General features: G+C 46.1%; 41 protein-coding genes and 2 pseudogenes across 109 annotated transcripts in view; 24 read left to right on the plus strand and 19 right to left on the minus strand.

The window, feature by feature from the left end:
* Window positions 1-7,351: 7,351 nt before the first annotated feature.
* LOC117584281 (major facilitator superfamily domain-containing protein 6) lies at window positions 7,352-12,575 on the minus strand. Its single transcript, XM_034273138.1, has 6 exons — window positions 12,425-12,575; window positions 10,659-11,082; window positions 10,148-10,596; window positions 9,892-10,088; window positions 8,635-9,822; window positions 7,352-8,563 (listed from the first exon to the last, which is right to left on the minus strand). The coding sequence occupies exons 2-6, from the start codon at window positions 10,898-10,900 to the stop codon at window positions 8,381-8,383; spliced, it is 2,259 nt and encodes a 752-aa protein (XP_034129029.1). The 5' UTR covers window positions 10,901-11,082; window positions 12,425-12,575; the 3' UTR covers window positions 7,352-8,380.
* A 385-nt stretch (window positions 12,576-12,960) lies between these two features.
* On the plus strand, window positions 12,961-13,297 carry LOC117584682 (drosocin). The gene has a single exon (XM_034273751.1). It carries the CDS (start codon window positions 13,004-13,006, stop codon window positions 13,208-13,210), a length of 207 nt encoding a protein of 68 aa, XP_034129642.1. The 5' UTR covers window positions 12,961-13,003; the 3' UTR covers window positions 13,211-13,297.
* Window positions 13,298-14,150: 853 nt separating this feature from the next.
* LOC117584522 (attacin-B-like) lies at window positions 14,151-15,061 on the plus strand. The gene is made up of 2 exons (XM_034273506.1): window positions 14,151-14,523; window positions 14,593-15,061. The coding sequence occupies exons 1-2, from the start codon at window positions 14,219-14,221 to the stop codon at window positions 14,993-14,995; spliced, it is 708 nt and encodes a 235-aa protein (XP_034129397.1). The 5' UTR covers window positions 14,151-14,218; the 3' UTR covers window positions 14,996-15,061.
* A 96-nt stretch (window positions 15,062-15,157) lies between these two features.
* On the minus strand, window positions 15,158-17,117 carry LOC117584435 (26S proteasome non-ATPase regulatory subunit 11). The gene is made up of 3 exons (XM_034273385.1): window positions 16,587-17,117; window positions 16,017-16,523; window positions 15,158-15,951 (listed from the first exon to the last, which is right to left on the minus strand). Exons 1-3 carry the CDS (start codon window positions 16,902-16,904, stop codon window positions 15,508-15,510), a joined length of 1,269 nt encoding a protein of 422 aa, XP_034129276.1. The 5' UTR covers window positions 16,905-17,117; the 3' UTR covers window positions 15,158-15,507.
* A 336-nt stretch (window positions 17,118-17,453) lies between these two features.
* Window positions 17,454-18,126, plus strand: LOC117584597 (protein aveugle). Its single transcript, XM_034273638.1, has 2 exons — window positions 17,454-17,657; window positions 17,844-18,126. The coding sequence occupies exons 1-2, from the start codon at window positions 17,502-17,504 to the stop codon at window positions 18,009-18,011; spliced, it is 324 nt and encodes a 107-aa protein (XP_034129529.1). The 5' UTR covers window positions 17,454-17,501; the 3' UTR covers window positions 18,012-18,126.
* LOC117584372 (histone-lysine N-methyltransferase 2D) lies at window positions 18,063-20,908 on the minus strand. Its single transcript, XM_034273255.1, has 2 exons — window positions 18,684-20,908; window positions 18,063-18,627 (listed from the first exon to the last, which is right to left on the minus strand). Exons 1-2 carry the CDS (start codon window positions 20,476-20,478, stop codon window positions 18,203-18,205), a joined length of 2,220 nt encoding a protein of 739 aa, XP_034129146.1. The 5' UTR covers window positions 20,479-20,908; the 3' UTR covers window positions 18,063-18,202.
* A 1,321-nt stretch (window positions 20,909-22,229) lies between these two features.
* LOC117578520 (gametocyte-specific factor 1 homolog) lies at window positions 22,230-23,042 on the plus strand. Its single transcript, XM_034264064.1, has 3 exons — window positions 22,230-22,460; window positions 22,518-22,664; window positions 22,736-23,042. Exons 1-3 carry the CDS (start codon window positions 22,290-22,292, stop codon window positions 22,979-22,981), a joined length of 564 nt encoding a protein of 187 aa, XP_034119955.1. The 5' UTR covers window positions 22,230-22,289; the 3' UTR covers window positions 22,982-23,042.
* Window positions 23,043-23,196: 154 nt separating this feature from the next.
* On the plus strand, window positions 23,197-23,747 carry LOC117578522. The gene is made up of 2 exons (XM_034264068.1): window positions 23,197-23,389; window positions 23,467-23,747. Exons 1-2 carry the CDS (start codon window positions 23,261-23,263, stop codon window positions 23,677-23,679), a joined length of 342 nt encoding a protein of 113 aa, XP_034119959.1. The 5' UTR covers window positions 23,197-23,260; the 3' UTR covers window positions 23,680-23,747.
* On the minus strand, window positions 23,738-24,522 carry LOC117578518 (trafficking protein particle complex subunit 5). Its single transcript, XM_034264063.1, has 3 exons — window positions 24,310-24,522; window positions 23,945-24,254; window positions 23,738-23,888 (listed from the first exon to the last, which is right to left on the minus strand). Exons 1-3 carry the CDS (start codon window positions 24,483-24,485, stop codon window positions 23,790-23,792), a joined length of 585 nt encoding a protein of 194 aa, XP_034119954.1. The 5' UTR covers window positions 24,486-24,522; the 3' UTR covers window positions 23,738-23,789.
* Window positions 24,523-24,615: 93 nt separating this feature from the next.
* On the minus strand, window positions 24,616-26,064 carry LOC117578517 (kelch-like protein 40b). The gene is made up of 3 exons (XM_034264062.1): window positions 25,940-26,064; window positions 25,188-25,878; window positions 24,616-25,137 (listed from the first exon to the last, which is right to left on the minus strand). The coding sequence occupies exons 1-3, from the start codon at window positions 26,050-26,052 to the stop codon at window positions 24,670-24,672; spliced, it is 1,272 nt and encodes a 423-aa protein (XP_034119953.1). The 5' UTR covers window positions 26,053-26,064; the 3' UTR covers window positions 24,616-24,669.
* Window positions 26,065-26,089: 25 nt separating this feature from the next.
* On the plus strand, window positions 26,090-40,193 carry LOC117578521. 2 transcript variants are annotated; one of them, XM_034264066.1, is made up of 2 exons: window positions 26,090-26,099; window positions 39,597-40,193. In XM_034264066.1, the coding sequence occupies exon 2, from the start codon at window positions 39,613-39,615 to the stop codon at window positions 40,057-40,059; it is 447 nt and encodes a 148-aa protein (XP_034119957.1). In that variant the 5' UTR covers window positions 26,090-26,099; window positions 39,597-39,612; the 3' UTR covers window positions 40,060-40,193. The 2 variants fall into 2 exon arrangements, with proteins under 2 accessions (XP_034119957.1, XP_034119956.1); XM_034264065.1 differs by lacking the exon at window positions 26,090-26,099 and adding an exon at window positions 39,351-39,534 and having other exon boundaries at window positions 39,602-40,193.
* LOC117578516 (sprouty-related, EVH1 domain-containing protein 2) lies at window positions 27,777-35,132 on the minus strand. The gene is given in 6 exon segments (XM_034264061.1): window positions 27,777-29,488; window positions 29,564-29,719; window positions 30,398-30,566; window positions 30,634-30,811; window positions 33,573-33,887; window positions 34,975-35,132. Coding segments are annotated over 5 exon segments (1,632 nt in total). The 5' UTR covers window positions 33,593-33,887; window positions 34,975-35,132; the 3' UTR covers window positions 27,777-28,379.
* Window positions 36,288-39,037, plus strand: LOC117578515 (eukaryotic translation initiation factor 3 subunit B). The gene is made up of 4 exons (XM_034264060.1): window positions 36,288-36,461; window positions 36,572-36,887; window positions 36,945-38,497; window positions 38,562-39,037. Exons 1-4 carry the CDS (start codon window positions 36,347-36,349, stop codon window positions 38,648-38,650), a joined length of 2,073 nt encoding a protein of 690 aa, XP_034119951.1. The 5' UTR covers window positions 36,288-36,346; the 3' UTR covers window positions 38,651-39,037.
* A 1,398-nt stretch (window positions 40,194-41,591) lies between the features above and the next one.
* Window positions 41,592-44,367, plus strand: LOC117592442 (transformer-2 sex-determining protein). 2 transcript variants are annotated; one of them, XM_034286197.1, is made up of 8 exons: window positions 41,592-41,649; window positions 41,713-41,762; window positions 41,818-41,907; window positions 42,530-42,662; window positions 42,722-42,850; window positions 43,081-43,256; window positions 43,317-43,543; window positions 43,602-44,367. In XM_034286197.1, the coding sequence occupies exons 1-8, from the start codon at window positions 41,647-41,649 to the stop codon at window positions 43,625-43,627; spliced, it is 834 nt and encodes a 277-aa protein (XP_034142088.1). In that variant the 5' UTR covers window positions 41,592-41,646; the 3' UTR covers window positions 43,628-44,367. The 2 variants fall into 2 exon arrangements, with proteins under 2 accessions (XP_034142088.1, XP_034142089.1); XM_034286198.1 differs by lacking the exons at window positions 41,592-41,649; window positions 41,713-41,762; window positions 41,818-41,907 and adding an exon at window positions 41,966-42,117.
* Window positions 44,056-44,976, minus strand: LOC117592443 (biogenesis of lysosome-related organelles complex 1 subunit 1). The gene is made up of 2 exons (XM_034286199.1): window positions 44,836-44,976; window positions 44,056-44,778 (listed from the first exon to the last, which is right to left on the minus strand). The coding sequence occupies exons 1-2, from the start codon at window positions 44,894-44,896 to the stop codon at window positions 44,372-44,374; spliced, it is 468 nt and encodes a 155-aa protein (XP_034142090.1). The 5' UTR covers window positions 44,897-44,976; the 3' UTR covers window positions 44,056-44,371.
* Window positions 44,902-50,566, minus strand: LOC117592437 (DNA-directed RNA polymerase I subunit RPA1). The gene is made up of 9 exons (XM_034286190.1): window positions 50,145-50,566; window positions 49,724-50,087; window positions 47,804-49,663; window positions 47,451-47,736; window positions 46,469-47,396; window positions 46,207-46,411; window positions 46,019-46,145; window positions 45,856-45,955; window positions 44,902-45,797 (listed from the first exon to the last, which is right to left on the minus strand). The coding sequence occupies exons 1-9, from the start codon at window positions 50,485-50,487 to the stop codon at window positions 45,070-45,072; spliced, it is 4,941 nt and encodes a 1,646-aa protein (XP_034142081.1). The 5' UTR covers window positions 50,488-50,566; the 3' UTR covers window positions 44,902-45,069.
* Window positions 50,567-50,716: 150 nt separating this feature from the next.
* LOC117592439 (cocaine esterase) lies at window positions 50,717-53,422 on the minus strand. The gene is made up of 3 exons (XM_034286192.1): window positions 53,213-53,422; window positions 53,064-53,156; window positions 50,717-53,006 (listed from the first exon to the last, which is right to left on the minus strand). Exons 1-3 carry the CDS (start codon window positions 53,330-53,332, stop codon window positions 51,156-51,158), a joined length of 2,064 nt encoding a protein of 687 aa, XP_034142083.1. The 5' UTR covers window positions 53,333-53,422; the 3' UTR covers window positions 50,717-51,155.
* A 4,706-nt stretch (window positions 53,423-58,128) lies between these two features.
* On the minus strand, window positions 58,129-119,211 carry LOC117592438 (exostosin-1). Its single transcript, XM_034286191.1, has 10 exons — window positions 117,653-119,211; window positions 91,485-91,637; window positions 82,029-82,103; window positions 81,803-81,929; window positions 80,331-80,450; window positions 62,514-62,617; window positions 62,304-62,454; window positions 61,911-62,234; window positions 61,533-61,849; window positions 58,129-61,445 (listed from the first exon to the last, which is right to left on the minus strand). The coding sequence occupies exons 1-10, from the start codon at window positions 118,465-118,467 to the stop codon at window positions 61,337-61,339; spliced, it is 2,295 nt and encodes a 764-aa protein (XP_034142082.1). The 5' UTR covers window positions 118,468-119,211; the 3' UTR covers window positions 58,129-61,336.
* On the plus strand, window positions 69,477-73,749 carry LOC117592440 (lamin-C). Of its 2 annotated transcripts, none has more exons than XM_034286195.1 (4): window positions 69,477-70,058; window positions 72,054-72,648; window positions 72,717-73,525; window positions 73,594-73,714. In XM_034286195.1, the coding sequence occupies exons 1-4, from the start codon at window positions 69,658-69,660 to the stop codon at window positions 73,712-73,714; spliced, it is 1,926 nt and encodes a 641-aa protein (XP_034142086.1). In that variant the 5' UTR covers window positions 69,477-69,657. The 2 variants fall into 2 exon arrangements, with proteins under 2 accessions (XP_034142086.1, XP_034142085.1); XM_034286194.1 differs by having other exon boundaries at window positions 69,478-70,058; window positions 72,717-73,442; window positions 73,594-73,749.
* Window positions 97,412-100,036, plus strand: LOC117592441 (mediator of RNA polymerase II transcription subunit 15). Its single transcript, XM_034286196.1, has 3 exons — window positions 97,412-98,037; window positions 98,116-98,192; window positions 98,306-100,036. The coding sequence occupies exons 1-3, from the start codon at window positions 98,023-98,025 to the stop codon at window positions 99,849-99,851; spliced, it is 1,638 nt and encodes a 545-aa protein (XP_034142087.1). The 5' UTR covers window positions 97,412-98,022; the 3' UTR covers window positions 99,852-100,036.
* Window positions 103,101-104,029, plus strand: LOC117592187 (annotated as a pseudogene).
* A 5,849-nt stretch (window positions 119,212-125,060) lies between the features above and the next one.
* Window positions 125,061-126,301, plus strand: LOC117584085 (annotated as a pseudogene).
* A 5,964-nt stretch (window positions 126,302-132,265) lies between these two features.
* Window positions 132,266-134,883, plus strand: LOC117590942 (larval cuticle protein A3A). Its single transcript, XM_034283990.1, has 2 exons — window positions 132,266-132,425; window positions 134,376-134,883. Exons 1-2 carry the CDS (start codon window positions 132,369-132,371, stop codon window positions 134,739-134,741), a joined length of 423 nt encoding a protein of 140 aa, XP_034139881.1. The 5' UTR covers window positions 132,266-132,368; the 3' UTR covers window positions 134,742-134,883.
* Window positions 132,540-133,393, minus strand: LOC117590950. Its single transcript, XM_034284002.1, has 4 exons — window positions 133,256-133,393; window positions 133,124-133,186; window positions 132,892-133,065; window positions 132,540-132,670 (listed from the first exon to the last, which is right to left on the minus strand). The coding sequence occupies exons 1-4, from the start codon at window positions 133,257-133,259 to the stop codon at window positions 132,570-132,572; spliced, it is 342 nt and encodes a 113-aa protein (XP_034139893.1). The 5' UTR covers window positions 133,260-133,393; the 3' UTR covers window positions 132,540-132,569.
* A 480-nt stretch (window positions 134,884-135,363) lies between the features above and the next one.
* Window positions 135,364-143,923, minus strand: LOC117578729 (polycomb protein Asx). 4 transcript variants are annotated; one of them, XM_034264388.1, is made up of 11 exons: window positions 143,783-143,923; window positions 143,056-143,309; window positions 142,410-142,751; window positions 141,279-142,338; window positions 140,529-141,216; window positions 140,377-140,442; window positions 139,424-140,301; window positions 137,939-139,363; window positions 137,533-137,868; window positions 137,207-137,468; window positions 135,364-136,834 (listed from the first exon to the last, which is right to left on the minus strand). In XM_034264388.1, exons 3-11 carry the CDS (start codon window positions 142,655-142,657, stop codon window positions 136,473-136,475), a joined length of 5,325 nt encoding a protein of 1,774 aa, XP_034120279.1. In that variant the 5' UTR covers window positions 142,658-142,751; window positions 143,056-143,309; window positions 143,783-143,923; the 3' UTR covers window positions 135,364-136,472. The 4 variants fall into 4 exon arrangements, with proteins under 4 accessions (XP_034120279.1, XP_034120282.1, XP_034120281.1 ...); XM_034264391.1 differs by lacking the exon at window positions 140,377-140,442 and having other exon boundaries at window positions 143,783-143,917; XM_034264390.1 differs by lacking the exon at window positions 143,783-143,923 and having other exon boundaries at window positions 143,056-143,768.
* Window positions 143,924-144,409: 486 nt separating this feature from the next.
* Window positions 144,410-149,184, plus strand: LOC117578730 (cleavage and polyadenylation specificity factor subunit 1). Its single transcript, XM_034264393.1, has 4 exons — window positions 144,410-145,331; window positions 145,403-145,978; window positions 146,033-146,518; window positions 146,586-149,184. Exons 1-4 carry the CDS (start codon window positions 144,498-144,500, stop codon window positions 149,070-149,072), a joined length of 4,383 nt encoding a protein of 1,460 aa, XP_034120284.1. The 5' UTR covers window positions 144,410-144,497; the 3' UTR covers window positions 149,073-149,184.
* Window positions 149,185-149,948: 764 nt separating this feature from the next.
* On the minus strand, window positions 149,949-163,937 carry LOC117578731 (protein suppressor 2 of zeste). Its single transcript, XM_034264394.1, has 4 exons — window positions 163,379-163,937; window positions 150,644-151,856; window positions 150,400-150,578; window positions 149,949-150,333 (listed from the first exon to the last, which is right to left on the minus strand). Exons 1-4 carry the CDS (start codon window positions 163,586-163,588, stop codon window positions 150,217-150,219), a joined length of 1,719 nt encoding a protein of 572 aa, XP_034120285.1. The 5' UTR covers window positions 163,589-163,937; the 3' UTR covers window positions 149,949-150,216.
* A 583-nt stretch (window positions 163,938-164,520) lies between these two features.
* On the plus strand, window positions 164,521-170,589 carry LOC117578728 (protein virilizer). Its single transcript, XM_034264387.1, has 6 exons — window positions 164,521-164,681; window positions 164,738-165,429; window positions 165,494-168,342; window positions 168,400-169,096; window positions 169,168-170,241; window positions 170,306-170,589. The coding sequence occupies exons 1-6, from the start codon at window positions 164,616-164,618 to the stop codon at window positions 170,484-170,486; spliced, it is 5,559 nt and encodes a 1,852-aa protein (XP_034120278.1). The 5' UTR covers window positions 164,521-164,615; the 3' UTR covers window positions 170,487-170,589.
* On the minus strand, window positions 170,506-171,305 carry LOC117578732 (5-formyltetrahydrofolate cyclo-ligase). Its single transcript, XM_034264395.1, has 3 exons — window positions 171,189-171,305; window positions 170,874-171,129; window positions 170,506-170,818 (listed from the first exon to the last, which is right to left on the minus strand). Exons 1-3 carry the CDS (start codon window positions 171,303-171,305, stop codon window positions 170,586-170,588), a joined length of 606 nt encoding a protein of 201 aa, XP_034120286.1. The 3' UTR covers window positions 170,506-170,585.
* Window positions 171,306-171,568: 263 nt separating this feature from the next.
* On the minus strand, window positions 171,569-172,089 carry LOC117578733 (ATPase inhibitor A, mitochondrial). The gene is made up of 2 exons (XM_034264396.1): window positions 171,932-172,089; window positions 171,569-171,841 (listed from the first exon to the last, which is right to left on the minus strand). Exons 1-2 carry the CDS (start codon window positions 171,979-171,981, stop codon window positions 171,634-171,636), a joined length of 258 nt encoding a protein of 85 aa, XP_034120287.1. The 5' UTR covers window positions 171,982-172,089; the 3' UTR covers window positions 171,569-171,633.
* Window positions 172,090-172,175: 86 nt separating this feature from the next.
* Window positions 172,176-172,947, minus strand: LOC117578740. Its single transcript, XM_034264404.1, has 3 exons — window positions 172,799-172,947; window positions 172,448-172,730; window positions 172,176-172,384 (listed from the first exon to the last, which is right to left on the minus strand). The coding sequence occupies exons 1-3, from the start codon at window positions 172,849-172,851 to the stop codon at window positions 172,283-172,285; spliced, it is 438 nt and encodes a 145-aa protein (XP_034120295.1). The 5' UTR covers window positions 172,852-172,947; the 3' UTR covers window positions 172,176-172,282.
* Window positions 172,948-173,057: 110 nt separating this feature from the next.
* On the plus strand, window positions 173,058-174,279 carry LOC117578739. The gene is made up of 2 exons (XM_034264403.1): window positions 173,058-173,080; window positions 173,147-174,279. The coding sequence occupies exon 2, from the start codon at window positions 173,183-173,185 to the stop codon at window positions 174,158-174,160; it is 978 nt and encodes a 325-aa protein (XP_034120294.1). The 5' UTR covers window positions 173,058-173,080; window positions 173,147-173,182; the 3' UTR covers window positions 174,161-174,279.
* A 628-nt stretch (window positions 174,280-174,907) lies between these two features.
* On the plus strand, window positions 174,908-180,272 carry LOC117578734. Its single transcript, XM_034264397.1, has 2 exons — window positions 174,908-178,101; window positions 178,157-180,272. Exons 1-2 carry the CDS (start codon window positions 175,135-175,137, stop codon window positions 179,372-179,374), a joined length of 4,185 nt encoding a protein of 1,394 aa, XP_034120288.1. The 5' UTR covers window positions 174,908-175,134; the 3' UTR covers window positions 179,375-180,272.
* Window positions 180,273-180,518: 246 nt separating this feature from the next.
* On the plus strand, window positions 180,519-182,552 carry LOC117578736 (esterase B1). Its single transcript, XM_034264400.1, has 4 exons — window positions 180,519-180,714; window positions 180,773-180,898; window positions 180,957-181,180; window positions 181,234-182,552. The coding sequence occupies exons 1-4, from the start codon at window positions 180,661-180,663 to the stop codon at window positions 182,507-182,509; spliced, it is 1,680 nt and encodes a 559-aa protein (XP_034120291.1). The 5' UTR covers window positions 180,519-180,660; the 3' UTR covers window positions 182,510-182,552.
* Window positions 182,553-182,637: 85 nt separating this feature from the next.
* Window positions 182,638-186,792, plus strand: LOC117578735 (structural maintenance of chromosomes protein 2). The gene is made up of 7 exons (XM_034264399.1): window positions 182,638-182,914; window positions 182,978-183,289; window positions 183,352-184,081; window positions 184,147-184,574; window positions 184,632-184,901; window positions 184,967-185,160; window positions 185,220-186,792. Exons 1-7 carry the CDS (start codon window positions 182,747-182,749, stop codon window positions 186,655-186,657), a joined length of 3,540 nt encoding a protein of 1,179 aa, XP_034120290.1. The 5' UTR covers window positions 182,638-182,746; the 3' UTR covers window positions 186,658-186,792.
* A 185-nt stretch (window positions 186,793-186,977) lies between these two features.
* On the plus strand, window positions 186,978-189,314 carry LOC117578738 (mediator of RNA polymerase II transcription subunit 15). The gene is made up of 3 exons (XM_034264402.1): window positions 186,978-187,180; window positions 187,382-187,537; window positions 187,600-189,314. Exons 1-3 carry the CDS (start codon window positions 187,178-187,180, stop codon window positions 188,986-188,988), a joined length of 1,548 nt encoding a protein of 515 aa, XP_034120293.1. The 5' UTR covers window positions 186,978-187,177; the 3' UTR covers window positions 188,989-189,314.
* Window positions 189,315-189,595: 281 nt separating this feature from the next.
* LOC117578737 (sialin) lies at window positions 189,596-192,186 on the plus strand. The gene is made up of 7 exons (XM_034264401.1): window positions 189,596-189,803; window positions 189,964-190,205; window positions 190,302-190,547; window positions 190,608-191,063; window positions 191,123-191,255; window positions 191,314-191,555; window positions 191,612-192,186. Exons 1-7 carry the CDS (start codon window positions 189,794-189,796, stop codon window positions 191,873-191,875), a joined length of 1,593 nt encoding a protein of 530 aa, XP_034120292.1. The 5' UTR covers window positions 189,596-189,793; the 3' UTR covers window positions 191,876-192,186.
* Window positions 192,187-204,363: 12,177 nt separating this feature from the next.
* Window positions 204,364-205,537, minus strand: LOC117580273. Of its 2 annotated transcripts, XM_034266740.1 has the most exons (3): window positions 205,384-205,537; window positions 204,870-205,155; window positions 204,616-204,804 (listed from the first exon to the last, which is right to left on the minus strand). In XM_034266740.1, exons 1-3 carry the CDS (start codon window positions 205,405-205,407, stop codon window positions 204,752-204,754), a joined length of 363 nt encoding a protein of 120 aa, XP_034122631.1. In that variant the 5' UTR covers window positions 205,408-205,537; the 3' UTR covers window positions 204,616-204,751. The 2 variants fall into 2 exon arrangements, with proteins under 2 accessions (XP_034122621.1, XP_034122631.1); XM_034266730.1 differs by having other exon boundaries at window positions 204,364-205,155.
* A 13,273-nt stretch (window positions 205,538-218,810) lies between these two features.
* On the plus strand, window positions 218,811-220,826 carry LOC117580082 (glucose 1,6-bisphosphate synthase). Its single transcript, XM_034266336.1, has 2 exons — window positions 218,811-219,753; window positions 219,817-220,826. The coding sequence occupies exons 1-2, from the start codon at window positions 218,835-218,837 to the stop codon at window positions 220,785-220,787; spliced, it is 1,890 nt and encodes a 629-aa protein (XP_034122227.1). The 5' UTR covers window positions 218,811-218,834; the 3' UTR covers window positions 220,788-220,826.
* A 7,472-nt stretch (window positions 220,827-228,298) lies between these two features.
* LOC117580217 (extracellular glycosidase CRH11) lies at window positions 228,299-229,725 on the minus strand. Of its 5 annotated transcripts, XM_034266635.1 has the most exons (5): window positions 229,652-229,725; window positions 229,489-229,556; window positions 228,800-229,052; window positions 228,642-228,734; window positions 228,299-228,608 (listed from the first exon to the last, which is right to left on the minus strand). In XM_034266635.1, the coding sequence occupies exons 2-5, from the start codon at window positions 229,547-229,549 to the stop codon at window positions 228,449-228,451; spliced, it is 567 nt and encodes a 188-aa protein (XP_034122526.1). In that variant the 5' UTR covers window positions 229,550-229,556; window positions 229,652-229,725; the 3' UTR covers window positions 228,299-228,448. The 5 variants fall into 5 exon arrangements, with proteins under 5 accessions (XP_034122526.1, XP_034122506.1, XP_034122516.1 ...); XM_034266615.1 differs by having other exon boundaries at window positions 228,299-228,734; XM_034266625.1 differs by having other exon boundaries at window positions 228,299-228,734; window positions 229,663-229,680.
* A 10,670-nt stretch (window positions 229,726-240,395) lies between these two features.
* On the plus strand, window positions 240,396-266,641 carry LOC117583914 (transcription factor collier). 8 transcript variants are annotated; one of them, XM_034272647.1, is made up of 12 exons: window positions 240,396-240,824; window positions 244,923-245,140; window positions 245,220-245,275; window positions 251,796-251,869; window positions 253,240-253,308; window positions 263,839-263,920; window positions 263,998-264,178; window positions 264,386-264,667; window positions 264,747-264,894; window positions 264,977-265,269; window positions 265,739-266,196; window positions 266,462-266,641. In XM_034272647.1, the coding sequence occupies exons 1-11, from the start codon at window positions 240,649-240,651 to the stop codon at window positions 265,876-265,878; spliced, it is 1,719 nt and encodes a 572-aa protein (XP_034128538.1). In that variant the 5' UTR covers window positions 240,396-240,648; the 3' UTR covers window positions 265,879-266,196; window positions 266,462-266,641. The 8 variants fall into 8 exon arrangements, with proteins under 8 accessions (XP_034128538.1, XP_034128546.1, XP_034128495.1 ...); XM_034272604.1 differs by having other exon boundaries at window positions 240,536-240,824; window positions 264,980-265,269; XM_034272629.1 differs by having other exon boundaries at window positions 240,536-240,824; window positions 263,998-264,115.
* Window positions 266,642-267,591: 950 nt separating this feature from the next.
* LOC117583962 lies at window positions 267,592-270,187 on the minus strand. Of its 2 annotated transcripts, none has more exons than XM_034272675.1 (2): window positions 269,878-270,187; window positions 267,592-268,800 (listed from the first exon to the last, which is right to left on the minus strand). In XM_034272675.1, exons 1-2 carry the CDS (start codon window positions 270,113-270,115, stop codon window positions 268,208-268,210), a joined length of 831 nt encoding a protein of 276 aa, XP_034128566.1. In that variant the 5' UTR covers window positions 270,116-270,187; the 3' UTR covers window positions 267,592-268,207. The 2 variants fall into 2 exon arrangements, with proteins under 2 accessions (XP_034128566.1, XP_034128558.1); XM_034272667.1 differs by lacking the exon at window positions 269,878-270,187 and adding an exon at window positions 269,017-269,368.
* Window positions 270,188-270,685: 498 nt separating this feature from the next.
* The window catches only part of LOC117589093 (patronin), a 17,345-nt gene continuing 15,115 nt past the window's right edge, over window positions 270,686-272,915 (plus strand). For all 50 annotated transcript variants that reach the window (XM_034280734.1, XM_034280831.1, XM_034280762.1 and 47 more), the window contains exons 1-2: window positions 270,686-270,837; window positions 271,510-271,891. In XM_034280734.1, coding sequence (XP_034136625.1) covers window positions 271,859-271,891 — 33 coding nt within the window. In that variant the 5' untranslated portion in view covers window positions 270,686-270,837; window positions 271,510-271,858. The remainder of the gene's footprint in view (window positions 270,838-271,509; window positions 271,892-272,915) is intronic.

Here is a 272,915-nt window from a genome sequence, read left to right on the forward strand (position 1 = left end):
CACAAACACCTACAGAGGCGCAGTCGAAAACGTCAGGGAGGCGCATAATTAACTTGTTGCCACGCCCACGAGCAGCACTAGTAAAGCAAAGCAAAAAAAATCGTTTGAAACACTCGGAAAACTGTTGAAAGCGGAAGAAGGAAACTCAACTTTCACTGCAGCCCCAGCTTGCGAAAGAAATGAGCAGACATTTACTGCGCGACGGCATCGAAGCCGAAGTAGAAGTCCTAGTCTGTTCCGGAAACTGAGTCCGGGACGTGGTTAAAACTTTTACCATAGCTCGAACATAATTATAAAAGTTTCGACAAGTATTTGGCCAGGTGGGCAAAGAGCAGTTCCATACCAAAAACAACACGAATACAGATGCCGCAAAAGAGGGAAACCAAACTGGACCAAGGTTTTAGCGGGAACCGGATCGGCAAGTGGAAAGTGGCAGGTTGCAAATGCCAAGTGCCAAGAGCAGCAGCAACTTTGCGCCGTCACAGAGTACTCTCCAACTGACTTCTTCCATTCCGTTTCCAACTAATTAGCGTGCTATTGGCATTTTTGCTTAACGCTTAATGAGCTCGTTGAAATTTGAAATCAGCCTTTGGATGCGTTAATTGCTGCAGCATTCATCACACATTCCGCACAGGCCAGAGCACCTGCTCGACTTAGTGGCCTTATGCTGTGTCCTGGTATTTCTACTTTTTCGAGGGGAGTCCATCATAAATCGCGTCGCACAGAAGAACATTAATAGATAGACATGGGAGGATAAGAACTACTCCACGACAAAAACATAAGTCTGAAGGTGGATTGGTTTTCGGTTTTCTACACACTGTTGACGATCACGCCTGGGCACTCCTTATACACGAAAGACTTTGGTTAAGTGTGAAAAGTCTAAGTGGAGTCCACAATGGTTCTGTCATTAAAGAATATGTTTCTAAGGGTATATGAAATGACACCGAGCGTCACGGAATAGGTTCACGGCAGCCACTTAAGCGATGAGTGAGGCTCAGGCACTGTGTTCTGCACCTGACTCAGGTCCTTTACCTGTTCCTGGACCCGGGCCTGAACCTGAGTCTGGTCCACTTGGAAATTGCTTTGAAGAGTTGCTGCTACCAGTGTTCTGGTTGCTTTCTTATCTCACTGAAATAGGCATTGTTTCACCGTTCTCGTGTGCCCGCTGCCCCTTTCTTTTGATTTTTCCCAGGCACGCATGAAAATGGTTTTTCCTTTTGTTTGGGCTTTGGCCAAAGCCCCGGCCTGCAAAGCACAACAACAGCAAAAGTGAAAGGTTCTTGGCAGCGACAGGAACTATGCAGGATTATGATGCCGCTCATCCCCACCAAGGCTATGTAAGTTTGAGCCGGGGAACCGGAAGAGGGATGCGACGGGCACCTCCATACAGGCAAAGGGAAAGAAAAGCAGGCCCATAATGACAACAGAGTTCACCGTCACACGGAACGATCCTTGCGGATGAAAATTTGAAATTGAAAGAGGAGAGTTGCAGGAATGGCAGCCGCAAACTGTGCCAGTATTGGATGCTGTCAGAGTCAAATGATTTTAAAGATCGAAACCCGTTGAGATGCTTCCTGATACAGAGAGCTTTTCGTTACCCCATAAATTAGAAAATGCATGAACATAGAAGCTACATATGTATGTATCTATGTAGATGCATTGAATGCAAAGCCCGGAATGCAACCCCGAGGTATACATAAATATACATTTTACTGTACATTTGTACATATCTACTTATCCAAATCAGCCTAGCGGTAAAGAGAAAATGCGATCCGAAAAACGGAGCGGACTTAAAACAAAGCGTAAAACAGCGCAAAGTTGTGTCTCTTGGGGGGTTGTCATCTATAACATTCCGTGCTCTCTTTCTGATGCGCTACCTTACTGCTCTTTCATTGGACTTTGACTCTTGTGTTCTCCCTCTCTTACTCCAAAACGGCGAACGTTGCTTGTGCATTTGATGAGTGACAACTTGTTAATGCAACGGTAAATGCGGAGATGGGGATTGTGGTGCGTACCTGATTTGGCATATGTTGGAAGAGAGGAGAGGAAGCAGGGCAAAATAACTGTTCTTATGTGTGTGGTAAGGAACAGCAAATGCAGCAAGGGACAAAATATCAGGCATGGAAGACAGAAGAAACCAGTGTGCTCTCCCATGCATGCAACTGCATGCTCATGGGTGTTTGGACTTTGAATTTATTTTGCTACGCGGCTCTTTTTAACATTCTCTTATCTTGTAATGATCAGCATCTGATTTTTCAGTCAACCCGATGCTTAAGTAATGTATTTCGCATGAGTATTCGTGCGTAATGTGTAGTGATTCACATTGATTGGTGGCCACTGAAGCGAAACTCCTCGTACGCATCCACATTACTCATGATGATTAATGCTTCCAGCATGTTGTCCAAAATGCTCTCCAATTCAGCCAGTTCATTACTAACGGATGTGTCCGTGAGGTCCAAAAGTAACTGCTTATGGGCGTCTACGTATAGTGTAGAATGGGTCTACAGAGAGCGTTGAGGGTGGAAGGATACTTATTCTATTCCTATGTGTTATAAAGTCCATGAATATAAGTATGTCCATATTTAAATGCATAAATCGCACGCCAGGAATGCAAACCCATAGCGATTAAGGGAAGCGTTTTGGCATCATTCAAGAAGGCGATTTATAATCGCATTAAAATTGGTGTATGTAAATCTCAGGCCACATATGCAATTCGAAGTATTTACATATACACATCTACTTATCCAAAGCAATCTAACGGTAGAGACAAACGGCAGCCACTTAGCTGTCTCTCGCATGTGGTAAACCACCAACTGAATTCTGTATAAGGATTGTGGATGGGACAGTGGCATTGGGTATAGTGTGTAGTTTATGTAAGGAGATTGAAAACGAATGGGTTGGCACATGCAGTGGGGAAAGAGAGAGAGCAAAGAAAGACATTATGCGACGTCAGGGAACCAACCCACGAGGACACGCACACACAACAATTTCACAGACAATGAATACATTGGCAAAATGAGCCGATGGTGAAGGGGGTAGAATGCATTCACCAAAGGTAAGGCAGTGCATAGCGATGCCTCTCTCACAGCACTGGAATGCCTCACCCTATATGAAGTGCACCTTGGGCAGGAGCACAAAGAAATTTAAATAAATGCATGTACACGAGTCTCACACAGCAACAACAACGAAAAATCACAACAATTGTCTGCACGAGTGGAGGGCGGGAGCAGCACACTGAGAAAAAGAGTGATAGCGAGAGTGAGAGGGACGTGGGGTACATCGGGCGAGCGATGACTTTGCATTTTGCATTACATTTTGCTTGTTGCAACAAAAGCAGTTTGAAAATTATTGTAAAGTCCCTACCCGCCACAACCAGGAAGCCAAAGATCCCCGACTTAAAGGATGGAACAAGGATGTGGCCATAGCGGCATTCACGACAAACATTTGTATGATGAAAATTATTGTACATATTACATCTGATTGTACATCCTATACTCTAATTAACCCAAAAAACCAACTGAAGAACTCAGTTTTGATCTAATGGACATAAAACTCCAAAGCTCATTCAGGGAGTACCACCAATGTTGATGATTTGGAGTTATTTTAAGCTATTTTTGTTGGTGCTGCTTACACACGCAAATGTCTTATTTATGCTCAGCACTTTTGCACTTCCCTCTACCAGCTACCAGAGAATGCTGCACCCGCACCTAGCGACAACTTTTCGTGGCTAAATGTCTTCAACTTTGCTTACTGCTTACTGCGTTTCTCTCGGTCCCTCTCTCTCCGCAATTACTCTGGTCTGCGTCCTCTGATTCCACTATATCACTGGATATTCGACTTCTTCCTCAAACAGCAGTGCCCTTGCCGCATGTTCTTTGTGGCTTCATTTGCAAATGTTGCAAATAAACTGTAGATGTATGTGTGGGTGGAGTGGGTGCTGAAGTGCGCTTAAACTGCAAAATGAAAGTACAGTGGAAACTCTAGCGATGGACAGCGTCATCAGCGAGATATATCACTTGGTCCTGCAAGATTTAACGCTCCAAAAAATTCCGAAATATTTCTGATCAGAAAATTGACCTCTTTATAAACATTCTTTCCGTTTCTTTGTGCGTTTATCTCTAGGATTTTCCATAGATAATTCCAAGGAGCTCTTGACAGACTGCTTTCACTGTTTAATTTTCTCGATTCTCATTGACTTGGTCCTGTCTGGTTTCTGGTGTCTGTTGTGTGTGCGTATAGAAAGTTCCCATCTGCTTGTGGACCATTAGTCGGTGAGTTAGGGGGTTTATCAGAGCACTTTGGGTTATGAAAGCTGTGCAGAATTAAGGGAAAGTGCATATGCTGGCATGTGCCATTTATTATTCATGTTCAAGGGAACTGAGGTTCCAAAAATGGTTCACTACCTCGTTTAGTAATCCTCCAATCAAATGGCAACCCAGGCAGAGCGATTGTGCACTGCAACACAGAGATCAGATGGCATTGGCTTCTGCTGCGGCTGCTTCTTATTCTGTTCCTTCGTTTGGATGGCGCTTCCTTGGCAGGACCCACTCCCACTCCCACTCCCACTGCCACTCCTCCACCCACTGTCTCTGGGCCATACTTCAACTTCAGCTGTGGCTTTCTTATGCAAAAATGCATTGTTGCCGCTTGTTATTTTTGCATAAAAGAAAATTGTTTATTTAGCTTTGGATATATAATAAATATGTGTATGTATGTGTGTATGTGTATGTCCTATGTACATTTGACAAGAACTGGCAAGGGACTGGATTCCATGAGGATGTCTGGCCATTGCCTCGCATATTTTTGCGTCTCTCCTTTTGGTACCAAGCTGCTTAGCCCGGGCTCTAATAGACCCTTGCCAAGCCTTTTTTATGCTGCTTATTATGGCTGGAGAGGATTTACAGGGGCCAACCGCCACTCATCCTCCTTGTGGATCCTTCTTATTTATTGTCAGGGAAATTCGAGTCGAGATTCCTTTTTAATATGGTTATAATATACAATTTTTTAATGGCACATAATAACGTTAACTGAGGACTCGTCCTCGTCTTCCTCGTCGTCGTCGTCGTCGTTGTCGTCCTCGGCCTCCTCCTCGCCACTAACTTAATAAGCACCGAGTTAAAGTTTGAGTGCAGAGTGGGGAAACGAGGTTTACTGGACACGTTATGCAATTTAACAGAATTATTTAAAATTCAAAAAACTTCTGCGGAAGTGGGGCATGAAAAGTGAGCGAGAAACTTTGCAACCGGCCAACCTGCCGCCATGCTGCCCCCAACTGCAGCAACACTACTTGAAACGATGCCATGGGTCAGTCCGTGTGGCACTGGCAACTTTTAAATTAACCCTAATTCAGAATGCAACAGCAGCAGCAGCAAAATAAATACAAAACAAACTAAATACAACAACAAGAAAACAAAACAAATGGTCGTAGAGCGGAGAGTGAGGGAAAGAATAGAGGAAGCGTGAGCAACTTGGCAATATTCTTGCACATTTTTCAACTTTAACAATTTATTAAATGGGTCAAAAGCCACTAAAACTTCATTTATCATTGCATGAGCAGGCATTGCACCACGCCCCCCAATCCAACAGAGCAGAACCCAGCCCAACGCATTCCCCCACCCAGAATCATGGAGACCAACCAGCACCAGCCAGCACGTCACCCCCCCCCCCGTTGAAATGCCAACAAATCGCAGAGACGAATGAGCTTGGCAAACTTGAAGCGCTTCCGGAATGCCACAACTATTTTTTTCCACCTTCCACTTAGTTTTAGAAACAAAGGTATGCTGGCACTTTGGGTAGCAATTTCATGGCGATTGAGTCTTTAAAACTTAAGCTACAAATATGATATTAGGGCCTGCAGATACACAAGTGGCTTAAAATACTTTAGATGAAATGCATTGTGGTATTTTAGGTTGAACTCTCAATGTCTCTCAATCACTTTTACTGTAACTAGCTAGGGGTATAGGAACACTCTTTGAAATTTCCAAAACGTGTTTCTTACACCTTAATCTGTTAATTATTCGACTTCGCAGTGCACTTTAAAAAGAAAATAAACTAAAAAGTAAAGAAAGAAGGTCCAGAACTCGTATTGAAAATGGAGAATACAGAGTTCTCAGCAGCATTTCCTTAGCTATCCAATCAATCGATTGCCTTTTGAGTTGCCATCTGTGCCACCTCTTGTGTTACGTTTTCTGTCTGGAAACAGAAATATGAGTGTTCTTGTGGGTAGCATTGTTCCTGAGAGGGTTGAGCGCCTTGAAGGCGGCACGGTGGGTTTCTTAAATATGAATTTTAGAGGCCTTGTTGGAACCACCCTTGGAACCGTTGGACGGATCGGTGATCTGGTCCACAATGTTGGACGAATTGTAGGTCGTATATTCGGCCTCGTCGGTAAGAGTTTTGTGGGCATTCGCGACCAAATCAGAAAAGTTCGCGTTGTCCTTATTTTTGGAGATCTTGTGGTTCTGATTGTGGGAATCATTCGCAAACCGCTTGCTGTTTTCTGTGGCCTTCTGTTGTGTAGTGTTGGTCTTGGAGCTTGCCCAAGTGAATCGGCAGTATATGTTAAGGCTGTTGCTGGAGGCTTGGGGCTGGCTTGGACAGCCAGCCAGAGCCCCAAGCTAAAAACTATCCCCAGCGCGAAACGCATAATGAATGATCTGTGAAACGATGTTTCAGATTTATGTATATTCGTGGGTTAAAATCTGGAGTAGAATCCGACTGCATAGTAGGAGCAAACACAGCTGTGACACTTTTTGTTCTTGTTTTGTTTTATTTATTTTCTTCACTCGGTTGTTAAACGTTTATTTAATATACATACTCGTAATTACACGATTTCTTGTAATTGTTCGGTTCGATTTTGTGATCGGTATGTGTGTATGTATAGTATAGTATAGTATAGTATAGGTATATAGGTATACATATATATAAAGAAATGTTTAGTTAAATATCAGCTCAACAAACATAACGCGAGTGCCATTGTACAGTATGCATAATAATAAAGTTCATTTACCCGAAAATATGGTTGGTGCCTGTACACAAGAACTAGCATTGTTATCTTTATAATATAATAATCATAACTCGAAAATAACAATATCTTTTATGTACTATATCGATAGAGTATTCTGCTAGTTGTATATTGTATATATATATATATATATAGATGAAAGCAGTAAAAATATCTCCTAGGTACAGATACAGTGTAGTTTTTCTTCCTCATCGATTTTGGTGCGTCAACTTCCCATATACTATACATATAGTACATATATTATATATTTTATTCATAAATTATATTCATTCATAGCTATGTATGTCAAAATATTCATGTACGTCTCCCACACATTCCATGCTACAATTGTTTTGTGTACAAATTAAAATATTCAACAGTTGATTGCAATGAGGCGGACTTTTCATAATATCATTCGTTACAACATTTCTGTTTCTAGTACTTTGTTTCCCTTTATTTGATCTCTACTTTGCTAACTTTCTTTAGTTTAACTTTTTGGGTTGTTTTTAATGTGTTTTTTTTTAGGGACACCTTTTAATTCCGCTACACTTTGTATTTAGTAAATATTCCTTTATGGATTTATGGAATTAATTTCGGTTATTTAAGTGTTTTTGTTTGTTTGTTGTTATTTGTGTTATACGATTTATAGGTACTTTATGTGTGATTTGTGTGATTCCATGGGTGATTTGATTGATGATCGCCCAACTAAAAACGTTGCACTGGTGGGAGGCGACTAGAGCTTCCAGTGCGTTGCAAATTAATTATAAGAGGCCTATAAATATTATAGATTGCGCAGTACTTTCTTCTATATATTGTAGGTATGTATATTTCTTAAGTTTTTGTATTGCTAGCAGCTAGGCGAAAATTCGTTTCATATTTCATCTGCTTTATTAACTGTAATCACTGTGACAATAAATAAATGGCAATTTCACCCAAAATATGACCTATTGTTAATTAATTCAGAAACGATAACAAACGCATGCAAAATCTGCCTAAATGTCTTGATTGAAAGAAAATATTGAATCAAAACTATACAAAGTGTCTAAATCGTTCAACATTTACACCCTATGCGGGTGTGGATGTGCCTTCCTGCCCTGCGTATATGGTATTTCCTATATAAAATATATGTGTGTATGTCGAGTTTTGTATATTGTATGCTATGCTATGCTATTTGCAGATCGTATATTGATTGCACAACAAATCAAAATAAAGCGTTATGCGCTATGCAATTTATATTGCAGGCCAATGTCCAAGATATGTTTGCGGTTATATTTTTTGTTGCTGTTCTTTTTATCGTTTTCGATCATTCATTTTCGGATTGCATGAGTGAGACTGTGAGACTGACTGTCTGTATGGGAGGATGCTCGGAGAAGCTCCTTACTGCGCGAATGGATTGTGCGGATTGGCGCCGGGTATGTCCAGATTGCCGCCTGTGGTCTGATAGGTGCCGTAGGGTCCGCCATTGGGATTCATCTCATTGAGTCGGGAGTTGGACAGGGCGCGTGGTATAGGATTGCTGGGCACCCCGTGCGGTGCCAGATGCGAGGTTTCCTCGGCCACCTAGTGGAATTATAGAAAGAGAGTTAGTAGCTTAGACATTAGGTTAGGGATTCATGTGGTTATTGGCTGACCTGATGTGGATCCTCGGTGACTGGAATGTCCGAGATGAAGCCCTGCTCCTTGCGATAGAAGTTGACAAAGATGAAGAGGCCGAGCACCAGGAGGCAGGCAATACCATACCAACGGAAGGTAGCAGTAGTACCGTAGTAGGTGACGAACATTCCCCCAATAATGGCGCCACAGCCGCGACCGAGCCCATGGTGGATGCCCTGGAGAACGCCCTGGCCGGAGGCACGCAGATGCTTTGGCGTATTGTGGGCAATGTACGAGCAGCAGGCGGCCCAGACGGCGGCATGGGTGATGCCCTGCATCAGCTCGAAGGGGAGCACCATCCAGGGATTGGTCAGGTACGAGATGTACAAGAATCGCAGGACATTGCCGATTAGGCCCAGGCAAAGGACCTTGACGTGACCGATCTGCGTGATCAGGCGGAAGCTGAAGAAGTAGGCAAAGATCTCGGACACGTGATTGATCACGGAAGCCACGCCGAAGAGTGTGGGCGTGCCACCATAGTCCTGCAGATGCCAGAACAGAAAGGTGAAGATCAGGCCAATGCCGAAGCCCATGAACCAGGCAACGAACAGAAACGAGGCCGTCTTCACGTCCTTGAAGTGCGTGAGCACCGTCATCCACTCGGGCAGCTCCTTGGCCGTCTGTGCGAACACCTTGGACTCGGCCCCGATGTGCGGCTGTGGCTGATGGCCGGCGGCCGGGAAACTACTGGCGCCCCCTGAGGCGGCGCTGCCGCTACCTACTGCCAGTGATGGTAGATTGAGCTGGGCGGCCAGCTGGTTCATCGACTCCTCCTCGGCCTTCTTGTTGGGGTCCACAAACTGTGCAGAGGCCTGCTGCTGCTGCTCGTCCAGCGGGTCGTACTTGAAGGTGATCTTCGAGGCGGAGATGATGGCGCAGGTCATCAGCACGGAGAATATGGAGAAGCAGATGTTGTAGTTCTTCTCCTTGTTGCCCGCCCCGCACGGATGGTTGGAGAACGAAGTGGAGTGATCGAGAGCAATGCCCACCAGGAACATGGATATGCCCCAGCCCAGTGAGCCGAACATCCGCTGATGTCCGTACTTGTCCGCATCCTCGCCCAGCAGCGTGATCACCGCCGAGTCCGCCAGCGTAATGGCCGGTGCACTGAAGAACTCCCCAATGAGGATGACCAGAAGCAGCAGGAAGAAAGCTTTTTGGATATCCTAAAACAAGGAAGATCAATAGGTGAGTAAACAGCGTGGAAGACTGCTTCGCTCTGTCTCTGTCCCCACCGGCGTCCTGTAGACCATCGAACTGAAAATGGGCGTCACATAGTCACGATGGTACTTGTCGTCGTAGTTGCTCACAAAGTTGATGTGTACCGGCGAGATGCCTGCGTCGATTCGTGGCAACAGCAGCGATCTCTTGCTCCGACTGTGAGCAGCCTCAGCCTCCTCCAGAGCCTCCTCCGCGGGCATAGTACCCTGATCTATGGAAAGTCATTCGATATTATTATCGTGCAAATACTGAGTTTTAAGAGGCACCTACCCTGATCCCTGTCGTACATGGCCGAGAGATCGCGCTTGGTGCGCGTGTAGGTTAGCACAAAGTCCGTGGCATTGCGGCGCTCGATACAGTTGATGGCTTCCGGGCGGATAAAGCTCAGCGGGATGGTGAAGAGCACCCAGCAGGCCAGCGAGCCCAGCAGCAGCTTCTTGCCCTGCCTGCAGCGATCTGCATAGGAGCCCCAGAAGGGGGCCGAGAGGAACTCAACGAACGGCCGCATGCCCACCAGGATGCCGCACTGGCCCGGATTCATGCCCATCTGCTTGAAGTACACGCCCATCAGGGGGAAGAGCGACCCGAAGGCGGCATAGAAGAAAAAGTAGAAGCTCTTCACCGGTATCAACTCCCGTTCGGTGCTCGCGCCAAAGAACATTTCCAGGATGTCCGAATGGCCGCGTATTTTGTGCGTTGATTCCTTGGCCTCTGGATATCTGCAAAGGCAAAAATCTTCAGTATATCCCGAAACACATCTCTGATGGCAGGGTGTACATACAAATTCGGATCCACCTCGCCGGTGGCCTCAACATCAACGCGAGGCCTGGCACCGGCCGGACCGTATCCAGCTGCCGTCTGCTGCTGCTGCTCCCCGTAGTTGCCCTGGTCGTAGCCACCTGTTGGCTGCTGCTGCTGTTCATAGCCATAGCCCCCACCCTGCTGGCCGTAGGCAGGTACTGCCGCTGCTGGCGCGCCAAAGGGATTGGGTGCGCCTCCTCCTCCGGCATTGTAGGGATTCATTGTGGTTTAGTTGCTTGGACTCCTCGCTCGCTCTCTCACACTCTTTCCTCCCCGTTCGACCGCTTGCTTGCCGTTCTCTCTGTTTATTATTTGGCTCTCACTTCCTTCGTCCCAGTGGGTCTCTTTCGTTTCTTTTGTCGCCCACTTACAGTCTCATCATCACCTTCATTATCATTCGGCAGCTGTGGAATACAGAATACAATGGAGGATGTCAATCGTTTTGTTCTTGCCAAAACCCTAGCAGAAACAGCGTGGAATCATTTGCAAATCATTTACACTGGTGGACAAAGTAAGGGGCTTGATGTGCAGATTACAATCTCACAAGAATATATGTACAAAGATACACTTGGATTATACAAAATTAAAATTGAAATACCATTCTGACACTCTACTTTGTTGAGCAGTGTAATCAGGGTCTCGCGCTGTTCATTTTGTGATTACAGGAACTCGAACGGAATCAAATCATGTTCCGCCGGCCTCTTCTTTGTATGCAAGAGATGTCTGTAATTACAAAATTGTCAACTGCTTCCTTTTGACATTTCCCTTACCCACTCTTTCGCAGCTCGCTTTTGAGCGAGAGCCTCAAGCGAGTGAAAGAGAGACTCAGAGCATGACTAAAGCTGCTGCTACACGAGACGTGTTTCACCCGCAGCACATTTTCAACGGGTGAAACGTGTAATTCTAACGGTTATTATCTGTAGACTGTAGAGAACGTGCATGTTTATTCTCAACCAGTGCCGGGGCAAAACGTAACGTGCACAGGTTGACACTCCGCGAAAGCTAAACAAACCCACGCTCTCCCACTTCCAAGAGACAGAGAGAGAGAGAGAGAGAGATAGAGACAGAGAGAGAGAGAGCTCAATTGAGTTGAGTGGATTGCATTAGCTTTGAGCTTTTCCTGCTACCGAGGCGTGAGTGAGTAATTTCTATTGAATTTCTTTTCGTTCACTTGGCACGCTGCAAATGTGGGTAAATGGTGTACATGGTACATGTATACAAACATATGTATCTGCCATAATCCATATATAGAACAGACTTGTTGTTGCTCTATGTACAATGCATACATAAATATGTACATACATATGTATGTATGTAAGCACTTGTAAAGAAAAGGGCTTTGAAGCATGCAATCATGCAATGAAATGTATCAAAATCTTTTCCGATCCAAAGCATAAATATGTAAAGTCACTTTCTAAAAATAAACTTTTTTGTACATGTTTAAAGCGTAGTTTAATTATCCCCTTGGTCACTCATACAAAAACTTAGAAAGGATCTGATTATATTTTCCAAATCTGTCCTCTATATTCTAAGGCACACACGTATCTCTCGGATGTATCTCTGTCTATATACTCGTATGTATCTCTTTTTATATATACGATTTTCGCACACTTCTTTGAAGGCCAAAGCCAGAGACGGACACAGCCACGGACACGGAGACACTTGAAATGAGCTTTGTGCCACATATTATTGTTATGTAAATGTGTAGGGGTCTTTAAGGGAAGTAGATATCATTGATTTACACACCCAAAATACGGTTTTAATTGTTTGTAACTTTTAAACGACGACACTGGCCTTTCGCTTCGGGGGGAAATGTGTGTGTTACGTGCGTAATCGATAAGCAGAGTTTTCCTCGCGTCTGGCCTCTACACGAACGTTTGACGAGCTGCCCAAGAATTTTCCAAAAGAGCCGCCCCCCAAAAAGAAAATGTTGCGCTCAAAGCGGGAAAGCTCGCTCAAGCGCGTTTCGTTTCGGTCTCTGGTGCGTATGAGTGTGAGTTTGTGTGTGTGTCCGTCTAATGAGATTTTATTTGGTGTTCCACACAGGAAGGACCTCAAACAGAGAGAGCGACAGAACCCAAGCGAAATTGACAGCTAGGCGCCAAAATGAAAAGAGTTTGAAAATGGCACAGAAAGTACCTGTTGGAAACTCATTCAAGAGAACTACTGAGAATCGATTACTGAATTGAATCACTCACCAGATCCCTATCTCGTCTACATGATCGACATTTTGCAATAATAATAACTTGTAGGTCGCATCGCTATAAAAGGTGGAATCACATCCATCGGTCCAGCACTCAGTTCGATCTGTTCAGACCAACCGAAATGAAGTGCAGCCTTGTTTTCCTGCTGCTCGCCTGCATTTGGGCCCTGGCCACTGCCAGCCCTGCCAAGCCGCGCCCCAAAAATCCACGCCCCACCTCCCATCCACGTCCGATACGAGTGCGCCGTGAGGCATTGGCCATCGCCGATCGGTTGGAACTGATCCTGCCTGCTGTCACTGCCAAAAGTCCCCCAATTCTACCAGCTTGATGGCATGCTCGCAATCTCAAGCGGGGCAAGCCCAACATGGCATTTTTTAATACTACTTTTGGGTTTGTTTGAATAAACTGAGAGTATAATATAAACAAATTTCTAGGGGATTTTTGGTTGTTATCTCTAAAAAGGCAAAGATTCTAGAAACTTAAGCGCTGATAAGTGCTGTGCTAGAGAATGCTCAGGCCCTGGGAATGTCAAGCCTGAGGGTCAAAGCAAATCACAATTGAAAGTGAATTTTCCACTGCAAAAACTTTAAAAATGTATCCCCCAGTATCCCAATTATGTGCACTCCTTTCCAATGCGAATATCTGCCATTAGTCAAATGATTTTTCTCAGTGCAAGCTTTCCGTTGACATCCAAAGCGTTCGCACTCTCGGCTGGCTTCCTTTCAGCCTGGTCCTGCGCACAGAATTCAATTAGGACTTGGCTGAAACTTCACTCAAGCGAGTACGAGTCTTAGCACTCTCTTTCACTCATTATGAAACCAAACACCCAACAACCACCAACCACGATAAGAGTTATATTGATAAAGCGGGACATTAAGTGTGGAATGTCATAGGAAACCACTTATAACTGTCAGAGTCTGTCCTGCACAAGTTGAAGCGCTTCTCCATTAGGCCCACAAAGACATTCACTTGAAGCTGTCAAGTCGCCCTAGCCTGGGGGCTGAAATCCAGCAACAAAGGCAGCAACAAGTGGCGTCAATGATGCAAGCAAGCAGGAGTGGAGGAGGTGTGGCCCATGGAGAGGGGTCAGAGCAAGTCACAGAAAGAATATAATTTGCAAAAGTAAATCACCGAAGAGAACTGAGGCGGGAAATTTCTAGCTGATAAGACAGATGCGGCAGGCAAACAGACAGATGAGTCTTGTGAATCACAAGACGAGTGACTCCCCTAGCCGTTTAGAAGATTGTTTCGCTATAAAAGCAAAAGGTGAGCCACGATCAGGCATCAGTTAGCATTCGTTCGTTCTTGCAACAGCCAATACACAACACAATTCAACATGCAGAAGGGAAGCATTCTTATCGTGGCCATCGTTGCCCTGGCAGCCATAGCCGAGGCAGTGCCTCAGTATTACCAGACTTTGCCGTACTATCCACCTCCGACATCTCGACCAGTGCTGATGCGTGCACGCCGGCAGGTTCTGGGCGGATCGTTGGCCTCCAATCCGGCTGGTGGCTCCGATGCTCGTCTGAATCTTAGCAAAGGTATCGGCACTCCCGACCACAATGTCGTGGGTCAGCTCTTTGCTGCCGGCAACACGAAATCGGGTCCAGTCACCACAGGTGGAACCGTGGCCTACAACAAGTGAGTAGATCAGCAGAATAAAGTAGCAGCTGAACAGCGACTAAAGGGAGATTCTCTCTTTATTTACAGCCATGGACATGGTGCCTCTTTGACCAAGACCCACACTCCCGGCGTGAAGGATGTCTTCCAGCAGGAGGTGCATGCCAATCTGTTCAACAACGGCGTACACAATCTGGATGCCAAGGCATTCGCATCGCAGAACAAGCTTGCCAATGGCTTCAAATTCCAACGCAACGGCGCCGCCCTGGACTACTCGCACGTCAATGGTCATGGCGCCAGTCTGACGCACAGCAATTTCCCCGGCATTGGCCGTCAGTTGGGCGCCGAGGCACGTGCCAACCTTTGGTCTTCGGCCGATCGTAACACGCACTTGGATCTATCAGGATCGGCCAACAAGTGGATGAGTGGCCCATTCGCCAATCAGAGAACAGACTTTGGCGCTGGTCTGGGTCTAACACATCACTTCGGTTAGGAGTTGCCGCTGTCTTCCATTATCTTCCAGTTATATATTTATTAAAATATTAAGATTAAAAGAAAAGTGTTTTAAAATATCTGAAATGGCAATGTGTAGGGCCTTAGAGGACCCTTTTATAATCAGCTTCTGGATACATATTATTTGACATGTTTTTCGAGCTGCCTTTTAGATTTGATTTATTAAGTAGTTAATTGAATATTTTTGCTTAGCATACCGCACGCGCGCAAACAATTCGATCCCAATACAAATGATTATTTAATTTTTCTTATGTTAGTTGATGGTTTCCGCTTTACGTTTTCTGGTTGGAGATTTGGGTTCCTGTTGCTAATGTTGCCAATTGGTTGTTTGATTTGTTGTAGCACTGTTTGCGCAGAAACAGAAATGAATTGTTAATTTGTTGTAACAGAAAAAGAAAAAACCAAAGAAAAACTATGAAATGTCTGCTAGTTATGCTGATATCATGTTGAATCTGAATTATGTCGCCACTGCCAGCCTGCCAGCTAGCCAGCTTACGAAAGCTTCTTGGCCTTCTGATAGAGTGTGTCCACCACCTTGCCCATACTCTGAATGGTCTCCAGCACCCGCTCGTAGGTCTTGTCCACGGCCGTCTCCTCGAACACAATCAGCACGCCCTCGCCCTGATCGAGAATGCCACTGAACTTCTTGTCGAGTATCATTTGCGACAGCTTCTTCTCCACCTGGGCCATGGGTAGATGAATGCTCTCGGCAACGTGGGCCACCTGCACACGGGAGTAGGGTTCAATGATGCGGCACAAGTTCTGCTCCAGCATGGTGTCATAGAGCGTGCCCAAATGCGCCTGCACAATCACATCCTCGGCCAGTTCCTTTTTGTACTCCTTGAGGGCGTTTTGGAAGTCTGCGAGGGAGCGTTTGTGTGAAGCCTCTGCCACCGATTTCATGGCATCCACATCGCGTCCCGAGTATGTAATGGCCTGGTTCAAGCAAGAACATTTATTTAAGTATTAATTGAAAATATTCTGTAACTCAATTGGCTTACCAGCTTGCCGCTGACAATCTGATTTACATCATCCGAGTGACCCAGCATAATCTTGCACAGCAACATGTACTTTAAAGAGGTCAAAGCCTTGACGCTGTCCACGCTGTCGAAGCCCTCAAAAGCCTCGTAAAAATAGGAGAAGGCGGTTTTGAAGTCACGCTCATCGGCCGCATGCAGGATGCCCGACTGGAGATCGAGGGCTCCCTGCACCTTGGGGGGACAGTAGATGGCATTGGCCGTGGTACGGGCCGAGGTGAGGGCAGCCCTGGCCTTGGGCAAGTTACTCAATGCATGGTAGGTTTTGCTCTCCAGCAGCTGAACCTCCACCAGCAAGTTTTTGTCATCCAGCTTTTTGAGCTCCTTCAGCAGCTGCGAGCCCAATGCCAGAGCCTCTGTGTACAAAGCGGTGTCGAAGTACAAAGCAATCAGACGGGCCTCCAGCGATTGCCGCAGGAAGGTGCGCTTCTCCTGCTTGGCCCACTCAATGCAGTCTTTGCAAAGTTGCACCTTCGGGAAAATTAAATCTTGCGTAAATGCAATGCAGTGTTAATGGAGAAACAGCAGACTCACCTCAATTCCAGTGCCAGCATCCATGTCCAGGAACATGTCCACCAAAGAGCGCACCAACTTTGCTGCCTTGGCCTTGCTAATCGAACTCAAGAACGGACGCGTCACTTTGATAAGGTCGGCCAACTCTTTGGCTTTCCCCTCCTGTTTGTAGAGCTCGCCCTGCTGCATGATGCCCTGCTCCTTGATGCGGATGCGTTCTTCATCGTTCTCAGCACACTCCTGATCACGCACTATTTTATTCAGCAGCGAACTGTCCTCTTCGCGATTCACACTGGACATATTTGCCTGTGCACGCTCAAAAATTGTAGCTCCGGCCATCTTGCGACTTGGAATATGGACAACGCACGAATTAACCAGAAAATTTTGTCAGCAATCAAACAGCAAACTGTGTTTCAACTACTGCTCTATACGTATGCCTTTTCTCTTTGTGTTTGTAAATATACTTTGTGTTTAATGCGTACCAAGGTGATTAAATCGGACTTTTTTCACCTTTTTGTCGTTGTTATTAAGCGCCAGTCACGATTGGCCAGTATGACCGTGGATTTTGCTAGAATACCTCCTGACCCTCAATAATGGTTCTTAATATACTAAAAATACTTACCGCAAAGTCTCGTATCCCTGGTTATTGCAGCAGGTGTTGGAAAATCACAGAATGATGGTATTTTCTGTAGCTGTTGGTATTTGGAAGTGTGAACGTGTATACTTGACCGTTTAGCTACAGGCGCACAAATTAGAATAGGCAACAAGCCTACACTTAACATTCCATGCACATTCACGTAACGTGCTTATGCTATTCTTGTTAGTTTTGGTATATTTTTGAGGGTCGTGCGGTATATTTTAACGATAAGTTCGCGGTCACACTAGACCAAAAATTAAACAAATATTGAATTCAACATTAAATAAATGCATTAAACAATGCCAGGCGAAGAAACGATCAATTCCACACAAAACAAAACGCGGACAAAGACAACGCGCCCCAGAGCCGTTTACCTGTGGGCGGTAAGCGACGTTCTAAAATGGTATCGACGCCACTGTGGCGAATACTCGCAATACGACCAGCTATTTGTCCAGGTAAAAGTTCCCCCTTTAGGGACTTACCAATGCTTTTCCTTGTCCCTGTCCTTTTTCTCTTTATCGCTGTGCTTCTGTAGCACCGCCGCCATATTTTGAAGGTTGTCAAGACTACAAAATGATATTTTCGCTTGGCATTCCAGTGTCTGCCTACTGATCCTTGGCCTTTGTTTTGTTTGATTCCAGCACGACATCACTGGACGAGCACTGCTACGCATCACAGACACTTCGCTGCAGCGCATGGGCGTGACGGACAATCGGGATCGTGAGGCAATTTGGCGCGAGATTGTCAAGCAGCGCCTAAAAACAGATATAATGGAGATCCGCGACATGGAGCGGCTCAACGTACGCTAGGGGAAAGGGAAACAGGAGCAGGAGCTGCAGCTGCAGCGGCAGCAGCTCGAATCAGTTATTAGTTCAAGCTTTATTATAAGACGTCTTACTGTTAGAGTAAACTACATTTTAGATCGGATATGGACTTTTAATGTAATATCATCGATTCTTGAAGTCGGAGATCGCTTCTACAATATCATTGAGCCCATCCATCAGCCCTCCTTCTCCTGCTTAGGCGTGACTAATTGAACATCCCCGTCCACCGCTGGCTTTGTTGCCGTTCCTGCCGCGACACTGCTGCTGCTGGCACTGGTACTGCAGCTGACCGGCGTGGAGGATGGAGCCGTAATCACCTTTGGCAAGGAGTTGGTTGTGAGTATGTGAGGCATGGTGACGGTACCATTGCCCATGGGCAGTGCTGTGGTGAACAGCAGCTTTGGCGGCTGCAGGCGCTGAGCAGCAGTTGACGGTGTCGCCGCAGCGGCAGGCTGCACCAGGTTCGGTAGCAGCGTCAGCAGCCGATCGCCCATCGAGCGCTCCCAGTCCAGACGCTCGCGCTCCAACGACAGGCGATTGTGCTGAATCTCATTTGCCTCGTTCTGGGCATTCAGCAGCTGCCGCAGCAGGATTCGCATAGCTGCAACGTGGAATGTTTAGCTGTAACGAAGGGATTGAACTATTTTGTATACTGACTTGTCATGTGTCGCCTGGACTGCGATTCCTCTCGCTGCCGCTCACGGCGATTCTCGTCTTTCTCCTGTTGAATTTTCTTCTCCTTCAGTCGCTGCTGCCGCTGTTGAAGCTGCTGCTCCTGCTGCAAGTTCTGCTGTTGCAGCTTCTGTTGTTGTTGCTGCTGCTGCTGCTTTTGTTGTTGTTGCTGCTGTTGCTGCTGTGCTATGGCCTGAGCCTGGGCGGTGGCCAGGGGCAGCGTTGCTGCTGATTTACCCACAGCAGCTACGGCTGCCGCTGCCTTGGCCTGCTCGGTGTTCACGAGAACAAACTTGACGCCGCCGGGTGCCGTGGCCACCAGTCCGGCATTGCTTGGCTGTGCCGGGGCCGAGGCCGATCCGCTGATCATCAGACGGGCGCCCTGATTGATGGCGCTCTGCAGCAGCTGCAGCTGTGGCGCAGAGCCGTTGGCTGGGACGGGACTTGGTCCCACAGCGCCTGGCAGCTTGGACTGCATCAGGAAGTTTGTGGGCACCAGAGAGATCTTTCCCGGCTGCAGCATGCCCGAGCTACCGCAGAGTGTGCTGGTGCTGGTGCTTTGAATGGGCACCGAGCTGCTGGTCGATGTACTGCCGCTGGCAGAGATGATAACATTGCCTGTCGTGTAGGACATTTGGAGATTCGCCGCAGGGTTTCTCGGCCGCTGCAATATATTCGCCAGTGTGGACATGACGGGACTGGGGGACTTCTCGCTGGGCGAATCATCGCCAGCATCCACATCGATGGGCTCCTCCTTGGTCTGGGGCAGCAGCATGCAGTCATCGTCGTCGTCGTCGTCCTCCACCTCCTCATGCTCAGACTCCGCCGGTGCAGCTGCCGAAGCAGTTGCCGGCTCCTGGCCGGGCTCAGTCTTTATGCTAGGAGAAGCCGAGACCGCACTACCGATATCCACATCCGGCTCGGTTGAGTGTTTGCGTCGCTTGAAGGCAACCGGATCCAGGGTCTCCTCATTTAAGTCCGTGTCCACCCCAAGGCAGGCGGCTTCCACTTCCTTGCGGGGCGTGTCCCGCTTGCCTTTGGACACCAGCGAGGAGAGCAACATATCGTCCTCCTCGTTATCGCTCTCGGACAACTCCTCGCCGTTTGCCAGCCGACGGCTGCGCTGCTCCGCGTGCTCCTCCAGGGCCTGCTCCAGTTGATACTTGAGCGATGGGGCTGGCACCTCATTGGGCCGCACACTGAAGATGGGCCGCGTCATGATGGCGTCCATTTCGGCGAAATGCTTCCAGCTGGGCTCCGAGTCGGAGGTGGCGCCGCACTCCTTGTCCTTCTTGAGACGATTGTAGAAACACTTGAGGTTCTTGATGCGCGTGGTTATCTCCTCCGGCGAGCGATGGTAGCCGTACTCCTGCATCTTGGCCGCCAGCTGGCAGATCACGGCGTGCTTCTTGTGCGTGGTGATGAGGGTGCGCTGCAGCTTGGGATCGCCCCACAGCTGAATCAGCAGCTTCGTCTCGTCCGTGTCAAAGTTGGGATTGCGGCCCGCGTAGCTGTGCTTCTTGTGCTTCTCGGCGCTGCACAGGCTCTGGTTGCAGTTGTAATTGCTTGTGGGTGGAACAGTGCTGGCATTGCCACTACCATTACCATTGCCACTGCCACTGCCACTGCCACCACTGGTATTGCCACCACTTCCATTCCCATTCGCATTGCCAGTCCCGGTCGCTGGAGCTGGTGCTGGAGCTGCTGCTGCACTTGAAAATGTTGCAGCGGCCGCATCGGAGCGGCGCTTCTTGATGCGGGCACTGGACTTGAGACTCATCCTGTTGGGCTGTGGGACACTTAAATGCACTTTTTAGCAACGCGAAAATCAATATTTGCGCAGCGTCTGACAACTAATTCAATCGAGGCTCTGCCTCCCTCTGTTCAGTCGTCGAGTCCACTGCAAAGCGTCTGCCAGTGAAAACGAAAGGGAAGCCACTGCGCAACTCCGAGGGCAACCATCGAAAGCAACCCCTAACAACCCTGCACACTCCCCGGGCCACTGGACAGAGAAGAGGCTAAGCCAAGTGCATTACCACCCAACGAAGCAGCCACATGCGCACTGCAATCACCACACTCTCTCTCTCAACTCCAATTGTCCTGCGCACTGACTGCCTGTCTGCCTCATTGATTTGTGCACCTTGTGAGGCTCTATCCCTACGAAATGGCAGGTCAATTCATAGACCCGTCCCTGACTCACTTGTCTGCAAATGACTCCTCCTGGGATGCACGTGCTTTTCTTTAAATAATGAGAAAACGCTATGCAAGATACATATGCGCAGAAAACTTTACAGGACATGCGCCATGGGGGCGTGTGGCGGACAGGGTAATGGGGTTAGTGCAGAGAGTCTGTGTATGTATCACCCTGTGTTGTCGGGGGTGGAAAAACACCAACGAAGCAGCAGACTTTGCGGCAAAGCAAAAAAAAACACGCAAAGCATACTTACATGTGTATACAAAAAAAAGGAGTATCCATGGCAGCTACACACTTACGTACATATGCATGTATGTAATTTTGAATGTAATGTTAAATGCTTTTTGGTAGTTTATGATTTCAGTGTGGATAAATCCATATCAAGTGCAAATTACGGCTTAAAGCAAGAGACAACAGGGACACGAGATCTGCGCATTACACTTTGCTGGACATGCGCAGTAGGGGAGAGCGGGAGGTTAGGTATCAGTGTGACCAACAGATACCGTAGACCTAGCTTTTCACGAATATGAAGAACTGCAGTCTCGCTGGAGTGAGGGTATTTGATCAAGAAAGGCTGGCAGGTTCCACTTGGGCTGCTATCAGCAGTTCAAATTCTTTAAATCGGAGTGCCTATTTCTAATATGAGAGTGTGATCTGGAGGGATTAGGGAGCAGGTGAAGATGAACATGCACTAAATAAGTGTAGCATACTTTCAGGACGCGCAGATAATATTCATGAAATGTATAAGGTATCTTTTGGATGTTGCTTTCATTCTAAAATGTTGTACCGCCATGTAACCGTAGTGGAATTGCCACTACGGAGCACTACGTAATTGCCATTATGGAGCCGCCATAACTGACAATCGCTATACTTCGCTTTTTAAAGCTTAAATTAACCTGTTAATAGCTTTATACATTCATTTGTCGGGGTCTTGTTGATAGGGTGACCGCGAATTTATCGAGCAAATCTAGGAGGTAGAGAATCAAATATATTAGTGGGACCAACGGCAAATTAAAAAAGTATCAATATTTTTGTGCGATAATTTAAACTACGTGACGGTAACATCTATATTCTTTGAAAACTACTTTAATATGCCTTAAAAGTTAATAGATTGATGTAATTGATTAAATGCTCCTTTATATAGAGAAATACCGTAAATCTGAATTGAGTTAAATTTCGATGTCAAAATATCTCGAAAAAATGAATTATATACCGTAGAGGGTCACCCTGTTATCTGTGTTAATATACATTAACATATCGATATAAGGTAGCGCCAACCGGCAAGCAGCTAACATCGATACATAGTACCGATTTCAAAATGAAAAATCTGAGGCCGGACAGGACTCTCATAAAAAATCGGAAGCAGTCAAGAAGTTAAGCGTAATATTTCTTTCAATATGTCGGAGAATAATGGAGACTACCTTACATGTCCTTACGACAAGAGTCATAGAATTTTGCGCAGTCGCATGTCCGTACACTTGGTCCGTTGCTTCCGAAATAATAAAAACTCCAAGAAGGTCCGTTGTCCCTTTAACGTGACGCATCTGACTGATCCTAACGAAATGAAGGTAAACCCTTTGTCACTGAACTAAACAATGACTAAATTAAGCATTTATTTCTACTAGAATCATGCCGCGAACTGTCCAAACCGTTCAGGGTTTGAGCGTTTTATAAAACCGGACAAAAAGCCGGACGTTGAGTTAAGTCACTGCTCCGAGAAGGCTCACTTCCCTTGCACTGTAATGAACCAGGGCGCAAAAAACAAAACGGAGGTAAGCTTTGAGACTTTTTGTTGTTAATCAATTAAAATATGAATATATCGCTTTGCTTCCATTTCGACTAGGCTCATGTCAAAGATTGTCGACATCTCTCGTCCTATGTTCCGCATGTCTCCACAAATCAAACGAAAAAATGGGAGATCGAGTCCACTGAGAACTGGGACGACGAGCCGAAGGTGGAAACCTACGATCCCAAAGCCAATATGGCCAACAAATTCGTAATCATAAACCCGCAAGGCAATACCCCTTCAGCCAAACGCGCCTTTCGTGAGAAAGAACGTAAACGTTTCCAGGAAAACGGACGTTTCTAGAAGCCAGCTGTTGCAGCTAAAAATTGAGTTTTTTTAATAAGCCAAATAGATTCTTCAATCGGATTAAATTATTGTTTCAGTGTTTAAAGTCATGGCAAGCTAGTAATATCAAATAAAACATAAAAATTGAGGAATATGATTTAAGATTACGGTATATTTTTAAAACGAGAAGGTATACTTGATATATTTTTGATGATTTGACGGTATATTTTATCGATAATTCCGCGGTCACAGCTGTTGCAGCTAAAAATTGAGTTTGCAACATAAAAACAAAATAAAATGGTTTTAACCAAGGAAGAGGAGGGATTCATCCGCCGCAAGCACGAGCACACTCTAAAGCTGCGCAATGAGTATTTGAAACAGAGCTCGAATCCCTTCCGCCACGCCACAGGCGAAGGCGGCACTGTGGTATGTAGAAAACAATCTCCTTTCAATGGTTATGTCATCAGGCTATGATAAATATTACGAATTTCCTCGCTTTGCAGTTCGATGCCGGTCTAGCTCGCTTCCAGGCAATGCGTGTGTCCAACTACGAGCACTTCAAACCAACCGGGAAGTCTTTCCGCACTGGTCTCTTTGCCGTCGTACTGCCCATTGCCATTTATGCTTGGGCTCTGAAGAGCGAACGCGACGGTCGCGAGGAGAAATACCGAACCGGCCAGGTGGCCTACAAGGATCGCCAGTTCAAGTTTATTTAAGATTTATATCTGGTGATTTGGATTTGTAGTGAAATTAAACAAAACACAAAACAACCCATTTGTTAACTTAATGTAATTGTATTTATCCATAAGCTTGTTGAGCACTACAACTATTTCTCCTCCATTTGCTTGTCGCGGGCTATAACAAAGTCCTCGAACTTGACCATGTAGGTTGTGCCCTTGTGCCAGTGGGCGGTGACCTTGCAGGGCTACAAAATAATTAAATAAATGACAGTGTAATGTATTCATAATTGGTGATCCTTACAAATCCGCAGTGTGTGAGCACAGCCTCCACAATTCCAGCCGTGAAGTTGGCACAGTTCAAGGAGCTTTTGTCTTTGGGCACGCTTATAAATGTGTTCACAAGAGGCTCCTTCTCTATAATGTAGTAGGTGCGCTCATCATCGTTGGCATGCTCCAGCTTCTCCGCCTCCTTGCCAAACAGATTCTTCCACACAGTCGTCTTGACGAAGAGCAGCATTTGTGTCAGTTTGGTTTCTCGCTTGGAGCTCCGCTCGCGCACAAAGTACAAGTCGATAATGCGGGTCCCCACATCCTGGCCGAGGTCATGCAGCCTGCAAACATATTAAAGTTAGTGGATTCATTGATTCAAGTAAGAGCAAAGCTCGCCTGGTCTGCAGTTCTGGCACTGTGAAGACTCGACTCTGGGAGTACTGGACAATCTCGCTGAAGAGCAGAGCCACAATGCTTTGGGATACCTCCGTTTTTCCCTTGGACAGCGGGCGATCTAGTATATTGCTGCGTGGCCGCATTGATGATATTTTAAGCGCTTCTAGTTTTTCCATTGCAATAAACAAAGTGGGCAGTGGGCAGACGAAACACAGATAAACCTTTTGCCGGCGCTGCCACCTGGTTGAATATGTAGCCGTTTCACTGTGAATGGCAAAAGTAGCTCAAGTGAATGCACAAAACCGTAATTTAAATTGTCTATTTTATTGGTTTAACTCTTCTGTAAACTGTAATGAAACACTAAAAGACCTCTCTCATGCAGTGACAGGGGCCGACAACATTCAATTCAATGGACTCGAATTTGGTCCAATAGTCAACAGGCTTCTGCTGCAGCGTCCCCATGTAGGCCTCAAAGTGCTCGTATCGGATCTCACGGGTATTGGGGCATCTAATAAGATGATGATAACCACAAGATTTGTCGTGAATCCAGTTGCGCTGATGCGGAGTGTCCTTATGAGCCGAACTGGTCCCAAAGATCTGATCGTCGTATATGGCCGATGTGGTGTTGGTGATGGCATCAGTAATCTTCTCGTTGATTTCATCCAGGCTCAAAAACTCCAACAGCTGTGCATGGGTTTCGTCGCGGCGCACGAAAAGCATAAACCAGAGCGGCATACAATTGAATCTAATGCAATCTGCAATCTCTACGGCATACGAACGTCGAGTGCTCCAGTTGTAACACATCCAACGTATTATCATATAGAGAACCTGCAGTGGTACCCATTAAATTTATTACTTATTAATTATTATGTACTCACCTCAACTTCCGTATTCAAAGCGATGTTGCTCGAGCTGAGCAAGTAAACCAAGTGATTGTGTGGTAGATGCAGAAAGTCACTTGTGGCTGCAAAGATCAGCACAAACTTCTGGATACGCGGGAGCATCGCATTACGGACAATGTCCAGGGATGGGTGATTGCGCGTCTCCACATAAAGGATGCACGCCGTGGCCTCATTGAAGAATTGCAAGTTGTCGAAGTAAATCCAACAATGGGCCAGAAGACGTTTGATCCGCAGATACGAGGCAGCGATGAACAATTCGATAATGCGTGCACGATCCAAGCAGGGCTCACTGCAGAGCATCCACTTGTAAATTATGCTAAAAGCCTTGGGCGTTACCAAATCCTCTGGCAGCATAACCATCATCGGTGTGTCTTCCAGGTCCATGAAGAACTGCGAGTACACCCGCAGCACCGTCAAGTGACAGTTGAAGAGCGAGTTCTTGATTTTAACCACCAGGCTGGTCTTTAGGTGTGACTTTACCATGTACTGCAGTATGTCGGCCAGCTTATCCTTGGGCCACTGTTTCATCTTAGACCAGTCCTCCACATCCTCGAAATTGTAGCCAAACTCGATGAGCGATCGATTTTGGCACACTGCGAAGCATGAAGCTTTACTCGAAATCTCTTTCTCTTGCTGCTGGCTGGCTGCATCCGCATTTAACCTAGGACTGGGAGAAGCTCAGGTTAGTGGCTTTCAAGAATAGGAGTTGAAAGCACAAGTTAACCCACTTGACAAAGCCCACGTTGCACTTGATTTCTGGGGAGTGACTACTCTTCTGGGTCTGTGTAGACAGATGCATAAGTTCATCCATAGTTTTGGCTTTGTTTTGTTTTTGTTTCATGTAGAATGAATAGGCAAAGCCTTGTATCTTGAAATTAAACACACAAAAACTGTATTTTACATTGTTTATTAAATTGTGTGTTTTATTTGTTTGTATTTTTCGGGTTTGTTCACATTTCCAAATACATTTACATGAATAAATATATTGTTTATTTTTTACTTTGACCATCCCTTTGCATTTAACATATCTCTTTTCGACATACAACATATATGTACCAACATCCCTGCATAACTTCGTTCTTCTTTAAAATATGAGTATGTAATATGCGGATAATTGGGCAAACGTTGTCATTGAATTCAGAACTATGGGGGTTATGGGGGTGGTGGTGGTGACAGCATGACACAACTTCAAATACAGAGAAGTTGGCAAAGGGCATTTCAATCTCGACATGAGGAAAATTATTCAATAAATTGTTTGTGTGGGTTTTTTTTTGCAACAGTTGACACCTGGTCCGATCGTTTTGTGGATCGTTTCGTTTCGTTTCGTTTGAGCTACTTACAGATTGTGTGTTAGTTTGAAAAATATTTGAGAGTTGAAGAGTATTTATTGGTGGTGGCCAGCAATAACATTCAGAGGTTAGGTTACCAATTTTCGAAGTATGTAATTACAGTATATGTACACATGGTAAGGTAAGGTAATCGTAAAGTATATATTTAACAGTTTGTACTTCTTGTTCTGCGTGTTTTGTATATTTCCTTTAAGTTATTAGTTTCATCTTAGTTTTTCCGTTCGTCAAGTTGCGCAAATATTTTAAATGTTTCAAAGTTTTTCTTTTCACACTGACATATGTATGTAGGTTTCGTAAACGTTTTAAATGTTGTACATACATGGATTACAAACATACATACATTACATACTTACAAATTTCCATTTATAGATTAATTTGTTTGTTTGTTTTTGTTTCTTTATAATTTAATATTCTGTTGCTTTTGTTTAATGTGTTTTTTGCACAACCTTTGCTTATTTTTTCGAATAAATATGCGATTTTTGTTTTCTTTTTTCCATTCAAGTAGTTTTTGTTTTGTATGAAGTTCTCTTTTGTTTTTCGTCACTGACTTAGTACATACAACAATATTTATATAGTAAGAAATAAATTAAGTTTTCTTTTTTATTATATATTATACATATATAGCTGCATATAGAGTTTCCCCTCGATTTTGTTCTTTCGAAACACTTACAATTGTTTATGGTTTCTGATGTTTGTGCCCCTCCTCGTTCGTGTGTCCAGCCTTTCCACGAAATGCCTTGGCTTTTGGCCATTTTATAAACGGCACAAAAGCTTCCAGCGTTTCCCTTCAAATTACAAATTGTTTTTCGTTCTACAACTATTAAGATTTTAGATTTCAAAAGATTAACTTAGTTCAATGCTACTGTTCTCGTATTCCCCATGCTCTTTCTTGTTTTTCCATTGATTTGTTTCGTCTGTTTTGGTTCAACATAAACGTTTGTTGGAAATTAAAATTTGTTGTTGTTGGCAAAAGAAATATTTTGAATCTTCATGAGCCCTAGAAAGAGTCAAAATCATTCTTTTTCGAAGGCAAACAATATGCTTAATATTTTTTAACCAAAAACCTGTCTAAGTGAAGAGTTAATCGAGCAGCCAGAGGACACGTGGGTTGAGCATTGAACGTTAGCTCTTTTATACTGAGTCAAAAACAATTTGTAACTCGTATCTTAGTTAGTGGAAAGGCTGTTTATGCGACAGGGTTTTGGGTTTGTGTGTATTTTGTGTGCTGCGTGTCATCATGTCGTGTAAGACGCATCAGGTTGAATTTTTCATGCTTATCGTGCAATTTGAGCGATGGACATTGTGAAAGTCTCATTCACCATTCAATATATATATGTAAGTCCTTGTTTGCCGCTGCCTCGGCATTAATACTGTTCTCCAAGTTCTCGAATCGTGCACAAATGTGAGTTTCCTGTAATCCCTAATCAACTAAAAACTAAAATGAACAAACTTAATGTATTTATATTGGGATGGTAGAAAAACAATTCGATACGATACCATACGATACAGTAAGGTATACGATATACGATACATAAATGATAATATTACGAATTAAAAGAATAGCCTGTTTTTACAAATGTATAATTAACCGAGAGATAAGCACTAATAATAAATTACAATTACAATTATAAAATATATATTGTATTTGTGTGTGTGTATGTATGTATACTCGTATTATATATAAAATACATGCGTAAATTCGCTTGCTTTCTATTGTATGTACAATAAATTATGGCAAATCATATGGTGTACAGTTTACAGGGATTCGCCAGATTCGCAACTCCCAAAATCGCACAAAAAGCGATACATACTTCTTCACTTAGAACAGCAGGCGGCCATAGTCGTTTTGGGCTGCCTTGCTGGTACGCGGCTGCATCAGGTACGAGGGCTGCTGTTGCTGCTGCTGCTGTGGGGCGCCCAGGCTCTGCGACAGTTCCCAGTTGTAAAAGTGCCGCTGCGATTGAGGCTGCGACTGTGGCTGGGACTGGCGAGGCTTGGGGCGCCACAGCGTCTGACTTTTGGTATCTCTGGCCTGCTCGTCCGTCTGGCAGCGGTGGTGGTGCTGCTGGTTTAGCTGGTTTTTGCTTTGGTTTTGGTGGTTCGGCTGCTGGTTTTTGTGCTTGTGGAGTTCGCTTCTGGGCCTGGGGTCGTCATCGTACTGTCCCTGCAATCTGGCCTCCAAATGTCAGACATGCGGTTTGTGTGGGGCGCCACAGAGGCCGCACTGGATGCCCATCCAGTGGCAGGCCCGCAGCGGCGGATAACACCAGAGGCAGGGCACGAACAGAGAGAGCACCGCCAGGCCCAGCCAGCGCTTGGTACAGCCGGCCTCGGTCACGCTGCAGTCACACGGATGCTGGGCCGTCTCGCCCTCGGCATCGCTCATGCAGTGGTAGATCATGCACCTGGCACACCCCATGCCCGAGATGCACTCGTAGCCTGTGCGGAAGGTGTCCGGGGCGTATTCGCAGGCCCCGCGCCGGTTGAACTCCTCGCTGTACAGCTCATGACAGTAGCGACACCGCAGACGTGTCTCCTTCTTGAGTATGTCCGATACGTTTTGCTTTTGCAGCGCCTTCCCGCTACCGGCCGTGCCCGCCGTTTGGGCAGCAGCCATCGCCTGGGCCGCCTCCAGTGCGTTGCGCTTCTTCAGTGCACTGATCGACTCGCGGCGTGCATTTAGCACCTGTGCCCCCACCGGCTGGTCCACCACCGGATAGTTATAGTCGTGGTGGACCGCGGTCAGCGTGACATAAGAGTAATTTTCGCTGGCCGCAATCTGGGCGGCACCCGGTGCCGGTGCAGTCGACGACGGTGGTCCATCCTGGGCCGTTGTTGTTGTTGATGTCTTGTCCGTGGATATGTAGTGGATTGGTGCCGCTGGCAGCTTCTCCGAATCGGAATTGTTGCTGTAGCTGTCCTTGCTCTCTGCGAATGGAAGGTTTAGCACTTGCCTCGCAATGGCAGCCCGCGTCTGCGGTATATTGATGGGGAAGTACGTACTGTGACTTTTCTCGCTGCCCTCGGGGCTTGAATGTATCTTTTGTAAACTCTCGCTCTCCACAGGTAGGTCCAGGGTCATGAATACATCATCTTCACCAACCGAATCATATTTGGTCAATGGTGGGCATATAATTGTGGGATTCGATTTGGCCAGTCCTAAACAAAAACAAATAATCTTTAGCAAACGCAAAAACCACAAACATCTAGATTCTATATAAGCAGATCTAATAATTATAAGCAGCAATAGTTGAATAGTTGAAGCATTTATAAGTGAAAAGAATTTAATTTAAAGTAGAAGATAGTTGAGAGCATAGAGCGCATAGAAAGATCTAAAAATGAAGAAGCCAAGAGCTGGACAGTCCCACGTGTGGGGCTATGTATCGACACATTTATCCGTGAATGAAGCAAATTGTAAACTAATTTCGAGTATAGCCTCATTAAACACTTACCAATTCGTTTGAAATTATACATTTAATTAGATTAGATTTTCGATTTGTGTTTGAGTTTTTGAAACAAATCGATCAAATTCCAATGATTTGTGTGTGGTTTTTTTGACAAATTTTGATTTGTTTTGTGGCAAAAAATAGAGCATAAGACATACGAAAAAAGATATAAATGCATTAGTAAATGAAAGCAAATTCGAAAGACAGCAGAGACGAAGATGGGAAAGAGGCATAGGAGTCATATCAGGCAAAGCTTAAGCTTAAATAAGGATTTCAGAGAGCATTAGAGAGCGTGATAGAAAGCAGAGAGCCAGGAGCGTGGCGTGTGTCGGGTATAAGCATGCAACTACAAGTGTGTCGTTTGAATCTGTGTCCAGGGACTGGATTTTACCATCAATTAGTTCATTATAGGCGCGCAGCACGCCCTTGTCGAAGGCTCGCGCATCGGCGGCCGTTTGAAATGTGAGGCCGTTGCGCTGCTTGCCGGCACGCCAATGATGAAATGTTGGCATTACTTTGTAATACTTTAGATCACGATTGATGACACAGCTCAATATGACCTGCAGGACAGACGAAAGAATGGTTTCAAATGCGAGATCTTTCAATAAGTTTGCCGGATGTACTCACACTTTGATCGGATATCCTCTGCCCATAGATGATGTAGTCATGACCCGATGCCAGTGGGGATAGCCTAGCCCGTTTCCGTATGGAAACATTGGCCAGACCACCCCCGGCCAGCGGTAGCCAGCCCTCGGTACTCTCGTCTCTGGTCATTACCTGTGCGCGTACTGTAACTAAGAATTCGCTGCAAAAAGATTCAAAATAAAAACGAAAATATTGTTAGTTTCAGCATTAATCCAAGCACATTCAAGTTGAAGATGACAGACTCCTAAAATGTTCTACCTGCTGGACCTGCGCTTTGAGCTCAATTTGGTATAGGAAACCGTAGCCATTGTGGTAGCCACCAGTGTCTGGCAACGAATGTTGTCCAGCGGACCCTCAAGGCTTCCTCTATATCTGCATATATCCCTGACTGAATGGATAACCTAAAAGTGTCCTTAATTCGGCTAATTTAATTGTTTCGGCAGGCCAAGGAAGCCAAAGCAAGGCGGCGCACCTGCTTGCAGGACTGATTCATCCATGAGCAAGGGCAGGGGCAAAGGCTTGGTCATGGGCACCAGCACCGAAAAAAAAGAGACCAACAAGAGCCCACATAAACTAAAAATAACTACAAGTCCTTCGGTTTAAAAATACATCGCACAGAGCAGAGCAGCGGAGCTATGGAGAAGAGTGTAAATTAAGGGTAGCAAAAGTGCAAAACCACATTCGATAGTGGCTCTTGCATGTAAAACGTCCGGTTTGGGATTCCGATTCATTCTCAGAATTCATTTGCAATTCGCGGCACCAACTCCAATTCTAGTCTTATGAATGACTCCAAAGGTTCCAAAGGCTTCCGACAAGAACTCGTCCAGCGACCTGCGCACAAGTTTGAATACATTCTGCAGTTGAATCCGAATGGAGTTCTACTTCTGGAGTTCCTCAATGAAAAAAGCTTCAGCGAAGTTACAGCTCCTGTATGGATGAGAGTGGTCGTGCTCGCGTCTGTGTTGGTGCTGGTGTGCGCGCGTTGATGTGTCGCCATGCATACACACACCTACACTTGTCCTAGTTTCGTTAGTTTTACAGAATGAATTGAATAGAGTCCCCGGAATAGAGTCGACGTCACAGCACCCAGGGACATGTCAAGGACTGGCGGCAGGCAATGCACCAGCTTTCATTCAGGCTGCACTACCATGGAGGCGAATGCGGAGGCGGGCGACGACGTCAGCAGACCCAAGGATTTCCGAGAGTGTGAATGAAATTGGATGCAGCAAGGGTTGCACAGCAACCCATCTCAAGCAATTCTTCGAACGAAAGAAAGCCTTGGAATAAAATAGGAGTTGCCACCCGAGGTATAACTCCCTCCAACCCAACTTACATATGTACATATATAATTATGCACATATATACATACATATGCGGGCAGACTTGTACACACATAGGCAGAAGAGCCTGCCTCAAGCTGAAACTAAAAGTCCATCAATATTTTTGGAAGCTCTCCCCTCCGATTGGCGCATGCGTAGGAAATAGAGCAAGTGAGATAGCCATATAATGTGGGGGCAGCTCCAGTTGCATGCGTGTTCGTGTGTGTGCGCATTGAGTTGTCGGACGACTGAGGGTTGTCGCCCACAAAAGTTCTAGTCTAAATAAATAGGGCAATATGCAATTCTCTTCACCTTTTGCACATTCTATTACAAATATTCACTAATGAAGACCTATTTTATTTATTTCAAAGCCATAAAGCTTTCCCCGAAACAGTGTTGCCAACTGCGTTTACTGCGTCGACACCCACACAACGGCGCACACACACACAACTACAGCAGGGCTGCAGCAGGAGCAGCAAATGATGAATGAACAACGGCGCAAGTGTGCGTGTGTGCATGTATTGGAGTTGCGAGGAGGGGGGCAGGTGGGTGCGCCCAGTATGTTTGTGTGCTTTGGCCACCCACACACTCTGTCACAGAGCTCAACGACAACAATAGAACCTTCCAATACACAATACACAATACAGTTTACAGCTAAAATAGTTGTTCGACAGACAACAACAACAACTGCGTCAGCATCAATTTGCATATTTTTGTTGTTTTTGTTGTTGTCGCGTGGTTGTCGTCAGTCATTTCATGGGTGCGCTGTTCAGTACCTCCGATACCCGATACCGTTAGAGTTAGTTATTTAAAAGGCAAATCCATTCCCAATGCAAAAATACTCGTAACATCGATTACGGTTTCCATTCAATACGGACATACGGGGTTCTTAATAGAAAACAGAACTATTGGAATCAGCTAGGACACCCGGTTGCAAATGCATAAGTATGCATGTTTGGAGAGGCAATCGTGCAAATTAATTCATTATATGTATTATATATTATTATATTCATGTACAACATGAATGAAACTAGCAGGAGCCTTGGGTGTGATGTTCTTGTTGCGCAGGCTTCCCTTTCCGCAACGATAATGTGTACTTAAGAACACACAATAAAATAGCAATAATAAAGCAGACACAATGACATCATCTGTGGAAATCGCCGACAACACTTTAAACTGTGGCAAGCAAAAGACAATAATACGGCAGGGAAACCATCAGTCGTCCGGGGGCGTTTCATTTCATTCATTAAATGTGGCGACAGACAGACTATGTGGAGACTTATCCGGCGGACCCGAAGCCAGCAAGCAAAGCAGCAAGCAGCCCAGGCAGACAATGAATCACCCACACCACACAGTTCATTCAGAATTCATGTGGATGGCGTGTCGTGTCTTGTTCATTGAGGAAAAACTGCAACTAAGAAGCGTTTCCATCATGAATTGCGTACAATTGCAGCAATTAATTGGACACAATTGGATACGCATGCGATCAGGCTCGACTTAAGCCTGTGAATGCCCACCCAGCTCATGAGAGGGACTGATGAGGGGATTGCTACGCAATTGTGAACAAATTATGGTATGGGGAGGGATATTGGAAACACTTACCTTTCATGTCCTTCTGTCATGGTTCGTAATCAGAAAGATTTTAATATAGCAGCGTATTGTGTTGGTGTTGTTGTTGTTGGTGGCAAAATACACCATGATTAAAGCATAAAGACATTCAGAGCTGCTGCTGCACAAACTTCCAAAAATAAAATAAAACCAAAAACAACAGCAGCTACAGCAGACGGGTTGGGGAAAAACGGGAAGCACTCCTCTCCTTTTGGGGTTTTTGCAATCGGTTGTTCTATTTTTCGTTCACTATTTTCGTTTTGATTTTGGCACACTTGTTGTCTGAACTGTTTAGTTGTGGTTTATTCACTGAAAGAACATTAACAATTAATATATTGCTATTTATTGGGCTTCGACGACGAGGGCAGCGAGAAAGCACCAGCCATCAGAGCCAACTGCGGAATCACTTCTACTTTCCCAAATACACAAGCAGGGCCACTTATGTGGGCGTGTAGACAGGCACATTGGAAAACTTCACACACACACTCATGCACAAGCACGCACGAAGAGAGGGGATATTTCCAAGCAACAAAAGATGTAACAGGCACTGGAGGCATCGAAAATTGAGAGGAGAGCAACCAACAAAAGCTGGCTCTGGAGTCTGTGTGGAAGGTATTTGAGAGACGAGCAGCTGAAGATAAAGGAAAAACCTCGAGGAAAACTAATCCAACACTTTTCTGATCATTATTGTTCGACAAGTTTTGTGCTTGTGCTGCTATCTTCGCTGAGCTCTGACTATAATTAACATAAAATTGGCAAAAGTGAAAATTCATTCATACATTTCCATCAAGGCTGGGGCTCTCTCTCTGTATCTCTCTCACTGGAGCACAGCTCGCTCTCCCACACACTCGCTCTGCTGTATCCATCCGCCTCTGCCTTCATCTGCATCTGTCTCTCTCTCTCGCTCTTGGCTGCCCACTCAGGGCTGGCTTGCGCAGAAAGTTTTTGGGCGATTTCTCCATGTGTGTATATAAAGATTTTCGCCTATGCTGCTGCTACTGATGATGCTTGCTGTTGCTGCCTTTACATATTTCACTTTTAAATACACATATACATACATTCATGCTAAAATATTGCAGTATAGCTACATATTTTCACAGATTTTCCATCAATGGTTAATTGTTTGCCTGCAGCATCGCCTTTTTTGCACTGTTTTTCTCTTGTTTCTGATTTTCATTTTGCGTAGGTTGGAATTTCGTCCGAGCTCTGGCTCTGTCGCAAGAGCGTGGGCGATTTGCCTTTCGAAACGAGTCGAAATGAACGCTTTGCAAAATATGTATGTAACTTTTGCTTAATACTTTTGTTTGACTACTCGCACGCACCCACACACGCAGCCGCACACACCAAGGCAGACACAATCATGGAGCAAAAGGCAACAAATATGAAAATTCCTAACAATCATGTTCTGCCTCGACACTCCTAAAGCCCGGCCCTTTCAGTGGCATTTGCTGATGCACCTCGCGCGACGTATTTGTAATGGTTATTTTGTTTTATAATGGGCGTTGTAACACAATTAATACAATTTTTCCAATTCTTTGTTTTTTTCTTTTTTTTTTTTTTGGTCGCACGACGATGAATCTGCATTGACCAGGTACTTCAGTTCGATGATGGGGCTGTCGATATTTTCTTGACATGTTCGGTATTTCTGTCGATATTTGTTGATGACTGTTACTACCGATGGTTTTTAATGAGGGCATGCAAGGCATTGCATTGGATATGTTGTTATAATATAAAAAATATGAAGCTTAGTTAAAAAGTGTGTAAGAGTTTAACAAACTATAATTATTAGAGGTAAATTAAACACTTAAAAATATTTGGCTGGTATATCAGTCTTTTCTTAATATCAATATTCTTGTCACCGGGTATCCAGTGCACCATAAAGGTGTTCGTTAAGGTATTGTCCAGTATTTCTTTCTTCATTCTTCTTCATTCTTTCATTCATTCAGGATTTATTACTCTTCAGAGCCTTTAAGCCGCCTTGACTATCACAGATAATTGCAGTTTTACTGTGTCATTTTATATCAGACTGCCGTTACTGCCGTTAAGACTGCGTTAGAAATACAGATGAGGAACTATTTTCACTATTTTACTAGGGTAATCTGGGATACCTAACATCCATCCACCATCGATAGTGGCCACCATCGATGTTTTCCCAGCCCGAGTTTTCAGCGGAACTATCGATATAGTATATCAAAATATACCTTCTCATTTACAAAAAATATACAGGAGTCTTAAATCATATTCCTCGATTTTTATGTTCTATTTTAATTTACCAGCTTGCAAAGACTTTTAACACTAAACAAATAATTTTATCCGTTTGAAGAATCAGTTTCGATTATATTATATACTCCTTTTTATGGATTGTAAGCCTTATGACCTTATATTTTTCAAATTTGTATTTGAATTTTTCATTCAACTCGTTATGATAATGATAATAATGATATATGATAATGATGAAAAATCGTCTAACTAATTACCAATTTCTTTGATTTTATTTATTTTCTTCTTTTGTATGTATCATGTATTTGACTTCCCCACCTATCTTATAGGAAATATTTTAATTATTATTATTACTATATACTTATTATAACTATATACTAGTAAATTTACATCGAATATCTCAATTCAGGAATATGATATTCGATATTTTACGAATATGAGAATATTCGGTATGTTTTATCCCGTCGATAAACCAACGGTCACACTTCTTTCTTTTCAATTCGTGCGTGTGTTTTTGATGACGGAAAATTGCAAATAGATCGCTGAAAATGGCTAAAAAGAAGAGTGAGGACCATTCCGGTGGCGATACGAACGACAGTGACTATAATGAGGAGCCCAATTTCGATGATCCGCCCAATTTCGTGGACAATATCAGCGATGAAGGTAATTACAAATTCCGGCTCCGGGCCTGCCAGCGCAGCACACGCGGAAAACTAACCTCAATGATGCGATGAATGTGCGAAAATATAAATAATTCATATAATGTATTGCAGATCTGCTCGGTGACATGCTTGCGCAGCGTCCTTCCGAGGCCGACGGTGTTGAGAGCGTTGTCGTGGTGGACAATATCCCCAAGGTGGAGCCGGTGCGTCTGGAAAAACTGAAATTGGTCATCAACAAGCTCTTCTCGCACTGTGGCGAAATCGTGAATGTAGTTTACCCCGTCGATGAGGAGGGCAAGACCAAGGGCTATGCGTTCATGGAGTACAAGCATGCCGGCATGGCGGAGGAGGCTGTCAAGAAACTGAACAACCATCGTCTGGACAAGAACCATACGTTTGCTGTCAATTTGTTTACGGATTTCCAGAAGTAAGGCATCCTTTTGCTTCCTTGGCACACAAATTAAATGGTTCTTTTCTCTTTAAGGTACGAGAACATCCCGGAGAAGTGGGAACCGCCCACTGTGCAGTCCTTCAAGGTGCAAAGCGATCTGTACAACTTCATCAATGACCCCGATGGGTACGACCAATATTGTGTGGCTGCGGAAACTTCCCAGAACTGCGTACAGGTTGGCTTCTGGCAGAATGTACTGCCCGAGCCCAACGAGCTGGAGACAAGGGAGCGGTTCACTGACACCTTTGTCAAGTGGTCGCCTTTGGGCACCTATGTGGTGACGTTCCACAAGCCCGGCGTGGCCATTTGGGGCGGCAGCAGTTTCCAGAAGATCCAGAAGTTCCCACACACTGGCACCCAGTTCGTGGAATTCTCGCCCTGCGAAAACTATTTGGTAACCTACGGCCCCACCCCCACTGGCCAGAAGATTATCATTTGGGACATCCGCACGGGCGCTGAGAAGCGCTCGTTTGTGGCCGATGGCATGTCGGTGCTGTCCATGTTCCGCTGGTCGCACGACGACAAGTACGTGGGCAGGATGGGAGACAACTCGATCCACATCTATGAGACGCCCTCCTTCTATCTGCTTGATCTGAAGTCCATCAAGATTCCCGGCATCAGGGGATTCTCGTGGTCGCCCACGGACAATGTGATCGCCTACTGGGTGGAGGAGCAGAATCAAATACCTGCCCGAGTCACCTTGATGGAGATCCCCAAGAAGCGAGAAACTCGCAACAAGAACTTATTCCATGTGGCCGATTGCAAGCTCCACTGGCAGAAATCCGGTGACTATCTGTGCGTCAAAGTGGATCGCTACTCCAAGTTGAAAAAGGACAAGAAGGAGCTGGACGTAAAGTTCCTCGGCATGTTCTATAACTTTGAGATCTTCCACATGCGCGAGAAGGAGGTGCCAGTGGACTCGGTGGAGATTCGGGAGCTCATCCTGGCCTTTGCCTGGGAGCCCATCGGCAACAAGTTCTCCATTATCCACGGCGAGCCGAACTCCGCCAACGTGAGCTTCTACGAGGTGAACAAGGGCGTCAAACCCAGTCTGGTCAAGCGTCTGGAGAAGAAGTCGTGCACGCATCTGTTCTGGTCTCCGCGAGGACAGTTCATAGTGATGGCCAATCTGACCATGGGCACCTTTGAGTTTGTGGACTCCACCAATGACTACATTATCAGCGCGTCGCCCGATCATTTCCGTGCATCCGAGGTTGAGTGGGACCCCACTGGCCGGTATGTGGTCACTGGCGTCTCCTCGTGGAAGGTGAAGGAGGACACGGGCTTCAACATGTACACGTTCCAGGGGCGCATTATCAAGCGCACCATTCTGAAGAACTTTGTGCAGTTCCTGTGGCGTCCCAGGCCTCCAACCCTCCTCAGCGAGGAAAAACAGAAGGATATCAAGAAGAACTTGAAGAAGTACTATCCCGCCTTCGAACAGAAGGATCGCCTGCGACTCACACGCGCCTCCAAGGAGCTGCTCGAAAAGCGTTCCCAGCTGCGCGAGACCTTCATGGAGTATCGCAACAAGCGCATTGGCGAATGGAAGGAACAGAAGAGTCGTCGCGTCATGCTCCGAGGACGTAAGTTTTGGGATTTAATCCTTGCCAATGGAATAATTAATGAATTAACTATTTCTCTTTGCAGATGTGGACACTGATAACTTGGAAACCGATGAGGTCGATGAGGAAGTTGTTGAATTTTTAGTCAAGGAAGAAATCACTCTTCTGGAGTAGACGACCCCCCTCTACAACACAAAAACACTTGTCGTCGTTTGCCCCCATTTCGAAGTGAATCTGTAGTCTCACACTTGCGTGTCCGAGGCGCGTCTACGCCCTGGCCCATAACCCAGGGCCTCCTTATTATCTGGCCAAGTAGCGCGTCTCCTTTAATCTAAACCAAGCGGAACACCTTTGCCCATACATACAATTACACTTACACGTTTATTCTAAGTCCGAAAGTAACGTCCCACAAGCCAAGCCAATAAGAAAACCCGTTTGCGAACAACATTGGACCTTATTCAAATTGTTTAACTAAGCAATTAACAAGCACAACCGTAATATGCCCAGAACAAGATTAGCGATGTATTTGTATGTAAACAGCAAAAAGAAAACGAAAACAAATTCATGCTCGTGTTTAATCATTTGCGAACTATAGAGGTGTATGGGTGCATCACCGCCACTCGAGGATTACAATTTAAATGAATGGGTGATATAGCAGGCAGCCTTCTACACATAGTAGAACACTTATCGGATGGTCCATTATTAGCCAATGTCAAAAACCCTTCACGCACCTACCGTCATGTCGTGCAGATTGGTAAACATTCATATTTAAATATATTTAATTTGGATCGTGTACCGCCCGATTCGACTGTTTTTTTTTGTTATCGATAACCAGGGTTGCATTTATTATTGAAGTATTGAAAGCTCTCATACTACATTGTGAAATTGAAGACAATAAACATAAGCAAAAGTTCAATATTAGCTATTGCGTGTCTATTGAAATTTGATGGTGGTTTGGCATTTGAGCAGAATAAAAATCCTCTGATAGGACCATTTCAGCAAGTATTATCATAGCCTGAAGACGAACATGGCAGGGAGCAAAAAAGACATAAATACTGGTAACACAAACTCGTGGGCGCAACACTGTCAGCTAATGTTGATGACTAATAAATAATCTTCTTCCAGCCGACGCAGAAATGGACAATCATTTGAGATGTATTTTCTACATTAAGCCCAAGCCAGCTCCAACAAAATGTAGTCCATTTGTGGTGGAATTTTTTGGCGTTTTGAGCCTAACCGATCTTCGAGAGCCCGAGAGGAAGCTGTGGTACATATACTATTGTAAGCAGTCAGATATCGAGCACACAGTCCATCAGATTCACCAGAAGTATGGCAAAAAGAACATGTATGAGATATTCCAGAAACCGGTATTCAGTGGCGCTGCCTTGCGCGCCAGTGTCAAAAAGCACTTTGCGGAATTGAAGTGGTTTACCAAGGGAAATCTGCTAGAAGCACCCCCAAAGAGTCATTTCAACAACGAGCGTGTTTGTAAAACTGTAACGGATCTGCGCAACATTGAGCAGCAAAGAATTTATAACTATGTACTGGTGAAAAGTCAGTGGTACTCGATGTACAACCGTTAATTACCTCCCATGTGGTTAAGCTCTGTGATTTTTGATAAGTTTTTAGTTACAAGTGACGTTACTATAAACAACCGTAATTGTTATAATTGTCCATTATAATTCAATTTAATTCAATAAACTATTCTTATTTTTAATCCAGACTTTCGCTAAACTGAGCCGAGGTTTTGGGGCAATCGCTTTCGTTTCAACGGCAGTGACTTTTGGTCAAAGTCTTCTGAACTGTGGATCCTCCGACAAGGAGCTCATCGGAGCTCAGAGGCAGCACGTCAATGCCATTGAGGCCTGCATGAAGGAGCTTGCCGAATGTTACTCTTCACCAGATTGGCTTGCGGACCTGCAAAAGACAGTTAAAGGGTAACAGTTTCAATGTGGAAATGACCTACCATCCGACCTTTTGTCTCCGATCGTGTCCCTCTTTGGCATTCATCTGGATAGCACCATCAGAATAGGTACCTCGATGAACTTATGCCCCTCGGTAGAGCCTTGGCCAGGCCATTAGCTCACGCCAGCACCATTGCACCGTCCTCATGTCTTTCATTCGTGTACAGTTTTGCCGCGACAAAAAATATAAGTATCATCTGACCATTTTTAAGCCCTTTCAGAATAAGTTGGCTTGTTTCCTTGAGGGAAAATCGAGTCGGGTAGGGTAGATTAGGGTCTTTGTCCCAGTTTTTAAAAAATATTCTCTAAATTTAATTTACTAATTGTATTTTCCTTTTCAGTTTTTAAATATAGGTCATACTATATTAATACAAAATGGTAACAAAATTCTGTAGCATTTCCCAAACATAAAATTGTCGAAATTACAGTAGATGCAGTTAATCCAATTGAAAATATTGCAGATATGGGCATGGGACCCATTGATATTGGAGAATTTCCATTCGAATTGATCCACATTCCATTGGGACCCATTATTAATATTAAAAAAGATCCAATGCAAAATATTAATAGAGATTTTGAAAATAAATCCCAGAATATTGATTGCAATAATCTAAGCGAATTATGATCCGATCCGAGATCAAGAGCGTTGCAAACAAATAAATGGTATTGGATTGGATTGGAATCCCTTTAAACAGTCACAATCTCAATGTATTACTTTAAAAATTTGCAAATTATAGAGACCGAGAATGTATTTAGTACATACAAACATATGAAAAGGTTAAAAGCATGTTAGTCTAAGAAAAGTCATTCTTAATTATTAGAATGGATTTACATATATTATTAAGTATATTATTATATTAAGTATAGCAAATATATTTTTTTGGTTGACCTTTTTAGTTTTAATCTTATTATGCAATCAATTGAGGAAAGAAGTACCATAAAATCAGCGAATCCTGCGGAGAATTGAATGATGATTTGAGTAAAATTACATTTTTTAAGGTGAGTAACCTAACCAGCTTGTAATATTAAACTGAACATCAAAATCGAGGAAAATGATTTTAGATTCTCGGTATATGTTACGGTATATTTTGAAAATGCAAGGTATATTTCGGTATATCGATAAATCCGCGGTCACACTGAATGCGTGCATCACATTGAAATTTTAATAAATAATTTGTAATAAATAAACCGTAGAATAAAACAAAGATGGTGAGTTACAAGCTTTGCAGACTGCCCTTTTCAGAATAACGTAACAACACCTCGTCACTTAAGTGCTCGCGTTCTCCCAAAGATAGAAGTAAATCGCACCGCCACTATGACAGGTAAGCCATTAAAAGGAAAAAGGTGCCCCCGGGGTCTCTAACAGTGCAGTTGCAGAAACTACAAGCATAAACGTTCCGGGTCGTCTTCATCGTCTGGCTCCGCATCGTCTGGCTCGTCCAGGCACGAAAATAGTCCATCACTCAGGTAAATATTCTATATATAGATATCGAGTACTCCCGGGTATCGGCATCGAGTAGGCTTTTCCTTACGACAGGTCTACAATTCTGAATGTCATTTTGGAATCCTTCATTTTATTTTGTTCGTTCAACGAAGTGAGAAGTGCGAGAAGTGGCTCCAGCTGCTCGAAACAATTGAGAAAGAAAAACTATTTAAAAGTGAAAAAGCAAACGACATGTAAGAACAACTTTGTGCATTAATTAAGTTTAATTTTCCAACAGTCGCATATTTTATTTGAATTTATTGCAAAGCCAAGCCAGAAACAGAATTCAGAAGCTAATTTTAAAGCCAAGAAAATATTCTTCCCATTGAAACAGAATCAGGACTCAACAGAACCACACAAACCACAATTCTCAACCATTTTTCAAGCATGAAAATCAGTTTTAATTGCAAAACACAAGAAATGGCAGCCATTCTTAGTACAAAGCCACAAAGAAATTCAGAAAATCAGCCACATACGACACGACTTGCAGCCATTTTTCAAGTGTCGAAATCAGTTTCAGTTTCCCAACACGAAAGAAAGAAAAGAAGAACACCCAGAACCAACTCAAGATTTTCTAATCGAATTCCATTCCAACACAAAATTAAGGTCTAATTTGGAATGCTATGGGAACAACCGCAGCTCGGGCTCACGTCGCCGTTCGCGTTCTCGCTCCCAGTCCCGATCCAAGTCGCCTGGAGGACGACGTTATCACTCTAAGCGCAAGTCGCATGACCGTCAGGTATTCGTGTGCGAAGCGTGTGAACTATTCACGATTTCTTTAACGTGTGCAATTCGTAGATTGATGGAGGCTCGAACCGTTGCATCGGTGTCTTTGGTTTGAGCACCAATACTTCGCAGCAGAAGGTGCGCGAACTGTTCAGCAAATACGGCCCAATAGAGCGCATTCAGATGATTATCGATGCCCAGGTAAGTTCGGTAAAAATTACACTCCCCAGCCAGACTCCACCACACATGGCGGAACACAGCTTTAAGTGTTTGGTGTCCTGTCTGGTTGGATGTCTGGCTATATTAAAGTAGGTAACAATTGTGAGTGCTTGCTACAAAAACCAATGGCAAACCACTAAAGGCTTGTTTCCACATCTCACCTGTCCATGCTTATCGCCATGAATTCATTTTCAAATCCCTCCCTTCCATAGACCAACCGTTCGCGTGGCTTCTGCTTTATTTATTTCGAGAATGTCGCCGACGCTCGTGTCGCTAAGGATGCCTGCTGCGGCATGGAGATTGACAATCGTCACATACGCGTTGACTATTCAATAACCCAACGTGCCCACACTCCTACTCCTGGAGTCTACATGGGGCGTTCGTCTCGGTGCGTACTACTACTCACACTTGTCTAGAGTTTTGACACTAAAAACTGCATTCCCCACAGCAACCAAAATGGTCGCTCAGGATCACCGCGTGGTTCCCGTTATCGCGACTACGGGTCTTCGTCAAACAAGGATACCTACCGCAGTGGCGGTAACAACCGTTACGACCGTGAGTATCGCGATTACCATCGCGACAACCGCATCGAACGTGAATACCAACGCAATTATTCGAAGAGCTCTGGCAGCCATCGTTATGTGCGTTCCCGTTCTCGTTCGCCAGTGCGCAAGTGTAAGTACATGAGAAGATCAGAAAGGGGAAAACATAAATATTTGGCATATCGTTCCAGACCGCACATCATCCCGTTACGATTAGATATACGCCAATCGCCAAAGCCGTGCTCGTCGCCAGGGCCCATCCGGATTGGGTTTTTGTTGGGCCTTGACAAACAAAAGCGAGCACATTTGACTGAGTTTTATCACAACACTGGCGAGCATTTGACAAACTTATAACATACATCATTGGAACTTTTAACTCGTTGACTTCGTTGCTGTTGTCGCTGTTGAAAAACGTAGCTTGTAAAAATCGAGAATTAACACCTATTACTTATAGAAATCTGCCACCGAATGCGGACGATGCACAACCGCAGCTTAAGGGGCTAGACACTCATTGTGATATGATAATTTAAGCAACAGCAACAGCACCTAATAATTATAATAATAAACTTAACACACTAACCACCATGCATATTAGAATTAACTTTTATCGTATCCATCGTGAATGTGCAAGTACAAAATATTCGATTGCGTTCAGGAATTGCCTCCTCATAATAGGATATTTTGTAATTTTAATGATTTTATTAATTTATTCCCCATTAGCACTCGCTGGTCGAATGCTTAAGTGTAAATATTTAGTCTCTATAGAAGGTCTAATGGTTGGATTAACCAGCCAGTCATTTTATCATTAGCGTTTGTCCTGAAGTACTCGCTGGTCGATGCTGAGGGCACGGCATGCGCTAACTAACTCACTAATCTTTAGTTTGTGATTGTAAAGAGTCACAGTTCTGGACTGTACATAAAGATGCAAGCAAATAAATGATTAAGAATTTTAAAATAGTTTTCATGTTTCTTTTGAACTAGGATTAATAGCTGCTGTGGCGGTGGCAGCGGCCGCTGACGTGGAGGGCTCCGAGCGGACTCCGGCAGGAGCTCCTGTTGCCTGGGATGCGCGCGAGGCCTTGTAGGCCACCTCCAGAGTCTGCTGTATCACCAGCATATCGCTCTCAATGCTGCGTGCCCAATTCTCCACATCGCCCAGTTCTTTCAAGGCGCCGCTGAAGTTGTCTATCAGCTGCAGCCATTGATGAGTCTGCTTGGCAAAGTTGGTCGCTCCCACATGCAGTTGTTTCGCCTCGGCATCCAAGCGCTTTTGATTCAAGTAAGTTTGGGCCACGCCCACGTTTAGGTGTTCCACCAAGGAGTGTGTGAGCTCATTGGACGCCTCTATAGCCTCCTTTCTTCGCACCTCTGCGTACATTACATTTTAATCAATTGTGCAGCTCGAAAAATAAATTAACAACGGACCTTGCTCCTGTTTCCGCTTCACCTGCTCCTTGTGATGCTCTTTAACCATAGAAGTCAACATTTTTTCGCAAGTTTAATTACAATTTTTTGTCAACAATGAAAACATCTGTTTCTTAGAGATGGACCAGCTCTTCGATTGCATTTGTGGACTACTATCGATTTTTTCGTTATCTTCTGTTATTTTCATCATTCTATTTTTATTTAAAAAATGCCTAATATAAAGAATAAATTGTGTTAACATATTCTCGTTAACAAGTCAAAGGCTCCAGTGCCATTGCGCACGGGGAGACCGACCATCAAGCGACTTGAAGGGGAATTGAGGTCATCTGACCTGCCGAAGCCGGCGGCGCTCTTCAAGAATTGCAAACTCGACTCGAAAGACATTTGCTGGAGCGGAGATGAGGAGTGCTCCATGCCCTTGCGCGACAGAGGTTGGAAGGTGCCGTCAAAAGTCATGTAGGCAGATATCAGCGACAGATGCCGACGATCCACTGTGATGCCGTACACCTTGAACACGTTGCTCACCTCCTTGACAATGACTTGAGACGCTGCCTCAATGCCATAGGTGCGAGCTACGGCATGAATGTCATTGGAGTACAACCGATTCAGATCCAAGACCTTGTTGTGCTGAAACATTTCAACAATATTGATGCCATCAGTCTTCAGCAGCTGCTCTTCGTCGTTGCCCTTGTAGATGATGGCCCGCTTGATGTGCGGCACCTGGTGGACGACACTCTTGGCTGCCAGCTCCCGAATAATGGAAGTCAGATCGGGCTTCTGGTAGCGCACACTCAGATGAAGTTTGACCTTGCACCACAGATGATTCTCCTTGTCAAATGTGTAGTCCTTAACCATTTCGTTGCTAAGTAGCTTCTCCACCGACTTGTCATCCACATCGGCAGTCTCATTGCCATCTGCTACATTTTCCTCATCATCTTGGTCCTCTTGGTCCTCATCGTCATCTGTTGGCAGAAGAGTAAGCAACTGAATGTGGAATCTTTCTGAACCTAGAGCACTTACCATTAGCGTCGCGCAGCTCTTCAAGATCATCTGGATCATCGTAGTCCTTTTCATCGGTTTTGCGTTGCTTTAACTTCAGTCCTGTTGTGTCGTCATCGCCCTAAAGAATATATTACATTTGTAGAGAGCGCTGAAGCGACTGATGAACAAGTTCTTTGCTTACGCCGTCATCCGATGAATCGTCATCGTTGTCAGCAGCAGTTTTCTTTGAACCCATAAAATCTGCATTGTCCAGATCGTTATCCTCGTCCTTGTTGTTGTCGCTCTCCTTTTTGTCATCGATTTCAATACTAGAAAATGAATTTAATTGTAGTCCAAGGGCTACGCTACCACGTCTACACTGGCACTCACATTTTCGATGTCTTTTTGGCATTGGAAACCTTGAGAATGGCTCGAATAAGCTGCTTGATGTAGGTCTGGTGCATGTACTTAATAATCCACTTGGGCCGCACACCATAGTCCTCTTTGTAGACCTCCCTGGGCAGGAACTGGAAGCGCAGTTCATACTCGTAGGCCCGTTCCGGCTCCAAGCTCAAACTGGTGCTGATATGGACAGCTGCAAATGGGATTCTTCAAATAAATTAGTTCGATGAAAATTAATTTGAATACTTACACTCCAAGAGATTGGACAAAGTGACACAATTCAGGGATATGCGCAACTTTTCAGCTTGCGCTTGCTGCCCCTGCTTGATGGGTATATCCATGGAGGGCGTCTTGATGTTCGACGAGGCCAGCATGAGAATCTCTCGCAGACGGGGAATACCCAGAGTTACGTTCATCTCACCACGACCGGCGAAATGGAAAGTGTTCAGCGTCATCTGAGTGGACGGCTCGCCAATCGATTGGGCGGCAATCAAGCCCACGGGTTCGCCTGGGGCGGCCAACGCTTTGATGCTCTTCATACGCATTATGTCAGCTATTGTGTCCTTCTGGCTTGGATGTTTGCGCGCATAGTCATCGATCAGCTTGCGCGTCCGCTCCGACACGCTGCCATAGTAAAGATCCTGCTTGTAGACGGCCACTGATGGGTCGGGACAACGTGCGTACTTCTTGCGATACAAGGCCTTGTCTTCGGCATCGGCCTTCTTCCACAACTTGAGCAATCCCTCGTCAAAGCGGCGTCGCCCCGTTTTCCCATTGATCTCATTGGGTCGCTTGACCTCAACCTCCTCGCGCAGCTCCCCAGAGAAGTGAGTGAAGGCGGACCGCAACACGGCTGGCTTCTTTTTCTCCCAGCTGCGTATGTGCTTCTCATGGCTCAGCACTTTGGCCAGACTCTCCTCGTCCCTCATCAACTGCAGCTGGCTGGGCCGCAATATTGCTGGGGCATTTTGGGTGAGGAAGTCCGCACAGAACTTTCCGTCGAAGAACTTTGATTTGAGTATGTCCAGACCGTCCTCGCCGTAAAGGAACTGCACCACACTGTGGTCGCTGTCGCGAACAGTGAGATCATAGTGGACACTCAGGCCCTCCAGGTGCTTGATGAGGCAGCGTTGCAGATAACCGGAACGAGATGTTTTCACAGCAGTATCAATGAGACCCTGAAAGAGAGATGTTTATTATCCCGCAGTAGGGAAGTAAAACCAAAATCTTACCTCACGACCTGCCATGCAATGGAAGAAGAAGTCCTGTGGCTGTATGCCCGTCATAAAGCGCCCATCGATGAAGCCACCCGACTTGGGTGACGTCTCAAAGGAAGTGAAGCTCGGCAGGGATTTGCCCGATATCATCAAGGGCGGCCGCTTGCCTTCCAGCTCAATCTGCCCGAGCAGGCAGGAGATTTGCATGGTGTTGACCATTGAGCCCTTGGCACCAGACAGCACCATCAGCTGCAGATTGTTGTCGGGGAACTTGGTGATGAGGCCACCCGGCAAGCAAGTTCTGCAACGAAATACAAAGTATCAATGGAGAGAGCTCTCGTCGAGGAGGAACATTCTCGCATGCCTACTTGTTGATATCATTGGTGAAGCCGTCTAGTATCGATTTGTATTTGCGATCGAGCAGCACACGGAACTTTGGATCCTTCACATAGGCCTCCTCCATTTGCTCGGCCAGCTCATCGTGGGGCGGGACATCGTCCAGCTCTAGGGCGGCGGCAACGGCACTGTTTCCCACATCGCGACACTCCTGTATGATCTGTCGTCTCTTGCTGTCGGCCTTGGCAGTGACCAGAATGTCCTTGACGCCCAGCGTAAAGCCCTCCAGTTGCAGGAAGAACGTGAAGACCTTGGTGAAGGCTGTGAGCAGGCGTGTGGACACATCGCCGCCGTACAGCTCGTACATGCAGTGGATGAGGCCGAAAGTGGTCGCGCCATACTGCTGCTTGTCCAGAACACCGACCAGCAGTTCGCCTCTACGTATCTGCACCTGGCTCTCGCTGAGCTCCTGCTCCTGTGGATTGCTTCCATGCAGTGCTGGCCGTGGAGGGGCTACGTTCCAGTTCTTGCCTCCAATCTTGGCAAACGAATCTAAATTGATCAGCTCATAGCCGTCGGGAATCAGGTTTATAATAATTGTGGACAGGACCTGCTTGCCGGACCAGAGCGTGGCAGGCTTGATCAGGGCCGGGGGCAGCAGCTTGACATCGCCCTTCAGGTTCGACAGCCCCTGGAAGACCAGTTGCTGGTAGTCCTCACGGTTAAAAAATCGTCCGCGAATGGAAAGCTTGACGCCCGAGATGACATGATCCTGAATGAGGCCACCCAGGGGAGTGCCATCCTTTGGCACCAGGTAATTGCTGGCCACATTCACCAGATTGTAAGCCTCCGCTCGGGCCACCTCGCTTTGCGGATAATGTGCGTTCATCTCGTCGCCATCGAAATCGGCGTTGTAGGCTTTGCAATTGGAGTAGTGGAGGCGGAAGGTCTTCTCGCCGCTCAAAATGCGAGCCTTGTGAGCCATAATGGACGGCTTGTGCAGCGAAGGCTGACGATTGAGCAGCAGACAGTCTCCGTTGAGCACATGACGATGGACAATCTTAACGCCGTCCTTGGGATTGGTCAGCAGCAACTTGGCCATGCTGGCGCGCTTGGCTGCATTGTCAGCGGGTATGTAGGTGGTGAACCCATTGCTGTCCTGTATGTAGTTCGCACCGGGATGGACGTCCGGTCCGTTCATCACCATTTTGCGTAGGTCCGTGACATTCCACTCGGTTACGGGTATGGGATAGGATAGCTTTCGGGCAAAGATGTCGGGTATGCCGATCTCGTCTACATCTATATTGGGATCGGGGGTGATGACGGTACGTGCGGCATAGTTGACTCTCTTTCCCATCATGTGCTTCCGGATGAGACCCTCCTTCTTCTCCAGAACTTGCTTCAGACCCTCGGCAGATTTCACTTCACGCGACATGTTCACATCGAGCAGGACATCGACCGAAGTCTGCAGCGAGAGCCAAGCATTGTACAGCTTCTCGTGGGAATTCGCTCCCTTCATATCCTGGTAGGCGGCCAAGGCCTGCGACGTGAGCTTCTCTTGCTTGCCCCGCATATACCTAAGTACCACATTCAAGACGTTGTTGTTCTCGATAATGTTGATGTAGATGTCCGACTGGGGGTTGCCTTTTACCATGCCATTGACTATGCTCATGGGACGAGCTCGAGGCGCCGTCACTGGTATGGTGTCCATGAAGAACATGTCCACCGGGGAATAGCCAGCATCTGCTGCATCCGTGTTGCTTAAGCCCAGAATGGGCATCAATAGCCTCAGCAGTTCCGGATAGTTGGCATAGATCTGCCGCAGGTAGCGACGGCACTCATCCGCGAAGATGACCTTGTTCTGGCCACTGCTCTCAGCGCTTTCCCCAAGGCTGCCAGAGAGAAAATTCATTGATTAGCGACTAAATACTCGAAGATTTCTGGCCGCTTACCGCTCCTTGATGTCTGCTATGGTCACGTAGAAGACCAACCGTCGATGCATGTACCGCACATAGCGCATAGACTTGTTGCAGTGTCTGCACTTCTTGCCGGGCCGCTGCAGGGCAGAATGGGTGACGGCCGTGCGCAAGGAGCAGGTGGTCTTGGTCGTATGGAGAGCCTCCTTCGGACTTTTCAACAGCAACTCATGCATGGCAGCGATGCGGGGATGAACGGCGTCGCCATTGTCGAGCTTGATCAGCTCCTCGGTGTTCTGGCAGACAATCTCCGATTTGAAGATCTCCAGCTCCTGCGCCTCAATAATGTATCCGGCATCGATGAGTCGCAGTTGCAGCATTATAATCTCACATTCATTGTCTACATGGAGAGTTATAGTTATAGTTACATCTCATCTATATCTGTGACATCTCTCACCTTTCATTTGCAGCTTGAAGCAGTGCAAACAGAATATGCAGAGCAGGCGCTGGACCAACTTTATGAAGAAGGGATTGTAGACAAGAGTGCCCAGCTCGATGTGGCCCATGTGGCCAGGGCAATCCTGCATCTTCAGGCACGTACCACATGGGTCTATGCAGCGGCCATACGAACCCATGCGTATGTCATATAGACCGCCTGGCATTGGATGGCCCAAAGCATCGAAGGCGATGCCAGTTATCACCTTCACGACACTCAGCTTTCGTATCTCCTGGTCGGTGAAAACAGCAAACTCCAGGTCCGAGGGGAACATGTGCACGTCCAGCGGCTTCTTAGAACCCATTTTAATGCAATTCGTCACGCTTTTTATTCACAATTAAAAAACAAAAATAAGCGCAACGAGCGCGCACGTGTTGTGAAAGTATAGTCGATATTCGATTACGGCACAGCTGTTCTGCTAGTTCGTGCCGATAGCAAAACAGCTGATTTGTCGGCATTTTACAGCACTTGTAGGCGGCTTGTAACCAGTTCACAATAAGCAATCAAATTTGAATTTTTGTTTTTATTTAATTACGCACAAATAGAAACATTGAAAATCGATATGAATGGACTACGGCTAAGATGGGTTGGTTGCTTTTAGAACTTATCACAAGTCAACTGGTATTGCCAGTTCTTAACAGCCACACTCGGCTCGAATTTGCTGGCGACAGGATCCAGAAGTTCCTCAACAATCCCACCTCCAGCTGCAGCTCCAGCTCTTCCGGCTGCTCCTGCTCCTCCAGCAGAGGGGGCAGCCTTGAAATCGTACGGCTGCAGTTGTCTGGGACGTCGTGTACGCTGGTTGAGAGTCTGCGGCTGCTCCCCCCTGCGCTCGCGTTCAGCCTCGCCCTCGCCTCGCTCCCGTTTCGCTGCTCGACCACCTTTGCGCCAGGACTCGACACTGGCAATGCCCGACGTCGCCTGTCCGTCCTTTCCACCGCCAAAGATGGTCGCCCAGCGAAACCACTTGTGTCATAAGCAATAGCAATCCGTCGCCGACGAAGCGTTTCGCCTGCGCAGAGGATCCGGATTGCGTTTCAGCAGATAGACGCAGAGGCAGAGGCACGCCAGCAGCAGACATACCAGGCCCAACATTGCATAGAAGCCCTGCCGATAGCGTGCTGCATCTGCGTGGGCCTCCAGGAGACGCACCCGCTGGCCCAGTGCCCCGCCGCGGAACTCATTGTCCTGCTCCAGAGGCAGCAGCACCTGCCAGAACCCGTAGACGCGCTGCAAATGATTGGCAAACCCGGAATCCTGCTGGTTGCTGGCCGTGTACGAGTTGGAGGCCCCCGCCCTGTACGTGTCGTGGCGATTCGTTCTTGACAGGCTGCGATCAATCCCCGCTGACGTCTCGCCCCTCAGCAGCTTGTCGATTTCGGCCTCATCCAAGCCGCCGGACTGGATGGGCTTCGCCTGTTGCTCGCCCAGGCTGTAGATGAAGGGACTCTGGCGACTGTAGGGCAGCCAAGCATCGTAGATTCTGCCTGGCGTGGGATTGCCGCTCTTCAGGAAGTTGGCAAAGGCTCCCCTCAGCTTCCGGCAGAGCTGCTCCTCCTCGCCGCTGAAGCGACGTCGTGCTATCTGCTGAAACAGGCTCGGGCCCAGCAGCAGCGGCAAGTCGGAGCTGTGCGAGGCACCGGCAAAGAGATTCTTCCTGCCCCGCATGTCCATCGAATGCGCCTGGTCGAAGACATAGGCGTAGCTGGTGGAGCCATTGAGCATGTCCAACAGGCGGAAGAAGGGCAGCTCGTAGAGTGTCTCCGACAGCAATCGCTGCATGCCACTCAGCAGATGGATGACACTTCCCCCCCGCTCGGGCACTCCATTGAAGTAGCGCCACTTAATGGCTGCCAGCTGTGAGCCGCCCTCTTCGCCTCCGGCCGCCTCGAGGGAGCGCAGCACATTGGGCAGCACAGTGTGATTGATGTACTCCTGCAGCGCCAGCTGGCCCTCTCGCGCCACATCCAGCCAGTAGTCCTGCAGGAAGGCGCCCTCGTTCGAGGTGATGCCCAGCAGCAAGGGAGGCAGCGTCTGATTGCGCAGTCGTTCCTCCAGTCCTCTCCACAGGATCACACCCAGCTGGTAGCTGCCGTTGCCATGGTTGTAGACACTCTCGTAGGCTCGCAGCAAATCCTCCTGGCTCGTCCGCCGCAAGCAGCCCAGCAGCTGCCGGCGCTGTGCCTCTTCAAACTGGCAGCCTAGCTTCTGGATCAGCTGACGGCCCGTCTCCACAACCCGCTGATCGTGGCCGGAGCCCAAGGAACGCAACACGGGACCTGGTGACATGAGCACCAACTGCTTCAACAGATTGGAATCCTCCAGAGCAGTGGCCAGCACGAGAGCTGCTCCTCCACTGCCATGGCCCAGCAGGGTTATCTGATCCGGATTGCCACCGAACGCGTCGGCGTTCCTTTGAATCCACTTGATGGCCATCCGAACATCAGTCAGTCCATAGTTACCCGGCAGCTGGCGATGCCCCTCACCCAGTCCCAGCCAGCCGTAGATGTTGTTCCGATACTGGACACTAATCACAACGATTCCCTCTCCGGCCAGGTCCAGGCCATTGATGCGGTTCCTCGGCCAATCGTAGGCAAACTCCTCGCCCGTGACGATCACTGCTATGGGCAGCTTGCCATACCGCAGCCCCGTTTCCGGTGTCCAAATGTTCAAGTAAAGGCAATCCTCATCCGTCTGTGCGGCGCTGGGAATGCCGCCACCCTCCGAGCTCTCATCGTAGATGGTGTTGGACAGCTGCGGGCAAATCGGACGCATGGTCGTGGCCTGAAGAGTGCGATTCCAGTTGAGGCTCGCTTTGGCGGGCTTTAGGAGGAGTTGAGACAATGAAATCAATGATCGAGGCAGCACTTTGGCACTTACCGCAAAACGGAGTTCCGCCACAGGCGGCTGGGCATAGGGAATGCCCAGAAAGGCATAGACAGCGGTACGTGTTCCATCCGGAAAGACCTTGAGCTGAAATCGATGGATGATAAATCACTTCACAGTTGATCGCTTCCGCCAGTACTCACGCCAATTAGATCGCCCTGCTCCAGCTTTATGTGGGTTTGCTGGGCACCAACGGCAGCCAGGAGGAGATGCAGCAGCAGCAGCAGCAGCAGGAGGCAATGAATCCTTAATGGGTTCCGCATGATTGCAACGAGCACTTTTTAGCCTTCACTTGTAGCACAACACTCTTGCATAGTCCATGAAGCGCATTTAAGCGCATTTATTAATTATGTCGCTTTATGTTTTATTTAAGTATTTAAATGGTTTTTCGTTGGGTATATATTTGCACTCCGAAACTATTTGTTCGCTCGACGCTGGACTGGAAACTGAGTGGCAGAATAAAGAAAAAAAGCCACCATGCCATGGAAAAAGTTTTGTGCTTACCAAAAATGTCTGCTAGAATTATTTGAATGGGTTTTGCGGGTGTCATTACAGCTGCCGCACCAAATCATTCATGCATCCATAGATCAAAACAACAGAAGAGTGACACCACACCACGCCACACAACAGAAACACAGAAACAGCAGCAACAATGCTCCCATGTTTGGTATGCAAGTGGCAGGGAGGGGAAGGGAGGAGTCGTGTCATGGTTCCGTACCAGCTCCACTCGTACTCGAATGTGTAGCTGGAGCCTTAACCAAAAAGCCATCCCCCTGATATACCATCGAATGAGTCGTCGCTTCGAGGGTTGATTGATCACAAAAAAAAAATATTATAAATAAATTCAGAATAAGTTTTAAACTATGATTTGATCTGTAATAAATAAAATAGCAACTGAGTATTCTTAGCTGGAGTTCTGCAACTGTTCTTGCAACTTCTCGTTCCGCCCTCGCTCTTGTTTTTCCATTGAGTTCGACTTTCGACCTGTACTCTCTCTCTCTCTCTCGTACCACTATTAATGTCCAACAAAAATATTTGAGCGCCTCCCAGCCACGGCTTTCCCCCCCTCGGTGGTGTGGGCACGTGAAGTTGTCGCTTTTCTCGTTTTGCTGCCTCTGCAGCAGTTAATTTTCCATTAATGGTGGAGTAATTCCAGCACTGGCTGCTTTTGGTGGTGGATTCTCGACTGTGGCCAAACCGAACCAAACTCTGTGCACCGAGCCGGAGTTCCGGTCTGTGAAGTTTAGCGGCCGATCATTTGTGTGTTTTTGGTCTGCTCATAATTAACATCAATGTAGTCATGACTCTGAGGCTGTTCCAGCATCTGCTGCAATTACCACCATCCACCAGCACATTTATCTATTTTAATTAGTTTAAAATATAATTTTGTTGTTGATCTACGCAGATTACCTGCAGCGACCGCCAACCAGCAGCGACGATGGGCAGCCCTCCGTCAAAAGCCAATCTGCCATTTGCTGCTCCATCCTGCAACCCGTTGCCAGAGCGACGTGCATAATTTCCAGTTAATTACGGGTCTACAAAATGCACATTTAAATGGTCGCTGTGCCGCTGTGCCGCTGTGCCGCTGCCTCTGTTCGTTCGCCTTTGGCGGCTTAATCAATTTATGTTTGCCCATGTGGAGGCGGCACAGAGCGGTTCAGGGCAGGTCGATGTTCAATTATAACAAATGGCAGAATTGGCCCACTTTGGTCATTGTGTGTTTGTCCCTGCACATTGGCCATAAACAAATTAACGTTGACCCATAAAAACAGCGCCAAAGGCTGATGGACCGCGGGCAGGACTCTTTGGTCCAAAGATGACCGATAAGCTCGGCTGGTTATTAAATGATACGCTATCCGAATATGTATACGCTCTCGGCTATAAATAACAAGTGCAGAGTACCTACCACTAAGCCTCACTGAGGATCGCAGGAAACATTCAAGCTTCCCCAAATATTTTCCATTTTGTCACACCCTAATTTGTCTCCATTATCGGTGCACATTCGGTATTTCCCCTGAAGCCACTTCCGCTTTGATGCAGTTTTGTGTTCAGGGGCAGGTTCTGCGCCTTGACAGCATTTAATGACAATACACAATGAGTTTATCATCGATGCAGATGGATCCTTCTTGATTGATGCGTTAAAATGCACTTTCAATCTTTCAATCTCATGTGGGTTAATGTGTCGCCCATTTAATGGCTATTTGTACACTCTGCGAAGAAAAGACAGCTTTAAAGACTTTACCAAATTTATAATTACCAAAATTCGGATTACATTTTTCGTGTGTGCAGCATACTGGCGGTCGCCTGCTTCCGCCATGTTGAACCCCGTTGACACTGTCAAGGTTTTTGTTTGTGTTTGTTTTTTTTTTTTTGGCAAGCCCCCATGTAGCACATTGTAGGATGATGGCTTGATGCATTGTGTAGTGCAGAGCGAATCGCTCTATGGGCAGGCAAACAAAGCAACCGCCGAGTGGAGTGCTACCCGTTCCATTCCCCTCACTATACCCCACATATGGTTTCCAGTTCTATTTCGCGCTACATTATTTTGCATTAATTAGAAAGTGGGCCATGTTCAAGCATGTTCCCCCCACACCACCTACCTTTTACATGCTCGAGTCCGTTAAGTGCTTCCAACTTGTGTGTGGCGTCGACGCGTCGCTGCAGGCATAAACAAAATGGCTGCCGCTGCAGCTGGCATTCGCGTTTGCCTTCGCGCTGTTTGTCTGCAGAACCGTTAAATTAGGCTTAAAGCAGCAAATAAACAAAACAAACAAAAAACACAAAGAACAAAATGCCACAAGAACCGCAACAAGTTTTGTGCATTGTGTTGTTAAATGCCAAACGCACAACTGCCTGGCCCCGACTCGTCCTCATTGCTGTTGTTTCTGCTAATTACGCCGTTACTTGGAACTGGACTCATTTTGCCCAAATCAAATGTGACTACATAACTAACAATATAACAATACATTTGTATTAATTTATAATAACAGAATTGGCCACATATTTAAAAAGTTGTAAATATATTTATGAATACTTTTATTGCATTCACATTTAGGACGTTTTTTGACTAATTCTCTTTCCTAATGAGAGTAAATCAACCTAGTGCTGAAATTAATTGGCCAATAGAGAACCATTAAAAAAAATATGTCAGATCTCTTAGCTAATTGTCGTTGCTGTATATGCCAAAATGCGCCGATATAGATGCAGCAGCCACAGATGCGATGCCATGGAAACCATCCAGCCCCAGAGTGCATTTCCCTGTGCTCCCTGCTCCATCATCTGTGGGTGGCCCACTGCCAGAGAGCTGAAAACTTTTCCAGGAATTTCATTTAAGAGCAGAGAGAAGCATAATCGAAACGGCAGCAGCAGCAGCAGCAACAACAAACAATTGGCTTTTACTGAAATGAAATTTAATAAAGAAGTTTTCAATATGTTTTGGCAATATGTAAACAATAAACTCGCTCCGAACAAAACAAAATAAAAAATCATAAATATTTTTATTACTAAAATGAAACAAGAGCCAAACTTTCGTAGACTTGCAAGGCTCTGGAGCCCAGAGTGTCCTCTTTGCTACACACTCGTAAATATTGTTGCATTGTGGCAGTCCTGTGGCTGCCAGGCTCAGCAATCTGGAAATGTTTGTATAAATTGTTTTGCAAATTGTGTTTCTACTTAAGTTCTCTTTGTGTGCGCCAATAAATGTTGCAATGCCTGACTTGTGGCAATGGTCTTTTATGACGAATTTATTGAAGCTACATTTATTATCGGAAAAGAGGTTGAACCTCGGAAGAGAGTTGAACGTCGCAACAATATGTGGCGCAGCAGCTTGCTCCGACAGTTGGGTCAGGCAAATTCGAAATTGTATTCCGCACATCTGGAGGCTTTTTCGTCAATTATCTTGGAAGCTTGTCAGGTGTTAGGCCAAACTGTCTGTGGCATTGATATACAGAGCTTTCAATTGGTTGGACTATCGACGAAATGGCGGAGGAAATTGCCATGGACTGTGGTCCGAGTGTTTTAAACATTGAGCTTTATCACAAAAGTCAGGCAGAGAGACAGCAGCGGCAACACCCAAATAGTTTTTTCCTCTAGTTAAGAAAACTAGAAACATGGATAAGCATTTTACGGCAATGAAATTTGACGCTCGCTCAAAAGTTGCTCGCTAATTCCGTTGGCAAACTTTCGGCTCAACTTTTGCTCAAGGTGTCATTTCGGGGAATGTGCCACGTGGTGGCTGCATCCTCGGAGGTGAGTGTCTTCTGGAGCTTGCCGAATAGAAAACACATTAGCTGCATAATTTAGAGGGAGAAATACAGACGAGGTTGTTGAGTTTCAGTTAAATTTTTATTCAAAAATCACATTTGTTGTTTGCCATAAATACGTAGGTAGATATATATATATATATGTATATATATATGTATGTATGTGTGTATTTTATATATTTCCGCTGCGATGCTTTGCCAATACTATATGTTAATATGCGGATAGGATTTTCCTTTTCGTTATGTACATTAATTCATGTGAGTGTCTGGGTGTGTTTCTGTGTGGCTGTGGTTGTGGCTGTGTGGCTTTGAAGCTTTAACAATCTTCACTAGGCAATAGGTTTAAGCACATTTATTATATGTATTTACTTGCATTTATCTGTCATGTTTTCATTTTAGCTGCAGAGCTCAACATTGTTTTGTTTTTATTTCCTGTACAAATAGATGACCAGATTCCATGGCCGGGGAGATCTCAAATGTGAATTTACAGAAACAAAAACAAAATTCAATTAATTTACACTCGATATTCGCCAGCAGCGCATCGAAACTGATTGAATTTCAATAATGGCATTGAGTATGTTCGACAATGGACTGCAATGGGAATGGGAATGGGAATGCTGGGTATTTTCTATCATTCTTAAGCTCAGATATGTGTTCATTGAGACCTTGCCTGCACAGATATGGGATATAAGATTTGGGATATAATTAGGTATATTTATGTATACTCTTAACAAAGGGAATTTAGTTTACAAATATCATTGCCTATTTCCATTGCCCTTAATTTTCTTACTTTATTGTCAGTCATGTCAAGCCCGGGGTCTTGCAATGGGAGAAATCCTCCAGAAATCGATTCAATCTTCAACGTTAACTGAAAGCGGGCAGAAAAACCCATTCGATTGAATTTCAGTGGACAATTGTTTTTGAATAAATAATTTGTCATTTCTTTTCCAATTTCATAAATCGATTGCCCGCAACGACCGACTGCTCCAAGTGCACCCATTCAAATGGCCATTAACGTTGCGAGCTCCCCACTCTGCTACACACTCTCTGCCTTCTCTTTATTCCCATGTCGCTTGCGAAATCTGCGTAAATCTGCATATTAAGCACCGTAGAAAACCCCAGGCGAACTTTTTTCATACGAGAGTTATTGAAAAACACATGGGGGATTGCCTTTTCGTGCAGTTAAATGCGGCAAAATAATTCATTATGCACAATTATCTTCGTAACGTAGAGAAAAAACCTTTATGGGGAAAACCAGCAACGGGATGAGGGCTGAGGGTAGGTTGATTGGTGGAGGGATTGCATAGGGCCAGGATATACATATTTATGTACATATTCTATGCTATGGGAGGCCATGCATACATAGTCCAATCAATCGTATCACAACATTCATATTCATATTCATTCATATTCATTCATATTTGTATTCCCATTCCATTGGGTTTAAGTTGAATGCTTTTATGCAATAAGTTTGATTACCGTTCAGTAGGCATTAATTACTTTAATTTACGTTAATTGTATTGTTATTGTTGAACGGCCCTTCAAATGGTTTCTTCTTGTTGGCCTTTTTCTCGGTTTTCTGTTTGTTTCTTTTGTTTCTTTGTGTGGGCGGGGCGGGTCGAGGAGCCTTTTTGAATATTTTTGGTCGTGTTTGTTTTGTCTCGGTTTTATTTTGCTGTATGTCTCAAAAGTTTCCATTTGATTTAGTATTATCATTTAAGTTTGTATAAAAAGTGCATTTGTCTGTTGTTCTGTGTGTCTGTTTGCTTGTTTCTTGTGTCAAATACAAAAATCACAAATACAAATACAAATACAAATACAATTATACATACATATGCTCGAGTTATAATACAAATATGTGTGTGTGTGTGTGTGTGTGTTACAGGCAGATACAAAAAATAAAACACACTGTACAAAAATCTCTGGTTTTTCTTCCCTCAGTTCCACATTTTTCAGATACATTTGTGCATAACACATTTATGTGTCTGATTGTGTGTGTTTGTGTGTGTGTGTTTTATGGATGCACTTATGCATGTGTGTGGTGTATCTGTGTGGTGCACATCCTTCGCCTTGGGCCACTCACGCACATTCAGATTGGAATGCATCTGGCATATATTCGTTTATGTGGCATTTCTGAGTATTATTGTTATTCGTAGTCAACGGCAAAAATGTTTGATTTATGTGAATGCGGATGGGAATTGCATTTGTCGTTCGTCCGTCTCTCCGTCAGCCGCTCTATCTGTTTCTGACATGCACTCACACACGCACACGCACACATTCACATGCATCCATAGATATAGTGACATATATGTATGTACATATTACCGATAAGCATATTTGACTGTTAAATGCAAAACAATTTTGCCGTTTGGCAGTCAAGAGTTGTTCGAGTTTTGGGCAACATTCCGGTATGTTTTGGCATTTTATATACGATTTCATTTCAACTTAGTGCGAAGAACCAGCTCAAAAATAGAATCTAGAATCTATTACTAAATAGAATCTAGTGACCAGAAAAACGATAGTTTATACTGCCTGAAACTGGTTCATTCGCAATGGATTTATTTGGAAATATTTGCCGATTTCCCTTGTCCAATACTATTATATTCAGCACCACCAAATTGTGGTGTTCCTCTAATGGCCAACCCAACTCGCTTTGATATGTTGAAGCACTCCCCTCCGATTATTGCCCTGCGCACATCAAAAATGGAAATAGAATATTGACTTAAAATAATTAAATAAAAAATGTGCAAATTGTTCTTATGCATTTCGTGTATATTTTGTGGTAAAAAGTATGTGTATATATTGTAGAAAGAGTTATACTTTTGATATAGTATAGATTGGGCTTAAAGTAACAAAATCTCTCTCGTATCATTTCATCTTTTCTGATCTCTATCTCAACTCATCTGATATGCGTTTGGTTAAAAAAAAATGATTGCATCTTGATACATAGCTAAATGGCCACGAATTATAAACTAAAAGCTGAGTTGTCCAAATAAGAATTGCACATAACAAAGTGGAAATGAAAAAGCTATTAAAAATACTTACTTAAACTTAATATTGCTAATCTATGCTAGGAGAAGGATACTCCTCCTCCTGCCGCTCTGGCTTTTGTGCACACTTGGCTGAATGGCTGCTCGAAGAGCTCATCATACTTATTTGACATTGAATTTACATTGGACTCGGACACTATGCATTAAGGAATTGGATGGAGCCTCGAGTTTGGAACTGAAACTGAGCGGCGTTACACACACATTTACATGGATAATCACTAGATAGCTAGCTATAGCTATGGCTATACGTACATACAGAGTGTGGCAACAACGTGGCGACATACTACATATTGTACGAATACAATACAAACATTTACATACAAATAGAAAACTCAACGCGCACACGGTACAAAAAAGTCGGCTACTTACGCAACTATACATACAGATATATATATATAGAAATACAGTTATAGAGTTATACACATAATACACATATAGAAAAAGTTCATGTCTAGCAGCTTTTGGCTAATTTGAAATTAGCGAAAAAAGATGGCAAAATCGACTGCGGCTGCGACTGCGACTGCAACAGCTGCTGCTCCTGTTCCTCTTCCTGTTTTCTCTGGCAGTTTCACAACTACATGGCTAATCGTATCGTATGTAGAGTCCTATAATATATACACACACTGCTGTTACATATACATACATAACTGTATAACTGCAGCGTCGAATGCTTTTACGTTGATGTACACAAAAAGCATACATTTACATACATACTACATACATCCTGCTGCTGCGGATCCTAACTAACTTCACGTCTCGTATCGATCTCTCGTTTCGCTACTAATAATAATTAACATAGTTTTTTGCATACAGCATTAATTTCTTCTAAATGGCTATGAGTGTGTGTGTGTGTGTGTGTGTGTTACTCTGTTTGTGTATGTGTGTGTGTGTGTGTGTGGTGTTTATGTATTCAGTACTATTAACGCTTGTAGCTATTGCCAGTATTCACATAACGCTAGCTGCCAACCAACTCAATCTGGCGATATTTTTTGCGCAAATTTGAAACTGGATCACGATACAGCATGGGATCCATACGCAAATTGGAACGTATCAGCGGCATGTAGCTATAAAAAACCAAAAGAAAAATAACCAGAAATCATAATAAACATTAGCATATGTGGCATTGTGTCTATGATTATTGGGACACTCACCCAAACACTGCTGCAAAGGTATTCAGGCAGCTCTGGCGCTGTATAAAATGATCGGGATCATTCCAGGGTGAGCGGCCCGTCTCGCGATCCTTGTAGCCCTTGCGCTGCGTCACTTTAATCGGCGGTTTTCTGGTCACGTGCGAGACCAGCAGGTTCATTAGGATATCCTCGCAGTTGGAAGACTGCTGTACAGTCTTTAGTAGCAGCAACGACAGCCAGTTGGTGTACAAGTAGTTGTAATAGCGGTGGTAGAAGGCCGCCCCCGTCAGCACAATCGAGTAGTAGTTCGTCCACTTGGACGTGTAACCCCAAGCGTTCTGCAATCAATGGATTATTGATGAGACAATGGCGAGACACACGAACTAGCCCGCAACTAACCTTGGAGTCATCCCAGAAGTGTGCTCTCGCCGGATAGCCCACAATGCGCTCCGGGAAATCCCGCCACACGGTGTACGCAAAGTCCAGTTCATCCGTATTGAGTATGGCATCCTCGTCCAGCGACAGCACAGCGTCTGTTTGTATCTCGTCGTAGGGCACGAATCGTTGCGATATGCTCGGTCGTTCCTCAGTCGTTTGGGCCGTTGGCCCAGCTCCACTCCGCGTGTTTCCCCCCAGGGCAACCACATGCAGGGGTATGTGATAGGTGGGAGGCCAGCGCTTCTTCAATGGCAATGGGCGATCAGCCGCCCACAGCACAAGAATCTAAGCAGCAAAATAACGAGATGTTTAAAGATCTTTGTGGGTCTGAGGGCTTGTACTAGAAATACTTACACGATCCACAAATTGGCTCTTCGTTATGGTCTTCACCAGCTTGTAGAGTGCCGCATTTGGGCCCATGGCGGCTCCTATTTGCACATATATGACGGCCGTGTAGTTGTGCCGCGGCTCCGCGCCCATCGAATTGAGCATGAAAGGCATAAATCTGTGGATTATCGAAGGGAGTTAAGCCTGCGAATGGAAGGGAATAATGCATTTGCTTACCTTGAACTGTCGGCGAAAGTGGGCAGCGTGAGCAGGGCGCCGGGTGAGCTGTTCCACACCAGACTGCTGCGCACCGGATAGTCCGGCAAGCGTTCGCGAATGATCTGCAAGAGAATGTGAGAGTGGATGAGCTAATGGCTGTTTAATGGCTTATCGATATGCCAAAGTGATGATTGCCAATTGATTGCCTAATGAGCAGTGGCAAAGGCAGCTGCAGCAGCCACAGCCAGAGTGGAGTGCACTCCATGCGGGCGGGGCAAATTGCGTTTTGAAGAGCCACCGACTGCCAATCCCAAATTACTCAATTCCTTCTCTGTTTGTCTATGCCTAAGTCTGTCGGCTGGTCGGTCTGTCTTGTGGTCCGCACTTGAGTGCGATAATTCAATGGGTCTGTGAGCTGTTGCCTAATTTTACGCTTGGCACAGATAATGGTCTGCTCGCCCTTCTTCTCCCTCAGCTACATGTATATGGCGGAGGCGTTACCACAGCTTCCGCTGCGCAACGGAAGGAACACGGCAACCTCGGCGAGGCGGAAGCTCGTTCGCCACTCATCATCAAGTGCTCGACCAAAGGGGAAGAAGTTCTGTGCAGGGGCTCGGCTCCAATCTCTCACCAGGCATCCATCGCGTGTCATTAATGGCGCGTTAATTTGTCGCTCAATGCGCGGCTACGCCTTAAAGTATGCCAAGCCAAATTAGTTATGCACAGGAGCCGCAAGTAGCACGTCGAAGACGAAGTCAAAGTCCCTCCACGTCTATATTGGTTTTGGCGCTCGCTCTGGCTTCCTTGTGGCTGGGCTTGAATGGAATTATAATTGTAAAGCCCGACCCGAAGCTGAGCCAACACCGGGAGGTCTTTAGCTGCAACAGCACCGCGGAAACCACACAGGCTTCTGGCGAGCACTCTCGAGCAAATTCAACTGAAGATTCAACGAGATTTAACTGCTTCTTAAACTTCTAAAGCTTTAACAACCGCATGAGAAACTGGCCCTTCTTTACAATTTATGGGTCTAAGGGCCATTAGTTTATTTGTTTCTGCTGTGCTCCATCGTCTATCTCCTTCGCCCTCGCTGTTTTCTTTTTTTTTTTTTTTTTTTTTCGATTTTTTCCTTCTAGTTTGCATTCATCAGCTGCCACATAACTCAGCCCCTCCGCCGTGCCCCGACTCGTTAGACGCATTCCACTACCCACAACCCACATTCCACATTGCACCTTCCGTTGCCTTCCGTTGCAGCTGCAGCAACCAAATTCAACTGGAATGTCGGGTCGGGGCTGACGATCCCTCGAATGGCTCCTTGTCTGGCTGGGCGCGTGTCTCGAGTGCCTGCTTTACATTTTGTAATTATAATTCCCTTCTTTGGCGCATCGCTGTTTTATCTGCACACAGGCGCGGGTATAATGAATTGTAAATGTGTAAAGAAGGAGACCAGTCAATGGAGTAAACATTTCTCTACATACATAGCTTCACTTGAGTCCCTTTTCTTAGAGCGAATCAATGTCATTCGCTGCTTGCAAGGGTATCTAAAACTTCGGCTTCTCCTTCTTCTTTCTGCAGTTCACCCACTTCTCCGCTCCTCTCTCTCTCTCTCTCTCTCTCTCTTTCTCTCTTCCTCTGTGTGTATTTCTGCATAGAAATCGCACAACTAGCGCGAGCAGCGTCGCGCGTGTTTATTTACCGTTTCCTTTAGCGCTAAGTACGTGTGCGGGAATGTCTCCCTGTCCCCCCTGTCGCCCACCCGCCTGTCATGTATGCATCTGTGTTTGCAAGCCTGCGACATAATTAAGTAAATCTCTTGCTGTTGACGCTGCAGCATAATTGAGAGCGCAGCCGGGAAGGATATGGCCGCCTGCCTATGATTCAATTATGCGCATTGCCTATGTGTGCATATTTATGTAGATGTGTGTAGGCCGGACACCCCTCCCTTTCTCACCTGTCTGTCTGTTTTGGCCACATTTTAATTGGACAACAAAGTGGATGTAATACACTTAAAGTCGGTCAAAGCGTAAGAAGAATATCTGAGTTGCCTGGCAAATATTCAACCGATTTGCTTCGCTGCAAATGTCATGAGCACTTCTTTGCCACTGCTTTCGCCCCAAACCCAATTTGGATGCCAGCCAGCAGACTTATCGCAGCTGCAGAACAGAACAGAACACCAACAGCAACACCAACAAAAACTGAACGAGTTTTTGGCACTACTTAACGAGAGCCAAGCAGAGATGGGTCTGTGTGTAGAGAGAGCGTGCCACCCACAGGAAATCAGGCAAAACTTCATATCCGTTTCGCATCAGCGATGTGGTGAGAACTGTTTGTAGTTGAGTGACGATTAAGTTGCAGGTACAACAACAGCAGCTAACACCCACGCATACATATATATTATTGTAGCTGCAGGGCCCCCGGGTATCCAATGGAGCGGATAATGTAAGCACATAAAACAGGTGGATGCATCCAAACATCCACACACCACTTCCTCCATCCCGCACTTCGATTGAGAGCTTTGGACCTGGGAAATGCCTTAAGATTTTCACAGAATTGAAACTGTTGTTCGACCCAAGAAATTAAATATCCCCACCTCGAGCCACTGCAATGAGTTCTTTTGAGAAGACATGAACATATGTACATATACACGCATACTTATTCATGCTCGTGTTACACAAACTTGCTGGAAATTAATTGCATGCGAAAGCAGAGAACTTCTTTTGCCAAGTTTCTCTCAGATGTCTTGCACACGTCTGGCTGCCACTCGTTTATGCGCAGACAATTTTCGTGATCCGGGTTTTGGCACTTGCTTCGCTGCAATTTTAATTAAATCGCTCTGAAAATCAGTCTTCTACAAAAAGCAATCGAATGGGGCAAAAGGGAAATTTGGTAAAGGTACGCTGCAGATTGTTTGTTTGATTTTTTCCGTGAAATTACTTCGAGGTAGATGAATTCCTTAGGCAAATTACTATCTGAGGATCTTGCTAGCAGATATTTCCAATGGTTTTCTCGCAAACGGAGATGCCCAAATGAAGACGAGAGCATCTGCTATTTTTCTTAGCATACTTTTCGGGTAGAGCCACTTCCACACTTTCATGTGAGGAGGGGTGCTGCAACAGCAGCTGCATACATAAAATACTCCCTCTTAGCCAGGCCAAAAGCTACACTCAGTGGCACCCAAAACACTTCAATGCAGGCGCAGGACTTGGGGGCGGGATGAGGGTTCTGTAGAACACAAACATGAAATTAACTTATGCAAGTAGCGAAGGAGAGACGGCAGAGAATGTCAGTGAGGGAGAGAACGAATGCTAAAATGATATGCAAATGCTTTCCACTAACTTTTCGCCATCCAACTTTATTTGCTTAAAAATTAAGAAACGTCAAACTAGTCGCCCAAGAATCTGCAGCAGGACATGGAAATGCAATGAAATTTAACAATAAATGCCAGAAAGAAAGGCGTGGTAGATCGTCCGATTATATAATTATCCGAAAGGAATACATTTGGTAAGATTTTAGTATGCTGACACAAGATTTGGATACAGAATATTCAGAATGAAGCCCAATCTGTGACAAGCAAATTAATGAAGATTTCAATATTTATTCGAATTTTTTCTTGAACAAATTATATTTAATTCTTAGTGTTTTTGATGCTTCATCCCCTCCATATGTGTGAGCATGTTTATAATTATGAAAGACTACCAGAAAAACTATACACACGACCACGTGCCGTATGCGCAATAAGTGTTAAACATCATCCATCAATTCCATTAAGAAACTGCCACAAAAAAGCGGAGGCAATACAAACCAATATTAATTCCATAGAACGTAGAAAAGCATCAACAAAAAGTGAATATTATTGTTTCGCGCTTTTCAGGAAACGGCAACAAATTTTGCTAACCGAGAGCCAAACTCAGTTGGCATTCAATTTGGGTTTAATTGTTCGTGTTTCTGTTGTCGTACATTTTGTTCCCATTTTTATTTCAGACGATTTGAAATTGTTGCGCAAATGTTAATTAAGTGGCAGTTGGGCCGAAAGCGAGATTTGAATAATGAAGCACAGAATAAATTCAAATATATATTCAAGTTAAGTGAATTATTTTGCAAATACATATATTACAATTCAACCGAATGATGTCTGTTGATTTTTGACACATTTCACCTTGCACAAGGTTCTCGCTTCTCCTTTAATATTTTGTTGCTTGCTAGACCTCAGCTTAATATTCTTGATCGTTGCCTATTTCGTTCATTCATCTTATAGCGTCATTTGCCATGACTTCACGAAACTTTAAGCTGACGATGATGTCATTATTGTTGGCAAACTTCGTTTGTCGCTGTCATCGCTCCCCGAACAACCAAAATAATGAACGGCAGCAGCAGAAACATCAACAAGCGTACGGGGAGTTAAAGTTGTGAAGCGGCTTTTGACAAATTCGTTAAACAACCGAAAATAAAATCCAACAAAATGACAAAAATATACAAAGGAATACGTACAGCAGAGTCAAACAAGTTTAGACTACAGAGCGAGACAGCGAGCGCTCGCTGTGCAAATAGAAAGAGGAAAAGGGACAGGAGATAGACTTGAATTTATTTTTCAGTTTGTGAAAATATTTTGCATATATTTGCGAGTAGTTTTTCTCTGTATATTTCGAACATTGATAGGTGCAGGGGCAAGACACCGCCTGCAGATAATATGTATGTTACAGAACAAGAATAAATACTGAATAAATATTTATGCTAAAAGTTGACACAAATCAACAACCAAACAGGACCCCAGGGGGTCTTCCTGTTTATTTATTTGTCGTTATTTCTTTTAATTCTATCAAAAATCATACCCTATGAAACAGCTCTTCTAATTGCGACTGATACGCGTTTGAGCGAGTTATTTAAGCTGAGTCTTAAACAATATCTACACCAACAAAGTTTTCAATGCAAAAGTTGCCGAAAAATAAGTAATAAATTTTGATGATGATGTAAAGGGCATCCCATTCGAACCAATTGTTGGGTTTTAAAGCCCCAACTGGGGCACTGGGGAACACAGGAAGCTTTAAAAAACAGAAGAAGGTATTTTCTTATTACGAAATTCAATTAGAGCAGGCAAACAACTTTCCACATGAGACTTTCTGATGGAAAGTTCCGTTACTCCCAAGCTCATTTCTCACAGGGCTCTGGAATAATTCTTATCAATTTGTAATCGTTATCCGCCCCCGCGTGTAATTCGTCAAGCGACAAATTGACGTGACACAAGAGAAATACTTAGCAATGGAATGGAATGGAGACATCCGAATGCCAAGACGCGGAAAGCGAAACCAAAAGCGAGTCGCAAAGATTACTTGGAGAGGAAAAACAAAGACAGAAAAACAATTTAACATCGGTTTAGGTTGTGCATTTTGGGCACACGATTGGGCACGTTAATTAAATCTAATTAGCTCTCTAAAGAGCTGCGGAAGCTGAAGTTGCTTAAGCTGAAAAGATGGAGTGTCCAAAGCATTACAGAAATACTCAAATTTATTTATATGCAAATGAGGAAAATGGACAAACAAACGGCATGACTAAATATAATTTGGTGACGTCACCGAGAAGGGGCTACTTTTTGGAGGTCAGTGTATGTTCAACATACTCGTACTCTCGTACTCTTACTCTGGGTTTCTGCTTTGGTTCTGTTGTAGCCATTCCGTTTTAGTTTCGATGACGTCACAGGCGTGCACATTGCATGACAAGTTCACATATTTTCAGCTCTCTCTTCGTTTGGTTATGGCAAAAGCGTGAGAGAATCCAAAAGCTCCCATGACTATCTCTCTCTCTCTCTCTCTCTCTCTCTCTCTTTTGGCATATGAAGGTAATCTCGTGGGTAAAATAAAATTGTTGTTTTGCCGGCTATTTACTTTTGCAACTAAAAGCTAGAAAACGCCAAATAAAATGAGAGATAGAGGCAGAAAAATGTGAAGCCAAAAGCTAACTCTGTCCATCCCGCTCTGACTCTGGTTATTTATTATTATGACTGTTGGCATTCCTGCCACTCCGTCGCTCGCCCTCTCTCTCGCTCTCTACCCATAGAAGCAGTCGATGTCAATAAATATTCCAGCTATGACAAGTTGACATTACACTGAGGCAACCGACCCCGCCCGCCTGCGCCTGCTGTTTTGTGTACGAATCATGGGTGGGCGCCAGTCCCTAGTGGAATTTCATAATTTGGGACACGTTGGTCCCGATTTGGGCCATAATTGACCTGCGGCTATTCAATACAATGGACGCAGCCACATCGATAGTTTGCGAGGCAAATTAAGTGGCACTGATGATGTGGGACTCTGCATTGTGGTCTATTCCCCAGCAACAAGGGCTATTAATTAGTGCAAATAATGTAACGAAAATGCAGGGGGAACAGAGCAGAAAGACCACATGTTGATACTATGTACATAAATTGGTTAGTCAAAATCTGAGAGAGCTCCAAAAATAAACCATTATCACATTGCAGAGTGTCTTCCCCATTGGCATCTCTATTGATTTAATGTCACGCAGGAAAATTGCGTCGTTCATTAACCTTGAATGGGCAAAGCCATTGAAGAATGCAATGTAGTGGAGTGCAGTGCAAAAACCTATTGTTCCCCCATCCCCCAAGGGATAGAAGGGGTGCCGACGGCAATATGTAATTGTGTTTGGTCTGGTTGGTTTCATATGTGGTTGCGTGCTGCTTTTGGTTTCTATTTGCGGCTCCAGCAAACACAAACAGCTGTACATCAAAGACAGAAATGCGAATAGAAAGGCGAGACATAGGAGGCGAAGAAAGCTAAACAATAATAACAACAAAGCCAAAAGGTGAGAGCAATCGACTACCAGACACAGAGAGAGAGAGAGAGAGAGAGAGAGAGAGAGAGAGAGCGAGCACACATTCATGTTTTTTCTATGCGGTTTCAACAGCGACGACTAATTCCGTCGATGATGGCCGAGAGACATCGACATCGGCACTCGTTCGGCGCCGCTCGGGGCCCAGTCGGCACAGTCAAAATTCAGCAGTCCAAGCAAACGGACGTACAAGCCAAGAAAAAAGCAAAAGCAAGAAGAATAAACACTAAGCAGAAAGTGGAATAACAGAGTGGAGATTGCACAAGATTAGCGCCACTTTACGTACTTAATAACGTTCCTCGCCGCAAACACCCAGTAAGCCTTCAAAATGTCCGCTCGCCGCGTCACCCTCAACACACGCGTCTCGCGCGCCTCCACCTCCACGCCGGTGGGTGGAGCATCCACCTCCTCGCGTTTGGGGGCCACCAGCCCCACTTCGCCCACGCGCACCACTCGCATCCAGGAGAAGGAGGAGCTGCAGCATCTGAACGATCGCCTGGCCTGTTACATCGATCGCATGCGCAATCTGGAGAATGAGAACAGTCGCCTCACACAGGAGCTGCATCTCTCCCAGGACACCGTCAACAGGGAGACCTCCAACCTGAAGGCCGTCTACGAGAAGGAGCTGGCCGCCGCCCGCAAGCTGCTCGACGAAACGGCCAAGGAGAAGGCCAAACTAGAGATCGATATCAAGCGTTTGTGGGAGGAGAACGACGACTTGAAGCCCAGGTAATAGCCGCTGAGGTGGGGCATTGAGTGGGCAGGAAGGGGGCCTCACTGCGTATTATCAGCCAGTGATGTCATGGCTTGTGTACTGTGCGACAGCGAGAGAGGCGTATAGCCAGAGCGAGGCCGATGATGTCATGCCAAAGCACATTTCAAAAGCGCCGCACCGCACATGGCAGCTCAACGTCTCACTCCGACTCTCTCTCTCTCTCTCGCGCGCTCTCTCACAGTTTCTTTATCGCTGGCTGCCTTCTGCCTTCACTTTGTTTATGGTGTGCTCTAGAACTCTCTACACATTTTATGCAAATCAAATGGGTCGATGGATTGCACTATGGGGTACCTGTTGGTCTTATCCCATCAGGGCTATTGTGTGTATAGTTTCAATTAACATGTATTCAGTCGAAGTACCTCTAGAAAATATCTCTAACTGTTCGATACACCCCCTTTCCGCACAGCGTCTTAAAGCTCAATGGAAGGTTACAAGACCGAATGTCTTTCGATTATGATGTCATAGGCTCGCACGCAGTTTCCCAAAATATTCATGTAATACCGGTTCGGGGCCCCTGGTGTTTTGGTGTGATGTCAACAAATGTAGATTTTCCATTTTCGAGGTTTCCGTTTCGCGTCGTTTGCGTTTTGCGTTATCGGGCAATATTTATTTTTGGTATTTAGTGGCCGTGCAATGTGTGCGGGTCCAAAGCCCTTTTAATACGTATTAGCCACCAGATTGTTGTCTGTGTTTGCCAGCTGATAATGAAGTTCGGTGCCAGAGGGAAGGTAAAATGTTCATATGTGGAGATAAATATTGGTCAAAGCTGGAATTTGTGGGCCTTTGGGTTTTGAGGTGTGTCACAAAAATGTTGCAAAATGGAAATAACAGAAATTGGATATTGCGCAGAAAATATGATTAGATATGATAAGGTTATTCCAAAGATAGCAGAGCTAAACTAGTCCTAGATTCTCAAATGTTACCGAAAATTCCACCAAAAATATATTTGTTGCACGTATTTAAAAAATTCCTCTAGCCAGCGGTAGAAATTGTGCGAAAGAGTGGAAAGGAAATGGAACTTAAACATGCACAGAAAAACTACAATAATCCAACGAAATACCAAACAGAAAAAAAGAACCAATGAAACAGCGAAAAAGTAGAGCACAAGCAACACAACCTTGAATCTATTTTGTTGCCATGTTTACGAGCAGTATTCCCTCCCCAATTTTACACCATTATTTTTCCTTGATTAGCTGCGGAAATTGTTTATACCTGCGCGGAGAGGCGGGTTCTATCTGTACATAGAACCAAAACAAAAACCGCGTCAAATCAAATGGGAAACTGAAGGCTGGCGGGGTCTGCCTTAAAAGGTATTGCATTCATTTATAAAGTATCTTTTGTAATAATTAAATGCATGCATTTAATTTTAATTCAAATAGGTGGAAATGTCAATTACTGCGTCCCATATCAAGTCGAACAAAACGTGCCGACCACGTTTTCGGAACATTTTCTGGGGATTATGTGTGGAATTTTTCGTGAATATTTTCGTGGGGCAATAAATAAGTTTTGTTTTTAGCTAAATATTGTTTCAAATAAAAGAACGTGCTATAAATCAATGGCAGAGATAGAGCGGGAGGGTGGAATAGGGGGGAGCTTAAAGAGGTGGTCAGAAATAGCCAAGGGGCTGGGGACTTTATGCTAATGGCATGTGACGCTTGTCAGCTCTCAAGGCAAGCAAATAGCGACGAAATATAAAAAATGGAAGATGGAGATCGTTGAACGGGTTTCCAAGCTAATTTCGAATTTGGATACATCTAATAAATAATGCATATATTTAGGGAGGGAGCTACAGAGAGAGAGAGAGAGAGAGCAAGCAGTAGCATTGAGTGAGCTTTTTGTAAGAGGGGGAATGGGAATGTGAGTCAATTAAGTGACGTCATACATCGATCACATGTAGATAAATGAACACATGAATAATGTTTAATCGTTTTTCTTTTCCCCCCACACAGACTCGAGAAGAAGACGAAGGAGGCCAATGTGGCGGAGAACAATGCCCGCCTGTATGAAACTCGGTACAACGAAGTGAATGGCAAATACAACCAGGCCCTGGCCGATCGCAAGAAGTTCGAGGATCAGTTGAAGGAGGTCACCCTCGAGAATGAGCGCCTGCGTCGCCAGTTGGACGATCTGCGCAAGCAGCTGGAGGCCGAGACCCTCGCCAGGGTCGACCTGGAGAACCAGAACCAGAGCCTGCGCGAGGAGCTGGCCTTCAAGGATCAGGTGCACTCGCAGGAGCTGACCGAGACCCGGTCACGTCGCCAGATCGAGATCAGCGAGATCGACGGCCGTCTGTCGCGCCAGTACGAGGCGAAGCTGCAGCAATCCCTCCAGGAGCTGCGCGACCAGTACGAGAGCCAGATGCGCGTCAATCGCGAGGAGATCGAACAGCTGTACGACAACGAGATCCAGAATCTGAAGGCCGCCGTCTCCAGGGCTGCCCAGGGATCGGCCCATGCCACCGAGGAGGTCCGTCTCATGCGCACCAAGATCGACGGCCTCAATGGCAAGCTGCAGGACCTGGAGACCACCAATGCTGGCCTGAATGTAAGTTCTGCAGAAATGTTTACTTAATTTGTTCGATTTCTAATTCGGAAATGTCTCTCTTTCTGTAGGCTCGCATCAGGGAGCTGGAGAACCTGCTGGACACGGAAAGGCAGCGCCACAACCAGTACATTGCCTCGCTGGAGGCCGAGCTGCAGCGCATGCGCGACGAGATGGCCCACCAGCTGCAGGAGTACCAGGATCTGATGGACATCAAGGTGTCCCTGGACCTCGAGATTGCCGCCTACGACAAGTTGCTGTGCGGCGAGGAGCGCCGCCTCAACATCGAGTCCCCCGGCCGTCCCGGCACCGACTCGGGCATCTCCAGCAGCAATGGCACCCATCTGAGTGCCAGCGGTGGCTCGCGATCGGGACGCGTCACGCCCAGTGGCCGTCGCTCGGCCACGCCTGGAATCTCCGGCTCGACTGCCGTCAAGCGGCGCCGCACGGTGATCGACGAGAGCGAGGACCGCACACTGTCCGAGTACTCGGTGAATGCCGCCGCCAAGGGTGACCTGGAGATCATTGAGGCCGATGTCGAGGGACGGTTCATCAAGCTGCACAACAAGGGCACCGAGGAGATCAATCTCACTGGCTGGCAGCTGACCCGCATCGCCGGAGACGAGGAGCTGGCCTTCAAGTTCTCGCGCGGCTCGAAGGTGCTGGGTGGGGCCAGTGTAACAATTTGGTCTGTGGATGCCGGCACCGCCCACGATCCCCCAAACAATTTGGTGATGAAGAAGAAGTGGCCGGTGGCCACCTCGATGCGCTCCGTCCTGGCCAACGCCGACAAAGAGGTGAGAGTCTTGTCGATATACAACACGTGCGCCACTTGCGACATCTGCCGCCCCTGCAGACATCTCGAGTTTGTGCTCGACCAGTACGCAATACCCACTACCCTCAGCCCTGTGGAATCCGTTGGCTAATTTCATTTCCTTTTGCTTTCAGGATGTTGCCAGCTACGACCGTGTCCGTGCTAACGTTTCCAGCCACGTCTCCCGGCACCGCAGCAGTGGGACGCCGAGCACAGGGTTTACCCTCGGTTCCGGAGCTGGCTCCACTGGCGTAAGAAGTCTCTTCTCCCTGCTCTTCTAAACCAAAAGATGGAACTCGAATCGGATTGGAACTGTCTGCAGCTCCAACTCAAACCCCCACACTCACCGCAGAGACTCAGAGACTCACAACAAATAAAAGAGAGGAGACGCATCCACACCACATTGCCAGCACATTCATCCACACAGAGATCTGGCAAAGGAATAGAAAACTGCTTGACATGCATATCACAACAAATGTACAACAGAAATTAACTTTTTGGGCCCCCACTGCGTGCCTTTTTGACGGGGGACTTTTTGACTCTACCCCACTGTGGACATAATCCAAGTTTGTCGTCCACTCTATATGTTTCCTATGCTTAAGTAATGAACATAATCCCTGACTCTATCTATATCTTATGTTTACGCTTAAGTAATGATTTTGCATTTTGGTAAAAGTTAAAACACACACACACAAATATATAATATAAATGTTGAAAGAAAAGCAAAACCAACCAAACAGAACGAGAAAATCAATTAACGAGTAGGCCAACGAAACTATCTTCTGACGAGGCAGCAGCAGCCTAATCGGCTTAGACCAAAATGGGAGGATTTGGTAGTCCAACAAACTTCTTGAGCTGCTGTCGCGGCATATTCTGCTATCTCACCAAGGCACAGGCGCGGGCACAGGACCCGAGCTGGCCATAATGGACAGGTAAGTGCTGGAAATTAGCTGCACCAAGGCCGCACGAGAAGCCAGTCATCGCCAGCTGCCGGACGGAGCTGTTGTGGAAGTGGAAGTGCAAGTGGAAAGTGGCCCAAACAGAATGTCAGCTATAAAAGTTTAGCAACTTTACAACTCGAACGTAAATTGGGTCGGATCCCAGGAAAGAGTCCAACAAAATGCAATTGCAGGCAGCACCATAGAACGGAAAAATGGTTGCCACAAAATGTTAAGTTTCCTCTGTAGAGATATGAGAAAAATATCTATAAATAATTATCTAATCTCTTGTTTGAACCCTTGTTTCTCTGAGTGAGATTCAGACTAAAATCGGTGCATTTTTTTACCCATTTCGCACCACTGTGTGTGACTTTGGTGCTGCCTTGAAACTTAAACTGAAGGTATTAGCATCAGCTTCAGCAGCAACAACAAGAAGTTTAAATTGGTTTATCTATTGCTCAGAAATTTCTTGCAGTGCATGAGCACCACTGAGACAACTTAGCGGCGCTTGAGTGAGTGCACGATTGAATGCGATGACTAGGAACAGCCCAAAGAGCAACGGAGAGGATGAGGCCGGCCGTGGATGGAAGTAAGAGACAGCTCCGACTGCAAAGTAGTTTCACCAAGGAGAAAGTTTTCTTCCCTTCTTGGCGCACGTTTGCATGCGCATAATAGGATTAGGCAAAGTAATAAGTTGTTTTTCCTTCCATGCCCACCTTCCATTGTAGCTCCTTCGCCGCGCTCTGCAGGTGCAGTGTCCGTGGGAGGCGCGAGTGGGTGTGGCTGTGTTTGTGCCCAGGATCTGTGTGCGTCCCGGCATGCAAATCTCGGCAAGACAGAACTGAGGGAAAAAATAGCCACCAGCAGCCCGACAAGAGCACACACAAGAGCACAGCGACAGTGGAGTTTTTTTTTTCTACCGACAGCTGCCTGAAAGTATGCCACACATTTTGTTGCAAGCAGAAAGCCACAAGCCCTAGCAAAACGCAGTGCCATAAACAAAGTACCATAAACACAGAGACACACACACACACACACAACACACAGACTATGCATGTACAACTGTGGTCGAGATTATGGTATGTGTAATGAGACTATTTGCATCATTCTCTGATGAAGTTCGATATTTTGACGCATTTTTAAACAACAAATAATGAACTGAAAAAAATGCATATACAAGTTGAGTTATTCTGTGTACATTTATTTAATTACTGGCAGTAACTATTATTGTGAGCGCCAATGTACTCGTACGAATGCAAAGCCATGCGTGTATGTGAGCAGACTATTCCCGAGCAGAGTGTCCTGAGCTTTTGGCTTATTGTGGTTTATTTTGTTCTGCTGAGAATGTTTGTGGCCATTTGCGAACTTTCTCTGCGGCTCCCTTGTGCAACTTAAGTGCATACCCCACACACGCTTATCGGTCACATTCAGCAGCACTCCCCTCGCACCCACACACCCCCATATCCTATCAAGCTTTCACATATATACACACACATACGAGTATGTATATATGTGTGTATACTTTTGGGCTTAGGCCAAGATTTGAGGCCCCAAGTTAGTTCGGTAAGTGGACTTTGAGTGACCTTTTTGTGGCGGGGATTTTGTGTGGCCGGAAGGGGCCGGCACCAGCCGCTGGCCTACCCCGATTGGGTATTGAAAGTTCAACACACAATAAAAATATGCAAATCCTGGGGATCAGCCGCATACAATTTCCATCTATCCATGCACACACACACACACACACACACACACACACATACACATGCTTGGTTCCAGGCTCTTTCGTTTTTGATGAAGGGCCGCAAAAAGTTTTGCTGCGGTTTTTGCTTCAGACTCAATTCGTGATTTATTAATTAAAGTAATTGCAGGAGCTGCCAAGTATCGAAAATGAGTGAAAATAAACTATTCAGAGCCGATGCTCTGTTGAATTTCAATGGAATATTAAATGTTTTCAGCTGAAGGGTTTTAAATTACACAAAAATTGGGCAATATTCCCATGAAATAGGCCACAACTGAAGAAGGAAGACTCCAGCATTCATTATTAATATAAATAAATAAAAGTCCTCAAACGAAAAGTGTCAACCAAAAATAAAATAAAAAACTATCGGACAACGACTGGCATTATGGATCATTGGTCATTGCGATGCTGTGCATTAAGTTCTCCACCCGCGAGCAAACAGCCAAGCAACATAATTAGCAGGAAGCTGCTGACTTATTTAGAGCCGCAAATTTCCAAATTATCCCTCTCATTCTGCAGTTTTAAAAGTGTGTTTTCCCCTAGGACACAGTCCGGAACCAGCGCCACTTCGTACCCCCCAGAGACAGCGACCAAGAGGGGGTTGGGGAGCTGGCTGGCATTGTTGAGCGGGTCTAACAAACCAAATAACTGCTTAATTTGTTTTTCCGTCTAACCCGCTGCCATCTAATAACCTCGCTCCCGGTCTGTCGCTCTCTTTGTCCGCCGCTTACGCCTCCCTCCTGCTGCGTTACACTCCACACCTTTGCTGTTTGCTTTCAGAGAGAGAGAGAGAGAGAGAGAGAAAACAAAGGCAGAGCAAAATGCTTTTATGCTGCCGCTCCTTTTGTTGTGTGTGTTTCTCAGTTTGTTGACTTTAATGGACCGTCTGGGGATGCAGAGGGTAAAAAGAGACACAAAAAAACTGACACCGTCTGGTCGGTGGGTTCGCATTCCTCCAGACACAAAGAGAGAGAGAGAGGCGGCAGAAATTATTTGCGTACTCTTCATACACTTCCAGAGCGTATTTCGTGATTTCTATAAACGGTGAGCCTCTATTAATTTCTCGAGAAAAACAAAGGCCTAAAAAGCCGCACTGTCACAATCCAATCCAAAGCATCAGCCAAGAGCCTTTTAAGCGCTGGATCTGCTAGTGTATCTACGGCTGCGACCTGCGAGAGTGACAATTCCTTTCTTGTTTGTGTTAATGTGGTTGTAGTTTTGTGTGTGCGTGTGTGCGAGTGTGCGTGTGTGTCTGCCAAGAGGCTTAAAAGCGTTCCGGGCTTGTTTATGCCTAAATCAATTTGCTGCATGAACGGGTCTTAAGTGTGGCCCAAAATGGAAAAGGATTCCACAAAGTCCCTTCCCTGCTGCTCCAGCTCCAGCTCCAGGTCCTTCTTCCCATTTTCATATTCATATGTACGTGTCCCAGAAGATACGATTATTAGCCACCCCCTCCGGGTCTCCCGCTGCCCAGCAACTGCGACGTGAGTGGCGTAAACAAGAAGAGGCGAGGGACTGTAGAGGGATGGGGAGAGCTGGGCAACGAACGGGAAGGGAAGCCTCCTTTTGGGAAAATGTCAAAATTAATAAAAACAAATTAGAAAGGCATTTTGTGTTCCTTGCACTTGCATGCCGAGGCCTGGAATTCATGCTCCCCAGAAATATGTATGGTGGCATCCACAAGTATTTCGAAAAGGGATGCACACACACACACACACACACACATAGAGTAGCAGCAGGAGCTTGGCTGCATGCTTGGCCATCTGCATATGCGGAATGTGGGTCAAAGGAGCCCAGAAGCAAAGCGCTTACCGTCCATTACGTGATGCACATGCCACACCTTGGCAGGTTGCCCTGCCTCTGTCCCTCCCGCCTTCTGGGTCCGTTTGTCTGTCTGTTCTGGCTGTGTCTGTGTCTGTGTCTGTGCGTGTCGATGCCCACAAATCATTATTTTAATCGCGAATCATAAATCAAATGCAAGCCAAGAGCAAATTCTATTACAACAAAGGGCTCTGTTGCACACAGAGCGGTGCGCGTGTGGCGGTCGAGAAAGTGCAGGTGGAAATACCAAAATGGAACACTGATTTGAAATCTATTCATAAAGAAATTACCCCCAATGGAGCGTATGTACTAATGCAAATCGAATCAAAACAAATCTTTTGTGGGCAAATAAATACAGAACAAGGAATCATGGCCAGCAGCCAGTCGATACTTTTTCAATCGAATTTTAGTCGAACTTAAACAGTAAAGAGCGACTCAACTCTGACTAAAAGAAGCGAAGAGCTTTAAGGAGGGACAGGAGCCAAATTTCTCGAATCACTTCGATAATAAAAATCTCCAGCATAATGCCTAGAGAGAGCTTTGTTCGTCCATTTCAACTGCTTCACTTCACTTCATGTTGTTGGCTAAGTAACATAAATCTTGGCCTGGCGTCTCCCATTTTGAGCTTCAACTGGATCCAAAATCAATTAAGTGCGGCCCAAGCCAGCTGCTGGCCCAATAATAATAAATTGAGAGTTGGCCCTGAAAGGGCTGTGGGCGTGGCAGGGAGTGCGTGCATGTCCTTTGTTGGCCATGTCTTGGTTTCTTGGTTAATTGCCTCATGACCAGGGAAAATATTTGTGTTTAATCTGGCAACATGCAAACACTGTTGGCCTCTTCCTCGCTCTCTCTTCCTTTCTCTCTCTCTCTCTCTCTGGGCAGTTTAATGTAACTGCAAATTGATGCAGTGCCTGGCATGGATTTCAAGCTGCACTCTATTCCTGCCGTATCCTCTGCACTGCCTGCACTGTGGCTGCGGTTTTTGCTCAGGCCGCGGAATGACAGACACGAGGACATTTTCGTGTTGTCGCTCTGACTCTACAGCCTTCTCGCCATCACACAATGCATTCGTGTGTGTGTGCGTGTGTGCGTGTGGCAGCGTCAAACGATTTGCCACAAACGCGAAATTCGAGATGAGTCCTGGGACTCATAGCTCCGGTTTCCATTGGACTTTCTCTGCTCCTCTGACTACTCTTCCTTCCTCTCTCACACACGTGCACGCTTGTGTCTTGCTCTGTCTGTCGCCTTGCTCTGTTCCCATCTCTGTCTGTGTGTGTCAATTTGAGTGTTGAAAAGTGGTCTCCAGGGATGGCGGTTTGGTTCCTATCTCCTTCAACTTTGGTCTTTAACCCACTCGTTTTAACCAGCGCCTGCCCGCAACCACACTCCTCTCCCTCCGCCTGCCGCTCGTTTTCCATTGAGAAACACGAGAATTTCTTCTGGCATTTCGGGGAAAGATAAACTTTGTTGCCTCTCCGCTGTTGCTGTTTTCGTGGTCCGAGAGCAGCCAAGCAGGAGCAGACCAGGATGAGAATAAACTTCAATGATGATAAATCTATTGGATATTTGATTTTATAACTAATTACTGCAAGTAGCACACAGTGGTTAAAGAGCTCATCAATCGGAAAACATACGAATATTCATATTTATTCTATGAAATTGTATTCATTCAATCCAATTTGATAACTATGACAATAAATTGTGCAATTTCTGCAACGGTTTTGAACCTTTTTAGGGCATCTGCTAGCCGAATGGGAGGTCATGGACTTAAGCTGCTTGTTTATTGATGGCAAGTCAAATAAGTTTGCTTACCCTACCATCGATAGAAGCTGCTAAGAGGCCGAAACAGTCTCTGCAAAGAGCACTTAGCATGACACACAAATAGAAGGCAGTCAACCCATCATTAGGAGCAGCGATTTGTAGCATTATTTCCACTATCCACTGGGCGATTCCCCATGACACTTGTATGCATGTATTCGATTCCAGGAACAAGTATGCTCCAGCATGGCACTGCTGAACTGAACAAGAACTGCTTGTCGAGCAAGTAAACGAAAAGTTCGGTTCGCTTAATTACAGCACGCACTGTGTTCAAAGTTGTTGGATACTTCTGCCCCTAACAGGCAGTCGGTGGCAAGAGTTTTCCCAAGAAGCACACACACATGCGACTAAGTGGGACGAGAAACATTCTCGTTACTTGTTTCTTGTCGATTGAGACCCTGAAACCCCAAAGAAGCCGCAACAACTTGCGAAGTACCACAGACCCGCAGACACGGATGGAGAGAGAGGGAGACCGTGCCACAGGAGCCCTATCAACCGCATATATGTGGGTGGCACTTTCGATGTGTATGCAAATAAGAGGGGGAACAAGACTCACCTCGAAGGTTGTGAAGACGATTTTCTCGATGGAACCAAAGTAGCGTTCCCACAGGACTTGGGTTTGCTGGCGCAGGGCAAAGATCCTTTCCGCTGAGATGGAGCGCACGATATCGGGTACCTGTAATATAGAGATAAAGAGAGAGAGAGTGAGTGTGAGTACGGTGTGCGTATGCGTAATGTCATCTTAATTGAGGCATTCATTTGCAATGCACAGACTTAATTGGCCAATGGACCTAGCCGAGGAGCAAGCAGGGCACCTGCATCGCACCAGGGTGCCCATCCATCATAATTATGGCCAAGGCAGACCACAGGCAGACCACAGGCAGCCCTGCCACATGCAACAGCAAACTTAAAACGTTTAAAGAGCATCAGGTAGAGTGCCTGCTCTGGTTTCCAGCTCAAGTTAACTTAATTAATTGCATTTCCGGCCAGTAAACTATAAAGGCAAACATGCCAATGCATGGGGACGAGGCAGGCAAAGGAGACAGGAAGCAAAAGAACGAGAGAATGAAGTGTAAGAGGACAATGTGGCAAGACATTGTCGCAAATAAAGTGCCACGGGAGCAGACGCAGCCCCGCGAAGAAGGCTTCAAACAAATGGAGCAGTGCAAACAGACAGACAGGAGCAGGAGCGGCATTAACGAGTCCTTTGAGCGAGATGAACGGACAAGATCTTTCTTCCTTTGCACAAAACTGTCCACAATGCCCAAGCGGATACTTTACTCTACGCGCTGAGTGGGCCTTGAGGTGAGGTCTCGGCTGGCTCTCTGGCGGATAGGACCAGCATCTTGCAAGTGCCACATAAGGTACACATCGATAGCATTGAGGATCTTAATTGGGTTACATTGGAGGGTTTTAATTGGTTTCTTAAAGTACTTTCAGGTTGCATTTAATTTGCCCAATTTGCCAGCGTTTGTTGCTGTTTGGAGCCAGCGAAGACCTTCTGCACTCTTTTTGTTGCTGTTGCCAGTGATTTGCATCGATTGACTGCTCCTTTCGGTGTCCCTGGACATGGTAACAGGTGCACAAATCGTAACAAAATCCTTGCTGCAGAATATACATCAATGCCAAATGGCTGGACACTTCCAAGTGCCCCTCCGTGCCACACACCATAACAGATACGACTTTGTGTGTGCACATGTGCATGGGGGTGATGCAAGTACCCTTGTAAAAGAAACCAAATAAACAACGTACAGTTTTCCACTTTTTTAGACAGAGCCACCAAATGAAATCGCTTTGGCCAAATGACTCCAATAACTGGCACAACGACTGACACCCTGGAGGAGGTGAGTAGGTGAGGAGGTGAGGAGGCCGAAGGGGTGGTTAAGATGTACATTCAATATTTTATATACGATATAGAGGCCGTACATTTATGCACTGGGCGAAACTTTAGAGTCCACAGAGGCTTTTAGCAACATTTGCAGGGGCAACGAACCCAATTTTCACTCAGTGTACACCGTTTTCGCTTACCTGCAGCAGGAGCCGCTCGTCGGCCCAAATGGCGGCCTGTTTCCAATCGATTTTCGATTCAAAAGGCAACACCCAGGCATTGGACAATAGCACGGGAATGCATCCCGCCTGCAGGGCTTCGAGAAATCTGCAAAAAACAACAGCAACAACAGCAATGTAGCACACGAAAAATGCAATTGTGAAAAATGTAAAATGAAAATTTGTTTTCTTCTTTTTTTTGGCTTACCGAAACGAACCCAAGCGACGGCCGCGCGGCACCAAGCAGAATGTGGAATTTTGCAGTAGAGTCTCGTAGTCGTATCTGCAATGAAAGAGAGCAAGAGAGAGGGGCGCATGAGAGCAAGTGAGTGAGTGAGCGGCAGGACAATGTAAATTAGTTGGAGCCATGGCCCTGCATAATGGTTCTTTCCACAGCAGCAATTAATCAAGGAATGGCATACCCCACAGGGTGAGAGAGGGAATGCCGTGGTGTGCGGGTTCTACATTCTTCCCGCAGAGAACTTATCGGAATTACAATATGTTAATGGCAGGCAAAGCCGATGAAAGGTTGTAAAACTTTCCTAAGGCTGCCCCAAGGTTATGCGATGTGCCAGCACAGCAGGGAAGAAGAGGCTGCGTTTCTGAGTTTATTCTCATTATATTACCCGTTTATGTAAATGTATACCTAAAGATGTAAGGAACAGCTATTTGTGGCTTATCTGTGCAAACCTTCGCACACATTTTTTCTATTGATACTTTTACTTTTATGACAGCTACAAAAATCTGATTATATTTAAGTTTCTCAGTTCCGAATTGTTATTTTCTCTATGGCTGCACCGTCTCAGGAGTCAACCTTCCTATATATCAGCTTATATACCACATACATAAGTGTCTACATATTTATATGAAATTTTTCTGTTATTGTACATTATGCAACTTTTCGGGAGATGTTATCATGGAGATTAAGTATCCTTCCCTTTTCTTACCCTCTGAATCCCATTGATTTATTCAACTCTTTTCTGTGTTCTTTGATATTTTGACGAAATTCCAGTAATTCCATCTTAATGTCCAACGGGGCGTATGCTTAACATGTGCTCATGTTACTCATACGTCATGATACGCCATTTGGTATGGGGCTTAAAAGAGTTTTGGGTGGGACTCTTGTGTGGTGATTTTAATCTTTAATTCCAGAAATCAAAGCGCCCCCCTAATTCATCACAAGCAGTCATATTACACATTCGCCACGTACGCCAAACATTTATACAGGTATGTGTGTGTGTGTGTGCAGAGCTTTGTTCTCTGTTGAAAGTGGGAGGGACTGAACGGTAGGGAGAGGACTATTGTTTGGAGTTGCTGGCCAGCGGCATTGGTTTACAAGTTAAGTTGCGCGTAAAATTACATGTAGTTAGGCATGTTCTGACCCCCCCAGTAGCTGCACCCTTACCACGTCTAACCAGCTCTCCAGGCCTCGCCTCTCCACCCTCTCCTCTCCGCAAAATGGTCTGCAATTTGAGCTCTGGTCATTCGCGTTTTAAAAGCAAAATCAGCACAAAATTTATTAGAGAACTGCAGGCGCAGCTCTTTCCGCATTGACAACGTACAGGGAGAGAGGGAGAGAAAGCTAGATAGAGTTAGAGAGAGAGAGAGAGAGCTAGAGAGAGAGTGAGAGGGAGAGCAGTAGTCGACTTTTTGTATGAATAATCTTGAGCAAACAACATAAATTGCATGTTGGCTGCTTTCTGACATTTTCTGGAAAAAAAAACGTTGAAAAATTACACTGCCAAATGCATAGGCAGGCCAAAAAGTCAGAAGTTGTAGAAAAAGTGGAGTAGAAAATTGGCTTAAGAGATGCTCTGCAAAGAAAATTGCCAAGAAAATGAAGCTGATCAATTAAGATTTATGTGTGTATAAATAAATGGTTATCACAAATTAGAAAGAGTGTCTGAGAGTCGCAGGAAGTTGTTTCGGCTGTAGGAGGAATCCCAATCAAATCTTAGCCCATTAAAACTTTTGATTTTCCATTCACATTTCACTCAACATTTGCCCTGCATTCTGGCAAACATATCTTTAGGCCTTGGGGCTTTTTTCTTTCGGGATAAAGGGTCATTTGAGTGGACTTGCTTGCTCCGCTTCCAAGTAGAAAGATGGAATAAATACAGCACCCATTTGCACAGAAGTAGCCATAGTTCTGACCCCATTCATTGGGGCAATTTGCAGTAGCAGCAAAGCACACCTTTTCATACATTATTATGTACATCTGTACATATTTACACATGTAATGCTGCTGCATTTGGAGTTGGTGTTTTCCGCAGGTCACTGCACTCTCTCTCCTGCTCCCACTTAGTTAGTTTTGTTGCTCGCTTAGTTAGCTACTTGTTTAAGCAATTAAGAGCCGCCAACATGCAATGCGGTTGTTGTTGTCTTTGCTTAGTCAGCAGCTCTCCCTCGCTCCACTTGATGCTTGTCCCGTCTCCCCGCTGAACTGCAATTAAATGATTTTAGCTTTCAGCCAACTTAAGCGAACAGTTGTGTTCTGTTTGGGCTGGCCAACATCATGCGAGCAAAACTTTTGCTATTTACACGCGTTCGTTTGTCAAAAGTTCTGCCTCTGATCCTGACTCAGCCACAGGCGGACTGGCATGTGGTACAGCTGCCTGCTGGCTGCTGGCACTTGGTCACAGTCACAGGAGTCACAGTGTCCAAACACTTCATTAGGCATTCCGGAGAAGGGAGGATGTAGGAGATGTGACGTTGATCTCTTAATTAGGCAGCGCTGCCTCTTACTCTTTTGCACTGCTGACAAAGAGAGGCGCAACTCTCTTGCTTTGATTATGCGCTGGAGCCTCTCGATCTTAATTTACCTAGCCATAGGTAACAGTTTAAGCACAACTTCTACCCACTTTAAACGGACACATGGCAACAAGTTACAAGTTTGCATCATTGATAAAGGATGACAACAGATTCCACTTTGATCCAGCAATTACTTAGGCAGCCTGCAATGATGGCAGTTTGATGGCCTGTCGCTCTATGTACATATATCAAAAGAACGAGGAGGAAAGTAACTTCAATTCCTTTCAATTGCTTAAGGTTAAGCCTAGGTACATAGACAATTAAGCTAAGGGACTTGCTTCTCGCTGCGTGAACATAATTTAAGTGGTTTCCAGCTGTCAAAGGTTCTCTGTGCGGCCTTTGCTACCTGCTGCGTATCTTTGCCGTTTTTCCTTTCAGCTTCTTTTGCTTTTGCTCCTCTCGTGTATTGTTATGCTCGTAATGGGAACTCGCGCTGATTGAGTGACTGACAAGCTGACTGAGTGACGCAGGGACTCTGCTTGATGCTTTGATTTGGCATTTACGCTCATCATTTGACTCTTGCCTTTGACAGGTCACAGGCCTAGCAATCACCATCAAAATGTAGAGGTAATCGTCTTTGAGTAGTTTCTCGTTCATCTCGTACTCCAAAGTTTGGTCCTACGTTGTATGTTTGTGTATTTGGAATCCTTAGTTCCTTATTTGTGCCTTATCATACTTGTTTTTAGCTTCAAGCTTCTACGTGCACCCCACCCCTCAACATTTAGTTTGCAGCCAAAAGAGTCCGTAGCAAAGGCAACTTTTGCCTATGTGTGGCGGGAATTGCTTGTCAGCTGCAGCTGAATGCAAAAATTAATTAAAGAGAGCCAAAAAACAGCAAAACTCAGCGAGAGCACAACAGAACAAAAATTGAAATGAAGAGGTGGAGCAGTGGAGCAGTGGAGAGCAGAAGAAAGATGTTAAGCCAAGGCGCAAAAAGTTTTCATTTGACTTTAGCTGAGAGGGCAGCCGCAAGAGAGAGAGAGAGAGAGACTACAACAGGAAGAGAGCAACAGTGGGACAGTGGGTGGTAAAATAAATGTGCATAGCATTTCAATGCAAATTAAATTTTTCAAAAACAGCATCTGCAATACGGACCGAATTCGGAATGCGTTTCGACTCCCAGCGAACAGCAGCATAGAAAAACATAAAAGAAATAACCTCAAACCACGAGAGGGAGATGAAGAGAGAGAGAGCGGGTAGGGACGGAGCGCCAATGCAGCTGTAATAGTTGCCATTGTCATTGTTTGCCCTAAGACCAGTGGCAGCGCAGCAGCAGCGCAACATAAGATAAGAAGCGCCAGAGACTGCGAAAGAGCAGTAGGTAGCCCGAATCCCAGCAGCAGTGCCAGAATGAGAGGGCGGACAGTCAGCAGCGGCAGCGTTACGAGCAGAAGAATAACGGAAGAAGCGGAGAATGGAAGCAGCGCAGTCCCAAAACAGAGGCAGCAAAGGGAGTAGATAGAAGCAGAGAGCAGTAAACGCAGCGAGCGGAGCAGCATCATAAAACGAAGAGAGCTAAGAGAGCCACGACAATGGGATGCCCTGTACTTGGAATAAGTTTTGTTGATGCGCTTCCTAACAGTACGAGATGCGACTTTAATCGACAGAAAGCGCATTGTTAGATGACTTACATATGTTTATGATTTTGGTACACAAACGAGAGACAACTAAATTTCCATCTGACTGTAACTAGCACCAAACCAGCATACCCTCACACTCGAAGAGTATGTGCTGGATATATGTAAGGTGAACAGGATGGAGAATGAGAAACATTAAATATGGCGCATTAGTTTCGAGTGCAAAGCTCGCATTCCCCTCCCCAAATTCCCTGGGCCATTCTCTGCACTCATTGTGGACCAGCTTTCATCGTCGTCGTCGCTTGTCGCCAGCTTGTGTTAATGGCTCATAATGAAAGCAGAGACGCAACGGAGAAGCACCGAAAAACCGCACAAAGATTTCCACCGATTGCACATGCACAGCATGCACACAATGCGTAAGAGCGGGTGGGAGAATGCTCCAGAGATTGAGGAAGAGAACTCTCTTCTCTTTTTGGATAGAAACGCACACATGAAAAGCAAATAAACTTATGATACGAGTATAGTACCTCGGGTAATCCCGGGCATGATATGAATTTTGACCCAGAAATCGGTGGAGTTTCCGGGATCCATGTTGAAGTTTCTGCTTGAAAATTCGTGTAATTGTTTAGCTAGCTCTGGGCAGGTCCTTATGCGCAGGACATTTATGCCATGGACAGCAATTACTTGGCACGTTTTTTGGGGCAGTAACACACAAACACACACACACACAGCCCTACAAGCGAAATAATGAAAGAAAATGGGAGAACGCGTTCAAAGAAATTGCCATTGCGCTGTCCGAAGTTCGTTCGCGGGTTGCTCCAGCGTTGCAGGCGCCACATTCTGTTCCTACTGCCACCTTCTTGCCCGGCTGCAAGTGTGTCGCCTTTTTAAAGTGATTTATGTGGAAATCTGAGATTAACGTGGAAACTGGAGGTTGCAGCAGGTGCAACGGCAGCTTCACCTTGCACCAAGCTCAAGTTTTTCACAGTTCAAGCTGTAACACTGCCACTGCCACAGTGGCCCCTTCTTCGCTCCCTTCTTGTTTGTTGATAATGATGATGCTGGCTGGCATGATAATTTATTACTTGGGAAATTACATTATGAAAAATGCATAGAGCGCCGGCCTGGGTTGCTGAGTTGCTGAATGGCTGACAAAAGGGGTTCCTCCCGATTCTCATTTGCTCAAATTTCGTTTGAGCGAGCAGAAATTCCCAGGGAATTTAACTAATTTAGGATAAGCGGTGGCAGCCAGAGCATTCTGCTATTTGATATTTACAATTTCCCTTTTCATTTTGAATAATTTACTGCAATTAAATGTGCAGAAATGGCCACAGAAGCACAGTTTTCCGGGCAAAGGGGCCAAGTGACCAACAAAAGTCAGGTTTTGCACAGTTGAAATTTGATTTAAATGCGCAAAACCTGTATTTTATTTCACTATTTAATTGGTAATGCCAAAGCGAATTCGACCTTTGCCCAGCCAAAGAGTGGGATTCTCTACTAAACCAAAAATTATTTCGAAATTTGCAAATTCTGATGGAAAGAGAAAAACTTTCTAAATTGCCGGCCAAAATTAAAGGGCCACAAGAGTTGAGAGTTTACTCTTCTGCCCTGAGCACACACACACACACACAGAGAGAGAGTTGCGGTGCTGCTACGTGTGGCTGCAACAGTTGCCGTGTCCTGGCACCTACATGCAGTATACGTAATTTCAGCGAGTCTACTGTCAGGCAAACAAGCCGAAAAAAGGAATGAAGAAAAACAACTTTTACTCTCAAGGACATGACATGGCGTCGTCTCATTATTTGGCACAGTTGCCACTTTGCAACGCCTTCAAAAAACGGCAATGACAGAGTAAGACACACAGGCAACAACAACAGAAAAAAACCGGACACAAACCGAGAGCCTCAAGAACCAAATGGATAGAATCGTTGACCTCGTATTAGTTGTGCCAGAAGTCGCGCCTCTGCCGCATGTCGCGTGTTTCAGCTCCCATCATCATCATCATCAGTGGCGACGGCGGCTCATCAACCTCCGGCATTCGTGGCCTGTCCCTGTCCCTGCCTGCAATGCATATTGATGACATATGTTGCATGATAGCGATGTCTGGAGGCAGCAACAAAAACACCCATTCGCGCCTAAGGCGCTCGTTACAGCAAAAATGACACCACGCATACCAAAGGCATACAGAGCGCAAAAAAAATTTCATTAAAAGCGGCTCAAGGTTTTTGCTTCACTGCAGTTGTAAAAGTTCTCCTCGAAGCAATAACCAAAACTTTTTAATGGATTTTCTTGAGGAATAATAGGACCGTATTTAATATAAATATTATGAATGAACAAAAAAAAAACGATTTAAGCAGGCAAAGTTCTTTGGAATTTTGGTCACGTCACAAAAAGGCACTTTACTAACAGCATGGCAACGCCAATGCTGGCTTTCTGCAGGCCATATGGCAACACCTAATGCAAAAGAGAAGCTTCAAAATAAAATCACAGAACATTCATCACTCTTAAAACTTAATAAAACTGTTGCAAAATATGAAAAAAAAATTAATTTTACACCAGTTTAAAATTTGGATTTTTCGTAAGTTTTCATCACTTTGCTTGGGACGTAACTGGATTACAAAAAGACACTGTTCATTCAGTTTACGTTTAAAAATTCATGCAGAATTTTCTCTTTCAATCTCAATTTCATGCTTCGCTGAGCGTTGACCGCTCACAGCCTGCCACTCTCCCTTCTCTCACTTTCGCTCTCTTTTTGATGAGAAAACTTTAAATCATTGCCAAATTGAATGGATTTTGGTTTCTGGGCACTGGTTTCGGTTTTCTTTGGCACGGTTATGTATATTAACAGGAGCAACAGCAACAGCAACAGCAACAAACAGCAACAATGCAAAATTGTTGTGAATAATAATGCTACGGGAAAACTCATCAAAAATACAGAAGCGAAGCTCTCCTCGTCCACCCCCCACCACACTGCCCGATATGACCCAGTCGAGGGCGCATTCATGAGCTTTTAGAAATTGTAAGCGCATAAAAAATGTAGCAGGAGAAAACAAGAAGGAAAAATAAAATAAAAGAAAATCCCTAATGCTACTCAAAGGTATTATGCAATTTTCTTAACATGTTCATGTACAAAACATGTAAGTAGTAGGTACTATGTACTTGTAGTTATCTATGTTTTGATAGAGAAAGCTAGACAGACAGAGGAGCACATGTGCAGAAAGAGATGGATAGATGGAGTACATGGAGGAAAGATGTGGGAGTGGTGGGTGGAGCCGGTGAAGGGAAGGGAGTCAGATATATATCTGACAGGTGCATTAACGAAGTTTCCAGACTACGAAGGCGTCCGTCCCTTGATAAAAAATGATGTGAGTGGGAAAGCAATTTGCTTGATTATGTAGAACAGTTGATGGAGGCACTGTGGCCGGCTGTGTAGGGGGTGGCTTGAAACTCGGGCGTGGCACCCCCAGGAAGCTCGCCAACAGTGGCTGGGGGGAAAGTGGAGGGAGCGAGCATAAATCCCTGATGCTTGACGCCAAAGCGGATTTGTCGCATAAGTCATGTCAAATTACTGCAAGAGCGAAAGAGAGAGAGAGAGAGAGAGAGAGAGAGAGAGCGACAGGCAGACAGACAAGGAGGAGAGAGCAAGAGAAGAGTCGGTAAAAAATTGTGAAAAATTGCATTCAATTAAAGGTGAACGGTAAATGTTGCGTTGACATTTTTTTACTCTTTCTTGCTCATCCTTTTGTGTGTTCTCTTCTTTCTCGCTTGATTCCAGTTGCGCCTTTTTTTTCTTTGCATATTCTTCAAGTGAACGATAAATTTATTGTAAAAGAGTAGAAGCAGGCAAAAGAGTAGCAGAAGCAAAAAACTACAAATAAAATGCAGCAAAGTTGACTTCTAATTCGAGCTGATGTAGCTTTAGATACCCTGGAATTAGATTACTTAAACTAGAGACCGAAACTGAGCTAGTAACTGCTCATCAAAGATCTGTTTTTTGAGCCGCCGAATCGCTACAAATACAAAAATTAAATTAACTTAATTTGAAGATTTAGGCAAAGCAAAGCACCCTCTGTGTGTGCATACTATAGGTAATCAGATTCCGCAGCAGCGACAGACAGACAGCGAACGGTAATGTCTTTTGCGAGACATCTCTAATCAGCAGGAAATCAGTAAACTCGATAGGCACCAGGGCGGAACCAGGAGCGAGCGGAGGACGTGGATAGATGGATGACTGGATGGAGTATGTATGGAATGGCATTGAATGGAATGCAGAGGAATGCTAGAATAGAATGGAATTTAACGGTATGGCCAGGAGGAATGGCTGCCATCTCAATGCCCATTCAACTGGGAGGATGGCTGCTCTGCTCGTTCTCTGCATTCAATTCGATTTTTTGTGCCATTATTTCTTGATTTCTTTCACTTTTTACAGGCTCTATTTCTCCCCTACTACCAGTTTATTTTCTTCAATTGCAATTCTTATCCGTAGCAAGTTTCTTTATAATTGAACAAAATGTACACAGGAAAACAATCAGACAGCTTGACGACAGACAGCAGACGGCAGCTGATTCAAGTCAAAGAATAAAGAGAAATCGTCGACGGTTCGACTTGAAGCTGAAATTAACAGAAGAGATTACAAGTTGCGGGAGAAACTATCTCTTTCGATAGCTTGTTTAGCTTGATTGTTTTTGATTGCTTTATTCATTGTTGTTTTGTTATGGCACGGACTCGGTTTCACTCTTTTCTGATTTATATTTTGCCCTATTCTGGTGGTGACATTCAGCAGACTCATTCCCAGGCAACATCCATTAAGTTTTCCTGCTCCTTTATAAGTTAATTTTCCCAACCAAACTTTGAGTAAAACATCTAAAATCTTTGGACCATGATTGAAAAGTCAAGAAGCTCTGGTTTGGCAAGTTTTGGTGGCACTTTAATGCTAAACGGAAGCCATTGGCATTGTAAATGCCTTTCGCCCAAGTGTCGTGCCATTTAAATGAGCTTGTCAAGCCGGATTTGAGCACATTAATCACAGACAGTCGGCACGGACTGGCGTAGCAAAGCCCGCCACCAAGGACTCTAGTTAATGGCCAAAGGATGGAGAATGGAGGCTGGAGATGAGAATGAAGATGAAAGTGCCAAAGGGACTTGAGCTATTAGCACCCTACTATCAATGGAGGCTAAACAAATTACTTACAGAACCCCCAATGACAGTTGGAAACACTTTCTGCTGAAGACAACATCATCAACAACATCGTTGACCACGGACCAAGGAGTCTTACCTGTCGTATTCGCGATTGTCCTCGTCACAGCGATTGTCCTGCAGCTCCCGCCAGCTCTTGCCGTGGCGACAGGTGGTGACCAGGACCATGTCTCGTCCATTGTGCAAATGGAAAAGTGAGTTGCGTGTCTCCGAGCCAATGCCATGCACATAGCTGGAAATATGAAAGATTTCCAGTTGTTTTAGAGATGAACAAATAAAGGAAAATGTATTAATTATATGGAATATATTGCGTGGTTATTGCTTTGGTTAATTCTTAAACAGAGTCAGTTTATTGTTTTCTATTTCCATTCGATTTCGTTGCCGCATATCGAACGAAACATTTCGATTTGATTTCGTACGTTTGAAGCTGTCTTGCTCAACGGGAAATGCTGACATCAACAGAACTGTGGGTGGGAACAAAGTCGAGTGGGAAAATGGTTGCGAGGTACACTGCAAAAATACAAAAATAAAAGTAAAATAAAGCTACCAAAGGGAGACGTTAGAATGGGATTCCGCTTTATTCCCTCAGTGTAGTGGCCGCTGGATTAAGCTCCTCAGATTTGTTCAGTTGGCATAAACAGCGGCGTCAAAATCAATTGCAATAAAGCAGCCCACCCGAGGGAGATTGGGGGCTAGGGCACGGGTATCTGCTTTGGGGTTAGGCAGGAGAGCAAAACAAAGCCCCAAGATGATGCCTAGCTTCGATGCGGGTGTGCGTGTGGGAGCAGCTTATGTCGTTGTCTGCCTTCAGAGCAATTGAAACAAAAGACGCCACACAGCGACACCAACAATGACCGCTAGTCTCCCAGAAGTACAGACACACAGATACGACGGACAGTAAACGCTCTCAAGTGTACGGCTAAGCAAAATGGCATCGATGGGGCCATGAGGCAACAGCAACAGCAACAGCAAGAGAAGCCACCATCTATTAGGGGCATCTATCGGATCAGCAATCGAGCAGAAAACCAGTTAGACGGCTAAGGTTTTGTGATGCAACTTGCGGATACCCACTGGGAAATTCTGTAACAAGGGAATTCGTTTTGCATGACACATAGTCCAGAATATGCCCCTCCAAAGTTGCACTATTACGGGGTATAAGTAGCAGAAGATGTAGGGAATCCTGTGAGCAGGATAAGGCTTTTTCTGTGTGTGTGCAATTTCCTTCTGCTTGGCTTGCAGTTGAGCAAATTTCATACACAATGAGGTATTGGAACAGGGCGCATCTCCACCTCCAGCTCCACCCGAAAATAAACCAAACGGCAAAGCAAACTCTGTGCCACACTGCCACACATACTTGTACGAGAGAGCTGCAGATTGGGCAGCGCTGATTTCCGTTGTCCGACAACTGGAGCAAGGAGCAGACTATTGGGGGCAAGCAACCTGCCACAGCGAGTGTAGAGAGAGCACAGCGAAGCAACATCTGAACATCACAGAGATTGGTGGCAGTGGGGCTTGGCTGGGCTAAGCCATAAGTTATTTGATTTAATCAGCGTGTCGTTGCCTGCGGCGCCTTTTTGGGTTTACCAATGGAATTGAAATGAAACGGAATACATATAGATATATGTATGTATGTGTGTATGTGTGAATGTGTGTGTGCATCGTATCAATTGTTATGGCAAATCCAGAGACTAAATTGGGTCACTTTAGTTTGAGAGATACAACTAGACTTATTTTTATTTTCCACCAGGAAAAGTAAACAGAATGACCGATGGACATACGATTGGCAACGTCTTTAAAGGCTGAGACTTGTCTGGCTTTTAAGCACTATTAATAATCACTAGAAGTTACTCCCAACTGTCAAAAATTAACCTTGGAATTGAAAAATAGAACATAAAGAATAACATAAGAATCGCAATAAATTTTCCTGGAATCGCAACAAATGGAAACTGAGTTTTTCTAACTAATTGATAAATCCGACTATGTCGTAAATACATCAATTTATTAATACAATTTATTTGTACAAGAATTTAGGTTTTTGTCTATTTATTTTCATAACAAATCTGATTTAACATGACAGCGCAGCGCCGCCCTGGCAGCCAGTCATCAACAATTGGAAATAAAAGAGTATCATCGAAAAGAGACACAGACAAAGGGACCTTTATTCCATGAGGCATCTGGGATTTTGCAGATTGTCGCTTTTGCGACTTTCCTTTTTTGTCGTGTAAATTAATTTAGAAGCTAGATGGCAGTCACATTAATATAAATTAAGTGCAAAAATGCTTTCAACGCAGCCATAACGAGCAGGAAATGGTCTGCTGTAATCTAATTTATGCCTTCAATGGCCAAGATTATATATAAATGAGTAGGTAGTTGGTTCGCCTTCAAAGAAGTTTCAAAAGCAGAAATTTAGAGCAGAATTTTCGAGTACTATTAGAGGATCAAAGAAGTAGCAGATACACATAAATTTTACATTCAAATTGGAATCCAACTGTAATACAAAATGGTTGTAGCTCGTGTGGTTTGACGGCAAACCGAATGTTCGATTAGAGATTCGAGCCTGCTCGAACGGATCTTTGGTTGCTGCTGCAACCAAACTGTTTGGTGCATAAAACATTTGAGTAAATTAACTCTGATTACAAAAAAAAGATTATTATAAATTATAAAGTTATAAATTATAAAGTACAGAGATAAATGGGAAATTATTATTTAAAATTCCATTCAGCCATTTCTTTTTTTGTTTGCCTTTATCTCGCACATATTTTCAATTTAACGAATTAATTTGCCAAGCAGAAAATTCCGCCCACCCAGGATGGTTCAATTAAATATTGATTGGTCCAAGCGGCTGGCCGCAAACAATTTTCGCACACAGAAAAAAAGGCACAGCACGAGAGTCAGGCAAAGAACCAAACTGGAGGCCCATCCCGGCCACCCAAAGGCCATTTCGTGCCTGTCATCGGCATTCCCACTGACAATAAAGTGCAATAGCCCGAGGGGCATACCAAAGAGTGTCCTACGATACATGGCAGGAGGAGGAGTACCTCCTGACCACTAATCCAAACATAATCTAAAATAATTGAGTATGCCGAGAACGCGCTGCTTTTTCGCCCTGAATAATTTATGCGCGCATTAAATAAGCTTAAAATGTGCTCTGTCCATGTGCCAGACTTTTCCCAGTGGTGTATCCTGGCATTGTCTGCCCCGGGGATCGGCTTACACGGGTTAATGCCTTCTGCTTGGACCCCTATGTACGTCGTCGGGCTATGGCTTATGACATAAGTTTATTCTCTCGTTTCTTGGACTCTGTAGAAGAGCAGAGTGGAGTGGAGTGGAGTGGAATGGGATGGGGTTGGCTGTTGCCCGGGGTTATGCAGCAGCTTCTGCTGCCCCCATCTGAGGCTTATCTATGCAGCTGCAAAAGCTTTTGTGATGACACAAAACGGGAAGACGCGGCGTATGCGCAATATCTCTTCTAGCTCTCCAAAGAGCTTCCTCCTACTTTGTGTATGTGTGTCTCTGGAGCATACAAATTGTGTCGGGAAAACTGCAGTCAAAGCACCAGCAGAAACTGCAATGCCCAAAGGATACCCCACACTTTTCACAGCCTTCAACAGCTAACCAGAAGCGACTTTGCAAATTATAATCCAGTGAATCTTCGTGGAGACATGAAATCTTTCCTCGATCGAAATATTTCTTTTGTGCCGAAATCGAAACGGATATACCCTGCTGCTGCCACAATTACCATTGGGACCACCACCATCGCCACTGGCATTAAATCAATGCAGACAACAGCAACGACAATACACAGGACATACTGGGACAGGAACTGCAGGAGTGGTGGGGAGCAGGTGGCAAAATGCATTTTTATTCTCGTAAATTATACGTAAATATATTATTAAGTGCACTGGCAACAACAAAAAACAAAAACAAGAACAAGAAATAAAGCCTTAAATGGCAGCTCATGAAAAGAAGGGTTGCGAGGGTTACTCCATGGATATTCGAATCTCTGCAACAATGTGCCGGATGTGAAGTGGAGCTGGGAAGCTACGCTCTGGCTTTGGCATATTTGCTACTGCATAAAGAGCTCTTCCTGCCCTTTGGGTGTCATCTGTAAATCCGACCAGCGGCCACAGTGACCAATAGAGGAGCATCGATCCGTATCAATCAGGGTCCTGCTCTACTGCCTGCTCGGCTTCCTGGTTCATCTCTGGCCTTCTTTTGTTGTGCCCTTGTCCGTCCTCCAATGAGCATTTCTCCCACACACACACAAGTATCGAGTGCCACCCTGTGTGTTTGCGTGTGTATCCCAAGAAACCAACTGCGAATGTTGTCCCCGTTTTAGATACAACTTGAGCCCACGGGAAATGACTACACTGAGCGAAAGCATAGGTCTGAGATTTATTGAAATTTCTGTGACCATTTGGCCAGATCTTCCACCTGCTCCCCATTTTCCTATGTTGATTTAAACATTTTTCTGCTGCCTTCCTTCATTGAACATCCCTTTTGATCTCAGTGTTGGCCGAAAAGTCAGCCTGTAGCTGCTAGCTGCTGCTGTGCCTGATTTTGTGGCATCGACTTACAGGCACATTTCATGCTCATACAATCTGCAGTCGGCTCTCAGCCTTATGCTTCACTAACAGTTACAGTGGATGCCACAACAGGAGTGGGCCCGCTGCCTGTTCGGTGTGTGTGTGTGTGTGTGTGTGGGTGTGTTCATTGTTGTTTGAGGCTTGTTTGGCTTTATTGTGTTTATATTTGGCTTACGGCATCACAATTTGCTGCCATTTGCTCTACCCACTGCGCAAGCGATGGGCTGGTTTACTATGCTCCTAGGCAGCAATAATACAAACATGTATGGATGTATTTCTCCATAGAAGTGGAGCTATATGTACACACGCGTCAGGGGCCATGGGGCAGGGAGTGTGCTTCTGCTGCTTCGATTACACATAATCCATTTACACAAATGGCATTTTAAATACATTATTGACTGAAGCTCTTTTGCGTATGCGTAATGTGCAGGGCAACCAAAGAACTGCTCTGCAAACACCACAATCTAGCTGACATTAAGGACCTGTGTTCCATTGTGTTTCCCATTTAGCAGTTGTTTAATTAGTGCACAAAATGCAATTACTGCAACTTAATAATCTTATGGGAGCCATGGCGAACACCGGAGTCTTGTGTGTAAATCTGTGCACTCCAAGGAATCGTTTGCCATTCAACCTTCACAAACTTGGCATTAAATGTCTTGTGAATTGATGTGCTTTTTATGTGCACAGGTAAAAGCAGAATCCATTCATTCGACATTCAATCTATCATCGAATTAATTGCAATTAAATGCATATTCGTGTGATATTTCATTGAAATAAATTCCATTATGAAAGTTAACATTGAGTCTGCAACTGAATGTGAAATAAAATCTCATTTAATCCTTTGCCAAAAGCTATTTTCACGGAGAGACAGAGACAGAGACAGAGAAATGCACATTGGCACATAAAATCAGATTTCCTCTTCAGTGGAAAAACGACTGTCAATTTCTATAAAGCATTCCATATGCATATTCCATTGCCCTTTCAATGCGAGGATACTCCTATACCTATGTACATATTCGAGTGGCAGCAACACTGGACTGGAAAAACTGCATTTTATGTAAGGTATTTATTAACAACATGATGATGATGATGTGGCCCACACACGCTACAAAGTCATTTGGTTAACGGAAAAGTGTTAGCACGTTCCCGTCGCCAGATGGCGTTGGCCAGCGGCCATTCAATTGATGAAAATTATTATGAAAATTGCCCTGAAAATAGACAGACCATAGACCATAGCTGTACGGCGTCTGAGGCATGTGGCATGCAAGGCAATGCTCATTAATAAATTGTTAAGCAATCATTAAGCATTTGAGAAATACTTCCAACACATTAATGGGGTGGGGAAATCAAAAACAAAACAAGCAGCAGGCAGCTGCAAAAAGAAGACGAAATGAAGCGCGTCAATAAATGCATACGGAAATCAAAACAGAGAGAGAGAGAGAGAGACAGGTAGGGATAGGGGTAGAGCGAGAGAGAGAGATGTTGCTGGTGTGAAACAATGTAAAGGAAGGAAAAAAGAAGGTAAATAACGTAAGTACATACACAAGAGGGAACAGACGGGCAGACAGACAAGATAAACCACAAGCTCGGGAGAGCTCAGAGAGTAGAGACCTGAAAAACTAATGGAACTAATTGCACGACGAAAGGCGGCCAGCTGGAGCTTGTAAATGGCATAGTGATGGGAACTGGAGGGGTGGCACTCTGTTGAGGAGCGGGAGAGTTCCATTGTGTTCCCCCCCCCCACAGCCACTTTTCAAACGAATCGAAGCAATGCCAAGCTCAAAGCCAAACCCAAAGCCAATGCCTAGTCAAAGCCCAGCTCTGATAATTGGAGCAGCCTGCCACATGCCACATGCCACATTCCACACAACACAGCAATAAGCAAGTGGCAAGTATATAAAAGCAAGTGCTTGGCGCGCTTGCGCCTGCAGTTACAATTTGCGCACAAACCCGACCAGATGCCAAGCTCCCGTCCAAGGACAAATTAAATATCGTCTGGAATTTGCATACAATAAAGCATAAAGCTGCAACATGAGGAAGCATTGCGTAAGTAACACACAGCGGAAGGAAGTAGGTGACAATGGAAACATTTCACTTCAATCTGCATTCCCTCGCCCCCATTAGATCTATTGGATTTGGCTGCTGCTGCTGCTGCGACTGATCTTCGCGAGGGCCGAACAACAGCAGGCGGATGAGCACAGGTGAGTGAGGGGACTTCTCCCACAATTACAGTTGAATTATTGAATATTATTATTGAATAAGAGACTTTCCCTTTTGTTTTGCGGAGCCTTGACTTTCACTTTCATCCGCACAGAATCCAGCGCCGCTTCATGTGGCAACAAATGAACAACTCTGTGATGGGCAGCGTCCTGGGGCGAATGTTTAGCGGTGCCAGAGCCATGAAGTCCATGTTCACGGACCTCCTGCCGAGCACCGCGATGTCGGTGGTGCACACAAAGAAGAGTCCCACAACGCTCGATATGCGACCCACGGAGATGACGCGGGTGAAGTACATCATCCGGAATCCGCAGACAAACAAACCCATGAAGATCATCAAGCTGCGGCCGTCGGCCAAGAAGGTGGTGAAGCTGCGTCTGTCACTGCCCAAGCCAGGCGTGATCAAGGAGTCGACAACGTATTCCCTCAACTATGATCATCGTATACGACAGATGGAGAAGGAGCAGGAGCTCATCGCCGAGGGCAGGGCGCCGCATAGCAGCGACGAGGCTCTCATGGACAAGTACTTCCGGCAGAAGCCCAAGGGGACCAAGGGAAGCGGTGGGGACAGTAGTGGCAGCAACGAAATTGTCACCGGCAAGACAATGCACTACCAGAGCTGGAAGCCCGTCTACAAGTCCGGGGAGCAGCCCAGCTCCTCTGTAACCCTGCGGCCACAAGCCCTCACCCAGCTGCACACGGACATATCCAGCAGCGGCGGTTCAGCGGCACATCATGAGCGCGATCATGAGCGCGATCATGAGCGCGATCATGAGCACGATCATGAGCTGCTGCCCAAGCCAGAGAAGCTGGTGGGTTCGAGCAGCTACGAGTATGGCCGTGGGGATGAGGATGAGACAGAGAACGAGTTGGCCAAGCAGATGGGCCACCGCTACGAGGTCACCGAGCACACGGGCGAGGCGAGCGGCGAGTTTGAGGCTGTGGCATCGATGGAGAGCGGCTTTGTGCCCAGCAAGGGATATCGCAGTCAACCGCAACAGCAGCAGTCAGAGCAGCAGTCAGGGCGGCATTCAGAGCAGCAGTCACCGAGGCCCAGGATCCGTGGCAGCTCCACCACTAGCACCACAACCAGCACCACCGAAGCTCCCAATTATCCACCCTCGTTCCTGAAGAAGTACCGCGAACGCGAAGCTACCACCACGAGGCGACCCCGCAAGCACCAGCACAGGCCGGAGATGATCCACATTCATGAGGAGGATGAGTTGACCACCACAAGTCAGCCGCCTGCGCCCTCCTTCTCGATGAGCAGCATGCGTGCCCGTCTCCAGGAGCAGCAACGAGGCAGCAAGCCACAGCGGCACCACCATCAGCACCACTATCAGCAACAGCAAAAGCAACAGCAGCTGGAGGAGGAAGCAGAGCAGGAGTACGAAGCGGCTATGGTGAAGGCCATGCATGGGGAGAAGTGGCCGGCGGAGGTGCATCAGAGTGGCTATCAGCTGAGCAGCCCCATCGGTCCCAGTGCGGTGGCCTTCGAGCAGCCGGTGCACGGAGAAGCAGCCTCATCCGTGGCCAAGTATCCGCATCCCAAGGAGCACAAGCGGCCGCCGCGTGCCAACATCCGAGAGCGGGGATCTGTGAAGTTTGGCGACAAGCCCAGCTACGAGGACGACGAGATGTGATCAGCGAGGGAGAAAGGGAAATGGATATTAACCAAAACCAAAGAGCCAAAGCTGCAGTTAAGCTAGAGGACGGGGGGGCAGGTTAACCAACAGTTAACCAACAGTTAGGCTAAAAGTTAACCAACAATTAAGTTTAATTGGCTAATCTCACAACCAAGTTGGCGTTTGCCCAGTAAAAGCGAAGTGGAAGAAACAATTTAACAACAAGTTCCCCGTTTGATTTTGTGGATTTTGTGGGCATGGGCATGGTGGTGCACCTCGAGTCAAAGTCAATGCACTCCTTGCACGCAAGACTCAACTGCCGCAACGGACATAACTTTGGGAAACATTTCCCCTTTTAATTAATGCCAACTTGCGTTTTTCATTGCCTTTTTCCATGCGTGTGAATGCATGCAAAATCACTGAAGAAAGCACTTCCCCAGGCCAAATATCTTGGAGTTTATTGGAGTTAGTGGCAGCTAAAGTGGGCATAAATACATCTAAGAGTTGCCTCAAGATGCATAAACCCCTTTGTTGACTTCATTCTCTATAATCAAGGAAAAAGTGAATAATTGTTGGCACAATTGGACTATTTTTAAGTATCGAAATGGAAAAGAAAGCAATGAATATTTTATGCTGCATGTCTACTCCCATTTAGACGCTTATTTATTTCCGGTAAACGTTCTATGAAACACAGAATAGGAAGGGGAAAGTATTCATCATTCAGGAGTGTATGGACTTGTATGTATTTGTGTGCCTGTTGGCAGCTGCTACTATCGCATTCCTCTTAACGGCTTGCATTTGACAACTAATTTAAAAAGTTTACTTGGGCAGCCTTGAGGCTGACCCCGCGGGGTGAAATCGAGTACGTTGACTACAAAGTAGGTTAAACCTGCTATAAATTCCAGCTGCAGGCCCAACAAAAGCCATAAGACACACACAGTAAGCGGTCTCTTGAGAAGAGAAGAGTGGAGAGAGAGAGAGAAAGAGAGAGAGAGAGACAGGAAGGGAGGGAAAGGCACAAACAAAGAAAAGCGCATTTCCACTTTGAGTGCGGTTTTTAATCAACTAAAGCAGCGGCAACAACAAAACTGAAACTGAATTAAACAAAAAACAAAAACAAGAACAAGAACTTGGGGCAAAAAAACGTCCAGAGAGAGAATCAGAGAAAGCAAAAAAAACACAAGCGAAACAGCCAGGGGAGGGGCAGTAGGAGCAGGAGAAGAAGGGGCATAGAGAAATGCGATAAACTTTAAATGAAACGACATGTCGGCTTAAGAGGGACAATCGCCAGGCAACGGCAAACGGATAATGCCACGGGTATGCGGTTGGGGCAGCGAGACAGAGATAGCCTACAGATTGCCATGGCAGATAATACACGAAAGATAAGAGAATATTCTACTCGCATATTGTGCAATGTGCAATGGCCAAGGGGACGCCAGCGAAACGAAATAGCGAAAGAGAGAGAACGCGAAAGGAGTGCATTTGGGTTAGATGCAATTTAGTTGGTTACTTCCAATTAACTTTATAAGAACCTTGATTGGACGATCTATTTAATAACCTTTTTCACTGAGATTTTGAATTGTGTGGCACAGCATTGCCCTTGCTTTATCTCGTAAAGGTTGCTCGATCTTGCATGAATGTGCGTGAATGATAATGCAGCTCGGGTTCGAAGCGAACATGTACCGAACATTTTGGTTCGAGATTGCTGTTGATCAACCATGTCGTAGTCAGACTCAAACTGTTCGCTTGTGACCGGAAACGGTGCTACAAAATGAAGAGTTGAACAAAGTTTTCCTTAAATTTGATACACATAAATTTAATTTAAAACTTAAAATATTTAACCCCAATCGCTCAGCTAGTTTCTCTCATAACGCAATGAGACAAATCTTTACAACATTTAAATTTTCTGCCAAGATTAGGTTAACTCAATAACAAATTTTGGGTAACAGCTAAAAGTTATCCAGTTTGAGTGCTGCTTCCCATTGCTCAAGGACATTATTGGAATGGACATGTCCGGAGTTGGCTTCTATTCTTTTACCTCCTTCACTTTTTGTGAGTCTCCAGTTGGGGGCCGATGTCGACCTGTGCCCACGGGCAGGATACCCCGCAAGCCCTCTTACCGGCACCACCACCTTCCACCTGCACCTACACCTGCACCTCACATCTTCCATCCATTCTGTAGCTGTGCCACGTCGCACCGTCGAGTGCACCAAATACAAATTAGAATTTAAATGAACAATGCAACCAGAACGGAAGTTTCCATGGGTCTGAGTGGATTTTTGTGGGTGCGGATGTGTGGGTGATGCCAGCACCCAAGCCCACACCCAAACGTGTAGGCGACATTGCAGGTTGCACGTAGAGCGGAGCGCGTGGTGCCCAAAAGCAGCCACAAAAATAACACCAACAACTGCTGGCAATGGCCATAATGTCATGCAGTTTGCGCGCACTTTTTGCCCCTCCATTTTCTCCATCTCTTCGCTTCTCTTCGTTCTTACATAGCTCTGCGCTTTCTCGGTTTATTTGAAGAGGAAAAACTTTGGAGATTTCTGCAACGAACTTGTCGTCAAACTGGGTCGCCCTCGACTCAACGTCGAAATGTCAAAAGGATAAACGCAATTTGCGCTGGGACCCCATCCAATAAGAGCCACCATTTGCGATTGAAAACCCGAACTAATTATTGAGAGAATGCGGAAAGTGAGCTCTGATTTTATGACGACACACAACTGAAAAGTGACCAATAATTTTTGTAACCAAAATACAAGGCCAGCACATCGATTGCGCAGGACCACAATAAAGAGGCAATCCTTTAAATTGTGTAAACACTCAAGTGTCGGGTCAATTAAGTATTGAAAAAAGCATTTAAATTATTTCACGATTCAGCCAACCATTGGGCCTTCACACATTCGTTCAATTATTCACTCATTAATTATGCTGGCCAGAGGCCCACCTACATAATGTCCGACCCTGAAGCAGTCAAAGTAAAATGGATTAAAGCGAAATTCTTTTAATTAAAAGACTCCAAGGAATTGCCTACAGTGGAGCCGAGGCACTAAATACTCTTGCAGAGCTACAAGAGAAAGAGCACAAACAAATTTAAGAGCACCACCGCCTATGATGCTGACAAAAGGTTTGCCTGCACTGCAATCAAAGAGATACAAATAAACTCACTCACATTTCTTATCGCTACCTTCACCTGTGAGAGAGTGGCCTATAAAAACCCGTACTGTGGAACGCTTCCATTGCCACCAAAACATTCACTAACTAAAGATGTCGGGAGAACTGCCAGCCACCTTTGTTAAAGGCTTCCACAATGGAGGAGGAGCTGGTGCGACGCATGGAGTAACGGGAGCTGGGCAGCACTGGACTGCGCGTATCAAAGATTGCATTGGGCGGAGCCACACTCTCCGGCCTCCTTTACAGCAACTTTGATCGGGAGGAGGGCATACGGACAGTGCAGGAGGCAATCAAGTCGGGCATCAACTACATTGACACGGCCCCGGTGTACGGCAATTCGGAAAAGCTGCTCGGCGAGGCTCTGGAGGGTGTGCCGAGGGAGGCCTATTACTTGGCCACTAAGGTGGCTCGCTACGAAATTGATCCCGAGCGAATGTTCGACTACACAGCGGCCAGGGCCAGGCAGAGTGTGAAGGAGAAAGCCTGGAAAGCCTGGGCCTACCCCCGTTGGACATCCTTCAGGTGCACGATGTGGACGCCGCCCCCAGCCTGGACTTTGTTCTCAACGAAACCATTCCCCTGCTAGAGGAGTATGTGAAGGAGGGCAAAGCTCGGTTTATTGGCATCACCGGCTACGACTCGGCTATGCTGCAGGAGTGCGCCGAGCGGGGCAAGGGTCGCATCCAGGTGATCCTCAACTATGCCCGCTACACGCTACACATGAAGGCCTTCCGGGAGCTCAATGTGGGCGTCGTCTGTGCCTCTGCCCATGCCCTGGGCCTACTCTCTAATTCGGGACCCTATGCCTGGCATCCGGCCAGTCCAGAGCTCCTCGCTCATGTACCACCTATGGCACCTTCCTCACCGGCATGCCCAATCGCCAGCAGCTACAGACGAATCTGAATGCTTTCTTTGATGGCCTCACACCGCACGAACACAGCGTATTGCAGTATCTGAAACTCAACAACGACAGGCCCTCCTTTATAGTTTCTTCATTTTCTCTTCCATTTTCACACTGTTAAATAAAGCTTTTCCGACAGAAACTCCCTCGATCGCGCTCTCTTAGCACAGAGCAGATAGAATAGCAAAGCTCTCTTCCTCCATTCTATTATCTATTAAAATTAATAATCTCTTATCTATATCGGATTTGAAACATACAAGGATGTACGTGCGCGAATTTCAACACAGCAGGAAATGCATGTGGTAGATTCAAGGCCAATCGAAGTTTCTAGAATTGATTTTCTTCCACTATCTTTCTATATTTTCTTCCTTATCTTACTCCTGGTTTACGCCTCGTGTGGCTGAACAAGTGTAAGAACCATAGTACGGCCACACAAGAGCAGGGTAAACCGACAGGTGAGAAATGGACAGCAAAGCAGGGCTGTGGGGTAATTGGGGGGTGGACTGGGTTGAGAGCCGCCGGCACACGGAAATCGTGTTCGAATTGTATTAATTATGAATATTGACAATTGCGATGGAGCCAATTTGGCTGGGTATCTGAACCACGCTTCTCCCTCATATTTTAGCCGTGCATTGAACTCGCAATCAAACAAAACGGCAGGGAACGACGAGCAGGATTCATTTGGCATAGAAAACATTTTGTTTGCTTAATAAAACCCGCACACACACACCGGATGGGGGAGTCGATAGCAGCTCGGCTCTGGTCTACGTTTAGCGTCAGGTTTACTCCAAGTGCGAAATGTTCCCGCCTCGCTAAAAAATTAAATATTCAAATAGAGCTGCTGCCGCAGCACTGAGCGCTGCGAAAGGGGGGAAAGAGTGAGCGTGGTGTGAAGGGGGGGGAGTGTGAAGGCGAAAGGACAAGGGGCAGATGAGGGTAGAAGAGAAGGAGAGCTTCCAGGAGCAGTCGTTTAGTGTTGGGGGTGGGCTGAGCGCACTCGAACTAAAGAGGGACACAAACGGCTCTACGCTCCCGTGGATGCTACACACAAGCACACATCACGCATTCATATTCATGTGGAACAGGCGACAAAAGGCGTCACTTTCGATGCGGATTGGCGTACTGTAGGCAAGGGGAGACTGTCAGAACTTTAACTTACTTTTGGATTATATTTTATGGATTATTCCGAACAAAAAACCAAGGAAATTGAAGATCTGTCAACGTAGCAGCCATAAATGATTGCAAATGAATGACTTGAACGGGTTCTTGGGGAGAAAGTGATTGAAAAACCCCAACGACACCTTTGTCGCCTGGCCGCCATTTGCTTGGAGCTTCTGTTTTATGTAGAGCTCTCTGGCTGAAACTAGCGCAGTCGAAGGCCCAGCGGGCGAGTCCCAACAGAATGGATTCTGGGAGCTGGTTCTACGGAGGAGAGTTTTTAGAGAGAAATTTATGAGTATGAGTGGGTTGATGGAAGGAGTGCCCGCACCTCTCTCTCTCTCTCCCTCTCTCTTTTTGCTGTCTCTGTGTGTGTTCCGACTGTTGAAGTGTAATCAGCGGCACGGCGGCAATTACTGCAGACATATGTGTGAATAGAGGGGCGTCCCTAGTCCTGCCAACCAAGAAACCTTCACTCCCATTCTCCATGCAGCCTAAGCCCAGAATGAGGCATAAAAGTTAGGCCTCGTGCAACGCGGAGCACAATTTGCCGTGCTGCTGTGAGCGGATTTAGCACAAACTACTAAATGCAGCCGCAAAACTCAGAGGAGGAACACATCAGTGAATTCTCCTTCCTGCCAGTAGGGGTTGCCAGGGGATCCCAGCTGCTGCTGCTGCTGCTGCTCCCTCGTATCCGCATTATAATTTTAATGAATATTACATTTAAGGCCACGAATTGAATTTCTTGTTGTTTCAGCCTGCGGGGGCAACTGGGGCACACGAATCGATTGCAGCTCCGGCCAGCGCTTATTACACGATTGATTGGGGAATTCGGTTTTGGTGTGCATTTAGTTGTAAACTCGCAACGGAAATCATCTGCCAGAAGCGAGCTACTTCTTCCATATGGGCAAACACAGCACTTGGATCTCCCCACTGTCGGGAATTGTTCAGGTTGAAGCTATTGAGAGAGTAATACGAGTAGATGTGTTTATGCTTTTTATCGAGTCAAATTTTGATTATTTCATACTGGAAATTCTATGGAGAAAATTCTTCAAATCCTTCAAATTGGAAATTTTCCTTCGTTAGCGCTTTTCCGGGTCATATTGGCGGTGGGTAAAAACACAAACAGAAGCTGGGAATTTTCCAGCGCAATGGAAGGAAGGTTGTTAGTGCTTGGTGGGTGGAAAGCATTCAATTTTTTATTAAATAACTTCATGCTTGGCATCCTATCCGCTCCGCGTGTGGCTCCCTTCAGCCATGGACTCTTCCTGCATCCTGCAAGGACTCCTTCTGTCGCTCCTCGATGGCTCTGTCAATAGCAGGCAGCAGCAGCAGCATCGGGTCGGTTCGGTTCAAGTGGGTTAAGGTGGCATGGCGTAGTGGGTTAAAGTGGGGAAATGGGGAATTTTATTGACGTTCTCGATGCCAGAGATGCGCCAAATCGCACATTATGCGTTGTAGCGGGTGGCGGGCTGCGAGTAGCTGGTTCTGGTCCTGGTCTTGTGCCTGCACTGATCATTAATCTTTGCAAGCTGCCAACCAAAGTGTTCCGACTTTTTTTCGGACTTCGATTGCCGTTCGTTGCACGTGTGTGTCTGTGTGTGTGTGGATGAAAGAGAGAAAGAGAGAGAGAGAGAGGGTGTCTGTGTGTGTGTGTGTGTGTGTGCATTAAATGGCGGATGAAGTCCATTAGAAAACTATTGAAGCACATTTTTGTCGACGGCAGCCAAGCAGAGCGACTGCCACAGCCAAACTGCACATCCTGTGCGGCAGGATGTGGCCACTGCTATCCCTGATTCACATACCATTCACCCACCATGCTGCCGCATCATCCTTGAGATTTAAGGAATCGAAAGCAAAGTCTTCTCCATCAAACGAAAGTCACACACACACAGGCTTATCAAATCGTTTTCTTTAATATTTAAAATGTAGTTTATTGTTCGAATTTTCATAGATTTTCATGATAATACTCCATTGGAATTATACCATCTGGTTATTCCAAAAACATACTCTTTATATTGTATTTCAGCTAATTAACTGTGCGCCTCTTCAATTTACTTTGGACCCCATAGTCATATTCCCTTTGATTCTTTTTTTTGGTATCCTTCAAATAAAATTTCATATTTAATTAGCTGCAAAATAGAGCCAAACAGCAAGTGCCTCTGCACCGAAAAAAAGGAGAAGACAAACAGAAATGGAATAAAATATATATATATGTACGTAGATATAAATAAAGTAGGAAATAGGTTGAGTTGAGAGGCTGCTCGTACTCGACCGCAAATAAAGTTCTTTGAGCATTAGGTCAAATATCAAATACTATACTCGTCGGACGAAAGAAACCAAATTAAATTTAATTTTATGAAAGGGGAAAAATGCATAGCACAACTCCATGGGGATTCTTTTTTTTTTGGAAAGTGAATACCCAGTGACTGTTGAGTTGTCGAGTGCAAATGAATTGGAAGAGCATGCCATGGGAGCGAGCATAATACGATCCCGTTAGCTGTTACGATCGGGCAACTCTGCCCCTCAACTCAAAGTAACTGTTGTTGTTGTGGTTTTTATTGCTGTTCTTGCTGAGAGAGCTTTAGTAAAGAGCGTAGAAGTAGCTGAGTGAGCTTTGGAGCTTTGAGCAGCGAAGCTCCTGGATGAAGTGAAGATCAAGAGAAAAGACAATTGCTGCGCTTACGTTCGAGTACATGCAAAATGTTATACACATTTCACAGGTTAGTAAGGTTTTCGCTGCCGTATAGCGGGTATCTTATAGTCCGTAAGTTTTCCTATGTATTTTTTCTTATATTTACTTCCCTTTGGCCTTTTATTTGTATGCCTGGTTTGTTGCTATTTTGCTTAATTATCCACATGAAAAGTCCCAGAAATTCCATAAAAAATCAGCAGCAAAAGGGCAAGAAAGAGAAGCGCAAACCCCAAAATGGGAATCACATTAACAGTAAAATAAAGGCAGAAATGTGTTAGAAATGCGCCAGAGAGTGGGTGTGGTAGTGGTGGTGGCGGAGGCGGAGGCGGTCCAGAGAAATGAAAGAAAAGTGCTAAAATGAAGCCAACTTTCAAGAGTGTGAGGAGTGGAATAAATAGAAAGCGGAGAAATACAGAAGACAGAAAGAAGAGTGAGATTGATAGTGAAGCGCATTCCAGTCGAAATGTTGGCATTTTTAAGGGTTTAATAGCAAAAGTTTAATGGTTTCCTCGCCTCAGAATGAAAAAGCGGAAAATTAACTAAATGCATATATCTAAACAACTGTATTTCCCATTAAGAATGCAGTAAAAATATCCAAAGTTAGCAAATAACATGGTTATGGAGTAATAAGCTTTTATATGTTAATTATAGACAAAATGGTGCAAGTTTTGATTAAACATTCACTTTGAAAAGGCATAGTTAAAGTTTATTGAAATTAAAATATTAAATTGAAGCCGTTCATTTTTAAGGGACTCTTCACATATTTTATTCCCCTTGAAGACTGTCCTTTCACTCGGCATCAATTTTTCCATTAACCAGAGAACCTATAGAGTAAATAAATGTTGTTCGTTAAGGGAAATGAACCTCTTCATACCCACTCGAACGTCAAAAGCTGACCACAAAGGATTCAGCCAGAGCCTTCAAATGCGGTTCAAATAACCCCCAGCAAAAATAGGATTTTCCACCGTATATGTATTATTCGCTTTTCCCTTCTATTGATAGCAGTCGTATTTGTTTACGCAATTTTTTTCCGTTTGCTTTTTCGATTATTTTTGCCTTTTCCTTCATTCATTTTCAGTTTGTTTAAAGAGGGGCCAACACAACACAACAAAAAAACACGAATTGCAAATGGCGAAAAAATGTAATTAAATCAAAAATATACATAATGTATACGTTGTACATATGGACGAATAAGTGTGAAGGATGATGGCCTTTTTATTCGATTATGTCCACATAAATGTGCGCACCAGTGTGTACATGTTTCCGCTTGTCTTTTTATGCGCTTCTGTTAAAAGGATTTACACTGATAGTAGCAACAGCAAGTGCGAAGCGTATTAACCCAAAATCGAATGTCAAATGGCTTTCATACGGAAAATAACAATATTCTTTATTAATTCAATCAAAAACTATACAATCTGCCGTTTTATATTATTATAATATAATCGAATTAATTTATTAATTCTATCTACCAAAATGTGTCGTGTTTTTAAAAATAATCCCAATTACCCTCGGAAAGGGTATTCCAAGCCTTGCCGCTACCTTCTCTTAGTGTTTTCCTTCTTGCTTTTATTTCACGCTTTTGGCAGCTGGTTTTATGTGGTTTTTTCTTGACGCTTTTCCCGGAGAGGAAGACAAATGTTTTGGGAGTAGCAAAAAAAACGAAATGGAAAAAAGGAGCTCTCGCGAAAAGTGGATTCAATTAAAAAACGCTTTTCAAATATTCATTACGACTGCTGCGCGTTCAACGGTTTGCGGCTGGGGGGTACGGACATGTTAGTTAATTAGCGCCTGGAAGTATGCTGCGGTTTTTTCCCTACGGAAAGTAACCTGCCACTGCTTTTTCGTGCCACCCTCCCGGCGTACAGGGAAAGGCATAATAATAATCATATCAGAAGAAAAACAACTTGCAACATTCCCCAGCACCACCAACACATGTTTCATGTGCAAAACTTTTAGCTTAAAAAAAAAAGAAGAGAAAAATCATGAAAATGTGTCTGCAGCTTCTGCGACTCTGACGCTGTGGAGTGCGGGATGTGGGCTGTGGCAGTGTCTGTTTCTGTGGCCTCTGTTTATAAATGTATACACGATGTGTACATATGTGGCATGATGAAGTGTCATGAAATTTAATCAATTTATTTGAAACGTGAGCGGATTCCACTCCAACTCTATTGTTGTGCCGCTCTCCCGCCCTTCCGCTTTTGTTGGGCAATAAATAACATCAACGTCGTCGTCTGTTGCTAGTCGCTAGTGGCCAAAAAACGTAACAGAGGCCAAAAGTGCCAAAGTAAAGAGCAAACAATGAAAACGCAATAGCAACAAATAACACAACAACGGAAAAAACAAAGAACCAGCAGCAGCAGCAGCAGCAGCAACAAAAGACACGAATAAAAAAATAAAGCACCAAAATGAATATACACAAAACAATGGTAAAGAAATATTGGAAAATAAAGTTCCATTGTTTAGCGAGTAGGGGAATAAAGGCACACACACACACACTGGCACACTCGAACGTGTAAGGGAAGTGGAAGTGTCCTTTTGCGTTGACTTTAAGAATAGAGAATTAATAATTTTTGTACGAAAAAGTGGAAGAGATGAGGCCAAGGTGCTAGCAAATACCCAACGAAAATCTGTTGTATTCTTTCTGGAAAAGATATTTAACCTATGGTTGTGCATAATTGCACGTACACATTTTGAGTTTATTTATTGTAAACCAAATTGAATTTCGTTCCCATTTGCAAGAAGGACAAACACAACTCAGAGAACCTTTGCGCATTGATGATCGAAAATATACGAGTATTGCTTCCTGGTGAATCCCTCGAAATGTTTCACAAATTTACAGCTGGGAAGGTTCTGCAGGCAAAGACAGGCGCAAATGTATGCACGTCCCGTTTAGGGTCCGCTTCAAGCCGAATCCCTTGGAAACTCACTTCACCTTTCTCTCTGTCTCTCCGTATATTGCCTACTCCTTTCACACACCCATTTGTCAGCAGGGTGGAACACACCACCCATTAGAATGCTTGGCACCTCACCAGACAACGTTTTGCGCTGTTGTTACTGGCATAACTCCGCAAACATAGCCGTAGAAACGCAAAAAGTATGACAGGCGGGTAGCAGCAAGAATGTGCTGCGAGAGACATGGGTGGACAGGGGGACAGAGGAGCAGGGAAGCAGGGAAGCTGGTTCAACGTTTATAAATTTATTGTTTTCCACAACGCGTGTACTCAAGTGCTGCTGCGTGTTTTTGGCAACAAATTTGTTCAACAACCATGCCCAAAGTGTAGAGAGACAGAGTGGGAGAGAGTGAGAGAGAGAAAGAGCAGACGGCAGCCATTCAACTCGTTGCGGTGACGCATTTTATCATAATTACATTAGCACGCCGTCTCCCTCCCCACACTGTCATAAATTAAAAGCAGAGATCCCCAAAAGTAAGAACAAGAACAGGGTGAAGTGCGGTCCCTGTGCTTGGCTTTGCTTAGCTTTGTTCTCTCCGGTTGTTTGCCTTTCTTTTTAGCTCAGTTTACAGCCCAAAAAAGTAGGCAAGCTTTAAGATTACATTTAAAGAGAAACAAGAGACAGTTAATGAAAATAACTAACAGACCAAACATAAAAGTACTGCAGTGAAAAGAGGAAGCGGTAGGGTAGCGGCGCACAAAACTGCCACTGAACCTGCAACTGCTGCTGCAACTGCCACTGCCAGAGCAAAGTTCTCGTTGTTGTGGCTCCAAAAGTGCACACATGACATATTATTTTAACCGTGTGTGTGTGCTGTGATGGCTACCCAGCAGTTTTCATGGCAAAAACAGAGCGGAAATTATGCAAGTAAATGTTCCTCTTAGGGAAAGTCAAAGACCGCCAGAGAGCTGTGATCAAGGAATGTATTTATTGCTCAATTTTAAATGCCTGGCAGTGCATAAGAGAGCAGATCTGAGACTGAGATCTGAGAATCGAGGGCATATTATGCCAGACAGCTGCTGCCCCGTTTATCCATTAAACCATTAAAGCCCCGAAATAGAGAGAGAGAGAGCCAAAAGCGAGGATTAGCTTACCTCAACTGGAACACAATGCGATTATTTTAGTCACGGATTATCTCTTGGCCATTTTTGATTGCTGCCTTTAGATTATTTTGAAACTTTCAAAACTTCTGCTAATGGGAATGCCCACGGACTATCAAATATACTTTTGCACTTTTTGGTGTATAATTTTCAGCCATTTTGTTTTGTTTTCAAGTTGTTCTATTTTGTGTTTGTTGCACAAAAATTCATTTTGCCGCCATATGCGCATTTAGCACGGACACAAACCGCAAACCGAGAGGAAAGTCAAGCCACGTGAAAGGGCCAACAAACACAAACACACACACACACACACACACTTAGAGAATGAGAGGAAAGGCATAATTAAAAAAGGAAATTTTTCGCAGCTAGCGCGCGTTGGTCAGGAGGGGGCAGTGGCAGTGGCTTGGGCAGGGTACATGCCAGAGGCCATCGCTTATTTAGGCCAAACATTCTCTGCAAATCCTCAGAGCCATCCGGTCTCCCGCCCCCCTCCCCCACTTCTCATACCAGCGTCACTCCACAAACCACAAACACTCCCCCTGCAGCTCTCTCCATCATGACTCATTACAAAATGAAATTAAAATTAAATGTTTTTTTTTTTATTTTATTATCGTTCTGCCAGGCGAGGCCCAAAGTCGAAAGTGGAATAATAATAATCATGCAGCATACAAACTCGTACATACAGGGGAAGGAATATGGTTTGGCGGTTTCAATGGTTGCCGGACACCAACCTCTTGTCTCTTGTGCACCCACTCGTCGGCACTCTTTTGGCTCTCCAAATGTTGGTCTCTCTCTCTCTCTCTCTGTCTCTCTCTCGTTGCACTGCGGATGGCAGCACTCAATTGAGAGCAATTGAATTATCATTTACTCTTCATTTGTGTTCGATACCCTTTCTGAGGGTATAACAATTCTGAGCGATGCAGGCGACGGCTTCAGTCTGAACTAGAAATCTTGAAGGGTATACAAATAGAATTGTCGTACTTAAATAGAATCCTTTTTCTTTGTACTCGTTTTTGTGGTTTGGTTTGGATGCAGCAAAGTTAAGAGCCGAAAGATTATTGTGGCACCACTGCCACGCCCTTGCCCCCTCACATCCTGCGGTTGCAAGTGGACTCGGAATGAGTGGAAAAGTTAATTAAGATTGCTTTTTGGGCCAACTATTTGCAAAGGAAAAACTATTAAGAGAACTAATTTGTAGAAAATAAGATTTTCTTTTAATTGCATTTCTGCTTAGGCAAAAAAAAGCCCAAAAATCGCTACACTTTCTGAATAAAATTCAAGCCAACCCGCCGGGAAAAGCTTCCCATAAACAAAAATCGAAGAGCTATCAGATATCCGTATCCGTTTTTGTGGAGTTTTTGTTTGCATTTTATGGGTTTGCTATTTATCGGTTGATGATTTTGTGAAGTTCATTTGCCAAAACATGGCATCCATAAAGATTGTTTATGGTCATCAAGTGGCTTTACTGTTTTTATTGACTTTTATTTGGCAACGAGTCAGTGGACGAGTCAGCCTCAAACGTACACACGCACATTCCGTACTGGTTGTACAGTGAAGCCTCAATATGTGTGTTCATTTGCTACTGGCAATGTGGTGGCATGTCCATCCCAAGCAGGATTTCACTGTGCATAGTACACACAGTGACTGACCTAAAATATTTTCCCTTTGCCAAGCACAAATCCCGTTTCACTGAAGCAAGAAAATCTGCATAAGGCAATTGACTAAGGAGAAGCAGAAGCAGAAGCAGAAGCACAACAAATAAGTAAACAAAGAGAACCTAAGAACATGGACAAAAATGCCAACTAATGTCACTTAGTGAATGCCAAGAGAAAGGAGAGTGGCATTTGTGAAATTCGAGAACAATTTAGAAACAGTTTTCAAACTGGTCGCGAGCAGCTCCCGCAACCTACCCTAAGCCCCACCACCCCCCATGAATGCAAAATGAGATGGACATTCCCGCTTTGATAAGCCCTCAGACCTCCGGCTGTCGACTGCTCTCATTGATAATGAGTTCTAGATGGTTTGAGGGGAAGAAAGAACGAAGAACGTAAAACGTAGACTATATTTCACACGTTTCGTTTCATTTCATTGAAGGCAGCGGATTGCCGACACACACACACACCACACCCTGCACCGTGGCAGAGTTCGCAATCTGCAATCCCTATGTTGGCCTGTCCGGCACGTGCCGTCAATAAAGCTGCAAATCGCATAAACGGTCTGAGCCGCTTATACGTCATAAGTGCGTCATAAGGGAGAGGCGGAGAGAGATAGCTCTTCCACTATGTGTGGCCTGTGCTGGCTGGCTGCGTGGGCCTAGTCTGTAGATAAAGTTACAAGTACGCGTACATTACCGCCCCCATGTCGCCCTTCCTTGAAGTACTAGTCTGCAAGCATTTATCTATATTATCCACTGGCACTCTGTCTGTATGTCTGTCTGTATCTGCCTCCCCTCTGGCTCACAAGTCTACTGCTGGTGCTTGCCCCATAATCAATTCAACTTGTGGGCATAGATTTTAGAGAGATGATGTGGAGGAGAAGCAATGGCAAGGCAGGAATGTGCACAGATAGAATGGCAGAGGCATAACCGAGCCTTAAATACTTCTCGTACATTTATTTGATGCATTTCAGTTACCAAACCAATTGCAACAATGTACAACAGACATCAGCAACAATGGAAAATAAATAGATTGTTAAATACTTTCTGGGAATGGAAATAAAGAAAAGGATGCATGTTTTGGCATAGAAAATATAACCCGAAATAAGAATAATCTAAAATTGTCTTGTTTTTAATTCCCATTTGCCTCAATTTCAAGCTTAAATTCGACTTGCTCTTGATTGCATTTTGCAATAAAACATTAAATTCCCTAAGGACCGCGAGATGAGTTCTGTGCATTCGGAGTCTGATTTTGTGCAGAAATTAATTAAGTGAAAAGCTGGAAAAACCAATGAACCAATGCCATGCACACACAGCTGAAAGCTAATTCTTTTCCCCATCCACCAAAGCAAAGAGAATTGAAACGAAACGCAACGAAACGAAACGCAACGAAAGCGAACCGCAACATACTCTTTGGGGCAACAATTTATTGGAGGGTCGACTAGTTGGATAGGTGTTGGCGGGAATGAATGGTGCACGGTGCAAAAGCACAGGAAAAAAATGTGAGTTTTGGTCTAAAATGGAATTGCAATTTGGCATTTGCACCGATACGCACGATGCCAAATTGCCAGCCAACGAAAATCCAAATGAAACTCAAAGCAAACTCAACCCAAAACGAAAAACAGAGCAAACACAAAATCAAGAGAGAAACTCTCATCGAAAAGTGTAAATCCTCTAGGGCTTTGGCAGGACATGAACATGTGCAGTGCATTTCCAAATGCCACAAATTCCTGTTTGGTGGTAGAGGTACAAGTGATAGATAGATAAAATCAGACATTCGCTCTTAGTTCATCACAGACATCATAATTAATGTTTTCTTTTTCTGGCTCTGATAGCATTCTTTGATTTCCCTCTTAATTGGTACTTAAAAAAGGAATAAGAATATTTCCCTTACTTTGTAATTAAGGGAAGTAAATTCACAACCATCGATGCTGCGTCCCAAGTGGAAATCTGGAATAAGTAAACGAAAAACCCCATACGTATCGATGTCACTGAGGGGAAAAACTCTTCAAATAATGCAATTTCCTTTTAAATCCTCTCCCCATGCCTGAATGGCATGTGGGAGCCCCTCGACTACCCATAAAGAAGCGAGATGGAAAGTTAATAAAAGCCAGAGAGCCCCAGCCACGGCCAGAACGTGAGAATATCAAGACGTTGTTGGTACCCGGGGGTAGCCAGGTTTCACTTATTTTATTGCTCAGCTTTGTTGGAGGCACACAACGATGTGCTTGTGTTGTTGCACATGCAAGTGGATGCTGCGAGTGCTGGCTTCCACAGGAATTGCCGCAAAATTCCCATTTGCTCTCTTTAGATTTGCTATTGAAATACGCATTAGCATTGCGAAGGTGAACATTTAAGGAGGTTACTTTTAACAGCATAACAACGTCTCCCAGTCAGAGAGAAACTAGTGTCGAGCCTTTGAGTGTCCCAACACAGCCAAAGGCAGAAAGCTGAAAACCGCCAAACGAATGTTAAATGCAGACGTTCAGCCACAGATTAACTCTGACCCCAAAACTGCACACTTCTCATGGGCTTTTCCACACACACCCACACACACACACACAGACCGACGGCTCGTTTGAGGTGCGCGTTTAATTGGGCAAACCATCAACTCTTCCATTCCACAAAGGATGACCAGAATGCACGGTTGCGGTGGAGTCCTTTTATCCCCATGCGTGCGTTTATGCCCATCAAGTGGCTGTACCATTAACGACTTGAACAACACTTTGGCGTGCCCCCGAAAAGGTAATCCTCCTGCAGACACAGCTGCCAAAAGCCGCCGCAAGCCTCTCCCATCTCTGCCATGTTTTTGGTTTGATTTTAGCTGCGATCTAAGGATAGGCTAACAGGCATAAGAATAAGCATAAGCATCTTCTTTTATAGCTGTATTTCCTTTTTAGTTTAATGGGGAAATTGTGACTGCCCTTGCCGCACTATTAAAATGCAAGCAAACGCAGCAGAAGCAGCCATCAACGGACACACTGCGGTGCGAGAGTCTTCACTTTTGATAGTGTTTCCTCACATACGATACATACAAAATTAATTACTTTTGCGTTAAATGCACTCAACTTAATGAAGCAATTTTCATGAAGTATAAGTATACATAAGTATATGTATGTATAGTTTGTGGCAATGCCCACACTCCAATTTCGAAGCGTGGGGCAAAAATCAATTTTAAATTAGAGCAAAATGAGCTCATGTCGCCGTCGCCGTCAGCGTCACCACGTGGACATCAGGTGATGATTCCATGTATTGCCCCGCACTGCCACACATGACACACGACACAAAAAGGTCATTCCAGACAGCGGCTCCTCCCTGCCACGTCCTGCCCCAGCCCTCTCTCTTGAATGGGAGACTGTTATGGAATCGAGTTACCTGCCAAAAGAAGAACCTGTGTGCCCCCTGTCCCTTCCTTTTGTCGAGTGTAGGTGGTGGGGTAGGGCTGGCCCCATGGTTATAGTCCTTGCTTGTGATGTGATGCCGTGCGGTGTGGCACAATCGAGTAAACAACAATAAAGCGAAGACAAACAAAAGAGTAACAAAAAGCCAGAACTACGACTGCGACTACGACACGACTAGGCAAAGGTTGAAGTGGAGGTTGAGGTTGAGGTGGAGGTGGAGGTGGAGGCTCACTCAAACACAGAAGCACAGAAAAATACAGAAGGACATGATGATGAATGACGCGTTGCTAGACAATTTTTCAATTTGAATGGTGACTCCACCCGTCTCCCTACTGCCATTCAATTCCATTCGCAATAGACTGACTGCATAGGCCCAAAACGAACAGAAGCAGTCATACTTTTTCCTTTTTGGATTTCGATTGAGTTTTCGCATTTTCAGTTTGCTGTTTCCCATTTTCCTGTAGAGGAATTGGCATCGATAGATGGATGCAACCTGCAATTTGCCGCCTGACTACACCAGACGCATGCCCTCCCACTCCAGGAGTCGAAGAATGGTTGGTGGCCGGCAGAGATAGGGAGTGAGATTAAAGACCAAGGCTGCATGCCCCACCAATGGGATACGCATTTTAATTGCAATGCAATCGAATCGTTTGACAGCAGAGATGCCCCACAGTTTGAGCCCGGCTCGGGAATCAGACAGCAAATCGATGCGGTATTGCGGATCCTTGGAACCATTTTACAATTAAATTGATGAAAAGAGAACAAATACATGGTTAAGACTCACCGCTTGCCCTTAAAGGCCAACAGGTACTTCTTGTTGGCTGGAAAATTGTTGGACTGCACAGAGCCCGTGGCGCCAGCCCGCAGTGGGAATTGCTTGTGGAATAGCGGAATGCTGACATCGAAGCCATGTCGCACCTGGAGCACACTCATGCTGGCTTTGGCCAGAATGGCATGGCCTGCATCGAAGCCCAGCGAATTTTCCGCATAGTCCGGCCAGGTGCCCGAATACAGATTGAAGATTATGTGATTTCGGCCATTGTTCCAGTGCGGCAGGCGGGCCAGGCGCGACGGCACATTTCTCACATAATCCTCGGAGAGGGAGTCCCTGTCCAGGGTGTCCATGCCCAGCACAAAGAGGCAGGCGGCTGTCGGGTCGCTGGTGTGGTAGCGCGACTCCTGAATGGCAGTGAGTATCTTCTGGTAATTGGCCGATGTGGGCGGTGCAGCGCCCAGCGAATTCAACGGCTCCGGCGGGTATACGTACACGAGGAACTGTTCGTAGCAGCGTGTAAAATCGAAGCAGGTCTCCATCCTACAATCCGATCCTCGACTGCGACGCGAGTCGTTGTGTCCCAGTGCTCCGAACACTGCCGCAGATCCATTCCCGTGGCCGACGAGTGGCCCCAGTGGATCTGCATGGTCCAGGAAGCTGGGCAGCTGCTCGTACGGCGGTTGCACGCCCCCATCCTTGGCCGATTCGTGTTGGGCGCGGCGTGGACGCAGCGGCGACACTTTCAGCCGATAGCCACCAAAGTAGGCGTAGGCCAGGAAGGCGCAGCTCACAATCACGAGAATGTAACGCTTTTTGGCCTGCATTCTCTGTCTCTTTTGTTTGGTTTACTGCTAGTCCCGTTGTCGCTTTATTTTATTTACTATTTTTGCAAGGGGAATGTTCTGCGGTTTAACGGTTGTTTCTTGTGTGCACAGCGCGTGGGAGAGACAGGTAAAGAGAGCGAGTGCGGGGTGGGGGGGAGGTGTCTTGCGTGATTCAAGTGCAGCAACAACAACAATAACAACACTCTCTCTTAAGTCACACGCATTTTTTGTTGTTGCTCTTTTGCCTTGTTGTTTGTGAGGTTTTTCACTGGCTGGCTCCCGCCCCCAGCTGATAACACTTGCCTCTACAAGCAGATCTTGAACATCTCTCCGTACTGTGTTTGTTGCTGTTGCTTGTTGTTGTTGTTTCCAATTTAAAGGTTATTTTTTAATAAACTTTATGTGATTATTCATTTCCTGGCGTGGGCCAGAAGCCGCAGTGTGGGGCAGCAGGGCAGCGGTGGGGTGTCGCCGGCGGGCAGCAGCAGCGGGCATGGGCTGGGAATGGGAGGAGCATGGACGGGGGGAACGAGGGTGCGACGAGGGCGACGGCACTTCTCGCGGTCTCCCAGCGACAACATTTCCGCGACATTTACGCACACACATGAACACACGCGAACATCATTATTGCGTTTCTTTGCATTATTGCCGGGTTTCTATTTGTTTTATAAACAATATAAACAATTAATAACACACACACGACATTTTTTTTTTGGTATTTTATCGCTACAGCGAATTGGCAGCGTGACCGCGAAATTATCGATAAAATATACCGTCAGGGCCTCAAAAATATACCGAAATATACTTTTTCATTTTCAAAATATACCTTCTTAAATCATATTCCTCGATTTTGATGTTCTATTTGATATTACTAGCTTGCAAAGACTTTTAACACTGAACAAATAATTTAATCTGTTTGAAGAATCAATTTGGCTTATTGTAAATACTCTTTTTAATTGGGTTGTAAAGCTAATGACCTCATATTTAACATATTTGTATTTGAATTTTTTATTCAAATCACCCCTTCTGGCAGCAAGGGATCTTTGACTTCAGTGTGTAAATTATTAAAAGACACACCATGTATGTTAACTGAAAGCATTGATAAATATTTAAAAATAGCACGCGCAACAAAAGAGGAAATTAATTATATTGTTTCCCTGAAGAGGAACTCTTCGCAATAAAACTATAATTTTATTCTATTGATGAATCAATTCTGCACAAGATTGTCTGATTTTCCTGACTTCCTTCTATTTTGTTGTTTTCAAAATAATGTGCATTCTAAAATGGTAGATACAAAACAAATTAGCATACAACGTAAGAACATAACGTAAGGAAGAATGTAAAGTTACGTCATTTGACTACTTGTTGAATGTCAGCCGGTGGTGTCGACCTATGTATACCCAATTTCCAATTTCAATGGGGAAATTTTAAAAATGCAATGCCCTTGGTCACCCTGTTCGCGTTTTATCGTTGCTTCCCACACATTTACATGACTGTTAAGCGTTAACATTTGTTTAGAATTAACAGTTGTTATTCACTGTTGGCGTGAGTGTGAGAGCGGGAGTGGGACGTAGAGTTGCCACGCTTGTTGCTGTTGTGGACCGAACGCGCGTAAAACTTTGAATTACAGTTGTTTTTACATTTTATGGTTGTAATTTTTTTGTGTAATTTAATTGTAAATTACAACTATCAACCGGTGTAAGCGTTTGTCAGTGTGATTTCACTAGTTCTTAGTAGCTGCTGTTCGCTCGCTATTTGCTCGCGTTGCACTGTTGTCAATGCACAATAAATGCAGTCGATCCGCTGCCCGCGCGAATGTGGATGCGTTTTGATAGCTCGGCTGGTACTGACGGACTTCTCTTGGCCATCCAAAACTTCATTGGAAATAATGACCAACAAAAAAAAAGACACTTGGACTCTTTTGTGGGAAAGCCTTCGCATGCGCAGTGCGGCGCGCGCTCTATTGTGTCCACGCTCCAGGTGGCAACACCAGAGCCAACAGCTGTGCGCGCGCAATTCAAATTTGAATTTGGAAATGCATTTATCAAATGCATTTATGTAGTAGAAGGGCAAATTAGGGCATATTCGGCACAAAGTGCATATCCCCCAGAGCGTAATGGCGTAATATGTTCTCGAAATGCAATTACCACTATTATAATTGTGGCAAACACAGCACGCAACCTGCCACCTGCTGTGCGGCCTCATAATAATTGTTATTTGGCTTGAAATTAATTACGTTTTTGGGGTGGCAACGATTTGCGAATGTCACCGCTGGGAATTTTATTTATGCGGTTATTAATTATTGGCCAAAAACTCATTTGAATGTAAACAGCAGGTAAAAGGATGTCATGCGACACAGTCCGCCGCAGACTGGACGCAATATAAACGAAATTTTAATTATTATTAAAGTAAATGCATCTAAATTGTTATTTGTTTGCTGTATTCTATTTGTTATGCTTTTGTTGTTGTTGTTTCGTTTGGAAAACCGTCGCATCCGCATCCTTTTTTGGGGCGTCGTCCGGGGATGCGATGCTGCTGTGCGCGCAATTTCCGTGCCACAAACGCGTTTAGGCTGGAATTTCAATTATGCACAGGAATGGCTGGCTGGCTGCTCGCTGGCTGCCCTCTGCTAACACCCCCTTCCCCCTTCTGGCGGCCTTCTTCTTTTACTTCCTGTGTGCTTCCTGCGGCGTGGCCGCAATTATGATGCGTCTTTGCAGATAAAACTGCCCCCAAAAAAAAGTGAAATATGTATGTCAGGCAGCAGCTGCGACTCCCGCCCCGTGGCATTGGCAGACACCCACCCGAAGGCGTCGGACAGAATATGAAAATAATGCTAGAAATCAGAAATATTATTTGACATGAATGTAAGCAGAAATTTGCTTTGCAGTGTCAGAGAATAAAGCAATTCGACTGGAGAAGAAGGTTGCTTCAACCAAAAGTATTCCAGGACAAATATTCCTGCCATTGTCTGGGTTCAAACTAATTTTGAAATACAGAAAGGTGAGCAAAAATGCTTAGGGGAAATGCTTTATGCTTTTTTTTGTTTATTAAATAAATGCAAAAATATTTGCACGCATTCAGTGCATTTAATTAAGAGCAAACTTTTAGCGGACATCGGACGAATTCCATTTTGTCATTAGACAGACATCCAAACAGCATTCAGCTTGCTGCATCCTGTGGTCCTTTCCAGGCGAGAGCCAGACCCATGCAAAATGCATATACGGTCCACACGAGTCCACTCTGTCTCTGTCTGTGTCTGTGTCTGTGTCTGTGGCCCAGGACCACCGCTGGCTGGTCATGCAGTTCGTTTCCGTTTCCGGTGCGCCTCTAATTAAGTGCCAGCCAGACACGTTCCATGGCCATGCCAAGAGGCAGCCACCATCCAGCTGCTCTTGGGATTATTTCACAATTTCTTTGCTTTTATTTTATATGTATATAGAGCTCCGCCCACTCATTCAACGTTAATCAATCATGCACATGCCATGCCTCATACATAATTTTGGTTTCTTTTTATGCGAGTTTGGAGAGGAGAGGCATTCGTTCAGGCAGCTGCGACTTTCACTTCTCTGTTCTCTGGTTGTCTTCTTCGATGGCTCTATCAGTGGTTGCCTTACCACAGTCCACCATCTCTCACTCACTCTCCCTGTCGCTTTGCTCTCTTTATATCTGTCTTCCGTGTCTCTTATTGCTGTGATGCAAACTTTGATGGATTTTTGTGCTGTGTTGTGAGCAGTTTTTGCAGCAAAAGCTGCTCTCTGTGCCTGTCACCTGTCTCTTTCCTTGACCGAACTTTGGCCACTCGACAAACCCTTGCTTTATTACCTTACATCTAATTTAATAAACAAATTACTTTTCTCTGAAACTACTAATAGGAGCACATGGCAATCAACTCTCTCCCTCTCAGCATAAATGCATTAGCTCCAAGGGGGGAGTCGGCACCCGAGGCGGCCTGAGAGAGGGAGCTGTTGAATGTCTTCTGTTTGCTTTTGCTGCATTCTTTCAGCCACTCCGACGCGCTGCCGCCACACCGTAATTTCTCCTAAACTTACAATTTCCGTAAATCAAGTTCTGCCACTCTAAAGCACTTACTCTCCCGCACCTCGCACAAACTTATGACGTCAGCAACTGCTGTCACCTATGCGGTCGGCCTATGAAGTTTGAGCAGCAATGGAAGCCACGGAACTTTCTAACAAATTATTTTATGATTTTGCAGCTCCAAATTTCTTGAGCTTACAAGTTTCAGTGAGAAAAACATGCAGAATATATTATCAAGAATCTTCGGCGAAAGATAGATAGAAGCGGGGAAAGAAAAGAATTTATGAAAAGTTAATTGCCCAAATAAATAATAAATAAAATAAACATTAAATGTGTACAATAGAGGAACAAAAATAAGTAAATTGAGAGGCAAAATATAATATTTAAATATTCATTGCTACAATTTAGAGCACTACTCAAAAATTACTCACTGACTTTAGAGGTCAAGCAACAGGTGCAAATATAGCATTACTCACAAAATACAAATCTTTAGCGGATAAAGCAGAATCCTGCATGCCCAGGGGCTATATGAAGTACTCGCACTTGGCAGGGCAGTTGAGCAAAAACATATTGCACTCACTTTCTTTGGCCACATATTGTGTGACAATAAATGCTACCGCCACGACTGTCAAATCATGCATACACAGAAGGGGCAGGGGGAAAAGGAATATACCCATACCCGTGGGTGTCCTTGGGGCACACAACTTGGCTTTGCCTTTGGCAATATAAAGTGGCCATAATATGGTTCAGCTCGTGTCTCTTTACGACTCGAATGTGAACGATTATGGCTGTGTGGAGGTGTTAACCCATTCACTCCGCCCCTCCCAGACCCCGCAGAGCCATCTGCAATGTGGCAAACGAGCCAGTAAATGCAATATCGATATGTGCCAGTGACTGGCACGGCGAACAGATGCCATATCTTGTCAGATTTGCCTGTCTGAGGTGAACATGACAGGAGCAGAGACGGACACGGACACAGCCACAGCACAGCACAGCACAGCACAGTCACATCGACATCGACATCACCGATGCCTGCAGGACGTGCCAAGGATAACTCCACCCAAAACCCATTCCCCCTTGTACGCTTTAAACAGGATGAGGAGGATGATGATTATTATGCTGGTGCCGCCTCTGACAGGCGGAGAGCGAGTGGAGTGCGAGTTGTTGGTCAGTTTACAAATCCAATCAACGCTGCGTATACTTGATATGCAAACACTTTTCCACCCCGCCTAAACCGAACCGAACCGAACGAAGGAAAACTTTCGCCGTTACGCCATTCCCTTCCCTTCCCTTCCATTCCATTCCATTCCAGCCCTTGCTCCTCAGTGCACGATTTCGCTGGTGTGTTGCTTCTGCTAAATTACTTTGGCAAACATCAAACAGAAGCAAAAAGAAGAGCACACAAAAGCCAATAAAAGCAACAAGCCAGCTGACTCACGATGAAACAAAAAATATCCTCGTACTCCATATGTTTGCTACTGAGTCTACTGAAGGTATTCAATTTATTTAGCCAACAAATATTTAAAGCAGAAAACAATAGTTGCAGTTGGGGCTAAGCGAAAATGTACATAAATATGTACGCAGTTTCTTCTTTTCATTTTGTTGGCAAAAGATGCAACAATTGAAAGAGTCGCAGACTGTGGCTGTGGACTTTTATTTTCCTTTTCGCAATCCTTTGATGCGTTATGAATGTTGTTTACACGTGAATGCTGTCTGTTGTATGTCTGTGCACTTGTAAGGAATCATCATATAAGCATCATCAAATTCAGTGAGCAAACATTTTATGCATAATCCCTAAACATTTGGCTGGCGCCGCCGTTGAGCCCTGGACCCAACGAGCTGGAAAATGTGTTATTTTATGCGATGAACGCAATTTCAGCAAAGTTTTACTGCACTTGCAGGAGGGAAATGTTTGCCAAATATAAAAGTATATTCAACTGGATGCATATCCAGTTTATGCTTTACAGAAATTCAAAATGTGCAAAATGAAGTCAGAAGTCGGGTTGTAACCTGTGCCACCTTGTAAATATAATATGATCAAAGGAACCTTTAACCAGATTAACCTGCCGCACACAATACGCCTGCGGGAGGAGATGGCAGGTGGACTGTTAACTGTTGATTAAGATTGCCATAATTTGTGCATAATTCTATTCTATCTCCACACAGATTGAAATTGATTCAATTGGAAGTAATTGCTTTGTGAATTGTTCCCCTTGGGGGCGGCACAAGTGTGTTTGTAATTTATGAATATTGATAGTAGATGAAAATATGCAAAGGCACCTTTAGGCCAATGTTTATCTGCTCACAAATCAAACAGCAAGAAAAACAGATTCATTTTTGAGCCAACTTTATCTCCGATTTATTACGGTAATTTATTTTGGAAAGATTTTGGTTGTGTCATCAGCCGAACAGATTATCCAGAGTAGTTCTCCAGTCAATGGCAAAGATGTTACAGAACTTTGGTTAGTGTTTCCAGAATGAAATGGGAAAGAACTTGGCAGTCCAATGATGATTTCCACTAAGTACTCGATGGACAGTGAACATCATAACTGGGTAAAATCCAATCCACAGACTCACCGCTTGACTTTGAGGTGACCATCGCTGAGGTGTCCTGGCTGGGTGGCTCTATGATCGTTCTGGGCAGTCTGTGCACCAATCTGACCATAGCCCTGCTGCTGGAACGTGCGGGCCGAATGTTTTGCATTTCTCTTCTGGCGGTACCCTTTGCGGTGAGTTTATTTACGATTTTTCACACACAAGTCTCTAAATAACTTGAGTTTTCGTCGCTGCAGTGTCTGTGGATTCTCGTCTACTTTGCGTCGAATGTTGTTTATCTCTATGCAGCGCGTTTCCTGTGCGGATTTACCGGAGGTGCTCCATTTACATACATTTACGCAAAAAATAATTTTAGCACTGCAATTGATTTATCTTTCAAATCTTTAGCATTCGAGGTGCTCTTTCCTGCTGTCGTATAATCTTGGCTTATTGGCTGGCTTTGTGTTAAGCACTTATCGGCCATTTGGCTGCCAATTTGGCCAATCGAATGCTGCCCGAAAGGGCGCCATACCTGCTCAAGCGCAGCCAGCTGAGTGCAGCCGAGAAATCTTTTGGTTTTTATAAAAATCCAACAGACCAAAAGGCACAGCTGAGATCGAAGAGCGGTTTTGAAGAGCTTCGAATGGCTGTGCTGTCCCTGCAGTGCCAGAACTCGGAACCCTTGAGCTACAAGGACTTGCTATAGCTCATGTAGGACTTGAGTGCTGCAACGTGTACAGCTTCATCAACTACATGTCCGATACATTTGCCTCATCCGACCTGGCCCTGGATGCCAACACATCGACCATTATTGTGGCCATAGTGCTTCATGGCCGTCATCGTGGACATTGAGGGACGACAACTGCTCCAATCTGGGCGTGGGCCTGGGCTGCATTGCCTTTGGATGCTTCACCTACTGCGCGGAGCACTGTGATCTCACGGAGTTTACTCATCGTTTACTTGGCAAACATTGGCCTCATCGCTCTCTTCTTTCTCCAGCTGGTCGAGCTGTTTCCGCTTGTGTTTTCTGCTAATTCATATTCTCCTCTCACTCTTTATCGGTGGTGTGGATGAGTCTGTTAATCTTTGCCACTTTAGAGCTGTTTCCACTGATGATGTTACAGTGGGGCATGTCGGTTACCATGTGGTTCTCCGGCGCCTGGGCCATATTCACTTTTATTTATTTACTTTTCTTCCTGCCAGAAACTATGGGAAAGTCCATGATTGAGGATTAAACAAAGTGTGTACACCAGCAGTAGCTTTTGTTGTTGAATATCAGAGAATTAGATGGCTGCAGATAGTCCGCGGAGCCCCGTAAAGTCTGAGCCTTCCCAAATGTATGTATGTGTGCAAATATTACCATTATTTCTAGCTAGACAGCTGAAGTGGGGGAATGAAGCAAACAAGCGGAAACACCATTTGTGTTGCAGAACACCTGGCAAATTGACACTTTTCCACTGCATACTTTTAGGAGAATTGCGCAACTTCCAACACTAGTCTCATTGAATTGAATAATATTCTTCATGCATTTCCCTCAGTTCAATTAAATTTGTGCACAGCAAAACTGAATTGCCAAAGGAAAACACTTGCACAGAAAATCGAATCATAAAGTTTGTGCACATTTTCACAGGCGAAAATGCTGTTGGCCATATAAATATTGAACTTGGCCAAGTTGTCTTGCCGCTTGGCTGGAGTGGAGTGGAGTGGAGTGGAGTGTCAGTGTCCGTGTCCCCTGTCCTGTCCGGTTCTGTCCCGTCCAGTGCTGTCTCTCTGTTGCTGCAACATATTGCATTTTAATGGGATTTTCATTTTCATTGTCAACACTTGTGTGAATTATGAAGCTGGGTGGGTGAAAGTTGGGGGGAGTACAGCGTCAAGGATAAATGGGTGTGAATGAAACCTTCGCCTTGGCGTACACAGTCGTAAATTTTAGCTCAAAATTAAAGCCACTTGGAGTGGCTGGCCCAGGGTGAAGTGTTGTTGCTGGCATTGGCAGCCACCCAGGACATTTGACACTTTTCTGGCTTAATGAGGCACGAAGCTGCATCTCAGACCCGGATCAGGTCTGACTTGGTCGCTCCCCAGGATGCCTGTGTGCCTTTCTCTATTGTCTTCTGGCCGCACATTTGCGGACGACGTGTGTCAACGCATTGTGCGGTGTAAATTGCTTGCTGCTATCATCCTTCTTCCCCAACCACCTGCCACCTCTTCACTTCTCTCCACACCAGGGCTAACCAATGCAGCACTTGTAAGCTACTCCCTCCAGCCACCGTTCCATCGTTGACAAGTTGTGTGCATAAATTGCAACTGCCTCAGATCGTATACAAAACATGTGAAGGATGCGACTGCTGCTGCTGCTGCCTCTGCCTCTGCCTCTGCCTCTGCTTTTTCTCCAACTTCTATGTCGTTCCATGGAGGTGGCGGTGCTGCTGCTGATGTTGCTCCTGACTATGCATGAGACAGACGGCCGTATCCTTGAAGCATTCGGATTTTATTTGCTGGCTTAATAAAGGCCTCAACCACCGGCAGAAGAGCCATCCTGAAGTTGCAGCCACAGTCCTGCCCCTTGTTAGTCGTTTGTGCCTCCAGTGTGTGTCTCTGCTGTGTGTGTTTTGTGGTGCACTTGCTTCCGGTTTGGCGATGTTGCATGATGCAGCTTAAATTGCTGCCACAATTGCACATGTCGCCGTGTGTCTGTGTCTGTGTCTGTGTCTGTGTGCCTCCTGCAGGGTCAATGCTGACTTGACAGGGACACAACCATCAGGCAGGCACTTCAGCTTTAAAGATGAATTTAAGTCAGCAAACTAGAGACGACAACTCTGCACGATAAATGCTTTATCTAAGGAATTAAATCAAATTTAAGTGATTAATCACTGATTATCAGGAACAACCAGAACAAGATTTCCGAAGATTTCTTACGCACAATTTTTTAAGATTTTTAGAACAGCAATTAAACTTTAACCCCGAATAATTGTTTAGTTAAGACAATAAGGTACGCAAGAATTCAACACAAATTCCGAAGTGGCCTGCCAAAGGAGCATTTTTCTGGTTTTCCATCCAACTTAATTAATCCTGACTTGTGCACTCCGACCGGACTCCGTCCTGCGGTCAACGAAAACAAATAAGAACACCATAATCCTAGTTTGGTATTGTTGCTGTCTTTTGTTCATAATTACTTTTGATAGGGCCGTTCGCGCTCTCTCTCTCTCTCTCCCGTTCATCACAGTATCGCTTTCAACTTCGGTTGCTCCTTCCCTTAGTGGCAGGTGAGAGGGATTGCAGGAGCCCCTGACGGCCACAGCTATAAAGCCTTTTGGCGCTGCCTAAAAGCTTTATAAGCCTTGGGGTAGGTCGAGTAAAAAATTGCAACCAAAAAAGAGCACAAGCGAAATAAAATGCTGTGAATAATGCAATTAACGATGACTATAGTCGGGACGTGAGACCATGAAACATTAACCGAGCGTAAAAGAGACCAAGAGAGAACAAGTTTTTTTTTTTGTGTGTGTACTCCTGCAGTGATTCCCGATTTAAAGGGCAAAACAAAGTTGAACCAATTAAGAAGCATTAATTGTTCTGCACTGGTTATAAAGAAGTTAAGACTCGACTTGCAAGGTTTGTACATATATTTTAGAAATGCAATCTATTTATACTTTTACTAACTTAAACTCGTTATTTCATTTACAAACAAAACACACAAGACAAAACATGAACTCACAAGTCGTCAAACCTGCCTGGCGATTTCTGGAAGCTTCCATTTGTTCCAATTTCTTTATGCGTGCAGGGAGTGCATTTACAGTAATATATTTACCTACAAACACTCGCGTATCTCTTCTGTGTGTTTGTTGGTGTAGTTGGAACTTCGTGTGCAAATATATTTGCTATGTGCGTGCACTCTGTCCCTGTCTGTCCCGTTCTACAGCTCTCTTCGGCAAGCTTCTCGCGTTGCGTCCGCTTCTTTGTATGCAAATGTGACAGTGTGTGTGTGTGTCTGTGCATAATTCGAGCCTCAGCTGCTGCTGCTGCTGCTCTTTCTGTCTCTTTTTTTCGCACATTTTCTTTTATTGCATTCCTCAAGAGCACACGCACCCAGCGACGGCAGCGACCTCAAGCTTCTTATACTCCTCTGCTCTAAATGTCAGCTGTCAAATATAGATAAGTATGTACATATACTGTATATATATTTATACTTTTTGCGGCTTACTTTTGCCAAGTTGTCCTTGAAATGGATGCGGATACATATAGAAATATGTAGATATGTACATACATATATACAAAACAGTGTCTGGTGCCAAGTGCGAGGACAGGCTGTTAAAGTGGAGAAATTTATGCGTTGGCTTTTAAGAGGCTTCAAAGCTTAAGCTGCAAAAGGCCAATATTAATAATAATTCTATCGAAAGTAAACATAGCATTGCCATTAGCTCTGCATCCAAAGATCTAACAAATAAAAATGGTAAAAAAAAAAAAAAATTGATCCGCTAAAACAGCAAACCCACTCAATCCGATCAATTGACGTATCTTGGACCAATTATTCATATGATTAACATAATTCCCATTATGCGTGTGGATCGATACTGCTCAAAATGCAAATCGAAAGGTCATTGTATCACCCATAGCGGCGAAGACAAAATAGCGGCCAAAGGCGACGCGAGTCGCCCTCACAGACATCATTTGTATGGCTGGGTCATCATCATTGTCTCCACTTCAATAAATAATTAACAAATTTTGATTGAAAATGTCAAATTGCCATAGCCCTGAGCTAAATCCAAGAGCCGGCCAAACCCATGGCAGGCAGGCAAACCAGGCCCGAAAAATACGCTCACAAAACAAAATAAAAAGCACATTTGCATAAGAGCGGGCGATAAAAAAAGCGCTCCAAACCAATTTGTCAATGTAACACCCAAGAGAGTCCCGTTCTCCCGCTCTCCCACTCTCCTACTCTGGGTGTAGAAGAGAGGGTGTGGAAGCAGGAGATGGTGATGGTGATGGTGATAGGAGAGTGCTAATTTGTGAAGACAGAGGCAGGCAGGGCGGACGAAGAGTCCAAATAGAGTCGTAAACAAATGTTTGATGCTTCCTGCCCCCTCCTACTTCTAGGGCATCTGCCTCTCCCTCTCTCATCCTGTCACTCTGCCATCATTGGCCATCATTAAGGCAGCTGATGATAATTATAAAATTATCGGTAAACCAAGCCAACGATGATGGGGCGTTGCGTGTGGTGTGTGGAGACGACGACTACATCGAGTTGGTGCGGTCTCTCACCTTGAGCTTTTTATATTGATTTCAATTTCAAGCAAAACATAAGCAAAAACCAACAAGAAAGTAGGGTCTCTAAGTGTATACGAAGTTGTGATACCCTTCCAAAGCAGAGTTGTATGCCAAAATGAAAAGAATAAATAAATGTTTGTTTCTTTTTCAATGTCAATGAAACTTTGAACCAAATTTGACCAAGTCGTATATTGTTTTAAGTCTATCTTTCAAAACAAACGCACCCACTCTGGCAGTGTATAGCAACAGCGAAAAGTAAACCTATTGTCTTCCATCTCCGAGAGACGCCTGGATATTATCAAACGAAATTCGTGCCACTGCAACGTTGCGGCGTTGAAATAACACAAATAAAAGCAAAATAAGTTTACTAAACTGTTATTACATCTACAATACTACCCATACACCCATATGTTTCCATACGATTCATAGAAATTCAAGAGTGAAAGGGGCAGCGGCAGAGGTGATCTGCAGGTGGGTGAATGGAGGGAATCCGTGGTAGCTCTGCATGGGGAAACGAATCGAAAGTGGAACGAACGGATGTACAGCAAATAAACCAACCACTCGGACAGTGGGGCAGAATCGGGTTAGGCATGCCCAAATCGGTGCCACTGGTAGAACTACAGTTAGCTTATGGTCTGTCATACGTGATCAAATTTCTGTTAGTCAACAGAGTACTCAGACCTTTCAATTGGTATATTTTATGGCAATTGAAAGGGCGAATTAAATTTTGTTTGACTCTTTGGCAAGGGTAAAGATCAATTTAAAAATAAATCAGAAAAGTTGAACACAAACAAGTATGATTCAAGCTTCATCAATTTCAGCTGATTGCGTTTAAAAATTATGGTTAAAATGAAGACTAAGAAAGCATTAACATTAATTAAAGAAATAATTCTTACGTTTGAACTTTACTGAATATAATAAATATAAATAAATGAACAAATTTATTCCTTGAATATTTTTTCAGGTTTTTCTCCATGTTTCATTGTATCTTTTATTTGCTTTATCTAAGATTTCCCAATATCCTGCCAGTACGCCCCACTGTAGATTTCCAGATTGGGGCGATGCCGAAAATTGCAGTACCAGTCCCCGTCGCAGGCTCCAGCCAGGTCCAATCACTAGGCAGGGTCCCAGCTGTTGGTGAGTGGTAATGGCGTTGCCTTAACCGAAGGGTGCCCCCCAGACGCAACGTAATGCTCCACTTACTTCCTCGTAAGCGAAAGAAAGAGAAATAAAGCACAAACACAACAGGCCGGCCCGACACACACCATCGAGGAGGCTTTCAATTTGCACAAAACTTCACATAAATTACATAAGTTACATAAAAAAAAAACACCAAAAACCAACAACCAACAACAGAAAACACGACACTACAGAAAGAAAAAATCGCTTGCACGAGCAGCGGATGCAAGAAGATGAAACAGAATGTGTAGTAGAGTAAGTGCACCTTTTGGAACTGGCCGAGACCGAAACTGGTTGACCAACTGACCTTGAAGCTGGGATGGAACGCAGTTCGAGCCGCACCATGCGGCGCTCTTACGCAATGCTCCGATTCCCATTCAATCTTCTTCAGGGCGGCCCCATCTACACCAAGCAAAGCAAACCGAATTGCAGCTCAGAGCTCAGAGCTCAGGCTCAGGCCCAGGCCACTCGGAGACCTCTTAAATGATTGCAAAATTACATTTGAAATTTTGTGAGTTTTCCCCCAACCACAAATGCTGCTCGCACAGATCCAAAGTTTCGGGCCGATCTGGTAAGGGAGAAGATCTCTTTGGCTTGTCAAATATGTAAACAGCCAGAGCCAAAGCCCAAAATTGGACAAGTGGCAGCAGGGGAAAAGGCAACACTGACGCTGACGCAGCTGCTGCTGCTGCTGGTGCTGGTGCTGTTTCTGCTGCTGCTGCTGCTGCTTTTGGCCCGGTTCGGTCTCAAGTGTGATATAAAAGCCCGGCTCCCAGCCAGCCAACGATCCATAGTACAAAGTCACTTGCAGCGCCAACACTACACAACACAACACATCCAGTACCAGTCCCAGTGAAGAGTTGTAGTTCATCAACCCAATCGAAATGTTCAAATTCGTGTTGATCGCCAGCCTGCTGGCCACCGTTGCCCTCTCCGCACCCGTGAGTGTTAAACAAAAGAGAAAACTCCATTGAACAAAGAAAAACACACACAAGAAAAATAACAATTTAGTGACAAACGAATGAGTTTAATCGCGTTGCTGTCTGTGCGTTTTGGTGGTTATATTGGGATTGGCATTGGGGTTCTCAAGAGCGCACGCACTTGGGACGTTTGGTGCTACGATCCATATCGCACTTCTCGAAGCTGCTGCACTTGACATTGCCGCAATAGCTGCCCGTACCTCCAGCTAGGAATTAAAAAAAAAAATTCATTTTAGAAATTAAAGAATTACAGAAAGGCTAACTATAGGACAGGAATCTCCAGAAGGATTATCGCTATGGCAGCTAGAGCTACAGCTTTTTGTTAGGAATAGGAAGATCGGTTTGTGCACAAAGATGGAATGAAGGGATGCTAAAGCTCATGGTACTTTTCGTGGATTGCTGTGATATATGAGTGGGTGACACTTACAGTTCTTGCTGCCAAAAGGCGACTTGTCTCCACCAGAGTTGCCCAGCTGGTTGGGCTGGACACAGCTACGGCCGTTGCACAAATTTGGACAGCACTTGCCACCGATGGCACTGCACTCGCTGTCATGCAGGCACTTGGGCGTACAGTTCTGGACTTTGGTCGAGGAAGGGCAATCTTTTGGGCAGTGCACAAATTAGCAAAAGCCTCCAAGAAAGCTTAAGGCTTTACTTACCGCTAGCAGCCAGTGTTGCCACCACACATGCGGCAATCAAGAGAGATAAAAAGCACAGTCTAACTGAAAATGTAAATGTAAATGCAAATGAAAGCCAAATTCTTTATGGTTCCGCATTTGGCATCAGCCTACCCATGATTATAATTGTTGTGATATTTTTTAACAGTTGAACGTCCGCTTTGTAACTATAGTCAACACCGACTGCCGCTCGTCGGGCTTTATATGCCGCCGACACAACCGATTCGATACGGCCGATCTGCCCGAACAAGTTTTCAACTTATTTTCGTTTAGTTTTTCTCTTTTTTTTTGCAAGTTTTTATTAAGACTACTTCCCCACCTTGCCTTTTGCCACGCCTCGCCTTTAAGCGTGATACTAAAACAAAGGAAAGAAAAAATATTCCACCCCAACAACAGCAGCAGCAACAGCAGCGAACACTTATCATTTTGACTTTGAATTTACATATAGTTAGGATAGGGATAACTGTTAGCTGTAGACGCTACCCGAAGGTATTTTCCATCTAGAATATGGAATGACCCTAGCCACTCAATAGAGAAAATAGAGAAACTCTATTTGAGTAATCAAAAGAATATCAAGTGCAAATTCATAGAATTCAAAGAAGTTGCCTGACAGCGCATTTATCCTACCATTAAGACCCCAACCCAAGAGAGCAGATAACTGGAATACATCGACACATCACATCTTTCAATTACTATTTCCGTTCATGCATACAAGCATAAGACAAATTGAATACACTTGGGGAAGGAGAAGTAAATGTGTCAAAACATCGCAGCGATCGTTTTCGTTTCGCCTCTTGAGTCATACTTGGAGCAGACATGAAATAGGTTCATACGCTCGTAACTATTCGTGATAATTATGCGATAAAATGCGTCGAAAAGTTGCCAACAAATCTTGGCCAGGGATTGTAGATCATGATTTTTGTGGCTTGCATAAACATTGCGAATGGCACAAATATCAGTAAAGCAACTGCATCCGACATATGTCTATTTGATTAATAGTTGGCAAGGTTTATTGGGTCATTTGTCAATATTGAACCTCCATCATGATGTCATACAACGGGAAGGGTAAATCCACATTCCGAACAGACCGAACAGAAATGATGCGATCTTCGCCTTGAGATAAGATTCATATTTTATTTCTCTCGACACATATGAATATTTGAGTGACAAAAAAGGGGCGTGCGTCTCACCTTGATCAGGATAATTAATGCAACGTATTTCCCCCCACTTTTAGATCGACCAAACCGAGGAGGACAGACTAGAGCTTGAGCGCCAGCAGAACGAAAGTGCACAGTACTCCTTCAATTCCAACATCGACGATCAAATCAACGATGGCTCCAATTCGAGGACGGAGACGCGCGATGGATCGACGGTCCAGGGATCGTATAGCTACACGGATGGATTCGTGAAGCGCACCGTTCACTACATCGCCGATGAGAATGGCTACAGGGTGCTCAAGGACGAGATGCAGGATATTGGCGATGGACCCCGTTTCAATCCCGATGGCCAGGCCGACGTTGAGGGCTCCCTCATCGGCAAGTACTCGATCAAGCTGGACAAGAGCGATGAGGAGAAGCACTACAAGGACATCAGGGCTTAATCCCAACACCCTGTGCTTAGTTAGAGAATTTCTAACATTTAGAAATGGACTGAATACGAGTATTTCGTAAAGTAAAATTACAACCATCCGAACAAAACAAAGTTGTACATTTTTTCTCCCTAATAAAACAAGAAAAAGAATTGTAAAATTATAAAAACCCAAAACTATTTTGTCAGTAATTGAGGAGAAACGAAGGAATTTACCAAAGGAACCAACTGGATGGCCAGAGTGGGGAGAGTCCAGCGATACAGATCTGCAGCCGGCAGTCTTCTGCCCTGGGAACAGTATCATACTAAATTCCAACATCACTTTCTTTTTTTTCTCAAATTTATTTGTAATTATGTTTATGTATTGGTTAATTTTGCGGTGAGTGCATCTAGGAGCAAAATGTTCTGTTCTTGTTCATTGCTTAGGTATTGTTTTTTGAATTTTGTTTAACCTCATCTCATAATCGTTACTTTGTTGTTTCGGATTTTTACTTGCTATATTTTATATGGTGTTCGTTCTCTTTTTGCAGTGTTTTGTTTCATAGGTTTCATAGGTTGCTGTTACTTTCATCGTTCTTTCGTCTATCATTTGCATTGCGTTTTTGTTTTTTGTATGTATTTTATCAACAGTTTTGCTTAATGTATAGGGGGCTTTGTTTTGAAATCATTTGCGTGAATTAGAATTACGTGTATGCTCTATATGCTAAAGAAATGGTGTGGATATGAGTCGTTTCTAGGCTCGGATGTTTGGGTGTGTGGATGTGTGTGGGTGATTTGTCTGGTGGAGAATACTAAACTTAGTCTAATTAGAACTTAAGAGCTGGGCGCTGGGCCTAGAAGATATTCACTCCGATTAGTTTATAAATTACACAGTAAAATATATATATATATATATCATATATATCAATATGAAGTTCTTATATTCATAGAACGAACCAACCGAACTTCGCACGTGTGCGAATAAATTATAAAAATATAGTCATCGTTGGGGCGGCCATGGGGCCATAGGGATTATGTCCAGCCCAAGACTTCTATCCATATAGTACATTTAATAATACATTTAAACATAAATATGTACACATTACATATAATCTAATCTGTTTTTTATGCTTTACGTTTGCCTTTTGTTGTCATCTTTTTCTTCTTGTTCTTGTTTTTCCATTTTCTTTTTTTTTTTGTATGTTTTTGCTTGTAATTACACTGAGAGTTTATTGATTTTTTGTTTGTTTTTGTTTTTTAGTGTGCTTTAGATATCCTTAAACAATCACAAAAACAAAGAGTATCTTTAGGGATATGCAACAAGCACAAAATACACAACACTCGTTTGTTTGCCCTTTAAGCCTTCTTCCATTCTACTCCTCCTGCTGCTACACGAAAAAGTGTACAGAACTGCAGGAATTACTTAGTATACAATGGGTCTTTGAACGATCTAAAATATACACATATATTTATATCTATCTGTTGCCCTAGCTGTGTGTGCACCAGGGGCTGGGGGACTGTGCCTGTGCCTGTGCCTGTGAATAGGACTGGTGTTTTTGCTTCTGCTGTGCGTAAGCCTCTGGCACTTGCGCTCTTATGCTTTTGCCTCACAAATCAATCGCAAAATCATAATCGCTGTCTGTCTATGGGGGCGATACATACTCATATGTATATAGCCATTGCAACTACATGTCTATGGGGGGTAGGGGTCTCTATATTCCTATAATACGATGTCTACTTGGGCCTTGGGCATTAGGTCCGGCTCTCATCTGATCACGCAGGAAACACACAGCTTGGCCGCACCGATGCAGTCGTCGTGACAGAATGCTCCGCACTGCTGGCAAATAACCATTGCATTCAGCGAGCAGGCGCAGTTGTTCGCCGTTGCTGTTGCGGCCTCGCTGCCCGGCGGTGTGTTTTCTCCACTCTGACGCAGCTGCAGAAGTGGATGCAATGCCTGTTGCTGTTGCGACTGTTGCGGCAGTGGCTGCTGCTGCTGAATGACTGTTGGTGTGGCCGGTGATGGTGCTGCAGTTGTTGTCACTATGTAATTGTTGCCAGCTGCTTCCATGAGAGCGGCAGCTGTTGAATTTGTGTTGTTGCCATCAATATAGGTGATGTTGGAGCCTATCAAGAAAAAGAATATCGAGATATGAAATACTGAAGAAAAGAGATTCTCATCTGGATTACATACTTACTAATAAATTATAAATTCTATAACAACATAAACGAGTTTAAAGGGGAGTTCACATCTTAATGAACACCTGATAAAACATGCAAGTGATCTCTATGCATACAATTAAAAAACAGAACCAAAAACAGAACCAACCTGTGGCTGGGCCCTAGGTTACGGAGTAACTCTAACAAATCTACGCAACAAACTAATGACTGCGTGCCAATTATTAATGGTTTCATGATTGAGCCCATTCAAGATTGAAGGAGAGATGAAGGTGATTTGAAAGACGTACCTCGCTAACCACTAATAATACACCAATTTACCTGCAGCGATATTGCGCCGCACAATATTCGCGGCGGCGCCCACATTGCCAACATTTCCCATCTGCTGATGATGCTGTTGCTGCTGCTGATGTTGCAGCTCGTGATTGTGATTATGATGGTGATGGTGCAGGACCTCGGGTGCGGCTATTGCTGGCGCCATAACGTTGCCGCTGACTGCTGTATTATCTACCGAAGCGGGACGCCCGCGTCCACCCATTGGCAGGCCATTCAGGCTGTGCAGCGGATTCTGAACGGTCACAAACTGCCAATACACAATAATATATCAATTAGAGACTCAATTTGGAGGATTAATTCCAATCGTTTACCTGATTCTGATGCAGTGGCGGAGCACTGGACGCTCTGGGCGCCTGATTGTCGGCCGCTCCCACAGTGGCGCGATGAACCAGCACATACTGGCCACTGCCGTTTTGATGGATCAATTGCTCTGGTGCCACCGTTGGCTGTGGCTGTGTTTGTGCCACTGGCAACGTAGCCGCTTGCTGTTGTTGCTGCTGCTGCTGTTGTAGTATCTGAAGCTGCTGGGGCGTGGCATTGGCTGCTCCAGGTCCTGGACTAAACACATGCCGTATCAGTGTGGTGGGTGATGGCTTCCTCTGCACATATTTCTTACGCGGAAAGCCGCTCATGCGAGGACCAATAACCTGCAGAGGAAGCAAATTTTTGATTAGAGAATAGTCCAAAAAATAAATATTAATAAATTCTTTTACTCACCTTGTACACCCCCGGACGTCCAACGCCCATCAAATTGGGCGGCAGGCCTGCGGGCAGGGCTCCAGCGGCAGCGGCTCCTCCAACCAGTAGCTCCTCCGGTTTCATCATATTCTGAATGGGTGCTGCAGCCGCTGGTGCGGCTACCACATTCGCGCTAACCGCTGTCATGTTTGACATGGGTGTGGCAGCCACAGTGGACACATTCGACACATTCAGGGGACTGCTCACAGGTGTTACCGTTGTGCTGACTGTCGTTGGCAAGGGCTGTGGCTGTGGCTGTTGCTGGTTGAGTATGGCCGCGGGCGGACGCAGCTGAGCCTTTAGATTCTCACGATTTGGACTGTTCTGGATAACGGCCTGGCAGATTTGATAGCTCCGCTCGAGATTAACGGCACCTGGGGGCATCCTATTGTTGGTGGCCTTGCGTCCCTTACCCGTAGGCATCTTAGGTTGCAATCGCTGCTGGGCTATAGTCGTCGGCACACCCGAGGGAGGTAGAGTTTTCATCGTTAGAACGCTAGGCAATGTTGGCAACTGCTGCATACTGCTATTGTGATTGGAGAGCTGCTGCTGCTGTGGCTGGGGTTGGGGCATCGGCAATTGCTGGGGCACTGCTACTGCTGCTGCTGCTGCGACTGATGGCGGTGGTGGCTGTTGCTGTGGTTGTGGCTGTGGCGCGGCTGTTACGGCAACAACATTAGTATAGGCGGACGGAATCGTTGTGTGGTTTGCTGTTGTTGCTGCCGTGGTGGGCGATGCATTGGCGGCGGGCCGCGTCATGGAAATAATATTCAATGGCTTGGCTATGAATTTAGGCTGAGGCGCTGCTGCCGGAACAACAGTCTGCTGCTGTTGTTGCTGCTGCTGTTGGAGCAGATTGTTGTTGGCAGCTTGAGCCATCAGCTGCCGCTGATGCAGCTGTGCCTGTTGCAGTGCAAACTGCTGCAGCTGTTGCTTCTGTTGCACTGCCTGCTGCTGCTGCTGCTCCAATTGCTGCTGTTGCTGCTGGGCAAGCAAGTTGGGCGACAAAAACTGCTGGGTTCCATTGCGTAGCGTTACCGGCAGAGTTTTGGTCAAGGCATTGCTACTCGTCGCCTGCTGTTGCTGCTGCTGCTGCTGCTGTGCGGCTGCTGCTTGCAGTGTGAATTGCTGAAGAAGCTGCTGCTGCTGTTGATGTTGCTGATGTTGACGTTGCTGCTGTTGTTGCATCAGAAAGTTGCCAATTATCTGGCCATTCGAATCAACCAAAATCTGACGTTGCTGTGGCGCAGCCGCTGGAGTATTCTGCTGTGGCTGCGTCGGCTGACTATGACTCAGATTGTTGCTGCTGTCGTTGCTGTTGCTGCTGTTGGTGATCACGGTGCTGGACACTTCCATTTCGGCGGCTGACATGGGCACGGCGTCGCAAAGAATCTCCTGCGTAATCTATAGACAAAAAGAGGTAAGCCATTACAAGTCTTTATCTTGCTTCATTCTTTAACTCACCTCATTCGCGTACTCGTTGTGGGCCTGTGGCAAAAACGAATGCTGAGGCAGGTGCACCACATCCTGTATATGCACATGCTGCCGCTGTTGTTGTTGCTGTTGGTGGTGGTGCTGCTGCTGTTGCTCTTGATGCTGCTGAAGTTTGTCGACTATTTCCCGCACTGCATCACCATCCTCGTCATTCATGACATCCATCATCTGCTGTTCCTGGTGCTCCTCGTCGATACACTCAACAAGATCATCGTCCTCCTCCTCCACTTCTTCATCCTCATCGAGGAACTCCTGACACGCATCGCTGTCCAGCATATTTTCATCGATGACTTCTTCTTCTTTGACGACATCCATCAGATTAATAGCCTCATGGTTCAGATGCTGCTGCTGCTGCAGTTGCTCCCTCGCTGCTTGGGAGCTTCTCGGGGGCGAGGTTGCCATCAGCTTAATGTCACCAAAGTTCCAGTCGTGCTGAACATGCTGATACATCTCGCTCGAGTTCAACTCCACAGACGGCTGCTGCTGCTGTTGCTGCTGCTGCAATGTTACCACTGACGAGAGCATAGCCTGGACATCGGCCAGTGTTGACTCTGCCGCTGAAGCCAGCGCCAGTGGGGCTCCTGCCGAAGCTGCGGCTACAGTTGTTGACGATGATGACGAGGTTGTTGTGGGTGCCGTTACGGTGGCCGGCATGGAGCTGGAATTGCTGCTCGAGCACGACGATGATAGCGAAGCGGATGAGGAGGATGTAAAGCTGGTGGACGTGATCGAGCTGGGTGGAGTGGAGCTACAAATGGAGCTGGGTATGGCCACAGAAGAAACGGGCGAGTCATCCAGCTTAATGCAGTGCTGCTCCTCCTCCAGTTTGTTGATTGCCGCATGCGCCACTGTGAATGCAACGAAAAGGATAGTATCAATTGAATTTCTGTGTATGTAAGGATATGGTGGCATTAATGTATTACTGTTGGACGATGACGATGATGTGTAGAAGGTGTGATTGATGTCTGTATGATGGTTGTGGAAATATGCTGAACACGAACGAACACAAAGGAAAAGCGTTAGAGGGGAAGGATAACACTTGAATGGATCGAACAGTAATCAAAAGATGTCTCACCATGATCAATGGTATCTGCAAACACAAAATCATGACTGGCTGCTGTCGCTTCTGCTGCTGTTGCTGCTGTGGAATCTGTCTCATTGGATGCATCCAATGTCCCTTTGGTAACTAGCTCCACGCTCTCCAAATAGCTTACAAAATCATTAACCTCCGCCTCGGGATTAGTTGGCGGCGTGACAGCAGCTGTGGCTGCCGCTTCAAGCTCCACCACATCCGCATGTTCAATGGAAACGAACTCTTCATTGCACTTGTCGGATGGCTCGATTTTATCACAGGTACTGTTGATAAGTGGCTGTTGTTGTCGCACCTCATTGATTGGTGCAGCTATCACCGTTGTGGCATGATCTACAACATCTCTATTGATAGTGGGCGACGGTTGTGGCAGTGGCAGCGGTGCAGTTGCAACAACAGCATTCCCTGACGACGAATAAGGAACAAACGGAGCTTCGATTTTCATCTGTTTGCTCTCCTTGGATGTGCTTGGTAGCAGCTGCAGCTCGATTGGATCATCATCGTCGTCCTCGAGTATTATTGTTGGTGTCGGCTTGCGACGCGATGGGCTGCTCGACGGACGTTTGAGTATGCGACGCTGTTGCTCTGTCACTACTAAGCTATTCTGACTGCAAGTCTCAGTTGGAGGAGTTGTTGCTGTTCTCGCTGCTGCTGTCGTTTCGCACTTTGTGCTCTGAAAGAAAGAAATGAATGGTCAGAGTACAGTTCCAAGCACGAAGACAGACCTTTGCTTACCAAATCAAATTTCAATTCAGTCTCATTATCACATGTTGCTTGTTGCTTTTGCTGCTTCTGTTGCTGCTGCTGCTGCTGCTGTAGTTGTGGTTGTGTTTGTTGCGTTGTCGCTGGTGGTTTGGGCTCACTCTTAATGGTTGTCGTTCGATGCTTCTCCTTGTCGTTCTCCAGCTTTAGCTTGCTAGCAGTGGCAGGCACACTCGGGCCATTCCTGGCATTCTTCTCACCCCAGTAGGGCTCAAAGTGCTTCACTTTCCACGGATCAAGCTTGTTCTTTTCGCGTTCTGCCTCCGTCTTAAGCTTCAGCTGGTTCTCGGGCGTGAATTCTCCTTCGCTCAATCGCTCCCGCCACTCAAGACAGGCACGGGCAAAGAATTCATTATTCAGGCACGACGCAGTTAGTCGAATGGCCTCAGAGGATGAGCTCCCACTTCCACTGGCACTGGTACCGCTACTGCTCGGCTGATCTAGCAGAGGCATTAATTGCGGCTCCACTACGCTGGCCTCACGATCGACGCTGGGCAGCAGCTGAATGAGATTGTATTGATATAGCGGGGGGAGCAGCGAGAAAGTCTGTTTGTTCAGCAACGCCCTCAGATTGGTGGATGCCAATATGGAGTCCGGTGTCTCCAGATCGATTTTTCCGTCCTTAGTTTGCTCGATTTGCGCTGCTGTTGTCAGCTTCTTGTTGCTGCGACGTCGCGGCTTTACGCTGAACCCGGGTATAGAGGCCAGCACCTCGCGCATCGTTGAGGCTTGCGAGGAGGAGGCGCCACCTTTGCTGCCCGGCGACGTCGTGGATAGCTGGCCCGCATTGGCCTGGGCAGCCGCTTCAGCTGCCGCGGCTTCGGCGGCCGCCGCAGCTGCTGCCTTCGCCTGCTGCTGTTGTTGGATGCGCCGACTGCTGAACATACGTGTGGGAGGAGCAGCAGAATTCGAGGCAGCATGCGGTGCCAGCGGTGTCAGTCCTGGCAGTGCCGCCGGCAGCGGATCTTCACTTGGCGCCATGGCCTTCTTCTCAGGTGGTATGGGTTTCACGATTATGCGTGGCAGGTGGCGTCTAAGGCGGGAAAGGAACATATCAGTGCATTAGTATTTCCATTTGACACCAGAGTCAAAATGAGAACTAACCTTAGACTGTGTGAGTGCTTGGTAGTTGGCGACACCACCACATCCGTATTCTCCAGCGCCAGCGGATCCTTTTCATCATCGTCCACGAGATTCACATGCGCCGTGGCTTCCATTATCAGGGGCGGCGCAATAATAGTTTGCTGGTGTTGCATCTGCACTTCTCCTTGTGGAACGAGAAGTTGTTGCTGCTGCTGCTGGTGGTGCTGCTGCTGCGACGTTGACGTCGTGTCCGGCGTAATGGTTTTCATTGCTTATTCGAAACTATTTACAGCCAAATCTTAACAGTGGGTTTGGTTTCTAGTCTATGTGCATGTCCCATCAGGCCAGTTTCTTCCGCACATACTGCAAAGAAAATTGAGCAAGGAACAAGTTAATGTCGGGTGTCGGGGGGGTTCGTCGTCCATTCGCCTGTGCTGCGGCGGTAACAGCTGGCGGGCAGGAGGGGATTTAGGTTTGCCCTTCATTGAATTTAAATCAAATCAATTTGCAGCACCGGAAGAGAAATTATCGGGAAGAGCAGGGCCTGCGCTAGAGCTCCCCCTCCTCCTTAACGCATGGTGCCGTAAAGAGGAATAGAAAATTTTCATTTCCTCCCAAACTTGAATGGGGGTGTACGTAAAGTGAATCGGGCGGGCGGGCTACTAACCTGACCAGCAGTATTGTCCATTTTAAGGCAAAGCGAGAGCCTTTCTGTATAATTTTAACGTTGCGCCCTTTGTATATGTACTTCCATCAGTGTGTTTGCGTGTGTTTATGTGTGTGTGTATGTCCGATTGTAACTGTGCATATGCATGTATATATTTAATCACGTTGCGGCTCTGCGATGTTTCCTATATTCTTCCGAATCTTCCTATTTTGTCTCTTTTTTTACAGTAATATTTCTTGTTCCTCTTCCGTTGCCTGCAAATTAACAACAACAAAAACAACAAGAATGTAGCTACAACAACAAGAAACAGTTAAGCAGAGTTGTTTTTTTCCTCCCGCACATACACTCGCACACACGGTTAGGCACACGCATACACATGCACATACGCGCAGTAAGTACGTAGAAAATTACTGCCTTTGGCATTGATTAGAAGAAGCCTTTGGGTCCTTTTCTAGCTCCCCATGTATCGCAAGTCGATCATTTATCTATTGCACATTGTATGGCCACCGCTGCTATAATCGGCCAGTGAATTAAATATTGAAAGAGGGAAATGTGAATGCCCAAACACACAAACAAAAGCAAAGCAGCTACAAACTGATTCTTTTCTAGCTGACTATGACGGTCTCTTTCTGGTGCAAGTGTTTGGCCTAGTGGCCAGTTGCTGTCCCTTTCGTGCACGCTACTCAGAAAACCTTTGCGTGCTATTGAATGAAACCAATTTATTTACATCATCGAATCACATATTTATTGTACACTAAACACGCACTAATCAACCAAAACTAATCAACTAATCGGACACTTTTAAATGATTCCTTTTAAATTTTTCTGTTTGCTAAAAACACTCCGACTTAGTGTGACCGCGGGCTTATCGATTAAATATACCGCCTTACCCTTAAAAATATACCGAAATCTAGCCTCGATTTTTTAAAAAGACTGAAGAGCATACCGAGCTTAGCCCACTTAAGCCCGCTCTTTTTAAACAGCTTCGCACAATTCGGTTTGGAAATTAGTTTATTCTTGAAGATGTTCATCAATAAATTTACCACAACACTGGCTAGTTTTCAAAAAGTCCTTTTAATGGGATTGTTTAAAAAATAATGTTAAAATAATGCCCCTACGATATGTGACGTCATTGTTGCTGGTCAACCAGGTTTCAGCTATGAGAAGGTGGTGTACAAAAAACTCGGAGAGCAGTAACTTTTTTTTGGGTTTAAAAGAATTACCTGGATGATTTGCGGATGTTCCACAGTTCTCTGCTTCATTTTTGCATTATTTCGATTTATACAGTATTACTATTTCACGCTGTATAACTCAAGGTAAAATTGAACGGGGTGAAGTGGGTTAAGTTCATCAGGGTGGTATATCGATAAATCCGGCACCGGCAATTTGTTTAGGAAAATAATGTTTTAATTATATTGCCGTGCAGAAAATAACGCGAAGCGATGTTCTCCATGTGCAAGCAAACCCACCCCGCCACGTCGGTGGAGTTCGCCATCTCGTGCCGGTTCTTCAACAATCTGGAGGAGAATCTCGTCGTGGCCGGCGCCAACATGCTGAAAGTCTACCGCATCTCGCCCAATGTGGAGGCGGGTCAGCGCCAGAAGCTGAATCCTAACGAAATGCGCATCGCTCCGAAGATGCGGCTCGAGTGCCTGGCCACCTACTTTCTCTATGGCAATGTGATGTCGCTGCAGTGCGTCTCCCTGGCGGGCGCCATGCAGGATGCGCTGCTGGTTAGCTTCAAGGATGCTAAGCTGTCGGTGCTGCAGCACGACCCGGACACGTATGCCCTAAAGACGCTCTCCCTGCACTACTTCGAGGAGGAGGACATTCGAGGTGGCTGGACGGGTCGCTACTTTGTGCCGGTGGTGCGGGTGGACCCGGACGCCCGCTGTGCCGTCATGCTGGTCTATGGTAAGCGGCTGGTGGTGCTGCCCTTTCGCAAGGACAACAGCCTGGACGAGATCGAGCTTACGGACGTGAAGCCCTTCAAGAAGGCACCCACAGCCATGGTCTCGCGGACGCCCATCATGGCCTCCTACCTGATAACCCTCAAAGAGCTGGACGAGAAGATTGACAACGTTCTGGATATACAGTTCCTGCACGGCTACTACGAGCCTACGCTCCTGATCCTCTACGAGCCGGTGCGCACCTGCCCGGGCCGCATCAAAGTACGCTCAGACACCTGCGTGCTGGTGGCCATCTCCCTGAACATTCAGCAGCGCGTTCATCCGATCATCTGGACAGTGAATAGTCTGCCATTTGACTGCTTCCAGGTGCGTTGTTCCCCCCCGAGCATACTTACCCCTCAGAGCATTAATATCTAAATCTTTGCTATAATTCTCAGGTTTATCCGATCCAGAAGCCCATTGGCGGCTGCCTGGTGATGACTGTGAACGCCGTAATCTACCTCAACCAGAGTGTGCCACCGTATGGCGTCAGCCTGAACAGCTCGGCGGACAACAGCACCAGCTTCCCCCTCAAACCGCAGGATGGAGTGCGAATCAGCCTGGATTGTGCGAACTTCGCGTTCATTGATGTGGACAAGCTGGTGATCTCGCTGCGCACGGGCGAGCTGTATGTGCTGACGCTCTGTGTGGACTCTATGCGCACTGTGAGGAATTTTCACTTTCACAAAGCGGCCGCCAGTGTGCTGACCAGCTGCATTTGTGTCTGCCATTCGGAGTACATTTTTCTGGGCTCGCGTCTGGGCAATTCCCTGCTGCTGCACTTCACCGAGGAGGATCAGAGCACGGTCATCACACTGGATGTGGATGCAGAACAGCAGGCGGAGCAACAGCAGCAGCAGCAGCGGGTGCAGCTGTCCGAGGAGCAGGACATTGAGGAGATCTTCGATGTGGACCAAATCGAATTGGCACCCACTCAGGCCAAGTCACGGCGCATCGAAGACGAGGAATTGGAGGTAGGTCCTGGCATTCGGGAAGGACCTCTTCATTATATTTTATATTCCATTTAGGTGTATGGATCGGGGGCAAAGGCTTCGGTGCTGCAGCTGCGAAAATTCGTCTTTGAGGTCTGCGACAGCCTCATCAATGTGGCGCCCATCAATTACATGTGCGCCGGCGAGCGCGTGGAGTTCGAGGAGGATGGCACTACGCTGCGACCGCATGCAGAGTCGCTGCATGACCTGAAGATCGAACTGGTGGCCGCCACGGGGCACAGTAAAAACGGTGCCCTCTCCGTCTTCGTGAACTGCATCAATCCGCAGATCATCACCAGCTTCGAGCTGGAAGGCTGCCTGGATGTGTGGACGGTGTTCGATGATGCCACAAAGAAGACCTCGCGGCATGATCAGCACGATTTCATGCTGCTATCGCAGAGGAACTCCACTTTGGTCCTGCAGACCGGCCAGGAGATAAATGAGATTGAGAATACCGGATTCACGGTGAATCAGGCCACCATATTTGTGGGCAATCTCGGCCAGCAGCGGTTCATTGTGCAGGTGAGTGACAGTCGGTCTGCCTTGAATCCCCTCTCCTCATGCTAGTCTCATCTTTCCCCTTTTGTAGGTCACCACGCGCCATGTGCGCCTGCTGCAGGGCACACGCCTCATCCAGAATGTGCCCATCGATGTGGGCTCGCCCGTAGTGCAGGTGTCCATAGCCGATCCCTATGTCTGTCTGCGCATGCTCAACGGCCAGGTGATCACGCTGGCACTGCGAGAGACGCGCGGCACTCCCCGACTGGCCATCAACAAGCACACCATCACCAGCTCGCCCGCGGTGGTGGCCATTGCCGCATACAAGGATATGTCGGGTCTGTTTACGGTCAAGTCGGACGATGTGCTCAATCTGACGGGTGGCACGGGCAGTGGCTTTGGCCACAGCTTCGGGGGCTACATGAAGGCGGAGCCCAACATGAAGGTGGAGGATGAGGAGGACCTGCTGTACGGCGATGCGGGAAATGCCTTCAAGATCAACAGCATGGCGGTGCTCGCACAGCAATCGAAGCAAAAGAACTCGGACTGGTGGCGCCGACTGCTGGTGCAGGCAAAGCCCAGCTACTGGCTGGTCGTCTCCCGGAAGAGTGGCACCCTGGAGATCTACTCGATGCCGGACATGAAGCTCGTCTATCACATCAATGATGTGGGCAACGGGGCCATGGTGCTCTCGGATGCCCTGGAGTTTGTTTCCCTCTCATCCAGCTCGCAGGAGAACTCCAAGGTGGGCATTGTCCAGTCGTGCATGCCGCAGCACGCCAACTCACCGCTGCCCCTCGAACTGAGTCTCGTGGGTCTGGGTCTCAATGGGGAGCGACCCGTGCTGATGGTGCGCACGCGCGTTGAGCTGCTCATCTATCAGGTGTTCCGGTATCCCAAGGGCAACCTGAAGATTCGCTTCCGTAAGCTGGAGCAGCTGAATCTCTTGGATCAGCAGCCCTCGCACATAGAGCTGGAGGAGAACGAGGAGGAGGAGGAGCTGGAGTCATACAACATGCAACCGAAGTACGTGCAAAAGCTGAGACCCTTCTCCAATGTCGGCGGCTTGGCTGGCATCATGGTCTGCGGCGTGAATCCCTGCTTTGTCTTCCTCACCGCCCGCGGCGAGCTTCGCATCCACCGGCTGCAGGGCAATGGCGATGTTCGCAGCTTTGCGGCCTTCAACAATGTGAATATACCTAATGGATTCCTCTACTTTGACACCACCTTCGAGCTGAAGATCTCCGTGCTGCCCAGCTACCTGAGCTACGACTCTGTCTGGCCCGTGCGCAAGGTGCCGCTGCGCTGCACGCCCCGCCAACTGGTCTACCATCGCGAGAATCGGGTCTACTGTCTGATCACGCAGACAGAGGAGCCGATGACCAAGTACTACCGCTTCAACGGCGAGGACAAGGAGCTGTCAGAGGAGAGCCGCGGCGAGCGGTTCATCTACCCGAATGGCTCCCAGTTCGAGATGGTTCTCATCTCGCCCGAGACCTGGGAGATTGTGCCGGACGCCTCCATTCTCTTCGAGCCGTGGGAGCATGTGACGGCCTTCAAGATCGTGAAGCTGTCGTACGAGGGCACTAGATCTGGTCTCAAGGAGTACCTGTGCATTGGCACCAACTTCAACTACAGCGAGGACATCACCAGTCGCGGCAACATCCACATCTACGACATCATCGAGGTGGTGCCCGAGCCGGGCAAGCCCATGACCAAGTTCAAGCTGAAGGAAGTCTTCAAGAAGGAGCAGAAGGGCCCCGTCTCGGCCATATCGGATGTGCTGGGCTTCCTGGTCACCGGCCTCGGCCAGAAGATCTACATCTGGCAGCTGCGCGACGGCGATCTTATCGGCGTCGCCTTCATTGACACCAACATCTACGTCCATCAGATCATCACCGTCAAGTCGCTGATCTTCATAGCGGACGTGTACAAGTCGATCAGTTTGCTGCGCTTCCAGGAGGAGCACCGCACCCTCTCGCTGGCCTCGCGCGACTTCAACCCCCTCGAGGTGTACGGCATCGAGTTCATGGTGGACAACAGCAATCTGGGCTTCCTGGTGACGGACGCAGAGCGCAATCTGATTGTCTACATGTACCAGCCGGAGGCCAGGGAATCGCTCGGCGGCCAGAAGCTCATCCGCAAGGCGGACTACCATCTGGGGCAGGTGGTGAACACCATGTTCCGGGTGCAGTGCCACCAGCGGGGCGTGCACCAGCGACAGCCCTTCCTCTACGAGAACAAACACTTTGTCATCTACGGCACCTTGGATGGCGGTCTCGGCTACTGCCTGCCGCTGCCCGAGAAGGTCTACCGTCGCTTCCTTATGCTGCAGAACGTTCTGCTCTCGTACCAGGATCACCTGTGCGGCCTCAATCCCAAGGAGTTCCGCACCCTGAAGTCGTTCAAAAAGCAGGGCCTCAATCCCTCGCGCTGCATTATCGACGGGGACCTGATTTGGTCGTACCGCCTGCTACCCAACTCCGATCGCAATGAGGTGGCCAAGAAGATTGGCACGCGAACTGAGGAGATTCTCTCCGATCTGTTGGAGATCGAACGCCTCTCTGGTGTCTTTTAGACAAAAGTTGTAAAGTAAAGTTTAGTCCTTAGTGATATTTCTAGTTATGTTACGAGGTTTATCAATTGTAATTTTGCTTATAAACCACAAAACAAATTACTTTGTTAAGGAATTTCAAAGATTTTGAATTTTTTGCATGGGAAATGGAATGGAGTGGACTCCAGTTGAATTTTCAAATTTAATTTCTGCGCTTACACGTGACTGGCAGAAATCAGCTATGGCACTTTTATATGTAGCAAAACATCGATATTGTCAATTGTACACATCGATTACGCCTAAGGACTTTATCGTAAAATATCCTTTAAATGATCGAAATTTAAAACTCCCATCGCCAAAGGGAAATTTTGATAGATTTTAAGTTTTTGAGCGATTATTGGTGAAATTTCTCAAATGAAGCTTTAGGCAATCCCTCATCCGTATAAGCCATAGGGTACTCCATTTTCTCCATTTTAAATAAAACCAACATTTATGTAAATTAAGTTTAGACACTTGGTCGGTCTTGCTGCTGTCTGGCGCATCTTTATAGTTTTCTGTATGGTATCGTATAATAATATAATATAAGATATATATATGCAAACATATGTATACTAGATTAATCATTGTATAAACTAACAACATCATCAGTTGGACAACTCAATGTGCAGCGGCAGCACCCGCTACTAATTGGTGTGTGGGTGGTGGGATGCCTGCCCGCACTTGCACTTGTCGTTCGAAGAAAAAGCACACTTTTCAATCGAAGATCATCGCGAAATAATGAAAAAAGAACTTAGAGGAAATACATGTCAAAGAAGGAAGGATGTGGGGTGTTGGGTGTATGGTGGGTTTTGGTGAGGCATCCGTGAATATACTGCCTAATTGGTACTCTGTAGATGGAAATTGGCAGGCACATCAAATGCCCCCAAGATGGCATTTCTTGGCTTTATTATGGTCAATGTTTAGTTGTGGTTGCTGTTCCCCTTCGGATCCAATCCGAAGTTGTGGCTGTCTGGCTGTGTGTGTCTGTGTTTTTGTGGGCTCTTTGCGGTATACAAACTGATTTATATGGATATGGTATATATAATATAAGTATGTGTACGTGGTGGTGGTTCTCGACTCGTCATCTCCCTTTCCCCATTGCTCCTTGTCTCGGCGCCTCCTGCCAGCGCTAGCCCTCGATCTGGGAGCGCAGTCGGGGACGCGGCAGGTCCCCGAACACAGCCTCGCCATGGACACTCTTGGTCAGCGCCTGAATGCTGGCCGCTATATCAATGTTGTCGAGACCCTGTCGAATGATTTTAAAAGTGATTTAAATAATCTTTTCCCTGTTTCCCACTTTCTTTGGTCTTACCTCCTCGCAGCCCAATGCAAAGTTATTGTTGTTATTATTGGCGGCTGCTGCCCGCTCCGCAATTGTCGAGTTTGGCATCTCGATGGGCAGACTCCTCGCAAAGTTCATCAGCTGGGCCGGCGTTGGACGGCCACCCCGTCCCGCGGGTATGGAAATGGAACTGTCCAGATCCAGGGCATCTAAGGGAATGACAGAAAGTTTAGTCACAACTGTTTTGGCCTTTCTGCTGCATTTTTTTACTCACCTTCCGCCTCATCGGCTGTGTCAGCCTCGTCCAGATCATCGACCATTCGGTTCTGCTGCGGCTGGAAGCTGTGTTCCCGCTGGTACATCAGGTTATGTCCATATCCGATGGACGATGGCACTGGCTGCGGGTCGGTATATTCCTCCACATCCTCTAAGTCGAACAGGCAGTCATCAGCATCGTCCGTTCCATTCGCGGTGACTCCGCCGCCTCCTTCGCCGTGGGTGGCTAGCAGGTGCGGGGCAGCTGCCACCGACGACTGCTGTTGCTGCTGTCTAAAGGTGGGACTGTTGCCGACGCTCATGGGCGTGGCTTCTGGCGTGGCGGGCGGCGTATCAAAGTTGGACATCTTCCTCAATCGGGCACTGGCCATCGAGGAGGAAGCGGCACTGGACAATGGCTGCAGCTGGGGCTGCGTTGGCTGTGAGGGTTGCAGCTGCTGCTGCTGCTGCTGCTGCTGTTGGGTCTGCTGATTCAACGCCAGGAAGCTGGGGGGATGGTTTAGGGTGGTGGTGGGCGTAGTGGGGTTGCTCAGCTCCCGACGGCTGCTTATCGTGTTACGACGCCTGGCGCCGGCTGCACTGGGCAGCCAATTCACCTCCAGATCGGGGGTCATGCCGCTGTCGAGGAGCTCGACCACATGGTCCGGCAACAGCCGTATGCGCTGCATCAGTTGGGCGCAGTCTTGGTCCGCCTTCTCCCGGAAGCTCTTCAGCCGCTCGAACTCTGTGTACGCGTACCGCTCGATGCGCTCGTTCGTGTTTTTGATCTCCTCCTGCTGTCGCGCCTGCTTGTCGGCCAGCAGCTGTCGCAGGCGCTGTCCCTGCGTATCCAGCGGATTGGCCGCCAGCGAGCCAATGCTGAAGCTCGACGACGAGTCTACCATGCCCGTGGTGGCCCCAGTTGGTGGCGGGGAGAGGGCACCGCTGTTGTCGGTGCGCTCCATGATCAGCAGATGGAATGTCTCCGAATAGGACTTGAGGCCGCGTCGCTGGGCAAGCTCCTCGCCGTTGCTGAGCAGCGTTCTGTTGATGAGGTATTGGCTGGGTGTGGCTCCCGCTCCGGCAGTCAGGCGCTTGGCGCACAGGACATCCTTGCAATTGTAGCAGATACTCAGCTGCCAGCTCTCTCCGCCCGCATCGAGCGTGAGGCCATAGAGCAGTGCGTGCTGATTTATCACGTTCACGTTGAGGTCTGAAATGGGTCCAAGAGCCTGTAAGCAGAACAGAAAAGGGTATACCAGAGATTAATTAATAATTTATTCAGGTGAAGCGATATCAGGCGATAAGACTAGTCGGTCGGTTTGCCGGTCAATGGCTGATAAGACGCCAAACCACTTTCCACTTCATTCCCAACACATTCTCCAATGCTGCAAGCCAAGCCATTATCTGCTGCTGCCACTCCTCCACTCCTCCTCCAAGAACTCGAAACTCTTTCTCAGTGTGTGTTAATTTTTCTTTTATTGGATTGGCACCAGCACAAGGCAGCAGACAACAGCCACCAGCCACCAGCCACCCCCTTCGCATCCCTTCACACAGTAGTTCCAGTGCAAATTTGTCAATTATGTTCCCAGTGGAAGAGGGGCACAAGTCGCGGGCTTATCATCGAACAGAACAACAAGCAGTTGGAGCAGATGGAACAAGTAAACAGCAAACAATTAGTGCAATGGCAAAATGTTGTCCCTACCCTCTGACAACCACCCTCCGCAATGAGACATTTACCCCAGACCAAAAACAGACTACTTGTATTCGATATTGTCAGTCATTTTGATGTGCAGACACTTTTGTTTGTTTCTCCCCCCAAACATGTCAGATATTACAATTGATAGCAATACAGAATGTTGCCAATTTCTTCTTACATCATCAATAAGAAATTGATTTTCCACGACTAAGATATAGATAACTTAGATAGAAGATGCAAATATATACTATATATTGACTCCATAAAGAGCGAAATTCTCAACAAATCCAATCCAGAAATATTCCAGCAGAACAACATTTATCCAATGCGTAATATTAACCCTATCCCCCATTCTATTGGTGTTGTTGTTCCCCCACAATCCCATTAAAATACTTGAGTTTGTAGCTTAATTCCCGCATATGTATATTATGGTCGTCGTACACGTGTTTGACAGCTGACGGGAACTGTTCGGCTCGGAACAGGGTGCTAGGGAACAGGGAGCACTCTTTATAGACGTGTTCTCTGCTAAATTTGACACTTGAATTCAGTGAAACAGAAGAGCGAGAGCGAAAGAGAACCCAAACCAGAGGAGCTTCGAGCAGCGTAACAGAATTAAATTGAATTAAGTTATAGAATGCAAACGTCGGCACAAATCAAATGACAATGTTGCAATTCAGGTACCCCCCATAGGTGTGTGGGCGGAGGGGTTCAAGTCCTCCACTAGCTTGTTATTTCCTTCATCATCATGAAATTGAATGCATAAACAAGCGACAACTGTTGGTTTTGTCTTAATTTCCATGTAAATACTCGCACTATTATATATTATGAAGCGACATTTGTAAAATGACACATTTTACGATCCTCAAATGCCCAAAGCACTCAGCACTTGTCGTGCCTTCCCCCATTCGGTATGTTCGTGCGAAGAGTGTTGGGTGTGGTCACGCCCCTTTCCATTCAGTGCAGTGTCCAGTGTCTGCACATCACTTAAATGTTTATTGTTTACCCCTCTCTGTGCCATAATATCTAATCGCACTTCTTCCTCCTCCACTGCCTCCTCCCCTTCCGACAGGCCCTGACAATTATAATTGTCTAGAAAAAAAAAGAAGTAAAACAAAAAGGAAAACACAACAAATGACAATGCAAATGCATTATTGTCAAGTGTTTGGGTGTTTTTCTGTTTTTCTGCTGTCAAACGCATAAATATATTTATGGGCCCCGGGGGCTTATTAGCTCAGAGTCGAGTCGCGCTGTTTTATGACTGTTCTTGTTGTTGAATCGCGTCTCTCTGCTATGCTCTATACCCTGTACGTGTGCACACTTGGAAGGGACGGAAGATAAGATTGTGAAGCGATTGCCTTCTGATTGTTCTCTTAATTACAAAAGAAGAAAAAAAGGTTGGCAGCACAACACTGGTCGCTGCTAATGGACCTTCAATCGAGGGTATGCAGAGTACTCCATCGATCCAACTACATTCATTATAGGGTTTTTTTTCCTCTGCTTCATTTACAGTTTTTATGACTGTTGTTCCTGTTCTTGACTCTGGCAATAGCCTCATCGGGCCCACATTATTGTCCGCGGTCGTCAGAGTTGTAAAATGTTGAGCACTACATCTCTCCCACACACATACAGTGTATGTGTGTATGTACATTCCATCCCAGATGGCGATACCGCCCCACACATTCACCCCATCCCATCCATACATATTGTACATACGTCTGATATTTGCAGAAGACGGCTCGGCTAGGCTAGGCTAACACATTTCCTAGGGCCTCTTCCGTTCTCGCTCTCACTCTTGTCTACCCTCTCTATCACTCTCTCTTTCTCTGTGTCTATTTTGCAATTTGCAAAATGTCAATGACTCTTCTGTTAGCAATTGTTCTGCTGCAGCACACGTAGGCTCTCTTTTGATTCCACACTTGTGAGAGGGTATTATAATTTTGTGGATATGTTTGCAATGCACATGGAGATAGTGGCGTAGGCACTACACTACACTAATACTCTTACAGGGCACAAAGAGAGGAAGAGAAGAGAGTAATTCAGCTTTTTGTCTCACTATATATGTTCCTTGTTTTCAGCTCAGATTAAAAGTTTGAGCAAAATCCATCTCCCCTAGTATAGGGTATCATAAGCTTCGACCTTTGCATTTAGCTGGCCTCTCTCATCTTTGCTTGCTTAATTAACTGTGCTATTAATGCAGCAGGAGAGCGAGAGAGCGAGAGAGATAAATGAAGATAAAGAGACGACAGACAGACGACACACAGTGGGTTCGAATGGTTCGAATTTGCTGTTAATTGAAATTAAATGCCATCACAGTGGCTGCCAATTATGCTGTGGCGCCACCTAACGTTGCACGGACTAATTAAATACCCATTTACGCCCGACATTGACATATGACTATCTATTTTATGGCCCCCCCCCCCCCCAAATTGATTAATTGCAATCAAATAAACAAAATAACCAAAGCAACACAGAATCACAAAATAAAATATTAATAAATAAAACGTGTGCCGATCGGCGAGAGGGTAACGCGACAAAAAGCACGTAACGAAAACCGCACGCTGTCGGAATATCGGAAATCAATATATAAATTGCATGGAATCGCATACGAAGGCGACAACTGAATAATGTAGAAGCAGTATGCATGTGCCTGGGGCACTGCCCAGAGAGCATCAGTTGCAAATTGTCTAAACTGTCGGATTCGCTGTCAAACTGTCAACAGGAGCTGTGCGACGTGCCTGATATTCGGCATGTACACCACCACACGACACAATTGATTGTTCTCACAGTGCAAACTGTTCTTGGCGATTCATATCAGCTAAGCTAGATTTTATTTAATGGCTCATGATTAAGGTGTGACAGATGTTGGCTCTAGGCGCTGGAGTATTGTGTATTTTATTTATGTTCTCTGCAGCATCGTTAAGAATTTGTTTTTGGCATTAAATTTATTAAACTTCTAGTAGTACACACAGCAACACATATTTTAAAGAAATACCCGTTATACTGGTTTCAACTGCTTAACTGGGTAATCTATTTGAATTCTTTAACAATCATATTATATCACACTTCTCTCCCACAGGAAATCCCAGTCCCCACACGTGCCAGACAGCCAGCGGCTGTTAAGCTAACAGTGTGCGCGCCCTCACCGTGGCAACAGTTAAGAGTGGCTGTTAAATATGTAACTATTTTTGCTATCATTTAAAAGTTGCGCACTTGAATTGTAGTTGTTTTTCTGTTGCTGCCTAAGCATCTGTCTGGGACGGAGACCAAAACAATTGAAATTCATATCAATGTACATAACCCCAGCCCCAAACACATGCCGATCACATCACAACCCCCGCTCAGGCCTGTCTGGCAGGCCTTACACAATCATAAAACAAACAACTTGAGGTAGATACATACATATGTACATATGTACATTTGTATGTGTTTGTAATCATTTTTCACATTTTGCACATTTCTGCATAATCAATGTGTTGTTGTTGTTTGGACACTTGGGCTATGGCTTTGACTCTGGATCTGGCTCTAGCTCTGTGGCTGTGTGATGTGTGTTATTGATTGCCTGGCATTAATTATGGCCAGGCGACACTTGACATATGGACACGTACGGACGGACACTCGCATGTTCCTAATGAGTCTATTACTTAGGGTCTGGAGTCTGTTAACTCTATTCTATTAATCTTGTTAAAGACTTCTGTGGTTTGGGAAAGAAAGCTCTATTATTGGAAATAATGCAGGAGATGCGTATCCGAATTCGAACTGCAAGCACAATTTTTCATAACAAAAAAAGTACAAGGAAAGAGACAGTGACAGTTTCAGCGAAAATATGTAGATTGAATTGATAGATAAACTGTTGTGGAAAAGTGTGTTAACACCTACCGATAATTACCAATCAATCAGTCCATCAATCATGATTTTCCCCCCATGCGACTGACGCATTTCCCTTTGTTTTGTTTTCCATTTTAATTTCTATTTTCATTTAAATTTGTTTTTTTTTTTGCGCACACGAAGAACGGGAAGAGACAGAGACGAGAAACCGAAACTCAGCCAAAAAGAAAATAAGTTGTAAACAAATCAACTGGCAAAAGAAACTACGAAAATAATCTTTTATAGATTTGGCTGCCGCTTGTTTTTTATATTTTTTTTTGCTTTTTTCCTTTGCCTTTTGGATCGTACTACGAGGGGGCCTACAGAAGGGCAGGGGCGGGGGCTTCGGCTCGGGGTGCTACCTTTCGTCGTCTCTCTTTAGAGCGCAGCCCCCCCTTTTCCGTTGTTGGGCCATTATCATAAACAACTTTCGGACAGCTGGGGACACGCGCAAGCGGGGCGTGGTGGTTACCTCCGCTCGCGCTCTTCGGATTTCGGATTACCAATTGCCAATTTATTTTATTTCTCCCCCCTCCCGCTACTGCTTTGTGTTCTGTGTGATCTCAAAATTTTCCATTTGGGTTTGAATTTGTTATTGTATGTAGGACCCTAGCTGAGTTTTGTTATACATGGGACGCTTGCGGTGGTGCTATGCTTACGTGTATTTCTGAACTAATATCTAATATAATATATCTAATATATCTATATGTACCCATACCCATAACAATGGCCGATCTGCAAAGGTACCTTTCCAGATGCTGAGTGTTTCCAATGTCAGACTCTGATTTCTCGTTCTCTTTTTTGGTTCCTGTCCAGTGACTCACTTAAATTAAGCCCAAGCTTGAGCCCAACTTAATTCCATGTAACGACCGACACATGCCGTCATTTCTTAGGCTTACTTGATTATCAAAACATGTTTGTCATGGGACGGACTTGATGGGTGCCATAAGCGAATGCCGGCCATAGGGGAGATTCTTTTGGCTCTGCCCAAACATTTGGCGGATTAGAAGTGTTGCTGTTATTGGAAGCAGGTCAGAAAAAGTCAACAGCTATTCATGAAATATTATGGGTTAATCTTATTGAAAGCTCATATGGATAATCGTGATTATTTACCCACAAGCCCTAAGCATTGGCTTAATTCATCTAGTGTAAATAAATCAATGATCGAGGTAGTATGGAATACGACAGATTGTTATTCCCAATCTAACTTTCTAAACCAATTAAGGCCACCTCTCACCCACTAGTCTTTACACTTTCCTAATCAAACTGTTTCCTATCTGCAGCAACAACAAGAGTATCATTCAATGTCGTTTGAAAACAAAATCTGATAAGACACAAAACCCAAACAAGCTTAACGTCAGAGTCCCGGACAAACAGCCAATGGCCAACCCAGCCTATACCTCTTAATCTATGAATGCAATCCCAGAGAAGGAGAGCGAGAGAGCAGATCAGAGCTTTGAAAAACGTGCACACGTGAAAGCCCTTTGGAAAAGCGAGCGAAAGAGAGGTAGAGGGAAAGCAATGGCGAGAGGTGAGCAAACGATTCAAGGCTCGACTCGACTATAACAGTAAATTAAGCGCAACAGTGTTTGTTTGCTGCTGTCAAAATAGTACCACACCAAAAGAGGGGTACGCGGTGTGGTGTGATGTGGTATGGTCTGGACTGGTGGGGTGTGCTTTTGCTTTTGCTTTTGGTGTTATCTAAAAACTTTGACAAACAAATTTTTGTTGCCGTATGTTGTTTACACACCCGGCGGCATGGCAGGCAGGCAGGGCCGGTCGCCGGTCTACGGTCTACGGTCTACGGTCTATGAGCTGTACGTACGCCTGCACGTACCGCATGCGAGACTACGGCTACGAGACTCTCTGCTCAAATTTAATAAACAAATAGCCAAGATGGCGTCGGACGACAGCCTGCCCTGTGGGTCCGCTGTTAATTGTTAGTTTACTCGCCCAAACACACGCATACTAAAATATCTGCATTTGTATAGGTACGCATACGTTTTCATATAAATAAATGAGATCATATTTAGTTGACATTTAGTGTGCGCCTACAATTGACTTTGGACTATTTCTGGAGCTACCGAAAGTTTATTGCGATAAGCCTCGATTATCTATGTATGACTTGGGGTCTATAAATAGCTTTTGATCTAGTTGAAATTGAAAAGATTCGAAAATGAATTGATAAGGAAAGTATAAAAAATACAGCTGCAAAGTCAAAATAATAGAAAACCCGAACAAATGCTTTCTGTCGGGGTATTTCCCCAGTAATTCTGTTTTCAAAAAGGTCTTTCGACTTCTACATATAAACCATGACACTCCTAATATTCCTGGATAGCACTGTATTTTCAGCCGATCGATTTGTTCAGACGAAACAGTCTTTCACATCAAATTGAGATGTTTTCCCGTGATGAATGTTTGTTTATCTATGACCGCTCATTTGACACACTTTCTGTTACTTGTTCTTTATGTATTTGCTATTATGTACCCACTCTCGTATATGTTTGTGGTTTGCAAATATTTATGCGCAGCCGGCAAACATTTTCGTCAGGCAGGAAGGGGTATGCAGCAGGAGGGAAGGAAGGAAGAAATTAACCCTTCGCCAAAATACAAATCACGCAAAGTAAACGTGAGCGACCGACCGACAATCAACTGAAAATCAACCTCCCCAGCCCCAAAAACAGAATCTCATCCCTCTTCTCTTGCTCTTTCTCTCTCGCTCTCTCTTACATACGAAAAACCGCAGAAGCGCACACGCAAAATAAAAAATTCGCGTTGAATATTTGAATATGTTTCGTTCTGTTCTACGCCAAAGAGCTGTTTTTCACTAAAGTTTCTATTTTTAGTCAAGCGCACAGTTTCTCAATTCGAGAATTTATAGTTTTGTTTACACTGGGGTGCAATGGCTGCCAGAGTTTACAAGGCTGTCCCGCCACCGCTCCATTACCTCCGAGAGCGACCATACACACGCACTATAGTACTTCTAGGCGCAAAAGGTTGAAAGTTTTACAGCGTCTTAACACGCTGTCACTGCAATGGCAACATTGGTGGGGTCCAGTGTGTGTACATACGATTATATGGATGTTAACATATAACAAGCATTATACATATGTAAAGAATGACTGCTGCCGCTTTCAAGGTTAAATTTGTTAAAGATTAACATTGGTTTTCAATTAAGCGACACGCGCGCGCTCTCTAAGGGGTGCCGTCGGGGGCGGCTGACTCTGATTGAAGCAGGAAGGAAGCATCAGGCTGACACCAATCAGTGACTCTCGAACTGTGACCTTCGTATCTCTCTCTGTGCGACAGTTTACAGCGCTGCTAGCGCTTCATTTAGTAGCATCCATTATTATCATCTCCTAGCTGATTTTCGGCACTTTAATCGTACTTATTTACTCATGCCTCTCCCCAGCTTATCAGTTAGTAAACTACTATTATTATTGCACCCACCCATACACATAGAAACCAGTAGACACTCTCAGACCATCTCAGACAGTCGAGAGAGAGAGCACTTTACATTTAATAATGACTATTTATAGAGCCGCGCCTTGCATTATCCCCCACACTTATAGGCATATAGTATAGTCATAACTGATTGATAACTTTTGCCTATACATAGTAAAGTACTAAAGCAACTTGGGAATTGGTTGTGATTTTGTTTGTTTTGTTGAATAATGTTTTCACTGAGTCAATAGGTTGGAAAAGGGTTTTCGATTTCGAAACGCCATTTCATTAGTCGGTCTATAAATAAACTCTGCATTAGCATATGAATGCAACTGGAGCTGTTGGCTTTGTTGTTTCTATCATAAAACTCGTTTGCTCAATCAAAAGATCGACTGTTTCTCTTCTCTTCTTCCTTGCACAGGCAGGGCTATAAAAACACACATGAAAAACAACACTAAAGCCCATAAATAAATAGAAAAAAAGAGAGAAACGCAAGCCGAAATGGGGCAGATAATTTGTATACAAACCCTGTGGCAAAATCGTTTTATCCTCTGCAAGGGTATAAAGGGGCTGAGTCGCGCGACTGACGACAGACGACGCGACGTCAGCAGAATCGCAGCGATTGCACATGTGTGTGTGCATGTCCAAGCACTTTTACCGTTTGATAACCTAGAAACACCTAGGTGTGTGTGTGCTTTAGTGCCAAAGAGAGAGAGCGAGAGAGTCTGCGAGTCTAGCAAGTGAGCGCTGGACAATCGGCAAATTGATAAGAGACGGGAGTGCAATCAAGCTCTACCCGCCTGTCGGCAGAAGCAAGAGGCAATTAGAATAAGCAATTTGAACACAACCGTATTTCGATCGCAATTGTTCTGAAACTGTGGGTCCTTTAACAGTGACGCGATCATTCTTTAATGCATCCCAAACTATGCAGTATTCAACTGCTTTTAAACATGCTCTCTGTCAAACTCTACTTACAGTGGAGGGTCAGCGTAGAATGGATATGTATGGCCAGCATAATCGATGTTGTTTTGCTTTTGGTGAATGGTTATTATGATTAGAAACAACAAGTTTAATGTTATATGCAACCTTGTAACCGTTCCCCACACTCCAACCCATCCTCCGCCATCTGCCATAAAAAACAGACACAAAAGTCGGACAGTGGTTTTTGAAAAATATGTATGCATAAAATTGTGTATAATAAACATTTGACGCAGTCCCCCCATCTCATCCCATGATGATTAGGAGAGGCCTACGCAGCTCTTGTATAAAGTGCGGATGTGTGGGCTGAAGGGGGTGCGGCCAGCTGACTGCCTGTCAGCTGAGGGACCATCAAAAGGCCCCAAAACCATCTCTGTCTGTGTCTCATTCTGATCTCCCCGCAGTCCCATGAATACATATGACTCCCCCTAGCTGAGAGGGCGACCAGTAGGCCCAGCCACAGTAAACGTTCAGGCCCCGGTTTCCCGGACATTAACTGATGAATACGACGAATCCGAATCCGAATCCAAACCCCAAACCCCGGACCGGCCGCATTTGGAAATCTCAGAAACTTGTTTATCCAACAACAAGGCACACACACACACAACACACGCAGAGAGAGGTGTAGAGGGGCTGAGAGAACGAGCGGGAGGGAGAAAAAAAAGCATTATAAACAAGTTTTTTGTTTTGTATTTTGGCTCTGCTGCCGTTGTTGTTCTTCCTCAGCCGCGGCTCTGCCCCGATTCCACTGACACTCTCCTTCTGCCCTGCTTCTTCTTCTCCTTCCCATCCACACGCCACCTACTCTTCGTCTTCTTCTTGCCTGCTCTTTGTGCTTTTTTACTTCTTTTGCTTGTGTGTTTTGTCGCTGGTTTCGTAATTTATTCTAAAAGCGTTCGTTCCGTTTTGGGCTCTCTTTATAGAGGAATACATACATATGTTTATATGTATGTACACACGTGCATATGTATATCCATAGGCATACATATGCTGTGATATATAAAATGTATGTATGTATCTATGTCTGTTTGTTTTAATATAAGTCATACTCTATTAATGTACAACAGTACCAATGACTTGATAGGGCACTGGTAATGCACATCGTATGACACTTACGAGTTTGTTGGGATCTATGGATGGTGGTTTGGACATATCAAACTTTTATTCGTACATCTTTTCCCAATATGCAATGTGAATGCTAGTGCATTTATTATTCGTCATTGCCAGACGAGTTTCTTATTATTCTAGCGTTTGTATTGTTTTGAGCTTTGAATTATTCAAAATAACACTTTTGGTCTATTTGTCTCGAGTCTGCCCATTATTATGATGATGGTTTTCGCTGCCTCCGATGTTGTTGTACGCCCCAGCGCTTTTGAAGTGGCTGCAGTACATAAGCAAACAACGATCTCCCAACCCAACCGCAAGTCAATTTGGCATTAAACAAATGCAAAACTCAAATTACATGCCTATGTTGCGGTGGGCTGTGCATTACAGAAAATACAAACTTAAATATTGATGACTGAACAGAACCCACACCCACCTCATACACAATGAAACACTCTGGAGTGGGCCAAAAGCTGCTCAAACTTGGGATCAGTTCAGTGGTTGTCAAAACGTGACAAGTGCCTGCGGGGATGAAGTGGTGGGATAACAGAGACAAGAAAAAGAGGGGATAGCAAGATTTAACCTTGAAAATTGTGGACAAGATGGTGGATACACAGAGAGAGAGAGAGGGTTTCTGCTTTGTTGGGGAAGAATAATCGAATGGAAAAATACACATGAAATTAATAATAATAATATATAATAGTGTTTTTGGGTTAAGCCAAGATTCCACTTTCATTCAAGGTGGTGGGGGAGACGGGGTTTTTAAAAGTTTACGCTTGATAATGAAATAAACAAATAACAACAATAGAATTTCGGGAGAACAGAATTTAAATGTTAAAATGTGGAATCGACTTCACTTAACCCCCGTCACAGCCAAGGCCCAGGGCTCACCCCTTGCGACGACTTTTTGGGGGAAGTAACTCTAAAATGTGTATGAAATTATGCAAATTACTTACAAAAGAGGGCGTGACAAACGGAAAGCAAAAGCGCATAAATCATAAAAGCACCACAAAAAACAACAAAACATCCCAAGCGAAACAGAATCAGAAGCTGACGCAGAGAACTAAAAATACCGTCGATCAGGTTGGAAGGAGGCGAGAGCGAACTCGGATACAGGGTGTTCCAGGCACTAAACAGGTGCTGGCCCAAAGGAAGATAAATATGGAGAAGGAGCGGGAACGGAAACGCACTTGGGCCGCCAGCCAAAAATAAAACCAGAAAAATACAGTGGAAAAGGGGATGCCATCATGCCTCACACCATCCATGTTTCTCATGGATGACATGACCCTATTTCTTCTTCCCTTTCCATTTTCCTAGGCCTACCCTATCCCATGTGTACGCGTATTTATGCGTGTGTGTGTGTGCGGGTATGTTAGTGAGCACGATTGTGCGTGCCTTAAGAATAGGCAGCAAAGAAAAGGAAAAGCAAAAGCCATAAAGGCCGGCACACAAAGCATAAAGAACGATAATACACACACACATTCGCACCCAGCATAGGCCCATTGTCGTTGCTTATTTTTATGCTACGCTCTCTTACTCTCGCTCCCTCTCTCTCATACTACCCACTCAATCAATACTGGAAAACGCACACCGCACTGATGCGTATATAGAATTGTTCCTGACTGAATGATAGTAATAGTAGTTTGGCCAGGATCCAACACTTACATGCTTGAAGAAATTCATAAACTCCGTGTAGAATGGGAAATCTCTGGGATACTTTTGCTGGAATACCTGCGACAGCTCGGTCGACAGAGGAACACCGGCTCCAGATTTGGTTGCCAAACGGTATTCCGCCGTTACGTCAAAAGAGCGGCTGGGCTGCTGTAGTTTAGACGAGGTAGCCACAAAATTCGAGCATTTGCACGAGATCGACATGATGGGTTCTGGGATTATTGATAATGGTATCGCACTCTTATCTCTTTCTCTCTCTCTCTTTCGTTTGTCGGTGAACACTCGCGGCAGATCAAGGGAAGACGACGACGCTCAACTCATTCAATTTGTTTCACAAACTTCTTGACTTCTTCAAAGGATTCGCGATTCACTCTTGTCCGTCTTGTATATTCCGTGGCACAACAAATTAAATTTCTTTGCTTCAGCAAAACAAGAGTAAAGCATTCATGAGTTGGCTCTTGAGTGTTGGTAAAGCGAAGTACGGAAAAACAGTCAATCGAACAGAAACAGCCCACAACCGACCCGTTCAATTTTTATTTTTTTCCGGTTTTGTTTTTTTTGTATTTAATTCAGTGTGACCGCGGAGTTGCTGATAAAATATACCACACGACCCTCAAAAATATAGCAAAATATACCTCAAATTTTGCCAAGTATACCGAAAATATACTGGATATTCTATAGCGTTTTACTCGACTTTGATATTCCGCTTAATATTACACGTCTAGTTAGAATTCTTGGCGAAAAAACTATAGTTTCATCCGATTTATCAATCGATTCTCCCAAGATCGGTTACTTGTCATGACTTTCATGTTTCATGTTTCATGACACTCAAATTAAACACAGTAACTCTCGTATATGGATCTGCGAAAAGCTGGATGAGAAATTTTCTGTCAGGCAAAAAATTGGGTTGACTTTTTATCGACGAACATCATCCCTGATTCGGTGGACCGAAAATATAGCGCATCGGAGTACTGGGCTTTATTTTAAATTTATAATACTCGATTTTTATATTCGGCTTAACAGCTAGGAAGATACATTATTTATGTATTGATAAAACCAGTTTCTATAAGATTGTCTGGTTTCAATAATTTATTTTAAAAGCGTTGTTTAGATAGTATCGATGTGATTTGTCCATCTCTAATTAACTTGACGCCCGATTTTGGTTGTTTGGGAAAATAGTTTTACAAAACTGAATAAAAACTGCTACTGAGATAGACAACACTGAGACAACATGACCGAAGTGGACGATGGAGCCGAACTGTTGTTCTTCGACACTTTCTCCCATGAAGATATAACCGTGAGTAGCACAAAAGTACAGACGGCTTTTGGTTCACACGTCGCATTTTGATGTAGGACATAAACCTGGATCTGGTGCAGTTTCCGAAGCCGGTGTTCATCACGCAAGTGCGCATTATACCTCTGGGTGCACGGGTGCAGGCCGACTTTCCGGGCGGCGTTCGTCTGGGCGCCACAAATCCCTCCAAATTCGATCTGGAGTTCTTTGTGAACGACCTGGGCATGCCGGGTGCCGCGTTCGAGAATCTGGGCTTGTTGCGCTACAATCAGAACGACTGCATCCATCTGGACTGTTCGCAGGAGAAGATCCCCACCGATGGCCTCGTCCTGCGCGGCTGGTACAGCACCATCACCCTGGCAGTGTATGGAATCTTGACCAATTCGGTGACGCAGCCCATAGCCAGTCCAACGCTGCCGTGCGAGCCTGCGGGCCCAGAGATGTGCAATCTTAGCGCAGAGGCGCACAATGTCCTGCTGCAGGAGGAGGTGCTGAAGGATGAGTGGGCGGAGCCGATTCCAGCCGAGCTGCTGGTGCCGCACAAGGCCGTCGTCAGCGACTACGAGCACGATGACTTGGAGTACGGGCTGTCGCGTGACCACCAGCAGCACTACCATCAACATGCCGAGGAGGAGCAGCGGGAGCTGCGTCGCCTGCGACGCTCCACCCATTCCACGGACCGTTCGCCACCACCGCCACCCATGCGGACGCACACGCACTCGGAGAGCAACGAAAGGGAGTACATCAGATGGTATGCAACAGGCTCCGGCCACTCTAGAAGCTTAATTGAATAACATTATTCGCTTTGATTTCAGTTCGCGCGACAAGGGATCGAGAGATTGGTCGCGTTCCCCGGAGTATTCCAGCCATCGGTCACGTCGCAAGCGCTCCGATCGATCTCGCTCGGACGCAGATGAGCACAAGTGGCCACGGACGCCGCCAGCATCGATTGATTCGCCCATCAGACCGCGCTCACCCGATGCCATGGACTACGACGATGACGACTCACGATCCCACTACAAAATGCAGGCCACGCGAGGCTATCGACACTCTTCGGAGTCGCTGCATCGAGACCGGGAGGATGAGGAGCGCTCTGGCACGCCCCAGGAACAATTTGAGCCCATTCTCAGCGATGACGAGATCATTGGCGATGACGAAGAGGACGAGTCCGAGGACGTGGCGGCGGCAGCCGAGTACGAGCGTGAGCTGGAGTTTGCCGCCGCCGTTGCCCCGCCAGCCATTGATGCGTTCGAGCCGTGGCAGCGGCCGCTGCTTATCTACGAGGGCGACCTGGCGGCTCACCTCAGCAAAGAGCTGGAAACGCTGCGGCTGCTCTTCAAGAAGCTGTCGCTGCAGACACGCTGCGAGAGCGTCACCGCCTTCAGCGACGACCACGGCCTGAGCGCGGACGAGCGCGAGCAGTTTGTCTACCTGGGCGAGCAGTTGAACAACCAGCTGGGCTATCTCTCGCAGCACTACAAGCGGCGCAACTTTGTGCTGCAGCAGTTCTTCAGCCACGACGATGTGCATCTGCGACAGGCGGCCAATGTGCTGCAGGTGGCGCTGAGCTTCCAGGCGGCGTGCGTGCAGCCACAGCCCGCATTCAAGATACGTCACATCAAGCTGGGTGCCCGCATGGCCGAGCTGCTGGGCAGCAATGAGCAGCTCTTTGGCCACCTGCTGCAGGAGCAGGGCTTTGATCTGTTCGAGGCCGTGCTCAGCCTCTACAAGGAGCCCTACATGGCCCTGTCCATTAAGCTGCAGCTGCTGAAGGCCGTCTATGCCATGCTGGACACCCGCCTGGGCGTGCAGCACTTCCTCTCCCCCAAGACAAATGGCTATCAGATGGTCATGGACTTCCTGAAGACGGCCAAGCTGACCAGAACCAAATACGCTCTGCAGGCCATCATCAAGAAGTTGCACTTGTACGAGGCCTTGGCCAGTGTCCAGCAAAGCTGCCGCCAGATCTTCGTGGATCAAGAAGCCAGTATGGGGACGGAAGCAACGCCAGATGCCAGCCGATTGGAGATTTGTCAGAGGATTGAGTTTGCCTTCCAGATGCTCATGGACGCTCTGACCACCAGCCAACTGAGTTACCAGCAGCCGCGCCGTTTCCTGCCCGTTTCCAAGAAGTTCGAAGTGCTCATCGATCCCACGGCCCAGCGGAGCTTTGGCAATGCCCTCCAGTCGTACTTTGTCCAGCACTCGCTCGCAGAGTCTGTGCTGATTATTCTGAGCAATCCGAAGGAAGTGCCGCCCTCGACTTTCCTCTGCACTTTAGACCTTATGCACACTCTGCTGCTGTCCCATGTGGGCATTGATTACTTTGTGGACGATGCCTTTCCCGTCACCCAAATGATCGTGTCCATACTCCTCGGCTTGGACGAGGTGCCCAGCCAGCCCAGGCCGCATGTGCTGGAGGAGCCAAAGCCAGATGGAACGCCAAAGGCAGATCAGGACAAGGAGCAGCCAATGGATGCGAGTGAGGAGCAGAAATCGGATGAGTCGAAAGAGGAGGAGCCAAAGCTTGCGCCGCCACCGCCAGTTGTGCGACAGCCTATAATGCGACCAGTGCTCCCCCGCCTCGCGCGCCTGGGCATCGAGTTGGCCTACAAGGTGCAGACGCGCTACCACCTGGACGCCATTGTGTTCACGGCCGCCTGCCCCGAGTACGACACCATCAAGATAGCCACCCACATGCACTCGATCTACTCACAGACATGCGATCCCGCCGGCCGACAGCACACCGTCGAGGTGTTGGGACTGAACAATAACCTGAAGATCTTCATGGATCTGATCAAGAAGGAGCAGCGGCTGCAGACGCAGCGCCAGCTGCTCAGCTCCCCGGGCACCAAGTACAAGAGTCCGGTGCTCAGCTATGCCGTGGACATGGTGGACGCCTGTGTGCGCTACTGCGAGCAGCTGGACTACCTCATCGAGCACGGAGGCGTCATACTGGAGCTGGCCAAGAACCACGAGACCTTCGAGCCCTCGGTGTCGGCGGTGCTGCAGGAGATGTATGTCTATATGAAGCCCCTGGAGGCCATCAATGTGTTTGTCTACGACGATATCATGCCCCTGGTGGAGGTGATTACGCGCTCGCTCGACTATCTGACCACGTTCCCCGGCGATCTGATCATGGCGCTGCGCATTCTCCGCTTTCTGGCCATCAGCCGCACGGGCCAGAAGTCGCACGGCACCGAGGAGCTGAAGCATCGCTTTGTGGCCCTGCAGCTGTATGCGGCGGATGGGGTCCAGCTGCTGCTGCAGATCATGGAGCGGCTGTGCACGCACTTCGAGCAGCCGGGCATCCATGCACCCGCACTGATGACCATCCAGGGCGTACACTGCTGCCAAATCATGCTGCCCACCCTGCAGATCCTGCGCGAGCTGCTCTCCTACGCCATACTGTGCCGCGACGGCACCTACAAGGATCTCACGGCCATCGATCACCTGGTGAAGGTGTACTATCTGCTCTTCTACTATCCCTCCCGCTGCCAGGCTGGCGCTGAGGTGGAGCAGTGCAAGCTGGAGGTGGTGCAGAGCCTGTTGGCCTACACCCAGCCGCACGAGCAGGATGCAGAGTCGCTGCACAAGTCCCTCTGGACGCTGATGATACGCGAGGTGCTGAAGAATATCGATGGACCCGCCCACTTCATACCAGGTGAGTGTTTCCAAGCGAGATTTTGAATCAATTAATTGAGAGTTCCAACCAAAACAGGACTCAAACTGCTGGCCGAACTGCTGCCACTGCCATTGCCCATGCCTCAGCCGCTGTGCGACCAACTGAAGCAGCAGCACAAGCAGCGACTGATCACCGAGCGGAAGCTCTGGTCCGCCCATCTGCATCCGCAGAGCGGACAGATTGCCAAGCTGGTGGAGGCCCTGGCTCCCTCGAGCTTCCCCCAGCTGGCGGAGCTGCTGCAGCGCGTTTGCATGCAGCTCTCAGATCTGGCCCCGAACATGACTCTGCTGATAGCCAAGACAATCACGGAGCTGCTGTGCACCGAGTATCAGACCTCCAACTGCATTCCCACCACCAATCTGGAGCGTCTGCTTCGATTCTCCACGCGCCTGTGCGCCTTTGCGCCGCTGAAGAGCTCCATGCTGTCGATTCTGTCCGGCAAGTTCTGGGAGCTCTTCCAATCGCTGCTCGCGCTCAATGAGTTCAACGAGGTGGTGACCAACTGCCAGGAGGCGGTGCATCGCATCCTCGACAGCTTCCTGGACTCGGGCATCTCGCTGATATTCCACAAATCGACGGCTCTGCCAGCGCTGAATCTCTCCGCCGCACTGCCACCCAAGGAGCTCATACCGCGCATTATCGATGCGGTGTTCAGTAATCTAACCAGCGTGGAGGTCACCCATGGCATATCCATACTGGCAGTGCGCAATCTGGTGATACTCACGGAGCACGAGTAAGTTCTACCCAGATCAGACCTTAATTTGTGCTTTGATTTCTGACTTTTGATATTTTCTCCTGTGGCAGCTTCACCTTTTACCACTTGGCGCAGCTGCTGAAGCAGAAGCTCACCGAATTCCAGGCCTGGATGGAGCGCGTCATTCTGCACAACGAGACGGTGGAGTACCATGCCAACATCGAGTCGCTGATCCTGCTGCTCCGTTCGCTCACGCAAATTGAACCGCCGCCGCCGATGTCTGCTATGCCCAATCGCACCCTCAAGCTGGGCGCCACGGAGCTGGCACAACTGGTGGAGTTCCAGGACATTGAGATGGCCAGGCCACCGGTGCTGGCACGCATCCTGCGCGTGCTGGACAAGTACAAGGCGGTGGCCAATGAGGCGGCACTGTGCGACCTCAAGCAATTGATTATTCTGCATGCCTCCAGGCAGGAGGCAAGCGCCAGCATGGAAACGCTGCCTGCCGCCGTCGCAGTGGAGTCCGAAAGTGAGCTGGCCACTCCGACAGCCAGCAGCACCAGTGGATCACTTAGCGTGGAACCTTTTCTGCCCCAAGCCGAGGGCATTGTCACCCAGTATGAGGCGCGTCCGATATTCACGCGATACTGCGCCACTGCCGAGAATCCCCAGCTCACGGCACGCTACTGGCTGGAGCCGCTGCCCATCGAGGTGATCGAGGACATGAATGAGCCGCTCTACGAGCGCATTGCCTGCGACCTCACCGACCTGGCCAATGTCTGCCTCAACCCGGACCTGGCCACCTCCGGCGACTCGAAGCGCACGCTGAATCTGTCCGGCTCGCCGCAGTCCAACCGCGAGATGACGCCCACAGCGCCCTGCTTCCGCACACGACGTGTGGAGGTGGAGCCCGCCACCGGTCGGCCAGAGAAGAAAATGTTTGTCTCGGCGGTGCGTGGACGAGGCTTTGCCCGGCCACCACCCTCTCGCGGCGATCTGTTCCGTTCGCGTCCGCCCAATACCTCACGTCCGCCGTCGCTGCATGTGGATGACTTCCTGGCTCTGGAAACCTGTGGGGCACAGCCCACTGGTCCAACGGGCTACAACAAGATACCCTCCATGCTGCGGGGCTCGCGAGTGGGTCGCAATCGGGGATCTCGCATCTCGGCAGCGGCTGCCTTCAGGTAAGGAAAATACTAATCTTCCAACTGAATATTGAATTAATTGTTCATCTTTTTCCTTGGGCAGACAAAAGAAAATGATGCGCATGGGTTCGCCCTCCAGTTGGACAGAGTCTGGCGGCGGTGGGTCGTATCGTTCCAGCTCGGAATCACATTTTGGCGGCAGTGATTCGCACTACTCCTCGCCCCACTACAGTGGCAGATCGCGTGGCCGTGGCCTGCGCTCGCGACCGCCCTATCTGCGCTAAGAATGGAACAAGCAATATCTCCTGGAAGATGGGGGAATATCCCTTTAAAATGTCAGTTTATCTTGATTATAAAATAAGCTGAAAAGCTCGTATCTAAGTTCAATTTTCGGTTATAACATTATGCAAGCGCACATCATGGCTGTCCATGGGCAGCTCCTCCTGGCCGACAATCTGTTCGTTCAGCGCCAGTCCCATAAAGGATATCTTCTTGTGAGGATATTTGTCCGAGTGATGGCGCAGAAACTTATCATAGTAGCCCATGCCATGGCCCATGCGAGCACCATTGCGGCTGAATGCCACGCCGGGCACAATAAACAGATCAATGCCGTGACCTGCAAGAGCAACAGAGCTGAGATTAAAAGCTCTTAAAAGCCAGCTGCAACCCACCATTGGTCATGGCATCTTCGCGATTATCCTTGAAGTCTGGCTGCTTGATGTTCCATTTGGTCAGGGGCAGATTCTCGTACTCCTCCATGCCACGTAGGCGCACCATTTTCATGCTTGCGCCCTCGTAGCTCGGCACAAACACCATCTTCTCCAGGCGAAACATCTCGCAGAGCAGCTCGGTGGTGTCCACCTCGCCGCTGGTGCTCAAATAGATGCTCACACGCTGCGCCTGCCGAAAGGCCTCGCACTGCAGCACCTAAAAGGGGCAAACCGAATGAACGTTCCGCACTCACGGGCCCTGGGCCTGCTTTTTACCTTTGCGGTGACTGCATGCGATTGCCGCTTAATGGACTCTGCATCCAGGCGCTTGAGCGCATCCTTCATGCTCTTCCTAAGTGCCACTTTCAGGCTGTTTTGTATAGTCGATGCCATCGGCACTTTGTCTTTGTCCGCTGGCAGTGTCCAGACACTTGTACAAACCGGTAAGAACTGTATGAAGCTGCTGATGCCTAGAAGCGGGCATCTGTAGGTCTCCGTGAATGCTTTATCAGCATTTTCTTATCAATCGCCTGCTTTGTTACCTACTACGATCCGTAAACAAATGACAGGGTGGACCCAGGGACACAGAGTTGAAGTATCCAACAGCTGATTTGGCATTCACCCGGCGCAATCAATGAACTTTTAAAGCGTTAAAGCAACTTTAAACATACATAGTATATATTTTAAATAACGATTTTCAATTAAAAACATATCAATTTTCTCATTTCTTGTCCGTCTCTGGTGCCTTGGCTTCCGTCTTGGTCTTCAGCTTCTTTAGCTGCTCCTTTTGCTGCTTATGGAAGAACTCCTCCTCGCGGGCAGCCTCCATTTTGCCAAAAGAGCCGCCTGCCTCGCGAATGCTGCCACCGCCGCCGCCACCCTTGCCGGCACCGCTACCTAGTTCACCGATTTGTGACATTTTCAAATTCCTGCCAGGTTGAAAATAGAATATAGTTCACTATACATGTATAAATCGTATTTTCTTATGCAATTTCTAGAATGTTGTTCATGGAACTTACTGAATTTGCTTTGGATACAAGCGCTGACTGATGCGACGCAATGTAAACATGTTTCCCTTATATACCAATCAAGTATATAGTATATCCAAGTGTGATGTGATATATATAAAGTGTGATTTATGCAAAACGATTGCGACAATTTGTGAAACTTGCGCGCGCGCCGCAGCTGATCTTTCAAAGCGAGTCCTGCCAACTAGAGCCAAATAAAACCAACTCTGTTATCGATAAATAGAACCATTGCATATTCAATTTAAAATAAAGAAACTAACAATTTTATTTGTGCACAGAACTTTCACCCCTCTTCTTTGCTCACCCCACCTTAACACTGAAATTATAAACGAAAACAGTTAACTATTTAAGCTGATCCAGCATGTTGCCAGCAGCATCAACGTCCTCGACAGTGGTCTCCTCTTTCTGGTTGCGCCCCTGCAGCTTTTTGAAGTTATCAGCAGTCTGTGGCGATCAAATTCAAAGCTAAGAAATGTAAATTAATTCCAGTTAGATAAGTGAACCTACCTCGGACATGAAAAACGCCTCTTCGCGTACGTTCTTGTGTTTGTTCATCAATGCGGTGGTGTAGAGGGCGGCATTGTTAATGGCCTTGTTGTACTCATCCCAGTTGGGCAGATACTCGGCAATGGCCTTCTTGTCGCGCATTTTTTCAATGAGATCCTGATTAACTGTGGTGAAGTATTCCTCCTCCTTGAGGCCGCCCTGCAGCTTGCCCAAACCACCGCCCCACATGTAGAAATTCGGGGCTTTCGTCTCATTGTAGTTCATCTGAGGCACAGGCCGAAAGCTGCAGGTTGCAAATGTTTTCTAATAAATGATTGCTAAACAGAACAAGCAATAAAAAGCTAATCTTACGCGATCGGCAGAGCCAAGCTCAGTTTACGTTGCAGCAGTGTGGCTGCAAACATTTTGAAAATCGATAAATAAAATTCAGTTTTTTTTTTGATGAAAAATATATCAGGAGCAGGGACTCAGATCTTGACAGTCTCTCAGTCACTACAACAGTTTGTGCTACTACAACTTAAACTCATTGGAAACTTATTTGAGAGCGGAGAATTATTATTTTGAGTTTTGATTTCTTAAAAATTTAAATCCAGAAAAATGCCAGAAAAGAGCTCACAAAATATCAAAACATTTGTAAGTTTCGCTCTCTCTCTATTTTGTTGTCTCAATTATTTCGCCATGAACAAAATCATATTTCAGAGCAAGATTGTGCAAGAATCAGCGGATAGCACTGCCATGGAACATGGGACCACGCCGTCTCCATCAATTTTGAGGCTCAGCCACAATGCCTCTGATGGGGATTCGAAATGCGCTTCAGCGCCCTGCCTTGTCGTACCCGTGCGGCAGAAATCGCTGGGCGCGTTTATGCACCTACAGAGTGAGAGCCGAAGGGAAATCGGTTCTGCGGTCACGCCAGGCATCAGCTACGCGGCGGCCGTCGAGAATGTCGTTGCGGCCCAACAAATGGCAAACATCAAAATGGCCATACCGCCACGTGTCAAGAAGCAGCAGAAGCCGGCAAAGGCCAACAGAAGGGCGGCAATCGATTCAAACTTTACGATATTCGACGAGGAGCCCAAGCCGCATCTTGTCATGCTATATAACAAGGAGACACCACACGTGGCTAAAAAGAAACCAATTGCTGAGAGAAAAACTGTCCAAGAGGTGCAGCAGAAAAAGAGTCAAAAGAAACAGATCGCGAAAGTAGTACCGAAGCTGCTCAAAAAGCCCGAGCTGTTTTTTCAGCCAAAGCCGCCAAAGAATGTACCGCAGGATAAACCTGAGGAGTCACAGAATGACTCTCAGAATGAGTCCCATGAGTCCCTGAGTGAAGAAACCGACTTTAGTGGCATGGAACTGGAATTATACCGCGCTCGCTTCCAGAGCACCGAATCTGAAGCTTCATTCGATTCCTTGCCAGCGCCAATGGATCTGCCTGGGGCTAATGGGCAGGCAAATTCTACTCCGGAGTTCACCGATTGCGAAAGTTATCTCAGCTATCATCTGCACAGATTGCAGCAAATTTTGGCCACTCAGTGCTCAGATCCTTTCTGGAATAAGCTGCCTCTGTCCCGAAAGCCAATTAAAAAAGAACCCTTGAACTTCCAGATGAACGAGAAGCAGTATCAACGGCTGGACTTGGAGGCAGATGCCATTTTGACGCAGACTAGGGCCATGCATCGGATGTGGTTGTGTGGTAATATACCGATTTAGAAACCAAAGTCAAAGCCCACTAAACCACGGTTTAGTGAGCCTCAAAAACAATAGCAGACCTGCCAACCGGCTTGCAAGGAGTAATACTGTAAATAGCTCTGGTCTTACAATTCAGTATTTTAGTCAAACAAGTATTTTATGCTTGTTGTTGCATATTGTTTATTATAAACTTCTCGAAATTGAGCTTAAATTAATATTTAAGGTTATTCCCGCTTTACCCAAGAGTAGAGCGGTAACATAAAACATACAAAAAAATATATATTTAAGGTGTATTAAAGAACATGGTATTGATGTTTTTGTTTTTTTGTTTTTTTTTTATTCTCCCTCGGGGGTATTTTCTCTCTCTACTGTTATTCTAAGATAAACCCATTATAAATGTTTAAACATTAATTAAGTGAAATAGGGTATACAAAAGAAATACAACGGTTAACATGCAACAAGCGGTCAAATGACGTAGCAGTCATTCACACTTACGGTACACTTACGTCTAATGATTTTTTTTTCGTACTTTTTAGTTAGAACCGTTTTTTGTAAACAATCCAATTAAGATAACTCATGAAAATTAGCAATTTAGTTTAAAAATGGATCATCAATCGCATTAAATTATAGTTTCTGTGCTGGGAGCTCCCACTGTCTGGTAATATTAGCTAGAATATGAAAATTGATGAAAATGATGTGCGGTTAGGTAGATTTACGGTACGTTTCACAAAGGAAAACGTATATTTCTAAGGGTCAGACGGCATATTTAATCGATAATTCTCGGTCACACTGAGCCCTAGTGCTCGAAAGAAAATGTTGTGTTGTGAAAATGATGATTTTCATATAATGGCGATATAGTTTTAATCAAACAAAGTGCATAGATTGTGCAGGGAAGCATGTTTATTGAGTGAGGAGGAACCAAGCACTTACGGGGCAAAGCGAATGCGCTTTGTGCGCCTTGCTTTTGCACTTGCGTATGTGTGTGTGTGTGTATAATGGACAAGTTAAAAAACAACAACAAGGAAAATGCATCAATTGAATATCCCCAGCCCCCGACCCCCTACCCGACCACAATTGATGGCGAGGATGTGGAGAGCAACAAGAGCACACCGTACTTCACACCCATGGAATTTATGCAAACATCCTTTGAGTTCCCATCGCCCACATTCGAAACAACAACGCAATCGCCAGGAGGTGTTGTTGTCGCCCCCGCCACAGCCACAGCTACCACCGCCACACTACTCACCACAGAGGCGGCCGACCACGATATAGAGGATGCGACACGCCCCTATACGCCCAAGCAGTTCACCATCGCCCACCCGAATGCACCCCACCACGGCAGCACACAGTCACCCACACTGAATCGAAAGTTCAAGCGTTTCTCGCTCTACGATCGACGATCCTGCTCACCGCACATTGCCAGCAGCACAGGCACCACCGACAAGGAGAACACGATCCCAAAGTCTGGCGACGACATGGAGAACAGTCTGTATCTGTCCAAGAGCGAGCATAACTCACCCACAATTATATTCAGAGATGAATCCTCCTCGACGCCCGTCGGCCTAGAGGCGAGTCGCCTCACCTATTCGCCCAAGCTGCTGTCGTCCATTAACAATCTGAATCTGTCCGGCCATGGGTCCCCCTTGAACATTATCAATTCGGCGGGCTACAAGAATGGGAACTTCTTTCGCTTCCCCGAGATCGATCATCATGTCGTGCAGGAGACGCCCATCGATGCAGTACATATCGAGGAAGCGGCGGCCCAGATGCAGCGATTCAGGGGCAAGGAGTCACTGGCCGCCGAGCTGGCACGTGCGGAGCAACCCCAGGATCAGCAGCGGGCCGAGGGGCGGAAGAATCGCAAGAACAAGAATAATCTCACCATTCGCATCACAGATGTGCCCATCAAGCACTCTGGTGGGGGGCAGGTGTCGCCGCTGCCCAAACCAAAGACGCCCACCATCAAGAGCACCAAAGAGAAGGCACGCTCCCTGGACTCTGCGGCCAACGAGACGGAGCTGTCGATTGTGGTGCACAACATAACCGAATCTCATGGCAGCTGCGAGGACATGATGGACAACCAGAACAAGCCCCTGGCCGGCGGCCTACACATCCATCATCTGCAGCAGCCCACCTCCACCGCCGGCATACACTCGACATCGCTCTCACGTCTCGACAACAGTCACAGTGCCCGTCGCACGCCGCGCCGCAAGTCGCCGGGCATCGACAATCCCAACTGGCTGATGTACCATCGCAAGCAGAATCCATATCACGGCAGCACCAGCACGGCCCAGAGCTCACTGGACTCGGAAATGAGCCTCAGTGACTCGCCCCAGCGCAGTGCGGCGGAGCTGAAGTCCGCCTGCAGCATGGACGGAAGCTCCAAGTTTGGCCTGGGCGCCACTCTGGCTCCGCGCAGCTCCCACAAGCACAACCAGCTGCTGCACTCGTCCAGCACGAATCTGAAGACCTTGCCCGAATGCCTCACTCTGGTGGAGTTCTCCTCTGGCGGCGGCGGCGCAGGCGGTGGCAGCGGCAGTTCCTCCGCCAAGGAGTCGCCCTTCAAGCAAAAGTCCATGGACTTGCCCATGCCCAATCTGCAGGCAAAGACGACGGTGTCCACCTCATCGATGAATCTCCTACAGCGACGTGGCTCCAACCACAGTCTCACGCTCAATCTGCACAGTTCGTGCGGCAACCTGATGAACAGCGGCCTCAGCATCTCCAACTACAGCCTCGGCTCCATACTCAACTCAAAGTCCAGCTGCAACCTGGAGGCTGGCGGCGGCACCGCCAGCGGAACCGCACAGCTGGCGGGCGCCAGTCAGCAGCAGACACAACAGCATCTTGCCAGCAGCAGCAGCAGCAGCCAGGGCAATCGTCAGGGCCTATTCCGCAGGCGGGGATCCACTCACAGCATCACCCTGAAGGGCCACACCACCACCTCGTGCGGCGACCTGCAGCAACAGCAGCAGGCGATGCTGAATGCCGAGAAGTACAACCGCTTGAGCATGCGCACCAATTCCACTGGCTCTGGATCCGGCTCGAATGTGCCCACACCCAAGCGTGGGCTGCTGGAGCGACGTGGCTCCAATCAGAGTCTCACCCTCAATATGGGCAGCATTCTGGGCGTCGGAGGAGGCGAGCTGCCCGTGCCGGATGTGTGTGGTGGACAGCAGCCCAAGGTGACTGTCTGCAGCTGTGCTGCCTCCAGCCAGGCTCCGCACCAGCGGAAGTTCTTCAGCACCGAGAACCTGAACACAAATCCGAACAAGCAGAGCTCGCAGTTCTTTGGTCAGGTGTGCTTCGGGTCTGCTTCTGATTTGCAGCCCAATCCGGTGCAGGATCCGGCCAGTACCGAGCAGAGCATTGCCTGCACCTGCGCCGGCACGGTGCGCAACATAATGACACGGCCCCTGTCGCCGCAGACGACCAGCGAGGAGTTCAAGATCTACTTGGCCAGCATCCAGATGCTGCAGAGTGCCTCCAATCCGCTGAATCAGTTCGATTTGATACGCCTCAATCATGTGTTCGATCACAGCTACAAGACCAACAAGAACATCATTGAACAGCCGCCGGTTTTGGGCTCGAATGGTCGCGAGGCAGAGCTGGAGACACCCACGAATCAGCTGCCACCCAGCTCGGAGGACAGCGAGCTGCTCGCCTGCTACCAGGCGGTGGTTAAGCGGATTGTGCAGTCTATGCCGCAGCTGGAGGAGGCCGAACAGAAGCGCATCTTCTGCGATCTGCACAAGGAGTTCTGGGATCTGCCGCTCAATCATCAGGAGAAGCCCATGGTCTTTGGCTCCCAAACAAAGAATCGCTACAAGACGATTCTGCCCAATGAGCATTCCCGTGTGCTGCTCGAGCCCGAGGCCAGCGAGCTGCTCAGTCTGGAGCAACAGGAGCAGCACCAGCAGCAGCAGGAGGATGCGCCCTACATCAATGCCAATTATATCAAGGTGAGTCCCTGTCTGCTCATAAGTATTGAAATGATTCTGGTTTTGTCTCTTGCAGGGACCCGACTACGTGTCCAAGTGCTATGTGGCCACCCAGGGCCCGCTGCCCAACACCATCTATGAGTTCTGGCTGATGATCCACCAGAACACGCAGCGCTACATCCGCCGCTGCGTGGACGGGGGCAGTAGCAGCAGTCCGCACATGGAGCGATCGCAGATTTTGCAGCAGTACTACCAGAAGATCGTGATGCTGACCAACTTCACGGAGGCGAATCGACAGAAGTGCGCCATTTACTTTCCCATCGATCTCAATGAGATATTCGCTGTGGCCGCCAGGTGCGAGGTGTTCCGGCTGAGTGCGGCTGCCAGGGCCTACTTTGATCAGCATCTGACGCCCATTTCTGTGCCGGACACTGCGGTGGCACCGCCGCCACTCAATGAGCTCGAAGATCTCAGCTATCAGCACATTGGCGTCGAGTCGTTGAAGGTGACGCTGGACCGAGAAGTGCTGGAGAGTCTGCCGGGGCAGAGCAACTTCTTTCTGGTGAAGAACGTGGGCATTGTGAGACGAAACGGATACTCGGTGCGAAAGTTTGTGCTGCTCTACTGCATCCATGTGCCGCAAACGGCTAGCTATTATCTGCAGAAGATCTGCTGCTATCACTACTGGTATCCGGACTGGCCCGATCACCATTCGCCGCGGGACATCAATACGCTGCTGGACACTTGTCTGCATGTCCTGAATCTGGGCAAATGCGAGTCGGAGTTCGACAACTACGACGAGAGTCGAAGCGTGCGCAATGCCCATCTGACGGCTCAGCGTCTGGACATCTATAAGCAGGACATTTTCAATGCCGTGCAGCCCCTGCCCGTCATCCACTGCTCGGCTGGCATCGGGCGAACTGGCTGCTTCACGGCCATACTGAATGCCGTGCGTCAGCTGCGTCAGTCGCTGGCCTACTCCCTCACCGGCATGCTAACCAAAGCACTGAATGCGGCAGAGTTTGAGCTCAACTCGGAGGCGCAGCACGACGACAGCGACAGCAGCTTCACATGCAACACCATACGGCATATTAAGCAGATAATTGACCACCAGGAGCCGCCCACTTTTGACAAGCTACCCAAGATGCCAGACATCTTTGTGGACGTGCTGGGCATTGTGTGCAATCTGCGCTTGCAGCGCGGCGGCATGGTCCAAAACTCTGAGCAATACGAGCTGATACACCGCGCCATTTGTCTCTACTTGAAGCGAACCCTGGCCCTGAGGAGGTTCTAAGAATTACACACACAAAACCCGCGCCCCATGTTGACGACTACGATATACGGATTAAATATTTAAGATATGCGGATACAGAAGGAGAAGAAGAACAAACACCAATTTACTATTATGTAAAACCAAAACAATTTGTGACCCTTTATTTAAATGTAAACAACCAATCGACAAAAGTAGAACAAATCAACAAACAAAACCATGGCTAAAAGAGTCTCGAAACACACGCAAAAACACTTGCAACTGGCATGGAAAGGATGCACTCCGAGGCACTCCTGGAAGTGTGTTTGCTAATTATTACTATTACCACATATTCTACCACATATATACCTACATATATATATATATATATATATTAATGTTTATTAAGTGTTTGGATGTATGTGTCTGTTAAATGTTTGTCCTGTGTGCATGTACATAAGTGTAAATGTTTTCAACTTTTGGTGTGAACTATGCTTAAAAACCTAAACTAAAGTTAATTAATTAACAATTATTATATTACCCTTATCCTTTATTGTAAACCCATCCCTAGCCCATCCCAACTTTACAGAACTCCGCGCGACTTGTGTTTGTGTGTGTGCGCGGCGTGCCCCCGATCCAACTGTGAGCTGGCTACCCATGTTTGGGGGCGAGGAAAGCTCACACCTTTTTCAAGTTGGTCCCTCCACCATACGGGGGAGGGCCTTCTGACTAAACACCAAATTTCTTCAAGCCCAAACTGTTAGTTCTACCGTTGGGTTGTGGGGCCACCCACCCGCTGCCAAACCAAGCAATCAACCATCATCCAACGCGCCCAGAGTTCTTCGAATAATGCGAATAGTGGAAGAAAACCAAAACCATAAATAAACTTGTATTACTGTTTATGAAATGGAACTAGTCAAATAAACCCTAGAAACATTTTAAATGTATCTTTAAATGTGTAAAAAAAACAACAAAACAAAACGATTTTTATATTTTGTTTCTGGTTGGAGGGAACTTTGGACATCTCCGAATCTGCTCAAGCAGCAACTGATAAATAATAAATGATGATTAAGCATGACAATTGCTTAACTAGAAGTGATGTTAATCCAAAATTAGTTTAAGGTTTGCTTTTGTTGCGTACGAACTTCTACCCCCATGGCACTGTGACGGGTTAATACGTGGCGTCAGCTGTTTCGACCAGAGTTTCGGTGCAAAGTCCGTCATCGTTGGAATCAGGTTTTGGATTTGTTATTACCGAATAATTGAATTATGATTGGATAGTCGGTCGGTCTGTCTACACGGGACAGCGCAGCATAATTTAGGACAGCAAAATGCTACGAACTGCCGGCCAGTCCATACTCGTTAGACTCTACAGCAGCATGAAGGTAATTTCCACAGCATCTGTGCAATAAATCTTAATTAATTGAAATTTACTTCTTGCAGGTGAAAATTCCCGTGAAGCAGGGCATTGTTGTGGGCCAGCAACAGCGGCTGCCCAGTGGCCTGGAGTACAACAGTTTCCTGGGCGTACCATATGCGGAGCCACCTGTTGGCAGTCTCAGATTTCGTGTAATTACAGCAGAAAAACTCCCAGATAGAGATTATTTATTTTACTTGGCACCCTTAGAGCCCCGTGCCGCAGGAACGCTTCGAGCAGCATGAGCTGGACTGCAGCAGGGAGAGGGATGTGTCGCATCAACGTGATCCCTTCACCGCAGAAGTGGCCGGCTCCGAGAACTGTCTCTTCCTCAATGTGTATGCGCCCAAGGGAAAACGTTCAGCGTCGCCCTTGCCCGTCATGGTGTGGATTCACGGCGGTGGCTTCTTATTTGGCAACGGCAACAGCGACTTGTGAGTGGAGTGCACCAAAGTGGCGCCCAAAGTCTGAACACAAATCTTTGCAGACACTTTCCAGCCAAGCTCATGGAGCAGGACGTCATTGTGGTCACATTGAACTATCGCCTGGGTGCCCTGGGATTCCTGAGTTTGCCCGAGGAGGGCATTTACGGCAACATGGGACTGAAGGATCAGCGCATGGCCCTGCAGTGGCTGCAGGAGAATATTGCCAGCTTCAATGGTGATCCCAGCAATGTGACGCTCTTTGGCGAAAGTGCGGGCGCGGCGTCCGTGCACCTGCACACGTATGCGCGGCACGCCAACAAGCTCTTCCACAAGGCCATCATGCAGAGCGGAACGGGCAACATGGAATGGGTGTTTCAACAGAATGCAGCCTACAAGACCCGTCGTTTGGCCGAACTCCTCGGCGGCGGCGATTTCGGCAGCAACACAAAGGCTCTGTTGGCGTTCCTGCAGTCTGAGAAGGTGAAACCCGATGGCATTTTGGCTAACACGATGAAGGTTCTGACAGCGGATGAGCGGCGTCGCCACCTGCCGTTCGCCTTTAAGCCCGTGCTCGAGGATGCCTGCAGTACCGACAGTTTCATCAATCAGAATATTCTGGATCTGATGCACACGAAGGATCATGTGGGCAAAATGCCCATGATCATGGGCTACAACTCGGCGGAAGGACTGGCCATGATTGTGAGGGCCAAGCTGAAACTGGAGGACTACGAAGAAGATCTGGCGCGAACGGTGCCGCGCGATCTGGTGCCGGATCCACAGGCCCCCGAGGCTCAGCAAGCGGCTGACGACATACGAAACTTCTACTTCAACGGCCAGACTTTGACCATTCAGCATCTCGACAGTATGGTGGATCTGTTCAGTGATTACCACTTCTGCATGGATATGCAGAATGCCGCGGAGATTCATGTCAACTCTCAGATGCAGTCGCCATTGTACTTCTACCGACTGGACTACGTTGGCGGACGCAATATGTACAAGAAAATCTTCCAGAATGAGGATCTGCGGGGAGTGGCGCATGCTGATGATATTTGCTATTTGTTCCAGATGGCAGGGGACGAGACTCCGATGGAAAAGGAGGATGCGCTCGTCTCGGGGAAGATTGCTCAGATGTGGGCGAATTTCGCGCGGCACGGTAAGCCATCCGATAGTTGGACATCAGTGCAAAGACCCCAGCCTGGCCAGCCCATGCAGCTGGACTGCCTGCTCATTGATCGAGAGTGTAAAATGCACAAGAATCCGGAAGCAGAACGCATGGATTTCTGGCGCAGCATGTACCAGCGATATAGACCTCAGAGTTATGTTCGAGCCAAGCTATAATTTGTCCTCATTAGTTATAAATAGAGAATGGTCGTTAAATTTACTTTCGAACAATTGTTTTAACCCATCGCTAGTCAATACAACGATGTGGCGGTTTTTGGTAACGATGAATCGATAGATCTCAATGAAAAATCAACCCTGGGCGTCAGCATCGCAATTTGGAAGAAATTGCGGTAAAAAGTTATATTTTGACGCAAGAACGAAGACTGAATTGAAATTTAAGGAAATTGCTGCAAAATGTATGTGAAAAAGCTGGTGCTCGACGGGTTCAAATCCTACGGGCGCCGCACAGAAATTGATGGCTTCGATCCAGAGTTCACGGCCATCACCGGTTTGAACGGCTCCGGCAAATCCAACATTTTGGACAGCATTTGCTTTGTGCTGGGCATCAGTAATCTGCAGAATGTAAGTTCCTTCTGATGCACACATTCCATAACAATAATTAATGCTCCGAATGCCGCTTAAAAGGTGCGCGCCTCCGCTCTGCAAGATCTGGTGTACAAGAACGGACAGGCGGGCATAACTAAGGCAACGGTGACGATTGTTTTTGACAACACAAATGCCCTCCAGTGTCCGCAGGGGTACGAGAAGTGCCGCGAGATATCGGTGACCCGCCAGGTTGCAGTTGGAGGCAAGAACAAATTCCATATCAATGGCAAGCTGGTGCAGAACAAGAAAGTGCAGGACTTCTTCTGCTCCATCCAGTTGAATGTGAACAATCCCAACTTCCTGATCATGCAGGGCAAGATCCAGCAAGTGCTCAACATGAAGCCCAAGGAGGTGAGTACAGGCATCTCCGTCGCTCTCTTCTGCCAGCTATTTCACTGTCTGTGTGTGCGCAGGTGCTGTCTATGGTGGAGGAGGCCGCTGGCACCAGCCTGTACAAGTCGAAACGCGATGCCACCAAGAATCTAATCGAAAAGAAGGAAACCAAGGTGCGCGAGACCAAGGCTTTGCTGGAGGAGGAGGTGTATCCAAAGCTGGTCAAGCTGCAAGAGGAACGCGCTGCCCACGATGAGTACCAGAAACTCACGCGCGAACTGGACTATCAGACGCGCATCTTCATCTCTGCACAATACCTAAAGCAGTGTGAATCCCTCAAGACGTTGGAGGCAAGTGAACACAAGATAGACGCTCGCATAGCCACTTGCCTGTCGACGCGCGACCAGAACCTGCAGGAAATGGAGAACATTGAAAGCTCCGTCAAGGAAATGCAGGAGAAGATCGAGGCCGAGATGGGTGGTTCGATAAAGGAGCTAGAGGCGCAGCTGAGTGCCAAACGTGCGCAGGAGGCCACAGCCTCGGGCAGTTTGAAGGCGGCCCAGGGTACCATTGAACAAGACCAGCGGAAGATTAAGACGGCCGCAAAGAACATTGCCGATGACGAGCGTGCCCTCAAGCAAAAGGAGGCCGCCATGTCGAAGGTGCAGGGCGAATTTGAAGCTCTGAAAGAGGCAGACTCGACCGATGCCAAGGCCTATGAGGCTGCTCAGCGTAAGCTCGAGGCTGTCTCACAGGGCCTGTCCACCAATGAGGATGGCGAGGCAAGCACATTGCAGGAGCAGCTCATAGGTGAGAGTTTCTTTTGTGTGACGATTCCAACGATCAATGCCAATCGTTTCTGCTTTGCTTTTCAGTGGCCAAGGAGCAGTTGAGCGAGGCGCAGACCACCATAAAAACCTCAGAGATGGAGCTGCGGCACACACGAGGTTTGCTGAAACAAAAACAGGGCGAAACGCAGACCAACGATGCTGCCTATGTGAAGGACAAGGCACAGCACGACCAGCTGCTGGTGGAGATACAGAGCCTGGAGCGACAGCTGCAGGGACTCAACTATGAGAGCGGGCAGTTTGAGCAGCTGCGTGAGCACAGAAACCAGCTGCTAACCCGCAAGCGAGACCTAAAGCGTGAGCTGGAGCAGCGCAATGCCTCGCGCTACGATCTGCAGTACCAGGACCCAGAGCCCAACTTTGATCGCCGCAAAGTGCGTGGCATGGTGGGCAAGCTGTTTAAGGTGTCTGATATGGCAAACTCAATGGCCCTGGTGACCGCAGCAGGCGGCAATGTAAGTGATTCCTGTTCCTGCTTTTGTTCTTTTGTTACTATAACTTTACCCCCCCAGTTGTACAGCTTTGTGACGGATGATGATGTGACCAGCAAGATGATTCTGCAGCGTGGCAATTTGCAGCGACGCGTCACCCTGATGCCCATCAACAAGATTTCGCAACATGCGCTGAGCAGGAACGTGGTGGAGTATGCCCAGAACAAGGTTGGAGCAGAGAATGTACAGTGGGCCTTGTCGCTTGTGGAGTACGAGCGCTACTACGAGCCAGTTATGAAGTTTTGCTTTGGCAGCATTCTCATCTGCAAGGATTTGGAAGTGGCCAAGCAGGTGGGTTGATGGATAAATTATCATCAGAGATGTTCTTCAAGATTATATTATCATTTGATTGGCAGATAAGCTACGATAAGCGCATTAATTGCCGTTCGGTGACATTGGAAGGCGATCTGGTGGATCCACATGGCACTGTGTCGGGCGGTGCTGCGCCCAAGGGAGCAAATGTCCTGGAGGAATTGTACTCCATACGCGAATTGGAAAACGAATACAAGCAAATCGACATAGAGGTGCAGCGTGTGCAGCAGGAAATGGCGTATGTCTAGACAAAGCATCAACAATCCAGCCAGCCTTTAATACTGATTTCCTTTACAGTTCCATTGAGAACGTGGCCCATTCGTACAACAAGATAAAGGAGAACCTTGATATGCGCCAGCATGAGCTTACAAATTGCAAGAATCGTCTGGCCCAGACCACATTTCAGCAGAACCAGGCCGAGATCGAGGAGATGAAGGAGAAGGTTCAGACCCTCGAGCAGCAGAATGCTGATTCACGCGAGAAGCAGAAGAGTTCGCAGGCCAAGATCAAGGATATCGAAGCAAAGTTAGCCGATGCCAAGGGCTATCGCGAGCGTGAGCTCAAGTCGGCCACCAACGAGGTGAAGGAGACCAAGCAGAGGGCGGAAAAGTCGCGTGCCAATTGGAAGAAGCGGGAGCAGGAGTTCGAGACGCTGCAGCTGGAGATCACGGAGCTGCAAAAGACCATAGAAACCTCCAAGCAGGAGCACCAGGCCATGGTCGAAAATCTCGAAAAGTTCATCGCCGATCTGGCCGCTCTGCAGGCGAAGAGCTCCAGTGCCGAGTCCGAGGTGGCGGCCCTCGAGCAGGGCATCAAAGCGCAAAAGGACAAGCTGCATGCCCAGAACAAGGAGATGCGCAATTTGATGGTGAAGCGGGATAAGATGGAGAAACAGAACCAGGAACTCGAACTGGAGGTGAAGAAGAAGGAGAATGACAAGAACAAAGCGGGCTCCCAGACCAAGGATGCCAAGAGGCGCATTGAGGATCTAGAGGTAAAGTATCCCTGGATACCAGAGGACAAGGGGGCCTTTGGTGTCAAGAACACCCGCTACGACTACAGCAAGGCGGACCCAGTTGAGGCTGGCAGAAAGCTGGCAAAGATTAAGGAGAAGACGGACAAAATGGAGCGTACGCTGAACATGAATGCCATCGCGATTCTGAAGCGAGAGCAGGAGAACTACGACGAGACACAGCGTCGCCGTAATATTGTGGCCATGGACAAGGAGAAGATCAAGAAAATCATTGTGAAAATGGACGAAGAGGAGCAGAGTCAGCTGAATCGCGCTGCCACCGAGGTGAACGATAACTTCAGTGGCATTTTCAGCAGCCTGCTGCCCGGCGCGGAAGCGTGTCTCAAACCCGTTCTGACCAACGGCTGCCTGACAGGCCTCGAGATCAAGGTCGGCTTCAATGGCACATGGAAGGAGAGTCTCGGCGAGCTGTCTGGTGGCCAAAAGTCTCTGGTGGCGCTGTCCCTGGTCCTGGCCATGCTGAAGTTCTCGCCAGCGCCCCTCTATATATTGGACGAGGTGGACGCCGCCCTGGATATGTCGCACACCCAGAACATTGGCAGCATGCTGAAGACGCACTTTACCAACTCTCAGTTCCTGATTGTCTCCCTCAAGGATGGCCTATTCAATCATGCCAATGTGCTGTTCCGCACGCTATTCGAGGAGGGTGTCTCCACCATCTCGCGCCAGGTCAGCAGATCGGCCGTCGGCAACACTCGTTAAACATTTGCATTCTCATTTCTCATGCTTGGGAATAATTATATCTCCGCTGCATGCCACGAGATTAATTGATTATTTATTAATTCATGTACATACCACATACGTTTTGCACATAAATAAACAATTATTAGTTGTAAACTTAGCATAATAAACAAGGAAAAGCAGCAACTTCCCATTCAAATATCGTAACGGACTTTTCGCACAGGGTTGTATGGCAGCAAACGTCAAACTGACTGACCGACAGAGACGAAGCGACTGACTGACTTATGCGGTGCACGTGCAAAAGCGAGACGGAACGTTTGGTGAGACCGTCAAACACACACACAAACGCATGCACAGATGTGCGTGAAAGAAGAGGAAGCAGCAACTCGAAGAGCAGCACAACACTACACAACAATGTATTTGGGGGAGCTGAAAAATTGACTAAAATTCCACACAAATTTGTGTAAGAACTAAAGAGCGGCCGTTGCAAAAACAAATATTCAAGATTTCGAACAAACGCAGATTCCTCCACAGGCTCACAATGGTAAATATGCCGCAGCAAATCCTTAATTTCAATGCAAATCGCATTGCAGTCGAACAAAAAAAAATGTACATACAGACACCGCTGGCATTTGCCATTTACAGCCACACACAGAGAGCATAGACAACAATCAAGCGATGTGATGTGACAGCAGCAATTGTGTAGAGAGGAATTAATATTTCTTTGATCTTCTTTTGGTTCTAGGATCGTGTGACGAAGCCGCAGAAGAAAATGCTCATCACGCTGCTGCGGGAGACAAAGTACATGGAGGGCAAGAAGGAGAAGGAGTGGTACTGGGAGAAGATCCAAGCGGCGCTGAACACCATCGGCCCCAAAAAGACCATCATACAATGGAAGAAGGTTAGTGGATTGACGCCTCCAGGCTGCAGCTCAAATAATCTGTTTCGATTCTTCCTTTGCAGTGCTGGAGAGACATGCGGCTGACCACGCGCAAGAAACTGGCGGAGCTGAAGCGCTGTCAGCTGTCCGGGGGTTCGCCCCCGCCTGGGATTGAGCTTAACCAGGAGGACAACGACATCATCGACATTGTGGGCACGGAGTATTTTTACGAGGAGATGAACGGAGAGCTGAAGCCTGAGAACTTTATGTCCGGGTTCGACTATGCGCCCGAGCATCTCTGTGACGCCATTCTGACGGCGGCCGTGGGGCACCACCAGCAGCACATGCAGCACCAGAAGGATCCCCAGTCGCATGCGGTGCAGCAGTCGCAGGATCATCACACCAACGATGGGGAGACGAGCGATGCGCCGGGCTCATCGAACGGTGGCTCATATCAGGGTCAGGGTGTGGCACAGCTGCAGCCGCACAATGGAGCTGGAGGGGAGCACGGCAGCGGGTCCCAGGCGCACCCGGGATTGCCCCAACATCCGGCCTTCCATGGCAGTCTGCATCCACATCTGCTGCGGCGTCAGGCGGGCAGTACGCCGCTGCCCCGAGAGACGCCGTTCGAGGAGAAGCTGCTGCAGTTCATGCAGGATGCGTTCCCCAAGAAGAGCAAGAAGCGCAAGCAACGCGATCCTGACAAGCTCTTCCTGCTCTCGCTCTACGAGGAGATCAAGCGAGTGCCAGAGGAGATACGGCTTGACGTCAAGTCCGAACTAATGCAGATCCTGAAGAAGTACCAGAAGAAGTCCCCTGTCAAGGCGGAGAAATCGTCGGCCTCCTCCACATCCACGTCCTCGAAGCAGAGCACCAGCAGCAGCAGCGGCAGTGGCAGCTCCGTGACCGCACACCTTTCGCACAGCATGTACCAGCTGCAGAAGAAGTACGAAAAGGGCGAGCGGGAATCCTCGCCCCAGTCGCAGGTGGAGCGAGTCTCTGCTGCGTCGGCCGTGTCCCTGCACGTGCCACAGCAGCTGCCGCTCTTTCAGCTGCAGAAGAAGTACGAGGAGAGCGTCGTCGAGAAGGCGCACCAGCAGCAACAGCAGCAGAGCGAGCAGCGCAAGCATGTGGAGGCGCATCAGCAGCAGCATGCGGCCCACCAGCAGCCGCCGCCGCCACCGCCCAACGAGCAGCACCTGCACCACCCGCAGATGGCCCACAACATTATGTTTCCGCTGGCGCAGCTGCGCAATGAGCAGCAGCCGCCCACGCAGCAGCACCATGCCCACAATCCACACCAGCAGCAGCAGCAACAACAGCAGCAGCAGCAGCATCCCCACCAGCAGCAGCAGTCCCAGCAGCAGCAGCAGCAACAGCAGCATCACCCGCCAACGATCTTTGGCTCGGCCGCCAGCACAGCTGCAATGAGCGCCGAGCGCCCGGCCATGTCCTACGAGAATGTCGGATGAGTGTTGAGCCGTCTGTGGGAAGCCACTTGCGTGGCACCACGCCCCACGACGGCGTCACCCACGACGGCCGACACGCAGCCCCACTGTTAGTCCCAGTTCCCAGCTGCCACGACCCACATCGTACTCCACTCGTATTCGTCTAATCCCCGCATGCTAGCCTATGCCTAAGCACGATCTACATTGTCGGAATGTAGAGCCATGATATGATCAGATCCTCATGTAAATGTTCCAGTGGCAATATTGAAGACCGAACAGCGTGACACGTGAATTTATCTCGATGTATACACAAAATGCAATAACTCAAATACAACTTGTCTGTATGTTTAGATCGTATAAGGAATGGCCACTGTATCTCTGCGCTGGACTTTGCGGCTGGGTCATTAATCCTTCTGCTGGCTGATCCATTAAACTGTCACCTGGAATGACTGGGAGTACGCCTGTCTGTAGTCACAGCATGAGCACGCCATGCCATAAAGCTGACTGATCTGCTCGAAATGAGAGCTCTATCTGGCCCCCAATCGCATGCGAGATGAGCGAGATCCACGAGCAGAGCTGCAGCATAAACCGAACGATGAACGGCGAGCGGTTATCAGTGATGTGCGGCCTGTGTGGGTGTGTGGCAGACACTCGAACCCAAATGCGGGGGGTTTCTGCTGAGCATTCTAGTCTGGCAATCGGCCGCATCGGTTCGTTGTCGCTGCGATCTCACACCGATTAGATCCTGTACATTTCGGGCATGAGGGAATCGTGCAAGATCCTCAAGTGCAAGATCCGCTGATTAAGTAAACGAAGCAACACACCCGCCATGGCTGAAGGTACTTTTTGGTGGGGAAAGGGTGTTCCAGATCAAGTTCATCTTAGGATCTGGCTCAAGATCCGCCACCGATGCAAACCACAAGCCACCAAGCCATGTTGTGCGGCTTCGCATTTCATGTTCTATGAAGCTCATTCGCGCTCTCTGCTCTGCTCTTACAGTCGAGGCCCGCACTGTGCTGTGGTACATGACGTTCATGGGCTTCATTGTGAACTACATGATACGCATCAATCTGAACATCACCATTGTGGACATGATTGCCGGCAAAGGTGAGGCGCCAGTGCCCCTCAATCAGTCCCTCGATCATCTGCTGGTGGCTGCCTCCAATGCATCGGACTTTGCCTCTCTTCCGGCTGTCAGCGAGAGGTTCACACTGGAGCGTTGGTTTCTTGATTGGGCTAATGTGAGTATGTGAATCACATGTTAAGTGGTTAATGGATGCAGCTTGTGCGGAGACTGCGTATGGCGGGCGTATGAGTAATGCAATCTCTTTGCACAGATCGGGTACGATCGCGAGGGCTTCCACTGGAACGAGAAGCAGCAAGGCGCTCTGTTGGGCTCCTTCTTCTGGGCACACTGGACGCTGCAGATACCCGGCGGCATCCTGGCCACCAAATACGGCACCAAACTGATCTTTGGCTGGTCAAATGGCATCGGCGTCTTCTGCTGCTTCCTCATACCGATTGTCTCCTACTGGAGCTACACGGGACTCATTTGTCTGCGCGTCTTCCAGGGCTGGATAACTGTAAGTGGGGGAGAGATTTTCCGGATCTGAAATGCTGACCGTTACCCCTTTTTTATTTAGGGCTTGGCCTGGCCATCGATGCATGTCCTGACCGCCAAATGGATACCGCCCAATGAGCGTAGCAAATTCGTCAGCGCCTACCTGGGCAGCTCGGTGGGTGTGGCGCTGTTTTATCCCATCTTTGGGTACATCATCGACTGGACCAGCTGGGAGTGGGTCTACTACATCTGCGGCGTTGTGGGCACCGTTTGGTTCATTGCCTGGCAGTTTCTCGTCTACGACACACCCGCCCAGCATCCCCGCATCGCGGATACGGAGCTCCGCTACATCGAAAAGTCACTGGGCGCCTCGGTGCAGAACAGCAGTCCGGGTCCAACGCCCTGGTTGGCCATTGCCACATCGCGGCCCGTCTGGCTGAATGTGGTGGCCCAGTGGGGCGGCATTTGGGGTCTGTTCACCCTGATGACGCATGCCCCGACATACTTCAGGTTGATCCATCACTGGAACATACGAGCGGTGAGTAAATGACGCACAGAGAGTGAGGAAGAGAGAGACAGTTTTACTTCTTTTTACAGACGGGCTTCCTGTCCGGCCTGCCGCACCTGATGCGAATGCTCTTCGCCTACGGCTTCTCCATTCTGGCCGACTATCTGCTGCGCACGGATCGCCTGAGTCGCACCAATGTCCGCAAGCTGGCGACCTTTATCTGTGAGTGTTCTGCGCAAGTATTCCGGAATTTATACTCTAGAAACTTCTTCTCCTGCAGGCTGTGGTGTCAAGGGTCTGGTGGTGCTGGCGTTGGCCTACTTTGGCTACAATGCAACGGCGGCGATTCTGCTGGTTACCCTGGCCACCATGTTCCATGGCGCAGTGTCCTCCGGGCCATTGGCCTCGATGGTGGATCTCTCACCCAACTATGCGGGCATTGTCCTGGGTGTGAGTGGCATGATTGGCGGCATGCCAGGCTTCATTTCACCACTGATTGTGGGTCATCTGACTCAAGGCAATGTAAGTGTACGCCTAAAGATTTTACTTTGATTTTCAATCCCGCTTTTTCGCCGCAGCAAAATATTGAAGCCTGGAAGAAGGTGTTTCTGCTGAGTTCCGCCATGCTGACTGGCAGTGGCATTCTGTACGTCCTGTTCTCGGAGTCCACGCTGCAGCCTTGGAACAGTGGCTGCCACGCGCTGCCCGATGCTGGACTCAAGGAGCTGCAGACCTTTGAGGCGAGGCTGGAGGATGAGGAGGAAAAGAAGCCACTCAACAAATCGAATGCCGATCATGTGGAGACGGACACAGAGTTGGAGACCAAAACAAAAGCCATTTAGCTCGGGCACGTCACTCATCTTTATGATCCGGTCCAGTCCGTCGACGCCTGATATGGGCTTATCGCTGTGCGAATTGGGGGAAATATTTGCGCATGGATTTGTGGCGAGTTTAGGTGTCTCCAACCTCCAGCTTTAAGCAAACTCGTAATAATAATAACACACATCACATACTCGTACATAACAAATGTATGTACATAGTCGTAAGATTAGTTCTTCCTACAACCCACACCCAAACGTGTGTGTCTGTCTGTCCAGTGTTTGTGTGGTGTAGCGTCGCTCGTAGTCAAATACACAAAATGGGAAAAGATTTATGGGCCCATGTTTAATTGCTCTACAACACCCCACCCGACAGCTAAAGCTGTAGCTGATTAGGGAGTTTGGGATCACTTGGCCACTGCATGACAATGTCTCTGAATAAATGTTGTCTGCAATTTCGGTAGCTTGCAGAGATTAGCGGAGTTTGAAGCTTCCAACGGGAGTAAGCCAGAGTGAAAGGTAGATAAAACTCCTTTTTGGATAGCAGAATCAGTCGTTGAATAAACTTCACATATTGTATCTATCTTGAGACTATCTCTTGTTTTGCCAGATAAATCAATTAGGTTATAAAATGTATGGTTGATTCTGTTGAAAAGTTTACAGATAAGATACCCAATCAAAGTCTTTAGACTAAGAACTGTTAGCCCCCGTATTTGCCTTTGGTCTGGCAGCATACTTTCAGACCTTCGACCCGCTTTGTGGCTAATGAGATCCAGACAGCCCTCGTCCACTTATAGATGGCTCAGTACTCAGTCCTAATGATTTGGCAAACTGAAGTTAATAATTGCAATTTAAATCAAAACTGATTGAACCGGAAAATCGTTTTCCCTTTTCGGTTTGCCATTTCTCTGTGCTCTGTGCTCTGTGCTCTCTGTTCTCATTACTCTTACCACACGTTGCACAATTGGAAGTTCCACAGAGCAAGACAGTCGGCGTGTCAGAGTAAGAGGAGTGGGCAACCTTTTGGTGGGCTGAAGCCGTGGTCTTTGGCTTTTTTACGTGCTTGCATTTGTTTCATTGGCGTCCATTTCCGATTGCACTCCAGGGAGTCGTAGATGTCAGTTCCCCTTCGACGTCGACTTCGGACCCTTCTCCCGAACACTTTACGTCTGTGTCCATTCCGGGTGTGTCTGCTAAGCCAGTCAATGTCTTGTCACTTGATCCTTGGGCTTGAGTCCGGGGTCTGAGTCAAGGCATTGATAGAGATTAATTGGGTTCCCGTTACATTTACCATCGATAGGCTGCGAAAAAAAGTGAACCGAGAAGGAGTCCGATAACGAGATTACTTCGATGATTTGCCATCATCGACTCTCCTGCTTGGCATTCCGCTGGAAATGTGAGCTTTAAATAAAGGGAAGGGCACTTTGATTATTTATTCATATCAGAAATAATCGCTTATTTAATCACATATCTGGGGGTGCTGCCAAATGCTTATTGAATGTGAAATGTGTTTAAGCAGATTCCCTTACATTTTACCTTACTTGTATCCCATTCCTTTCAATGCCATTTGCATTATCGCAGATCCCCGTAGAGTGGAGCGTGAGTTCTGGTCTCCTTCCACCTCTGATGCCAAGCAAAAGTCATCCTCCAAAACATTGCGTACATAAAAAATGTAGCACGGATTTTGCCAAACTCCAACAGAGTAGGAGAAATTCCGCCGGAACTGAAGCCACGCAAATTTATGCTCATTCCCCCAACGAGGTAAAAAAAAAAAAAAAAACAAAGCATGCAAAAAAGAAACAAGAGAGCAAAAAAAAATATTCCCTGGCAGGAAGTAAATTCAATCGTAAACAACGCAATCAAAAATTCATTCAAACGAAGCATTAACGCTTATTCCGTTTAGTCTGTTGAGTGGGTGGAGAGGCGGTGGCTGGTGGTGGTGGCACGTTGGTTGTCTCATTGTCAGGCAAGTGCAACAGGGTGACGGCCGCCGCGGCTCTAAAGAGAACCTGAACTGTCTGCTTCTATTTACTTTTTTTAATTTTCAATTTTTTCCTGCGTTCAGCTGCAGTACCCTGTACTCGGGGAACATCAGGGTATATTAACTTGACCTTTGGACTCATACAATATAAATAAATTCTGCAAGCTCCTGGGCTATTCGAGACTTTCAAAGCAAGAGGAACCAAGTAATGTGGGAATTTTCTGACAGGTGTAGGCAGTTAATTTGTTTTTATTTCAAGATTTATAGATGAAGTTTCACAGCCTCTCAACTTTGCATGTCCTTTCCATAGATTTATTAATAAGCCAGAAATAAAACAAAAATATTGACTTTTACTTCCTTAGAGACTGAAAGAAAAGTCTTTCAGAATTTCACGCAAAGTTTTCTCTGAAGCACCAGGTACCCCATTGTCGAGGCACTCGATAACTTGGTTTATTTTTTTGGTACTTAGGCAGGTACATTTATTATGTGGGCACGGGCTCAGGAACTGGCACTGGCACAGGAACTGAAGTAAAATGTTTGCAGTTCCGGGCACGTCGCTTCATAATTTTCCATTTCCATCTGTTAAATGGGGAAAGAGCCATGAGAAGCCGCGAATAAATTTGTGGGCGTACTGCTCAGCTCCCCACCCAGACACACACACACACACACATGTGGCAGGAGGCATGTAGATACACTCCACGTGCGGAACACCGAACAATGGGCATGGATAAGTATCCGCGGCAATAAATTTAATTTGCACAGCGAAAACATCGCAAATCCATTTTTTATACCATAAATTCCTTCAGTCCCCAGTGACTGCATTCGGGTTCAGTTCATCCGCCATCCTCTCCCTTCACGTTGTTTCTGTTGCTGTTGCTGTTGCTCTTCTGTTCTGTTTAAGGAACGGATTAATGGATGTGCGAACATGCATATAAAGATGAACAAAGCGCCAGAGCACTGACAGGGTCTTCGGGGTGGGAGGTGGCTTTTCAATTTGAAAACTGTTAGACTCTGACTTAGATATACGATAGATAGATACGGTTCCAGCATTGTGTGAAAAATTCTAAGGAAAACAGCACTTGGAGGGTACTGAAATGATATTGGAATCGTTCTCTTAGCAGTATGTTTAAAATAAATTGAGTGCTGATAGTCTAGAAGAGTCACAAAAGTTCCTTTGAAATAAACTTTTATCTAAATTGTAATCCGGCGATTATAGAAAACTTTTACCAGTGACTGGTGCCACATTTTAGAAGTCTTTAATCAGTTGAAATCTTCCATTTTCAGATTAAATTCAACTACTCCTCAACATAATCGATTGATTGTCTGTTACCTGATAAACTAAATTACCGGAAATAGCCATTCCTACGCCTTGGACTCTGTTCTTGGCCTGAACTTGCCAATTAGCATCAAATATTCAGATCTGACCAGCGCGTGGACCGAGTACATATAATCTTTAATTTACACTTGATGCTCGACCCAGACATCTGTCTTGATGTGTGCACCCACCCACCCACCCACCACCACACACCCCACACCTCACTGCAACCACTCGGCCCAGTCACTCAATCATAAATATTATTAATAATGTGTGCGCTCGGCTTGTGGTCTCGTGGAGTTCGGAGTGGAGTTCTTGGTCTTTGCAGCAGAATGCCTTTGGGCTAATTTATTTAGTTTTGAGGCCAGCAAAAGTGAACTTTGGCAGCCCAAAAACTTTCCACCCAGTCCATGTCCGATGGGGATTAGAGGAGGGAGCCTGTGCTGGCAAAGTTTCTGTTTGAATTGGCTAAAACTACAATTTTGCAGCGCGGAAAACTTTACTTCGAGCATTCGAGTGATGTTTGCTCATGTGAGTAGAGTATCTCCCAAAACCCACATCCGTGGCACATCTCATCTTAAATATGAAAGCCACTTAGCGCAATTTCTCTGCGCTGGAACCAAATTAAAGTTGTCACATTAGGTAAATGAACGAGGAGTACAGAGAGATGGCAGGAAAGGAGTCCTTTGCGGAGAGTGTCAGTTGAAAGCATCGCTCCTCGTTTTAATCTTGAAGAAATAACTTTGGCGTCGGCGATGATAAATCATAAGCAGACCCTGCCTCCCACCCGCCCAAAAAAAAAACACAAACAGGGGAAAAAACCACACAAACAAAAGGAGGCAGGACCAGCCAGGACACACCGCACAGCACAGGCAGACCCAGACCCAGGGCCAGGACAGACAGATAGACAGCCAGCCAGCCAGCCAGTCATTGGGGAGCAGGGGCCACAACAATATGTGAATATGTTATTTGTTCGGGGAATTGTGAAAATCTCAACAGGTCCCCGCACTTTGCATATTATTTTTAATACGCAGGACAGGACAGCAAGTCGAGCATCTCACTTCGCTTCAGTTCCTCGGCGTTCGGTTCGGTTCGGTCTGGTCTGGTTTGGGGGTCGTCTCAGGTCAGAGTTAGCCAATTTTGAGGGTCCGGATTGTGGCTGTGCGGCTAGCCACAAGCACATTTGGATACTCGTATTTGCCAAGATATTAAGGAAACAGCCACATTTGACAATGCGTGTCAGGCCCATCCTCCTTGTGGCATTCCCTTCATTTTGGCCATGAATCATATATTGTAAATATTTGCATATATTTATGTAGTATGTAGGCAGATACATACATATGTATATTTGCATTTGTAGAAATGTATTTATGTATGTCGATATCTGATGGTTATTTAGTTCTTAATTTAAAGACATTGGAAGAAAAATATTCTCTGCAGATAACACAAAACACTTGCTCAGGAATTTTGGTATTGATTGTTGTATGCTTAAAATTAACGTTCCCGAATGTAGCTATCAGTCAGAAATATCCAGGAAAACTAAATCAAACCCGACAACAGGCGGCCATCACCAAAAACTTTCGATGAGGAGAAGAGCACCAAAATTCCATTGCGAGAAAAAAGACAACTGTCAAATTTCAATAAGAAAGCAATAAGGAAGAAGAGCAAAAAGAGCGCATCGATGAGAGAGCCGTCTTAACCTCCACCACCGTTACACTCACACCAGCAAGTATCAGTTCGATCACCCTTCTATGTAAGAGAGAGAGAGAGAGAGAAACAGTTGCAAAAACAATTGCACATTTCCAACAAGAATGTGAGAGCAATTAGGAAGAGGAACAGAAGGAGAGCATGGAAAATTTGCATTGAGAGCCGCTCTACGCAGATTTATTTTTTCCACCGGTCTAAGTGTGCGTTTCCGCGTTATAGTACGTGAAAATCCGAGAAATGGCCAAAAATCATACGTAAGAAAGTGTCCAGGTGCTGTGCAGTGAAGTGAAGAAGTGAACTAACATGAAATATATCCCATATTGTTGCTGAAGTGCCAAAGAAAGTGAGTGATGCAGAGATCAAATCTACTGAAATATGTGCAAGTGCAGTGAAATAAATTTATTTTTTGCAAATGAAGTTGTATGAATTTACCTATCATGTGCAAAATTTGCAGAGCAACAAGTCTCCCATGTGGGCATGAGATGTCTCAATTTTTGTTTCTTTTAATCACGTGATGCCTTGCAATGTGTGTACGTGCGTGTCAGTGCGTGTGTCCCTTTCCTTCTACATCAATCTACTACATACATAAGTACATATATGAAGAATAACTGCAGAGCAAAATTCAAACTTCCAGAAAAAAAAAAGAGAGCAATTACAGAGAGGAGTAGAAGGAGAGCATGGAATCATTGGAAATAGCGAGCACTGAGCCGCTCTCAGCCTATTTATTTTCTCATTCGGTCCAAACATGAGTTTCCAAGACAGTTCAGTGTTTCAGGCCGTGAAAATCCAACAAATGGCCTAAAATTGTAGGAAAAAAAGTGTCCAAGTACGGTGCAGTGAAGTGAAGAAGCGATTTAACACTAAATATATCCCGAAATTGATGTTAACCTGCAAAATAAAGTGTGATCAAGTTCGTGGGCAAACCGCGCCTCAAAATAGCATAGAAAAGGCAGTTTGCAGACCATCTCTACAGAAATATGTGAAAGTGCATTGAAAAAAGTGTCTCAAGTGTATTAATTTAATGGATTTATCAATTTTTTTTATGTGAAAAATGGGAGAAGCCCCGAGAGCATGAAATGTCTCACTTTTGTTTTCTGTTCGATCATGTGATGCCTCTCAATGTGTGTGCGTGTGTGTAAGTGCGTGGAAAAAGTGTATAAAGGCGTGAAGTGTTGTCCCTTTCCAACTCCATCAACCTACTGAAATAAGAATATGTGAAGAGGAAAATCAAACTTCCAGCCAAAATGAGAGCAATTAGGAAAAGTACAGAAAGAGAGCATGGAACATTGGACTGAGAATTATGGATGAAACGGTGAGATTATTTTACAGTTTCTTTCTATCTGCGGGGTGTAAAAACTACTTACAGATCTTTTTTCTAGTTCGGCTTATTCATATCTATCATAGTGTCCAGGGATTTATGAGAGTGAATTTCCCTGAACCCCTGAAGCAAATTTGATGTGGTTTTTATTGCAGCTCATTTATTCCGCATGTACTGCAAGACTTTCTCCTCCCGCCCCCTTTTCATATTTATTCTTATGGCATGCATTGGTCTCATATGTAGATGTTGTTGCTGCATAAATATTTTAGCCAAAGTCCATTAGAATTATTTGGTTTCTTGGGTTTCTTTCCCGCACCCTGCAGCTAGCATTTGGGGGAATTATTCATGAGTGCATGCAAATTGAATCGAGCTGGACAGAGTTGTTGCTGTGGTACACAATGGGGTGAAGGAGGACCAGTAACAGCAGCAGCAGGAGCAGACTTTGCTGAGTGTTTGGGTTGGTTGTCAGTGAAAGCCATGTCCTGGTCCACCTCTTACTCTCTGTTGGAGTTCACTTGGAACTCTGCAATTCCCTGGATGAACATTCATTCTGATTATGCACACACATCGATATGAATAACACATGCCCCACCTTTATCCGTGCAACATCTTACTCATGGACCATTGTCGGGGCAGGAAATGGAGCATGGCGGCGGAGGCGAGGATTCAATTAAATGGCCACAATTCAAATGTTGACGTCACCGTTTGGGCCTTATTAAATTATCATTCGATTATGCCATTATGTTTGCCAATTGCCGATTTGCGAGGATTGTATTCCACCGATACCCTTTCCCCACATCCCCTTCGCCTTTCCCAGCTAATGGCACTTCCGGCGGAAGTTTAACGATGCACGGAGCATGGGGTTGTTGCCAACTTTTCTTGCCAACTCAACGAAAGGGAAAACCCTTTTCTTTAAAATTTATCTCCTCGCTTTCGGGGTGTGGATTCCGGATGTGTGGGTGTGGGTGTACTTTTATGCAGCGAAAATTGCTCAGTGCTGAAAGTATCTTGCATGTGAAATATCTGTATGTGCGGGCGCAGGGGCCAGGCCCTGCCATCCCATTAAAGGTAACGATTATTATCTCACGTAGCACCATTTAGGGAATTTTAAATATGAAAACTGCTCAAATTGTCCTCCAAATGGGCATCAAAGAGTGTGCAAAAAGCGAAGAGAATTCGCATATTTGAACAGGTGGATGAGGATGATCCCAGCAGGCGAGGATGATAGCAAAATGGAAATGATATATGTACATATGTACAAGGGGAAGGGGAAGTAAGAATATCCATCGGGAGGTGTCTTTTTTATAGGAATATATTTCAGTTATTTGGGATCTACAGAGAATATTTAAAATTAAATACAGCGAGGGAGCAATAGCAATAGTTTATCTCTTACTTGATTTATTTTTTACTTTAATCTATTATATGAGACTAATCTGTAATCTGTCTAAAATCAGTCATTAAAAATCGTAGCTTATGGTATACTTTAATTCAAATTCGTACACAAAATATTTACATACCAATGACTAACATTTTGTATCCATCGATGTACATATTTGGATTGATATTTCTTATCGTTTACGCCACACGTAGCTACCATCTGCGTATTTATTAATTTCTCTCTTTAACTCAGAGTTAATTCATACATAAATTGTTTTTTGTTTATCCATTCTTAGTGCGCATTGAGTAAATACAACTGCCACTTTTTATCCATCATTAAGTCTATGACTAGATTCGATGCTGCTGCGTATCTACCCATCGAAATGTCTGTCTGTCTTTGAATACATCAAATTATAAATAAAGAATAATTTGTTTGAATCTATCTGATAAGTGTCTCTGAGGTTTTGCTCCATCTCCATTTTATTTTTATTGTATCTTCTTATACCGATAGCGTTTTAAATACCGATATGTATCATGTCTTACCACCTGTCCGTCTCACTAGCTAACAATCTATCCATGTACACACATATTTATAGATACATTTATAGGAGGAAACTTTATCCAAAACCTTGCTAGAAATTGGAAATCACTTTCCCCCCAGCTCCAACGTAAGCCTGAAATTGCTTTTGCCGCTTGCCATTTCCATTGCAAGTTTCCCGTGTCACTTTTATTTGCTCACTTTCATGTTGCGACAATTTAGCACATCACCCAAGGAGCCCGTTCCCTTCCACCTCACCCCACCCATGTCAGTCCCGTTCCCCCACATCAATTGCGCCAATTTGCCAATGAATGGACACTTCTAACTTTCATTTCCATGGCCTTGGGGCGAAACTTTTGTGACCGCAACCCTTTTTAGTCCAGAACGTGCGATGTCCTGTGTCCGTCACTTTGTATACCTTTGGGTGTTTGGCCAGTGCCGAACGCCAATCAAGCGCAAAACCATTTTTGACATCCTCGGACATGTGTGGAACGAACGGGTGGACGGATGGAAGGACAACCGCCGGGCTGACCAGCCAACCAGGACCACAACCAACCAGCAGCGGTGGCGGTGGCGGTTCGCCCCAGGACAATGACAATTCAATTACAGAAATGGAATGGAAATAGCGGCAGGCATAAAAATCAAATAAAACCTTCATAAAGTCCTTCCGTATGGCCAAATAAAATCAGTGGGCAATGTCAGTCCGATCAAGGGGGACGGGCAGGAAAATGGGGTATGGGCTATGGGAATTGTGGTGCCGGGTAGTCCCAGCACTTCCGGTTGGAGTTTTGCTTTTGATTAAGTCCTCAAACCCGGGGACAGAGGACCGTTCGAATGTCAGTTATTGGGGGCCATCTCTGGCCACCGTCGAACTTTTGCGGTCATTTGGCAATTGGCGCCATACGCACGTAGCCGTGACCGCCCATCGACTGCTCGTAAAGTGTTCCCACGCGTTTGGGAGTGGCCTGGGTGGCATCGGATCGGGGTCATCCAAACGGAAGTGGAAGTGAGACTCGAATCGAAATGAACACTACACCCGATGCTGGTTGCGGTTTCTGCGGTGACTCACCTGACACCTAAAGCAGGAGCGACCAGCTCTCGCTCCACCAAATGGTTGACACTCTTAAAGTTCTGCAACAAATTACAAAACACTTTTCAGTCGGGGGATGGCCTGGGAGGAGAGAGAGAGAGCAAGAGCTATTGAAAATTCATAGCCAAAAATTTATTCATGGCCTGCCCCACAGACTCTCGGGGCATTAATATTTAAGCAGCGTCGTTCTCGTCCGGCACAGTCCTGTGCCTCCTTGAGCTCTTCAGGCAGGCTACGGGGTCACCTTTTTTGTTTCTGTCTCTTTTTTTTTTTGGCGGCCCTGACGCAAAGTTTCTGCCCCTGCCACTGTGGCTGGTGGCTGTGGCTGCGACTGTCAGTAACAAAGTCTCGAGGACATGAGGGCAGCTCTTTTTATGGCCCAAAGAACTGGCGATGCCTATGCCGTCTAATGCACAGTGGATTGGAGTGGTGAATAACCGAATTTGAATACAAATCACTAAAAATAACGGATCTATAAGGTTTAGGCAAAGACTTTAATAATGATGTCTTGGGGTGAGTTACATGTCACTTCATTTTTAAAGCAGCATCTTAGGGAAATGCTCTTCCATTTGATATTTTGTGTAAAAGTGTCGTGTGTACCACTGTGCACACAATTTTCTTGGCACTTTCTTCCATCCAGCAGCATCATCATCCTTCCCTCAGCACTGTCCTGGTCGTTGGCTACCCAATTTGTAACCCTTTAAACCGTCTGACACGCGTATAATGTCACAGAATGTTCCAAACTACACATTAATTTTTGATCAAATGGCTTTCGACTGCTATTGCTGCTGGAGCCAGGGATCCCTGGAGCGGCTGGCCAAGGCATGAAATGCCATTGGAAATGCCTGACATCTCAATCGAAATGGCGGAAAGCGTTTCAGCCAAATAAAGTTATGCTATCAAGGACATGGAAGCCGCTAAGTTTTGGGCCCCTGCCATGTCCTGGACATGGGCTGGAAATTAATGAAATTTTTTACTTTTATTTGCCCGCCGGCGATTGGCTGAGGTTGGGCAAGTTGTGGAAGGGGTCTCTGTGGCCATTGGGCTAACAAAAATTCATTTATTTTCATTTATTGTTTCACATTTCCCCCAGGACAGCGAGAGACGTTGCAATTACCGCAGAAAAGAAATTCAAGCAGCAAAACAAAAAACAGAAAAAAAAACCAGTCCAAGGGACCAGAAAAAAAATCAACTTCTGTCGCCGAGAAAAGTTTGGAAAATATTGTTCTACCACCTGAAAAAGGGTATGTTAGTTTCGGAAAAGGTTTTGAAATGCAAATGATATGAAGGATATGAAGGATATCCATAACCATAACTGTCAGTAAACCCCCCAATTGTAAAGTCAATAACTAACCTTTTTCTTGTTTAAATCCTAAATCTTATTAACAATAAACAATGGATAACAATCCGTAAGGGTGCCTAATGCATCGGCTTTAAAAGTGACAATTTCCCTTCTTCGTTTTTTCCTGTTTTTACTTTCTTCGTATTTTTTTGTTGGAGCTGGAGCCGTAGCTTTTATTTACTTTTTACTGCCCAGGCGTGTTCATAATTCTGTTGACTTGTCCTGCGGAATGTAATTTTTACTGCAGGACAAGCGCAAATACATAATTGAATAACCCAGACCAGAGCTCTCTGCTCTGCCCGCGCAGGGGGACGAATCTGACGAATCTGGAAAAAGGGGTGAAAATGGGGAAAAAAGTTTTAATTCAATTCCTTGTGCGTTGTTAACTTGAGAACGTGGCTGCTGAAGTTGATTAATTTCGCATTTTTACGCTTGATTATACGAGACCCGGGCCAAGATGTACAACTTTTCTAGTTGCAAGATTTCCTTTCCGATGTTTTCCTCCTTTTTTCGCACTGAATTTTACACGTACACAGTGGCTGGGTGGGGCAGAGCAGAGGGTTGAGGGCGAGGTAGAGACACGCAACTGAGGAAGGAATCTTTTTCGTGGCTCTGGCGAAAAATATGGCGTCGAATCCTTTGGGAAATTTCGATATCACACTTTGCTCCACGACGACGTTCCCCACAAGCCCACAAGTTCATTACACATTCGACGGATACGAAATGAGCAAAAGTAATGGGAAATGCAGTCAGCGGTGGGAGAGCAGCAGCAGGGGGAGGGGCAGAAGAAGACTGTGGCCAGGTTGATTAACCAGGCTTAAAGACAAAGGGCAACCCCTCTGCCAGGGCCACATACGAGTGCGAGAATGTGCCATAAAAATTGCAATTATTACTTTTGATTTGTGGACTCGTGCGGAAATTACTCGCATCTGACAGATACATACATAGATAGATGGATGGATGCATAGATTCTGATGGGGAGGCACCCCAAGTAAGCTGCTAATTATGAGTGTTCATTTATTAACAACAACAAAACCACAAATCGATTCCAGACTCCAGATTCCAGTTATTAATATATTCTCAGACCTAGAACATTTCTTAAGCTGCTTGTATATTTTTGGATGCTCGGGAGAAAGTTCTCACACAAAGAAAGCAGCAGAGACAAAAGGCAAACGACACTTGGAAACATATTCGCAGAAAGCGCAGAAAGCGCAGAAAGCAGCCGAAAAGCGGCACACCACCATAAATCAAATGTATCTATGTATCTGCGCCTTCAGTGTCGACTGGCTGTAAGTCTGTTTGTGTGTAAATGCGGAGAGAATAGTTATGAGTATGTGAGGCTTAATTATACGCGACACTACGCGATTGGATTCGCTGCCAAATTAGCATATGACAAGGCCAAGCAAACAGCAAGCAAAACAGTTAAGAAAACAAAAAAAAGCCGCAGTCAGAGATGAAGATGTGGCAGAGGTGAAGCCCAGAGACGAAATTCCATGTAATTACCAGAGCGAGAAGCAAACAACAAGCAGCAATGATGTATTTATGTGGCGTAGCGTCTAACGACCATAACATACCCGTTAGTCGAACTTATTCGCAGCCCTAAATAGCAGAAAGATCATTTATATGGGAACATGCAGCGCGACAATGAGAGGAATAATACTAGAAATTAGATTTTTGAAAAACAAGAATCCCTCCGAAGGAATACTCTTCGCACGTTTACAGGGTAGAAGAAAACCCCCAATGAAGCGAATCATCAAGCAATTAAGAGTAGGGGGGACTCAGTTTTAGGCTCGTGACTCATGGGCCGCTTTTTAAACGGATCCAAAACGGATTTCTTGTTTAAGTTTAGGCACAATTAAGTTTATTGCGGCAATTAGCAATCCGAATACAATTACGATTAGGTTTACATTTATGATTACGTTTTGGGGTAATAATTTATAGGTACATCATTTATAATTTAACTAAGCAAAAAAGATCACAAAAGATCAGCGCCGGACGTAGCCCTCGAAGCGCTGGTGTCGGCTAATGGGCTCCGCCTTGCTTTTGATCAGATACTTGGAGAACTCGGCCGGCGAGCCGAAGGCCTTGATGGGGAACTTGCCGAAGCGGCCGTTGGTCTTGGACACCACATAGTAGATGGGATAGGGGCCGGGCGTCATCTGCACGGGCAGCAGGTGGCTGTGGCTCACCTGCAGCCCCATGTCCAGCATATTGTCCCCATTCAGATACCCCTCAGCGTCTGTTTGGGCTGGGATGAACTTTAGTTGCTTCTGTTGCTTCGTTTTCTGCTTGGGAAAGGCTTTTAGTTCTTTTTGTTTCAAGGCTTGGATGGGCTGCGACGAGTCTTCACCGTCAGTGGCCGGCCTGGGGCGACGTTTCCGCATTCGCATCTGCTTCGAGTCCACGTACTTCTTTTCGCTGCTGCTCGTAACTGGCCGCAGGGTCTGGATCTGGAACAGGGCCGAGTTCATGTTGACTCCAGTGTGATCCTTCTTCGAGGGCAGCTCCTGCGGATGCACGCGTATCACCTTTTGCGTCTGATTGTCTATGCTGATGACATCCTCCTTGATGTCCGCAGACTCCTCAATGGGCAGGCAAAGACCAAGGCCAAGGACGCCCAGTCCTAAGCAGATTAGCTGGAAAAAGGCAATGGAAATATTTAAGGGAATATAAAATATTGGAAGATTATTATTTGGAGTGGTCTAGAAGAGTTCTTGGAGCCGATGAATCCGATTATTAAGAACACCTTCCCACTTAAGCCAATGCCAAAGTTGAAATTTATAGCGCCAAAATTATTCAAAATAAATCTATGCACAGGGGAGATTGGTGGACTGTGTGGGTGGCTACTCATTGATCACAATTACCATTAGCTGTTGACGGCTGAACATCTTGTAAAATCACCTAAGGTGAGGTTGTAGTTGTAGTTTTTTTGCTTCTGGAGTTCTTCTCGACGAGATCGGCGCCCACTCCGCGACTTGCGACTGGTGTTAGATGCTGCCGTTGTACGACTGTCTGTAGATATGCTCCAGCGATCGCTGTAAGCTCCGGAGCTGCTGGCGAAGCTCTGTTCTTCCCCCCTTCTCTACCTTGTCCCTCATCACGATCCGTTTATAATAAAGTGTTTGGCTGTGTTTTTTGCTGTATTTTTTTTTGGCAGCGCCAGAACAAATAATGAGCCACAAATTCGTTAGTTTTGTTTCGTCTTTTGTCATATGTATTTGGCCGCTTCACGCCACTCCACTCCCATGGCCCCTATCCCGATCCTATCCCTGCCAGCCAGCCCGCACAGTGGTTCCAGTCACAATCTGGGGGTTAATTTGCGATCTCTTGGCTGTGATTGCCTCATTGATTAACTCGTTGGCTGGCCGAACACCTCGGCCAGACCCTCCTCCCTGATTGTTTTGTGCATTGTTTGATTTTATGATATTTTGTGTACAGCATTGGTTTTGTTTTTTATGGATACCCACGGGGAGCGTATTGTGGGTATGAGGAGATATTTGCCAGGGAAGAAACAAGTCAGTTAGGGTATTCTCCGTTCTACCACCTGGCCACAGGTGGGGCAACAGCTGTAGCATCATTAGGTTAGCATTACTAATTATTGTAATGGAATTATTTATGATCATTATCAGAGTGTCAGACGCTGCACATTGTTGTCCAGACGGCGTGTGCACCAGGAAATCCACTGAATTATAATCAATAGAAACAAAGCCGAAGTGCTTAATGCCCTGTGTCCTTTCTTCGTCTGGTTGTCCCTGGCATGGAAAGTAAATCCTCGTAATATCACGATCTGGAATATGTGCACATGAAAATCTACTTTATTTTCTCTGATTTTCTTCCCCATTTGCATGGCAAACATCCAATCCAAATCCCTATACCCTTTTCAAGCGTGTACAACGATTTTAATGAAGTACAAATTTGCCTGCCTTCGACAGTGGGTTGCCAGAGGGGTGGAGCAATTATAATTCAATTGTATTCAGATGCCAGATAAACTCGTACTCATACACTCAATGATGACTCAGTGGCTCGTGGTTCTGCGTTATTTTGTTCCTAGTTAAAGTTTCTGTTTTCTGGTTTTCTGGCCTTAGAACTCGACAAACAACTTGAGAATTCGCATTGTCAAAGACTTTAGAGATCATAAGCCATTAGGCGATGAGCAAGGTTGAGTTTTATGTGCTTTATAATGGGCTAATTGAAGTGCTGTGAGCACTTTATGAAACTTTAATTTTAGTTTAGCAAACATTCAATGTAATATTTATACACTTCCAACTCTACCAGTTGATTATGTCACCTGTGCGAAGCTCTGGCATCTCATTTGTATGCACAATCGGAATGAATTTAATGGGAATTGGAATTCATTGACCCAGTCTCCCGAACAAGCTCCGATTAAATAACTTCATCAATCAAACACGAGCTAGAATCGACGATGCTGATGCTGATGATGATGATGATGATGATACGCGGTCACCCATTTATATTGTGTGGGTTGAAATCTCTGTTCTAGTCATTGCATATTTCCCTCGTAAAAATTCACTTTGCCATCGATAGTAGGAATGACAAAAACCATTTATAGCTCTTTCACATCACACAAAAAAGAAAAGAGAATGAAAAGAAAAGCTTTCAGCTGAGGAAATGCTGAGGGTAAAATGCAGCCGCACTCCAGACGGTAATAAAATGCCAGAGCAGGGACACGGGACCAGGACCAGGCCACCAAGACAATGGTGGAGTGCCGCCTGTCTCCATTCGGTTCTCCCTTTCCCAGCCATCCTTCATTCAATGTCGCCGCGCCATCGATTGTTATTCAAAGCAGCCCATAATCTGTGCCAAGATGCACAGACAAAGTGAATGTGAATTCGCATTGAAGGGGTTGTGGGGGTGGACACGAGTCTTGGCTTTGCCTTTCGGCTCTTTAGTTAGCCAAGTGTTCAGGGAATTGAGTTGTAACTCAACAGGTTTTAGCTTTTAAGCTTCCCTAGTCCTCTGCGGGTGCGGGGCATTGCTTCTGTGGAGGCATTTGCTAATGGATTATTTAAAGTGAGACTTTAAACTTGTACAAAAATATACCTAGAGATGGAGTTCGCCCAGAGGCCATTCTAATTAGATTGCAACCAAAAAAAGGACCCTTGATGCGGGTTCTACGTCCGTTCGTTTGCTACTGGCCAGAGGTGACCGCCAGCCAGAGGCTAATGGACACAAAATCCAGGGACATTTGTTTTGTGTGGCTAAAGTTGTGTCCTTTTTTTGTGTGCGTTATTTGTTGCTGGTTTGGTTTATTTGCGGTCAGCACATAAATTACATATTAGCTATAGGGATCACATATAATTTACGAGTGGGTTAAGAGCATCATCCCCATAATTATATACACGGTAGTGTGTGTGTGGGAGGGGATGGAGACCGAAAGGGTAGATAAACATGTGACACCAGCCTCACAATGAGCCAAGAATTAAATACATTTTGAAAAATCTGCTGACTCAAATAAGAGTATATGTAGTTGCCAGGAGACCCGGAGCATGTGTCACATCTGCCACAAGGGTGAAACAGGACAACATGCCCAACTTTTATTATATGACAATTACCCACAATCAACCAGAATCAGGGGGAACATACATATGAGAGCCACAGGATGGCAATCGTAAAAAAGAATGGAGCCTGGCCAATAATCGTTGTGTTCTCTCGCAGTGCTTAAAAGTTTTCTCGGCAGATACTGGTTATGTTATGCCCCCCAGTCCCTGCAATTTCATTCACTGTCGCCTTATCTAAGTATTCCAGGAATAACTACATAAAGTCTTTGGCAAAGACCCAGCAAATGTTGATGGCCTAATAAAAGTTAAAGAAATCTGTAAAGCTTGCTTAAGAGGCAGCATAAGGCTTAGGTTGAGCTGCGTGGATACCACAGAAACGGCAGTTTTCAAAGGCTTAAATATGTAGATACATTTGTACATGTTTTCTTATTATATTTCAGACTTCGTTGGGCATTTTTGTGTTGCATTATGTTGAGGCTTTAAAGGCTTAAGGCATTAAAATAATTGGAAAAGAAAATAAAACTTTTAGGAATCAAATTCCGATAAAGATATTGCTTGCTTTCTTCATTCAACAACTAAAATGCCAACAGGAATTTGTTTCCATTTCAAACATTTATCTAGAAATTGTGCAAAAGTTCTAAAAAATATTCAATGGATATTTTATTTATTTTAAAACTTTTACCAGTAGATTAGGCAACCCAAATTTTCGTATATCTATTAACAGTGACACTTTTTCTCAGAACTCTCCATCACAGATATGGGGTTTTCCCTACGTAATCCTCCCAATAACCTCCCCGCCAGTACAAATCTGTGCATTTTTTTCAACGAGTCATTTAAAGCAGTGGCAGCTCGAACAAATATTTACTCTGGTTGTTCCGTTGGCGAGTATCAACATAAATTCGTTGCGAAAAATGCTTTTGTTAGCCATTAAAATATTTAACAGATTGCCGCTGATGGACTGGGGTGGTCTCAGGGCGTCTCCCTATCCCTATGCCGCTCCCTCCACCACCCTCGTGTGGGGGATGGGCATGTCATAGAGGGAATAAGAGTGTAAGCATGTGCGCCTGTGTTTGCACCTAAATCCCCGACACACACAAGACACACTCGGTGTGGCAAGAGGTGCCCGCCAATGCCACGATGACTCCGCCCTGAATCGTTTGGGGTTCCAGCTTGAGTGTTAGACGTTGTCCTCCACTGCGCAGATGCCGGATTTTCGCTTCGTCCAGTTGGTGCAAACCGTTTGGGGAGGGGATGGCTGGGGCGTTCTGGGGGCCAAGCCTGTTCCAATTCCAAACTGTTTCTGGTTTTGTGGGCAAGCAGAGGAGCAGCGTCCTGTCCGGTGGCAGGGGGCGTCTCCTGTGTGGATAGATACGGATAGTTGTTCCACGAGAAAATCCTTTCCTATAATTTCCATTATATACGCAGATTTAAAAGCAGTTCCGTGTGAACTTTTACCCTGCCAGAAGAGAAGAGCGAACACGTTCCACGTTCCGTAACTCTCACACGTGAAGCCAATTAACGCTAATGCCTAGCGAACTCCTCATTTCACACCTCTCCCCATACCCACACCCCTCTCATACATTCACTCGAAGGAGGGGCAGGCTCAGGCAGAGGCAGCCTCGACATGCAAATGGAGCCTGTCAATGGTGCTGCCAATGTGGTTGCATGTCCATCTACAGCTACCGCTACGCCCCAACTCCTCGCCCGCTCACAACTTTTTATGGTCAAGCGGTGTGCTGTGTGTGTGTGTGTGTGTGTGTGTGTTCCTGGATCCTGTTTTGCAAGGTGTTGATTATGGCCTTTGATATGCAAATGAACCGGTTTTACTGGTCGCTGCCCCTCCCACGCCCCCCATCCCTCGCTGGAAGCCCAAAACAAATGGCGCTAATGATGGGGCAAGATGACACCTTGTGGCAACATATCATGGCCAACTAAAGACACACTTTGCCGGGTAACTGAAGAGCGGCAAAAAGGGTTCTTAAGCACAGCGATGATTATGGTTGTGCGTGCCCCGTGTGTGCCCCTTATTCGGGCAGTTTCAACCCCAATTAGACTCATTAGGCAAACAATGTGCCCATGGACTGCCCCGCACTCCCCTCTCCATCGCTCTCTGACCACGGACCAAGGTGCGAAACGTGGGCGCTGACTTTGGAGTGATTTACGACACAAATTACGGGCTTAAATGGACAAACATGCCTAGTTCTAATCATGGGGGCAGCTCCAGGAGTAACAGTAGAATGGGATAGGCAGGAGATGAGTCCATTAATGGGACTGAAAACTAACGGCGCAGGTCCCCGAATGGGCATTAGGCATGTGCGACATAAATTAATTAACCTTTTCTCACATTCCCTTTCACGCCTTGTTGGCCGACACTACCACGAGTATTTATGCAAAACTATCACCGGGACACGCTCGCTCACGCCAGTCTCGGGGGTCGTAGAGCCCATCCACCCTTTGGCTCTCTTAAATAAATGCACAAATCTTGTTCACATTTGACGACTCTTTTTAGCATATTATGGGAGCTTAGTTCTTTACATTATTAAGATTAAGATTTTCTCTGCCTCTAAATTGGATGCCTGGTAGAGTGCTAGAGTTGTGCTAAAGGTTTATTTAGAAGCTTTTAATGGGATTTAAAACAAAAATATACAAAAAATACTATAAAAAGATCTTGTTCATTTATTTATTATGAATATTATTGAACGGACATTTAATTATTTTATTATCAAGTTTATTTGTATGGGAATTAAAAAATAAAAAATGTTAATGTCAACATTTCAAATTATTTTCACACTTTTTACCCTCAGTAAATCGTTGAACTTTAAGGAAAAACCCAATGGTTATTGTTCCATTTGAAAGTTGATTATTGACCTGATAAAATGCTCGTATTTAAGCTTGAAATTTGTATAATTTTAAAGTTGTCCCAAGACATTTCTACCACCATATGCTGGTATCATAATATTTCCTGTGTTCCACAATCGCACAACTTTCCGCAATATTGTGCCTATGTGGGTCAAGCAGGAAGGACTGCCCCTGCCTCTGCCACCCACTGCTGTTTTTTTAGTTGAAGTGCTCGAAATAAATACGCATTAAAATTCAACAACAAATTGGGTGAAAAACAACTTGGGGACACCCTGCGATGTTGCTTAGAAAATGGCCCTCACGGGAAATTATAAATATTTCCCTACAAAAGAATACAAAAACTGAAACAACAACGAAAAGTTCTACACGCAAAATATTTAAAAAATAAAAGTGGAGTGGAGTGGAGCGGGGAGGGGTAAAAGTTGCGCCTAATTGTAAACGGCCCACCGATGGATGACACTTTATGAGTACTCTGGGGCGGAGAGAGTCGGGTGGAAGTTGGAAATTGTACACTACACTTCATGAAATTGAATTAAAACACGCAGGGGGGCAGGCTGGGGTCAGTGCTGAGGCGGAGGCCTTGCTGCAGTCCACGAGGAGTTCAAAATGTTTTCCTCGCCTCGGGGCGCCGGAACACGGGACTTAAAGGGCATTAATTATGACACAGGAATTGGGGGCAGTCAGAGGATTTCCCTGGTAGACAGACGGAACGCATGTGTAAGCCAATCCCCCCGTATTGCAATGTATCCCAAGCTGGGCAAAAATGTAATTGACCAAACCAGCCAAGCCAAAGGAGGAGGCAGGCGGCGGCTGACCAAAAAGGACCCCAGCCCAGTACCTGCCACAACTGACACAGTGTTCAGGATCCAGGGCGGGGGCCGGTGCAATCGCACGCATAACAATAATTCCATTGCCATTCCATGACCTCCTGCTTTACCTGGGCCCTGGCGCTGGCGCTGGCGCTGGCTCTGGCTTTGGGGCCCCACCTGGGAGTGCACATTAAATAATTACCACAAATGGGCTTGGCGATAATTTTTGCACCAAAGACCCTGCCCCATGCAACAACAAAAACAGCACGAGAATAAAAATTGTAATTGTAATTGCGAAAACAATAAACAAATGTGCCACACGACCACGCAGGGACTGACTGCATGGGATCCATGCAACGCACTCGGGGAATACAACATTTCGCAGGTTGTGCAGCACAAAAAAAGGGCGATTGAAACGAATCAGTGATACTCTGTTATTCAACTATAATTGAGTGTGGAATTTTGTGCACTTTAAACCAAAGAAAATGACTAAATCGTTTGTGTGTTAACTCAAAACCGAAAGAGAAAGATATTCGTACTGTTGTTCTATGGCTCTATTTGTACTCCACTTTAGCTTCAAAGTGCAAACACCTTTGTCCAAAATGCTGCGCGGGATGTTCCAAATTTGTGTGTATTTAATTAACGTCACCGGCTGCGCTTTCGTTTCGATTCCGTTGCACTTTCCGTGGCAAATGTGGTTGGAAATGGATGTCCATTTAATTTGCATTGAGGCTGCGGCAGGCAGGACACATCCGACTTTAACTGCCAGCTTTAAGGCAATCCCCTGGTGAGCACTTCTTTCGAGTATCCTGTACCCAGTGCCCAGCCTGGCAACAGTCCCAAGGCGTTCGCATTGCGATGGCTACTTACAAATTCATGCCACTCCCACTCCTGGCGCTTGCCACAACCCGTTCGCACCTAGATGGAACGGAACGCAGTTGGTTCCATCATTTACCAATTAGTTAATTTTTATGGCAGCGCGAGGAGATGCTGGGAAATCTTTCAGAAATGAAAGCAAACATTTTCAGCGGCTGTCGGCTGGAGCAAGTGTCTTTTAATTTCTTATTAGCGGTTTATTATCCCCGCGGACACTCGGCCCATTAATATGCAGGGCGAGACGCCCTGCCCCTCCGCCCGAAATCATTAATTTTAATGAGAGCCCAAACGAGAAAGTTGGACGAAAAGGATTATGAGCCTGGGGATATTCGGTTAATTACTTAATAATTTAGGCAGGTGTTTTATTTTTGGGAAAGTCAATTCCTAGAGCCCACTGGGAGCGCAGAAGGAAAGTAATTGGATGACAAGAAAAGTAATTACAGAGTGAAAGAGTACTAGCAAGATTCGTACTACTTCTGATTCAAGTTTTGGGCATAAATTTGCATGGCAAATGCAGAAAGGAATCAAATCCCAAATGGAATCTCCCTCTGATTTATGGATAATCCCAGTGTTTAAACCTATTTCATTTTACGGCTTGGTAGCCACAAAACGTTTAGGTCCAAAACGAATGGAGGAGCCGCAGAAAACTTGTTCCGGGACATTCCTTGGACTTCATTTGATTGCTGAGCACGATTCGAGCCAAAGCATAGTGGTTTAGGGGACTAGGAGGGGCGGTTGGCTTGCGTTGACAGACCGACAAAAAGCGAATGGTAACATTAATCCGTAATTTGCTCTTTTGCGGAGCTTCGAAGGCGACTAAGTAATAATTTTTAATAGGAAACCAATGCCCATAAATGGTTGCCACTCAATTTTTTTGTTTCTTTTCGTATCTTTGGCTGATCCCTGCCTGACAAAAGACGGCAACTGATTTTGGCTCTGATGGAATTCCAAATTCGTTGCGAAAATTCGCAGCACGTGCAGCATGGAAGTTGCAAGCTGCAGACTGCAGCCAGAGGCTGAATACCTGTCTGTAGCTGTAGCTGTAGCTGTAGCTCCCATTTCTTCTGTTTGGTTCTACTTGTAATTTATGAACTTTAATTGTTGGCTTTTATAGCAGCTCTACACTTGGATTGGTAGCGGCTATAAACCATAAACCATTAACAGTTAGAGCCACAGACAGTGCCAGTGGCAGTGCCAGTGGCAGTCGAAGAGTCTCGGGCGACACTTTTAATTGATTTTCTACCCTTTTGATTTAATTTATGAACTGCCTGCCATATTCGGCAGCGGCAGCGGCATCGCTCTCGCTCTCTGCCCGGTTAAACATTTAATCAATGTTCGAGTATCTCAAATCTACCAATGCCCAGTGCCAGTGCCCAGTGCCAGTTGGTTATAAATATTTATGAGCCTCACTTCTCCAGCATAAGCAAAAGCCAAAGCTAATGACAAAGTGATAAGGACAATTAAGGAGAAAGCAGCTGCTGGCGATGGCTGCCAATGGGGCGGGAAGCGGTGACTGACTGACTACCTCCGCGGTCACTCAGCGCATGAAATGTGTCACAGAGATGGGCAGCTGGGAGGGGAAACGAGACACATTAGAAGACCCATTCCACGCCGACGTGACACGATGCGAAAACTTCCCTGGCAATACGAATATAAAATATAACTTGTACACTTTTTTGTGTATTTAATGAATTAATTAATTGTACTATGACATTTTTCTGAGAGTGTATGCAGAAGATTCATGAGATATCTGTTGCCAAAGATCGAATACTTAGTCCCAAAACCCTCTATAAATTTGTAAACCTTCTCTCTAGTGTCACAGTGCCATCGTGAAGAGAGTGCCGTTCCCCCTCTGCCCATCAGCGAATCAACTTGTAAACACGGCCAACAAACTGCCGGCCTGGCTGTAAAATATTGCTGCATTTTTGATCACTTGTCATCCCTGCATGATGAACGATCGCTCATCACAGCACAACAGAACACAATAACATTGAACCTGTAGCCGAGAGCCGAGACTGGAGACTGAAGAGACTCTTGGCTCCCAGTCGCTGGCGTGTCTCTTTCCGAGTGCCCTGTCCCAGAGAACCTTTTTGAGTACTTTCCACAGTCTGTCGCAAAATTCCGCAGAACCTGTTGACAACACTTGGGCGACAAGCGAAACGATCTCGCTTTTTGTCCCTTGTCCGTTTTGCAGCTATTTATTACGTTTGCTTTCCACTGCCACTGCCACTGCCACTGCCGCTGCTGGACCAATGTTTGCGGAAAAAAAAGTGCTGGCCAAGGTGTCGATATCGCACAATGATTTTAATGATGGGGATCGATCCCCATCCCGCAGCCGAATCGAGCAAAAAACACTGCAAATCGCTGAGATGCCACTGCTGATAATCAATAATTTTTATATTTTTGCCACATCGCCTCGCCGGTCTTTGTCGTCGCAGGTCGGCGGCTCAAAGCAGGAGGACACAGAGGCACAGGCACTGCCTGGCACCCCTGGCCGGCCGGCCAGGACATGACAATAATCCTTAATTACAGCACTCGCAGCGACGAAACGAAATTCGAAATCATAATTGGAGTTCAATGATTCCCCCCCCCCCACCAACCCCAAGCCACAAATTCACAATTTCACAATTGTGTCTGGAAGTGGATCGTTTGTGGGGTGGCAAGGCCTTTCAACGACTGTTTCTGCTTCTGTTTCTTTTGGGAATCTATCAATCTATCAAGTCAAAACCTGTGCTCTGATGTCTTGGCATTTGGTATTCCGCATGCAAAACAAATTGACAGCCAAAGAGAACGAGCTAGAGAGAGAGAGAAAGTTATCCCCTTTGACAGGAAGCCATTTACTTGGCTTTGGTGCAAAACACTTGACGTTTGATAGTGTCAGGCCTGTGGGTCTCCTGCTCCTGTTAGGAAAACCTAACCCTTGTAGCGTGGCACTAGCCTTACCATTATACGCAAACACACATTTGGCAATCCCTTACTGATTTATTTCTTTTATTAATGCGCAAAAAGCGCACACAATTTTGGGTATATTTTCGCGTGGAAAAGTGCCAGCGAAGTGCCATCAAAGGTTCAACTTCAACCCTTTGAAGCGTCGCTGACAGTCGTGTCACGCGTCAGGCTCTCTGCTGGCTCTCTGCTCCTACCTCTGCAGCCGAGGAACATCGAAATCGCATTCGACTGATGATTAGGCAACAAGGTGTCTGGAGTGGAGTTTCCCCCATTCCTCCGTTTCGTGTGGATAGAGGATGCTGAACTCTAATGGTGATTGCCAAACCGCTTACGACCTGATTGTCATTGCCCTGTGGCAGAGTTGCACATGGAATCAATGCTGGCAATTAAAGCCTTGAAGGGAGACTCAAAACAGCAGACGCTGGCAGAAGAGCTGAAGCTGGAGCTCCATCTCCAGGGGAAGACAATTTGATGTGCAATAAAAATGTTTGTTCTCTTGTTTGTCGTTTGGGGGGTTGTCTCAAAATTGGATTTCTGACCCTTTGGCCAGCCATGTGTGAAGGTCCTTTGGCCATTTCTATTTGCATCTAATACATAAACATAATGCGTTAATTTCAAAGGAACTTTTGCAAGCCACCAACAACAAAAAATATGCAAACAACACACAAAATATTTCCTTTTTCCTTTTTTTTTTTTTTTTTGGTTTTTTGGGTGGTAATCAAATTTGCGAGGTTTTTTTTTATATTTTTTGCACATCTTACTGTATTCCCCCAGGAGCATGGGGGCAGACCGCAGGCGGATGGACAGCAGGACAGGACATGAGCAATACAAATAAACAAATGATGTAAATTTCATTTCTCGGGAAATATGAAAATGTGAAAATTCTCGAAAATAAATTACACCAAATTTATTTTGCAGTCGCAGGCTGAAAACTATTCACGGGCAAGGGGGAGAGTAATGGTCGACAGTGAGGGGGAGGCATTAAGCCAAAGGAAACGCACACAGATGAGGTCCACTCCGAGTCGCAGTCCCAGTGCCAGTGCCAGTGCCAGTCCTGTGTCCATTTGTTGCCCCTGCATCCCCTGGATTGACGCACCAAATTAGATTCATCAAAGTTCAGCAGATTTGCATTTATTTCACATTTGTCAGGGACCAGCTGCTGCCTCCTGAAAGGGTCTTAAATGTCAGGTCTAGACATTAAAAACCACTTTTCGAATGGCATAAGAAAATGCTGCGAACTGTCCCACTGATTGGCATTAGGAAATGCGAATGAAATGTGTCAAATAATATTTTTAGATTTCACGCACAAAATGTCAATTTCAATTTGAAATGCGAACGAAATGAATGATTTGGTTTTAATTCTGATGGAACGCCAATCCGAGATGGATAAAAAGAGGCAATGGGAAAGGTGTGGGCATGGCAGAAGTTTCCCTTTGGAGCAGAGCTTCCCCCTTCCCAGAGCCTGCCATAAAGCGTTGGTTGTAAATTAGCATTTTAATAGCTTCGATAGGCGTTAGTTGTTCAACTTGAAAATCAGGAGATCAGGCAGGACAGGACACACACACATCCTATGCCGCAGAGGACACTCGCGGGTGCCATAAAAAATTCACACAACAGCAGTTTCCTGCAGTTTCCATGGATTAAAATTATGCAAACGCATTATATGGCTGGCTGCCTGCACTTCAGGCAGAACGTCGAGTGGAATGGAGGCTGCTGGAGGATTACCTAGGGGAGCCGTACTCGTAGGCCGTAAACACTCAATATTTGTGCCCGCAGAGGAGGAAGGGAGCGGAAGTGATTCCCTCTTCGAATGTACGTAAATTGCCTAAGCCATTCTCTATGCAAATGTGGCAAGAAGCACTTAAAACAAATCCAATAGATAAAGCCATCACTGGGGAGGGGAGCATTGGGTATCCCGTGTCAGAAATGGAACATAAAGAAAACCATTGCCAATAAATCAAGCTGAAGATTGGCTCCGATTAAACTCGTACTCATAATACATAATTCCAAGTGAGTTCACATTAATATTGATCTTTGCTTTATGATACTTGTGCATGGATTTGGGAGTGAAATATATGAATGGGAGCGGCGTGGGAACTGTCGGACATATCAAAGTCTAGATTTTATAAGTTTCCATCACTTTGTTTGATCTTTTCGGATTAAAACATTGTTTGGGGTGCTTTCTCCATTTAAGTTTGTAATTTCTGAAGGCTTTCCTAGGACCTGCATTTGGTTCCATCGCCAAAACAGCTTCTCTCTGTAGAATGAGTGCGGAGGGTGGTCCAGAGTTACCACAACTGCCGTGAAGGCAACTGCAACTGCAAGTGTTGGCCCGTGAGTGCTCTCCTCCTGCCTTCTGGCCTATTCAAGTGTCCATTTTTAATTAACACTCTGACAATTTGACGCGAAATGCATTTCCAATCTGCGTGTGTGTGTCTGTGTGTGTGAGTTCCTAATGCTGCCACTACGGGGATTGCCATTGCATGCCGATGAGGCTGCTGCTCTGTTCAGCCTGTCCTCTAAAAGCACTGCCGTTGAATGTTTAGAATGCAATTGACATGAGGGCACATGGCGGAGCAATGCCAGAGTCAGAGTCAGAGTCAGAGTCCGACAATGAATGGAGGGAAGATGCTGTCTGCCCCACACACCGTCTGATAAATGTTGCATGCTGCATGTGTGTAACCCAATTACCGTTTGCCAAATTACCCACACCATGCAGGGGCATAAAGGATTCGCAGTACCGAAATGTGGATACATGAAAGGAGAGTTTGAATGGTTGGGTGGGGGGTTTCCGTTCCTAGACTCGCTTTGCATAATTGATGACAAATTGAAATCATGTTAATGCTGCTGCAAAGAAAGGGGCAAGAGCAGTGACAGCGTGACAGCGGCACTGGCAGAGTGAGCGAGATATAATCCATATATGAATTTATATACAAATTTGTGCTGCCTCCTCCTCTGTCTTTGTCGCTCATCCTAAACTTTCCCTTTTTCCCCTGACGACTTCTAGGGGCTATAAATCCAGTGGTCAGGCCAAATCAAATTGCCAATGGATCAATTTGCGGTTGATGGTTGAGCTTAGCCAAAGGATGGTCCCTGGTCCCTGGTCTCTGGTCTCTGGTCTCTGCTCTCCCTCTGGGGGCTCGTAAATCGCAATGAGTTTGGGCATCAATTTTCAATCGTTCGTACAGGCAGGCATGCAAATCCTGGTCCTGGGTAGGTCAGGGGCTACAAGTCACACAGTCAGACAGTACAAAATATAAGCAACAAAATTTCCGTCACATCGTTTTGGTCTTTTAGTTGAAAATGTCCAGCAAGAAGGCACACCAGACGCCCGCCGAGGTGCTCAAATCGCTGGAGCTGTCCGGCCAGGAGGATCTCGACAGGCAGATCAAGAACTGGGTGTCCTGGGACCGCAACGAGGCGACGCTCGATCAAGTGCTGGACGCTGTGCGCGACCAGGACTGGCAGGCGCTGCGCGTTCGTCTCTGCAATCGCATACCCTTCGGCCCGGGCGGGCTGAGGGGCAGCATGCGGGCGGGTTTTGACTCCATCAACGATCTGGTGATTATAGAAACCGCCCAAGGACTGGCCGCCTACCTCAGCGACAGTTATCCGAGCATCCAGAAGCGGGAGACTCAGGGCGTGGTCATCGGCTACGATGGGCGATACAACAGCAAGCGATTCGCGCAGCTCACATCGGCGGTGTTCCTCAACAACAACTATAAAGTGTATCTGTTCAATCGCATGACACCGACACCGTTTATACCCTTTGCCATTGCGGCACTCAAGTGCCTGGCGGGCATTGTGGTGACGGCGTCGCACAACCCGAAGGAGGACAACGGCTTCAAGGTGTATGCCGCCAATGGGGCACAGATACTGCCACCCAGCGACACGAAGATCTTTGAGGCGATTATGGCCAACCTGGAGCCGAAACCCTCCTCCTGGGATCTCTCCATTCTGACGGGCAATCCGCTGCTCGAGGATCCCTACCGCCAGATCTATCCTGTGTACTATGACACGCTGCGTAAGCTGCTGCCGCCCGTCCACCTGGACACAAACGAGTGCAGCCAGCTGCGGTTCATCTACACGCCGATGCACGGCGTGGGCTACTCCTTCATGCGGGAGGCCTTCTACCAGGCGCGCCTCAAGCCGCTCATACCCGTGCCAGAGCAGAAGGATCCCGATCCGGAGTTCCACACCCTCGTCTATCCCAATCCGGAAGGTGAGCACTCACAGTCCGTTCCATTAGCTTGTTTAATCTCTGTAATCGGTTGACCTCTGGCAGAGGGCAGGGAGGCGCTGCTGATGGCCATCAAGAAGGCCGAGGCGGAGCACTGCACCGTGATACTGGCCAACGATCCGGATGCGGATCGCCTGGCCGCTGCCGAGCTGGATGCCAAGGGTCGCTGGAAGATATTCACGGGCAACGAGCTGGGCGCCCTGCTCGCCTGGTGGGCCCTGGAGAGCTACAGGACGCGCACGTCCAAGCCGGACGTCAGCAACTGCGTGATGCTCTCGAGCACGGTCAGTTCGAGGATTGTGGGTGCCATTGCACGGGCAGAGGGGTTCACGCACGTCGAGACGCTGACGGGCTTCAATTGGTTGGGGAACAAGGCGCTGGAGCTGCAGGCCGCCGGCCGAACGGTGCTGTTCGCCTTCGAGGAGTCGCTGGGCTTCATGTTCGGCATGAATGTGGCGGACAAGGATGGCATTGCGGCGGCCACACAGCTGGCCACGATGGCCTGCCACCTGCGCAGCACCCGCAACCTGACGATCATCGAGAAGCTGCGCGAGATCTACGACACTTATGGCTACCATGCGGCCATCTCCTCGCACTACATCTGCGGGGATCCGGATCTGATCGAGACCATCTTCGAGCGACTGCGCAACTTTGAGGAGGAACAGCCGGGCACCTATCCCAAGTCCATTCTCGACGGCGACTTTGAGGTGGTTCACGTGCGGGATCTGACCAAGGGCCTGGACACTGCCTACGCGGATCGCAAGAGCCGCCTGCCCATGATACCCGGCGAACAGATGATCAAGTTCACCTTCACCAACGGCTTTGTGGTCAGCCTGTGGAGCACCAGCCGCGACCACAAGCTGCGCTACTGCTCCGAGCTCTGCGGCCTGCCCGAGGAGAAGGAGTGGCTGGAGCTGAACGACAAGCTGCACCTCATGACCCAGGCGGTAATCGAAGAGTTCTATCAACCCAATCTGCATGGCCTGATGCGGGCCTCCCAGTTTGATGCGCTGTGAGAAATCTAAATCAAAGAAATGCTAGAAAATATAATTATTTGCTTGGGAAGCTCTCTGTCTCTCTGTCTCTGGCTGGGGCATTGGCAGTGGTGGAGCAGCCACCAAGCGCCAATTATGCGTACACAGAAATTGCCCGCCATGTGGTTTGGAGAGGGGGTTGCCTGCCTTTGTTTTCTCGACGCACATGCGAGTATATGGCCCAATGGCGTACCATTAACCGCATCCCGGTCGTATCTGGGCGAAAGTATCTGCCAAGACAAACACTGAAATTTTATAGTTTCCCCCCTGCTAATTGCACTCTGGGGGTACACCCACACACACCCGACAGACATTCACCGGCGTGATAATCGCTTCCGATTGTGCGAATCAGCAAAAGCTGCCCAGAAAATAATGAAAACAGTGATTAACGGAGACGAGCAGGAGTCAGGAGTGAGGAGTCAGAGGATATTTCTTTGAGCAAGTGCCGCAAACAGGCTGAAATTTATTGACAGCAGAGCGGGGCACAATGGGGCAGTGGCATTCCCTTCGACTTCGAAATTTCTTTTCGGGACTCCAACACATGCTGGAGGAGGGGCTGAGTATGTGTTTACTTTCGGGTCAAACGGAATATTTCAATAGCCTCAAAAACGCGAGTGACTGCGTTTCAGGTAAACAGCGCGCTGATCCCAAAGGTCTCTCCCCCATGTATTGAAGACAAAAGCAAAGGGAAGACATCCCCAATCATCCTGCCCAGTGTGAAGACTGATGATAACCAAGGACGAAGGAGCACTGTTTGCCCAAGCCCTCTGTCAGCCATTAAATTTTCCCTAAAATGCGAAATATAAACTGGGAGGATAACCAAACGCACACACGAATTAAATATTAATCCCTGTCGACGAACCCCAGCCCCACCCAACCCCCGTATGTGTGTGTGCGTGTGGTGGTGGGGGGGTTTCCTTTTTTTGGCCACGTTTTACACGGTTAGTGGCGATGTACCGTTCCGTTCCGTTCCGTAGGTTAGTGCATTATTAAGCACTGTTTATGCGACATTAGGAACATAAAAGGTGACTCCACGCCGACTCGGGCTGAATCAACAAACAAAATAAAACGAATGTCCCGCATGTCAGTGAGGGAATAATGCAGCGTTTTTAAGGAGGATTCTGTTACAACCATTGACCTAAGCAAGTGGGTTTTGGCTTGGATTAAAGCTGAGAATATGGCCTAGAAATTGTAAATTGGTGCAACAGAAATCAGAAACACGGAAAAGAGAACTATCAAGAAACACAAAGTACTCGAACATATTTGCATATTTAAAAGGAAGTTCGTTGTAATGCTGATAATTTGATGCAGTTCACACTCATTTAAACCGCAGGAAAAAACTTAACTCTAATCCGATTGCAATTCGAATACAATTACCATTTCCAGTCCTACTTCCGGGTGCCCTTCAGTGCTATCAATGCCCACCAATTGGATTCGTAGTTCCGAGCATTTGCTGTGCCTTGTTGCACATATGTTGAGGATATTCTGTTACCAGCAGCCAGCGGCGGCTGGTCCTAATGAGGCACCCACGGCATCCAGCCACCCCCCTGCACCACTGTGTACATTTCTGTGTGTGTATCGTGGTGGTGGTGGTGGTGGTGGTGGTGGGTCATAGGACAATGGCATCTTAAATTCGCATTCGAAATGAGGCAAGTGGCGGCAGAGTGCGCTGCAAGTAAATTGATTACGTGCCACTTGCTCACATCATCAATTTCAGTCCATATGCGCGTATATCCCTTTGAAACCCGCGCCAAAGGCTGCCCACAAAATTGCTAGTTGACACTCGAAAATGTCTGCTCCTCTGTAGCCTCGTTAATTAAAAGCATTTGTTGACTTCTGCTGCTGCGGTCGCTGCCATTTGTTGCAAGTAATCGCATTTGTAGTTGAGTGTTGTTTTTTTTCCCCCTTTACAGCCGATTTCCTGTGATTATGATAAGCATTTTGTCTGGGCAAAGCAGGGAGGACTTTTAACCCGAAGTTCAAGCCACCAACTGAGACCAAAACACCTTTAAATAAGATTCAAGATTATTTTATTTGAATTTGTAAGTTTAGGAAATGGAAAGAAGCTTCGAAATCATCATAAATATTATTTCTTGCCAAACCCTTGACTTGTGGAAGGATTTGTTGCACATTTGTGCATAGTGTGCCGCATTTGTTCCGATTTGTGAACCAAACTACAATCGTATCGCAACGTATTGTTGAGAGGCATTAATTCAATCAATAATTCTGCAGTTTTCATGGCAGCTGCAGGGATTCGATATGATCCTTCCGCTCAGCCACCCTACCCCTCCACTCTATAACAATTTGTTTTTGTCGTTTTATTGTTTTCGTTTTTGTCGCATAAAAATGACAACAAATTAGTTTGACTTCCGTCGGCGGTTTCCCGCTGTGTTTTTCACAGTTTTGTTTGATATTCGTTTGTTTTATTTTTTTTTAATTTTATATTTTTGTTTTATTTGCTTGCGCGTCCTTGAGCAGTGGCCAATAAATTATGTGAAGGATGCTGTCAGGCAGAGCCCAAACCCTCGACAAAACAGCAACAGAAAAGGGGAGGGATCTTCTGCATAGGGAACACGGTCGCGGACACGGACACGGACACGGAGTCAGCCTCTAGATCAGGGTCGAAGTCATCCGATGGCCATGGCGAGGGCGCGACGTGTTTGATTAGCTTTATTAAATATGCAAACAATGCAAATTTCTCTTATATTTTTTTGTTGTATTTTAATTTACATTGTTTTTGTTCAAAATGTGGAAAATTCACTGGGAGTTTAATTGCCAGAACAGCACCAAATGGATGAAAAAAAAAACCGTACAAAAATGTAAAATTTAATATGCATTGCTTCCCGTATTCCCCGACAGCCACAACCCTCCTGCCCTTCAGATTTCATTCGTGAACAAATTGTTTGTAATGCATTTTAATTTTGTTCTCCTCTTTGCCGCAATAAATATTATTTTTTTTTGTTTTGCCCGACAAATTCGAAGTGGGAAACGTGTCCATAATTTAGTCCCGGCATCTTCCGATGCTTCAGACAAATTTACATGATTTTTTTTAGGTCTCTGTCTCTACTCTACTCTCTACGCAGCTGTGTGCATATTTCGCATGTATTTGATTTCCTCGTTTTGTGCTGTGTTAATGTCTTAGGGTCTCTTGTGTTCTGAGTTCTCTTTGCCTCCCAGTGCGAGTCACCAATAAGAATGACTAAGAGAAATTCCCAATGGCAAAGAGAAACGAAGAGAACAAAGAGAGAGCGGCGAAAGGTTAGTGCACACTGCTTTACCGACTCGCGCGCGCTTACTAAGTTCTTTTCGCTTTTCGAATGTGCAAAGGGAATGAAAAACATAAAAAATATGACGTTTAAAATAAAACTTTATGGGATGTTTAGGTTAGATTTATTTCCCTATTTGCAACTTAACTATGCAAATATCATATCAAATTTCGCAATTCGCATTATTGTAAGACTTAAACGTCAATGGGATTATCAATCTTCGGCAACTTTGTTGCCAAATGCCAAAACTTAACTTGAAATATGGATTTGAGAAGGGAGAAGGGAGAGAGATCCTTTGGATGGGAAGTATTGACGGTATCCCCAAGGGATACGCAACGGAAATCTACTTGTGCATATGGAGATGCCATTGCTATTCGTTCCTCTGGTTATTTCCATTACTTTTCGGTAGCATTTTCACCCTTTTTTCCTTGCCTGTCCATGCACCCCTTGCAAGGCCTTGGTTGAAAAGGCAAAGGACTCACACACATACCGGGGAATAGTCCGAAAAGTGCACATATTGTATGAAAAAAGGTTCATTAGGAACATCAATTATATTTCAAGAGCCCAAAAGTTGCAAGAGAAACTAAGTTAACAACATTTGATGTAATTATATATGAAAATAATACTTGGGGGCAAGATTAAATAGGGAATGAGCATACACTTTCGCTCTCTAATTATATTTAATTCATATTGAAGCCATAATAGCTGGTGCTTAATTCTGATTAATTTTCTTCCTCCCGAATATCCATTTAAATCTTAAATCTCACATCTTAAAGCATCTTTTTTATCGAGCATCATTCGAGCAGCTTCCCTCCGTCAGTTTTGTCATCAATTATTGCCAGAGTCCGCTCTGTTGAATATCGTTCAGCGGAAAGAGGAATGCAGAAGGCCTGCCTGGGCATTGTTTAACAATTAACGGAACAAGTTGTTTAACTTTACCTAAACGATTTAAGTCAACAGTGAGCGACAATCCCCACCACTTTAGTGGTCCTCCTTCTCGCTTCCATTCGCTACTCTTTCTTTTTTTATCCACTCCAAAGGACTCCTGACTGACTGTCCTCGTCACTAGCCCATAAGGATGGAGGAAAAGGAGGATGCGACTCTGTCAATGCTGCTCCTGCTGCTGCTGCTGCTGCTGCTTCCGCTTCCGATGACTGCACAAATCGTTGAATTTCCTTCACCGTTTTTTGAGCCTTTTTTTTGCAGGCATCTCCTGGCTGGCTCCAGCTGAACTGGCAGAAATTTGTCAGGAAACATTTCGTTTTGTTTGGTTCTCGTTTGGCGGCACTCCACCTGAACTCCACTCCTCTCCATCCCACTTCAATTCATTTGTACTCCTTTTTGTCAACTTGTTTGTTTTACTTAAAGGCCAGAGAACGAACGACTGCTGTCCAGCGGTAGAGTGAGGGGTAGGGACACAGGCATGGAATGGAATGGAATGGAAAGAGTTCTTAAGCCGCTCTCTATTGGCATCCGCGCCCACCCACAGACACGGAGGCTGATTGGACTGGCAGCGCGAGTTCAATAATTAAATTTGCGACATTTCAACGCTCACCGATCAATGGAATGAATTAACTCTTGTCAATTATCCAAGTGAGGACGGACTTCAGGCCCAAACCCCAGAGCAGACCAACTCTGCTGAGGTCTCGGAGGCTCAGTTTCTGTCGCTACTTTCATGCCTCTAACTAGCTCTAAAGCAGCAGCCAACAAATGAGAACACTTCCGCTGAGTGCATCGACTCAAGGGTACCGATTGCTCCCAATGTGATCTAGTTATTGGCTTCAAACTCTCTTGATTCGCTCTCACAATGCCCACCGAAACGTATATACCCTGCAGCTCCACAAGTGCAGGGTGGAGCACCGCAAACGGAGGCAGCAGTAGAAAAAAAAAAGCACAGAAGTCCAGCGATTGCCGACAATAAAATGTCACTTGATCGCTGCATTGGCGCTCGTGTCCAACTGAATTTAGGCATCGCCGGCGGTGGTCACTCTCCGCAGTCGGAGCTGCAGTTGGAGCTTAGTTTGGGGGCCTCCTCTGACCAGGTGGCGTCGATCTACCGCAATGCTGCTGCCTGCTGCTGGCTGCTGCTGATGACGACCACACAAGACGCTTAATTTGTTGCGCCCCATGCCGATGACAATGCGTCGTTGCAGCATGTTGTCTCCTGTCCTCCTGTCTCCGCTTGACTCCTCATCAATCAGTGATCAGTTGCTGTTCTTTTCTCTCTCACTGCCGATCGGATGGGGGGGCGCAGCATGCTTAAGGTGGCAGTAGGAGCGCAGAAGTGGCCTGCTTTTTTGTTGCTCCTTCGTTGTTCGGATTTTTTTTGCCTGTACCGTTTCATCGATAATTCAGATCACGCGAATTGGATGCATGTTATGGCCTCTCTCTCTCTCTCTCTCTCTTTCGTCGAAGCTTTCATTCTCATAGAAAAAGCCGCTCACTGAATATGAGCAAAGCTTAGAATTAATTGCGAAAGCTTGGCGAAAGTTTATTCACACTCAGAGTTGTTGAGAATAGAGGAAAAGAGCTTTGATCAGGCATGAGTACATTTAATATTTAAAGATATTATGATGGATCGATGATTGAAAGTAAAAACTGTAATAAAAACTGTATAGAAACCAATGTATAGAATGTGAAAAGTGTTTGGGCTTATAAAGTAACTGTGTGTTTTATGCATAATTAATTATACTCAAAGAGCGGCATATGTAAATATGTTCTTCCTCCTGAATTAACGCTTTAAGTAGCTCTCACTGGCATCCTTGTAGCCCCATCGCATCCTTCACCACATGCCAGAATGCCACTTTAATGAAAATCTATCACAGTCAGGAGGAGTTTGCTTCCGTTTGGGTTCCAGGGGGTAGTACGATGTGCGCGTAAATTCATTACACTTTCTCAATTATGTGAGATACATTTTAATAAGAGGGGGGAGGCGGAGGAGGTTGGGCAACGAATGGAGCAACGCAGGCAGGAGTTGCGTAGAAAACCTCAACATAATCAAGTAAATTAATAGCAGCGAGAAGCCGCCGCGTCGTTTGGCTGCCGGAACCAAAACCGGAGTCAGAGATCAAAGTAATTAATTATAATAATTAAGAACTTTTCAGTAGCTGCCACTCCGCTGTCTTACTCGGTCTCTGCCCCAACTCGCACTCGCTCACACTCTCTATCTCTCTCTCTCTCTCTCTCTTTTGTTGGTTGTGGGTTGCCGAACAAAGTTTCCAGCATTTGCATGCGGCGAAGACCGTTGACATGGGCCTGTGTGTGTGTGTGTGTGTGTGTGTGTGTGTGTGTGTGTTGCTGGAAAGTGCGTGCACCTGTTGAGATTTGAGCAATTCCCCAAGCAAATTCCATATTCATATCTTGTCCGGACACACACTGCCAGCGCCTACCTACTCCCCGCTTTCTGCTCTCTACTCCTCGTTTAATCCTCATTTCCCTTATGATTAAATATGTCTTTAAGTTAGTTTGTTGTTGGTGAGTGGTGCTGGTGAGTGGTTGGTGTCGTTTTAGTTGTTGTAATTCACTAGTTTTTAATCATCGCTAAAAGCGTTGCCTTTGTCGGCAGTGCAGCAGCAGCAGCAGCAGCAGCAGCAGCAGCAGCAACGGCAGCAACGGCATCCAGCCGCAGTAGACATGAAATTCCGCTTCGTTGAACTAATACGTTAAAAGCATTTACCAACACTGCCTAACACGCCCCTCACAGAGCCGTCGCCCACTGGCAATTGTTTGTGCTCAGCGGAGCAGCAGGCTGCGCTTTTGCCTCTCCTCACACCCACTGTCATCCTCTCCTCTTTCTGTTTTTGCTGCGAGATTAAGCACGAAAGAGCCGCAGCATGACGGTCGGGCGGGGATGGAGCGGGGAGGATGCAATCAGCTAGAGTGTCAAAAGAGAAAAAGAGAGCACATGCAAAGCTGCGCCCGCAGACAGCCACCGCAATGAATAAGCTCTTGACACTTGCTGTGGGGCGTGGCTGGTCACCCACTTGGAAGCAATTAATGGAACAACGCACACAAAATGAAACGACCGAGAGAAGCGTGGTGGAAGAAAGAGAGAGCGAGAGGAAATGCACCTGAAAGCTGTAAGATTCTTAGATCAATAATATATTCAATCGTTAAACAATTCTCGATACATTTTTGCTTTTTGTAAATTGGATCCACAATTGTATTCTGCTGCTCTACTTTGAGCTCTCAAATTTGGCTCCGCTTTGTAACAAAACCTCTACAAAATATTCGACAAATGAATGCGCTTCACTTTATTATTATTTAATTTACATTATTCCACTTTTACTCTACGAGTACTTCGGTTGCCCTCTCTTCAGTTTACACTCTCGATATACACTCTCTACTTAAGTATATCCTAGACTCGGGGACTTTCACTTAGTTAGAGGGATACTGGAACTCAGTCTTCTTCACGTTGAGAACACCGTTGTGATCGGTGGTACCATGGAGAGTGGTCACCTTCTGGTGGCCGGAGGCGTCGAAGGAGCTGATGGTCTGCTGGATCTGGGTGGCGGGCACGCTGCTGCCGTACGACTGCTGGGTGCCGATGTTGCTGCCGTACGACTGCTGGGTGCCGATGTTGCTGCCGTATCCGGCATTGTATGAGGGATTGTAGGCTCCGGTTGCAGAGTCCTCGCCGAAGCGGCTCTCAAGGTTCACGCCACTGTAAAGCAACGAGAAAATAATTCAATACAATCGTTATTCCAATCCGGCGGGGCTGGGACTTACAGGCCTGCTGGAGCCGCCTGTTGGGTGTAGGAGGTGCCGACGTGGCCAGATCCATCGGGATTGTGAATGGAGTGGGAGGCGATGGTGATGCTGCCGCCGTTGCCAGACGAGGAGGAGGACGACGACGACGAGGACGAAGAGCTGAACACCTCACGACGCAGACGCCTCAGCAGACGGGCATTGACGGGATGCACATCCGATTGGCGGCCCTCGGAGTCCAGAGTGAAGAATGCGCGGGGCACAAATTGTCCAGCTGTGGGTGTAGTTTGTGAAAGATTATTACAGATATTCCAGCAGGCTACCAACAAAATGCTTTTGATTCACTTTTCGCTGTGAAAGTTGCCTCTCTGTCCCTGTCTCTCTTTCGCTAAAACTTGTTTGATTGCTAACTCTACTTTAGCTTGATAAATTATTCATAATTTTAATATTAATATTCGGAAAGTTTTGACAAACATTGTCGCAAAAAGTCGAATTTCACAAATCAAGTTTCAAATGGTTTTTTTTAATGGTTTTTCGATGGGGTTTTCGGCGATTAACATACCCGGTTTACCCCCAAAACTTGCTAATCAATTTAATAATTAACATGATAAGCGCTTAACAATAGCCTTGATCTAGCCTATTCCGTAGTAGCTTCGATGATGTAATTGAAATATCAGAGGGAGAGGCGTTGGAGAGGGACTTGCACTCACCGGAAGAGGCCGCAGCAGCTGAGGCCACGAAGAGGGCAAGAGCAATCAAAGCGTATTTCATGTTGGATCTGTAATTAAACACACGCACACATGCACAATTAGCAGAGAAGTTATATATATATATATAAATAAATGTATATATGTATTTGACAGCCACACTCACAAAGAACGAACAAAAGACTTAGACAGCGAACGCGTAAAAAGTTCCAAATCGACTAAACCGCCGGGGCCGTGCCGCAGCGCTTTTATATGGAAATTTTTAGCGCTGACGTAGTGCGAATCATCATCATCATCATCAACATCAAAGGCAGAGAAGGCAGAGAGACAGCAGAAGCTGCCAAACAACCAGAAGAACAACCAAGAAATACAACAGAAAAGAAAAAAAACAAATAATTGAATGAACAATAAACATAAGATAACAGATAAAACATAAGAGGAGATCTCTTAAGTCGCGTCTCAAAGTCATAAAAACAAACTTAGACTCAGTGATTCATAAGCTTTAACTTACTCACTCTCTCTCTCTCTCTCTCTCTCTGTATCTCTCTCTCTCTCTGTCTCTGTCTCGGCTCTGCGGATGGATTCAAAATTAAATTCCCCTAACCTGAGACATGAGCCAAAACCCCGAGCCAGCAGTGAAACTGGATATATTTTCGGTTCTGTTTGTTTTCGTTTTATTTGCATTTCGCGGTTTCTGGCTCCCTATGAACGGGCAGCTGTTGTTGTTCGTGGCCCAAGCTCGTGTATGTTGGCCAAGTGCCGTGCCCCCCCCCCCCTTTCCCCCTCTTAGAGTCTTGAGCATTGCCACTGACCCGATTCGTGGTTGGGCCCAACACTTATGTTTCTGATTCTGCCGCTCACTTTGGGGCAATAGCCTGATTAAAGAGACGCCAGCAGCTCCACATGTAAGTAGTGACAAACATTCAATTACACTCGAAAAAATAAGGGACTACCATTGGAATTAGTTTAATGGCTGACATGCGTCTTCCATTTATAATTTTATATCCCGATCTATTTTGAAACGCGTTCAACACGTTCCGTTAGGGTTTTAAACTGGTTTTTAATTGATATTTTGTTTTTAGTTTCTTTTTTTGCAAAACAAAACCAAAACAGATCTGATTTTGTTACCCAATTTTATTAGTCTTTAATTATACATTTACATATCTGTATTCCAGGAAATCCTCCATGCAATTAGCCAAAAAACCGGTTGAGAATTGCCTCGATTTCAACTTGCTGCTGTAATGGTTATTGCGGTAAGCGAGTTTTTAATGCATTTATAATCTACGAAAAATCGATCGTTTAAAGTCCATTCATCGGTTAGGAGTCGCTGCCACAAAGCATGCCATGGAAAACCATCCACAAATTCAATTCAATGGATTTACATTAATCTCAAACAAATCGCAAGCAAAATTTGCTGCCATTTGTTTCGCTTTGACCGCCCAAAAATAAATATTTTCGAATTTCGCACACGTTTTTTGCTTGGCAAGAATAAAAATTGAATACGAAACAAGAGGGTGTGGGGGGGTGTTGGAAAACCTTTTCCGCAAATGGTGACAGAGCCAAAATTTCTGGCCGCATACTCGGGAAAAATATTCCCCAGTCGATTTGGTACGATTTATTATATGGCAGTGTCCGCCCAGAGCCGCCTGTCCAGCCCGAGCACCATTAATCATTTGTGTCCGAAGCTGAGTCCGAGTCTACGAATCATCGGAGGCAGAGTCCTTGTCCGTGTTTTGGACACTCCAGATTGGCGAATAAACTTTTGCGGTACGTGGCAACGTGTTGAAATTACAAAATGTGTTAAAAAACTGCCAAAAAAAGAAACACGCAAAATAAAATATTTCATTCACACACAGACAGAAAAAGAAAAACAAAAAAAAACCGTAAATTTCCTTTGAGAATAGAGTCATAGGACAGCAGCCAGAACAGGACAGCGACTGGGAAAGTGGGAGTGCAAGGTGATTATGTTTGACAGCCGGCCAGGGACGAAAGCCTCCCTGGGCCAGCCCAAAACTCCTGCTGAGCAATGTGTGAAAATTGGCTTCAGTCTTGCACGCCTGATGTATGGCCAACTATGCCGATAATTCCGCTGTTCGCCAGACTTTAGATTCTTAACTACAAGATCTGAGAGAATTCGAGAGGAACGGCAAATTCTCCATTGAGGTCATGTGGCTCTTGCTCTTGGCTGCTGCCATTAATGTCTCACTCCCCGGGGAACTCTGACTGGGAAAAATATGAATAATTGAAACAGCTGAACGGCCAGAATGCGTGTCCAAATCTGAATCAAATTTTCCATAGAGATATTCCTCTTCGTATACATAATCAAGTACGAGTTTTATTTAATGTGCCTGTTTTTGGGGGGATAAATGATAATTTGGCTTTCACTTCAACCTCCCTCAAACGGAGGACACAGCCTTTTGATTACAAAATTGATTTTCAATGTTTTTCACACACAAAACCAAAATACAAACAACAACAAAATGCTGCCAAAAATTCAGTAAAAAAAGTGCTTTTGTGTGAGTGCCAGTCAGCGGAGTGGGGGGGGGGGGGGAATGGAAAACCATTCCAGATCCACTTCCACTTCACCATAGAAATGTCATCGTGACATCAACTGTGGCAACACGAACTCTGCCTGATTTCTCCAATGATTTTTCGCAATCAGCTTGATGAGGATGTGCGCGCTGTAGTGCGAGTGTGTAGGGGGTGGTGGGGGGGGTTGATGTAGGAGGTGGCTGGTCTATGATTAGTATCCCGGCATTGGGCCTCGGCGTGTGCCCGACTCGCATGCCAAGTGGCCAGCAGACAAATGAAATTTTAATGCCAAAAGGAAAACAAAGTTGTCTTTGATGCCCTAACAGTCTGAAGGCAGCTTCCATGATATAAGTGAGAGTGATATAAGCAGGTGTACCCTCGCGGAAGTGTATGTTGAGAGGAGCTCCTGCCTGATGTACCACGTGCTGGTCAGAGACAGCAGCCAGAGTACCAAGTCAGAGTCAGAGACAAAGTGGAATGTGTTGAGGCCCAGGGACGCGGCTAGAATTGGGAATCGAGAATCAAGAATAGTTGCTTATCCCTGCCCCTGGCATATGCCGCAGCCATATCAATGCCATAATGTCCTTGGCCCACGAGCATCTTTATCTTTTCCTGCTCTTGCGCTGGCAATTATTTGCGTGTATTTCTGGTCCTGGGAAAGGCAAACAATGGATATATCGAGCACACGCCCGTAGACATGATTGCATCCGCAACGGAAGCAGCCAGCAACCCGTAGTCTGTACATCCCGAAGTATCCTTCCTGGGGCGGCCTCTCATCCGCAATTTTCACGCCCACTTTGTTTGATGATGACAAATCTCGTTGCGTGTTATCAGATTGGCTCAAAACCCCACCCCCGTCTCCCCCGGCTGCATTGCATAATTATGTTTATCTTCGGATGCGAAATACTACGATGTAGTTTGGGTCACGTGGCCATCGACAGTTCGGTCTTGGCTTCGACCTCGACCTCTGCCACGGAACGAGCGGCACGTGCTAATCGGCGGTCGCCTGTTCTCTCCTGCCCATTGCCTGCCACGCCCCTCTACACCACTGCCACGCCCCGCTCTACATGGCCGATAATTGAAATCGCTAAGCCCAAGTACGAGTTACGAGTTACGAGTTACGCGTATGGGGGCAATGGCTTCATTTATCAGCTCGATGCCGTGGCAGGGCATTAATTTTGTTCTACAATTTTAGCAACGGAAGAGAGTTATGCTGGGGGGGAGGGGGGAGGGGGAATCACTTACTTCAATTGGCTTTGCCAATTTTTATTTATTAATTAGCGGAAGACACAATAAGTAGGTTTATTCTTGCAGAAGAATCTATTGGAAATGGCAAAGATGAGTGCAAAAGGCAGGGAGAGGAATTTATGAAACCTTTTTCAAGATATATTTATGTATAGTTTTTCCGCCATTTTAATTAGTCTAAGTTCAAAGACTTTGATCATTAAATGTGTACAAATTGAAGGTGGCCTAGCAATGTTTCCTTTGCCTTTAAATTAAAGTACAAGCCAGTTAATGAGTAAACTCAAACACACACTGCGAGTGAGTGTCGCCCTGTGGACGCATAAATTATGAATAAAATCCTGCTGGAGCAGGAGAGAGAGAGTCAAAGGCAGGGAGTTGAGTTGGCCCGCTTTTATGGAAGCGTGCTAAATAAAATATTTGAATACTTAAAGCCATAAACCTGAGTACATATTTATAAATTAAGTTGAAACCAAGCCCGAGGCCACATGCCACACACATGCAGTGTGTGGAGCAGTGGCAGGGGCAGCACTGACCCTTTTCGAGTGATCCTTCTGGCACGCCGTCATTAGAAATGCTTACTAATGTGCCCGCCTTAATAATAATCAAATTTATATGCATGGTTATGTCCTTTGGTCCTTTAGAATGTGAATCTGGTTTGGAGTCGGAGCAGGAATCCTGAGATAATGTTGAGGCCCAGCCAAGTGTCTGTGTCTGAGATGAAAAGTGTCAATATCCTTGTTTTGGCTAACATAAAGAAAGGAATGCTGCAGCTGTGGTCGGGGCCGGGTGCGGGTGCGGGTGCGGTTACCACGCCCAGTCTGGGCTACTCGTACCGTTATGCATTGTCCGTTCGTCCGTTTGTTGGCTTGTTTTTGGCTGTTTGCCGGCCAACACTGAGACTAAATGGCCCAAAAGGTTGCCTCTCCTGGGAGCCAAGCCTCCCGCCAGCCACTGTCTCCGGATGAGTCTTGGAAATATCACAAAAATTAATTATGAGCGACCGGCCAAAGGATACCCACCACTACTCTCATGAATGCCCCCAAAGTTGTTTCTTTCCTTTTTGATTTGCTGGAAATGAATCTGTCCAGCGACCACACCCAAGTCTCTGTCTTTCTTTCTCTGCTCGCAGCAGCGACAATAAAAACAAATTACAATTGCAACAATAGCAACCTTTGAGGCAATTCAACACAGGAGCTGGAGAAGGTAGACTTCCAGCTAAGGGATGGGCTTGCAGGAGCCATTCACCCCTTTCAGATAGCGAGAGAGTGAGGGAGAGAGAGAGACCCCGCCCGGCCTGGCAGAAGACAGGAAAAATTGAAATAAATTACCAAAACTAAAGGCCAACAACTGTTCGCATAATGAAGTCAAATTATATTTTTGCCTGTATGTTTGGATAGTTTCCAAAACAGGGGAACAAGCGCCGGAACACTGAGAGAAAGGCACCGCCTAGAAGTGGGACTTGTTCGAAGTTGAAATTCCCAATTGTAAAACATTTTCCATCCAGTGTAGCAGCAGTCGCAGTCAGGGGTGCGCCCTTAAACGAAGTGGTCCTTGAAATTATGCAAATCGGATGCATGCCAGCCAGCCCTGTCACTCTTTCCCCTTCCGCTCACACATATGTACTTATTTAGTTGCATGCCACCTATGGATATGGATGCTCATGCCCCAAACTCCGGCATTAGCGTCAACAAGCATTAGCCAATCCATTTCATCGACACGTGGAGTTTCTGCGTGTCCTTTCTCGTGCGCTCTTATCATTTAATTCGTGGAGAATTAACACGGACATTGTCAGCAGTAAATGAGCTAATTAATCTAGTAAATGTGTCGCCAACACCCCTCCACTCCACTCCACTCCATCATGGGACGCATTGCATGACGCTGCCTGGCCCGCAGTTGGTTCGTTGGCGTTTTTGTGGTTCTCCAGAGGATCCCCAGCGCTGAACTGACACGCTTCTCCAGGTGGGAAATGGGGCGGAGTAGCCCCTAGGGGGGCTGCACTAAAACCCCCCCAAATGAGATGCAAGAATTCATTCCTCAAGCAGCTCGTAAAAGTTTCATTTCAATTATTTACAACATATTTTCGATGGGAATTTCAACTGGAAAAAGTCATGGAAAGCAATGGAGTTTTCCTTTTCCTGCATTCCCCCACTCCCCTGTGCTTTTCTATGTCTATTTTTTGGCTAACTTTTCTTTGCCACAAATCAATCTGTTCGTAGTCGACTCCCAGTTAATGAACTGCCGTGGGCCTTGGACCGCCAGACTCCCAATCTCGGTGCGTTTTGATGCGTTCGATGGACTTCATTTCCACGTATTTGGCCCGACTGGAGGGGGGTGGGAGAGGGGAGAGGAGAGGGGAGAGGAATTTCGTGTTTATGGCCAGGTTGTTTTCACCGGCCACAAAAACGCTTATCGATGGATGAGATCTCGCTGTGCGAGACTTGTAAATATTTATGATTATTTTGTAGAAATATTTTTGCTGTATTTTGGTTTTGGACAAGAGAAACGGGTTTACCGCCCCAACCCCTTTCCCCCTCCCGCGCCATGTGGGGGCCTTGGGAGATGTGCGAAAATGTTTTGAACACCTCTGGGGCGGCGGGTTGTGGGAAGAAGCCCCTGGAGCTGCCCCTGCAACCAATCCTTTATGATGTGTGTGTGTTTCAGTGTGTGTGCTGAAATAATAAATCTGAAGAAAAGTTTCCACGTTTTACCCTTACTCTTGTTGTATGTACACGGTACTTGAAGATGTAAGTGAATGATGCATTTATGTACATAAATATGTATTATGTAAAAGTAATGTAAAGTAAAATCAGTAACCACAAAAAAGTAAATATATTTCTTGCACATATTTAATTTATTTCAATTTATCTATGGGTGTTGTGTGTTCCTTTTTGATATGAAAATTTGCTGAAATTGTGTTTCCTTCTTTAGGAATTTATTAACTGAAAAGACTGCCATAACCAGGGTATCTTCAGGTCTGTATTCCTTACGAATTGAACGCCTTTTTCTTATGTAAACGAAACCCTTCGCACAGGCAGGACCTTCGTTTTGTGGTAGTTACCCTCACGAGAACGTTTAGGCAAAGGCTTGGGTAAATATTTAAACTGGTTTTCGATTGTTTTCGCAAAATCGTTGCAGTTGGTCAAACACGTGTTTGAGATAATTTAATTAAATTTACTTGGCGTTTTTTTTCATGCCGCTGCCTCGTGCCACGTGCCCAAGCACTGCCTCTAGCCGCTTTTTGTGCTCAAGTGGCAAACACTTGAGCACTTGCTTGCTTGTCCTAGTCCCGGGCCCGAACCCTGCCGCTGCTCGAGTTCAATCTGTGTTCAAATTGTGGCAAGTGCAGCGCCACTCGGCTTAAGCTTGCACAGACTGAAAGGGGGGGGGCGGAGGAACTGATAGATTTCCTAGGAACTGAGAACTTTGGTGGTCTCTGCAGCAGACAATGCAACTGTCAGAGATCTCTGCCGATGGATCTGGTGGCATCTGTCGCTGTCGGTCCGCTGAGACCTTCCTTGGAGAGTGTACGGCATTCCATTCCAGCGAATCAATGACAATGATGACTCGTGGAAATCCAGTGAAGGAACTGAAACTAAATATGATTTATCTTCACGGTGTGCTCACGGAGTCACTTCCTCCACCCTCTCATTAGTGCGGGCCCGACTAATTTGCATAAGTGTCCTGCCTGGCCCCAGGACGAATACAAACTCGAGACGTGTACCCATGGAGGGAACGAACACACTAATTAAAATGTTCGCGCCTCAAATTTCCCTCTCGTCGCCTTATTTATGGCTCACTGGGTTCCGGGTTCCGGGTCCCGGGTCCTGTGAATGTCTTGCATATGGACGAAGAAATATGTAAGTGCTCGGGGCGTCGTCCCTACATTCGGTTTCCTATTCTTTTTTTTTTTTTTCTTTTTTGTTTACGAGTGACAAATGAGACATTTACATGCTGCATTCCCAATGAATATTAAAATTATTCATGGTTTCTGCTGGCAGGAAATGCTTGCTAATGGATACGTCAGATCCAGATGCTCAGCCAATAAGGGGGCAAAGCTGCTCTTCACTTTTGAGTATAATCTTGAGTTAATTTCTAATATGCTCATCCACTTGTTGTTTCACATCTCCCCAACCTGGCGCCGCCCAAGAGCAAGTTTGTTTTTGTCAAAAGTCAATCCGGCGACTAATTGACACGCACAATTGTAATTGCAATGATGACACTTGCTCTGCCACTTCCATCCCCTGCCCAAGCCCTCTCCTCACTAATCCCATAAGCCGCTGCGCACCACAGAAATGACGAGCGGCAGGGGCGAGGAGCAGCAAGTTATTTGGCTTTCGGCTAGTGGATGTCCATGTAAATCCAATTGAAAGCAATTTGAATCAAATTGAAAGCCCAAACCAACGTCTGACGCAGAACAAACAATCGGGCGGGGGGATGTGGAGTGGAGTGCTGGGGTGGGGGGTGGAGAAGCGGCTGCCCGGGGTCAAAGGGGTAGAGCTGTGACAGCTGTCGCGGCCCGAGAAACTCCTCCGAGAATTGGGCGCGATAAAAGGGGGTTAATCGAACACGCGGATCATAGAATTTTCCTCACCTTTTGCTGGAAAAAGAAAATTGGGTGAATGGGTGAAGGAGGGGGTGAGGTAGGTAGGGGAATTTCCTTTAGGGTATTTTGGTTAATTAGCGATGTCTGGGGACATCTTCTGTTTGCCTTTTGGCTTTGATTTAAACATAAAATGTTGTGCCGCTCCGTTCCCAGAACCTGTCCTATGGGGAAATGTTCCTTAAAAATAGACTAAACAGAGAGAGAATTTTCTTTGCACTTGCAAAAGGGACTGAGGTTACGCGCCTTGTCAAAAGTTAATGTGATTACCACGCCCCACAAATTAATTCATAGAAAACTCAAACAAACTCCGTCTCTCCGCCTCTCTCTCTCTCTCTCTCTCTCTCGCCTGTGGTCCCTCTGCTTCGGTCACAGGCAGAAACCGCAAATGCGGAAAATGCAAATTGTTTTTCAACCGAACCCAGAAACGCAGCAACGGAACCCAACCCAAAACCCGACTGTTTTCTCCTAACGATGCGTGAACATTCTGTGGGCGTTTTCGGTAACTAATCCGACTGAAAGAGTGGTGTGGGGGAAGGCAGGGAGAGACTGTAGGTCCTCGAGTGTGTTTGACAACTAACTCAAAGAAATTTAAGGGATTCGTATGAATGTTCAATGCGAATAATGTGCCAAAGTCAGAAGGGGTTAAACCCAAAATGATGACTAATCAACTCTGAAGGGCAAACAAAGCGAACAGGAATGGAAAGGAAAGTCCTCATACAGGACCGAAAGGGGTACGGTAACCGTTAGGCCAAGGAAATCGTTACACGCAATAAAGAGTAAAAGAAAATCTTCATGGTGTAAGCAATAATTTCATTTTATTTTTATTTTGCTACAAACATTGCCGTTTGAGCGTTAACTACACCCATTTTAAAGCCACGCCCACTGATGAAGTTTCGTTAAACATTTCTTTGGAGTACTTAAAATGTACCTGCATATTTTGAAACTTATATCCATCATAGTTGCAAAGTTATGAATCAAAGTTCTTTGAGAACCAGAGCAACTTTGCACCGCCGCCAGACACACAGTTTGAATTTCAAACTGTCGCTGCGTTGAAGCACTGCTTTCCACTGCTTTGCCGACTTGATATGGGAAAAAGAGAGAACGATTTTGATTGGTCAAAAATGTCATTGGTCCAGAGGCGAACAACAATTTGGTTTCACTTTCATGCTCTTATCCTCAGATTAATAACTTAAGCTGTTTAATTGCTAATGTTAGGATGGAGTTGAGAATCAGCATTGGAGTTGTTATTGAATCTCGACCACGTCAAGTGCTGGCTGTTCCTAAATTGTATTGATTGAGGTCTGGTCTACGAGGAATGTGACTAGCAATTTGGTTGTCAACTCTTCAAGCTTGCCCTTCCTCTCACGCTCCCATCTAACTGGCATCCCAAAAGGTTCCAGGGAATAGGCAGATTGGATCCTGGGAATATGTGTAACCTCTCAATAGAGCAGGGGCTCCTAGTCTGAGGTCTTCCTGTTCGTGTCCCTGTCGGCTTCAACCTTTGCCTCTGCTGCTGCTGCTCCACACTCACGCCCCCAACTGGGGACGGGCATGGCACTGAGTACGGTCCAATTCACAGCGTTCCAAAGTCCCAAGGCTGGAAATGTTTCCACCAACCCACAACCACTTGCTGTGTCTCGCTCTCTCTCTCTCAGTCTCACACACTGGATTGTGTCTGTATCTTGCCTGCCTGCTCTGTGTCTCATCTCTCTCGCTCTTTATAGGTCTCTCTCCCTCTCTCTCTGGATCTGGTTGTCGTCGTCGTCGTCTCCTTCGTTGTCGGTGGATGGTTTTGTTGCTGACAGTTCGGCTCTCCACGGGACGCAACGACGACGATGTGGTGTCGTTTTCCACTCCCAGCGATAGGTTAGATTTTCCATTCGTTGCCTGCCCGCCTCTCAGGCTTTTGCTTATTGTTACCGACCCACCGACCGACCGACCGACCGACCGCCATTGCCACCCCCTCGGAACTCTCATGCGGCGCAGGCTCGTTTCGTTTCCATTTTCAAAGCATTTGGTATCGTTGGTCGTTTGGTCGCTTTTCCCGCTGCTGCGGCAACTGCGCAGAGCAGAGCGCTGCGATGCGATGCGATGCGACGCGACGCGACGCTGTGTGGCAAGCAAGAGCATCGCTGGCAGTCGCTGTGGACTGGACGAGGATTCAGTTGGGGTTTAACAGTCACTCGGGACGGTAGCGCGCGCCGCTTAAAACTTGTTGCGAGACCAATTCTCCGAAAATAAATCCCAAATTCTCTGCGGTGCATTGGCAGCACACACATACACACACCCATAAATATTCACCCACACTCAGTACGGGATTTGGATTTAGTGCGTGTTGTTCGGTCGCGTTCGTTCTGTGCAGTTTTTGTGACCCAAACCAATCCCATTGATTGACATCTCCAGAGACATCCATCCAACCCAGAGAAGCGGATCCCGAGTCCGCAATCGAAGGAAGGAAAACGAATCAGTGTGGATCCAGTTCACAACAGGAAGGGCCGATCCCATTCCCCAATTGAGAGGAACGAAGCAGAAGAGCCACCAAAACGGCCGCCACAATTGCCAGTGCCTCAGCAGCCGCCGCAGCTGGTGCCGTGCCCCTACCGTACGCCGATCTCCATCAGCATCAGCATCAGCATCCGCATTCGCATACGCATCCGCACCATACGCACCACCACTTTGCTAGCACAGCTCCCCTGACCAGCACCGATAGCTTCAAGCTGCGTTCCGAGGAACCGGTGCCGGGCTTTAGCTCGGCCTCCCCCTGGCCCACGCTCGAGCTGGGGATGGAGTGGGGACGCAAGCTCTACCCTACCGCCGGGCCCCGGTCCGCCGGCGGCCTAATGTTCGGCCTGCCGCCCTCAGCCGCCGACATGAACCAGCCGCGTGGCCCCATGACCTCGCTCAAGGAGGAGCCGCTGGGCGGACGCTGGGCCATGCAGCCAGTCGTCGATCAGACCAAGTAAGTGAATGCTCAAGACTGGTGACAGGCAGCAGAGAGCTGCCCAAGGTGCCAAGGTGTGTCCAAAGTGAAGATCACAATTTATGGTGATCTTTCAAGTGTTGAGAATGTGGCATGCCACGAACATGAATGCCAAGAGCAGATTCGGAATTAAAATTCGTTTCAGAAACTAAATTGTTTAACAATTAATAATTGGCCAATTGCACAAACAAAAATTAATTTAAATTGCGTTTTCTTCGAGTGAATTTCGGTTTCTTTCATTGAGTTTATTTTCGAATTTGTATTATTTTTGATAGAGAAAATTAATGATAATCCCACCTGCAGTTTAATATAAATCAGAATCCATCTTAGCTTTTGTTTTGTGAACAGTTGCGGAACAATTCCTAAGAGTTTCTCGAACTAGCAAAATAAATTCAGAAATGCATTCCTCTCTCATCCCTGCCCCAACAAGGCCATTAATCCCCGCTCTAATCTCTCCGCTTATCGTTAACCAATAATCTCCAATGGTGGGCGAACATTGTGGGCAACAATGTTGCAGCAACAAACGTTTACAAACAGAAGTCTCCAAAAACCTAAAAAGAAAAAAACAACAAAAAAACGTTTGTTTACTTTTAGCCAAAAGCCGGCAGTGGCGGCGGCGACGGCGACGGCATCGTGTGTCCGAGCAATATGAGGGCCCCCTTGGGGTTGCGCTTCAACCGTTGGGGGCAGGGGTATTTTTATGGCCTTTCCCCGTGCCAGCCCTCGACCCAGAACTAAGCAGATGAACCCCCAAAAAGCAAGCGGCAGCACAGACAGGCGAGTCTCACTCGAAAAATCTCACTCAAAGCTGTTTTCGGGGGGACTTTACTTACGGACTTACGCACTTTTTCCTGCGACGCTTGACTTTCGATGGTAGCAAGTTTGGGTTGGCAGAAGGGCGCGGGGGATGCGACGCTCGGTGCTCCGTTAAACTTTTGTGGGCTTTTTGTGCGCTGAGTGTGTGTGTGTGTGTGTGTGTGTGAGAGCACGCTCAAAGGGATGTTCAGCTCTCCCCTTGTTGCTGTTTCTTTGACTTACACTTTCGCTTTCGTCCTTGCCTTTGCCTTTGCCTTTCCTTGCCTTCTTCTCAATGAATTGAATTAGAAGAAGTTGTCGCTCTCTCTCGCTCAAAGCCAGCGGGGGTTTGCCGCTTGGTGTGCTGAAAGAGCTTTTGGCCCTGTTTGTTTAGTTGCGTTTGAGATGTTTCTGGCGTGAGATGTTCGCGCCGAGAAGAAGTGCGCGAGTTGCCCAAATCGAAAGCGAGATGACAGCGGGCTTTGGCCATTCAGCGGCGGCAAATCAACAATCACACACACATACACACGCACATTCCCATTCCCATTCCCAACACAATCACAATCAGACGCATAATCACACTCTCAGTCAGAGCCAGACACAAACTCAGAGTCAAACGCTGCAGCTAAATCTTAATCAGGATCCAAATCCAAAAACAATGCGCTGTGAAACGAGGTAAAGAGTGAACCATAGAAATCAGAAAGAATATGTGAAAGAGTGAGAATTAATAAACCGAAAAGTGTGGGGTAAAGAGTTGTACGAGAGAGCCCAAACAATGCCTTAAATACCCACAAATGTCCAGCTTAAAGAACACAATAAATATTTAATAAGCTCCCCAGAATGTATTCCCACAACCCCCATACAACCCCAATCCATTTTGAGCTGCGGATAATCTCAACTTTTGATTACATTTAGCACTTATTTTGGTCACTTTTTGTGTGGCCCAACTTTTGCGACACAAATAAATCTCACAGCTTCCGATAATTGTTCAATGTGGCACAAGCAAGCCCAATTTATTTATGCACTTATCTATCCATCTGGTTATGGATATGTGCACACATGCATGTGGCACTGCAGCAAGAACTTGTTTGTGGCCCCAACACAGGGGCACAGAAGCGTGCGGCTGCTCGTAAATCAAGAACATATTTTTGGGGAAATTTATTTCAACAAAGATTGTGGCAGAGACGCACACAAGACACACAAGTGCAAGTGGCAACTCCTGCAGATTGCAGTTGCAGTGCCGTCAAGGACCCAAAAGGTGTCCTTAAACAGCGAGAGAGCGAGAGCACACAAATCAGGTGTGTGGGTGGATAAATAAAGTTGCCTTTTTAGAGTCGGCATCGTCGGCATCGTCGGCTTGTGTGGAAAGCAGGTTCTTTTTTTCCACGTGCCTGGCCGACAATAGACAAAACGTGACTACCATCATCCACCACCGCCTCCCACAGGACTAGTGCCTGGATGGTCACCTGGGCATCGATTTGCGACAATTAAATGTTGGCATAATAAAATCAACAGCAAAACGGCCACAAAAATGCCATCTCCCTCAGTCCCAGTCCCTGTCCCTGTTCGTCCTCTCTCTGTTTCCGTTTCTATTGCCACTCCCTGTCTCTGCCTCTCCCTCTCCCTCTCTCTTTCTTCCTCTGTGTGGCTTGCAAATTGGCGGCAAGTGCAAACAAAGTGAGCTGGCAAACTGCCGCAGAACGATTTTCCACAATTTCCCGCATTCAACCGAGCTGAAAAGTCAACAGCAGGGCCAAAAAGAAACAAAAAAAAATAAAAAAGAAAGCGATTCAGGAAGCCAAAAGGTAGGAGCAGGAACAGGAGCCGAGTGGGTGGGGGTACGGTACAAGTTTTTTATTTGTCAGGATGTACTCGACATTATTCAGCTGTTCATTTTTCGAACACACTCCAGGCCTGGTGCTGGTGCTGGTGCTGCCATAACAATAACCTTTCACCAGAATGTAACATGTCTGGCATTTATATGTCCTTCGCCCCCGCCTTGCCACACAGGCAGAGGTAACTGCTCTTTGGCATTGGAAATCGCATTGAACTCGCTCGCATTGTCGCTTCCCCAGTTATTTGATGGTCTCTTAATTTGATATCAGCCTCTTGTTTGAAACCAACTGAAATGTTTTACTTTCCACCGCAAATTGTGTGGCACTGTTAGGGAAATTGATCAATAATAATAAATTAAATTCCACTCGGATTAAAGTAGATCTGCATGGTGAGAGGTTTTATTTCCACTACTTCCCTTAGTTGTTGTTACAATCCTTACCTAATCAATTATACAGATATACCTTTTAAACGATAATAAATCTCATATCCATACTGCAAGTTCTTTTGAATAGTTACTCATGAAATTGTCAATCGATTCCTTTGGGGCAGAACAGAACTACTCGTGTGACAGTATATCTCATTGCTCACCGATTCTGTGACGGTGACGGGAGTGGGGAGCCTCTATCATTAGCTGATGGCTGGCATTATCCTTTGGCAAATGTGTATATAATTGCAGGGCCCCCGAGTCAGTTGGGTAGCGGCCGGGACATGCGGCGCTGCTCCTTGACATTGCCTGAGCAAATAGCAGGGGCGCAAAAGTAGTACAGAAAGTATACAGAAAATCTGATAAAATCAGCATTTTCTAAATTAAATTGTTCGTTATGCATACGGAAGCGAGCTAAAAGAGCAGCCGGGCCAAGGATCACGAAAAGGCAAAGGCACTGGCACAGGGGTGGCCGACAGGACCCTATCCCGACTGCCAGACTGCCACTGCCACTTCGCTGTAATTGTCCGCTGACAGGCGGGGCTCTAGCAGCTCTCTCTGACATTTAGCATACAGATATGTACATATGACTGTGTGCGGGGGAGGACCTGGACAAGGACAAGCCTTTATGCCGTCTGCGGCCACGATGTCCACGTGTCCGGATAATTGCCCAGTGTCTGCTTGGCCCACATACAAATGTAAGCAAGGACTCTGGGAGTATATCAACTATTTCAAGTGGAGGGTCCTGCCATACATCAGGATTATTGTGTCACGTTGATGTTGCTGTTGATGTTGCTGTTGCTTATGCGCTTTTAATGATAGTTGTCACTGGAACAACTAGCCTTGCTGGACAAAGGACTGAAGGACTGAAGGACTGGCTGCTGTTAATTGAGTTGGCTGCCCCGCAATTCCTCTTACTCTTAGGCCAATTATGGCCTATGTTTACCCAACTAATGTCATAATTACTGTCCGAAATTTGACTAATTTTTCCCACTCTCTCCTCGTGTTTACTGTTCTTGCAGCTTGGGCATTGGCCGCGCCCACTTTGAGAAGCAGCCGCCCAGCAATTTGCGCAAGTCGAACTTCTTTCACTTTGTGATCGCCCTCTACGATCGCGCCGGACAACCCATCGAGATCGAGCGCACCGCCTTCATTGGGTTCATCGAGAAGGACTCGGAATCGGATGCCACCAAAACGAACAATGGGATCCAGTATCGCCTGCAGTTGCTTTATGCGAATGGTAAGTGTTGTGGGGCAAAGGGATTTGGAGTGTGTCTTCCATGACATTCAGCTTGGTTTTACTTCTGATATTTTTTCAGGTGCACGCCAGGAGCAGGACATATTCGTGCGGCTGATCGATTCCGTGACCAAACAGGTGAGTCAAAGAAAGAGTTTTAGCAGCAAAAGAACTCCAGCGAGCCCTTCTATTTACGATGATGCTACAAAAGGCACTTCAATAAATGAAAAACTGTTGGGTTATCCATTGAGCAATGGAAAAATGGCCAGGGGAGTGCTGCAAGTTAGCGGCTGGCAAAGTTAACCAAGCTATGAAAAACGAATTCCTTCCACTTGGCTGGCTTTCCACTTGGGCTCCCTTCCCCCCCCTCGATGTTCTATGTGATGTTTGTTTTGCTGATTCGAGCATAAGTTGCATTCGAAATTGATTGTCATGGCTAATTAAGTGTGTCCTGGTGTGTTCTCTGCCAATAAATTGAGTCGTCCAACGAGCAATTCATTCACACTCCTGCCCCTAAAAGGGGTGTATCTGCAGTCTGTAGTCCTGTACTTCCCCCACCCAATGCTAACGAGAGAACATCGCTCGAGCATCGAGAATAACGAGGGAATCCATCGAACACAGAGAGAGAATGAGAGAGAAACACGGGCTAATGCGCCACTCTGTTGTGGGTGCGTGCGTGTCCTTAGCTGCAGGCACACGGCACACTCTGCCAATTGTCCTGAATGCCATGGGTGCACCATATGCCCGCTTTTGTAGGCCTAATGTCTGTGTTTGTGGGTCCTCGACTTTTCTTTTCACTGCCTTTTCCTTGCCTTTTCAAGGGCAATTAATTTCTCGAGTGACAAATTTTTATAGACATTTCAGTTTAGCTTTTTCTTTCGTTCAGCCGCTGTCCACTCTTACCATTCGCTGCCATTTCCCCCTTTAACGTCTCACTTCTCTCGTTTCCCTTCCCCTTCCCCTGCCCCTGCCCCTGCCCTTCTCTATGTCTCTGTTTTTCGCTCTGTTTTGTGGGCGTTTCTTGCCCGTTTAGCCCGTTCGCAGCCAGAAACGAGCGCACCATAAATTTGTCCACAAATTATCGACAGCAGCGACAGCCTTTCTCTCCCCCCCCCCTCTGTGCCCATTTGTGCGAATGAAATTTAATCGCAAAATATTTGGCTCTCTGACGACAATTGAAACAAGCAAACCTTTAAACAAAAGAACTTGCCGCAAAGCTATCCAAAAAACCAAAAAAAAAAAAACATCTGAGAAAATGTTGAATGTGTGATAAGAAAATCGTTCGTTCATATATGGGAAATTCACAGCAATTAAACCTTATCGAGTGGCGCAATTAAATGTTTTTTTTTATTCATAATGGGTCTTTGAGGGAACATTACAATATATCCGGATTCTATAATCTAGATACACAAATATACTCAGACCGATAAATGATAACTCACAATTTTATTTTGTTTTTACAATCATTTGAAATAAAAACCCAAACGATTTAAATGCAATAATTTAGCCTCAAATCGTTCTAAAATATATTTTTGATAAAGTTATCCGATGCACTTGAATTGCCCGTTTCCTGGCTTTCCTTCCACCCCTAATTTTGGATGAATCCCCCCCCCCCTCAGTTCGACTGTCGGAACGAGTTTGTCGCTGGCTGGGAAATGCGCAATCATTTGATCGGATTAGTTGGGCTTTCTGCCACTGTTGCTCTGTGTTTCAATTTTGGCTGTATATTTTTGAGAGTTTTACATTTCATTTTGTCGCGTGTCGCGAGCGGTGGGCGACAGCCTTATCGTCTGGCGTAACAGGTAAGGCGGCGGCGGATAGGCAGCGAGTGTTATCTGTGCGGATCAGCTGGCACGGCAGGGGGGAGGGAGGAGGGAGTATTGTTGTAAGCTGAAACTGCAATTGTAGCAGGGAGAATACGATTGCGATTGCGATTGCGATTGCGATGCGACATTGTCTCAGCCGGCGAGCAATAGGAAGAGGCAGGACAGGACAATTGTCAACTGTCGCGTGGCCAACCCTTCGATGGCTGATGGTATCTGCAGGACCAGTGCTATACCCTTTTAGTGGCTGCAGGGGGAGGGAGGATGGGGGCAGGCAAATGTAGCAAATCATGGTCATAATCATAATTACATTCGATCAGATAACGGTTCAAACAGTTCGAACAGGCACAGGAGGCGTCGCAATTGCAATTTGAGCTAACGATGAGAGAGGAACACGGACAACCGACCGTGGACCATGGGCCATGCGGACCGCGTACCCCACGGAACCACGGAACCACGGAATCGCTTCATTTACGATCATATTTCATTTTCATCCGACCAGGGGTGCCGGGAGGGGGAGCAGGGGTTGGCTTGGAGCTACGGGACCAGCATGAAAACAAAGCCAAAGAGTGCCCAGGCCAATCCTTTTTACCCCGTTTTTGCGCTTATCGCGATTTACACGCATTATGGCGATGCGATTACACACACATAGAGGCAAAAATAGACCCAAAAAGCGCAGCGAAATTCTAAACCAGAGAGAGTGCAGAGAGAGTGCAGAGAGGAGAGAGATTAATGCACTCAGATAAGCACACAACCGTTATCCAACTGTTGTCCAACCGCTGCAAGAGCGCATGCACAGTTATGCATGCAAATAAAAGCAAAGTGCAAAAGAGACAATAGCAATACACTCATCCTCATCCTCATCCTCATCATTCACTGGCAAACAATACGTCTGTCCCGCTCTGGCCATGGCGCTGCCTCGCCTGTCTGCCTCTACTTTTCGCGTGTTAATTAAGCGATAAAATTAATTTGTGTGTCAACACTTAAAAGCAGAGGGAGAGAGAGAATCATTTTCGATTAATAACACATTTCACATTCGCAGCCTGCTCTCCGCTGCTCTGCTCGTTTTTATTGCTGCTGGTCGCTCAATAAATTCAACAGATTGCGCGAAAAATCTCCACATTTGCATCTCCACTTCGCCGCCATAAGTGCGCGCTTGTCCATGTGTTTGTTTGTGCGTGTGTGCGTGTGTGTGTGAGTGGAGCCATTTGCCTGCTGATTTGTCTGTCTCGCTTTAACTCACTCTCTCTTGCCGCGCTATGCCTCTGCCACTCGCACACATTGCTGGCAATGCGATTAAAAATGCTTTCACGGCAAGTGCATTTCTGCGGTCGCCGGCGCCAAGTGTTGGCAGCGGGGAGGAGGATGGAAATATGAGGGAAGCGCCATATCGCCCTCATTATGCGAATTGTGAAATGCATGGCGAAGTCCTCTTTGAAATTCTTGCGGCTCCCTCAGGGGAACTCGGGCAACGGACGAACGCCCAAGGTGTAGTGTAATGTGTGGAATGTGCAATGGCCAAAATCTGCATTTACCTGTGTTTACAGCGCAATACTCTTACCATCTTATAATGGTAAGGACATTCGCTGATATTTGGAGATAATTTATGCTATCGAATCTTCATTCTTTCCTGCTTTAAAGCTTGTCTTTATGTCTGCAAAGGCACCAAGCGTAAGGTTAGGCTATAATTTATTAAATTGGAAACTTATTTCCATACTTCAAGGTTAATTCAACACTGCAAAAGAACAAACAACAAATTTCTGTATATTTTCATAACAATTTCTTATCGAGAGACTCACCGAAACATTATGTAAATTTCTGGGGCCAGCAAAGGGTTTCGCTGATTGTGTCCCATGTCCCTTCTTCTACCATAAGCACTCGCTGCAAATATATTCATTCGTATAAAGGTTGCACGGGTACTTGCAACAGTCACCTCCTTGACTTCCGCTTTCCCTGCCATTTTCCATTTCCCTTTTTTGGGTGGCCGGCAATTTATGCGTTGTCCTGATAAATGAAGCTTTAATAAATTAAGAGCTACCCTCGATAGGTACAAACATTTTTTTGCACACGGTCTTTTGTGCGCGATAATTTATCTTGTTTGGCGAGATTTTTATTTGGCCCGTTAAATATGCAACATGCCGTTGCATGCAACGCTCGTTCGTCTCGTGGCACCGGCATTCATCGTTCCACATTCAGAGTGCGTGAATAATGCAAGGGATGTCGATTTATTTTATTCCAAAAGCGATAATAACAATTTGCACACACAAAAAATGCAGCAAACAAAAAACGGCATCATTTTCAGTGCCGTTTTGATGGGAAATCGTTTAAAATTTAAAAGCCGCTTCTGTTCTCATCCTTTGCTGCCTGTCCTGTCATCACTTCATCACTTGCTTTTTTATCCGGGCATTTTGGTTTTTGTTGCTGCTGTCTTCCTGTTCGTCTGTTGTGCTCTTTTTGGGTCGCCCTGCCCCTGTTCCTGCTCCTGTTCTCTGTCCTGTTGATAAATCGTAGTTTAAACGCTTTTACTCCAGTTTTAGGGGCTTTCGTTTAGTTTTCCGCTTGCGCTCGTCTCTTTTTTTTTGTTTATTAGATGAGCCATTTAGCCTCCACGACTCGTGACTTTTGCACGAAAGAATGGGGCGGAGGAGCCAACTAATTGTTTGTTTCTGCATCCCGGCACAAGGATGATTGATGAGGATCTCTGGTTGCCCAACAGTTTAGTCGTTTTTTTTGTGGGGAAACTTAGATTTGTTTGCTTTCTTTTGGCAAGTGATTTAACAGGGCAATGCAAAGGAATGCTTGAGGTGGATACCATACCATAATCCTCATCTAAACTAGGGTTATACAGTTTCCAATCGCAGCTCCAACTCGCATTTAGTGCCAAATAAACAGGTGACAAATGTGTACAATCCCATAGAAAATGGCAAACTTTATGTCCTGCCAGAAAGAAAACACTGAAAATCCATTAGAATTGGCTCCGAACGGGGATAACAAAAAGGGACCAGATCCAGATCCAGATCCATCCCTGGGCCTATAATTAGTGGACGGAGTGCCTGTGTCCCACAGATGGAGAGAGAGGAGAGGGGTTCAGTGCGTAAGTCTGGCATGATATCCCACACAGATTGGACATTGAGCCGGGCTATCGAGCGCTGTCCTCTGTCCTCTGTCTCTGATCCTTTACACACAGGTTGCACGGCAGGGAAAGGGAAGTTATTAACCTGAAAAACGGGATAATAAGGGATGATCATAACTTTTACATGTGCCCAGCATGGGGTGGGGCGGGCTGCCTTCCAAAAGGGGGCGATGGAACTGCCGCTGCTGCTGGTTGCATTAAAATTAATTTCTGATTATCTATTTGGCTGGGCACACACACACACACACACACACACACAGCTTTCTGGCTTCCTGCTCATCCTCAGTTTTAGTTTTGGCTTTGAGGAAAACAAATGCACATATGTTGGGTGGGAAAGCACTCGTCCTTGACGCTGTGTAGTGGCAAGTGGCAGCATTCTGGTCTACGTTTCTTGTACCCAGTAGTCCTTTCAATAGAGGGGTATATTCTCTTTGTGCAAGCTAATGTAACAAGCAGAGGGGAGCATCTGACGCACAATTAATTTGTTTGTCTTTGTGCAAGAACAAACAGAAAAGAAAGAAGCGAAGGAATTGCACAATTTGATGGCCAAAATATGACCTACAGCCAGAGTGGCAATCGATTGTACTACTGGGTATCCTTTTAGTTTATCAACCATAGCCCGAGATTGGGTTGTTTTGTTTTAACTTTTGGTGGATGAACCACACGGCTCAGGTTTTCATGGAATATACAATTCGGTTATTATTATTACTTTTGCGTGTATCTCTGGCGAGCTGCCACCGGGTGATGAATGATGCCCCTCCACGGCCCACTCTCAGCACAGAGAATACCAACCCCTGCTGCGAGATCTCGCACCCATATGCCGTGTTTCTTTTTTTGCTTGTCTCCCAGCTAATTCAGCGGATGAGTGTTGGATTACGGTTACGAGGATGGACGAGTGCAACCCGCTTTAATCATTTTTAAATTAGAGAACTATGCGCCTTTTTGTTGTGCCACCACCCACCACGCACCCGCTGCACCCCTCCCTTCTTCACTCGTTTGTTTATCTATTTGCTTCGAGAGGTTTCCCGCCAGCGCTTCTTTGTCCAAGGAAATTGCAGCAGATTGGCCAACGTTGCACTTGCGGTTCTCTCTCACTCTTCCACATGGCATGATTTCGGAACTGCCACTGACACCCTACCCTACCCCTGCTCGAAAACACACGCCTCACTTCACTTCACAACAAACAAATAGAAAACACACACAACAACAAATTCAAGTGGAGTTTTCTTTGGACAAATACAAATACTACCTACACCAGCCAGCCAGCCAGCCAGCCAGATATTATCCTTGCAGCGAACGAGAGGTAAAAATTGTGGACATTGTCAATATTTGCATTTGCATGTCCCCCATATGTCGATTTGAGCCAGCAAGCAGTTCGAGTCGCCTCGAGTTGGCTCTGTAATTAGCATTTATGTGTGTGTTGTCTTTGGCCCAAATGATAGCTGATTCCGCGCGGGGGGAGGTCACAAGTGGGGTGGGCAGTGCCGCGGTGGTGGTGTCGATAGCTGGGGGTTAATAACGGGGTCACACAGGGATTACGATTACCCACGAAATTTTCTAGGCTTGGAGAGGGAAAAGTAAAGGGAAGCCAAGCAAAACAATGAGGAAACCCCTCAAAGATTCCCCTTCTAAGGGCATATTTTAATTCATATTTTTATGGAATGTTTTACTGTAATCATTTATTTTTGCCATCTAATTGCAGGCCATCATCTATGAGGGTCAGGACAAGAATCCAGAGATGTGTCGCGTCCTATTGACGCACGAAGTCATGTGCAGGTGAGAGTCCTTCTCCATGACTATGCTCATCCCCATGCCACTTTTATTATCTATCTATAAGACTGCCTGCCTCCCCTCGAACCATTGTAATCCACACCTTTTGATTTCTGATTTGAGAATCGAAATCTCAATTCTCGCGGGCATTCGGCCAGTGAGTGTCTCCCTGGAGCTTTCACTATGCCTCTCTCTCTCTCTCTCTCTCTCTCTTTACTCTTAGAGCCACTCAAATTATAGACTTGCTGAATTCTCATTTGCTTTTTATTTTATTTTTTTCTCACATTTTTCGCGTGATTTTCTTTGCGGGTTTCATCTTGGGCTTTAATTTTGTTGATTTTTGAGCTTCGGTTTTCTGGTGTCCTTTCCTTTTATTTTCATGCTCAAACGCACGCGAACTGAAACGTATAAATGGTGGACTAGCGCCCAACCCAACCCCCCCGTATCACCTCTTTTGGGTTGTGCTTTCACCCTTCTAGCAGCCTCTGACAGTTGAAGGTTGCGTAGGAAATAAAAACGGCACAGCAGACAAGGGAAAAAAGGAAGACAACACCAAAAAAAAAAACAGAGAAAACTGAGGGAAAGCCAAACAGCAACAAAAATTACACAGCTTTAGCCGGTACATTCTCCCCCCTCTGTCAGAGCATCCCCTGCACTCCCGCTGGCCGGCCATCTTTTATTATTTCGGATTGGCACCCAGTTTTTATGTTTGCGTAGCATTATCAAAAACAAGGGGACAACGCACACAACGCCACAGAAACACGGCCAGGGGTTGCAGCCTCCCCCCATCTCCACATGGCTAGGTTTGGGCTGTGGGGGTGGCGTCGTCTTCTTTATCGTTTTGGCTTTTCGCCCATTTCAGTCATCCATGTTTATGTTATATGCCCCGGCCAGAGCCAGAAGCTGGTCAGATTCGAGCCAAAAAGGATGACCCTCACTCAATTCAGTGGCCACCCCCGAAGCCCCCCGAAGCTTAAAGCCAGCCCAGCGGCTGTGCAGTCAAAAATGTACGCAGCCATTCAGCCCGATATAGATATACTCAGACTCAGACGAGAACAGGCACAGATATAGATATAGATATACATTGACTGACCCCAAAAAAAGAGACAAACAGTTGAGAGAGTTGAGAGACTTCTAACACACTTTTAGAAGCTGCGGGTAGTTGTTGGAACAAGTGGGTTAAGGCAGGAGCCTTAAAAATTGGATGAATATTTAGCTGCAAAATATGTTAAAGTTGCTTATAAATCGAACTTAGTGAAACCTTTTAAAGCAGCACAATTTCGTTTACATTTTTCTCTTTTAATTCATTATTTACAATCCTCGCCTTTATTAAAGGTAAATTAAAGTTGTTTTTTGTGACTTTTCCACTTCCATAGTCGCTGCTGTGATAAGAAGAGCTGTGGCAACCGCAACGAGACGCCATCGGACCCCGTCATTATTGATCGGTAAGTAGCCATAGTTCATGTAGCCATTCAGCCAACCAGTACTGGCTGCTGGCAGCTCCTCTGCCACACAAAAGATGACATTTTAAGCTGCTTTTCATCATCGTCGCTGGCTTTTTATTTTTGTCAGGCCAGAGCTCTGTGTATGCGTATCGTTGATTTATTGGCATTATTATCAACTGCAATATAAACCATGATGCGGCAGACATGCAAAGGGGACACACAGAGTGGCAAACAGTGGCTGGAGCTGGGGCACATGAGCTATCCCTGGGAATGGAAATGTGGCTGCAGCTCAGAGAGGCCAAAACAAAAATTCATCAAAATGTGAAAAGCAAATTCTATTTTCATAAATTTTGTAAATTGAGACGAGTTTGCGGCAATCCGACACCCACCAACCGCCCCTTTTGAGGCACTTCCCTGCCTGCCAGTGGTACCACAACCCTCAAGTGGCTGTCGCGTGTCAGGCGAATTATGTTAATTGCAAGCACATCCTTGTGGCAGCCACGCCTCCGCCTGCCACCGTTGCTGCTGCTCCTGCTGCTCCTCTGACAACTGCCGGCTGCCTGGGAGTGCGCCGCCTCTAATTGGCTTCGGAAATATTTTGTTATTGCAAAGGAAATTAGGAAAAACCAAAATGAAAAACAAATTGTTATGGGAGCTTATGATTAAGCCAAAGGAGTGGGTAAAATAAAATAGTATTCAGCATTCATTCACCTCCGTACCTTTCTCCACAGCAATTCAAAATGTTCCTCAAACGAGACCCATTGATTGCGAATGAAATTATCTTAGACCATTATTGGCCATCGCCTCATTGAGTTGTTAAACAATTTTCCAGTCCCCAGGCCCCATTAAAGTGCAGGACACACCTTATGCAGATGATAATGATCTCAATCGAACTCCAGCCATCATCATCACTGGTGGTCTGTCCTCCACCGATGGGTGTCCTAAAGTATTTGCCTAAAGGGCCACACATTTGTGTACCCAGCTTCAGCTTTAGCTTCAGTTTAATTTCCAGTTCTAGTTGCAGCTCCAATTGCTCCAGCCCAGGTCTGTGGGACTGCCCACAGAGGTATTCTCCGAACCGAGACGAGATACCAGCTTGAGTTGGGCACGAGAGTCTGCTTAATGATTCTATTATTAATGTGGATAGCAAAAGTGTCTAGGACCGGCTACAGGTTGGCCGGCAATCAGGCCATAATTGGTGTCATAATTAAATTTAATTGATTGCCTCCTCGGACCCCACCTCCACCTTGCTCTCAAAACTCCGAGTATCAGTTTGCAAATTAGGAAATGGTCAGCCCGAGTGGAAGCTGCAGAAAAACCAAACCAAACTCGCAACAAGAACAACTCTTGCTACACAAAGATACTGAGATAGTTAGATACGAGTAGAAGTGATCTCGGCGAGATCAGAGATCGCTTCGCGCCTTTGCACATTTATGATCTTGTTAAAATTGCTTTGCGTGGCAACGTGTGCTCCAGAATGGAGCCAAATGCCAATGTCATCCGTTGGAATAACAGTTACACTCACAACTGATCTACAGTGCCAGTCCCAATACCAGCCCCAGCACTGGGTCTTGCCTCCACGTGCCCAGGTGCGACACTTTGCGCTTGATATTTACGATTATTAATTCATTTCTTCTCTATTTATTTGCCTTGTTAGCCAGGCTGCTGAGGAGGCAGCAGAGGCCTCCTCTGAGCCACATCAAATTGGTTAATCCCCTGCCAAGAGATGACAGCGTGAGGACACCAGCAAAATAGAAAGGGAGAGCTGGGGCTGCGGTTAGAGTCGGGATCGTGTTTGGATTGGTTTTAGCATTATGGTGGGGAAGAAGTATTGTTGTAATGGATCAAAAATCTTTAATTGTTGATATTCTCATATTATTATTTTGATAAGCAAAATTGACATTTAGGTTGTAGATCTCAAACGCTTTAGTGTCACGCACGCATCTCTAGTTCTCTCTCGCTGCACATGTCGCATTTGTCAGGTCGGGCTGTAACTTTTGTCGGCATTCCACAAGCCGAAGAGGACGCTGAAGCTGTGGCAGAAACAGTAGCAGCAGCAACAGGACACAGGCGCATATCAATCACTAGCTGAAAACACTCCCAGCTCCAATCAGCTTAAAAGGCGGCATGGATCAGTCAAACCAGCCATGAGCCACCGCCTCGCCCCGCCCCGCCCCGCCCATCCTCACTATTCTCACCCAACGTGGGCCTGTGGCCTGCTCATTGATATGCCAGTAGATCATGCCGCCAGCAGAAAGACAAAGACTCCCGGATAATCTATGTGTTCGCAACTAAATTTTGCCATGGCCCCACAGGCGAGGAGTGGCAGAGCAGAAGCAGGAGCAGGAGCAGAGAAGCCTTAAAGCGCTAACTCTGCCGGAGGTCCAGCACATTTTGCCACTCAAGCAAGCGTTCACCTCGCACTGCTACTGCCACTGCTGGCACTGCCTCTCTGTCCCGCTCCCGCTCCCACTCCTGGTCTTCCCTCTTTGGGAAACTTTGTCAGCAGCGCGCAACAATTGGAACTGATTGAAAATTCCACAACGGGGTAGCCGCCAGCGGGATGAGGTAGTGGCTTTGCTGTGGAGGGACATGCTTGCATTTCAAAGTGGTTGACGAAAGCCAAAAACTGATACGATATGACAAGAGCAGCAACAGCAACAGCAGCAGCGGCTACAGTAACTGTAGCCAGGGGGACGGGAGGGGGGCTCTCTGCAGTAGCAGTCTCTGGGACAACAGCACGTCAATTCCAACTTGGACTCGCTCTCTCTATAGCTGTCCCGCTCGCGCAAGCTCTCTTCCTGCTTCGCAAACAGACGGCTGACTGACGTTCGAACGTGTGCCGTGAGAGTAGGCGCGACTGAGACTGTAACTGCGCGACTACCTACGACTGTGAGTTCGCTGCTCTGCTCTGCTCGGAGATCTGCGCACATGTTTTATTGATGAATCTCTGTTATTCATGCAAGAGATCTGCGGGGTGGTGCAGGCGGTGGAGGTGGATGCTTTGGAGATGCCGAAATTGTGCACACAATGACCACCGGGCACAGTGGGCAAAATTTTGCCAAAGAAGTATTCAAATTCTATGACAGATTGAGTATTACATCTCACATATGTATTTATGTCTCTGATATGTGCGATATTTCGCTTATTACATTTGATGTAACCGCACTTGTAGTTTTCCTCCAATCCGACCCACTGTGCACATAGATCGTTGTGGATTTGCAATTACCCAGGGCAGGTGAGGAGGGGAGAGTGCTTTGTTTGCCGCTTTGTCTCGGTTCCGCTCTCTTCCGCACTTGCTCTCTTTCTGCTACCTACCTCGTTTATTTATGATTTGCTAGGGGGGTACACACACACACCAACACACTCGCTCTCGAGCATTGTCTTCGCATTTCGTTTTTGTTGCTGTTTTTTTATGATCCCGCCCCCCATTCCCGCGCCCTCTTCAACTTATGTTGGTATGCACTTCGTGTGTGTTCCATAATTAAGTGAATTTAAAGCTCACTTCGGCGGTGGTCGGCAGCGATCGTACTTTTGGTCGTTGCTCTGCTCTTGTTCTGCTTGTTGGCGAGGTATTCGTGTTGTTGGTTCTGCGACATGTTCCACGTTTTTGTCACACATTTTTGACGGGACGGAGACTGGCCCTGTGGCTGTGCCTGTTCCTTTACTGTGTGTTCCCAGTGTTTTCGCTCTGTTCTTCTGTTGTTTCATGTTCCATTTGCTGGAAATCATTTTTTGTTTCTTTGTGTTTTGTTTTTTTGGTGGCGAATGCCCACCATCTGGCGTATGCGTAATGACGTGAATGATATTGACAGGCATGCAATTGGCCTTGTTATCAGCGATGGCCATTAAAATCGTTATCGCGTGACCGAAGCCCGCGTTCGACTTTTTAATTTGAGTAAATTGTGCTCTTCCCCTCCCTCCCACACGCTATCACACTCATCGCAATGAAACAAAAAAACAGCAACAGCCACTCAAACACCCATCTGCATAGCCAAACAAACTGTAAAAGAAAAACAGAGCAAAAGAGAACACAGAGACTAGCTGTATGCGCCGAAGCTTCTGATACCCTACGAGATGGATCGCTCATATGGTGGATGGACAATTCTTGAAGTGCATATAGAGTAGGATCTATGCATGGTTTAAATATGTACAATTTGATTTATTTTTTCCGTATAAGAGGGTATCAATAGATACACATAGATAGATCACATAGATAGAAAGGAAAGGGCAACTACAATGAGTGACTAAAAGCTCTCAAGCGAACAATCGAAAATTTGCCACTCTTGCATTTATCTACGTCATTGGCATTTTCTTCGCTTTATTTCAATTTTCTATATTGTCCGCCATCGTCCACCAAATAAACTAAGTGCCAACTCCCCCACTACACGGCATACGCTCACTCACTCCACCTATACAACGAATGGAATTGACATTTTGTGGTGTCCAATATGCAAAAACTCACAGGCGAAATGTTGAACACTGGAGGGCCAGTAGAGCGTGTCCACTTCGAGGAACATATTCCAGCCCACAAATCTTTTGCAAGTTTATATTTTTTGTAACACACATTCAAACATATCCCACTCGCTTACTTTACATAATGAAAGTTATGAACTGAGTGCCAATTATTATAAATATCCCTTGACTAATCTCAGCCATTGCCTGTCCCAATATTTGTCTACACTTCTGTCTCGGCATTGTGGGCTGCGTGAGGCGAACAAATGTTTTGGGCCATTCATTGCATGCCGTGGATAATCGGGCAATCGCGCTAAAAATGATGACAAAACTGCGCTGCTAGTTGCTGGCTACAGTTTTTAATTTTCTAAATGCATTCCACCTGGAGAGTGGGTTAGGGTGGAGATCCAGAGTAGTTGGGTGGGCCATTGTGGGTGTTGGGGATGCCAGCCAGTGCTGGCGTGGATGAGCGACGAGTGAGGTAAGGCAGGGACAGAGGCAGAGGACGTTTTGTCCTGCTCAAATATTCAAAGCGACGCAAAAAAAAAGGGAGAAAAGGAAGTGTAGGGGCCACATTTTGACAGCATTTGTGGTCGGTCAGGCATCGACAGTGCCCGCGCCATGAAATATTGGGCAGACATCGCAGACAGACAGCGACTGGTGTGGGGAGGGAGACAGCAAAGAGATCCCATAACAGTTAATTATCGATAGACGATGGTTGGAACATCTCATATTTCTGCTTTTTTATCGCAGTCAGACATCCCCATCCTCCAAGGATATACTTATCCTACTTCTGTGTGCATATATTGTACGTAGACCTTTGCGATTATCTTTGAAGTGGAAACAATTGAGTTTGAAGTGCACTTGATTTGCACCTCGTAAATCAACGGAAATGGAAATAGGAATGGATATGGATATGGAAGTGGAAGTGGAAGTAGAAATGGCAATAGAAAATGGAATTCACATTGAATTTTTGCATTTCAAAGAACACTTCGCCACGTAAATTTGCATATTCGTAGTCGACTGTGCACTGTCTATTGAAATCGAATTATTAATGCAAATTTTCGCTTGCTTCACTCTTTCAATTGGCACACGGCACATTTTTGGCAGGTACAATTTGGTTTTGCCTCACGGGAAATGCAGTTTATTAAATCATAAATATGTACATACAGTATGTACATACAGTATGTATTGTTTCAAATGGTTCAACAAATTGCAACAAAGTTAACTCAATTTTGTAGTCGAAATGTAGCAGAAAGTGATCAAAAATACTACGGAGGAAGAGGAATAATCTATAGTTTCATGCTTTCTGGATAAGTATATTTAAATCACTTTCAGCATTGCTTTAGCTCTCTTAGAACTTGCATGGGATTTATGTATGTTTTATGTATTGGCAACCCTTTAAGCATTTTCCTTAGGGTTAAGCGATTTGAATTAACCATCTCTGAATCTCTGATGATGTGCATAATTGAAATAACCGCAAGGAGAACAGAACAGTCTACATATGGATTCAAAATTCACAGATCTTAACTATATGGAGTGCCTGGCGGGCGACCCTGTCTGCCTTTCTGCCTTTCTTCCTTCCAGCCATTGTCATCATCTACGTCTTCGTTTCGGTGCCGGTCTTTGTCCCTTTTTGGGGCTGTGCTGCTACACCAGGAGTGTGTGTGTGTGTGTGTGTGTGTGTGTGTGTGATTCCGTTAGCCATTTCTTTGGCCATTTACCCCCGTTGCATAATTAATGGTATTAAAAGCGTTAACTGACATTCAACACACACATAGACACACACGCAGAATAGTTGGCATAATTTGAGCATTTCAATGAGGTCGATAATTTGATGGTTCAAAGGTTACGGGAACTGCTAACGAAATGGGGGGAAAAGCCAGCAGCACGCACGCACACGCACACACAGAGCACACAGCAGCCTTTTTAGCCGAAAAAGATACATTTGTATCTTTGTGCGTGCGTCTGCTAGCAGCTACTTTTATCGATGTCTGATATAGCCACGAGTGTGTGGCTGTGTGTGTGTGTGCATGTGAGTGTACAAATATAATCAGTTTAAAGATGAAGAAATCCCAAAAACAACAAGCCGCTCCTTCTACCCCACAAAACAACAACAGCAAGAAGAAGAAGAAGCCATTCGGAAGGTATTTCCCGGGTCCCAACGGCATGGCATCGAATCCCAGAGCAACCCCAAAACACACACAGACAGAGAGAGAGAGAGAGAGAGAAGAGAAGAGAGAGGTTTCGCTTCATTCACTGAAATGAAATGAACAGCCGAGCAGAGCCGTAAAAAAAGCTCACTCATAAGAAAACCACTCAAGACAGCAGCAGCCACTCACTCACTTTCGCTCTCTTCTGGCTGGTCCTGCCTCTCCCGCTCGTAGCGAAAGTGTTTTCAACAAGTTCCGTTCTCTTCCGGCAAAAAGGATAAACCGAAGCTGCAGACAGAACACAAAACAAACAAACAAAGCTGGGGTAAGAAGTTGATGGTGAAGTTCGAAGCGAAGCCAAGCCAAGCCAACGCAACCCAACCACCCCACCGAAAAGGTCTATTATTATACAAAGAAAGCGGACAACCAAGAAGCCAAGGAAGCTGTGTGGGAGTGGGGTCTTTTTTTTGTTGGGGTGTAGATTGCTGGCTGGCTGGGTTGTCAGAGGGTGCCGCTGGGGCGCTGCGAAGCGTGGAGCGTTAAGCCGAGAAAGAGCATAAATAAATAAAGCCCAACAACAATAGAAAGCACCACCAGAAACAGCAACAAAAGCAACAAAATGGTGACGGCCATGTTTTTGTGTGCATTTCTCTCGCTCTCTACAGTTGTGTGTTGTTGTGTGTGTGTGTGTGCGTGTTTTGGTGGAGAAAATGCCAAAAGGCATAGAAATGGCGCGAAAGTAAGTTTTCGCATTATTTTAGGCTTGGCCCACCCACATCACCCAAAGCTCTCCCGTCTCTCACTTTTGACTAGCTTTGCTTCTTCATTTATTTTCTGCTTTTTCTTTCGAGCCTTCTGCCTGCTTCCATTGCCTGTGTCATTTCCATTGAGTTTATGCGACAATAAAGTTGAAAATTTTGAATATTATCGTTAGTGAAAAATTAGAGACAAGTTGCCGTCGACTCTTACCCTCAGCAGAGAGTGCGAGATGGGAAGAGAGGGGGAGAATAGCTTTTGCTGAATACCCTTCAAGAGGAGAGACAACATCTGCAATGATGAGCATATCCCATATGAACCACAGACCTGGTAGGGTATCAAAAGTGTCGGCACCCACGAGCTAACTTTTGCATCACGTTGCTTCTGCTGTCTCCTCTGCTGTTGCTGGTGTTTGCCGGCGTGCGCCAAAAACGCTCTCGGCTCCTCACGGCCTGTTCACGCTGCTGCCTGATAACATCAGCGACAACATCCCATCCCCGAGCCGCCAAAGAGGAAAGAGAGAAAGCTGTGGGGGGAGAGCAGCAGCCAAGAGGTGGTTGGGCAGGTAAAGCGATTTATGCTCTCTGCAAATTCATCATTAAATTTGTGTGAGTTTTTGTTGGCGATGCCCGGAGAGATAAGGCCAACATTCCGGCCTGTTGTTGTTTTTGCTGCTGCTTTGCAAATTTACAGTTAATCGTTCTGCCTGCCCCTCCACCCACTGCCTACAGGCCATAAAGAAAAACCCTAACTTTTGGATAAAGATATTTCGAATTTATTTCAATTGTCTGTGCCTCGAATGCTGTGAATGGAATGGGCTAAAGGCTATCGAATGGATTTGGGCATAAAGTTTGTTGAGATGACAAATCATTTGGGTTTGCTGCGATAAAGATCCATTTGTGGAGTTTTAAGAACTATTTTCAACTAAAGAGAAGATTTAAATATTCTCCATCCAATGCTTCTTATTATTATTAGAAATCAGTCTTCCCCCTTTGCTTTGGCAATTTAAGAACTGTCCACCCACTGAAAAATAAGAAATTCTCCACCCAATCGAATTTCTTTTCGGTGTACGCCCCCTCGCCTCCAAATATGAATGACCAATTATGCACTTCGTTGGCTCTACGTGCCTGAGCTGCCAATAGACCCCAGCCATAATAGAGCGGAACAGAAGACAGAAGAACATCCCCATCGAAGCGCCATTCCCATGCGCCCTGAGGTGCGCCTCTGTCATGTGCGAGCATTTGATGATGCGTAGCTTTTCATTAAATGAAAATTTCGCGTTGCTGGCAAAACAAAGGACAAAGAAGAGGCCAAAAGAGCAAACTTTGTTGCCGCAGCATCAGCAGCAGCATCCTGAGAAAGGAGAGCAAGCAGTGGAGCAGTGGAGCAGGAGAGATGGAGAGATGGAGGAGAGCCCAAAGATGGAGGACACTTTGATTTATTGGCAGGACGCGACTGGAATTTTTAATTGCCCCAAAGGGAGTGGGGTAGGGGGTAGCCCAGAGCAGCATAGATTCAAATCCTAGCGTCGCATAGGAAATTGAATTGGTCAGGATTCGTATGCTCGCTCGAGTATTCGGGGGATTCAGTCACAGAAACTGACTCAACTGCAGCGACAGACATATGCAAATGGATATCTTCGTGGATGGTAGGAGCGGGGATGAGGGGGCACTGGCAATTTATGCGTCCTGTCAGGATATTTTGAAAACATTGTAACTCAAGCGTGAGGGAGAGGGGCACGGTGCACGGTGCACGTTGCACGGTGCATTGCCGCTTCCGAGAAAGTCAATTAGCTGCCCATAAAGATGCAGGCGATGATGGGTGTACCTCCCATACCAGCTCATCCCTCAGCCCATCAAGTGAATGATCCTGCTGCTCAATAGCCACTCGATACGTATTCAAATTTCAGTTTTCCTCGCTGCAGTTGCATCTGTGAGCGTTTCCACGCTGCATGTAACTCGATATTGCATCTGACAGATACATGGCTCTCGGCCTCTCAGGGGATGGGATGGGATGGGATGGATGTGCTCTCAATTCTCATCGATTCTGTGCCTCAGCGCCACATCTGTTCCCTAATCTGTTAAGCTACAGAAACAACATTTATATCTTTGTGATTCTGAAATGAAATTTGTATTAATTCGCTAATGATTCATTGTGGTAGGGGGTGCCTGAGTGAATGGAGTGCCTGGCCTTGGTTTGATTCACTTGAATCTGCGCTCTGCGTTCGCTCTTTGTTTATCAGTTTCATTTTTAATTGAAATTCGTTTATTTCTTATCGAATTTCGTGTCTGAATTATGGATTGCTGAATGGTTTTTAATGTTTTATTGGCTTTATTGGGTGTATACATGTGTACCCCTTAGAAAAAGTAGTGAATATCTTTGCCGTTTCCTGAAGAAACTTTCGATCTATAGAGTGTAATCCCGAGGATAGTAGAACGCTCCCACTGAGCATGGACATATGCAGATGTTTGCCCTCTGCTTAACACTTCTCCTCCCTGCTAATTTGTCCAATTTGTCGACAAATGAAAGCTGCCACCCGCTGATACGACGAGGAAGGAAAATATTATTTCTGCAAATAAAATCAGTGGGGGAGAGAGAGAGAGCGGAACAAGGGGATGTGCCCTATCATGTCGCGCCGCTGTGGCGGATGCATAAAAGTATTTTTGCCATTTAAATGCACCACTCACGGGTGTCAATTTCTACCGTAGAGCCGCCCGCAGGACACTCGCCGGCTGTCGGGCACTGCAAGCCACTTATCGCATCCGCAGCCCCAGGGCACGGCATCGATTGGACAACAGCAACAAGGCAGCAAGGGGGCAAGTGGCACAGGGGCGCACTCGAACTAGCCGCAGGGCCAACATCTGCTTGAAAACAAAACAAAAACGAGTGTAAGAAAAGGCAGGAAAAGCAGCAGCAGCAGCAAGTGGCAGTGGCAGTGGCAGGGCAGGCAGCAAAAAGGCGAAACCCGTGATTAGCAGCTCATAAAGCCGGATCCGAAGTCGTCGTAAAAGAGACTTAATTGAAGGCAGCACACCCAAGCCGATAGAGCTTGTACACTGAGAGAGAAATGGGTTAAGAAATGATCAATAAGCGATCTACAAATCTACTTTTTGTTGGCCAGTGTAAAGTTTAGTGACTAATGAAAAACCTATTTAATTGCTTGCAGCTTCTTTCTCAAGTTCTTCTTGAAGTGCAATCAAAATTGCTTGAAAAATGCCGGCAACCCGCGGGACATGCGCAGATTCCAGGTGAGTGGCGATGCCTAACCAAGAATCGTTGATGAACGGTGCTAATCGGTAACATTTGCCGTCTCCCCCCTCTGCAGGTGGTCATCTCCACACAGGTGGCCGTGGACGGACCCCTGCTGGCCATCTCCGACAACATGTTTGTGCACAATAACTCGAAGCACGGACGGAGGGCCAAGCGGCTGGACACCACGGAAGGTACAGGCAACACATCCCTGTCCATATCCGGTCACCCCCTAGCGCCCGACAGTACCTACGATGGTCTGTAGCAAAATTCCAATTATTCCAAAACACTTTTTTCGTTTTACGTAGCTCCAGCAATCCCTGCCCTCCCAATCCTCAACCCAAGAGCTTCCCCAACCCAAGTTTTAATTTTGTTTGTAGCAATTGGCAGGCAGATCCTAGAGAAAACTTACTTTTCGGGTACATTTGACTCATGTTGGAAATGTTATTGGAACATTATTGCAGGTCTCTATCCGCCCCTGCCGGTGGCCACGCCCTGCATCAAGGCGATCTCCCCGAGCGAGGGCTGGACCACTGGCGGCGCCACAGTCATCATTGTGGGCGACAACTTCTTCGATGGGCTCCAGGTGGTGTTCGGCACGATGCTCGTGTGGAGTGAGCTGATCACGTCGCACGCCATCCGCGTCCAGACCCCGCCCAGGCATATACCCGGCGTCGTGGAGGTGACGCTCTCCTACAAGAGCAAGCAGTTCTGCAAGGGATCGCCCGGACGCTTCGTCTATGTCTGTAAGTGGTCGCCCGTCGAATCCCCCCTCGTTCCGCATAGTCCATGCCTAACCTTTCGATCCATTTGACGCGCTCCAAGCAGCTCTCAACGAACCCACAATCGACTACGGATTCCAGCGCCTGCAGAAGCTCATCCCACGCCATCCCGGCGACCCAGAGAAGCTGCAGAAGGAGATCATACTGAAGCGGGCCGCCGACCTGGTCGAGGCTCTGTACTCCATGCCCAGGTAAGACCATCTCCACCCCGACTCCATCTCTGCCGCCCACAGTCTCTCACTCTTTCCAACTCTGGCACTCCGTTGCGCGCAGCAGATCTCCGGGCGGCTCCACCGGCTTCAACTCCTATGCCGGACAGCTGGCTGTCAGCGTGCAAGACGGCAGCGGCCAGTGGACCGAGGATGACTACCAGCGCGCCCAATCGAGCAGCGTGAGTCCACGCGGCGGCTACTGCAGCAGCGCCTCCACACCGCACAGCTCGGGCGGCTCCTACGGCACGTCGGCCACCACGGCAGCGGTGGCAGCCACGGCCAACGGCTATGCGCCCACACCCAACATGGGCACGCTCTCCTCCTCGCCGGGCAGCGTCTTCAACTCCACGTCAAGTAAGTAGAGCAAGTAGATCCCCCGTAGAACTAACAGCTGAGTGGTGAAGGGAAGTTATGTATCTGGCGAGCAAAAGAAGTGAGTTTTGAATTAAAGAAGGTTCAAGGAAGGTATCAAGATAGCAGGTCTCCAAGAGCTTAAACCCAGAGAATAGAAGAGAAGACACAAAGAAATGTTTCAGAAGAAGTTTCCATAGATATTTCGATAGAACAGATCTCGGCTTAGCTTTTGATGCTCCCTTCAGCGTCCCAAGAATTGTTCTTTCCATCGATTTAGTTTCTCCAGTACCTATTTTCCTGAGTTGATTACACATTTTTTTCGTTCATATAACTCTCACTTGAATGCCACCCACTCGAACTCGAAACTCCCAGCCCGACACCCAAATTATCCCTCCCCCTCACCCTCCCAAAAACAAAGTGAACAAAAGTATGCTCAGCAAAGTGCATTTTCCGCCATTAATTTCAACAGTGTCCGCCGTGTCGTCGACGTGGCATCAGGCGTTCGTGCAGCATCATCATGTGGCCGCCGCACATCCGCACCACTATCCGCATCCCCACCAGCCGTGGCACAATCCAGCCGTGTCAGCAGCCACGGCGGCGGCCGTTTAAGCAACTGCAGCAGGCAGAAGCTCATCGAAGAGCCAATGGAGGAGTCGCACCAGAAGCAGGAGAAGGATGAGAAGAAGGAACAGCAGGTCTGGAACTGGGAACTGGGAACTGGGAATGGGCCGGATAAACGACATTTTGTTGAAATTAAATGCTGCTGAAACACGCCCACCCACACAGACACCAGCCCCCCAACCAACCCACACAGAAAACACATCTATCGACGAGGACGCCCCACAATAAGTGGCTCTGGCTGAGCACTGAACAAAAAATAAAAACACTTCCACCTACAAAAACAACACAGAAAACACACGATTAACGGTATTTATAATTTTCATTATCCCAATATTTATCCTACAAAACGATTAAGATCTCCCAAAAAGATCCAACTCAGAGGGAAGATCAACTTATAGGAGGAAAAGCTCTCAAATGTTACCCATTTATATGTACATCCTAACTCTAAGTATTATAATTTGATTCATATTATTATTTGCCTGAAGATGGAAATCGATTTCCCTTTAGCTTTGTTTATTTTTTGGTACATCCCAACTAATGGCCATACAAAATCTTTTGAACTTATTTACAGGAGTCAGCAGCCTGAGCTTCAATCCCTTCGCCCTGCCCACCTGCAACACCCAGGGGTACAGCACCAGTCAGCTGGTAACTTCAACCAAATAATATTACTACTAAATGAGGCTATTGGCAGGCCAACCAATAATCCCCTCCCAAATCGGAAGCTCGAAAGTGCAATAAACAGAAAGAAAACCGAACAAAATGGTTCCAAAATTCAAAAACACTTTATCAATATAGTTGTATATTTTGTCGATTGATTCCCGTTTTTGATTGATTGTTTTTGAATATGCCTAGGCAATAGAGCTAAACATACCTACTAAATACTTACACATACATACATATATGTAATAGCATATCAGAGTAAAGGAAATACATATGAAATCGGTGCGAAAACTCTATGTACATAAACAATACAATAACTAAATGGAATATATATGTATATCATACCGATCGGAACTGTGAATAGAGGAAATTATACCAATTTATACACATACCCATGATGATTGAAAATTATACGAATTCAGATATACCAAAAAACAGATGAACATTTTTGAATAAACCTTTGGGCATAACTAAATGCTTGTATACGACACCCTTTTGGATATGCCATATATCTAGACATGTACGAACTTATGGGGAACTACTCTCAAAACTCAGCCAGAGAAAACTGAAATCAAAATGTTATATACCTAAATAGATATACACATACACATACACATAAATAAATGCTAAAACCAGAACTAAAACATTTTGCCGCATACATATCTAGCATAATAATTATTGCAAGAAATTTATACATACCAAACAAACTTTAGGCAAACATATCGTGCACTTAGTTCTAGCCATTTTTCACACAACCCATACATTTTTGTATCATATCATCATAAATAGGTATCCACATTCGGAGTAACACCAAATCATCATAAGATCCACATGTCTGTATACACTTTGCTATTCAAGTCAGAGTGCTTGATAAGCTACCGATTTGTTGACTAGAATCTAAGCCTGTGCCTAGGTATCTGGGTGCATATACATACATATACAATATACATAATATACATACGAGTATATACAGAAGACAGACATGGCATACACAAGACGAGTACAGCATAAGTTTATTGTTTATTATTCGATTTGTCGAAGTTTTATTGCAATCTGTATTTGTATTGTATTATAAAATGTAATTGTACGCTTGTACGTCTAGATCTACGCGAGCGAGAGGAATCGCATCCATACCGATAGGGATATGCACATACATATTTATAGGAATTACAGGCATAGACAGAACTTGGCCGCAAATCGATTTGTAAATTATAATATAAAATACAAATAATAATTATAATTCTAATCTAGCAACGCTCTCTGTTTTGTAAATCTTAACAAGTTATTTAAATAAAATTTATTTAAAATAAACAACATCCATAAAATGAAGTTTAAGCGATAATTGCTGCTGTTCCCTCTCTCTATCTCCCTCACTTATTGTTTTCTCTGTCGGATCTTTATTTGGTTATTTATTCTAATTGTGAATCGAATTTTTACACAGTAGTTGAAAAAATAGAATCACTCTTGATCTCAAGAAAAAGATCTCAATCTCAAGAAAGTGGATATACAGAATACATAAAGTCATAAAGTTAGCCTAAACGATTAAAATCAGCTACCCAAAAGCCGAACGAGCAAGTAACCATTCAAACACATTCAACTTTGTGTTATGTGGCTTGCTAGCTTTCTTTCCTTTTCCTCGTAGCCGCACTTCATCTATTCATTCATCCTTGGCGGAGCCGGATTCCTCGCTTGCCTTGAAGATAACTTCCTGGATCTTGGTGCGCACATATAGCTTGCGGCTGAGCGACATCTGGCGCATGCTGGGCACTAGGCTCAGGGCGAAGTAGTAGTCGTCATCCTTGCTATGCTCCTCGTGGTTCTGCTGAATTATGTAGCTCAACTGCTCGCTGACCGTGGTCAGGCGGTCGATGGATGTCTCCAGGTTGTTCTTCAGCTGTTTGGCCGCGTTGACCGTGTTAGTGTTTGAGGCCACAACAGTGGCCACGACTGGTGCGGCGCTGATGGTGGAGCGGGTCTGGACGCTGGGGTTCAGCACGGTGACCTTTGCGCCAGACTCGAGGGCAACCTCCTCCTCCATGACATGTATGGGGCTGTAGCAAAGCGGATCTTCGCTGTAGATAATGTCCTTGATGTCCTCGCTGATCTCATCGTTTTGCTCATACTCCTCCCACTTCTGCGGGAGTGCTCCAGCCTCGCCTACATACGACGTGGACTGTCTTTCAATCTTCGGCTTGGCTACATGCAATGGCTCTCGCAGCTGCTTGGCCTTGGTTATTCGCACGGTTTTCTCTGCAATTATATGTATGCGATAGAGTGTTTGTTAATAAGATATGCGATACATTGAAACTCGTCGAAAAACATCAATAGCCACCAAGAGATGGTAGTCCTCGATAGTTTACCCCAAGTCGGTCACATCGAGCCCAATAGTCGATAGCGCGTTCGACCTCCCGCCCAAAATGGCCACTTGCTGATAACTGTGTTCAGCCGTTGGTGATAGTTGTTTACCTTTTTTAATAATGGGAATAATTCGCCCTTGGCGGCTCTGCACCGGATTTACGATCACCTCGTCGCTGTGCTTGTGACGCAGATGCGTCCACAAATTGGTGGTATTGTTCCCCTTCAAATTGCTGGCCATGCCACCACGCGATATATTATTACCGCAATAGCGGCATATCGCAAAGTTTTCGCAATCCTCGTTGATGTCGTAGTGCTGCCACACATTGCTAACACGTCCTTTTGGCATCTTTACTTTCTAGTTATGAATTAATTCGTGAAAAAGTAAAATTTTCTCTACAAATGAAAATGCCGATTATATTAGCGTTGCTGGCGTCAGTGTTGTCCAATGTGTTGCACCCGTTTTAGTGTTGCAAACCGTAAACAGTGTAAGGGAGGAAAAACAAAGAAAACAAAAAAAGGCAATACAAAATAAAAACAATTTTACTGAATAGAAAAATATAAATGCGCTCGATTATATTAATTTTCGGAATATACATTATGGCATCATGGCTCACATTTAAACACAAATATGTTCCGTTTTCTATTGATGGGCAACCCTGACAGAGGGAACTGGCAGAATTTACACAGGCTAATTGGTTTCACTTATGTGTGTATGTGCACATGCATTCCTGTGTGTATCTATGTTTTTCACCACCCCCCCAATAAATTGTTTGTTTTATTATTTGCAGCACTTTTATTAGCTAGGAACGGAGATGTGCATATCGGTCACAGATTACGGTACTGCGAAGAGGCGGTCTCTGATTCTATCGCGATGGTAATGATCCGTGCCCCGTCTATTACGGACACGGTGGGCACGGGCACGCGTGGCAGTGAGGGGACGTGCGTGAATATATCAGATCCTGAACTTACCGTTATTTGAGTGCAAGCACCTGTGCCGGAGTAAGCTTCCAGTGCCAGTCTTTCCGCTATAGGACAGGAGATCTCCACAGGTTTTACAGCAGGCGTAAGGCTCTATTTTGTCGTCGCAAGAGACTAAGTTAAAAAATCTCCAGACGCAGCTCTTTGTGTTTCTTGGCTCAACCAATTTACACCGCTTGTCGCCCGACTTCAGGAGGCTCCGGAGCTCCGATTTCTTTTCGACGTGCATTTCAGATATTGGATTCACAACAAAACAAAACCTAAACCAAATTATAATATCCACACAAATACAACCAAAGCACGCATGTCACGACATTCAGTCACGCACAAAACAGTGCTGCAAAGTTTGTTGGTTTTGTTTCGTGCAAGGTGTACAAGAAACGAGGTGCCGGCAAACATTCCGTTTCTGACGAAGTGTGGAGGAAACGTATGCCAATCCTCTGCAGGAGGTATTCTGAAGGGCCTGCAATACAAATTTTAAACATTTAAAACATTAAGGCCTTTGTAAAATGGGGACGTTGGTGGGCCTTCTTGTTCGCTGATATTTGGACATTCCGATCACATCAGCTTTCCAGCGTGCAGCAGATGAAAATAATGTTCTTGAAGTGGTTGACTTCAATTTGCAATACATTCTATTAAAATCTGCGTTCAGGGGAAATATGATTTGAAAGTGTTTTATCACAATCAGTGTCGATTGTATTGTGTATCGAAAATGTTTAACAGAGGAAATAGTGCGCGCAACAGAATGTTATGCTCTGTCATTGCCCAGCACTACCAGTCAGAGAAAAAATTTGTAAGAGAAGAAGCTGGTAGCTGTTCGCGATTTTATTAATTTAAATCTAAATTATAGTATTAAACATAGTTACTTATGCAGTGAAAGTGAGCGCGAATCGTGTGAAATGCATATAAGTGTCATAGAAAATATAAATCAGTGCGGAATCAGGCAAAAATGTGCGTAGGCCACACACACATACATAGCTTTTTCGGTCATCACTCGCCCCATACGCCGTGCCCTCCAATGAGAGCGAAGAGCATAACATAACAGTAACAGTTCTCAGCACCAGTATTGGCAGCGTATCGCGCACGAAAGAGAGGCAAGCTGCAAGGCGAACAACAACAGCAAGCAAAAGAAAAATGTTTTCATTTATTACTGTCGGCAGAGGCAGGAAAACATGCAAATTGCGAAAAACTGCACAAGCCACCGTCATAATTATACACTAACTAATCGAAACGCGTTGCGTGCGTGCGGAAAAGTGCGTCTGGGTGTCGCCTATGCGACGAAATTGCAACAGCTGATGCAGCATCTTAAGCCCTCGCAACTCCGACAACAGTCGACTGTAAGGCCTTACAGTATGTTATGGCCCCACTTCTTCAATTTGCTGCACAGTGGAGCAAGGCAATCCCCCTTGGGCCCGCGCACTGCCGCCCACTGCCTAGTGCGCCCCACTGAATGATTCACATTTTTCTTTTGCTAGTTTTCCATCGTCTTTGGCTGCTTAAATAAATCGTTTGCTGCCTGCCTCTTGCTGCTGCCAATGCGTGTGCGCAATTAATCCTCATCTCAAATGCAGTTGCTAAAATGCCAATCAAATTATTCCGTTGTGTTTTTTTTTTGCTGTCTAGGCTGAAGTGAAAATTCCAAAAGAGAGGCGTCGTCCCACCAAAAGAAAAACACAACACAGCAGCGACGACGACAGCGTAATAGGAAAGTGTAGAAAATAACAAAAGGAAAAGCGTGTGGAGAGAGAGAGTCGCAGAGTGTGTGAGAGAGCAAAGTGAAGTGCCAAGTGCAGCGGGGACTGGGCGTCGGACAGCCAGCCGGAGTGTCATCCGTTTTGCCCGCCGCGCAGAGAAAATTTCGTAGACTCGGGTTGTTGCACCGTCATCTCCCCTCATCTGCTGTATCAGCAGCAGCAGCAGCTGCAGTCGCCGCCGCATCCAACAGCAGCACCAGCAGCGTATAACCGCCAGCATGGATGCCGCCGAATCACAGGAAATACGACAGGTTAAACATATTTTTAGCCTTTACTCTAAGCCCCCGCCTAGCCAGGGCGATTGTGTGTGCCTGTTTGATGGTGTGTGTGTTGTGTGCCAGTGTGTAGTATAGTTACTATTAAAAATATGCTCATACTCGAAGAAACACAAACTAAATAACGCGGCTCTCATTAACATTCCGGCGTTGGCTGAGCGGAGCGGAGCGGAGCAGCGTTTACTTCCCACCTACTCTCTTTGCCAAAATGGGGAGCTGAGTGAGGTAATGCGAGTCGCCGTCTCCGTCGCCGCTCCCACTTGTCCGCTAGCTCCGTCAGGCGAGCGTTTTAATATGCGACCGACACCTACTTAACATTTGACTGGTTTTGATATCCGCCACTCATTCAGGAGCAGGGTATATTGTATTCGAGAACAACATTTTCAACATTTAATCCACCAGAGAAAAGAATTTCATTCTGATCCGCCGTCAGAATATCTCTCGCCTGTTGCATTCCATGCATTTTCCAGTTGGAATATAGAGTATCCCATAGTCGGAGACGCTCTAAAGTTGAGTCCCAATGCAAACAACAATTGCTGCTTGGGACTGGACCAGGTTTTCGAGGATGGGGAGCGGTTTGAACTTCGGCATACAACAAAAGAAACTCCCATTCATGAAAACTGCAACAATCGAAAATTGATTTTGAAGCCGGAAAATGGAACCTTTGTTATCGTTTTCCTCTCTTTGTCTCTCTTTCTCTCTCTCTCTCTCTGTTCGTCCGTGGTAGCTGCTGTTGCATGACCTAATCGCTAAATACAAAAAAAAAAACGGCTTACGCATGCGAAAGGCAGAACTAGAGAGAGAGAGAGAGAGAGAGAGAAAGAGTGACGGGTTGGGGCACACTTGCGTGTGAGCTCACAGTTTTTGGGGCCTCCAAATCGAACCATTTTTCTTGTTTATGGCCAACTCCCTAGGTAGAAAGTTGCCGCAGATTATCGACTCGCCAAGCCGCTGGCTGGCTGCCTCTGTTCTACAGTTCCACCAAGCAATTAACGAATTA

This window comes from Drosophila guanche, unplaced genomic scaffold, assembly GCF_900245975.1.
Source record: "Drosophila guanche unplaced genomic scaffold, DGUA_6, whole genome shotgun sequence".
NCBI lineage: Eukaryota > Metazoa > Arthropoda > Insecta > Diptera > Drosophilidae > Drosophila > Drosophila guanche.

Coding starts and splice junctions, on each gene's coding strand:
- LOC117584281 (XM_034273138.1), bottom strand. CDS start 10,900: ATGAATCCCTACAATGCCGGAGGAGGAGGCGCACCCAATCCCTTTGGC. Junction 9,823..9,891: donor CGATGGTCTACAGGACGCCG/GTGGGGACAGAG, acceptor TCCTTGTTTTAG/GATATCCAAAAAGCTTTCTT. Junction 8,564..8,634: donor TCACCGAGGATCCACATCAG/GTCAGCCAATAA, acceptor TAATTCCACTAG/GTGGCCGAGGAAACCTCGCA.
- LOC117584682 (XM_034273751.1), top strand. CDS start 13,004: ATGAAGTGCAGCCTTGTTTTCCTGCTGCTCGCCTGCATTTGGGCCCTG.
- LOC117584522 (XM_034273506.1), top strand. CDS start 14,219: ATGCAGAAGGGAAGCATTCTTATCGTGGCCATCGTTGCCCTGGCAGCC. Junction 14,524..14,592: donor GGAACCGTGGCCTACAACAA/GTGAGTAGATCA, acceptor CTTTATTTACAG/CCATGGACATGGTGCCTCTT.
- LOC117584435 (XM_034273385.1), bottom strand. CDS start 16,904: ATGGCCGGAGCTACAATTTTTGAGCGTGCACAGGCAAATATGTCCAGT. Junction 16,524..16,586: donor ATGCTGGCACTGGAATTGAG/GTGAGTCTGCTG, acceptor ATTTTCCCGAAG/GTGCAACTTTGCAAAGACTG. Junction 15,952..16,016: donor AGATTGTCAGCGGCAAGCTG/GTAAGCCAATTG, acceptor TGCTTGAACCAG/GCCATTACATACTCGGGACG.
- LOC117584597 (XM_034273638.1), top strand. CDS start 17,502: ATGCCAGGCGAAGAAACGATCAATTCCACACAAAACAAAACGCGGACA. Junction 17,658..17,843: donor ACGACCAGCTATTTGTCCAG/GTAAAAGTTCCC, acceptor GTTTGATTCCAG/CACGACATCACTGGACGAGC.
- LOC117584372 (XM_034273255.1), bottom strand. CDS start 20,478: ATGAGTCTCAAGTCCAGTGCCCGCATCAAGAAGCGCCGCTCCGATGCG. Junction 18,628..18,683: donor GTCCAGGCGACACATGACAA/GTCAGTATACAA, acceptor TCCACGTTGCAG/CTATGCGAATCCTGCTGCGG.
- LOC117578520 (XM_034264064.1), top strand. CDS start 22,290: ATGTCGGAGAATAATGGAGACTACCTTACATGTCCTTACGACAAGAGT. Junction 22,461..22,517: donor CTGATCCTAACGAAATGAAG/GTAAACCCTTTG, acceptor TATTTCTACTAG/AATCATGCCGCGAACTGTCC. Junction 22,665..22,735: donor GCGCAAAAAACAAAACGGAG/GTAAGCTTTGAG, acceptor CATTTCGACTAG/GCTCATGTCAAAGATTGTCG.
- LOC117578522 (XM_034264068.1), top strand. CDS start 23,261: ATGGTTTTAACCAAGGAAGAGGAGGGATTCATCCGCCGCAAGCACGAG. Junction 23,390..23,466: donor CAGGCGAAGGCGGCACTGTG/GTATGTAGAAAA, acceptor CTCGCTTTGCAG/TTCGATGCCGGTCTAGCTCG.
- LOC117578518 (XM_034264063.1), bottom strand. CDS start 24,485: ATGGAAAAACTAGAAGCGCTTAAAATATCATCAATGCGGCCACGCAGC. Junction 24,255..24,309: donor GTGCCAGAACTGCAGACCAG/GCGAGCTTTGCT, acceptor ATATGTTTGCAG/GCTGCATGACCTCGGCCAGG. Junction 23,889..23,944: donor TGCTCACACACTGCGGATTT/GTAAGGATCACC, acceptor ATTATTTTGTAG/CCCTGCAAGGTCACCGCCCA.
- LOC117578517 (XM_034264062.1), bottom strand. CDS start 26,052: ATGAAACAAAAACAAAACAAAGCCAAAACTATGGATGAACTTATGCAT. Junction 25,879..25,939: donor TGCAACGTGGGCTTTGTCAA/GTGGGTTAACTT, acceptor AGCTTCTCCCAG/TCCTAGGTTAAATGCGGATG. Junction 25,138..25,187: donor CTTTGAATACGGAAGTTGAG/GTGAGTACATAA, acceptor GTACCACTGCAG/GTTCTCTATATGATAATACG.
- LOC117578515 (XM_034264060.1), top strand. CDS start 36,347: ATGGCTAAAAAGAAGAGTGAGGACCATTCCGGTGGCGATACGAACGAC. Junction 36,462..36,571: donor GGACAATATCAGCGATGAAG/GTAATTACAAAT, acceptor AATGTATTGCAG/ATCTGCTCGGTGACATGCTT. Junction 36,888..36,944: donor TTGTTTACGGATTTCCAGAA/GTAAGGCATCCT, acceptor TTTCTCTTTAAG/GTACGAGAACATCCCGGAGA.
- LOC117578521 (XM_034264065.1), top strand. CDS start 39,504: ATGGCAGGGAGCAAAAAAGACATAAATACTG. Junction 39,535..39,601: donor CAAAAAAGACATAAATACTG/GTAACACAAACT, acceptor ATCTTCTTCCAG/CCGACGCAGAAATGGACAAT.
- LOC117592442 (XM_034286197.1), top strand. Junction 41,763..41,817: donor TCGCACCGCCACTATGACAG/GTAAGCCATTAA, acceptor GTGCAGTTGCAG/AAACTACAAGCATAAACGTT. Junction 42,663..42,721: donor GCAAGTCGCATGACCGTCAG/GTATTCGTGTGC, acceptor TGCAATTCGTAG/ATTGATGGAGGCTCGAACCG.
- LOC117592443 (XM_034286199.1), bottom strand. CDS start 44,896: ATGTTGACTTCTATGGTTAAAGAGCATCACAAGGAGCAGGTGAAGCGG. Junction 44,779..44,835: donor GAAGCGGAAACAGGAGCAAG/GTCCGTTGTTAA, acceptor TAATGTACGCAG/AGGTGCGAAGAAAGGAGGCT.
- LOC117592437 (XM_034286190.1), bottom strand. CDS start 50,487: ATGGGTTCTAAGAAGCCGCTGGACGTGCACATGTTCCCCTCGGACCTG. Junction 50,088..50,144: donor CTTCAAGCTGCAAATGAAAG/GTGAGAGATGTC, acceptor CTCTCCATGTAG/ACAATGAATGTGAGATTATA. Junction 47,397..47,450: donor ATTGCATGGCAGGTCGTGAG/GTAAGATTTTGG, acceptor TCTCTCTTTCAG/GGTCTCATTGATACTGCTGT.
- LOC117592439 (XM_034286192.1), bottom strand. CDS start 53,332: ATGCGGAACCCATTAAGGATTCATTGCCTCCTGCTGCTGCTGCTGCTG. Junction 53,157..53,212: donor AGCAGGGCGATCTAATTGGC/GTGAGTACTGGC, acceptor CATCGATTTCAG/CTCAAGGTCTTTCCGGATGG. Junction 53,007..53,063: donor TGGCGGAACTCCGTTTTGCG/GTAAGTGCCAAA, acceptor CTCCTCCTAAAG/CCCGCCAAAGCGAGCCTCAA.
- LOC117592440 (XM_034286195.1), top strand. CDS start 69,658: ATGTCCGCTCGCCGCGTCACCCTCAACACACGCGTCTCGCGCGCCTCC. Junction 70,059..72,053: donor AACGACGACTTGAAGCCCAG/GTAATAGCCGCT, acceptor CCCCCCACACAG/ACTCGAGAAGAAGACGAAGG. Junction 73,526..73,593: donor CTCGAGTTTGTGCTCGACCA/GTACGCAATACC, acceptor TTTTGCTTTCAG/GATGTTGCCAGCTACGACCG.
- LOC117592441 (XM_034286196.1), top strand. Junction 98,193..98,305: donor CAGCAGGCGGATGAGCACAG/GTGAGTGAGGGG, acceptor TCATCCGCACAG/AATCCAGCGCCGCTTCATGT.
- LOC117592438 (XM_034286191.1), bottom strand. CDS start 118,467: ATGCAGGCCAAAAAGCGTTACATTCTCGTGATTGTGAGCTGCGCCTTC. Junction 81,930..82,028: donor CGTCGCTTGGGTTCGTTTCG/GTAAGCCAAAAA, acceptor TGTTTTTTGCAG/ATTTCTCGAAGCCCTGCAGG. Junction 62,455..62,513: donor ACTTTCGCCGACAGTTCAAG/GTAAGCAAATGC, acceptor GATAATCCACAG/ATTTATGCCTTTCATGCTCA.
- LOC117590942 (XM_034283990.1), top strand. CDS start 132,369: ATGTTCAAATTCGTGTTGATCGCCAGCCTGCTGGCCACCGTTGCCCTC. Junction 132,426..134,375: donor CCGTTGCCCTCTCCGCACCC/GTGAGTGTTAAA, acceptor CCCCACTTTTAG/ATCGACCAAACCGAGGAGGA.
- LOC117590950 (XM_034284002.1), bottom strand. Junction 133,066..133,123: donor GGCAACACTGGCTGCTAGCG/GTAAGTAAAGCC, acceptor ACTGCCCAAAAG/ATTGCCCTTCCTCGACCAAA. Junction 132,671..132,891: donor GCCTTTTGGCAGCAAGAACT/GTAAGTGTCACC, acceptor TTTAATTCCTAG/CTGGAGGTACGGGCAGCTAT.
- LOC117578729 (XM_034264388.1), bottom strand. CDS start 142,657: ATGAAAACCATTACGCCGGACACGACGTCAACGTCGCAGCAGCAGCAC. Junction 141,217..141,278: donor CTGAATTGAAATTTGATTTG/GTAAGCAAAGGT, acceptor TCTTTCTTTCAG/AGCACAAAGTGCGAAACGAC. Junction 140,443..140,528: donor TGCAGATACCATTGATCATG/GTGAGACATCTT, acceptor GTTCGTGTTCAG/CATATTTCCACAACCATCAT.
- LOC117578730 (XM_034264393.1), top strand. CDS start 144,498: ATGTTCTCCATGTGCAAGCAAACCCACCCCGCCACGTCGGTGGAGTTC. Junction 145,332..145,402: donor TGCCATTTGACTGCTTCCAG/GTGCGTTGTTCC, acceptor TATAATTCTCAG/GTTTATCCGATCCAGAAGCC. Junction 146,519..146,585: donor AGCAGCGGTTCATTGTGCAG/GTGAGTGACAGT, acceptor CCCCTTTTGTAG/GTCACCACGCGCCATGTGCG.
- LOC117578731 (XM_034264394.1), bottom strand. CDS start 163,588: ATGTCGATCTCGTGCAAATGCTCGAATTTTGTGGCTACCTCGTCTAAA. Junction 150,579..150,643: donor CACAGCCGATGAGGCGGAAG/GTGAGTAAAAAA, acceptor TCATTCCCTTAG/ATGCCCTGGATCTGGACAGT. Junction 150,334..150,399: donor TTGCATTGGGCTGCGAGGAG/GTAAGACCAAAG, acceptor ATCATTCGACAG/GGTCTCGACAACATTGATAT.
- LOC117578728 (XM_034264387.1), top strand. CDS start 164,616: ATGACCGAAGTGGACGATGGAGCCGAACTGTTGTTCTTCGACACTTTC. Junction 164,682..164,737: donor TCTCCCATGAAGATATAACC/GTGAGTAGCACA, acceptor ATTTTGATGTAG/GACATAAACCTGGATCTGGT. Junction 168,343..168,399: donor ACCCGCCCACTTCATACCAG/GTGAGTGTTTCC, acceptor CAACCAAAACAG/GACTCAAACTGCTGGCCGAA.
- LOC117578732 (XM_034264395.1), bottom strand. CDS start 171,305: ATGGCATCGACTATACAAAACAGCCTGAAAGTGGCACTTAGGAAGAGC. Junction 171,130..171,188: donor CGCATGCAGTCACCGCAAAG/GTAAAAAGCAGG, acceptor TGCCCCTTTTAG/GTGCTGCAGTGCGAGGCCTT. Junction 170,819..170,873: donor CGAAGATGCCATGACCAATG/GTGGGTTGCAGC, acceptor TTGCTCTTGCAG/GTCACGGCATTGATCTGTTT.
- LOC117578733 (XM_034264396.1), bottom strand. CDS start 171,981: ATGTTTACATTGCGTCGCATCAGTCAGCGCTTGTATCCAAAGCAAATT. Junction 171,842..171,931: donor TTGTATCCAAAGCAAATTCA/GTAAGTTCCATG, acceptor TCAACCTGGCAG/GAATTTGAAAATGTCACAAA.
- LOC117578740 (XM_034264404.1), bottom strand. CDS start 172,851: ATGTTTGCAGCCACACTGCTGCAACGTAAACTGAGCTTGGCTCTGCCG. Junction 172,731..172,798: donor AGCTTGGCTCTGCCGATCGC/GTAAGATTAGCT, acceptor TGCAACCTGCAG/CTTTCGGCCTGTGCCTCAGA. Junction 172,385..172,447: donor AGGCGTTTTTCATGTCCGAG/GTAGGTTCACTT, acceptor TGATCGCCACAG/ACTGCTGATAACTTCAAAAA.
- LOC117578739 (XM_034264403.1), top strand. CDS start 173,183: ATGGAACATGGGACCACGCCGTCTCCATCAATTTTGAGGCTCAGCCAC.
- LOC117578734 (XM_034264397.1), top strand. CDS start 175,135: ATGGACAAGTTAAAAAACAACAACAAGGAAAATGCATCAATTGAATAT. Junction 178,102..178,156: donor TCAATGCCAATTATATCAAG/GTGAGTCCCTGT, acceptor TGTCTCTTGCAG/GGACCCGACTACGTGTCCAA.
- LOC117578736 (XM_034264400.1), top strand. CDS start 180,661: ATGCTACGAACTGCCGGCCAGTCCATACTCGTTAGACTCTACAGCAGC. Junction 180,715..180,772: donor GACTCTACAGCAGCATGAAG/GTAATTTCCACA, acceptor TACTTCTTGCAG/GTGAAAATTCCCGTGAAGCA. Junction 181,181..181,233: donor GGCAACGGCAACAGCGACTT/GTGAGTGGAGTG, acceptor AAATCTTTGCAG/ACACTTTCCAGCCAAGCTCA.
- LOC117578735 (XM_034264399.1), top strand. CDS start 182,747: ATGTATGTGAAAAAGCTGGTGCTCGACGGGTTCAAATCCTACGGGCGC. Junction 182,915..182,977: donor GCATCAGTAATCTGCAGAAT/GTAAGTTCCTTC, acceptor GCCGCTTAAAAG/GTGCGCGCCTCCGCTCTGCA. Junction 184,082..184,146: donor ATTGCAGGAGCAGCTCATAG/GTGAGAGTTTCT, acceptor TTTGCTTTTCAG/TGGCCAAGGAGCAGTTGAGC.
- LOC117578738 (XM_034264402.1), top strand. Junction 187,538..187,599: donor CCATCATACAATGGAAGAAG/GTTAGTGGATTG, acceptor CTTCCTTTGCAG/TGCTGGAGAGACATGCGGCT.
- LOC117578737 (XM_034264401.1), top strand. Junction 190,206..190,301: donor GGTTTCTTGATTGGGCTAAT/GTGAGTATGTGA, acceptor CTCTTTGCACAG/ATCGGGTACGATCGCGAGGG. Junction 190,548..190,607: donor TCTTCCAGGGCTGGATAACT/GTAAGTGGGGGA, acceptor TTTTTTATTTAG/GGCTTGGCCTGGCCATCGAT.
- LOC117580273 (XM_034266730.1), bottom strand. CDS start 205,407: ATGTTCAGCCGTCAACAGCTAATG. Junction 205,156..205,383: donor TCAGCCGTCAACAGCTAATG/GTAATTGTGATC, acceptor GCCTTTTTCCAG/CTAATCTGCTTAGGACTGGG.
- LOC117580082 (XM_034266336.1), top strand. CDS start 218,835: ATGTCCAGCAAGAAGGCACACCAGACGCCCGCCGAGGTGCTCAAATCG. Junction 219,754..219,816: donor CGTCTATCCCAATCCGGAAG/GTGAGCACTCAC, acceptor GACCTCTGGCAG/AGGGCAGGGAGGCGCTGCTG.
- LOC117580217 (XM_034266615.1), bottom strand. CDS start 229,549: ATGAAATACGCTTTGATTGCTCTTGCCCTCTTCGTGGCCTCAGCTGCT. Junction 229,053..229,488: donor AGCTGCTGCGGCCTCTTCCG/GTGAGTGCAAGT, acceptor CTACACCCACAG/CTGGACAATTTGTGCCCCGC. Junction 228,735..228,799: donor CAGGCGGCTCCAGCAGGCCT/GTAAGTCCCAGC, acceptor GTTGCTTTACAG/TGGCGTGAACCTTGAGAGCC.
- LOC117583914 (XM_034272647.1), top strand. CDS start 240,649: ATGGAGTGGGGACGCAAGCTCTACCCTACCGCCGGGCCCCGGTCCGCC. Junction 253,309..263,838: donor GACCCCGTCATTATTGATCG/GTAAGTAGCCAT, acceptor AATTGCTTGCAG/CTTCTTTCTCAAGTTCTTCT. Junction 265,270..265,738: donor CGTCTTCAACTCCACGTCAA/GTAAGTAGAGCA, acceptor TAATTTCAACAG/TGTCCGCCGTGTCGTCGACG.
- LOC117583962 (XM_034272675.1), bottom strand. CDS start 270,115: ATGCACGTCGAAAAGAAATCGGAGCTCCGGAGCCTCCTGAAGTCGGGC. Junction 268,801..269,877: donor GTGCTTGCACTCAAATAACG/GTAAGTTCAGGA, acceptor ATATAATTGCAG/AGAAAACCGTGCGAATAACC.